Source organism: Alligator mississippiensis, chromosome 2, assembly GCF_030867095.1.
Source record: "Alligator mississippiensis isolate rAllMis1 chromosome 2, rAllMis1, whole genome shotgun sequence".
In the NCBI taxonomy this organism is placed as follows: Eukaryota; Metazoa; Chordata; order Crocodylia; family Alligatoridae; genus Alligator; species Alligator mississippiensis.
This window is the reverse complement of record NC_081825.1, coordinates 236,165,942-236,390,087: the sequence shown is the minus strand read 5'-3', so window position 1 is coordinate 236,390,087 and position 224,146 is coordinate 236,165,942. Positions and strand designations below refer to the sequence as shown.

General features: G+C 44.2%; 2 protein-coding genes across 19 annotated transcripts; one reads left to right on the top strand and one right to left on the bottom strand.

The window, feature by feature from the left end:
- Positions 1-1,740: 1,740 nt before the first annotated feature.
- Positions 1,741-130,235, top strand: NUMB (NUMB endocytic adaptor protein). 4 transcript variants are annotated; one of them, XM_019496523.2, is made up of 11 exons: positions 1,741-1,817; positions 76,355-76,499; positions 103,552-103,626; positions 109,303-109,335; positions 115,298-115,372; positions 117,128-117,268; positions 119,181-119,382; positions 121,282-121,584; positions 124,601-124,756; positions 125,608-125,763; positions 128,282-130,235. In XM_019496523.2, exons 2-11 carry the CDS (start codon positions 76,374-76,376, stop codon positions 129,004-129,006), a joined length of 1,992 nt encoding a protein of 663 aa, XP_019352068.1. In that variant the 5' UTR covers positions 1,741-1,817; positions 76,355-76,373; the 3' UTR covers positions 129,007-130,235. The 4 variants fall into 4 exon arrangements, with proteins under 4 accessions (XP_019352068.1, XP_019352069.1, XP_019352071.1 ...); XM_019496524.2 differs by lacking the exon at positions 109,303-109,335; XM_019496526.2 differs by lacking the exon at positions 125,608-125,763.
- Positions 130,236-131,459: 1,224 nt separating this feature from the next.
- On the bottom strand, positions 131,460-214,925 carry PAPLN (papilin, proteoglycan like sulfated glycoprotein). Of its 15 annotated transcripts, none has more exons than XM_019496528.2 (28): positions 214,843-214,925; positions 198,654-198,716; positions 180,138-180,253; positions 175,399-175,459; positions 174,716-174,818; positions 173,848-173,978; positions 172,887-173,010; positions 171,965-172,045; positions 170,602-170,774; positions 169,787-169,910; positions 168,351-168,477; positions 167,503-167,562; positions 164,870-165,077; positions 161,532-161,708; positions 160,236-160,392; positions 154,413-154,499; positions 148,761-149,025; positions 148,529-148,646; positions 146,888-147,017; positions 143,780-144,464; positions 142,824-142,961; positions 141,318-141,442; positions 139,722-139,860; positions 138,662-138,799; positions 137,882-138,009; positions 137,212-137,320; positions 136,042-136,217; positions 131,460-135,389 (listed from the first exon to the last, which is right to left on the bottom strand). In XM_019496528.2, the coding sequence occupies exons 2-28, from the start codon at positions 198,708-198,710 to the stop codon at positions 135,220-135,222; spliced, it is 4,107 nt and encodes a 1,368-aa protein (XP_019352073.1). In that variant the 5' UTR covers positions 198,711-198,716; positions 214,843-214,925; the 3' UTR covers positions 131,460-135,219. The 15 variants fall into 15 exon arrangements, 14 of the variants coding, with proteins under 14 accessions (XP_019352073.1, XP_019352081.1, XP_019352075.1 ...); XM_019496536.2 differs by lacking the exon at positions 214,843-214,925 and adding an exon at positions 212,614-212,800 and having other exon boundaries at positions 131,460-135,309; XM_019496530.2 differs by lacking the exon at positions 214,843-214,925 and adding an exon at positions 212,614-212,798 and having other exon boundaries at positions 146,888-146,996.
- Positions 214,926-224,146: the final 9,221 nt, after the last annotated feature.

Below are 224,146 nucleotides of genomic sequence, written 5' to 3'. Positions count from 1 at the left end.
CTTTAAGTAACCTTTGCATTTCCTGTTTCTGGGGGAGCTCAAGGCTGCCCTAACTTGTATTTGGATACAAGAGCTGCCCAAGGCCATTCACAGAAGGCAAGGAATTCTTGGCTAGTGCTTCCTGGCTCTATACCTTCTGCATGTGGTTCATTTGGGTGCTGCACCCAAAACACTACCACTGTCACTTCTTGAAGCTGACTTTCCCTACTGAACAGTAGCATAAGTAAATATGGGTGTTGTGGCAGGAGAGTTCTTGCAGGAGGACGGAGGTGGGCCCAGGCTCACACGGTCATGCTCAGCTTCCAGCTAGTTGGCACTAAGGCTCCTTGTCAAAAAGCAAAATGTAAGCAGATTTGTGCCAACTGGGCAGCACTGCCTGGCAAAGATGGTGGGCAACCCTGGAGCTCCTGAGCATCACCAGGCTGCGACAGCAGCAGCAGCAAGCCCCAACACCCTGGTGGGTATCAAAGCTCAGGAGAATTCAGATGCCTAAACTTAGGAGTCCCTTTTCTGCTGAGACACCCCCACGTCTGGACCATGAAACACTTCTTTCTTACGACATTGTAGGATTACAACATTCAGAGATTAATATCTAAATTTGATAACCATTTGGCTGCTTCAAGGGTAGCTGCATGGATTTTTAGATCATCGTTAAAAGGTCTAATTGGGCAATCATTCACAATGTGTTGCATCGTCTAAAAAAATCGCACCACAATCGCAACCCGGATTCTCTTTGGTTCTCCATTTATGGAGCAGGTGTCCACATTTTCCATGAAGTGTCTGGTTGCGATTCAGGGAGGACCAAATCTTTCTTGGTAGGTCAAATCCTAGCTGGGGAATTGTAGGGTCACTGACAATGTATTTCTGTGGTAGGCTGGTATTTGCCCAAGCTTCCCTCCATTGTTCTTTGGTGCTCTTGTTATCATCATAGAGCTTCTTGGCATATTTCCAGAAGGGTTTTCTAGATTTGAGTCTATCCAGGGGTGGCGTAGAGATGTCTTTGTTGATTGGGAGGTTTGGGTCACAATAGCTTTATGGTAGTCTCTCACACATGTGGTCTTGCGGCCGAGCTGTGGGAGAGCAGTGTTTGCTGGGCCTGGGAGCCGTGGCAATGGCGTACTTTTAGTGTTCCTGATATAATCCGCATAGCTACAGCTCTAGGCAAAGCCCAAAAAAGGGTTTCAGTTGCATGGGGCCCTTTCCTTCTATACCGGCATCAAGCTGAAATCCCTCATGCTGCACTTGGCTAGGCGCAGGTTCCCGAGGGATGAGGCGGGCACAGCGCCCCCTCTCCGCAGAGGCGCGGGAGAGGCTGCGCGGAGCCCACGAAGGGTTAACTCGGCCCAGGTGCTGTCTTCTCTGCCCCTCCCTCTCGCCTGTGCGCCGTGCAACCAACCTTGCCACCGCCACCAGTCTGCCGACCATGCTGCTGAAGGCGGGAGGGAAGGGGGCAGGATCAGTGCAACAGCTGGCAGCCCTGGCAGCCTATCTTACCTCTCAACCTCAGCAGCTTGAGCCAATCCGGAGGACGAGCGGTGAGGGGGGGGGAGGAACGGGGGTGGCAAAGCCCCCCCCCACTTCGAGTCTACCCTCCCTTAAAGTGAATAGGTGGGTACTAAGTGGGGTGGGCGGGGCCGAGCCGTGACGAGCAGGCGCGCCGAGCAATCGAAGCCAACCAGGCGGGCGCGGGCGACCAGTAGGTTGCGCGGCTGGGCGGGGGGCGGGGACTGTTGTCAGGGGGGCGGTGGCAGCGGCGGCGCTGGTGTTGGGTGGCGAAGGGCGGCCGAGGCGGCGCGGCGGGGAGGCGGCGGCGGCAGGTGAGTGTGGCCGGGGCCGAGACCGAGGCCGAGTCGCGGGGCAGGATTGGGTCCGCTGGGGGGGGGGCGGCGATATCCAGCCCGCGGTTCGGGGGCGCCGCCGCCGCTTCCTGCCCGGGGCCGCCCGGCGCCGTCCCCCCCGCTCTGGCCGGTGCCGCGCTGGGCCGGGCGGTGCCCTCGGGGCCGGCAGGTGAGGGGCCGGGCCGGGCCGGGCCGGGCCAGTGGGGAGGCTGGCGCCCGGCTCCGGCGGAGAGTGGGGCCGGCTCTGCCGGCTGGCAGCGGTCCCGGCCGCGGCCTGCCCGGCCGGTCCCGCACCACTCTCCGCCTCTTCCCGAGCTCGTGGCAGCTGCTCCGGGCTCCGGCAGGCAGCAGGGCCGGGCCGGGCTGCGGCCGCTGCCGACGCCTCTGCTGCAAGCGGCTGTTCAGGGAGGTCCCTGCGCCTCCCCGTGTGTCCCCCGCGGCCTGGGGACCGTAACAATGGCCCGGCCTGGCCGCAGCATTGTTCTCTGGCGCAGCGGAGCCGCGCGCCCTCGGGCTGCGGGCGGCCGGGCGGCAGCTTCCCACGCACCCGCGGGCTCGTAGTTCCAGAGGAAGAGGAAAAACAACGCTCGCCTCTCTTATCCCCTCCTCCCCCCCCAGTAATCCACGGAGGTTTTCCATTTCTTCATTACTTGGCCCTTCTCCATGGAAACAGCCTCTAAAAAATTGGGATCAATGTGAATTTGTGTCCAGAAACCTGAATCAAATTAGGGCCTTGTGGTCACCCTTGTATGTAAATCTGAGAGCTTTGGTTACTGAATTGATCCTACGGCAACATTCATTCATCTGTAACTGAATTAAATGGGGGCTTGAAGCCTCAGTGAAAGCTCTGGTTTGCAAAACTCGAAACATTACTACACACTCGCACTCTTGTACACACTCTCACATCCAGGCCTGCACGCACACTCTCACATGGCCACGCGCTCAGTCACATTCACACTCTCTCGCATACGTGTGTGCTTTTTCCTGCCTTTTAGGATGGACAGACCCTTGGTATCAGTCATTTAATCTGTTATCAGCCACCAGTTTGCTGTTCATAGTGACAACTATGTTGTTAACTCTTATTTCTCTTTTTAACTGCAAGTAGTGAAGGCTGAAAGAGACTCTAAACAAGACCACTTAAAAAGGGCTGGGGTATTTTCTATCGTGATACCATGAAAATGTCTTTCTGATACTGTGGCAGCAATTACCAATCCCAAGCACGTAAAAAAAAAAAAAAAGTTATATGGTTTTGTGGTCTACCTTTAAAATGACACTTTTGGGTTTGACTAGCTTTCTGGTCTCTTGCACCTTTATAGTAGATTCTTTTTCACAGCCATCCAGGCTAGAAACCGTTTTTTCCTTAGTGAAGGCTGAGGCTTGCATAATTGCTTGCACCCATGCACTGGGGGCCAGACTTGTGATATGAATGCAAGGGTTGACACCAGCCCTGTGATAAGAACTCTTGTCTCTTGCCTATAGTTGCTTATACTGACTTTCTCTTGTTGGTGCAACTGCATTAGTCCTGGAAAACAATTGTGCTTTCCCAGGGTAAGTGTACCTTATAAAGGCTTTGTCATTTGTCTTTGTGGAAAAAAGATGGGTTTACAGAACATCAGAAGTTTGGAGAAAAACTAGTTGGTCTATAAAGATTTTGAGGAAGCCATCTTCAGCTTGTTCATTGATCTGGTAGCTGTCTTTGGGCAAGTTTTAAAAGTTGTTGCTTGTTCCTAGCGCAAACATGGCTATTGTTACCTGTCTGAGTCAGTGGGTTTATTTTAATCTGTTAGCTGATCAAGGCAAACTCCAGGCACCAGTGTGCCTTTTACCTGGGCTAGCATACATTAAAACTATGACCTGTTCATCTATTTTACTCACAATGCTTCTTGTCAAAAGCTTTGTGATTAAAAAGTGTTTTGAGGAATCTGATAATTTTGAAGGGTGTGTTATCTCTATACCAGCAATTGATTGAATGTGGGTGGTAGATGTTTCGGGCCCCTTTTTGAGGATGGTGTGAAGCCAAGCCAAGCAGTCATACCATTGCTCTAGAACAGGGGTCAGCAACCCCCGGCACATGTGCTGAGCATGACACGCAAGGCCATTTTGCTTGGCACACCACCGCCAGCCTTGGTGCTACTGTCAGCCTCGGAGCTCAGGCTGCTCCCAGCAGGCAGCTGGGAGGCTGCAAGCCGTGCTGCAACGGGCTCTGTGGGCTGGCTGCAAACAGCTGTTCCAGGCTCTGGCATGTTGACACTCCAGCATCTTCCATGTTAGACGTGTTTTTTTCAACACTCCGGCCAAAAAATGTTGCCTACCTCTGCTCTAGAACCAGAAGTAAACCTTAGCTTTTATGTGTGTTCTTAAGAAATTGCTTTGGGTCTGTCTTCAGAGTCAAATCTTTGAGTCTTCAGATTTTGAGGTGAAATTTTTATCAACTTTAAATCATGGTCTAAAAGGTCATCAGCAGAAAGATTTTGGATTTGCATAAAGCAGTTCAGAAACTTCTGGATAGCCTGCCATTTCTTGAAAAAATTAGACTTGATTTTTTTTGATGTGTTGGATCATAAATGCAGCCCTTTTCTGGCTGCTTATGTGTTAGTTCATGTGCCAAAAGAATCTCTGAGTTGTTTTGGATAGATAGCTTGTTGGCTTGGGCATCTTTAAGTGCAAGTCTAGAAAGCACAAATGCCATCAAGCCTGCGAAGATGGAAATTGTATATTAGGACATTGGGCCAGGAATAGTTTCTAGCATATGATAGCTAAACTTGACCTAAATGTGACTGCCGCTTTTAGTCCAAACAAGCCTCAAGGGTAGATCCTGGGCAAAAATGTGGGCTTTTGGGGGTTTGTTTATTTTTTGATTCATTGTATTTGTTTTTACTTGAGTTAGCTGACCTTGATTAACACTTTTTAACATCTCTTATGCAACTTGTCTAGTTGTCTAGTTGTGGCTTTTATCTAGGTAGTCATTGTATTTAAACATGCCATTTTCTTCTAGTCTGCACAAACCCAGAGAGGCTTTGACTTTGTTAAAAGGTTTCTGTGGAGCTTTAGGAAATGACAGGCTGCTGCAGGCCACCAATCCCTCCTCCACCTCCTCTGCCATCTCCCCACATACCACCAACAGAGGTTTAGACCCAGTTTCTTCATTGGCTTTTCCCTCCCTACTATGAGAGAATGCTGTTACTGCAGGGGGAGGTGTCAGCATGGGGGGAGGAGGGTTTGTGGGGGGAGTTGGACAGCAGTTACCTGGTGTAAGGAACTTTTGGTACCTGCTTGTTCCCTTCCCCACTGCAGCTGCCACCACTTGTCCCCATCGCTGAATACTGCCAAATCCTATTGCCCTTAGCAATGAGAAACTGTAAATTCTGTGTTGAGAATTATAGCTGCTGCCTTAGAGGAGCTGCTTTAACCCCTGACTACTGACCACACTGACACCTTCCTGCATAGGAGTGGCATCCCCTGTTAGGGAGAGGGGAAGAGTCTGACAGGGGGAACAGAGCTACTGGATGCGACCCCCATGAGTCTCCAGCCACTCCAGGGGCTCTGGGGGACTCTGCTGCAGGTTAGATCCAATTTCTTTGTGGGCTGAATCCAGCCTGTGAGCTGCAGGCTGCTGACTCCTGGTCTAGAACATGGAGCTGCTGACTGTCCCAGGATAACCATCTAACCCTCAACTGAGCCTTTCCTTTAACAGTTGATCTCTTCTAGCTCTGTCTACAACAAATTTCTCCAGGGAGTTGTTTACCTGAGATTAGGGAAGATGGCCTGTCTTCAAGGGCACCTTACTTCTAAAGTGATGTAAAAAATGATTCCTTACCACCATGAAGGCTGGTAGATAGATTTACACTGTACAGATGGTACAGATTATTATTTTTTGTCTTCAGAGGCTGACAACAAATATGAGAGTTTGAGGACACCATTGTGTTGTACTTCTATACAAATATTATTCGTCATGGCATTGAGAAAGTTTAACTGTAGCCTGGAGTTTTTTTTCTGTTTTTCTGGAACTCCATCATCAGAGAGAGAGAGTGAAAGTGTGTGTGTGTGAGAGAGAGATCAAATCAAACCAGATTTTATTTATATATATATTTTTTGTGTGTATATGAAAATAAAGTAAATGACTGGTCAGGTATCAACTCCCTGAGAAATCTGGTTTGATTTCTTGCTGTATTCCCCTTGTTTTGTTCCAAAGGAAGAGCTGAACTATCTTCCTCTTGCAAAGAGTAATTGATACTCTATATGATTTCTGCTGATTTCTATATTATTTTTTATGGCTGCACAGTTTCACATTCCTGCAGGAGTGTATTGTGACTCAGTGGTCCTTAAGTTTCTCAGTAATAATGTACATAAAATGAACTGTTGTGTGAGAGGGGAAAAATATATTGATGAGTCAAGGTAATCTAATAAAGTGGGCATGTAGACCTCTTTTTTGCAGAGCCAGTGTGTTTATGACTCATTTGGAAGTAAGCTTTCCACAACTTTATTGCTGCCTGGTTTTTATTTGTGAGACAAAAAGATGCTTGGTAAGGGTATGTTATATCAGTAATGCTAAAATTTGTTTGGAGTACTTTAAAGATAATTTATTTAATCTTTTCTTGCTTAAATCCCTAAATAATTCTAAAATGCTAAACTTTCAATCTCTCTCTTAATCCACTGTTTAAAAATACATAAAAAAGTGAAAGTAAATATGCATGAGCCCAAAGAGTTTAGAAATTGACACATTTGAATTCCTGAAGGTTTTGTAGTTTGCTAATGATTTATGAGATTTAAACTAAGTTTGTAAAGCTTTTTTTATATTAGAATGTGTGCATTTCAACCCTGAATACTACAGGGTGTATGTAGATCAGGGGTGGACAAAATGCGGGTGGGGGCTGGATGTGGCCTGCCAAGCCATTCTATCCAGCCCGCGGGGCCCCTAAAAAATTTAGAAAATTAATATTTATCTGCCCCTGGCTGCCTATCATGTGGCCCTCGATGGCTTGCCAAAACTCAGTAGGTGGCCCTCCACCCAAAATAGTTGCCCCCCTCCCCCCTTTTTTTCCTTAGGGTTAGGATTGTTTGTTTTTACACAAGCCAACATCTTTTTAGACACTAAATAACTTTGTCACGTGGATTCCAGATATAACAACATTGCTTTTGCTTTATGGACCTAGATTGATCTTTATTCTTTTATAACTATTAAGGAAGGCTTCATTCAATTACAAATCATGGTTACGTAAACATCAGAAACAAAAAGGTTATAATAATGAGCTTTATTTTTAATTCAGGAAATCATCATGCACTATCAAATTTATCTTTTGGGCAAGTTTTAATATTTACATAGAAACAGGAAGTATTGTTTCTGGTATTGTTTTTTATTATTGAGTAAATGTACTCATTTTTCTCATCACCAAGGAAGGTATATAGCAAAATTAAGCAGTCGTGTGTGTGCACATGTGCATGCATGCAAGAGATGGAGTACCAGAAGTATTGGAGATAGTGAAAACCTTAATTTGACTTGCTAGATGTAAACCTACTTCTATCACTGGCTCTACTTTACCCTCAGTAAATACATTAATAACTTTATGGCTTCTAGGTCTACTCTGTGTGACCTGGGTAAATGTTACCTTTGATATAGTTCTGTGCCAAGTATTATATTTGCCTATTTGCAGTGAACTTAGGTTCTCATCTTCTTACTGAAGAAAAGCACAGGCACTCTGTCACTGTTATTTCATATAACCTATGAAGCCTCAGTGCGACTATCCAAGACTAGGCTTGAAAGGGTTGCACTAAAATGCTGCTTCATGGTTCAAGTTTGAATTATTTGTACTTCCTGTGTTCATCTCTGAATTAATTACCTAGCATTTCACGTCTTTAATATGTGCATCTCTGTGCCAGTGACCATTCAGGTGAAAGAAATTTGACTTTTGGCAATGGGTTTCCATTTTCCCATATTGTACTTTCCTGTTGGCTTAACATCAGTTTCTGGAGATGCCAGGAAGATGATGGCCTCCTACTTAGGGAGGGTTCTTGGCAGACTTAAAAAATGATTTGGTAGGGTACCTTGTCTGCAGAAAATGAGGGCTGTCATTGGGGCAGTAGAGACTGGAACTGATTTTCCAAACTGACTTAATTTATGGAAGCAGCTAAAAATCCTTTCACTCAAGATGTGATAGTGTGGGCAGGCTCTGTGCTGTGCGTAACATTTTGTTTTGACAGGAGGGGTCCTCTTGCTATGAGGCAGTTCTTGGTTCATAAGAATAGTGGCAAAGATGAAAACGTCCAGGTTCACACCCCAAAACATTATTTTTTGGGGGTACAAAAGTTATTTTGCATTCACATGTGTTTTTTAACTTGTGTCAGTTCCAGATAAGGTTGGGAATTAGAAATGTTTGATTCATCATTTTCCCAGCTTGATGGAGGGATGTGGAGCAGGTCTAATGGTCCTTCTTTGCTGCCTTCATCTTATTACTTTCATAGATGCCTGTCTTCCTTTCGTAGGGTGTAGGAGGATGCAATACTTTTTCCTGGTTCCTGCACACTCTGATACAGTATCAAATGAACAAGATGGAAAAGATAAAGGAAAGAGCCTCTGAGGAATGGGGCAGAGGCTTTCGTTTTTATGCATGTTACATGTACCTTCATTTTTAAGTGCTGTACGGTCAGTTCTTGCTGGAATTCATCATTTCTGCAGGATGGCAAATAATGGTTTTAGATAACCCAGTCACCAAGACTTACTTTTTAAGGAAAATCAGGGCACTGTTTCAAGTGAAGGTGGAGTGGCATGGTGCGCCAGGCAGATGGTCAGGTACTCTTGCTGCTGTGCAGGAGCAAGGTGAGGAGACTGGATTGGTTCCCAGACCTAGTGGCCCTCTGCCTCCAGCTGCTGCTCAGGAGGAGCCAGGCTAGGCACTTGTGGGTGGGGTGGCACCTGCTCCAGTCTGCCCACCCTGCTTCTACACAGCAGCAGTGGTGCCTGCCAACCCTCCTGCCTGGTGCACCATGCTGCTCTGTCTCCCTGCTGGACTGCACTCTGCATGCCTGCCTCTGCCTTATTTGCCAAAAATACAAGATTTCTTAATCTTGTACTTGCATTTTTTAGGTACTGCATTGTTGTATCATCAGTGTTGGGCTCCTTATGCGTGTTGTGAATGGAAGACACTTGGCTCATGCTTTGAGCAGTGAGGTAACATTTGTATGGAGAGTGTGCTTCCTTACAGAAATCTAATTGTCCCTGCTTCCAGCAGCATCTCTCATTTTCTAATTGCTTTCCAAATGTTAAAAAAATAAAACAAAAATAAAAAGGTCTCTGTCCTAAAAAAATGTCTTTTAGAAAAGGCAAATGTTAAACCTTTTCCACCTTACCATCTTGAATGAATTGGGCATTTCCAAGAACTGAAAGAAAAATTTAAAACCTAGTCTTACTGTTTTGGAAGTTCCTACTACACTAGTCAGTTAAGTGTACCATTCTGTAGGCCTAGGATAATCATTTATACTTAACACACAGCAATGAAACAGAATTTAAGTAACTTCTCTTACAGGGATTTGATTCTCTTTTCTATAGAATCTTGGTTTACTTTTCCCCCCTGCCCTTTTTTCCTCTTCCTGTTCCTTAATTATAGTTAAGAGTTTTCATTACTTAAGACTGGCTGCCTCACTCTTCAGTGAAGTTTTTTTCACCTTCAAGGCAGAGGCAGAGTCTGTTCTTAAGTCTTTGCCTCTGCCTGTTTCTCAAGGAGTGCTTATAGAAATTAGGAGGTTCTGGCAAAGAGAAAGGTAAGACAGCAGTGAAGTGTGCATTTATACTTCTCCTGCTCCATAGGATCAATGCTTAGTTTGGATAATAAGAGTGAGAGAACACTTGATTTTCTTTTTAAAGAATTTCAGGAATATTCTTTTATTGTATTGCACATGCAAAAATAACAAGTCTGTTCTCCTCCTTCCTCTGATATCTTCTAAGAAATCTGAGTTAAGGTAGTCTGAATGATTTACAGTCTTTTTGAAATTTATATATTTAGGTATATATTTTTGTTGCTCTAAGTTTAGAGTGAATGCAGTATGCATTTACTCTCTAGCCTATTAGCTCTATTCAGTATATTTCAGTGCATTCAGTACAACTGCACCTAATTTTTAGGTCATTGATCTAATTAATGCAACATACCTACATATAATAAAGCATTTAAAGCAGAAATTCACATTTAAAAAACTAATACTCCATACCACTTCCTAGTGATTCAGAGAGGTGACTGTTCGTGAAGGGTAGATTCTTTATTCTAGCTTCCAAACTGTATTAAGATAGCAGTTCCCTAATCCCATTTTGTCAGGTAAACAAGAAAAGGAAGCAGTGCTTTCTTAAGGTCTGTAACACTGCTTGGACTTTTGTTTGTTGCCCTCCATATTACTAAATGCTAGTCTAATAATACAGCATGCCTAAAACTAGTTACATTAAAGTTGCTGATGGCAAGCTCTTTAATTTGCATGTTTGATATTTTGTGTGACTTTATAAATGTTGGGACATCTTTAAATCATAACTTTGAGTTCTTGTATGGCCTATATCGGGGGCTGGCAGCCTTTATGAACAGCAGGCTTCAGTTTATGACTTGGTTGCTTCTGCAGATTGTTGATTCTCTGATGCTGCCCCAGCATTACCAGTTCTTGATCTCTGTTTCTCCCCACCATGCCCCCCTCCCCACTTTCAGAGTTCCTGCTTACCTTTGCCACCAAGTGCTGTGGACTTCCATGGCCAACAGCTATGCTCAGGCAAATTTAGCAGCACGGGTAGAGAGCAGAGGTAGGGCTGGGTGTGAGCAGGGGCTGTGCCAGGGGAGAGGTGAAATGTGGCACAGGCATGTGCTGGGATGAATGCAACAGGTAGAGTGATCCTGGGGGTATCTACTCTGTGGGTCTTTCCACCTGATGCTGCAGATTTCTTTGCCCTAGCTGCTGCAGGCCATATTCAGCCCATGGATTGTTGACCTCTGGCCTGTACTGCCAGTATCTAAAAGATTATTTCCTGCTGCATTGCTGAAGGTAAATGTGAATAGTCTCTGACCAGCAGTACTTGAAACTTCTGCTTTTTGTATAGCATTTGGCTTGGGAGATGGGAGGGAGGCCGAGGTTAAAGCAGGACTTCGTGAGATTCCTCAAGTGGGTGGACGGCAGCACAACATTCCCATATTCTGTGACTAAGAGAATTGATGATGTGGCAGCTGTCCTGTCTCTTAATTTATAGAGGTCTAGGGCAAAATACTGACAGTAAGTGAAAGGGGCAGCTGAGGACAATACGTGTGCAGTTTAGCAAAGACCTGTTTCCAGGCAAATTCTGTCTGTTGTAAGATGGAGTACTCAAAGGGTACAGGGGGAAGTGAACAAACCTGCTACTTTTAACAGAGCGAGCCCTTTAAACAGGGGAGTCAAACTCATCTGGCCCTATGGGTCAGATGAGCATCCCTGAGCCTGTTGGCAGGCTGGACTGGGACCCAGCCCCCTGTGGAGCAGACTCAGCGTTGAGTCCGGCCTGCATGTGCCAACCCCTAGAGCTAGCAAGGAGTGCATTATCTGCAGCATGTGGGCTAAAGCATGCGGCACCCCGGACTGATCCCCATAGTGTGCAAACCTGGGGCTGGCACATGGGGTTGGTCCAGCAACCTGCGAGCTGTATCCAACTTTTGGGCCCATATGTTTGTCATCTCTGTTTTAAAACCAGTCTCTGTCAATATTAAGAAGAAACTGAATCTTAAATCAACTGATAATGGTTACTCATTCTCTTGCTTCTGTAGAAAGTGACAGAAATGGAAAAGAAAGATTAAAGATTTTGTAGTTTTAAAGCCCTAGACTGGAATCTGAGCTCCCAATTCAGTTCCCAGCTCTGCCTCAGAGTTTCTGTGCAATCGCAAGGGAAGGCCATTTAGAGCTAGATTTGTGAAGGGAACATAAAATTGACATCTAGCTTTCAAAGTAGAATCAACAGTCCTTAGATTGGTGCCCAAACTTCCTGACCAATGCATGGGAACAGTAAGCATCTCAAAATGAGTTTCACAACTGTCAGCACACTGAATGGGAAATTGCTGTCAATAGTAAATAAGGAACATTGACAGGTGCATCTTTGGCCTATTCTTTGGCGCTAAGGTGCCTAACCTTTGAGCTGTAGATAGACACCTACATCTGCTTGGGTTTTACTGCTCTGGGAGACTTCCTGGAGCGAAGTGCCTAGAGCCTGTCTGACAAAAGTGGAGGAGGGAATAGCCCCTTTTTTTAAAGCATGGGTGGAGCAGAAGAATGCAGTGGTGTCCCTCTTAAAATAACCTAGTTGCAAGAACACTCATCCAGGATGTGGATGACCTAGAGTTGAACTGTCTCTTGCCTCCCATTCCACCTCTCAAAGGCATGTCCTAACACAGGGGTGGGCAAAATGCGGCCCAGGGGCCAGATGTGGCCCACCAGGCCATTCTATCCAGCCCATAGGGCCCCTCAAAATTTTAGAAAATTAATATACATCTGCCCTGGGCTGCCTGTCATATGGCCCTCGATGGCTTGCCAAAGCTCAGTAAGTGGCCCTTTGCCCAAAATAATTGCCCGTCCCTGTCCTAACATAACTATTCTTGAGTGAGGCCATTTTGCCCCCCTTCTTCTGAGGATATCCTCATGCACAAAAGAGAATGTGAGACTTTAATGGACCAGGGAAGAGGAGGAGGAGAGTGAGCGTGACTCTAGCCTCTAGCCAGTTTGTCACTCATGTGGAAGGGTGGAGAGACTTGGGTTTTGCCTTCTGCTCCCAGGACTTTATGTATCTTATCCAGTGACTGTTTATAAGAAAGTTCTTCTATTTAGATAAGGTTATGAAACTGTAATTGGGACAATAAATCTTGTTCATGAGAGAAAATATGCTTACAGAATGATTGTTCATAATCAGTAAGTGCAGTGAGTCTTGTAAGGTTTCAGTGCTACTGTTTCGGCCTCTTGATGCTTCAGGAATATGTAAACACTGTGATGTTAGCTACCATTTATCTTTGTATTGGACAGAAATAATGTTGCCAAGTAACTGGTTGGCTGAATTTGGAAAGTATAGTCTATACCATGGTTGTTATGCCCAATAACTGCCAACAGAGCATGCAAAATTTCTGGAATATGAGAAATTGCTGCTTTAAGAAAATTGTCATGGACACAAAAAACAAATGTTCATGTAATTTTAATTTGACTTTGAAATGCCGTTGCTTGGCTTCTTTAAAAGTGGAGAAATTAACCACTCCCTTCTATGAAAAGCAATCAGTTTGACAACTGAAATAAGAAATATCACACAACTGCATGTTGTGTTGAGTGTATAGTATGGGGAGGGAAGTGTTTAATTTCCATCTGCTTTGCAATGCTATAAGAAGCAAACACTGAACTGTTTTTGTTTCTTATATTTGCTTGCCTGTTTCCATAGTTGTTGCATGCTTTCTGGCCTGTGTATTCAGTCTTATTTTAATCGTTTATCCCTAGTTTTTGCATATCCCATAACCCAATTAATAGATAGCCTCTTTCGAAAATGAGTAATGACTAAACATTACTCTGCAGTTTTGACTTTCCAAGTATGCAGCTGAAGATGAGGTTTTAAAAGATATGGCTTCACATTTCTCCTGTGAATACAGCTCTTTTAGAAACAAAATGTAATTTGTCTTTCATTATAGTCTTTAATAGGGAGGGATCTTAGTTCATTATGGTGGCCAATGTTTTGTCAAATATCTTTCTAAATAGCTATTGCAGGTTTAGCTCCACCAGTATTTGCAGGTAGTGCAGGTGCTGGTCTATGCTCCAGGTGGTCTTTAAACAGTCTGTTCACTGTGTCTAAAAGCCTACCAGAAATGCGTCAATACTAATTCTCCACTGATATCGTCATGAGTGGAAATAACCATGTATTAACAGTGTCCAGAACATTCAAGAAATGAATGTTAATTTCGGATTATTACTCTCATCTCCTCATTTTCCTATGCTGGTACTTAAGGGGGCTCACCGTCCAGCCTGTGGGCCAGATGTGGCCCACAGAGCCATGGCATCCAGCCCACAGGACTCCCAGCGGGTCAGGAAATTTGTTGGCATGGGAGCAGTAGCAGTCCTGCTCCCCTCTCCTGCTTCCAAATTCCCAAGCCCCCCCTTCAGTGGCTCAGAGCTGGGACATGCACCCTCACCTGCACAGCCAAACCCCTTCTCCTCTGTAGCTGGATTGGGGCTGGGCTGCCCTCTGCACCCTCTGTGCGGCCAGATTGGGGCCCTGTTGCACCTGTCCTGGGTGCCAGATTGGGACCACTGTCTGGATCTGGCTCGTGGACAGATTGGGCACTGCCTGTCCAGCCCACTGGGCAAAAAGATTGGGCACCCCTGCTGGTATTGAACATTACAAAGAACACTGACCTGGCAGTAGTATAATTACTGATTTTTATTTTATTTTTTTTCTTCACTTTATGAGAGAAAAAAACTTTTACTTTTTACCTATAGGTAAAATTGTAGGGATGTGCCAATATTCTGTATGTTTGCGTTTGGCTACCCTTGCAGTACAGCAGAAATAAGGGAGCCTATAAGTGTAATATTACTTCTGTATATGGGACTTCTGGTACTTTGAATTAACCTTGGCGAGCAAGTCTTACTCCATCTTCAGTTTAGATGGCTCCTTAAGACACACATATTTGTGCATGGGCCCCAGTTCCAATTCCAACTATAAGAAAAACTGATGTTTTAAGTATATAAGACACTAGCACTTAGTAAGCTCTTAAACTGTAAATTGAGTTGCTTCAAGCTTTAAGAGCACTTTAAATCCAATTAAGCTTGTCCAGAGTATTCAGAACAGTTCAACTTCAGGTTCTGGTTTACATTATTTAAATGCAGCACCACCTCTCTGTGCTAACGGGCCACGCAGCTTCTTTATGGCTTGGAAAGGATTTGTTACAAGGTAATATCTCTGTAATGGGAAGCTGAACATGGAAAAAGCTGTGGAGTCTTCAGATAAAAGCTTAGACTTAGTAGAAGCATCTTAAGAATTTTTGGAGATTGAGTTTCCTGTTCTTTTGTTCAGCTTTGCATTAGCTCTGACAGTCTCACTTTTTTTTATAATGTGACCTACAAAGCTTTTTAAATTTATTCATGGCTTCAGCTTATGGGACATGTGACCCATGGCAATCCATTATTTTTGTCAAACTCTATTTTTCATTATACCTCAAGTTTTAACCAGGGGCTCTGGACCCTATCCACTCTAAGTGATTCTTCTGTCCTTTGCAAGTTTTTCTGTTTCATGCCAAGCAGGTGTAAATGACAGTCCTATCTGTATCACTTCTCTTTAGTTTGTTGCCTCTACTGAAGAGTGAAGTTGCATGTTGCCCCAACACCTTTTCCATTGACAGAATCCACTCATTTGAATTTAGAAGTTGTTTTAATTTTGGCTGATTCATATCCACTTTGCTTCACAGACACTGCATAAAATCGCACAAATACTTCTCAAGTTTTCCCACAGTTCCCTGGTTTCCTGAAAGGATAGACAAGTTCTCTCTCAGTTAACTGGGAAGGAGTCTGTGTTAGAGTTTAATCTTGTGCAAAGAATCCTAGCAGTATATATGCATCCTCAGTGAGGACCCAGCAGTTCACAGGTATGGTTTTGCATTGTTGACCTTTTCATCTGGCCTAAGCTAATTTGGGTCCCTGGACTAAACTGTCAGTAGTTAGTATTAATAGTGAAGTGAAGACCTATCCAATGAAGACAGGTTAGTAGGAAGTGTGATTACTGCCTTGTAATTTAATGTGCCATGGGGACTGTTTTGATTTGGTAATATTCAGAAAAAATTATATATGACTTGCTCAGAAAAGAGTGTATCCAAAAGGCAAGCTTCAGTACAGACTGCTGGAAGTGTTTAAGGTTCTATTAGCATGACTGAGAAATGTTGATGTGGGCACTTCTCACGTTGATGATTTAAAATCAAACAAACAAACAAACAAAAAAAGAGCACTCTTTTTTGTTTTGATTTTCAGATGCTGGAGCCATAAGGTTTATCCTGATGCTTTCAAGATCAGCTTCTGGTTACAAAACTGGGAAAAGTTGTTTGAGACCTATGACTAATAGTGAAGTCTGCATAGTTTTACCCTTGAGATTAGTTTAGTCTTGTCAGTTTGAAGCTTTCCAGGCTAATAAATTAAGCCACATACATGATCTAACAAATAACTGCATCATCAGGTTAAGGTTTGCAGAGATTGTTGCAGAATCAGAAATTCTTGTGGCTGTAGGCTAACAGTCAGCTAAGGATAGGACTGTCCAACACAGCAGTGATGTTCTTGAATGTTAGGGGCATTGGGAATTTGGAAGACTGCAAATGGGCAAAATGTTTTCAACCAAAAACAAACAAAACCCCCCCCCCAAACCTGTGGCCCTTTCCACTTGAATTTCTTTTTATATATGCTATATATGCAGATATTGCTGTCTTTCGGGCCCATGATTTTTCTGAATGTCTGGTCGTCTGAAGCGGCACTGGTGAAAAATACCCATTTCCACCTTCCTACTGACCCTCAGCTCAACATGGGTGACTTTGTGGCTGGCACTTACAGCCTAATAAGGACTGTTCAAATGCTAATCTGAAATGCCTGACAGGAGTCACTGATAACAATACCCTTTAGAGGGAAAGAACTATCTTTTAATCCGTACCATATTAGGTTGAACTCAAACTGATCTGCGAGATGCAGGCTTTAATTCAATAATTGCATCCTGAGGCATTCAGTTCCTCAGTAAGCAGTAATGTTATCTTCAAGAATAACTCTTGCTTGTTAGAAAAGATAAAGTTGTAAATCAAGTTCTGATCTATTTGAAGCATATACATTTGCAGTTTTCTACTCTGAAGACCATGCAAAACATCCTCCACATTCTACAATTTAGTAATTTACCAGTTCTTATAGACAGCTCTTGGTAACAAACTATAGAAGCAACTAAAATGCATGAAGACAAATGTTTAACACAGTATCCAACTTTGTTTTAAGTAGTGCTTTTTAATTTAAAAAGTACTAGCAATTTTATAGTTGTTATGATTGGTTTGATAAAGATCTTTAAAAAAGTCAAAAACAAAACAAACCCTCCTCCACATGGAGGAATATTTTATCAGTATTCAAATCTACAACCTGCATTTTTATAGTACAGACCGTTTCTCCTTTGTGCATTGGAGCTCCTAGTAATGAACACAGGCTAATATTCCTTCTACAGATGGTCTACTGAAAGACCTGGTTTTCTCTGTTTAAAAATCCCAAATTTTCTGATTAAAACACCCCCCAAAATCTGCTTTATTCTGCAATTAAAATGAAATCTATCTATACACAATGAACACAATGTTTTATTGATATATTTACAATTTTAAAGCAATTTGAAGCCTACCAGTGCCTCAGTCACTATAATAAAATACATTCTAAATACAGTACCTATATATTTTGGCATTTGACTTGGTTTTTTATCATGGAAAATCAGAGCTCCCTCTGCCCCCTTTGCCAGGATGCGAGTCCAGTTGCAGCTGTGTTCCCCCTGATGCTTTGTGATGCTGAGCAGCCCTGATATGCTTGTGCCAGGGGTGTCCAACCTTTTTGAATGTGGGGCCGGATCATGAACTTTTTATCACTCAGTGGGCCGGCGAGCCATATTCAAAGACGTCACAGGAAGTGGTATTATATCAGGAAGTGATGTCACGTGACCTTTGACACCAGTGAAGTTGCAGGGGTTGACATGGCATGCATGCCCGGGTTGACATGGTGCTGTAGGAGCCGATTGGCTACAACCGGGTTGACCTGGTGCTGGAGAAGCCATGGGGCCAGGCTGGGGTTAACCTGGGGCCTGCCCGGCCTGCCGGTGCCATGCCTGGGTTGACATGGTGCTGCAGGACCGGGTCGGCACCGGCCAGGAAAAGCAGCATGCAGCTGAAGCCAGCTTCCCACGTGCTGCTGGGGACGGGAGGAGGCGGGCCAGGTCTGCACCGGCCATGAAGCGTTGGCAAAGCCATGTGCCACTCAGGACTGACCCGGTGCAGGCTCATGCTGTCCTGAAAGGCACACGGCTCCACTGCTGCTTCTGCTGGCCGGTGCAGACCTGGCCGGGCTCCTCATCCTGTTCCAAGCAGCACATGAGAAGCGGCCCCTTCAGGGCCTCATGCACGGGTGACCGGGCCCGGAGAGCCGCAGCGCCCAGGGGGAGACTGGCTGGGGGAGCAAGCAGGCGCTGCCTTGCTGTGGAGCAGGGCAGGGCAGCGGGGCTGGCTTCAAGTGGGCGGGTGAGGAGACAGGCGCGAGCCAGCAGTGCCAGTGGCCGCTGCTTGCCCTCCTGTGCGGGGCCACTCCCCCGGGCCCTGCCAGGGTAAGAAGCTCCCCTCCCCTCGCTGCCAGCTGGGGCCTGCAGGCCAGCCCTGCCTGCCTCACCGCCACCGCCCCGCGCTCTGCAATGGCAGCTCTGCCCCACCGCTGCTGCTGTGGTCCCGTCGCGGCGGCTCTGCACCACTGCCGCCACGGGCCAGATAAAATGGCTTGGCAGGCCACATGGCAGCCTGCAGGCTGTATGTTGGACAAGCCTGGCCTATGCCTTGCTCCTGCCCATGCCATTGCCCCTCACTCCCAACCTGAAGCCCCCTGGCCCTGTCAGTGCACCTCACTCCCAACCTGTAGCCTGCCACACCCCCAGCCTAGCTGGTGCCCCTCATCCCCAACCTGCACCCTGCTGTCCCTGTTACTGTTCCTGCCAGTGCCCCTCCCAACCTGCAGCCCACCCCCCAGCCCTGCTGGTGCCCTGCAGTCCCAGCCTGAAGTTTGCCCTCCACCTCCCCCGACATCCCCACTGGGGCCTCTCATTCCCGACTCTCCTGTTCTGTCTCCCCCCCCCCCCCAGCCCTGCTGGGAGGGAGGGGCTAGCTGCTAGGGCTATGGGACCACCCTGCTTGCTTTTTGCTCTGTGGGTGCCAGCCACAGCTGGCCAGCAGTGCCCAGGCCCAGCTGCTGTGCACAGGAGTTGGTGATTACTATGGCTGGAGTAAAGCAAAGCTCATTCCCTCCTCTCCCTCCCCCCCCACGCAAGCACCATGGCTGGAACAGAGCCAAAAAGAGCTTGTGGGGGGTGGGGGAAGATGTGGACTGTCTGCTGTGGGGCTCAGGCCTCCCCGTCCTCCTGCTCTCCCCCTGGGAGCCTCTGCAGCCTAGCAGGCAGGACCCAGCACCAGAAGGTTGAGAGGTTTGTTACTGTTGCTGGGAGTCCTCTGCTGGCTGTGTTGCCATGGTGAGGTGTCCCCTACCCATGTGGCCCAACTGCTGCCAGGCAGGCTAGGGTTGTGTCACCTTGGCAGCCTGGCTGGCATGGGGCTTCCAGTGGCAGTGGCAGCAGCACCGAGCCTCCGCTGGCACTGCAAAGTTGTGCGCGCCCCCCTTGCCAGGCAGGCAGGGGGCCCCTTGCCATGGTGTTGTGCCTGGTGTAAGGTTCCTGGTAGCAGCAGAACTGAGGCTATCTGCCCCACTGTGCCTTACTAGGTGGCAAGTGGAAAACCTGGATCCCTGCTGATGATGCGCTTTCAGTGGGTTAGAGCTACATACAAGATTGGCCACACATTCTGCAAGTGTGTGCATGTATCCTGTTGTGCTCTTAGGCTTCAAGGCAATAAGAATTTTCCTAGTTTGCCCTCTTTCTCTTTTGTAAATTCCCTAATTAAACTAGTAATATAGCAAAGTTCATTCATCCTGTTTGCTTTAATTTTGGTTTGAAGTGTTCCCATGTCACTACCTTTCTCTTCTTCAGTTCAGTTTAAGACATTAGTAACTCTGAATCCCAAAAGAACATTATAGTTTATTTTTTGAGGTTTATGTTGGTAATAATTGGAGGAGAAATGTAATCGGAAAGAAACCTGAAATGCAGTTTGTGGCAGTCTGATAAGTGGTGTATTGTGCCTTTTAAATTTTGCTGATAAACTTCACCTAATAGAAAATTCAGTATTCGTGCTAGGAAACAAATTTAGAGAGTGTACCAAATGGCTGAGTGATAACGCTTGCAAGGTTTGGAGTTATGCATGCTAACAGGCAATGAATGAATGGTATCTGTAACCTTTGCAGTTCCTTTGAAACAATAAATGGATAAAGCTGCCTTTACCCTGATTTCAAGGTTTGCTTTAGTATTGTCAGTGCTTTGCTATGCTGATGCCTGAACTTGCCCCAAGTATTGGCTGCACCAGGAGAACAGAACAGGAAAACCATGCACACCTTCTTTCCCATTTGGGGTAAAGTTACCTCATAGCTGGTAGGCTACTAGTTATTCTCCTACTGAGCTGCCTTATGGAGAAGCCTAGCTGAACTGCTGTTAATTTAAACAGTGCAGATGCACTAAGCTTTTGTATGCTTGTGTCAATTAAAACCTATTGGCACTACAGTTGAACAAGTTACGTACTGATTTCTCATAGTGTAAACGAGTTGCTTCACAATTTGTCTACCTCCTTCAGCTGGGGTGGAGATGAGTGGGGAGTGGCATTTCTACCACTGTTTAGAAGGTTTACTGTAGACAGTCTTAATCTTACATGGAAGCTTACTATCCATAAATGGCAACCCAAGTGGGCCTAACTTCTTTAGACATACTGTGTGCCTTTCTCAGCCTGGCTTCTGAAAACTCTACCCCTTGAACATTCCTTTTTAAACTTGGTACAATTGATTTTGATCTGAATTGTGTACAAGTCTGTTCTTGTCTTTCCAGTGCCAACCTGCTGGGTTTCAGAAAAGTGAGTTATTTTGTACCATTTTTTCTTCTTTTTTTCCCTTACAGACCCCATTAAACTAAACCAGTAGAATTAGTCTGTACTTCTGCATGCAGACTGATTATAAATATCACGGAGTCGCTCTAGTTCTGTTAATGACTGGCTTGTATTACAGACTAGACAAAGTACCTCTCTTAATAATTTCTGCATCAGGGCTGTGTCCTTTATGCTTCAATTGTAGCATATTTGAAAGATTAGGCCTTGATTTTTAACAGCTTCAAGTGATGGAGTTTCTCACCATTTTTCAAGTAGTTGCAATGGCTAATAACCCTTACTGGTAAATTGAAACTAAAAATAAAGTCTTTGTCTGCCTTCAGGCTCCATGCATTCAATCTCCTTATGCTGTTTTTGGCTAGATCAACGAACCACCTTCTGTCTGAATTTTCTTTCCCACAGAGGTATTTGTAGGCAGTGATCAAGTTGCTGTTTTAATCTTACCTTTGATATACCGGTGTCTAAAGTCTTTTAATAGAAGTTTGGTTTCTCCAGACTTTGATCATTCCTATAGTTCTTTTCAGAACCTTTTTCAATTTCGTAGCACCCTCTTTGAAGTGTAGACACCAAAACTGGAGGCAGTATTCCAGGAATGGTCCCACTGATGCCATGTACAAAGAAAATATGACCCCTATACCTCTGCTGCTTGATATTCCCCTGCTTGGACATTGGAGGATCATATTCACACTCTTGCAGTGTACTGGAAGCTTGTGTTCATTTGACTATCTCTTACTGCCCTAAGTGCCTTTACAGTGTCACTTAACCTGGATAGTCCCACCTGGGAAGTTTTAACTACATTCTTTATAGATATATGACCTTACATTGGGTTGCATTAAAATGCATGGTCAGCTGACCTTACTTTTACCAAATAATCTAGATTGCAGATGACAGGAGTAAAAAGTAAACTTTTTCCAGTGTTGGCTTTATTACTGGCCTGGAAAAAAACACAATGCACGGTGTTGGTCCAAGAATAAATTCCTGCTGGAAACACCTCAGTGGATGACTAGTCTCCCTTTAAATACTGTTTGCAATCTATCAGTTTATCCTCTTAACCATAAATAGTGCCTGTACGGGTGTAGTTTGTCTAGGGAAGTGGTGGATTTTTTTCTTCTGAGTTTTAAACTCAGTCTTGCTGAGTGAAAAGTGGTGTAGGGATTACTGAGTAAAGTCTTATGTCTAGGCTTGACAGGATTCAATTTTTAGCGGTAAATGTTGATGAACATCAATTTCGCCTCTCACTTGCAGACCAGTGAAAAATATTTCCTTTGTTAATCAAAATGTATTGAAAGGGGATGTAAGAAAAATGATTGCTGATAGAGAACGATGCTGACTAGTTTGGACTGCAACTCCCAGAAACCCCAGAGAACTGGGAACAAATAAAAGGAAAGTGACAAAGCAAAGAAGGGAGCTGTATGTGAAGCGGCTGATGGCAGCTCTGCTGCTCAGCTGGCGGCAGTCCTATAGTAGTTACATTTGTCACTAATAAATTTTCTGCCCTCCACACCTCTAATTTCATGCAATCCTGAAACTGTAAATTGATAAAAATTGAAATAAATTATTAAAAATAAATTTTGATGTTATCCGTCAACATTACTAAAAAGTAAAATTTGATTTCTGCCAACCTATGTCTTTCATGATGCCAAAGAACAAACCAGATTGCTATCATTGTTTCCTTTGGCTTACAACATCATATATGGATTCAGGACTCGTAATAAAGCCTAAAATTGAAATAATAGTATAGCTGAAGGTTAGGGTTGAGGTGCATTTGGTGAATTTTGAATTGTGGAGAGGCTTTGGAGGATATAGAATTAAAAAAGAAAATCATATACTAACAGGCACTTAGATGTTTAGTTGGTTCTGTTTGGACAAATGTTTAATAAAAGTACACTTGAAAATGGACATTTCATTCACTTGATAAGCATTTCAATCTTGAGCAGACGAGTAATGCACAGACATTACTACAGGAGTTTCCCAAACTACTAGACCCTATAGAATACATGTTGTCATTGTGTTTGTTCTCTTCTAGCATAGGTAGATCATGCTACCTTTGAGAATGGTATTTTAAAATTTAATTTTTGTTTGGTGTAGCTAGATCTATATCAGTTGAGAGATACTCATCTATTGGAAGATGAATATGTAATAATCTTTATCAGGGAACTGCTTTGAACCGAGTTTTATGACAAAATTGGTTAAGTGAACCTTTTGGGAGGGGTTTGGACTTGAGGTGGTTGAAGTTGACCAGTGTGTGGGGCTTTTTGATTTGTTTAAAACTGTTTTGCAGTATTTTAATTCCATTACTTTTTCCTAGACATAGAAATGACTGTTGTGTTAAGATTGGACTAAGGCACAAAATGCCTTGCGCGCTTCAAAAAAATCAAGCCAGAAATAACATTAAAAAATAGACGATATTTTATTCCCTATGTCTGAAAACATTTAAATATGAATGTTAAAACCATAAACTTGGCTAGCATACTCCAGTTTTAAAGTGATAGTGAATCAAGCTAGTTTCAAAATAATATATGAAGTGTTGCTTGCTCAAAAGTAGTGATGGCAATAGGGCAGTGAAGAAATCTAAAATATTGACATTTATTGAGCTCTTTCGCAAAAATTACTAACATGTTATTATAAAGTGTCCAGATGCATTTTGGGCAACCTTCCCTCCTACTACCAAAAACCCTTGTCTCCATGCATTTGCCATCTGAGAGAGAAAAGTTGTGTGGATAAAAAACTTTCAGATTTGATAAAGGGGCTAAAATATTACTGCGTTGAGTTCTAAAAATAGCCAAAATGGAGCCTAGAAGTTCTTTTGGAATAAAAACCCCACAATTTATTTTTCTAAAAAAAAAAAAAGTCAACAACAGGAAAACTTAATTGCATGTGTTGATTCAAATAGTATTCTTGCAAATATAGTAAATATCTATTGGTTGTAAGTCAAGTACTGAAAAAATGAAGTGCGATTGGGAGTGCATGAAGTTTTGTGTATTAGGTGAAAAATAACTGTAGAAGAATTAAGTTGGTTAAACTCCAAATCTGAGACTTACTCAAATAATACAAAATCAGTGAAGGATTTAGTTTAATTTTTTGTATGAACTCCATGTAGACCAATTAGAAAGAAAATCTTGGTTAATATTAACTAGGCTCACAGTTTTTTTGCATCAGGACATGAAATTAATTATCCATGGTGGATGTTTTTTGTGTTGCAGTGGAGAAATACTGTAAGGCCGTATCTAAATTTAATTTTCACAGCTTAAAAAAAAAATTTCACCAGTATGCTTCTGGCATTTACAGTATTGCAACTCTAGCTGTATGTGAGAACCTAGATTTTAATTGTTTGATCTGAGTTGTGTGAAGGTTGGCCGTCAGCTTAGTGAACATACTTTTAGAAGTATTTTAGTACTAAGGTGAAATGTTTTACAAAATAGGTAGGTATTACTTCAGGTGCTTTAACTTGATGATTCTCCTTGAAAAATGTTAGACTAAGCTATACCAACCAAAAGGGCTCTTCTGCCTTGTTTACACACACATCCTTGCACTGTGGGACTATTTATTTTTTGAGAGGGGGAGATGGTGGCATTAACAGATGAAAGAAATTCTGTTAAAAAAAACTTGAAATGGCTGCATATGCATCTTTGAAACCTTATTACTAGGGGTACTGAATATTGTCAACACATGTTTTGTAAATATCTGTCATAGTTCATCATTATTCAGGGTTGCCTTTTCATGGTTTTTGTGGATTGGGATCCCCCAGGTATGCCTCTGTTAATTCCTTGGAATTCCATCCTCAGTATTTTGTGTTTTACAGTTGTTAGTTTGAGCATTTGATGTGACTTGAGCTCCAGTGTTTCTGGAAAGCAGAACAGGTAATCAGTTCAGCACTGAATGCATCTAATCACTTCCAGACAAGCAAGGCAAGTTTGAAGTTATGGCAGATATCATTGTAAAATAGAAACGGAGAAACTTCTATGTTAGCTCTACTTGTAAAATAATGGCCAGTGCTTATTGTGGAAAACACGCTTACAGCTTGACGATGTATGTCAGTATTGGACAGTGTCTGCATATGTCATGCAAAGGTTCTGTGCTACCCCTTGGAACGCTTGGATACTTATTGGAACTGTGGAATCAGGAATTGGGGTAGCAACAAGTTGCAAATATCACAGAGCAAAAGTTAACACTCGCATGCAGCTGTCATGCAAAAACAGTCACAAAGGCAATTAACACTTCAGGATTTTTTTTTTTTTTTTTTACAGTAGTTCAACTTCAATTTTTATATACTTGAATGTTAACGGAAGGTGACACAGGTCTTCTGTAAGACTGCTGTTTCTATTCCTTAGGAATATCGTTTTTTTTTTTTTTTTTATTGCCACAAACCGCAACTATTTCATGTCTATGCCCATAGTTTTTGGTCTCTGCAATAAGATTAAGATGTATTACTGGAGCTAGTTGCTTTTTTAATCTGTTTCTCTTGGATGAGTTGGCAGATGGCATGATAAGATGGAGCTATCTCCTGACCCATTTGCTTTATTCTGTCCCTCCTTTTTTTTTCCTTTTTCTTAATTTCTCTTTATTTTTTTCCTGATCTGTTTATCTTCTGCTGTTTTGCATTTTTCTTGACTTCTCTTTGATAACTGTCTTCCCCTGTGTACTGTTGGGGGAATGGAAAGGAGAGAGGAGTGTGATGCAGAGTATCCATTTTGTTACTTTGGATTTTAAGCACAGCTGCTGCAGCAGCAACAGAGATGCATGGGTTGACGCTGACCTTGCAGTCCTCTTTATGTGAATTGTTAATGTAGCCAGCTTCATTTGCTACCGGAGAGGCAGGGAGGAAGAGTGGAATTGCTTTCAAGAAGTCTGTTTCTACCTGCTGTCCTGGGAGCTCACTTCTGGTGTGTGGCAAATGGATCTGGGTTCCCTGCAGTTTCCTCTTTTACAGTGTTCCTGTTTTGCTTCCTATCTGTTTTCCAGGTTGGGAGGTACCAGGCCTTATAAAAAGTCCTTTTGAATTGAAGTCTGCTTTTTGTCATCCCATGCCTTGCATTCATTATGTAAAAGAACAAAATCATTTGACAGATCAAAATATGGCATAGCCTATTCTTGCCTCTTTCTTGCTGGTAGTATTTCTTACTCCCTGCCCCTGAGGTATCAGTGTGCTTAATCTTGTCTTTTGGGTAATTAATATATATAATATTTTTTTCCCCCCCTCAAACATTCACAAGTCACTTCTGTGCAGTTTTAAAAAAATATCTGTAAACTGCTTGAGCTCAAATTTAGTATGGCACATGTGCATGCATATTTTTCTTTAATGTTTTTCTGTTGTTGGTTTTAACATAGATGATTGGAACCACCACCTTTATACTGTGTTATGCGACACAAAATTGTCATTGCCAAATATATTGCAAAGAATTTTACAAATGAGGTATTCCATTGTGTTATCCTCAAATATATGTCAGAAGCCCTGTTCATATTGGCAGAGTTGGCTTACAGAAGCCTTGCATGCCAAGTGACAAAGAAAAGCTGCTATTTTTCTGTCGAAAACCAGTTTTTCTAGTTCAGCGCAGTAACTAATGGAATAGAAAATAAACTTACTTGGCCTGTAATTCCTTCACCTCTTCACCCCCTGCTTGTGATCCAGTTTTTCTTGCCTCGAGTGTAACATACTCTGAATGACTAACTTTAAGCATATGTTAAACAGTGGCATCCCTAACACGCATATCATTCAGCAGGGACTGACAACTGTAAAGAAAAAGTGCTTTTCTGAGATCTTTTTAGGAGTATAAATCTTTTGGCATGTTACCCATTGCTACGTTATACATGTATTGACATGGTATAACCAAAACAAAACTGGCAATATGATCCCAAAGAAATTATAGGTAAAATTCAGTTTACTTGACAGTTGAGCTTTATTTCCAGGTTTCCCTCCTCACAAATATATTGGCATTCCCTTGTTTTGTTTTGAGCTTTTACACTGCACTTGTATAGAGTTGACTTTACCTTTTAATGCAGGAAAGTAACTTGTAGGAACTCAAGCTGGAATACTTGACAGGTCCAGGGTACACTATTTTTAGGTCTTCTTAAAAGTTGCTTTCCCTGAATACAGCCTTCACTGTTGCTGAAATCTTGGGATCGAAGGGCTTGAGAGCAAGTTTCCATATTCCACAATTAATGATCCTCCTGATAACCTAGAGGGGTTTCTGTAGGCTACTGGCACTGAAAATGAGTCCATTTATATTTTCATCTCTTTAGAAAAAAACTGACAGTTTAAGGTATTGTTTTTACTAGACTGATACATCCAGAAATTCAGAAAATCCTTTTAAGTGTCCAGTCACAGATTTATGATGTAAGCTGTAGAAGTAACACTGTCTTGCTGGGCTCTTTTGGCAGCACTCTGGGTGACATTAGAGGTATGATAGTAATATATCCATGTCCTAAGCATTACTGACTTTGTTTATATCAGTGGTGCTCAACCTTTTGGCCCCTGTGGGCCAGATGGGTGGGGTATGGTGCTGGTCTGCAGGCTGGATCAAGTTCTGGGGGTTCTGCGCTGCCTCCACGTGCCAGGACTGCTCAGGGGCTCCTTGTGGTCCTGCGCACCTGATCTATTGTGCAGAGCCGCCACGAACCTGTGGGACCCTCATGGACCAGAAGATGTGGCAGCAGGGGCTAGGAACTGAACACACCTGGTTTATATCATTTCTTTATCTGGGCTTATGGTATGGTAACAAAAAGCAGGGAAGACTCACCTTTTCCCTGTCTCCCAGTTATGGCTTTTGGTTGTAGCTGAAGCATTTTGGGTAGGGTGAGGTTTCTTTGTCAGTAAAGTGGTTTGTTTGTTTGTTTGTTTGTTTGTTTGTTTGTTTGTTTGTTTGTTTGTTTGTTTGTTTGTTTGTTTTGGGGGGGTTTGTGTGTGGGTTTTGGATTTTTTTTAGAAAAAGATGCAATGCTACAAAGCTTTTAATCATCTCTATATTGTGGGTTGTGTGTGCTGCTTAAAACCTATGCATCTGTTACCAACCACACTAAATGGCTTGGATCCTTATTAACAGAATGCAAGTGCCGAGGTATGTTAGCTGAATCATTGACTAACACCAGTTGTAGAACAGGTGTCTTTTTTTTCTAATGAAAAGATTAAAGGGGAAAAAAAAGGCTCTCCATGCATTTGTGTTGCTCTTTGTAGAGTACAGTGCTGCTTAGTACTGATAAGGGATTTTGTGTGTGCAGATTATGCAGTTTATTCTAGGTACCTTTTAATATTGTAAAAAATGCTTTCACATTAGTACTGCAATACAAAGGTGTGTGTGTTTATTGTTTGATTTATTTATTTATTTTTAATGTATTATGAGGGATTTTGTGGGGAGAATGGGATATCCACTTAATATGTCATCTTTTAATTTCTTATACACGATAGGGTATCTAGAAAGTACCTTCACTTCTGGGATCTGTGTTATGTACCAAAAATTAGACTAGCTGTTTCCTAATGCAAAAGTATATCATTTTAGGAGGTAGGGAGGACTGGGGGGGGGAGGATGTGTGAGTGCATGCATGCTTTACTCTTCCTATTGCTAATTTGAACATATTAATAGCTGTGCTAGCAGTTTTGGTCTCTCAAGAGTAACAAAATGTTTAATGGAAACATTCACAGACTGGATTCTGAATAAATTGAATGGGATCCTCTTCTACCCTACCTGAGTTGCAAAACCCTATTATTTTTGTATAATTTGGCTTTAAGACAGCTACAGAAAATGAGGAGGGACCTACGTGGTTTTTCTTTTAACAGCTTTTCAGAATCTTGAACAGGTTGGAATAGGGTTCCATTTTTGGGTAGAAACAGACCTTGGATTTTTCCTGGGACAAAGCCAGTCCTGGGATTCTACAATCTCGTCCCACTTCAGGTACCTGTGAAGTGTCTGAAATAACACTTTCTCCCCTAGACAGTCTTGGCTAATTGGAATTAATTGTCATTCATTCTAGGGACAATCTGGGTGTGTAAAGGACTATGCCCCTCCCAGGTTTTGACTTAGTTCAGTCAGACCTCTGTATCAGTGTTGGTTTTGTCTTTATCCTTAGACATCCATTAGGTGAAATAGGGCTTTAGGGGCAGATTTTAATGTTAATTGGACTGTTTAGCGTTTTCATGCTCTACTGATTAATTGAGACAAGGGAAGTACTGAGTCATTGCATTTTGTTTGTACTGAAGTTGGAATATCACAAGGGAAATTGGGTAAGCTGTGTACCAGGGAGGGTGACGTCTTAGTTGCATTGACCTCCAGCGTGAGCCTCAAGTCATCAGCAAGTATGGGCAAAACCACTGCCCCTGGCTAAAGTGCATTTTAGGGTCAACAGACATGGATTCTCTTTTTATATAAAGACTGGTTTCACATCTCTTGTTGACGTGGTTACTGATAGGAGTTGCTGTTTATCAACAGACTGCAGTAGTGTCCTTCCGTTCATGGCTTGACCACTATTATGGGTAAAGGCTGACCAGTATATACACAAAGGAAACCTTAACTGCCCTACATGAGTGGAAGTAATTTCAACCAGTATTGTTTGGAGTCTGATTTCCTCTGATTACTGTTAGGACATCTTGTTTAAGGGCACAAAGTTTGATGCCCTCTGGCTTAGAAGCTGAGTTCCATATGTGAATATATGTTAGTAGTCCAGCAGCTTCATTGTTAAATACAGATGGAAGTTGTTTAATGGTCTTGATGTTTTGTTCTTAAGTTATTATAAGAACTTCAGGGCAACACTGTCATGTCCTTATCAACTGGGTAACACCTAGGGGTGCAGTGATAAAGATTTCTGGACCGATACCAATGGTCAATGTCACGGCGCGGGGTCCAGTAGGATGGCCATGATCTCCCTAAGGCCCCCTTTACCGTGCCAAGTTGACCCAGTGGGCACCCTCGACTCTCGCCCACCACGTCTTTGATGACAAAATATATTTGGGAGGCTGCCTTTTACACCCTCTTGGTCACGTCTTGCTGGACACATGGTTTCCTGGGCTCCTTGTGGGTCCCACTTTGCAATGGGTGCTTCAGGGGCACCCTAGCCTTATGGGCTATGCATGGCTCCAACCACCCCTTTACCATGCCCCAAGCCTCGCAGATGGAATAGATGTTGTTTGGTCACCCTTGTTATAATGTGGGCCCCTTGTCCTCTCTGGGCCCTGCGTGGCCCTGGTCTCACCCTGTGCCCTCTCTGGTGCTAGTCAATGCTGCCCCCTCTCTGGGGCTCTTCACTGCCCCCTTCTCTCTAGGGGTGCTCCACAATAACGCTGCCCCCCTACTCTGGGGCTGGTACAGTGCACCCCGAATGCTGCGCCTTTGCTGGTGCTGGGGTTCCCACACTTCTGTGGGTCTCCTATGAGGCCTCCTCCAACCCCTACTAGCCTCACCCAAACCACCAGTAACAAACAGCAAACAAAACGCAAGCCCCTCGGCTATAACTTAAACGGAAGCTGCCCGGCTATAACAACGTTCCAGCCTACCGGGGAATACTCTTTCCCTCTGCTGTGTCAGACACTGCTCCTTCAGTCAGGCTTCCCCTCTCTTCCCTGAGGGAACTCCTTCCCCCTTGGCCGCTGGCAGGGAACAGCTAGCCTGGCCTTAGCCCTTGGGCTTTATAAGGGAGCCAGGCCCTGCTCCTTCTGGTCAGCTGACCTCCTCTGCTTGCCCTGGCAACCAGCAGCTGGGCTCGTCACTCACTGCTAGGGCTCTTTCCCTAGCAGTTTTCTCCCTTCTTAGGAGCAGTGCACCTAAGTGCTCTGTGACCGTTGATTTATTGCCCAGCTATATTGGCCATTACCGATCAAATTACTGATATGCAGCCTGGCAGTATGGAGAGCAGCATCCGAGAGAGTAAATCTGTTGTGGGGGAGGGGGCAGATCAACGCCCCCATGCTGAGGGAAGGAGTGGGGCTGGGGCAGGGGCAGGTGCTGCAGAGCCAGGGCAGGGTGGGGTGCAGGATGGAGCCAACAGCTTGTCCAGGTGGTGGCACCCACTGCTACATGCACCCTGGGGGGAGGCATGGGTGGCATGTGCCTCCTGGACTGTGTGTGTGGGGCAAAGGCAGGCTGGCCACTGCACACTTGGAGCTGGGTTGGGGCTGCGCTTGGGGCCAGCAGTGGTGGCGCTCAGAGGGTAGCTGTGGGGGGCTACAGCCACCCCAAAATTCACTGCCTCCGCCAGGTGCACACAGCAGCGAGAGCCACCCCCTGGACAAACTGCTGGCTCCATGCTGCACCCCACCCTGTCCAGCAGATAGTCTGCCCTCTCACAGATCTGGGGGGCACATGCCCCCCCGTGCCTCCCCCTGGGGATGTGCGCAGCAGCAGGAGCCATGCCCCCTGCATGAGCCCACATGGTTCCTCCCTGTTCCACCCCAGCTGAGCAGCACCTAACCCAGCCCCGCTCTCTCCATCACTGCCCCCTTTCTCCCCTGCAGACTTACTGGTTGGGCTCTGCTCTCCATGCTGCCATGCTGTGTTCCTGACCATGTGCATGCTGCGGCTGAGTGAATACATACGGCATTTATCAGCTACATTATTGGCCACATCAGCCAAAAAAAGCCGATTGCCAATAATGTAAATTTTCCTTTTATCAGTGCCATTATGATATGGATTGATCTATTCGTGTACCTCTAGTAACACCCTTTTCTAGGTAAAAGGAAAATTAAGAGAAATGTTCTCTTCATGCTACAGTTTGTAAGCATGCTTTCGAAACTAGCTAAAAGTAACAATTAATTTTCTTCAAATAGTAACATTTCTGGTATAATCATTTTTACATTTGTCCTACTGCATAACTATGTTCACAACAGTCCATTTTAATAAGGTCCAGGCAAATAGTTCCTGTTCTTTTATAAAGATTGAGATAGGACTAGCCAAACTGATAAAAAGGCTGAGTTTTCAAAGACTGTTTCCTGTGCTGCCAAAAATATAGGAGAACTTAGTTGCATATATGTTGACGTGACATGGTTATGCATTAGGAGCTAAATAGCTGATAAAGCTTATTGATAGAAGTCGTATATTTTGGATTTGTTGGTACACAATTTGTGTAGCTTGTAGTTGAGTTTCTGGCAAAATTATGTTAAGATCACTCATTTTTCATGCAGGAATTGCTTGATCAGATGTTATTTTTCAGACCACAATTCGAGATGACTTCCATGGGCTTTTGAAGGGTAGGATGTAAAACTTGTGAATTCTGTTAACAGTGGAAGGAGAACTATCTAAGTAAGACTGCTTGTAGCCAAAATGTAAATCCCCTGTTATTTAAGGAGAGAACAGCAGGCTGGGGCTACAGGCCTGCTGTGGAGAGCTGTTCTGGGGTCAGTTACATGAGAGTAAGCAGCCAGGGAAGGCCAAGATAAGGGTTACAAGGGCTGCAAGTAACTACATGAACTAGCCTGCCTGGCAGTGAGTAAACAGGGAAGAGCTCCAAATGGGTAGGAAGGACTGCTGCTCATTGAGCTATGGGGACACACTTGTGGCTGGTTAGAGGAGCACATGGCCAGAAGGGCTGGAGGCCAGGGAGTTTATAAGGTTGGCTTCTGAGCCAGAACAGTCAATTTGGTCCTGACCTTTGGATAGAGAGGATCTCCTGGTAGTCTAAACTGTTAGGGAGAGGGAACTGCAGGCCTAGAAAAATAACTGGACGGCTAGGAGAGAGCTAGCGGGTAGGGGATGGGGTTTACAGCAGGATAGAGACCAGAGACAGGGTTTAAGATTGAGTTGGAGACCAGTTGGTTGGTGTTTGTTTTGATTTAATTGGTGGTTTGGGAGTGGCTACAAGTAGAGGATTAAAGTCTTGTAGTCACCTGTTGTGGTATCTTGGCCACTTGTCTTGAGCAGAGTGGGCAGAGGCACAAAATGGGCTGTGACAGAGAGCTGAAGCTAAGATGGGCTATGGCTGAGAGGGCTGAGATGGAAAAGTAAGGGTGTGGTTATGGGGTGGAGTCCGGAGGCCAGGGTTGGTTCCCCATCTGTGGTACATGTACCCCTGGGGGTATGAAAGGCATCTCTGGGGAGTACGTGGGAGAGATTGTGTAATGGCAAATTACATTTTTGTTTTAATAATAACTGACATTTAATAGGTTAAAATATAAAATGGATGCTGATAGGGGTACATGGGCAGCTGGTAAATCTGGAAGATGGTATGCAACAAGGAAAGGTTTAGGAACCTCTGCCTTAAAGCATGATTAAGGCCAGGAGGTTGTGATTAACATCAGTAGAGCCATGATCTATGCCAGCAAACGGTATGGGAGTGGGTGAGGCCCAGAATGTTAGCTAGCAGACCTGGGGTCCATGGGCATGAGTAGGACTGCTCAGCTGAGCTAGGCTGAGCACAGACGTGAGGTTTGCTCAAGGATTCTGGGAAACAGGCTCCCAAGATCACATCCATGTTCCATCAAGGGGTGTTGGGCAAAGCCAGTGAGGAGGGTATCCTAAGGAGGCAGACTAAGGCAGGATTAAGTTGACCAATAGAGGGTGCCACAGCCACCCTCAGGGCTGGTCCTGCTGCAACCTTAATGGGCTATTTTATATGTAAAATGACTCTTACACACAGTATCTCTGGTCACCACTGTGTGATATTTTCTGTGCACCTTTAAGGTTAAGGAGGTAAGATGATTTTTTATTACTGTATTTTTCTCATCCCCCTAAAATCAGCCCTCCATAACTTGATGTGCATATTGTAAGTGCGGAAGTGATTTTTTTTTTTTTTTTCCTTTGCTGGAACAGAAGCAGAGTAGCATGGAGGAAGTGGATACTGACTCACGATTGCAAAGAGCAGGGACTGAGTCCATTTTTAATCTTATGGCAACTGCTGGTGAGGCAGTAGCTTTTGGCTGAAGAGCCATTGAGAGTGGAATGAGCTGCTACATGCAGTCTATAATATCTTGATGAGACGTGGTGTGGAAATAACACTTTGTTATTTACAAAAATTATCTAAAGAACTTTTTACAGTAAAGAAGTAAGTCTTGATAGGGTCTGGGGCCAGCCTTGTTGCTGTCCAGCCATGCTGGGAAGTTCTTGCTGCCTCATCCAGACTGTCTCTTCTGGGATGCCATACTTCTTGGATACTCTGGCTGCTTGCAGACCTTTAAAAAAAAAAACCCAAACCCCATGCACTTTACCACTGAGGCAGCATGTTACTTCTACCCAGCTCCACAGCATCTGTATAGATTGGGCACCTCAGTGGGGCTTTTTGGTGCTTTTATCTGTAGTCAGGTCAATCGGCTGTTAGATAAAAGCATCAACAAAGCCCCAGCTAAAGCACCTGATCTACATAAACATTAGGTGAGTTGGGTCCAACTAACACCATGCCTCTTCTGGGCATGCACTGGGCTTAGCATAGGAGTGCACCAAGTTTAAAGTAGAGCACTGTTTTTTGTTGTTGTTTCATAATTTCATAGTAGCTAGGGTCAGGAGGGACCTGAACAGATCATCTAGCCTGACCCCCCCTGCCACAGGCAGGAATGAATGCTGGGTTCACAAGACCCCAGACAGGTGATCGTCCTACCTCCTCTTGAATTTGCCCAAGGTAGGGGCAAGGACCACTTCCCTGGGAAGCTGGTTCCAGATTTTGGCCACCCTAACTATAAAATATTGCCTCCTGATCTCTAACCTAAACCTATTCTCCATCAGCTTATTACCATTGTTCCTCATCATCCCAGGTGGTGCTGAGGAGAAAAGGGCTCTGCCTATTTGCTGTTGATCCCCCCTGATGAGTTTGTAGGCAGCCACCAGGTGCCCCCTCAGCCTCCTCTTGCTGAGGCTGAACAGGTTCAGGTCCCTCAGTCTCTCCTCGTAGGGCCTGTTCTGCTGCCCTCTTACCAAGTGGGTGGCCCTCCTCTGAACCCTCTCCAGGCTGGCCATATCCCTTTTGAAGTGTGGTGCCCAGTACCGGATGCCGTACTCCAACTGCGACCTGACCAGTCTCGCATAGAGGGGGAGTATCACCTCTCTGGACCAGTTTGAGATGCATCTTTGGATGCATGACAAGGTATGGCTGGCCTTGCTGGCTGCGGTCTGGCATTGGTGGCTCATGTTTATCTTGGAGTCAATAATTACTCCAAGATCCCTTTCCGCCTCTGCTTTCAAGAGGGAAACTCCCCAGCCTGTGTGTATGCTATGGATTCCTTCTCCCAAGGTGCAGCACCCTGCATTTATCTACATTGAACCCCATCCTATTATCATATGCCCACTTTTGCAGTCTGTCTAAATCTATTTGCAGCCTCTCTCTCCCTTCAAGTGTGTCCACCTTGCCCCACATCTTAGTGTCATCAGCAAACTTGGACAGCGTGCTTTCCACCCCCTTGTCCAAGTCGCTGATGAACATGTTAAACAGTGTGGGCCCAAGGACTGAGCTCTGGGGTACCCCACTGCTCACATCTCACCAGGTTGAGTACAACCCATCCACCACTACTCTCTGGGTGCACCCCATCAGCCAATTTTTTACCCATCCAACTGTGTAGGCATCAGTGCCACAGTCACTTAATTTATTGATGAGGATGGGGTAAGAGACGGTGTCAAAGGTCTTCTTAAAGTCTAGAAAGACTGTGTCCCCGGCGACACCATCATCCAGATGTTGGTTTTGTTTGTTTTTTAATGTCTGCAAGCAGCCTTCCAGGAGGACTTGCTCTTTCACAGGCAACCACAACTCTGGAACAGTCTCTTTTTCTGCCTTTCAAAAAGAATGTGCATGGGAGCACGTGCTGTGTGGGAAAAAATGCAGCCTAATACTTGTCCGGAGACCCAGCAAATTTCAGGGTACTTTTATGCTAGCCTGAGTAAAACACAGGTTGTAAGTTCTTTTTGAGGCAGAGATTCTTACTAACTAAACAAGATCCGCAAAGGTGGGAGAAGTAGCATAGGTGAAATGACTTGTCCAAAGTAAGGCAGCAGAGCTGAACCCAAAGTGCTCTATTCCCTGGACCACACCAGTTAAGCCTGCTTTTGAGAGAACTCTTCAAAATCATCTGAGTACAATAAGAAAAAAAAGTGCTATTAGATCAGACTGTACGAGAAGGTATATTTTTTGGCTGTAGTAGAGAGTGCAGCTGATCAGTTTGGTCTGACTCTTGTTTGTGTCACAGTGAGAGGAGAGAATAGAGTTGTAATGGCCTCCTTGTATGCATCTCCCCCTCCTCTCCAATGTCAGGCTCACAAAATGTACTGATCTTGCTGTTTTCACTTTAATCTGGTATTATAGAGTTTTCCTTCTACAGAATTACTGGAGGTACAGGGATTGAAGAGGACATTGATGTAGGATTTGTGATTTGCAAAAATTACTTTATCAGTTTCTCAGGTTGCATTTTGTAGGTTGTCAGATGAGATCATAACGGTCCTTTTTGAGTAGAGAGAAGCAAATATTTGTTCCCTGATGGAACAAAAGAAAACTACCACAAAATGTTTATCTTGCACAAAGTTCTTAATTTTGGTATTCTGGGTTTGTTGTTCAAAGGATAATCTTTGTCTAAATTAAGCCATCTGCTGAAAAATTAAGTCCTCAAACTTTGTGATCTGTATTGTGAAATTTACATCTAATACCAAACTAAACAGATTTGAGACTATGGTGTAGGAAAGCCTGTTTAAGGATGGTGGAAATTTAATGGAAGAAAGGCAGATGGTTCTAGGCATAGAGCAACATGCTAGAGAGAAAGTACACAATGAAGGGACACAGACCCTTACCAAACTTGGTAAGACTATTTGGAGGAGCCTAGGGAACAGGATGTTAATTCATCTTGATTGTTAATGAAAAACTAAGTAACCTGTAGATCTGCTGTAGATAGCAGAAGAAAAAGAGAGTAGATCTTTTAGGTGAGCTGTATGAATCTCTTGTAGTAAGATGAGAGGCTAGGAGATAGATTTGACAATGATGACTCAAATTGTAACTGGTATTTGTGAAGCAACTCGTAGCTCTGCAGCTTTGCTGGAAGGCTACAATAATTTTTTTTTTGGATAACATTCTGATCTGCTCAAAGGTGCTTGCGGCAGTAGCAAATGATATTTATATAATTCTAGCAAATGATCATCGAGAAACGAATTTTATGAATGAGTAAAGAGATCAAGATCTCCGGGAAAAGGAGTTTGCCATTAGGATCTCCCTGTGTGTAATGTCTCTTGATATAAGGCAGAATATATTAGTGGACCCCCAGAGTCTGGTATGGTATATCTGCTTAATAAACTGTAAGAGATCACTTGACATAATCCTTCAGTGCACCTCTTTTTTTAGTAGTGCAGCGTCTTGCATTAGAAAAGATATGCTTCACCAACTCGGGTCTGAAATCTCTGAAAGTATAGTGCTTGGAATATGCTTGAGGCAAGGTATGCTTCAGAAAGAAGAGTAAGTGGTGGCAAATCCTAGCTTGGTTAATATGCTTCTACAGAGAAAAGTGTGAATGACATTTCTCTAATAACCAGATCTAATTCATGCATATGCACAAACCTGGCTGACTTCATGAGAACACTTTCACTTTGAGCCCTGCAGATTTAACTTAGCTAAGATTCAGTCATTGGATTTTGTTTTTTCTTGTGTATTTCCAGCAGATGGCTGAACTCCAATGTCGTTTTCCATAATTGAGTATTTTGGTTTCCTTGTTGTTATGCCTAGGGCATGGATGCACATACAGGTGCATGCACACAGAAAAAGCAGAGGCACAATATATAGCCCTGTTTTGGTACTGAATAACCATGGGTAAAACTACATTGTGTACATTTATTTTAAATTACACTGTCATATACAGGCTTTAAGTCCACAGCTTATCTGTTCAGGAGAAACAGTGTATTTACTTGGTCCCTTGCCTTCCAGTGGCTATGTGCTGTAATAGCCCTTGCTGTGTGCAGGTATTCTAAGGTAGCTGCTTGTCCGCCCCCTCCTCCAGATCCTGGTATGAATTACACCAGGGTAAGCATACCATGTATCCATGTGCCTTGTGCAATACTACCTTTTGTGACCCGACTGCCGCTTAAATAAGCTAATTACTAAATTTAAATCCTAAAACTAAAGAAACATGGTAGGGTGAAAGTGTTATTTAAAAAAAAATTCTCTGTAGGTTGAAAAAGTGTAGTTTAAGTGTGCCTATCAGGTATTGTGTCAAAGGATCACAAATCAGTTCTCCACTTAAAATATTTGCTGCATTGTATATGGAGATTAACAGTTTCTAAATGTTATACTTTGCCACAGATTTTTAGTCAAAGTTGACAAATACTCTGTTCTGTCAGGGGGCAAATGCACAAAACTCATGACCAAATGGAAATAAACACAAGTCTTTTAAAACTATATATCCACAAAATTAATTTGCTTTAACAAAGGTTCTTAAAGTATAATTATATTAGCTTACTTAAATATCTGTCAGCTCCAGAAGATATGAAATCAACTATGGTAGTTGACTTCAGATACAATGCAGATAGGTTTTTCTTTATCCCATTTGGCATTAAAGGTAGGCATAACTAATATCCAGTCACTGTAAATCAATGTGTCAGTTCTTTCAAAGAGCATCCACAATCCTTGTGGATCACAATAGGAAGAGAACAAGAATTTCAGCACTTCCAAAATCAGGCTAACTATATTTAGGATTTAAAGTTTTCCATGACCTGTATGTGTGTCTTTTGATCCTGGACTTTAAAGGTCATTTTGGCAGGGAATTTGGTAGAAAAAACGGGTATACAGAAATGGCTTTAGAGTCCTGTCTTGGATATATTTGACTTTCAGATGCATAGGTCCAAGTGGTTTAAGTATGTTTTGTCTGTGCCTTTTAAGGTTTGTGATGCATCAGACTGGAATCTGGCATACAATATGTGAATGTAATTCATGGCAGATCAGCTTAAAAGCCTAATTTAGCATAGAGTTAAAGTGTGTCACCAGAGGTGGCTATTCAAACTTTGAAGTAACTTTTTGGTGCAGTTCTGAGTGCATGAGCTCCAGCATCAGTAATAGTCAGATTGTCACCAGGGTTTAATAGTTTGTCTTAAAATCCATATAACCTTAAACTAGACTGAGCTCAGAATTAGTTGCCAGGGACCAAATTCTGCACTTAAAACTGCATCCTGTGTAGTGCATTGATGTCATTGGAGTTGTATTAGCTGAATGAAGTTAGACTTTGACCCTGAAATGACAACGGATGTTTGCCATAAAGCTGCCCCCTTTTTGAAATGATACTGTTTTTGTTGTTGTTTCAGGTTTGTACAAAGTCAGTGTGACATGTAATGTAATATATCTGCACTTAATGTCCGTAGTCATTTGACTGTCTCTTTCATGGCTGTTTTCTTAATTTGTATACATTTTACCTTTATAAATTGGTTTTAGTGAATTTGTTTTAAAAAAACAAGCAAACAACCCCCTCTCCCCCTGCATCTACCGGTCTGTTTCCTGGGATGGAGGTTAGGATGTAATGGGTTGTAGAAAAAATACTTGTGTTCATGTTCCATACTTCAGACTGACTGAACTAAATGATTCTGACTGTAAATAGTTTTAAAATGCATGTTTATAAATCTGAATCAGTTTATAGTCTGCAGTGTTGTTAAATCTAATTTTATGTGGTGGGTTCAAAGTTTAGCTTTCTACTGGGTTGCAAAATTTCCCTTCTAGCATCTGACAGACTAATATAAACATTCCTGAGACACGTATAATATTCTTGTCATCTTTAATGTTAAAAATTAAAGGCATAGTTTTTCTTGCTTGTGAAGAGTTTTAACAGGAAAAATATGACCTGTTGTGATTGCACCTCTCATCTTTCATCTTTCATATTGCATATGCAGGTGATTAGAAATATAGACTGTTTGCACAAACTTGGCAGATACCTTGCTCTTGTTGCACTAGTATACCTACAAGTCCTATTCCAGTAAGGTTTATTATATATTTACAGAATACAAGTAAAATTAACCAAAATTCTTAATTTACATATTAAAATATAATATAAAGTAAAAAAACACAAACAAAAAACACTTCACCTATCAAAGAATTGTATTCAGTCCAGAATGATTTTTTTATGAAGAAAAGGTGTGCTCTTAAGATTTCCCTGTGCAGAAAAGTCATAGTTAAAATGCTGCCAAATTCTTACTACCTAAAGCACAAACCTAGATTAAATCCTATTCGTCGTTCAAATTGGCAACTCACATGTCTTTGTAACAGATGGAACTCTCTGGCCCAATAAAACTAGCATAACTTGTTGACTGTTGTGACTTTTGCAAATATAACAGGTCTGAAAGCCAAAAGCCTGTAATTCCGACTGTATGACAGCTTTTTTTTCTTTTTGCAGTAGCTTTAGTTCAGGAGAGCACTCTATAAACAGTGCAAATGTTACAAAGTTCACAAGTGCATAGGAAACTTGTTTTTATTTGATCCTAAAAAAGCTGTTTTGATTATGGATTTTTTGCCAATTGTCCGGAGACTGAAAATAAGAGTTCTCTTGGTATTTCTGGTCAGCAATTTTGATTTTAAAAAACCCCCATTTACTGTTGAACCTTTTTTTCCTTAGTCATAGCTACCTCTTGGTAGGCTTCCAGGCATATAACCAAGGAAAGGAGGGTAAAGCAAAATTGCTTTAAAAGCACAGCTCCACCCACCTGCCCCTAATCAAGTGCACACAACTTCCTCTGGCAAGGTACAGACATTCAAAAAGTCTGAGGCAGAATCGATCTAAGCTATGTGCCTTTAAGTAAGTGGTATAGTTGAGATCAGTAATGAACAGAACACGCATTCAACCTTTGGGGGGAGAGGGGGGGAGGAGGCAAACCTTAGACTGGGTTCTACTATTTTTAAACCAGTCTGTTTGCCAAACTTCTTTTCTGTTACGGGTATAGACCAGTTTCTGATCACTTGTATTGGTAGAAGTGTAATGTCTGTATCTGGCCTCAGTGAGACAAACTGGACTAAATCTAGTAAATCCTAAAACATTTAAATAGGGAAAAGTAGCAGATCCTAATTATCTATAGAATATTTCCCTGTGCTGCACCAAGCCAAGGGAGGATAAAGTTTTCGAAACAAACCTCAGAATGTCAAATGTGGTGTCCTATTCCTGATGGCCCCGCAGCAGTACAGGCAGTCCTCAACTTACAACCTTTCGAGTTACAACATTTCGCACTTACACCGTTTATAAATTGATACCCTGTTAACTTTACAACGCTTGATCCAATGCCATGCCACACCGGTGAACAAGTTCACTGCGTCGCCCATCTCCCTGGAGAACATTTGTCCAAACTTCCTTGGACACCTTTTTTAAGTAATCAGACAAGACTCCAGAAAAACCTGCAGCCAAGACTTCTGAGAAGACTCCAGCTAAGAGCCCTTCAAAAAGTCCAGCAATGTCACCTCAAAGAAGTCCTTCCAAATCAATATGATTGCTATTTACAATATAAATATATTAATGTAGCTACATTGCTCATCTATAATTGATTGAGTATAAAATTCTGGGTTATTTTTGGTGAAAATAGGGTATCAGGCCTTGGTTCAGGAACCAATCCCCCATTTATAACATTGTTTTCTATGGGATAATCGGTTCCAAGTTGCAACGTTTCGACTTAAGACACGGTTTTCAGGAACCAATTGTGTCGTAAATCTGAGGACTGCCTGTAGTAAGCAAAGGTTTGCTTCTCAGTGTATGCTTCTCAGTGTTTCCTTAGAAATGTGTGGTGGTCAGTGGAGAAACCCTCAATATTTCCAACCCATAACAATTTTCACGTCTGAAAGAGTTTTGCTGGTTCTTCATCAATTTCTGTTTCCCTACTTTCTGTTAACCTTGCATGTTTTACTGTTTTTCTGCCAGGCTGTTTTCTAGGTTTTGGGAGGCAGGACTGTAACTTTTTTTTTTCTATGCAATTACTAACGGTTCCTGGTATCATCTTAAACAGTGGTGTATGTTTGGTAAATAGGAAGTGTTCTAGCAGTGCACTTGCCAAAGGCAGTCTTCTGCATAGTCAAAGGCAGTACTGGGAGTTTAAGTCCACCTAATGTGTAATGCTGTATGTGCAAAACTGTCACTTCCTAGAAACCTTTCTGTATAAAGACCTTTGTACTATTCAGTTAAAGATCTCCCATTGTTCTGTAGATGCAGCTGTTTTATACGACAGGCTTAGCTCGCTCCCTGTGAAACATCCAACCAAAATCAAGTGAACTAGCAAGATAAATTTTTAGTCTTTCTAGTTCTAACTAATGATTTACCTCCTTCAACTCTGCATGCTGCTACAGATTGAATATTGAGTCTCTTAGCAGCCTCAGCTCTTCCTCCCTCTCTCTCTCTCGCTCTTTGGATCTGAGATGCACTGCTTGGTAGTGTAATATAGTTCCTCGCTGAGCATTCACACTGGTCCCTAACACTGAGAATCAAGATTGCATTTCAAAAAAATTCCACTGCCATAAATGTTAATGTGTAGAGGTCTGGGCTCTAAACGGGTTACTGTTTCACATGGTGTCAGATATCCAGGTTGTAGCTGGTTTAGAGAGGCAAAAGGAATCAAAACTCATGGAAGAGGTGATATTTTTTATTAGACCAACTAGATATTTGCAAACAAATTATTTTATTTATTTGCAAGCTTTCACATGGTGGAACTCTGACAGGAACTGACTACTCTATTTCTTTCTGCTTTAGATGGGGATGTGCCAAGTGTTATCCTTTTATTAACTGAGTTATTACCATTTACCCATGTTTGCCAATTCCATGGCTAAGTAGAACATTGCTACTTTTATTTCAGTAAGGTAGGCCTAGGCTACAGGGACTAACTAACAAAACGAATGCATGAGCAATTGTCCTAGGGCAGAGCTGTCCAGCTGGTGGCCTGTGGGCTGCATATGGCTTTGGAGGGATTATTTTGCAGCCCCTGGGTTCCCACCCAACTGCTGCGCTCCCCATTGATCTGGCTACAGGAGCAGTCAGTATCTCTAAACTCCCTCTCCCTCCTCCAGCTTCCATTTCCTGTCCCTGACCCAGGAGATAGGGCAGGATGATGCAGCCCACAAAACAATTAGAGGCGGGTGGGAGCCCACAGTCTGGGAACTGAGGGTGAGGCTGGGGTGCCTATGCACATGGTACAGTGGGGAGAGTGCCTGTGGCTTGGTGTCCTGTAGGGCATATGACCTCTGCTGCATAGAAGCCAGATGGCTCTGTCCGGGGGTAATCAAGATGAGTCTTATTTGCGGAGTCTGAATCAAGCGACAGTTTAAAAAACTTTGCATGGTGTTTCAGACGTGTTTGGTTGCATCATAGGAGGGGTTGGACTTCCACGTGGGGCTTGAAAATACCATCTAAAAAACTAAAATTGTACATGCTGATGACAAGGTAAATGAAAGAAGGGAGCTGCCTTTATACAGGTTCAACTAAGCACTTTTGACAGTGATCTCAATGATCAGAAAGCTGACTTGGATGTGGCAGAGCTCACTTGCCTTTTTCAGTGATGCTGAACACTGTGATTTAATAATGCTAATCATGTTGAAGGAAAAAGGAGAGGTGGTCCTATGATTGAATAGCTGTTAATGTTATGACTCAGGAAGCTAGGAAAAGTACAAAGTAGCACTTCTTTTTCCAGAAGTAGCAGCACTCCTATTCAGGCAGAACCTACTGACAAAAAATAACCATTGGAACAGAAAACTGACCCACTTTCTGCTGATACAAAACTGTAGACTGTACCAGTACTTGATATGCTCCAAGATAAAGGGTTTAGAAATTACAGGATAGTCCCCTCATTTCTGAAAGAAAAAATGCAGGCTTATTTAGTGTTTATTTTTATTTATATACTACCAAGTATGTGTGGCTTTTTTTGGCTATGCAGACTTAATACATTTTACAGAACTCAAGCTTAAGACATTTTCAGATCTGGGTACCTCAAATAAATTCCTTAAAATGTGGTTTGCAGTACTCTCCAGCAGGCAGGCAGGCAAAGCGATTTCAGAAACAATGGACTGTGACATCTGTGCACTCATGATTTTAAATCAACCTAGGAAGCCTAAACTAAGGTTAATTAGTGGCACAGTATCTGTTGTGATGATAAGTTTTTTTTTTTTGTTTTTTTTTTTATGTGGCTGTTAAGCAATGAACACAAGCTATCAGGTTTTGAAAACCTCTTATTTTGGACTTTGCCATCATATAGCTCATGCATATAGTTTACTCCACTTCTTAGGAATTTTATTAGGAGCATTAAGTAGGAATTACAGTGGCCATTTTAACCCATCTCTATATGAAAGATTATGGCTAGATGACCAAATCATACAGATTTAAGAGGCAGGGGGAGGGGGGAGGGCAGGGTTTACTGGGTCTCAGCTATTCTGTGATAACTTCTGTGTCTACTCCTATCCCTTAGGAGTAAGCAGTCCTGGTTTAGCTTCTCCTTACTCAGGATAAGATGACAAAACCCCCCCCAAAAACAAAAAAACTTACCCCAGGACAGCTGACACATTGTACATTGCTCTGTCTTTACTTGGTGCAATGTATTAATCCCTCCAGAGTAAGAATGATTCCAGGTAAACTAAGAACTGATTCAGAAATATACTGCAAGCCACCTTTGCTTCTACTTTTCCCTTTTATTGAAACAAAATAAAAACATTACAAGAGAGAACCCTCAACTGTGTGGCCTAAAAGATTTTATTTCCACAAGACAACTGCTGATCAGGGGTAGTGTTGGCTGTCTTGATCACATCTTAATCCGATATTTGTAAGATGTTGGGGTATATAGTTGTAACTTACCATTGGCAGAAAATAATGGCTGTATTGTTGGTGCATGCAAAAATGAAGAGGTCACCTTCTCTTGCTTAACCTCTTTGAAAGATAGGAAAAAGAATGCTGCCTCTTCCTGACTGAATTGATGGTGAATATTAACTAAATGCAGCTCTTTTATGGGTTTTTTTTTCCATTGGGAACCATAGTAAAGACATGATTTATTACTTCAAATAAAATAGCTGCCTCTCCTTTTTGGGCCCAGAGTCTGTTTTTGTGCACCAATTCCAGCATATATTTTTAGTGTTGGGGTTATCAGGTGATTAGTCTGAGCATATATTGCAAAATTGTGTTAAAATGGTTGTGTTCTTACTGGTGTTGTACTCCCTTGTGTGTGTTGCTAGTACGTTTGGAGGCAAATCCCAGCATCTTGTACTTCAGGAAGTAGAGCCACATTTGGTTCTTTCCAGGTGAATTGTGGGAGAATTAATCTGTCCTTTTGGCACATAATGGAATTGCGCAAAGCAGAGATGGGCAAAATAAGGACCTCAGGCCATATCCGGCCTGCCAATTGATTCAGCACAGTTCCTGCCTGCTGGCATTAGCCAAGCTGGGCAGCGTTGGGGGGGAGGAGGGGAGAAAGGAGTGGAGATAAAATGCTGCAGCCGTGGGCAGGCTCTATTCCCACTCTTGCTGCTGCTCTGATGCCAGCCTTGGCCTGGCTGTAGTGTGCGAGGTGAGTGTGCATGCGTGTAGCCCTCAGCTTACCAAAACTCATTAAGTTGCCATCCAGCCCAAGTAATTGCCCATCCCTGGCAAAAGGCATTGGACTATCAGCTCTTCAGTTACCTAACTCATACACTCATTGTAAAGTGTGTAGATTTTCAGTCAGGGTTGAAGCCAGAGTTTTGGTTTCATAAAAGAACATAGGCTAGGTACAGACATTACGCTTAATGTGCTTTAAGCACGCAGAAAGCGCTTTACAGCTGTAACAGAAAAAATGTTCACGGCATATAAAGCACAGCATATAAAGCACTTCAGAATGGTGGATCCTGCTCTAGGTTAACCCTGGATGCATGTGTACTAACCTAAAGTGCTTTCTGTTAGAGCGCTTTATTGAATGTCAGATCCCATTGGGGGTTCATAGATTTCATAGACATTAGGGCTGGTGGAAGGGACCTCAGAAGATCATTGAGTCCAGCCCCCTGCCCCAGGGGCAGGAAGTCAACTGGGGTCATAAGATCCCAGCAAGATAAGCATCCAAATTTCTCTTGAAGGCGTTCAATGTGGGTGCTTGAACCACCTCTAATGGCAAGCTATTCCAGACCTTGGGGGCTCAGACAGTAAAGAAAATTTTCCTTATGTCCAGCCTGAAATGGTCTTGCTGGAGTTTATAACCGTTTGACCTTGTCATCTCTTGGGGCACTCTGGTGCATAATCATATCCCCATATCCTGGTGAACACCCCTGATAAACTTATAGGTGGCCATCATATCACTCCTGAGCCTGCGCTTTTCCAGGCTAAAGAGCCCCATAGCTCTCAGCCTGTAGACATAAGGTCTATTTTCCTGACCTCTGATCATGCGCGTGGCTCTTCTCTGGAGTCTCTCAAGCTTCTCCACATCCTTTTTAAATTGTGGAGCCCAAAACTGGACGCGATACTCCAGCTGTGGCCTCGCAAAAACCAAGTACAACGGGAGAATGATATCCTGGGATCTACTTGAGAAGCATCTATGGATACAAGCCAGCGTTTTGCTCATTTTACTAACCACAGCATCACATTGAAGGCTCATGTTCATCTTGTGGTCAATCATGACCCCGAAGTCCTTTTCATCCATAGTGCTAGTCAGCGTAGCACTGCCGAGCCTATAAGGATGCTGCGGGTTTTTCCTCCCAAGGTGGACAGCCTTCCATTTTTCTGTGTTAAACACCATCAGGTTCTCATCGGCCCATTTCGTGAGCCTGTCAAGGTCAGCCTGGATCTCCCTCCTGTCCTCAGGTGTGGATGCTTTACCCCAGAGTTTGGTATTGTTGGCGAACTTGGCCAGTCTGCTTCTGACTCCAATGTCCACATAATTAATGAAGATGTTGAACAATATGGGTCCAAGGACAGAGCCTTGGGGGACCCCAATGGTCACAGGGCACCATGACGATTGACTTCCGTCAACCACCACCCTCTGGGTCCGACCACGGAGCCAATTCCCCAGCCAGTGGATCGTGGTGGACCCGAGGCCGCAGTTGGCCAGTTTTGCCAAGAGGTGATCATGGGATACCAGATTGAAAGCTTTTTTGAAGTCAAGATATATGACATCAATCTCTTCTCCCTTGTCCAGGTGATAGGTCACCTGGTCGTAATAGGAAATGAGATTGGTCAAGCAAGATCTACCTGCAACAAACTCCTCCAGCATGGTATTGCCATCAGCTAGTCTGTTAAGAATGGCCTCCTTGATAATCTTTTCCAAGACCTTGCCCAGGATAGAGGTCAGGCTGATGGGCCCGTAGTTTGCCGGATCCACTTTCCTCCCTTTCTTGAAGATAGGCACCACACTGGCCGCCTTCTTAGAACGCAATCACTGCCATCCCAGGTAGTATTGTGCAGGGCTGCTCTAGCCTCCAGCACAGCTTGTTTCTTCTGCCTGAGCAGCTGGGCTGGCCCTGCCCCCTTGGCTGTCACTGACCGAGTCAGTGACACCCTCTGACCCAGGCCTCCTGCGCAGCTTGGTCAAGGGTAGGATAAAAGAAGAGGGGGTTTCTGTTCCTGCAGCTGCCTTGGCCTCAGGGTGTGCTGCAGCCCAGCCAGGGGGGTTGCTGCTGGGGAAGGAATCCAGGGTTTTTCTCAGCAGCTACTTTTAGAGCAGCCCCTCTCCCCAACCCTGCCCCATACCAGATGGTGACTCAGCAGTGCCTGGAGGGGAAGGGAGCCCCCCAACTGTGAGGGCCCCCCCATAGTTTAGCTTGGAGGGCCCAGCCAGGCCAGGTCAATGACAGGAGGGCTCCATTCACTTCTCCCCACCACTGCTGCCTGCGGGGGGGCCCCCCTCCCCCCCCCCCCCAGCAACTTGGTAGCTGCAGCCAAAAGCTACAGAACAGGGCTCCTCTAGCTTTTCACCCTGCTGGGAACTGCAGCTGGGGTGGGCAAGAAAGAATCCCCCTGCCACGAGGGCCCTCCCCACAGTTTGTTAGGTCAGGGGGTCAGCCCAGGTCATGGCACAGGAGTTCCCTTCCCTGGTGCAGTGAAATGTGGGGCTGGGCAGTTTGGCTGCAGCTGCTGCTGTCAAGAAGCTAGGGTGGGGGAAAGGAAGCCCCCCACCCCAGAGGCACCCTACAGCTTGCTAGCTGGGATCTTTGTGGGGGCTGGGCTGGGATGGGTCCTTGCAGCTGCCCCCCCCTCCCCCCGCCATGAGGGCTCCCCCACAGTTTGCTAGCTGGGGTTTGTGGAAGGGCTGGGTCAGGTCCTCACAGCGGGGTTGGGGGGAGCTTCCTTCCTTTCTCCCTCCTCTGCCCAAACCTCTTGACAGTGGCAACTACCAGCTGCAGAAGGGACAGCCCAGCTCAGCATTTCTCCATGCTGGGAACTAAGCCAGGATGAGGGAGCCCTCCCCCTCTTTCTTCCCCCCTCCCCCTGTGGGGACCCAGGCTAACCCCCACAAAGACTCAAGTTAGTTAGCTGGGGGTTGGGGGGAACTCCTTTCCCCCAGCTGCAGCCAGCAGCTGCAGCAGGGGTTTCCTGAACTGCTTTTTGGTATGCTGGGAACTCGGGGAGGGGGGTGTCTTTTTTAAATTGAATGTGGCCTTTAGATGTCTTTCCCTTTCAGAAATGGAACCTGCTAATTCTTCAGGGTTTTTTTCCCTCTGATTTATAAAATCCGTTGGCAGGGATACTGGTCTTAAGAATGGATTCTATTTTTTCTTTCTTTTTTGGAATGTGCACATCTAGTGGACTTAGCCTGCAGAATTTTTATAAATCTTCATATTAAACGTTAATTAAAATCATTCAGAAAACATTGACCGAGTCAAATAATTGTATGTATGGTAAGAATTAAAATGGTTAGGGTAAAGAGTGCCTGGAAAAAGAATATAGCCTACAGTGACTTCATCCTTCATCTTTCTCCTGGACAAAAAAGACATTAGTTTAAAGACTTGGTGGGTAGGCTAATCAAGTAATCATCCATTTTTTAAATACAGTTTGTAAGAATTAAAGTTAACTACTGTAACTGATGAACCATTTAGCGAGTCCTTCAGGAGCTACCATTTTGTATAAAATATTCATATTCTGATCCAGGGGTTGGCAACTTTTTTAGGCAGAGTGCCAACACTTGCAACCTTGACTTGTTGGCGTGCCAGGGGCGGATGGCCGGAGAGCCACGAGGGGCCTGATTCTTGTTGTGGCAGTGCAGCCTCGACTGCTTCTCCAAGGCATATATGCTGAGCAAAATGCCTTCACATGCCACACTCTGGCACACATGCCAGGGGTAGCCTACCCCTGATCTCTAAGAAACAGTATTTCTGCTATTTATATATACATTTAAAATTTAATGTATATATTATACTTGCTTATTATATATAAATGTATGCCATACATGCATGCATGCATACAAATCCTCCATCCACCATGTTTAAAATGGTCATAAATGGAAAAGTGCTCATAATGTATATGTGTACACTCTCTCTCTCTCTCTCTCTGAACACTTTTCCATTTATGACCATTTTATACATGGCGGATGGGGGATTCCAGTTGATTTTTTGAACAAAGGTAACGTTGCATCACGCACAGCAGCTTGTAGTTGAAGGGATTGCTGACTGGAATTCTATGGTTGACCAGGTATGATGCCAGCTTAACTGAATTACCTTTCTGGCCTTTAAATCTAAATATCTATGAACTGTTTTGAACCAATATTGCCCATAGACCAAGGATGGTTAAATTTGCTGCTGCTGCTGTTCCACTCAAATGCAGCTTGTTTCTATGAGAAATACAATTTGTCTATATGTCTATAGTACTAATATTGACTTTGATTTCATATAAAGAATATTGCAGAGTAATCCTGTCTCCTGTAAGCATCTTACAAAAGTTTTGACCTTTAGAATCTCCAGAACTATGCACTGGGATCAAATTGGTATGCAACAACATGGTGACTGTGGGTACTGTGCTTACTATTATTTCTGGAAATATCTTAGACCTTGGGAGTCTTGTCATTACAATTAAAGCAAGAACTCCTTGTCCTGCCATACAGTCTTCTTGTAGCATGAAATAAGAAGGACTCTGTCTCCACAGAGAACTGAGTTCCCTTGCAGCTATGGTTGAAAGCTAACTGCAAAATCTTGATGATGCCCGAATAAGAGTAAAACTTGACATTGACATTACATCTGAATGTGGTGCTGGCATTTAGGGAAATCATTTCTAATTTGTGTATTAAACTTTATGGCACTTTAGAAACACTATAAGCCGACCTCTTATGGTCCACAAGTCTTGGCACCAGTTCTGAAGCTTTCATCTCTGCTAGGAATGTCAGAGTGTAGCACTACTAAACTCTGTGACTTTTTTCTTTCCCTGACATCTCCAAGATGTTAACCTGTTTCCTGTTCTTCTCGCACTTCGGAAACCTTTCATTAGTTTTTTATCTGTGTAATTTTGAGAATTGATGCGTGTTTTTAGTTGCCTGCTCAGTTGACTCCCAAGTCAGTGTAAAATGTATACAGCAGTGTGGGTGTCTTATGATACAGTTGTCGGGGATCACCAGTGTCTGACTTTTATCAGTTGGTGGTCACCAGCATCAGACTCCTGTTGTATCTGGTGTGGTCAGGGGTGGAGTACTGGTTACGTCAGACTCCTCTGGTTGGGATGATCTGCGTGTGTACTGTCAGGCTAGCACTGTTTCTGACACCTCATTAGTTGCAATACAGAGACCATGGACTCTGGTTCTTAGTAACAAAAAACTCTTTGGGATTTATTGCTCCTAAACAACCAGACATTAACACCATACATTGGGAATGGTGTCAGTGAGACTTACGTGCGAGACAAGACACTAATACAATGTATGTCCCCTGTCACAGTGCAAAGTATTCTGGGTTCTCCAGCATTTTTTGTACATAGATTGAAACAACTTTGTTTACAACATACACCTCTTAGTTCCACCAATTGCTAAATGTGCTTGTGACCTCATTCATGTCTGATTTTCACTAGATGTTGTGACCCTCCCATCAGATAGGAGTACTTGTTTACCAGGGCGGTCTGAGCTCTGTTTTGATGTCTTGTACCCATCTTATTAATTGTTTTTTATCCGCTGGCCTTCTGAGGTGCCTAGAAGCTAATATTCCTAAACTTCCTAACACTTCTGCTTAGGCCCTTCATGGTCTGCCTTTTGGAAACCAAGGCCTATGGTGAAGCTGTTACTGTGGCCTAGTTTGGTCCATGTCATTAACTGGTCTCTGTACGATTTCTGTATGGACTGATCAATGGTTGCACCAGTCCATGCTCTAGAGAAGCCTAAAAATACATTCTACTGGATAGTATTACTAGTTCCAAGCATTTCAGAAACCTGAAAATCACTTAAATTGCCCTCTTCTAAATAAGATTCAAGTATTTATCTGCCTTTGTACTGTCTTAATGCCTCAGAAATGAGGTCGTGTTCAGAATTTTTTTTGCAGCTGTGTGCATGTGAGGGGTGTTCTTATTGTCGATCTTGAGCAAAACTGAATTAAGCATGTGCATAAAGGGTAATATGCTTCATTTTTAAGTGTAGGCACAGAAATTAGTGAAGTCCACTTACTGAAGAACTGTAGCTAATAGCAGTAACTTCTGTAAGTTTTAACTATCTTCACAACAGGATGCGAGTACTATTTCTAATAGTGGTGTGCTAATGTGCAACATAGTAAAGTGCATAACGGTATCAGTATGCTCAGCTTGCTTGGAATCTAAACTGAGGAGTACTAATCCTTGTTCTTGCTGGAATTGTTGGTATGACAGCTACTCACAAGTGAATACTTTTGTAATGAGATAATGTACTTTAATATTAAACGTACATGCTATCATAACTTGTAAAATGTGGTAGCTGGGATTGGGCAGCTCAAGATGATTCTCCAAGGCCCCATCTGCAATTTTTTTTTAATGCTTCAGGTTGAAACTCTTAGTTGGTCACTGAGGGGACAAGACTTTAGACCAGCCCTTCTATTGAGGATTTTGGTGATGTGAACGGTCAAACAATTTCGTAGTGGTGTTAAGGCACGGTTGTGCATGGGTTAAGCTCTGGGAGACCTGTGTAGATGGGACTTAAAAACATGGATGTTAGATGCTTAACTGAATGACCTCAAAATAAGGAAGGTCTTTTTTACATTGTTATTTGGAATGACTTGACCTGGTAAGTAAAATACAACAGCAGTTCCTGCGGGCTTTTAGGTACCTTGGTTCAAGTTCTCTCCAAGTTTTGGGAGTCCCGAGTCTGTCCAGGTTAGAGGAAAGGAGTACTACCCTAAGATACAGCTGCCCTGTCTGTGCTAATTAAAAGTGTTTAAGGGGACAACCTCATGTTTCTGGTTAGCTTCCTAATCAGTATAATGCATCCAAATACACCTTAACTCTTATATATGTGAGTTAACCAATGTTTAAATTGTTCTTGTTTTAAAAGGGTTTGTTTGATTTTTTTTTTGCCTAATCCAAACATACCCTTCTGAGACTTTAAAAGGTGGAAATTCCAATCCTATAAGAAGGTATAGCCAGTCTTGGGTACATATATTTTATCATTGTGGTTTGTATAATCAGGAATCATTCTAAAACCAAAGCGGTGTTGCTAATGTTTGGCAGAAACTGTCTTGTGATGCTGTCTTACTGTTACATTATGAGAATTGCATTGAATGATAGCAAGATTAGGTTCCAATGATAAATGTCAAGCAAGAAAATTGCTTATTTTTCCAAGTCTTTACCCTTTCAATATACATAACAAGACAGATTAAAATTACCTGCATAACCTCAGCAAAACGGAGTTTTTCTAACACCTCCAAATAAAAGTACCAGAAAGGTAAAACAAGCTGATCAATTTCTTTTCTTAATTTCCTTCCTGTCCCTCCTCCCCCAAATTTAGAAACCAATTAATAGAATATAAATTGAAAATGAGCTTTAGGGATAGTAATTACTAGTTATAAAAGTACTTTGGGAGAGTTGCTTTAGGTGTTCTCAGCCTCTTCTTGCTTTGCAACATCTATTCTTTTTCTTGCTGTGAAACAGTGTAGCTTAAGGGGTAGAGTGAAAATTGAGGAATTGCTGACAAAAATGCCTGGTTTTTAGATAGGAAGTGGGACTATCTTAATTGTCAAAATGTTATGCATACCAATCATCCCACTGACTAATGGTACATTCCAGTTATCAAAAGCATAAGATCCATGACTTCTGACAAATGCTGAATAATGCCAAGCACTTGTTTTGAGTAATGTAAATAATGCTCTGTATGTAGGAGTGGGAGCTGCATATCAAAGATAGTACTCAATACTAGCAGAAATGTTGAAAATGTGTAATATACACTTTTTTTGTGGGGGGGGGGGGAATTGGGGTGGAAAACCTGCACCCTACTATGAATTCTAGTACAGACTTGTAATTTGTTAAACACTTGAAATTTGAGAGAATAACTGTTCATTTTGCTTGTCTCCTCCTGGCATGGAACTAGAAGAAACTAAACAGATCGAGTCCTTACTAGAAAAGCAAATTTTTGTAAAGTGTCTTGAGCATGGAGTTTTCCTAGAGTGGCTCAGCTTTTATGTGCTTGGATGCATGTTCATTTTTTCATTTTCCTCCATACCTGACCCAGGAATGGAGACTGTCAGAGCCCTTCCTGTTTTGTGTTGCATCTGAATTCTTGTCTTTACGCCACCCAGATCTCTACTAGAACACTTCAAATACTCTCCCAACAAATGGCCTGCCTTATGTACAGCCTGTCAGCTGAATTCCTGCTTTGTGCAGCATTGATTTTATTAGTGGTCATAGGTTATTTTATTTTGCTGTAATTCTTTAACTTGCATTTGCTAGGACTTGTTATATTCAAGGTGCTAACTGGTCAAATAATAGTGGAAAGAGGTTTTGTTTTTAATGTGTTCTTAAGCTAATTTTTTAAATAATGGAAGCTGTAATATGAAAAATAAAATTAACATGAGATGTCAGTCAGGTAGTCTTACTGAGGAGAGAAAATACGTGCAGAATTCTGCAGTAGAAATTGGGTATTGAGAGAGTTTTATAATTAGACCTCTTTTAGTTTACCAGGTTGCTTCTAACAATGATTAATTACATTTTATGAATGGATTTAACAAACTGGATCTTACTATTACCCTCATAAGTGATAAATACATCTGTAAAAAATATTATATAACTAATGTCCTTTCTGGAAAGAGTTAATGATTCAATAATGTGCATAAAGAAATCTAACTATCCCTTTAATATAGGAGTTGGCAACATACAGCCTGCGGAGCTGGAGGGCTTTGGAGCTGGGGATTTGCTTGTGCTGGGGCCAGTGATAAGGAGCTGTGGTCTGAGTCACAGCTGGGTTTGGGAGGAGAAGCAGTAGCACGGAAAAGCTGAAGTTGTTGACTGGAGCACTGGCCTGTGGCTCTGAAAACTTGCTGACTGCTGCTTAAAACATTATGTAACCTGAACTGAGGAAACTCATTAAAATCTATACTAGTATATACAGATAGACTCAACCTCTGCTTGAATTTCTCTCTAATAAATGCATAGCATGTACTGCTTAAGCTAGTTCATAAAACCAGTATGCCTTCAAATTCCTACTTGGGGTCTGTTTAAATCATACATACAAGTAATTAGTTAGCTGCTAATGGCTAGATGGAAAAACCAGCAAAGGATGATTATACTAAACTACATTCTAACATTTGACTTGTCTCTTCCCTGTCTTATTTCACTTTGCTGGCTTCTGCCTGTACAATGGGGACTTGCTATATACTTAGTGCTCAATAAGTGGCTTCTATAACTCTCTCGAGTTCAAAGGCGAATCAAGATGCAAGGGCAACATTTACAAACTTGCTTTTCTTCAGAGGAGAAAATTTGAAAAAAAATCTGCAGAGTACAAGCAGCTACATTTCAACGAAGTTGGGAAGCTTGTGGGGCACGTTCAGGAAAAAACCTTAATAGCAGTCTTATCTACCTGTGGTCTAAAAGCAGTTACCCCACAGCAGGATGGCATTTGCTGTTAGTTTCAAGACTGCTTTTAAGGTTTTTTTCCTGAACGTGCCTTGAGGCCGTGTGCTGCCTTCACCTGGCCTTGTGTACTGGGATCAAGCCCTGTGCCACCCTGCACACCATGCAGGCCTGTGGCCCTTGAGGTTCCCTACAGACCAGACGACAAGGTGCCAAGAGCTGAATCTGGCCTGGGTGCTGAAGGTTGAGCATCCCTGCTTTAGAACAACTCAGCCCTGAAATATCTTTCTAGTAAACATTGGGTGAAGTTGTTGGAAACTTGAACAGCTCTAGCATGTATAACAGTTGGACAGCTCTCTTTCCAAAGTTTCTGCCATTGTGACCCCACTCAATCCAGGATGAGATGATATCAAGATTCTCTGCCTTCTGCAGGATTAAACCTACTTTCAAATTTATCTTGTGAGCATTTGCCTTGTGCCGGTAATCCTAGCCTACCCCATTGTAATACCTAGAAGCCTTGACCTAATTCATGTGTCTTGTGTGGAGGACAGTTTGCTACTGGATGCCTAGACCAGTTGCCTCTCAAAGCTGCTTCTTGTCCATAATTATTTTATAATAGCCTAACATAGCTCAACTTGTATGCAAAGCATCTTGTGTAAAGATACCGACTGCACATGCCTATGTGGTTAGAGGCTCATAACAGAGGAGTGATCTGAAGTACATAATTTCACAGTAAAAAAATTGATTCTGTACGTGTTATGATTCGTATTGAGCCCAGGACAGAGAACAACTGTTGAATTCTTGTATGTGTGCTCAGGGGAGTGGTTCTAGAGCAGGCAGATAACTTCAGTTATCTTGGCCTGCTTACAAGAATCAGTCACAGTGTATAAATCCAAATTGTAGGCGCTGAAAAAAGCTTTTCATTCCAGGGTATGAAATTTCATTTGAGCTTTCCTTTATCTTTTACTTCTGAAATCTCTTAGAGTGCCAAATCATAGAAATATGATTAATTAGTTGTGACTTTATCTGTGTTTCCTTATCCTGCATAGTTTTAACCACAAGACAAAATCTTCTGTCTCTTCTGACCAGGAAAAGAAAATAATTTTGCTTTCCTTCAACTTGATTGCAGTTTGGAACTTTATGCCAGGATGCAATTTGTTAAATCCATTGCACCTAAGGATTAAACAAGGCTGAACTTGTGATAGTGTGCCTGCAACTAACTTGTGACTGAAAAGCATGAGCTTCAAATGTTTTGGATGTTTATTGGTCAAAATGGATCCCCAGCAGAGTTTATTAAGGTTCTGTCTAGATCAGATGGGGGAAAAAGTTGGATTAATTCCAGAGTCTTGATATATGCTAAATGGTGGAAACTTCTGAAGACTTGCTTTTCTTCTGTGTTGCTCCAGTGCCTAATGTATGTTCACAATTATTGCTACCTTAAAGGCTAAATGAGCAGCTAGTCCCACCCTTTCTCTGTTCTCCCAACAGGCAGCCCAGTTATGAGAGCATGTATGTTTGCCCTGGCTAGTTACTAAACGATGACACCTGTGTAGCTACTTAATTAACATACAGTTTCCTGTTGTATAAAGGAAGGTCTGTGAGAGTAATAGGGTGGCACTGAAATCAATATGCAGTGGGCCACACACAGACATGGCAGGTCATCTCGTATGACCCCCTGTTCAAGGTAGAATGGAGGCAAAAAAATAGAGGTGAAAATAAAACTTTGTGACAAAACAGCTGCCAGAACTTGTTCATCCATCTTGTCATGAAGAATTCCACTGTGCTGGAAGCTGTTGTCCCCTGCTAGTATATTTGCTCATATTTGGTAACTTGGGCTGAGAGTGACTGGATCACTTTGCTTCCAGATGCTGTTTGCCAGAGAACAACCTTGAACATCATACCTTTTCCTGTATGTTGTAATACCTTGTAATCTTATCTGTAGTAAGATTTGTCATCTTTCAGAAGTAAGAAGAGAATGGGAGGGAGCAGCAGGCACTGTAAAATAATTCACTACATCCTCTTGTATGATTTGTTCCCTAAACTACACTTGGCTATTCAGGCTACCTTTTTTAAATTTCCAAGAGATGAGTACTTCCTGGGAAGATGCACAGTTTAATTCACTGTAAGAAAGTCTTTCCTGATGCATGTTCCCTTTCTTTGTTTAATCTGATTTTTCTTAATGTTATAACTTTAGGCCCCCCTCATCTTCTCACCATTTGTCTCCCTAAATACTCTTCATGAAAAAATTGAACTCTTAAATAACTGTAGAATTTTTTTTGTTTTTTTTCTGTTGAACTAATCTGTCCTTGGGAAAGAAAGCAGTCTTCAGATTATTTTGCAACCTGATGAGTAACATTTAATTATGGCATGGATGTTTGAGTTAAAATAGCTGGATGGCTTGTTGCTGCTTATGTGAATGGTCTTTTCAACAAGGCTTATTTCCCGCTTGCTAACTACTGGAAAAAAACAATTTGGAAGAATTCCTAGCCATGATTTGCATGAAACTTGAGGAAAGTGGTTTGTGGGTTGCAATACAACTTTCTCAAAGGCACAAAATTCAGATGCTTTCAGTTGCTTGTAAGGTTCTTTGGGTAGATGTGATGTGATATTTTTATTAGACCAACTAAATAGTTGGAAAAGAGTACTTTGCAAGGTTTTGGGCACAAACACTCTTCATCGGGTATAGGGGAGACTCTGCTGGTATTATGTGCTCAGTTGCTTGTATAACTTTCGTGTGTCATAAGACTAAATTGACCAAGGAACCATACACTTGATTGGTTACTTGGCTTTTTTTCCTTACTACTTTAAACCAGTATTTGTAGTTGTTTGGTCTTTGAACAGAGCCCAATTTTTCCTCTTCCTTCAGCTGCTTCCTCCTTGAGATGCAGTTATGTCATGCTTGTCAGCATCATGATGTAGAAATAATTGATGTAACAATCAATGTTAAGACTTGACTTCAGGATTGGAAAGGGATATTTTTATCTCGATAGGTATTTCTTTCTGCTTGTGAGTGATCTAGAAAGTAAGCATGTTTGCACATATGTAAAAACCATTTCCCAGCATTTTTCTATTCTGCAGTAATAAAGTAGGCCACTGTAACATTGTCTTTTTAAAATAATTAAACATGAGACAGTTTTTCAGTTCTCATAAATGAACTAGTGGCATTTAACCCCTCCTTTTTAAAGAGAAGATTTTGCTTCATAGCATTGGTTGTTTTTTTGGGTGAGGGTTTTGTTTTACGATTTGATATATAGATTTCCACAGTAAGGCCTAAATTCCATTCTCTGTGTTGCCTTCATATCTTGGACTTGTCCTTGATGCTTTTTGCACATTCCAAGTACATATCAAACAGCAAAATACAGAGAGGAGAATGTTGTGTGGATGATTATAGTAAGAGATTTCAGCGTAGTACTTAAATACAATTGACTTATTTGTATAGTTTTGTCTTTACTAGAGATTTAGCTTGGGCTTGGTTAACCTAGCTCATATGTGCATACCACAAACAATTATTGGTTCCAGACCCTTGTAGCTGCATTCACACTAATGCAGCTGTAACCCATGTGTGAAGCTGGGCTCCTGGTAAAAAAAATCCCCTGGCTCATAGCATGGCAGTAAGGTGACTGCTCACTGAATACATTTGCATTATACTGTGGGAGAGCGTGTCTTTCCTGCCTGACCCTGTGTGGGACTGTGCGCACTTTTAAGCCCACCAATTTAATGGATTGAACGGCTGGTGGCAAGATGTGGAACCCACTTCGGATAACAGGCTGTTCCAGCTGTTAATACAAATTTCACTTTTGGGTGGTGGGGGGGAAAGGAAAGAGAAAAAATGAGGCAGATGCAAGGCATGAGACCCAGTGGGTATTTGGACAATGGTTTGTGGCCCTGAAAGTGGTGGCAAGCTTTTGCAAATAGATGGCACAGGCTGCATGCAGGTAATCAGCACTGGAGACAGCTGATGCAAATTAATAACTCTGCAATCTTTGTTCTGGTCAGTGGTTCTGGAATGGGATGACAAATCAAAGTGGTGGTTGGAGTATGCTATTGTGTAAACCTGAAAAGACCAGCAGTAACTCACCCTTCGTAACGTAGGAGTTTCTTCTTGTGAAGAGCCAGAGGAAGAGGGTGCCCTATTTCTTCAGCTACCAGATATGCAGATGAGGGAGACTGAAGCAGGTTGTGTTGCTGTTTGGGAGCTGGCAAAACCAGACTGTCAGCTTTGTAGCTGTAGTGCAAAGGAGGAGTTTCTCTGGTATACCTGCAGGGGTGGTAGAGATTGTGTCACCAAAGTACAGGTGCACATTGAGCAAATGAGCTTCTCAAGGTCTGGCATCAATCACCATAGCATAGTCTATTCCAGTGTTGCACACAACTATGGTGAACATATCATGTCTTCATTATTTGTATCTTGGTCATCTATGGTTGACTATGAGCCATCCATGTGTGATTTTTCCTGGCACGTATATGATACAAAAGGACCCCTTTCTTCCCGTCCCCAAAACAGGACAAGTCAGGGCTTGGCTTACATCTAGTATGTATACCCCACTGACTTTCCTGCTGTTTGGAAGCCCCAGCCTATCAATTGCTACCTTGATGCATGAAGTCCTATCCTGAGTATCAGGCAGAAGAAACATTTAATCCAGTGTTCCCCAAACTTTTGATACCTGGGGTGCATTTTTTTTTTTCTGGATTAAAACTGGTGGCACGCTTAACTCTTACATCCAACAAGGTAGGTGTGCGTCTGTCTCTATTCAAAACATAAAACACATTCTGTTCCCTTGCCAAAAAAAATCATACCCAGCACTCAGATTTGTGTACTTGGGGGGCCTTAAGGCTAAAAATAAATGCTGAGAATCACTAATCTAGCTAGAGCCAATTAAAGGAGCCAGGGGCAGGACCTCACCCTGCTGTGCCCTGTTCTTTCCACTGGCTGCCCCCTCCCGACCCCTGGTCTGTACTTAGGGGCAAGGGCAGTCCCCACTGCTGAGGCTGCTCCTGCAGGGTCTGTCATGCTGGTATTCCCACCCTGTCTCCCCCATGACCCCTCCTGCCAGCCCTAGGAGTAAAGGGATCTGCATCCGTCCACTTGTAGAGCATGTTGCTAGGAGCATGGGGAGGAAGGGGGGCTGTCTGAGGATGGGGAAGGGCAGGGGAAGGTGGCAGCAGTAGTAGCAGTCCCCAGAGGAGCAATTGCAGGCTCCACTTGTGTAGCTGAGGTAGGCGCAGCGTGTCAAATGGGGGAGAACAGCATTTATCTCCCCACACAGGGGGATCTCCTAGTTGTGCCATGACACGCCCTTGGGGAATCATTGGTTTAATCACATGCATCAGTTGCAGGATGCTGATGAAACGTGCATTCGGCTGGCCAAAAGCAAGACAGTGCTGTCTCAAATTGTACAGGTGTCAGTGTGCAGAATGGCATTAATGTTATGGTCATGCAGTCATCATAGCAAGTTGAGAGGGAGAACTTTTTAAAAGGACTGCATTTGATTCCTTGGGACAAACCCATAAACCAGCACAGCCCAAGAGTGTACCTCTGATAACTAGGGACCTGCCTAAATCACATTTTCATGTATTTCATGGTGCTAAATATTCATGGTGCTAAATCCACCAAAGAAGAAACATCTTAATGACAGTAAACTTAAATTTTCCCCTGCTGAGCAGGTCTTGCAGCTAGGCTGGATCCTGCAGGGTTGCTCCACAGGTGCAATCTCATGTACCAGCCTGGCATAAGTGTGGCTGTTGCATGAGGCCATGTCATCTAGCCTGCAGGACTCCCTATGGGTCCAGAAATTTGGTGGCTGGTTTTCAGTGGCAGCACTAATTGTTGTGGCTCTGGGAGCAATTAACACTGCCACTGGTGCCCTGCCAAATTTCTGGACCTGTGTAGATTGAGTACCACTTCTTTTAAGTCTTGGTAGCAAAGGCTCAAGAACTACTAGGTCACATCCAGACGGGCACGGCCATGTGGTATGTGGTGCCGCAGACCCGTCTACTGCACCACACTCCATGCATTCACATGTTCCCCATGCTGCTGTCTTGCAGTGTGGGGCACCTTTTTGACTCTGAGTGATCCTGAGGTAAAAAAAAAAACCCATGTGGAAAAAAAATAAATCAGGGCACTGCACATGGCAGCAGTGCACCCTGCCCAAAACCAGAGCCTGGTCTGCCAGAGCCACATTCCAGCTGCTGGCCAGGCTCCCAGGTGCAGGAGTGCTGCAGTTGCAGCTTCCCTGGCCCCTAGGACCCCAGGTAAGGCTGCTGGGGCCAGCACAGTTCCTGGCTCCAGTCTCCCTTACCCCACCTGGCGTGACCTGCGGCACACCAGAGGGCACGTGACACAGGTGTTACTTGGGGACAAGTAGAAGCAGCACAAGGTGTGCCACTGCTTCTTATCCCCAGGGAAACACATCTGCATTAGTGTGGACTCAGATCTAGAGTCTACCTTTCAGCCATTTTTTTTTTTTTTTTGTATCTGATATTCCTTCTTTGGATTTCTTTGTTCAGAAAGAAAACATTTCCAGCCTGGGCAGAACTATCCTTCATATGCTTGCTGCTACACAGATACTTGTGTGAAAAATGTTATATAGACTTTATAACTTCACAAAAATTATATAATCTACATCCTGCATGGGATTATGAATGCTCAACACTTTGGAGTGACGTCCCGTCCCCCCCCACGCGCTGCCACCGTTCAAATAACAAGTTGTGTGGGAATCCACATCTCTTTAATTAGCAGCCAGTGTAAAAAGCTACAAAAGTTAATCTCTTCTCTGAAGGCTTCATTCTGTGATCTTTAGTTCACCCCACAGTTTGTTCTGCAATGCTAATTGGGATTCATTTTCAATAGGTTTTGTTTTGTTGGAGAAATGCACAGTATTTCTGTATTCATCAACCAATGGCAATTGAAATCTGCTTTACATAGTGGCTGAGCTATTTTTTGCTCTTCACATGGATGTAATTTTCTTTCAACACAAGCGTCATTGGCTAGTTGGAAAATACTGTTTAAAATGGAAGGCTGTCTTTTTTTGTCTTGCTCTTTTTCTTAGGGTGACCGTTTGCTTGGAACTACAATTTTCTAATTGTAATTGCTGTTCTTTGATTACATCAGTTGTTTTAGAATCTGTTCAGTGAGTGATCTGGCCATGAATAAAGACAAAAGGATTCTTGTAATTTTTACTTACCTTTCCAGTTTAAAACTCTCTGAATTGTTTGCAAAATATTTAACTATGTCAAGACTATCATAAAGTGTAAATACAGACAGAATCAACCTGGATCCAATCTTTAGCTTTGTCCTTTCACAGTCTTTGAGTGTATGGTAGGCCAACTTTAGTATTTTCAGTACTAAAGATGCTCATTGCTGTTACTCAGTATTATACAGTGCTACTGTACATGGCATATAGGCTGAATGATGCTTTCAGCTCTACCAATTTCTACATTTTGCAAAAAATAAAAATAAAAAAATCAACAGCTAGCAAATCAACATTGTTAAATTTCATTAATGGCTTAGGTTATTATGGGACTTGCCTGAAAAAAAATGAGATATTGGAATACAAAGTTGAAGGAAAACATGTGCAAAGACCTTCACTAATTTTAATGAAATGTTTATTTTTAGAATTAACAATATTTTGTACATCTGTTGTGGAGAAAGAAGGGACCATGCGGACATACGGTGAAGAGGTATACTAAAGGATAGATGTGAAATCAAAAGTAAAATGAGAGAGGCAATACTGATGGAACAAACTTGTATCAAGATATAATCTTGCAGTAGAAAAAAATGCTGTAACAGACTTGAGGCACTTACTTTCCAAGCAGGTGAAACTGATCTATAACAATTGTAATCCAGTGACTTGGTTGCATCTACCAAATGACCATAGATGTAATTATTTTGTGTGAAAGTTGAAACAGTGATACAGCCCCTTACTATGCAGTCTTCAGAGTAATAAAAATGAACCACCTAAAATACCTTGTTCAGAGTAATAAGATTTAATACTTTTCTTAGTAATTTGGATTGGTCTCTTAAAGAGAGGGTTTAACTAGTTATAATGGGGACAATCCCATTACTGTAATGGAAGGTAGAAGGTTGACTAGACTGAGAACTATATCAGGAGATATACCGTCTCCATCTCCTATCTGTTCTTCCCATGCATTGATTGAAGTTTAATAAAATAATGTTAAGTGTAATCTTATTGGTTTTATATTAGATATAACATGACTGATTATCAAAAGCAATGTAGTATTAAGCTATGATTGCATCAGTGGGGTGTCATTGTTAATTTTAATGATTTTTAACTGATAAACCTCTATCATAACTTGTATGAGGGAAGTTAACAAGGAAATAAATTCCAGTGGGACTTCATATATTCTTAATTGAAATCTTTATTCAGTCTTCCACTAGAAACAGGGTTCATATTGCTCACAACCAGTAGCCTAAACTACATATGACAGGTAGTATGCATCTTATTCTAAAACACTATCACAGTATCTCAACTTGGGGATCTTAACAAAAGAGCCAGATGTAATTCTGTTGTCTTGTCTTGTTGCTACATCTTTAATATTTTTTTTTTCCAAAATCTTTAGCAGTTTCAACAAGTTCTCATTTTCTCTTAGTGCTCTGGGAGGCTGTTTTAATATCAGACACAAATAGTCAGATGAAAGGTTTTGGGAGAACTAGATTAGGTCTGAGATGCATCTAATGTTTATTTCTAGTAACTTCATATAAGCAAAGGAAGATCCAGCCCTGAACAGATGGAATTGTGAAATTTGTAAAAAAAAAGATTTAATAAATTCAAACTGGGTAGATTTCCCCAGAGAAGTTTTAAAAAGCTGTAGTGTCTGGTCTTGATAAAACTTTGTTTCTGATTCATTTAAAGACTCATCCCTGCAAAATTGTTAAAATAGCAGTTTGAAAGGATTCCAAAAAGATGTGTGTTCTATCACTTCTTTAAAGGATGACTTGTGAGAAATCATCCTTCCATATCGGATAGCCTTAGGGGAATTACAAAATACAGTTTATGAAAGTAGTTTTGACGCAGTGGTAACCTTCTTGAAGAGATCTGATCTCAGTGGTTCCCAAAGTAAATATGTGGTCAGTATTCTTAGGTTGCTATTAGTTGCTAGTTCTGAGATGAAGAAAATCAGTACTTGGGCAAAACCACTTCCATTTCTACCTAGAATGACTGCAATTGGAAACAGTTGCTTTTAACACCAGTGAGCCAACTGATTAGAAATTTCATCATGGTTGTGCCCTGCTGAAACTTGGCTAGGTGCAGTGTTATTTACTTGCCTCGTAAGAAGTGGAGTTACTTTTGACAAATGTTTGTATGCAGTTGTGAGGTGAAAGAATGATGCAACACCATTGAAAATGTCATACTATTATTTCATATGGCCATGTTCAGGGCTAACTTCAGAAGAACCGTTCCTGTGAACAGCAAGTGCTCAAAAATCATGGCTCCACTCATTCCTTCTTGAACCACAGGACTCATTAAAACTTTTAATTTTGAGTTTGTCTTTTGGGTTTTGTGCCTTTAGGGTTCACATTTTCAGGGTTGCATAACTCCAGAAGATGAGTGTTTTTGAGAAACATCCAGCATTGCAAGACTCATGGTGAAATGTTTATAATTAGCTGCACTTTTCCTGGCACTAGAATATTCAGTTCCGTTAAACTTGTGGTTTGTGTTTCTTTGACCTGGCAGGAACCCTTAGCTCCTCAAACTTAGAATCATAGAAAATTAGGGTTGGAAGGGACTTGAGGAGGTCATCTAGTCCAACCCCCTGCTCAAAGCAGGACCATCCCTAAATCATTCCAGCCAGGGTAACCCATTCCAGTGCTTCACCACCCTCCTAGTGAGAGTTTTTCCTAATATCCAACCTAAACCTCCCTTACTGCAACTTGAGACCATTGCTCCTTGTTCTGTCATCTGTCACCACCGAGAACAGTCTAGCACCATCCTCTTTCTAATCACCTGTCAGGTAGTTAAAGGCTGTTATCAAATCCCCCCTCAATCTTCTCTTCTGCAGACTAAATAAGCCCAGTTCCTTCAGCCTCTCCTTAGAAGTTATGTGCCCCAGCCCCCTTATCATTTTTGTTGCCCTCTGCTGGACTCTCCAACTTGTCTACATCTTTTCTGTAGCGGGTGGCCCAAAACTGGACACAGTACTCCAGATGTGTCCTCACCAGTGCAGAATAGAGGGGAATAATTATTCCCCTTGATCTGCTGGCAATGCTTCTACTGATACAGCCTAGTATGCTGTTAGCCTTCTTGGCAACAAGGGCACACTGTTGACTCATATTCAGCTTATTGTCCACTGTAACCCCAAGGTCCTTTTTAGCAGAGCTGCTGCATAGTCAGTTGGTCCCTAGCCTGTAGTGGTGCATGGGTTTCTTCCATCCTAAGTGCAGGAATTTGCACTTGTCCTTGTTGAACCTCATGAGATTTATTTTGGCCCAATCCCCCAATTTGTCTAGTCCAATTAGTCTTCACCCTACCTTCCAGTGTATGTACTACTCCCTCCAGCTTGGTGTCATCCGCAAACTTGCTGAGGGTGCGCTCCATCCTATCTTCCAGATAGTTAATCAAGATGTTGAACAAAACCCCTGGAGCACTCCACTTGATACTGGCTGACTACTAGACCTTGGGCCAGTGATAACCACTCATTAAAAACAATGATCCAGCCAGCTTTCTATCCAACTTACAGTGCATTCATCCAACCCATATTTCCTCAGCTTGCTTGCAAGAATGCTGTGGGAGACCATATCAAAAGACTTGCTCAAGCTGAGGTATGTTACGTCCACTGCTTTCCCCACATCCACAGAGCCAGTTATCTCATCATAGAAGATAGTCAAGTTGGTCAGTCATGACTTGCCCTTTGTGAATCCATGCTGCCTGTTCCTGATCACTTTCTTCTCCTCCAAGTGCTTAGAGCAGGTCCACAAGGAATCAATTTCTATGAATTTCCAGGGACTGAGGTAAGGCTGACTGGTCTATAGTTCTCTGCATCTTCCTCCTTTCTTGTCTTAAAGATAGGCACTGTATTTGCCCTTTTCCAGTTGTCCAGGACCTCCCCCGATCACCATGAGTTTTCAGAGATAATGGCCAGCTGTTCTGCAGTTACGTCAGCCAACTCCCTCAGGATTCTCAGATGAATTGCATCCAGCCCCGTGGCTTGTGCACATCCAGCTTTTCTAAATATCCCCTAGCCTGTTCTGTCACCGCTGAGGCTGCTCACTGTCTCCCAAAACTGTGCTGTCCAGTGCAGTAGTCTGGGAATTGATCTTGCCTGTGAAATCCAAGATAAAAAAACCTTGAGAACATCAGGCTTGTCTTCCTCATCTGTCTCTAGGTTGCCTCCCCCATTCAGTAAGGGACTGCACTTTCCCTGATCATCCTTTTGTTGCTAATATACTTGTAGAAACCCTTCGTGTCCTATGCTAGCTGCATCTCTGTTTACTCTTTGACCTTCCTGATTTCATCCCTTCATGCCTAAGCAGTATTTTTATATTCCTCCCTAGTTGTGTGTCCAAACTTCCACTTCTTGTAAGCTTTCTTTTTGCATTTAAGCTCAGTGAAAAGTTCTCAGCTCAGCCAAGCTGATCGCCTATCATGTTTACTATGCTTCCTGCATCCTCAATAAAGTGCTTTTTTTTTTTTTTTTTTTTTTTAAATACAAGCAACACTCCTGGACTCCTTTCTGCCTCAGACTTGCCTCCCAGGGGATCCTGCCCATCAGTTAGCTGAGGGAGTCAAAGTCTGCTTTTCTGAAGTCTAGGGTCCTTGCTCTGCTGCTCTCCTTTCTTCCTTTTGTCAGGATCCTGAACTTGATCATCTCATAGTCACTACTGCCCAAATTGCCATCTACTTGTACATCTCCCCCAGTTCTTCCCTGTTTTGTGAGCAGCAGGTCGAGATCATGGCCCCTAGTTGATCTGTCCACTGCTTGTACCAAGAAGTTGTCTCCAGCGCTCTCCAAAAACTTTCTGAATTGCCTGTGCGCTGCTATATTGGCAGAGATCCGGGTGACTGAATCTCCCCCATGAGAACCGGGGCCTGTGCTCTGGAAACTTCTGCTAGTTGTCTGAAAAAAGCCTCATCTACCTCATCTTCCTGGTCTGGTGGTCTATAGCAGACCCTTACCACAACATCACCCTTGTTCTCCCTTTGTTCCATTTCTCAGAAGTTTGGCTTTCAAAATTGATTAGCAGCTCCTGATAAAATAGATTGTACCATGTACTTGCAGGAAAATGGATCACATAGTTCACCACAGCATAATGTCCAATAAATACCTTTTAATGTTTGGGGTCAGAGACAAGGTTTCACGTTCTGGAGTAGTCCTGAGGAATGTGGTGGCTATTACACTCTTTTTGAGGTTTTATGGAGCACAGTATTAATGAGATATACAAGCAGTGTACAGAGAGTAAATATATTACAGGGTACCTTAACTGGACACTTTGTTTTTAAGGAGTTGGGGGTGTTTATTCTGATTACGTTTAGAGTGTATACCTTTTTAAATATAACTGTGCTCTTGTAGGAGTTGTTGAGGGTGGTTGTATGTCAATTAGTTCAGTTATTCACAAAAAAAATTCTGGGATCCTTCAGTGTCTCATGATGTAGCTATGAAGAAATATGAAGCTAGTGCATCTTTGGCACTTCAAAGCAAGTAGCCTGTGGCTTTTGATATGGTTAAAGGAAATAGAATTGAGAAGTAATACTGTCAGATTCCTGTTAATGTTCTAAAGAGAGCTATTATGAGAAATGAGTTGTGAAGCAATTTGCACTTGCTTTGGCAAGCCTTTGAATTTTAGTTATATTTAAAACAAGATGCTGTTACTGAACTAGGAAAGAACTTGTAAATTCTTTATGGGAAGGTGTTATTCTCAGCCTTTTGTGGACATAGTCTCTCCATTGCTAAGATGGCAATACACAGTCACTCAGTTGCCCATAGTCTCATGACTCGAGATTTATATAGAACCTTTGTAAAGACTTTATTTTCTGAGAGTCCTTGGTTTCTGTGGAGATGCCTTTTTGCCAGCCCCATATTTTCACTCTGTGGCAACACCTGCTGCAGTAAGCGTAGTTAAGAGCAGGCGCAGTTCACCGGCTTAACCTGGATCTTTGTCTTGGCCTGCCCTGAGAAGAACAGAAGTGAGGAGTATGCAGAGATAGGAGTGCCTTGGTTAACTGTGTTGGTGGGCTAAGAATACTGTGCACACATTCTCCCACAGTGTACTGTGAAACTGCCTTGTTTAGTCAAGTTTGTTAGTTAGTGGTTGGCTTATAAGTAAACTGTAGAATTATTTTAATATAGCTAACTTGTGTGTGTTTTTGCAAATCCTGGCTTGTGTGTTTGGCTTTTTGTTTCGTTTTGTTTTGGTATTTTTGTCTGCAAGCCTCAGTCTTTGTAATTCTGTGAGCGTGTGTGAATCAGTTTCTGGGTGTGGACAGAAGTTTGTTAGCTGTTGCAACGTATCCGATACACTGCTATGGGAGCATATAGATGTAAGGCCCAGGACAGACTCTTAAATGATGGCCCAATTAGGACTGAAGGAATTTTATGCAGCATCCCAAACATTGCACCACCTGCCATGCCAGACATGTATGACAGGAAGTGTGATGTTTAAGACCGGGCATAGAATTCCTCTGGTCTCAGTTGTGCCACTCCTGTAGACTGGGCATGGGGCAACTCTGTTCCAGACCCAGGGATGTCCCCAGACCCTTGCAGGTTCCAGATCTGGGCTGTTGTGGCTGGATGGATGATCAGCTTGATCATTCAGGACCTGCCCTAACAGTTCTGGGTGGATTCCTGACTCTAAGCTATTGGGGTGGGTCTGATTTGTTGTTCTATCAGCTGATAGAATAATAGCTGATTATTGGCCTGCTCTGAGACAGCCCAGTTGCATGCATAGCTTTTAGAAGTCCTAGGGCACTGGGACCCTGGGATCAAGAAGCCTTTCCCTTATCCTAGGGTCTGCATGCTCTAGGACATCTAAAAAGAGTGGGCTTAGTTCACCTGACTCCCCACAACCTGGCATTTAAGTGTCTTGCCCTGCAGTCCCAGAAGACTCAAGCAAATGTAAAATGTTGCATCTGACATCTCTTACCCAAGTCATACTGTAATGTTTGTTGCAGTGTGAATTTACTACATAGCTATTCATAGCTACCACTATATAGCTATCCTTCCACAAAGATATTTACAGTACATTTTGGATTAAGTATATAAAACAAGGCTTTTTTCTTAAAGAATTATTAAAGAAACAAAGAATTGTGTATGTCATGGTTTAACAAAGACTGGAATCTGAGATGCTGCTTTCTCTTTAAGTTCTCATTTGCTGAGCCTTTTTCTTTTAATGGGTTTAGGTATAGGTACCTGCTTTGTCTTGTTAGCAAGTGAAGTGGCTGCACGCCATCCACAGTACATTTTAATTCCCCATTTCAGGCATTTTAAATTCAGCCAACCCCTCAGGCCAGATCTGGACCATGGGGCTTGTTGTGGGCTGGATCCAGGCATGGTGGTAGCAGTTAACAAAGCTGTTGCTTGCTTCCCACTGCTGACATGTGCTTAACAGGACTTGGTGCCTAGATTTCAGTGGCAGACCCCAGTCGTCCTACCCCCTTCATATTCTTGGCCACATGATACAGCTTCATGGGCTGGATTTGGGCAGGCCATAAATTTTAACATTTTTGCCCTATTGTACTGTGCAAGATGACTATTATGGATCTCTTGTATAACTATTTCTTCTGATTAGCTTAATGTACTTGTACAATGTCACCTGCTGTTGTGGTTCAGTGATTAAAAACCTTGTCTGTCATGCAGGAGACCTGGGTTGGATTCACAGACACTCATGTAATTACAGCCATCGGCACTGACCATCCAGTCTTGGTCTGGCCTTTGGATTCTGTCTCAAAGGTCTAAGGTTGAGGGGGGAGGTGTAGAAGGTCTGGGCAGCCTCTGCTTCTGTAGTCTCCTGCCTAGGGGTCTGCATCGATGGTCCTGGTGATCTCTTGCACATGCACCAGGGTCCAGAAGGATTGATGGTTGCCTGCTACTTGTACAATGTCTAGAGCAACTCCTTTCTCTTGGCACTTTTTTATACTCAGATGGAAAGTTGAATGTTGATCATGAATTTGGAATTTGAGCCTGTATCTGAAATCTGCTGGGAGCTTCTCTGCCACACCTACAGGTCACAATCTGTGAATGTCTGTCAGACTATTCACATGTCCTTTCATCTGAAATTGTTAGTTTGGGGTCAGGACTCTAGGTCACTGCCAGAATTTTATCTGCATTTGTCATTACTGTTGGATTAGAATAAAGCTAACATTAAGAAACAGTTGCATTCTTATCCAAAGGTGCAATTACTGGCATTTCATAAGCTCCTAAGGAAAGGTCAGTTCTGTATATCCCAAGAAACTGGGCTAGACTAGTCCAACTTGTTACGGTCTTTTGTTGATTCAATTCTTCAAGCACAGACTCTTCAGTTCTTCCTGCAGCTGTCTGGCTAAAGTTTGATAGCTCTTCCCTTGCTTCTGCAACTCTCATGGAGAGGTCAGACAGCTTGGGATGCCTGGCAGCACCCTCATTCTTTGAGTAGTCTTTGAGGGAGAGTTTGGGGACTCTTACAGAGTATCTCACTCCCTATTCCAAACATCACTTCCATAACTTGCAGTTTTCAGGTCCTGAGGAAACAAGTGACCTGAATCTATTTCTGATCTCCCCAAAATCTGCATGTTACCATCCTACTGCCAGGGCGTTGTTTAGAATTGCCCTTGTTTTGTATATAGGGCTTCTGTCCTCAAATAAAATAAAATAAAGAAGGAATTTTATTAGTTTACTAAACAAAATTAAGGGAACAGTTTGAATTAAGCTGATACTGTGCTGAGAATGAGAAGGGCAGAAATATTGTCATCCTAGAGAAAAATGCATACCACTATTTTTTTTTTTACACATTTCTTAATTGGGCAATGTAAGGGTAAACTGGTTGGAGAGCCTTGTGGGGTATGTGTGTATAGTTACTCATGCTGTATGTACTGCATAAGTATTGCTGTGCAAAGTTTAGTGAGTATGCTAAAATGATGCATGCCTTGATTTCCCTCAGTGTGACTCATAGAGTTAATTAGCTTTTACAGGCTCTGAGCCTACGACAAAGCACAAAATGCATCATTCAAAAGCAAACAATGTTTTTTATAAAAAGTAAGGATGCTTTTTTTTAGAGGTCTTTATTTGCAATTTGGAAAAAATCAGGTCTAGCAAAATGAGAAACATCCTCTTTCAAATTTGAGTTTCCTGTATAGATTATGCATTGAAGTCTTGACAGTTTCTCAAAGGAGCAGAAATGTCACTTGTCCAAATTGAGCCACCCCGTCTTTCCCAACTCAGTTAGGGAAGCACAAGCATCCTGGCAACATGTTTTGTGGCACTGAGTTAGTTTGTATCTCCTGTTGCTTTAAAGTATCAGGTAACTAAATGTGTGTGTGGTTTCTTGATTTCAAACTTACTTGACCATCCTATTCTAAATATTGTACAGACATGCTTCTCATACCTGGAGAGGGCCTTGCTACCAGGCTGATTTAGATTTAAAATTTTGAGTGGTGTATGTGGGGTTCTGTGCTAGAGATGCTGTGTGAAATTTAACTAGCATAAAAACACTCCAGTAATACTGGGCTGTTCCACTAGAGGTAAAATTTGTAGAAGAGTGCTTAAAACTGCATGATTTGACTTTAATTTTTTTATTTTATTTTTTTTTACTTACAGGAGAGCCTTAGCATAAACTAATTGACTTGCACTGAAGTGTACAGGCTAGATTAGTGTATGCAGTTTAAAAAAACAACCCTAAATGTTAAATATAGATTTTTCTACTAACTAAAAATTGCTTGCTTTTGGAGTTGGACAGATAAGTTTAATTTGAGGTGACATTTTTTTTTCTTTTTTCTTTCTTTTTTGTAATGGAACATGATCTGAGCGAGGTTGCCATTGCAGTTAGAGGATTACACAGTAGACTTCCTCTTGGGTGACTTAATCACTTCCTTTAATCACTTTGCAATTGGCTAAAAGCAGCCTGGGAATACTTTACTTTTATTAAGCCTGTGACATTGTTTGTTTGCAAGAAGGAAAGTGGTCGGTATTTGTTTAATCCTAGGACAGTTTGCAACTGATAGTAGGCTCCTTAATATCTTCACAAACCTGGCCTGGCCTCCAACGCTTGGTCTAAAATAGATCCTGTCTTTCTACTCAAAGTAGAATCCACTGATGTAGGCATCTGTTTTGAAGGTAGTTTGACAACCCTTATTTACATTAGAATTCATAAGAAAGATTAAACCTGGGGTTTGGCTTTGTACTCTTCCATGCTGAGGACTTCGTAGAATAACTAGTTAAGGACAAAGTCTGTAGGGATGTTTCTCAATCTTATCACTTAACCTTTAAAAGTAATTTCTGATACAGTACAGTTACTAGACTTTGCCCCCAGTTATCCTGCCCGTTTTCATGGCTTTATAGTTGCTTTAAATGTTCTGTCCTCTGCTATGTATACTACCTATGCAAAAAGAGAGACTGAGTGGTTATCTGGTATTTATATATAGCAGTGACACTGAGTACATATTATTTTGCTGACTACATTAAATAATCATAAATTTGTAGATTGCTTCATCTGCCTTATTTACCCGAATACAAGATGACCCTGAATGTAAGACAGCCCCCTAATAATTAGATTCCACACATGGAGGATTTATACATTTTATTATAATTTTCCATGTATGGAATCAAATTATTGAAGGGTCATCTTAAATTCACCTCTCCCCACCACTGCAGATGGTGGGGGTAGACGTGATGAGGGGGGGCAGTAATGGGGCAAGCAGTGGGGCATGAGGAGAGATAGGAAGTGTGAAGGTGGTGAAGCAGAAAGTGAGAGGCAGACAGCTTGCCCCTCTACACTTACTCCCTATTGTGCCCACCCCCCCTCCCCCCTAACCCACAGCCTCAGGCTGCCCGGTTTTTTGGTTTGTTTGATTTTTTTTACCCCCATCCCCTCTTTACAGCTGGGAGCACAGCCTACAGGGGAGCAACTCGTCCCTTCCCCACCCTCCCTTGTCCATGCTACTTCTGCCCCCTGCAGGCTCAGGTTCCTGCCCCACTTCCTTCCGTCTCTCCCCTCCACCTTCCCCTCCAGCCCCCTCTCCCCCTCTTACTTTCTCTGTGCCAGCAGGCTCTATCCCTGCTGTAGCCTGGGGCAGGGAGCATGGCTTCAGCCTGGCCCCATAGCAGCGATGTTGAGCCCACACTGCTGCTATGGAACCGGGCTGGAGCAAGACAAGGGTTTCCCCCTCCCCCCCCCCATGTTAAATGCGGGGGAACAGACAAACCTCATGTTCTAATTGAGTAAATATGGTATTTGGATATTTTTGGTATTTAACTGCTGTTTGTACAAACTTGGGATTTACAGCATTTGGGGGAACATTTTCTTTTTAGTATGTTTTAGAGTGTAATCTCTTCTATCAGGAACATTTTTCCTTTTTCTCACTGTTTCTGCAAAGGAACAGGCTACTCAGACACTGAACTGTCTGTTGTAACACTGCTCTGTTAATGTTGATCTTATTGTAGGAAGTCCCAAGTGGGTGGTTCTTACCTTTTACTAAAGTAAACCTTCATGTTTTCAAGTCTGCAGTAATCTGTTTCTGGTTTGAAATTGTTCTGTGCCTGGAACTTGGGAGTTTTTCATCATGGCTTCTAATAAAAAAATCAAAAAAAAAAATCACTGTCAAAAACAAAATGGATCTTCTTTCCATTGTCCCTTGTTCTGGCTGAGACCAGTAGGGTACTTTGTTTCAGCTGGTGGGAAATAGCCGATTTTCATGTTTGGAACTTTTAAAAATGAAAAATGTTTGACATGCCAAATAGAGAAAAAAATCAATTATGGATTACTTTTGAGCCTTTATAGTTCCCAAAAAATACTAAAAAGCCATTGGAGTGACAACATCATTACACACATCCATTTGGCATAGAACGTAAACCAGTAGCTAGCTAGCCTAGAAGTGTTGTCTGTCGGTGTATTTGGCACAGGAATCGTCATATGACTGAAGTGGCAAAAGTTCAGCCTTCAGCTAAATTTCTGTAACTCTTATTTTTATGCTAGCATTTCTAATCTTCTTCAGAGGAATTTTAGTATTCTGTCACAGTAGCCAGTAATCCATGTGTTTTTATCCCTTATTTCCAAATATGTAGTTGGTGTGAATTGTTTAATTAACACCTCCTGTGTCTGATGGGACTTTTTAGATTGGGGATATGTACTTTTCCAGCAATTTGGCTTTTAGGATATATTTCTTTGGACTATTGTCCAAATCCCCTGACAGCTCAGCTTCCTTTTGTGGCCCCACTTGGGGGTTTTTTTCTGTTGAAACAAGCTGTTGCCTCGGACTACTTGAATTTAAATTAATCCTATGTAGGTCATTCATCATTTTCTGAAGGGCCTGTTTCAGTTATTGAAACTTAGTTGTCAGCACAACCTGATAACCAAAACCCGTTGGAAAATGGGATTGTTCTTCCACAGAAAACCTTGATATTTTGACAAAAAATCCAAAGCAAACATATTTTGGCCAAAATGCCACCACTATTCATCATAGGAGTTCAGGGACATGATGTTCTTTCTCCCCTGTAGGCTGTGTTCCCAGGTGCAAGGTCCCTCTGCAGGTGGAGAAGCAATGCATCATGGGAGAAGTCTGAGAAGCAAGGTCCAGGGAAGAGTGTGTGGGTATAATGTAACTGAACTATGTCTCATTTATGAGATGCAGTGATGGTGTATCCAAATTCAGACACTTCATTTTGGAGCTGAAATATTTTGGGTTCTGGGCTATTAGGAAGATTGAAATGTTGGAAGAAAGACTTTTTGCAGAATCTGGCTGCTTGAAACCGAACTTCTGTCAAAAGTAATTCAGATGGGAAAACTTTCAGCCAGGTTTGCTCATGTTTCATAGTTAATCTGCTGCTCATACTATCCCTAAACATGCAGCTGTTAAAGCTGACTTTCAAGGGAGACTGAAGGAATCTAAATGCCCAGCTTCTGTTGAGTTTGTTCTTTTAAGCTCTCTAGACTTGAATATTCAAAATCCCTATTTTTTCCCCAAATGAGCTTCATATATAAAGCAAAAATTAATACTTTTAATATTGCTATACCTCCCCTATTCCTTTTGAATACAAAGAACTTTCAACTTGTGCATTAGATTCCATGAATATGGAGGTTTTGTTCACTTGGAAGGATTAACATTGTCAATATCAGCTGAATTTGTTATAAGAGATGTGATTTCATTAAATGTACGTGTTGAAGGTATGGTAATCTGTACCCTCATTCTGCTTATTAGCCACTTGGATAAAAATATTTGAAATACTAATTATATCAGGCATTAGTGTGTACTTTCCTCTGAGTATAACAATGTGTTAGTAATGGAACAAAGCTATAAATCGGTTACAGAAATTCTAGTTCTGTGCTTATGTTCCTTCCTTTCCTATACTTTCTGGTATGTGAGAATTCAAGTTTTATCTTCTTGGGTCAGCATAATGCAGGCTGATATAGGGAGAAACTACTGTGTGAAGAAGGAAGCCATTTTTATACCGCTTATTAAGTCTTAGGAGGTTGCTGTGAGGCATTACCTCTGCCCAGAAGCAAACATGCTGGCTGTGCGCAACTAATAATCTCACTCTTAAACTATTTTACCTGCAGCTTATTTGTGGTATGTCAAACACCTAATTACACTAAAGGCATATTCTTGAGCACTCAGGCCCAAATTTTAGGTTTTTGCTTAACATTTTGTTGTTAGAGTTTTGTTAAAGCTAACAGAAACTTTTTTAAAAATTTCCTTTTAATTTAAAGGCACTCCCACATTGTTAGAAATCTATGTGACACGCTAGTGTTTTTCTGAGCTATCCTATTGGAGTAGTACTTTTTATTAGCATTTCAGCAGAAACTAACATCACATAATTTTAAATTTCCCAGTTTTAGCAATATTTAATGGTTCTGTCTTGAGCAGGGATTCTGTCTCTGATTATTTTGACAGCCCCACTTTTGAATGATATAGTGGAGGTGGATAGAGAATGCGAGAGACATGAACCGGCAGACAGTCCAGAACTTCCTTCCTTTTGTCTGCCTTTGACTTTAACATCACCACACCTCTGTCAAACAATAGGGAACTGACTTACTCCCTTGCCATAATTTATAACAAGGAAAAAAATGACAATTGTCCAGTGCTTGTTTGGGAGTTGGTGACAAAACTTGGGGCTTTGTGTCGTATGAAATGGCCAGAATGCTTTAATTATTGCAGGTAAAGTTGATGTTTTCTTCTACTTCCAGTCTACTGAATTCAGGAGTGGATAGCAAGTTACTTTGACTTCTATATAATCCCATCCTGCAGTTAAATTTTGTAATAGCTGTGTTTCATGAGTGAAGCTGCTCAATTATCAGGCTCAGTGAAAAGTGCAGTATGCTGATCACTTTCCACATAGGCCTGGGTCTAGTTGGAAGTAGAAAGGAAGAATGTCTGAAGGCTTCCCCATAGAAGTTTTTAGTATGGTACTTTATTCAAGCTACTCTTGAAATCAAGTTCATTAAAAACCTATCAGCTCTTTTACTCATACTCTAAACACATGCTTCCTATGCAGCACCCATGTTCAGTCTGATGAGGCATGTGCAAGGGTCATGATCCTTCCTGGATTTTCTCTCTCTGCATTCTACAGCATCTTGTAGATCCAAAAGAAATGTTTTGGAGGGGAGAAAGGTATCTCGAAGTATGGGTGCCGTATCTTTGATCTCTCTTTTTAAGTTTGTTTCTATATTTGCTCTAATTTAGCCCACCTAAAGTTGCACCTGGGTAGTTGAGTATACTGCTTACTTGGCTGCTTTTACTTTCAGAGAGACATCTGTTACTGCAGAAGTACAACATTTTTATATAATAGTGTGTAGCGATTATTGGTGGGTCTTAACTTCAAAAACTTAAATTTTAATACTTGCTGAAATATCTGTCTTTCTTTAGGACATAAAACGCCTGAGAAATGAACAAATTACGGCAAAGTTTTAGGAGAAAGAAAGATGTCTATGTTCCAGAGGCCAGCAGACCTCACCAGTGGCAGACAGATGAAGAAGGAGTTCGCACTGGTAAATGCAGCTTTCCTGTTAAGGTAAGATTGCCTTTCCTCCTTTTAGCTATTAGCTTTCCATGAATTATTAGGGGTTTTTCTGGCAGGCATAAGCCCCTGATGTTCTTCTTTTGGTCCATTTCACAGTTAACCTTCTTTGATGGATGTGGCTTAAAAAAACAAACCACAACACAAGTGGTACAAAAATACCCTGAAAAATCACTGTTGGATGTTTCTGGCACTGCTGTTTTCTGGGTGAAATAAATCATAGATGTATTTCTCTGCTTGTTGGGCAGAATTAGTATTGAACCTCATAGGTGTTTTAGGAAAGTACAGTGTTATATTTGGGGGGGAAAATAAATAAAAGGTGATTAGCAACTTTTAAATGTTAAGGTTAAGCTGTGGCTTTAACTTGCAGATATACTAAATCTCCTTTTCACTGATAATACTGAATCCAACTGCCAAATTTAACTCTTCAGTTCTACTATGACAGGTGTCACAAGGATATGTTTTCTACATGCACGATGTATAAGCAGTAGATCTGCTATAATCTGTAGAAACCAAGCAGTCTAAGGTACTGGACTTCTAAAAGCTTGTTTTTTTTGCAGTAAGTATCTTATGTCTGTAGAGAGGAACTATTTAGGTAAAAGCTATATAAAAGATTATGGAGTCGTGAAGTAATGAAACATCTACACTTGCATGTAATATCCCTAGATCCTCTGACTTGTGAAGCAGGTGCATGTTTGGCAAGCTGTAAGTTTTTCTATGTGAAGATTGGTAGTGTTGCATTTAAATGGAAGGGGCTCTAGTTAATAAATATGCAGTTTTTATTAGAACTTTGAAAGAAGCTTTGAAACAAATCATCTTGTTCAATAGGTTTTAAACAAATAGACATTGAACTTCCACATTGTTTCTATTGTGTGTAATACTGGTTTTGAGGTAAGGTGAGATCAATCTGACTTTAAATTCTGATGCAAAGTGATATTTATTCCCTTGTGTGCTGTTGGCTATAGCAGTGGTTCTCAACCTTTTTTTGTACCAGGACCCATTTCTAAACATTGATGGCCAGTCCTGAGCCAGTAAATAGTTTAAGTAGAAAACAGCCCCTTAGCCCTTACAGTGCCCCTTGCTCCCAACCTATAACCCCCTATGGCCTGGCTGCCGCCTGTGCTGCCTGTCACCCCACCTCCCCTTCAGGGGAGGTGCCGAAGCCTGGCCATACAAACAGCTGGCAGTGAGAGGAGGTGAGGGCAGCGCTTCCCCTCCCCCAAACATTGTCTGTGTTGTGTCCCCATCCCCACCATAGACTTACCTATAGGGAGCTGCCTGCAAGAGAAAACCCACGTTTCCCATGTTTTTCCCCTCCAGTCCTTTTTTAAAGTTTGTTGATCCATTTTTCAGGTTTGTTCATGACCTTTTTATATATTCTTGTGACCCCCTTTTGGGCCCAGTGGGTCATGTAGGCTTGCTTAAAACGTTTTGGATTAAAAAAACCCTTCTGTATTTAGGTGCCTCATTTGGTCAGAACTTAAAGCTGACTTCACAGGTGCATAAGGCAGTTCATACTTTACAATTCAACGGTAAAAGATGGGAATTTTGAGTTTTAACTACATAAGTTAACCAGATTTACTGATGATAACAAATTGCTCTGGTTTTGTCTTCCAGAAGACCATGCATTGAGATGGGCAGTAATGGAAAATTTTATTATTAGGTTTGGGATGCAAAGTGGGTGTTAACCAGTGTTCAGCAGATTCAGGCAGGAAGTATGCCATTATGAGCAAACAAGATAAACCAAATGTGGAGTTGTTAGCTTGGTGGGTGTTACTATATTTTGCTCATTTAGAAGAATAGAACTTTGTCATACTGAAAGAGAATATCCTGTTAGACAATACTTGGGGGCTGTTCAGTAATTCATACACTCCAGGAAAAGTATGTCTTTGTGTATGCGCTTCTATCTAAATGGGTGTTTCTATTTCCTGATGTTCATCACTGGAGCACAACAGATTGACCGCTTTTTCAAATATACAGCAGTCTGGAAGGTAGTAAAATAGAAGTGAGAACTTCCTTTTCAGAAGTTCACAAGGAGACATTCCAGAGATGTTTCACCTATTACATTTGTAGACAAATGCATATCATCATGCTTACCCTAAGGAGGGAAATCTTGCTCTGTTCTTTATGGTTTTCATGGACTCACCCCTGAAAGGCAGAAGGTAGGGCAGGGTGGCACCTTGGAGACTAGTTCAGAGAGGCATGAGATTTGCAGGCAACAACCTACTTTGTCTCATGAAATAGGTATAGAAAACAGCATTTGACATTTTACTTTAGCTTTTCCTCCAACTATCACTGTCCTTGGATCAATGGGACGTATTGGCTTCTGGTTGGGATAGGAAGGAAGTCTGAGAATGAGAAGAGATGGAAATCAGATGGGTTGTTAAATAACTTTCTGTAAACTATATTGTTGGCCAAAGAAGCCAAGCAGCTGTAATTCAAACTTAACTGAGTGAATTTTTAGCAGGAATATTCCTGATCTTTAAGGCATAGGAAAGTGGGGCTGGAGGAGACGTCACAAGGTCACCTAGTCTGGGCCCAAGTGTCTGTCCAACCTGCTCTTGAAAATTTCCAAGGATGGAGATTCTCCAACTGCTTGACCATCCTAACTTCCAACCTAAATTTCCTCTGCTGCAGTTTGAGGCCATTGCCTCTAGTCCTGTCCCATACAGTCATGGAGAAAAGCCCATTTTCATCCTCTCTGTAATTGCCCTTCAGGCATTTTGAAGACTATTATCAAATCCCATCCCCCCTCAGTCTTTTCTTCTCCAGACTAAATAGCCGTAGTTCTTTCAGCCTTTCCTCATAAGTTTTGCTTCCCAGGTCCCTAGTCACTTTTGTTGATCTGCACTTTTTTACAATCTGTTACATACTTCTTGGTGTGGACCACAAAACTGGACACAGTACTACAGGTGTGCCCTCATCAGTGCCAAATAGAATGGAAGAATTGTGGAGTAGAATAATTGCTTCCCTTGATTTGTTGATACAGGCCAATATGCTGTTGGCTTTTTTTGCAATGAGAGCACAGGTTTGGCTCGTATTCAGTATATGGTCCACTGTAACTTGCAAGTCCTTGTCTGCAGTACTGCCAATCATTGTTCAGTCTGTATCTGTGCATGTAATTATTCCATCCCAAGTCCAGGACTCTGCACTTTGTCCTTGTTGAATCTCATCTGATTGATTGCAGACCTTTTTTCCAATCTATCCAAGTCATTCTGGATCATAGCCCTGGCTTCTCAGAGTGTCTGCAACTCCATAACTTGATGTTATCCATAAATTTGCTAAATGTGCACTGAGTCCCATCATTCAGATCATTAAAGATGTTGAACAGTACCAGACCTAGGACAGACCCCTGGGGAACCCCACTTAATGTCTAGTTAGGAGAAGATGAGACATTAACAACTGCTCATTGAGCAGTTGTGCAGCCAGTTATATATCTTCCTTATAGTACTTTCATCCAGTCTCTATTTCCTTAGTTTGTTGATGAGCATGTTGTGGGAAATGGTGTCTTCATTGAAGCCTTGCTACAATTAAGGTATATCGCATCCACTGCTCTCCCTCATCCATACAGCCTGTCACATTATCCTAGAAGGAAATCAGGTTGGTCAGGCATTACTTGCTCTTGGAGAATCCATGCTGGTGGTTCTTGATCACTTTGTTCTCTCCTAGGTGCTTCATAACAGATTCCTTGAGCATCTGCTTCAAGATCTTTCTAGGTACCAAGTCAGGATGTGACTAGTCTGTAATTCACAAGGTCTTCCTCCTTATCTTTCTTGAAGATGGACACTATATTTACCTTTTTCCAATCATCTAGGATGTTACCAGACTGCCCCCTACCATGAGTTATCAAAAAGGATAGCTAATAACTCTCTGAAATTACATCATCCAATTGCTTTAGTACTCTAGGGTGCATCCCTTCTGGCCCTGCCAATTTGAAAGAATTTAGCTTCTCTAACTAATCCCTAAACTGTTCTACTATTACTCTAGGCTGTTTGTCTCCTTCCCTATCTTTGCTTCCAACTGCATTCATCTGCTAACTACCCCTATTTGTGAGGGCTGAAGTTTAAAAAAAAAAAAAAAAAAAAGTATTCAATACGTAAGCCTTCTCTGCATCATCCGTAGCTGGATTGCCTCATGCTTGTTGTTTCTGTGGCTGTCATCTTTCTTTTTTGATGCACAGAATACCCTTTTCTTTTCCTTTTTATGTCCCTTGCCAGTGGCATCTCAAATGATACCTTGGCCACCTTAGTTTTCTCCCTTTGTGCCCATGAGATGTGTTTCTCTAGGACTGTGACCAAGTTTCCACTTCTTGTAGGATTCCTTTTTGAGTTTCAACTCATTAAAAAGATTGCAGTTTAGCCAGGCTAGCCTTCTGTTGTACTTCACATTCCATCTCATCAGGATAGCTTGCTCCTGTGCCCTTAGAAGGGCCCCCTTAATGTACAGCCAGCTCTCCTGGACTCTTCTACCACTCAAACTCACTTCCCAAGGGATCTGGCCCACCAGTTCCTTGAATTTAATTTGCTTTTCTGAAGTCCAGTGTCTTTAAACTGGAGAGCAGCAGAATAGAGCTTTGAGTTCTTGCTTCGTGGTTAAGCCACTGTCACCCAAGTTGCTTGCCACCAGGGGCAGATCCAGGGGGTTGCAGTTGCACCCCACTGATTCCTGCTTCACCCAAAACGTAAAACTAACTGCCTGGTGGTGGTGGTGGCAGCAGCATTTCTATTCAGGCACCAGTGAGGGAGTTGACTTAACGGCTCTTTATAATCTGCCTGATTATTTCTAAACGCTTTGTTCTACAGGTGTTAACAACCACCTCTCCTTTTTAATAGTCTTGACATTCCACTAAACAGGCTATCCTTTCCTCTGCTGTTCTGCTGTCTGTTAACTGTTTCTGGTATGTAGCTCCTATTCCACAGCCCTGCAGGCTGTTTTTTCACTCTAGCTAAGAACATTAACTCGGGTGTGGAATAGGACCTAATAGGTTCAATGAAGCACTGGATGCACTGTCAAGGTGCTCAAGAAGGCTAGGTTTTGTTTTATGAATTTGAAAGAAATGTCCATTTACTCCTAATTATCTGCAGGACTAATGAAACAACATATTTAGTTTTTTGGGGGGTTTTTTTGCCTGGTTAGTTATGGTTTTCTCTGCATAATATAAGATATAGGAAATTCTAATAAATCTTGTATTTCTTTTTGCTTTTATCTTAAAACAAATGATTCTCTGAATTGATCTGTGTATGGCATGTTGTCATTCCACTAGGCAGCAGTAGACAACGTCTTGGGGAAAGGAGTGTTTTGATCATCTCTCCATTCTGTCCAGTCCCTGTGCAAAGCTGTTGTCTAGCTAGTATCTGACTGGATGCATGCAGTGACCCAACACTACTCTGTCTCTTTTTGACTCTTATACCCTTGCTTGTCTTTTGTTGTCTCTTATTGCTGCCATGCCATTGCTTTCTAGATACTTGTGGAAAGATGTTTCATGCTACAATTCCCATTTGTCACTGAATCCTTTGAATTTTGCTGCACTTTGCTATGGTTCGCTGAATACAGCATGTTAGATGTACCATACATTGCAAACTGCCTTGCCTGAGTGTCCTGTTGATACGGCCTACTAGAAATTTGGATAGTAATTTACCTGCCATTTAAAAGAAAATATAGTATATTTCCTCAAATACAACACAGCTCCTCCCCCCCCCCCAACAGCTGCAGAAATTGGAGTGCACATTATACACAAGGAAATACAAGAACAGTGATGTCTGACTGTACCAAGCAAAAATGAAAGTAAAGTCTGTATTTGATCCATGGGGAGCAGAACAGTGAGCAGGCTTGGCCCCAGAGCTGCTGCCGCTACTCTGTTGCATGGAAAGATCTGTCTGTCTCTCTCTCTCTCCTCCCCACCAAAACAAAGTGCATATCTTAATCTAGGACACATTATATGCAAGAAAATATGGAATATTGTCTAACTCTTTACTTGATCAGGTTGATATTTCATGAGGGTATAAGTCTCCTGCTGCTGTCCATTGTTGTTCTTGCTGCTCCATGTATGCTTTCTGTTGGATGTTCATTTCAAGCCAGTTGGCATACTTATGTCAAGCATGTGTGTCATCTTAAGTATGGAACACATCTCATGATATGAGTTCTTTCTGTCTGTCTGGGATTACTGCTTGGTCCCCTCTACATAAAAGCTTTGGCTTGTGTACACCTAGCTCAGTGGTTCTCAACCCTTTTTAGACTTGAGGCAGCCCTTGTTAGACTTGGCACCACTTACAAAATGCTAGCTCTTAATTTTCACCTGTGGTTTGTGTGTGTTTTGAATGCAGAAAAATAGACCAACTCTTCGGTTGCACGGAACTCAGACCACAACATCAGAATGTGTATAACACCATGAAGTCCATCTTGAAATATCTGGTTTATCTTGTGAATCATATTTCCACACTCAACAGTGCCAGCCAGCATTTTGTGGCACTCCACAGCACCCTTGAACGGATCTCAAGGCACCCTGGTTGATAATCGGTGACCTAGCTCTTTCCTTTCCTTGTAGGAGGCAATATCCTACTGTCTCTTGTTTCTTTTTTAATGTAGCCAGGTTTGGAATATGAATGGGCTTAGACTTCAGCACCCTAGGTCATTTTTATGCTTCTAAGTTACCTAGAGCCTGTTGGAAATGTATAGATGTTCTAGATGGGCATTTGTGCGTGTTATCTGGTAGGTGTCCTCCCCAGTGCATCTCTTCCCAGTAGTATCATCTTAGTAGGGTGATCATGTTTGGTTTTTGTCAGGACTGTCCTGTTTTAAACAGGTTTTGGGCATCCCATTAGTCTGATCTGCAATTAAATCCATGGTTTGTGCTCTCTTGGTTCCTAACAGTGGATTGTACTCCTGAATGTCGACTACTATGAGCTCCAGGCCATAAAATCTCATTTTGTGAACTTAACCACCTGAATTCACACACACAGACTTTTAGGATAGCTTTATTACACCTTAGCAACACTAGGTCATATTTCTCCAGTCTGTTTTGCTCGTTAGTGGTGATGGGATTACACTGGAGGTTTCTATACAATCCAGCTGGAATTGAATTCACGGTTGAATCAGTAGCATATTTGCAAGTACAGCAGTAGAATGGCCGACAGCCTCCTGAATGTCTGTACACTGAGTAACTGTGAACTTGGGAAAATTGCACTGAAGGAGAGACTTTTAATGTAGACGAAGTCCTTGTGTACTGTTATTTTCCTCCTGAGGTATCTGTGATACTGGGGAAATACAAAAAAAAAAAACACTTTCTCATGTCTTGCACCATTGCCAATAGACTGGGCATTTTTCATTTGGCCTTTTGTTGCTTTACATAGTATATGGACTATCATGTGGTCACTTTCCTGCTTCTTTGGTTCCTCTTACTTGCTCTTCTGTACTAGCGATAATCATTGTTCCTTTCACTGAATACTTACTGTAGCTGCTCTTGCTGTTTGGAGGTGCTTCCGTAGGGTTAGGTCTGACCCTTCTAACAATGTCTTCTTAATTTTAGAGTTGTCAGGTCTCTACAGTATTTTTTTTCTGCTGCTTGGCTTCAGGTTAAAAAAAGAAAAATCTCTCTACAGACTGAGTCTGAGGTCAACTTTTATTAGATGTTCCAGTGTTTTAGGCATTATTCTTGGCTGGTGTCTCACTTCTCATCCCTTTACATAAGTGAGATCACAGGCTTTCCCATAACTTCTTTATCTTTAGTCCCTTGCCTGTCCCAGTCTGTTTTTATGTGAAGAATCTTTTTTTCCAGCTATGCAATTCATGTCTCAAAATCTGACTTCCTTGGTGAGGTCAATCCTTCTATCTGCCAGTTTCTGCATGTTACTTTTTTGTTTATTTAATCAGGCTTCCTTGCTGTGGGTCCCACTGGATTAATTGCTGCCACTGTTCCAAGTTAGTACCCAGTAAGTGGTACATAAAGGACTCAATGATTGCAAAATCTAAGTTTTGGTTCTTTGGTGGTGGCACTATTTATAGAAGTGTCACAGCTAGCTCTGATCATGGAGGGAGGAAGGGTGCTTCCTCCTTCCCCTAAGTTCCAGATAGATTACAACAGTTATAGATACGCATTTTTCAGGAAACAAAACCTTAATGTATCTAAGCAACATGAAAAATATTTTAAGTTTATAATATTATCACCTTAGATCTGCTCGCTTTTGGAGTGGTAGCACTTTAAGATTCAGTCCTAAAGTAAAATTCTCTTCAGTGGGTCCAAACTCAGATGCATATGGAAATATAGCGTAGAATATAGTCTATATGAAAGAAGATTCCATTCCATTTAAAGCACATTCACCTTCTAGCAGCCCATCAGGGACATCTGCAAATAGATTTACTCATTATAAGAACACAAAAGCAAGTAATGGAATTAATCAGCTGCTCAAATCTCCGGACCAGGGGAGTTCAGCCTCCAGCCTGTGAAGCCATTGCATTTGGCCTGTGAGGCTCCTCATGGGTCCAGACATTTGAGAGTGGAGGAAGTGGTGTCAATTAATATGGCAACCCTGCCCAAATCCCCAAACCCAAATCCCTGCATGGCTGGTCAGAGCCCAGGTATGCCCCCTCCTCCTCCTTCACTTCTTTATTGGGGCTGGGTCATTCCCACTTCCCCTGTGGAGCCAGATTGGAGCCTAGCCATGCCCCCTCTCCCCCCTACAGGATTGGGCCATACTTCTTTTCCCCATGGGGCCTGGCCATGCCCTCTTTACCCCCTCAGGGCTGAGCCATGCCTCTGTGGGGCTGTTTTGGGGCTGGCCTGCCCCCTACTTCCCTCTGTACAGCCAAATGGTGCCTGTCATGCCTTTCTGAACATCAGATTTGGACCACCACTGGGATCTGGCTTGCAGACAGACTGGGCACTGCCAGTCCAGCCCCCCGGGGAAAAAGATTAGGCACCATTGCTCTGGACCAGCTGAAAAGTATACATCTTTTTTGATAAAATAGCCATAATCAAAGGTCCCATTGGCCAAAAAGACTTTTGATACAAAGACTTGGTATGGAATTTCCAGTGAACACAAAGGTATTTGCATTGCCCAATGCCATCTGAAGCTCTTGTAGCACAGATCTGATTGTGGTTGTACTATCAAACTATTATATGCACGGATGGTCAGCATACAAAGTAAGTTTATTTTTTTTCCTAATATTTTTCCTCTTACAGTAAATCTAGCGTCTCCAATCAAGGATCAGAGCTCTCTTGTGCCAAAAATTTGACTTTCAAATTGACAGGCAGTATCCTTTTAGACATGCTACCTCAACCATTCTATTAACATTTTTTGGCTGGGAAAAAGCATGTGCTAAATTTTTAGACAGTTAGGTTTCCCATAATGTTAAATGCCGATTATTATAACTGCTGAGAGTCTTTGCCAAAATATATGCATATTTCTTCCCTTCAGGAGTGATTCTTTAAGAACAGTGGAAGGGAAAATGAGAGGGAAGAGGAAGAACGCTAGTATTATGTTGAAAGAGTAAATCCAGCCTCTGAGCAAGAAGAGCAGTGTGCCAGAGAAGCTTTGTACAAAGCCTAGGATGAGCCGAAAACTCCATTTGTCCTACTTCTCTTCTAGTTTAAATGTAACAGATGAAAGGAACATCTTGTTTTCTATGTACCATTTCCACTACAAAAAGTGAAATCTGTTGACATGTGCACATTAAAAATGTTTTCCTGCTCCAGACACTACCTCACTGAGAATTTGCAGCTGTTTTATGTTTTAATAACTAAAATATTTGACACTGGGCTTCTTTTGTCTGAAATGCCTTTTGAAAAGTCCCTCTGGGTAAGTAGTTTTTATTCATACAAATGCACTTAGACTAACTGATCTGTGAAATTCAGATCAGAAAAATTAGGTCACTTCCCCTCCCTACATAACAGAACTAAGCAAATAAATTTTGCAAGTTCTTGATACTTTTATCTGATTGGACATGTCAAGCAACAGGAACAGCTGAATTTGTACCTGTAAATCTTGGAAGCTTAGCAGTCAGATGCATCTGGGATTAACTCGGCAGTTTTCCCCACAGCCTCTTTCTAGTGACGAGTACCTTCTGTTTTAATGTCTTAAGAAGTCTGCTGGCTCCACTTTCTGTATGGTATTTAGAGTCTAGATTCTCCAGCTAGGGTAGGATACACACTACCAACTCCAGGAGAAAAACATATTAAACTTTTGAACTCCTTTTATAAACAAAAAGTGGTATGCATTTAGAGTCTGATATTGGACACTACTAGTAGTGTTAAATGATTTTTAGCCTTTTTACCTTGCGTTAAGTCTCTCTCCTCTAAATTTGTGTACATCTACATGCACTATAAATGAATTTTCAGAATAAACAAGGTTTTTTCTAGCTAGTCATCAATTTGGGAGGGATTTGAGAGCACACTTGCTTTATTTTTCAAATATGGTTGAAATGGGAAGAAAGAACTGAAAGTATTGCAGTGAGATCTTAAGTTTGACTGTTCACATTGCTGGTATTGCTCTACTGTATATTTCTTTCTCACTCTAAGCAAATATCAGATTATACAAAGCTATTTAATTCCTGTCCACAGACCTTTACCTTTACATACAGCAGTCGTAACTTGAAAAAGTGTGACTCCTCTCTTATGCCTAAATAGCTTGCAATGCTTTGATTGGTTCTGATTGTTTGGTGATGTGAGAGAGACTGTTTTCATGTTGAGTAGGGGTGCACCAATAGAGATTTTGGGGGCCAATGCCAATAGCCGATTTTTAAGGAGGCATATCGGCCAATACCAATCCAATTTCTGGTAACAGCTTCATGCAGCTGGTAAGTCTGTTGTAGGAGAAGGGGTGTGGGGAGGCGCAGCTCAATGGCCCCTGTGATGAGGCAGGGAGTGGAGCTGGGGTAGACCCTGCCTGGGCAGGTCAGGCACAGGAGGGAGCTGTGGCTCATCTGGTGGAGGGGGGCGGGTGCCACCACTGCTCCTGTCACTCGTCCAGGAGAGTATGCGGGGGGGCATGTGCCTGGATCTGCACTGGGTGGGCTGGGCAAGCTGCAGCACTGTGCTCGGAGCAGGCTGAGGCAGTGCTGGGAAGGGGGGGGGGGGGCTGCAGCCACCCCAAATTTTGCTGTACCTCCCCTCCCCGCCCCCAGCTCCCTCCTAGTGCCACTGCTGCCCACCTCGAGTATAGCACAGCGCAGCCCGCAGCTGCAACCCACCTGGCCCATCTCATGCAGATCTGGGAGCACATGCTCAACACCCCCCCCCCCCCCCCCCCCCCCCGGATGAGTGGCTGGAGCAGTGGCAGGAGCTGCCAAACTAGCAGTGCACAGTGGCAGGAGCTGCTTCACCCTGTCCCAGCTGGGCGATGTCTGCCCCAGACTCACTTGTTCCCTCACCACGGGGCGGGGGGAAGAAGCGATCTGTTCCCCCCATGTCCCTTCTCTCCCCCTTTCCCTTTCACCACAACACACTTACCAGCTGCACGCAGCTCTCCATGCTGCCAGGCTGTGCTCCTCGCTGCTTGCGGGCTGCGCTGTGGCTGCACACATGCCATGGCATTTATCAACCACATCAGGCCAATTTCCGATGTAGTCAATTTTCTTTATATTGGTGCCAATCTGATATTGGACCAATGTATCGGTGCACTTCTAATGTTGAGTTCTCACTGGTTAATTATTTGGCCAAACTTTAATTGCTTTTCAAAGATTTCATGGCTTCCTGTGCCCTGGTCACTTGTGCTGGGAAGGTACTGCTGTCTTGTTTCCTTAACACTGAGGTACTCCTTTTTGAGTGACCTGGGACAAGACTGGAAGGGAAAAACCCATAGAGTACAGAGACATTGTGACTCTGGGATTGAGCTCTCCACACCTCTGGATAGTTCTGTTTCTGTGTTTGCATACAACTTCAAGCAGTGATTCTTCACCAGAGTGTTGGGGCACTCAGGAGTGTTGAGAGATCATTTTCGTGGTGTCAGGAAGTATAAAGAGAGAAACCTAGGTGTCATCAGGTAAGCAGATAAGCACAGACTCAGTCCCTCCCTGGCCATTCCCTGGCCCATCTGAAAGGAGACAAACACTGTAATAAATGAGTTTAATTTATTGAAATGTGGTACCACTTAATTCAGAAAAGTTATGGAGTAGTGCCTTGAGTCTAAAAAGGTTGTGAACCACTGATTTAACAGACACTTCCAAGCAAAACTGCAGTAAAATTAAATCAAAAAGGAAAAATATTTGATTTATGATCAAAACTTGCGTTGCAAGGCCAAGGAATTTAAAGCTAAAGTTAAAAGAAATCCAAATGTGTGTTCCATTCTTTAAACAGTGAAGGCACTCAAAGCACCTTTATTCTGCCTTGTTGAGTTGCTGTGGAGACATTCAAATCAATTGAACCTAATTTGGAACTCCAAAAACAATTAATCCTTAGTCTATAATCATAGCAATTACACAGCATCACCTGTAGGGCAGAATAAAAACACACAAGCCACTTTCACTGTGAAGTTGTTATGTTTTGAATAACTTAATGTAAATGTGAATGCATGACAATAGCAGTATTCCCCTCAGACTGATATCTTCATCAGTGACTTACTTGGATGTGGGTTTGACATGTACTCTGTCCAGGTTTGCGGACGATACTAAATTGTGTGGTGAAGTGAGCACCCCAAAGAGTAGGGAACGATTCCAGGCAGGCCTGGACAGGTTAGAAAAGTGGGCAGTACACAATAGGATGCAATACAGCAAGGACAAGTGCAGAGTGCTGCACCTAGGGCGCAAAAATATCCAGCACACCTGGGAAGTGACCCTCTCAGCAGCACAGAAATGAAAAGGGATCTCAGAGTCACAGCGGACTCCAAGATGAACATGAGTCGTCAGCATGACGAAATCATCAGCAAAGCTAACCGCACTTCATCATGCATCAGCAGATGCATGGCAAATAGAACCAAGGAGGTGATACTTCCCCTCTATGCAGCATTGGTCAGACCACAGTTGGAGTACTGTGTCCAGTTTTGGGTGCCGTGCTTCAAGAAGGATGTTGATAGACTCAAGAGGGTCCAGAAGAGAGCCCTGGGGGCTCGTATGGTCTTGGGCTTACAGGACAAGCCCTATGAGGAGAGATTGAGGGACCTGGACCTCTTCTGCCTCCGCAAGAGAAGGCTGAGAGGTGATCTTGTGGCCACCTACAAATTAATTAGGGAGAAGCAGCAAGGGATCGGAGAGGCTCTGTTCACCAGGGCACCTCTTGGGGTAATAAGGAACAATGGTCACAAACTGATAGAGAGCAAATTTAGGCTAGATATCAGGAAAAATTTCATGGTAAGGGTGGCCAAAATTTGGAATGGGCTTCCAAGGGAGGTGGTGCTCTCCCCTACCTTGGGGGTCTTTAAGAGAAGGCTGGATATGCATCTAGCTGGGGTCACCTGACCCCAGCATTCTTTCCTGCCTAGGCAGGGGGTCAGACTCAATGATCTGTTGAGGTCCCTTCCAACCCTAGCATCTGTGAATCTATGGTGGTCAATTTTGTTTTGTTTTTCCATGGAAAATCAGAGCTCCCCCTCCCCCCTTCGCTCACAAGACTTGGGTCCAGCTACAGCTGTCCTGTGCCTGCCCCCTGCCCCTTGCTTTGTGGCACTGAGCAGCCTTGATATGATGGTGCCCCTCATTTCCAAGCCACAGCCCCCACAGCCCTGTCAGCGTAACCCACAACCTTCTGCCTTGCCACCGTCAGCTCTGCCAGCATGACCTGCAGGCAGAGCTGGCTTTGGAGGTGGGCAGCAAAGGCAACTGCCCAGGACACTGAGATTGTGGGAGAGGTGTCATGGCACCTGGGCGGGAGTGGAGGAAGAGGCAATGAGCCAGGGATGCCCGTCATTCCCAACCCACAGCCTCCTGCCAGAGTGGGCCTCCAGCTGCCCCCCAGTATATGGGGAAGGGAGGCTGTATGTGTGGGGTGTGGGAGCAGCTAATCATAGACAATGCCAGAAGCAACGTATTGGGGGGGCATGAGGAAGCATGTGCCTCCCCAGATTTCTGCACCCAGGGCACCACCTATGCACCACCACAGTGGGGGCATACCACCTCACCTTGGCGGCCATGACAGTGTGGCTGGTGTAGGGCTGGCAATGGTGTTGGCAACAAGTCTCGCTGCCCTGCTCTGCCCTTCCGCACCAGGCCCTACCTGCTGGGCCACGGAGGCAGCTCCTGCCAGCCAGGCTGCAGCCCTGCTGGGTCCCTGCTATGGGCTCAGAAATCTGTTGGGGGGGCACATATGCGTTGTCTCTGTCACCTGACCTCTCTCCAAGAGTGCGTGCAGAAGCAGAGTGCTGCTCCCTACCAGGACGAGCCACCTGCGGCTCCGTCCCACTCTCCAGTCGGGCTCTGCAACTATCCATTCCCACCTTAGCCCCAGGCCCAAGGCACTGTGTGTTGTCCTGGCTGTGCAGCGCCCCAGCCACCAACCGTGCCCCATTCCCTCCCTCACCATGTGGGCTTGGCGTGAGCTACTGTCTCAACCTCCTGACAAGTTATGCACCCCTCCACATGTCTGTGGTGCTCCCTCCCCCCATATAGATTTACCCTCGGGCAGCTGCGAGAGCTGTTCTTCAACATGGTGCCTGGGGCTGTATTGCTGGCCACGTGCACGTTTGTGCACACATGCATGTAGTGCTCCTGCCTCTGATTGCCCTCCTCCCACTCCTCTCAGCCTTAAGCAGCCCCTTGCAGGCTGGAGCTCTGCCAGCCTGCGAGGGAGAACTCACAGTTTCCTACGTTTTTGTTCCTTAAAATGGGAAAATCCTAATTTTTCCAAAGCAAATGGAAAAACCTGTGTCCCTGCTCATAACCAGGGATCTTGGTTTTTGCTGTTAAAAATCCAAAATTCTCTGATTAACCGACGCCCCGATCTACCGTTTTCCATGATTAAAGTGAAACGTCACTGTATGTATGCATCAGTTCAACACAATGTTTTATTGATATAGTTACCATTTTAAAACAGTTTGGAAGCCTACCAGTGCCTCAGTTGTTACAAGAAAATACATTCTAAATACCTATATATTTTGGCGTTTGATTTTTGTTTTTTTATCATAGAAAATCAGAGTTCCCCCTGCCCTTCGCTCACCAGGATGTGGGCTTAGCTAAGGCTGTCTTCCCCCTTATGCTTTGTGGTGCAAGCAGACTGGACAGTCAGGTGCCCCTCACTCCCAATCCACTGCCCCTGCCTACCCCCCACTCGCTCCCTCCTGGCAGCAGCTCCCCCACACCAGAACACAGATCTCACTCCAGCTTTGTGGCACTGAGCAGCCCAACATGCCAGCGCCATGCCCCTGCCTATGCCATTGCCCTTCACTCCCAAGCCACAGCCCCACAAGCCCTGTCAGTGCTCCTCACTCCTGACCCACAGCACCCCAGGGCACCCTTGAAAGGCTCTCAAATCACCCCAGAGTGCTGCAGCACCCTGGTTGAGAATCACCAATCTAGTCCCTTCTGCTCAGAATGGCTCTATGTTATGTGGTGAAAAGTGATGGAGCATATTGCCTAGATGGAAACAAAAACTGGTCTTTGTATTGACACAGCCAGATTCTCCAGCCAAGACCTGCCTCCTGGCCAGAAGAAGATGGGTCTACCCAGACCCATGGTAATCTTTCAACTGATGTCAGCGACCATGGGCTCAGTACTGTAGTCTTTATTCAAGCTTCTTGCTGACATCTGCAAACATTTGTCTAAATAAGGACTTTGTGATGGAGTCCTTGTGCAGCCTCATTCAGCCAGCCCCAGTCATCAGGAAAATACTTACCCTGGTTTCCACCTTTCATTCTCATTTCCTCAGTGACTAAAACAAAGCATGTCTAGTGGTGTGATCCAGTGGTCACAGGGCTGGTCCAGTCTACTGATGCAACTTATTTATTTTCATGGGAGTCTCCATTAAAAAAAATACCAGACCAGGTATGTTGCAAATTATCTTTTAATTGCCATGGTCTTGATTCTGCTTGTTTTGTTTTAACATGTACTTTGCATACCTTGTAGTCAAAGTACTGTTCAGCTCTCCAAAATCATGGACTGGTGAGCTTCACAAGAATACCATCAACTGCTAGATAAATAAGTAACTCTGAGAGAAGGATTTATGATTTGGGGGGGGTTGGGGGTTTTTTGTTTTTTTTTTTTTTTAACTGAATCAAGGACATGTTTTTGGATTTAAATCTTCCTTCAAATGCGAATGTTCAAAAACCAGACTGGAACCAGAACAGAACTAAAGCAAAGCTCCATAACCTATTTATGTTTTCCAGAGGAAGTGAAAGGAGAGAAGAGGGAGAGACATGTTTAAAATGTCATAATTTAGGGGTTTTCAAGCTTTTTAGATGCATGGCCTCCCTGGATAGACTCGAGGCATTTATTGGAAAATGCCAGCTCTTAGTTTTCACTCTGTTTTCAGACTGCAGGAAAGTAATGGAGCAGTGTCTCTGTTGCAGAGACAACTGAAAGACCACACTACAATTTTCTATTTAAAATCTCCAGGTGTATCTTGCACCTCTATTTGTAAACCTCTCTGTTCACCCCATGGCATCCTTGAGAGGACCTCTAGGCACCCCTGGGTGTGCCCTGCTGAGAATAATGGGCTTAGTTCCTGGTATGCCAGGGTGTCACAGGTCCAGTGAGGGAGTGGGCACCCAGTGCACAACCCTAGAGGCCCTTCCACTGGAGGATCTGAGGGTCACACAGATGCAGGGGGCTGAATGACACCCCCTGCCCCCCCCATGGGCTGAGGCCACCTGTGGAGATGCAGGGAGGGCTGCTGGTGTCTTCTAGCTCTCAGCCCCATGCCTCACACCCCCCACCCCTCTCCTGACACTCGGGAGCATTTCCACGCTGGGTCTGCGGGCAGTGCTCACTGCTGCCTTGCTTGTCCTCCCCTGCTAGGAAGCCTCAAGCAACTTCTGCACCTGGTGCCCTCAACCATCGCCATGCCTTGAATCTGTTGTGCTAGTCAGGCAGATGCCAGCCTCCTGCCACAGCAACGCAGCCTGTTGGACAAACCAGCAGCCACGAGGAGCTGAGCTGAGGCAGGAGACGGCAGTGGAGCCTGGCAGGCATCCCTGCACTTTGCGCCATTGGTGGGGGAATCTGGAAAGGCAGGTCCTGGCATACAGGCACTGCCCCCCGTACCTGGTGGAGCTTCAGCTGACTCGGGAGATCAGAGCCTGTAGATGGGGTGTTGGCTTCAGTGGGCGGGGAGGCTGCGAAGCAGCAGATCCCAGTGCTTGATGGTCCCTTCCTGTTTATTTGCAGTGGCTTTTGAACCCTCCTGCTTGGCACAGCAGGACCAGCGGACAGAGTGGGATGGCTGGGTATGGGCCCTGGGGTAATGCTGCAGCTGGACTGCAGCGGCAGGTACCCCTGTGCATCGCCACCCCATGCTTGCCCGCTCTCTCCTGCCACACTTTGGTCGCTAGAATGCTGAGCAGCACGCTGCCACCACCCCAATCTCAGGCTTCGAGTCCTGCACCCGAAAGCAAAAGGAACTGGGAGGGCACTGGGAGGCATTGCCGAAGTCCCAGCCTGGAGGAGGAGGCTGTACTTCCAATTGTGCGTCCCCCCCCAAAAGCAACTGCTTGCAAGCTGGAACTCTGCCAGCCTACAAGGGGAAACCCATGGTTTCCTGCTTCAAAGGGAAAATGCACGTTTTTCCACATTTTCCACACTAAATGGAAACCCCCCCCCCCCCGCTCATAGCTACCCCAATTATGAATGTCATCATTGTCACAACCCAAAGTTGTGAGTTTTTTGTTTGTGTGTGCTTCAGCACTGCTAAATTATGTTCCCGCTAAATTGCAGCTTCCTTGCACGGTGGAGTTCTCTGCTGCAGAAGAGAACTCCGGTGCAACGGGGAATTTCCCGCCAATTTGTAGCTTTCTTTGCAGGGTGCATTTCTTTTGCATCTCAGAAATGCACGGTGCAAAGGAGTTCCCGCCATTTGTAGGAAGATTCGTGCCACGTTATTGGCTGATTCTAATATATCCACACGTGGCGGCTAGCAATTGGCTTGCTAGCCGTATAAAGAGCTTGAGTGGTTTCCGCCCAAGTTGGAGGACTCCACGAACATCAGGAGAGAAATCACTTAGAGAGCATGAAGATCTCTAAGCGGTGCGGATCCTCACGGACCCAACGCATTTCTTAAGCAGGCAACAGAGGTCTAAACAGCCTCTGGCCTCTCCCCGTCGCCGAGCGCAATCCTAGATGTATCCCTTTCCTATATACTCAAGATTCGAACCCACGGAGCTTTAATAACTCCGGGGCCAGAGAGCCGAACCAAACTCACGGAACTTCGACAACTCCGTGGGAGAGAAATTGCCGAACTCGCGGAGCCTTAACAACTCTGGGGCCAAAGAACCGAACTTGTCGTAGTCCTCCAACGAGGATTTAAGCGGAGCTGCACCTGGGAAACTGTCCAGCCTACACTGCGACCATCTTGGGTGTAAGTAAATAATCTTTAAATCAACCATTACACCTCTGTAACTAATTCTAGCCCGTGCGTGACTTGCCGCCGCACGGTCCTCTCCGGCCCCGCGTGCCCGGGCTGCTGGCCACAGCCTGTGTGCCCAGACGGGCCCAGCTTGACCCCGGCCCGCACAATCATGACTAAAATATTTGAATTGGTGGTATAGCTGTGACTTAAAGGGGTTATATTTACTTAATTTTCTACTCTGTACCCCCCCCAACACCCCCCCCCCAGTCTTTTGCTATATGAATAGCTTATTTTATGAGGTCAAGCAGCAATTTGGCCACTTCCATTTTGTTGTATTTCCTTGGACTTTCTTCCCCTCTTTTTTTAGTTCTTTCTGTCATTCTTGGCTTGAATTTGCTTACTGAAGTCTTTTTAGTTTGAAATGTCTTAATTTAAAAATCTCATTTTAAATAACATTGGATAAGTTTTATTCTCTTAGTAAGAGCAAGACTTGAACAGCACCTTGCTCATTTTAAGATCAGAAATGTAGTGTAGTCTGCACAAAACAGCTTAAATCACAATGTGATTTGGCAATGTGCTGTTCATTTTAGGACTTTTTATAGTGCTATTAATTGCTCTTTGAAATTGTTAAGTCAACTTGAAGTCTAGCATGTTGAGGTGCTCATTAGCACTTTTTTCCACATTCGAGAATGCCCTGGATTCTTCAGCAACCTGTGGAAACTGCATTACATTAAAAACAATAAAGGAAAGGTTAATCATCCAATCTGACAGTGCCTGAAGACTTGCACAACTTAACTGCAGTAAAATTGCTTCATTTTAATACATGCGAGTGCTATATATAACCCTTACCTATTAAAGGAGTAAATTACCATTTTACCACTTACTGATGTCAGTGATAAAAAATATCCATTTCTACTAAGAGAGCAGCAAATAAATGCATTTAAAGGTTGAAGCACTTGTAATTAAATGAGAAAATAGTGTTAAGGCTTTGCAAGAGAGCTTAAAAGCGACTAAAATGTGTATTCATTTAACTATGGAAACAGCAGTTGTCACTGTTTGCCCATTCTACAAAAATAATCCCTCAGCTTCATATCTGACACATTTGGTCTACAGCAATGACACTCAATCTTTTGGCCCCGCATGCCTGATCTAACGCGCAAGGTTGCATTCTCCACCCACAGGGCTCCCCACGGGTCTGGACATTTGGCAGTAGCAGAGTGGTGATTTAATGCTGCCACTGTTCTTGCACCACCAAATTTTAGGACCTGTGGGGAGCTCTGTGGGCTGGATGACAGCTCCAAGAGCTGGGGGTTGAGCACCCCTGGTCATTCAGCCTCAGACTACTTTAAATTTGCTTGTCCAGATAAAATTTGTTATATAAGACACGGGACATTAAAAATGTGTTACTCAGTTTGAAATTTTTCTACAGTGTGGTCTGTGTATTGTTTTTTTTTTCTTTTTTACAGCCAAACTATAAAGAGGTTGAAACCTTTGGAAATGTTTGTTTGGCTGGTCTCTATTTTTAGTGTGTAGAGCCAAGTCTGAAGAATGACTGTCCCCTCCCCACTCCCCCCAAATTATATTTTTTGTTTTATTTTTGTTTTGGTTTTTCATTTAAAAAAAAAAAACACAAGGTATTTTATTGTTTTGCCTTTTAGCTTTGCGTCTTGTTTTTATGCTTTCTTTATTACCAGGAAGACTAGAAAGGTACCATATTTTCTCGCCAGAATATAATATGCCCCTTTTTTTGAAATGCAGAATACAGAAGAAGAACCTTTCCTTATAGTAAGCAACTGAGTAGCAGCAGCTAGGTAGTGAAACTCATTGCACTGCTCCCTGTGCATCACTTCAGATTTTATTTTTGGTTTCACCCATAAGCAGCAGAATCTGCTCTTACTGTATTTCTCACATATAATCCTCAGTCAAAATTCCAGAAGCTGTTTTTGGGGGGAGGTCTGTTGTGAGGAAAATATACCATATTTACTTGAATATAAGATGAGGATTTTTCCCCCTAATCAGCATGAGGGAAAAAGCCCCTCATCTTATATTTGCATGCAGGAAAACCTCCTCATTTAAATATATTGTCTGTCATTAAACTGCTGCCAGAAGCAGCATGTACTCAGTAATGGAAACCAACTGTGAAGTTGATTTGAATGCAGCCTACACTGAGCATGTCTGTCAAACAAATGGCCCATATTGGGTACATGTACTGATGGGAACCTACCACAAGGATAGCTTAGTGCAACCCATCTGAATAAGATATAGTTACCATTGTGCTCAATTGACCTCAGTGCCAACTCTTTTTGAAATGGCTATAAAAGCACAAAAATCTGTTTTACAGATATTGTCAAAAGTTTGTGATAGGCAAACAAACATTCAGATGTGATGAAATTTTGAGGCATAAATCTTATAAGAGATGTAAATTTTACAAATGTTGGTCAATTAATAACTGAGCTGAAGAAGAGCACAGGACTTCTGCCTTGTGCTTTTAGCTCTAAGACTCTTTTTGCCTTTTATGTATGACTGGTGCTCAAGGTTTTGGCTCTGCGGACCAAATGATGTTGGGCTGGTTTGCAGGCTGGATCAAGCAGTGAGTGCCCAGATTGGGTCCCAGGGCGCTGCACTGTCGCTGCCTGGCTGGGATCAGGCTCTGGATCACCGTACTGCTCCCACTTGGCCCCTATAAGCCAGGATTGGGTCTGCGGCCCTGTGCTGCCCTTGCACACCTAACCTGGTGTGCAGGTTATTGGCTGCAGGACTCTACATGAGTCCATGGGGAGCCCTATTGGCAAGACGACGTGGTGCTGGGGGACAGATCTGGGCTAGGGGTTGAGCACCCCTGTTCTATGAAGTTCTAGTTTCCAGTCTGGATTTTTAGATCCCTATTCATAACATTTTTTAGTTTCATTTTAGTGCCTCATAGCTTATCCAAATATTAAACTTTTAAATGGTAATATTTAAGAAGATAGTACTCCAGTTTTTGAGAAAATAAGGGCCAAACTGTGATGGGGAAAGATTTTCACGGGAGAAATCATGGTAAAATAGTAGCATGTTTCTCACTATGCTAAGAAGTTCCACAGTGTAAAATATCTCGGTGTTCTTAGTTGACCCAGGATGCTGTATTGAGCAGCTCTTTGTTATCACTCGTAAATTGAAGTATACCAAGGAAGTAACAAAGCTGTTACTATAGATTAAACATGGTGGGAGACTGCATACCAGCAGATGCTTACACCGAAGATGTAAGAGCTTCAGCATGAAATTCCGAGAACTGACAGTATAAATCATTGAGAATAAATACAGCCCCCTTGACTGAATAGGCTTGGCAGAAAAGAATTTGGTGCACGAGCTTTCTCTTGCTCTAGCTACAGTTGTTTAGCTTGAGAGTTGAGCTAATTCAATATTTGGTGGTGGCAGGGAGGGAAATGCTAGGGATTTAAGATGCTGACTGAGCTGTGCAACCATTTCAGTTATGACTTGAAGCATGTTTGCTATTTCAGCCCTGGGCATTTTGTCAAGGAGAATTTTAGACGTGCTGGGGTGATGTGCTTAACTGAGAGGGCAATGGAGGACTTTACCCCAAAGCCTTTCATGGTAGCGTCCTGACTGCCTTTCCCGAGCATTCCTGTCTCTGACTTCCCCCAGATTTATCTGATGAGCAACAGCAAGTTATGTAGGTTTAATTGTCTTGGCCCATTTTGACTTCTCCCACCAACTGCTGTAGAACAGCTACCATGTCCCACAGACATGGTATATATTTGAAGACGTTAATATTTGAAAATGTATATTTGAAAATGTAAATGTAGCAAGATTATTGAAAGAAGTGTGCTTCAGTGGTAGTCTTGGCAGTGTTGTTCTGTCTTGTTATGTGTAATAAAAGCCCTAATATTCTGTTTCCACTGGACTCTGTAAGGATTTTAGCTTCCTATAAAAGCGTTGTTGGTAAAATCCTGATGTAAAGGTTAAATCTCCCATTGAGTACCTTAAGGCTGAAAGTTGCTGATAGTGTGGTGTTATTAATTTTCTGTCTTTGGTTGCCCTGGAAGTTAAGTGGGAATATATTCAATATTGCACACTTAGTATTTGCATTGCAGTACTGGAAAAATTCCAGCTTTCTGCAGAGGTTTTAGAAGCTGTGATCTTTGAAACAATGGCCACCTTTCATCAATTACTTTGTTCCTTACTGTCCCACACAGTCTCTCATCCTGTGAAGATTTTGGTCTGAAGGAGAAAAGTACCAGTTTGTACAAATGCATACTAAGCTTTCGTACCCAGTGCTGTTTTTCAGTTCCTGAAAGTTTTCTTTGGCTTCAATGGAGCAGTGTTCTTGGTTACATAGTACAATAGGTGTGCATGGAGTTTTTTGCTGATAAGTGACAAGTCCCTGCCAGTGGGCTTTGCGATTTAAGTGAATTTCTCCTTCCTTTTGTGTCTCACAGAAGGGCTGTTTTCGGGGACAATGAAGGATTGTGCAGAGAACTGTAGGGCTCTTGTGTAGGCCCTTTAAATTTGGTTCTAACTCAATATATTGCTGCCGTGTTGCCAACATAGGATTCATTGAAGTTGCCTTTCATTCAGTGCTGAATTTGGTAGATTAACTTTTACCTCAAGCTTTAAAGAGCAAGCTGCGTCTTTAACCTGATTAGTAGTTGGAGATTTTCAGTCAAAACCTGAAACAGAGGAGTCTAGAACGATGGTGAGCTTCATTAGCAAGCGTATCTGACATTGCATATGTACGCAGCAATGCTGACTCTTTCCTCTCAGATTTGGACTCGTTTTTTTTCAGTCTTCGGTTTCTTAGAGACTAAGAATCATAAATATGTTTGTCGAGTGTCTGAGGGCAATATACAGGCTTTATGACTCCATAGTAGTTTAATCAGCTGAAATGTAAAGAAACTTGTAACACTGGTTAAATTATATAACACTGGTTAAGTATATGGACCCTCTTTTCTGTTCAAAGAGAATACCACATTTTAATTACACAGGGAAAGAAATAAGAAAAAATTGTGATGAATGAATTGGTTGAACCTGCTGCTGTTTGACTGGGAAATGTTTTCAGCAAGGCTGAGGTAACAGGGCAGGGCCATGCTGGGTACATCAAATGTTATTTACAAACAAAAATAAATCCTTTTAAAGAAGATTGCTGATTCTGTAGAGATCAACAGAAACTGCAGAAAGAATTGCAGTGTTCATGTAATTTTAAGTCATTAGGCTGCTAACTTCTAGCATCTGCCAGAATGGTGTGGTGGGAAGAATACACTTAATGTCTTTCACCCAGAAGTCTCAAAGTGCAAGTGTAGACAAAGTACCTTCTGTCCCCAGCGTATTAGAAGTAAGCCACAGCTGTGTGACTTCTTTTATAATTCAGAGCTGATTGATGTCCAGTGCAGTCTGGCTTGTGCTCTTCTGCTGTGGGTAGATGCACTTGATAGAGAATAATGTCTCATTCATTGGGCGTGGAAGTGCCTTTGAAAACTGCTGCTGAAATTCATGCTTATAGCAGCAGAGACAGAGCTCGAGGTTTTCTTTCTTTCTTTCTTTCTTTCTTTCTTTCTTTCTTTCTTTCTTTCTTTCTTTCTTTCTTTCTTTCTTTCTTTCTTTCTTTCTTTCTTTCTTTCTTTCTTTCTTTCTTTCTTTCTTTCTTTCTTTCTTTCTTTCTTTCTTTCTTTCTTTCTTTTTTTTATTTTTATTTTTTTTTAAGTCTTGCTGAAAATTAGAACATCTTGCATTGAATGGAGGCTTGGCCATATATTAAACCTTGGGCAGTCTGTTGTGGGTTGTGACGTGAAATACAGACGCATACTACACTCTCCAACTAAAAGCTTAATGGAGAAGGAAAGATCTCACCCATGTATCCAGAAAAGCCAACAAAGAAGCGTGGTTGCAATACTGGCAGCTCAAGCATTTAAAAAATAAGTCATGAGTAAGAATCCAGAACTCATGCAGGTATCATTAAAAGCACTTAAATGTTCGTTCTTTTATTTGCTCTCTGCTTTGAGTCTCTAAAACGGGGTGGACAGTTATTTTGGCTGGAGGGCTGCTGAACAAGCTTTGACGAGCTGTCAAGGGCCACAGGGGTAGCTCTGTCCCTTGACAGGTGTCCTGCCCCCTGGTCACCATCTTGGGACCGGAAGTCCCCACCCCCGACCTTTGCCATTGGAAGTCCCTCCCCTCAGCCCGGAAGTACTCCATTTGGGAAGGGGGGTTCCCATCTTGGAACGGGAAAAAAGATTATATACTAAAAATCAAGCATCCACAAGAACATGTTTAATTTTACTGTGGGGGCGGGGGGGATTGTCCTGATTTGGGCGTTTGTTGTGTATATAGAGGTGATTGCATAATAGCTCAAACTGAAGCCTCACTTATATTGTGGGGGTGTGGGTAGGTTTGGGGTTTGTGTGGGGCTGTGGGCAGATATGTAGGGGTATATGTGGAGATGTGTGGGTGGGTATGGGGTCTGTGGGGGTGTGGAGGGGGGGTGGCTGAGTGTGTGGGGTATGGGTGCAAGTGTGTGGTGGGATGTAGGCACGTAGCAGTGAGCAGGGCTCCCCCAGAGGCGTGTGGGGTGTGTGTGGTGGGGGTTGTTGGGAGTATGGGGGAGGGTGTGGGTGGATGCGGTGTTTGGGAGGTGTGTGATCATGTGAGGGGGAGGGTGTGTTTGGGCTTGTGGGGGAGGCTTTGTGGGTATGGTGGGGTGTGCAGGGGACCCCTGCACACTCCTCTAAGCTGGCCAGCACCTGCCCATGTGCCCCGCGGCACTTCCCTGCCACTGCCAGCAGCACACAGCCCGCCCCATGCCTGCTCCAGACTCGCCCCAGCAGGAGTGGATCAGCTGGGATCCACGCTGCACAACCCCGACCCCCACGCCTGCTCTGGACTCACCTGCTTAGGCTAAACAGTGGTGTGCAAAGCAGCCCCTCCCCTTCACCGCTGCCTGGCACTCCCTGCTACAGCTGCCTAGAGCCTGTATCTGGGTTGTCCTGTGGCTCCTCTGCGTTGCCACCGATGCCAGATGCAGCAGCAACAGCAGCAGAGCCACAGGGCAGCCCAGCATGGGCTCCAGGCAGCTGTAGCACGGAGCACCAGGCAGTGGTGAGGGGAAGGGGCCGCTTTTCACCCACACGGAGCAAACAGTTTCTGTCCAGCCGGTGGTGGTGGTGGTGCTGCTGCTGCTGTTGAGTGTGAACAGGCAAGTCCAGAGCAGGTGTGGGGTCGGGGCTGTGCAGCACAGGTCTCCACTGGTACCACGGGGCTGGGGCTAGCAGCAGTGGCAGATAGAAGAAGCTGCCGCCACCTGGTCTGCCTAGACAGGCAGTGCCTGGAGCCACCCCCGCCCAACTGCATGCTCAAGGGGCAGCAGGATGCACCTCAGCAGGACAGTGCCTGGACCAGGCGGGAATGAGGGACCCACTGCAGGCCAGACAAAGCCCCTGTGTGGGCCAGATGTGGCCTGCAGGCTTTGTTTTGCCCACCTGTGCCCCAAGATGTACTTGGGTCATATTGTTCAAGGTGTTCCCCAACTATGAGGGTTGGCAACTTTTTTCTGAGATCTTCACAATACAAGTGCCTTCAGGACCTCTAGATTTTTAGAACACCAAATATCAAGGGTTGACAGCACTGCTTAGGACATTTGGATATTAAGAGCTTGTTAAATCCTCATTTTAATTATATCTAGAGTATGGTATTTTGACACAGCAAGCATGTGGAACTTCTCAATACAATTTCATCTAGGGCCAGTCTTCAATTGAAATTTAAAATATTGAATTCCCCAGAGTTGAATGTGTTTTATTGTAGCTGCCTGCTTAATGACTTGTATTCCTTACAGCATTTTTTTTCAGTGCCCAGCTCCTATCTTGTTATGCAAAAATACAAGTGACTTCAAAGAAAGCATTTAATAATCTATTTTAAGTGGGGCAGAATTATTCATTTGAAAGAGTAATCTAACTATGGGCCATGGCATCGCAGAGCTAACAATATTAGGGTATGTTTATGCCTATCCCTCACTCTGTGCCTGACTGTTCAGACTGTAAACTCTCTGGCTCTGGGATTGCTCGCCACTGTAAAGAGTTTAGTGGATTGGATCCCCATTCTTGATTTGGTCCATCGACATTTTGTATGAAGCATGACTAATAACATCAGACAACACAGCATTCTTGTATCCTCTACTAATTAATCAAATTATTTCCTTTTTTTTTTTCAGTTCAGATGTACTGCTTTCAAACCTTTTGGCTTTGGCTACTGGAATGCACTTAGCCTCCCTTTCATATTTGGGGGAGCTGCTTATACTCCTATTGCTGTGGCAGTGTTAAGTCCTTTAAAGTACTCTGCTTTACTGTTGGTGGAAGAATCTTTTGAAATGGTTTGAGTTTAATAGATGTCTGCCTACTGTGTGTTGGATCATCTCAAAAGCATAATCCAGTATGGGTCTGGCACAGACGCCCACTTAAAACATCTGACTCCTGTTTTGCGCACGTTGTCTAGCAGTACCCGGACAACATTTTTCTGGCTCATTTGTACTGCTAATGTCCAGCATCCCACTTGGACTGGAATGATCTGTGGATTACTCACTTTTTAAGTATATGAATATTCAAAGAGGCTGCCACAAATTCTTTTTTTTCTTCTCTGCAGTACTTGGGCCATGTGGAAGTGGATGAGTCCAGAGGAATGCATATCTGTGAAGATGCTGTGAAGAGATTGAAATCTGTATGTATGGTTGTTTCATCAAGATGTTAGCTGGTGGGCTGTGCATGTTATACCAAATGTTGCTGTTCCTGCAGTTATGTTTCAGTTTTCAGACTGCACTTTTGACCTTAGGTTAAGAAAACAGTTGGCTTATTTAAAAGAACACTGCATATGATTACAGAGGCACATGCTAATCTGGAGATGAGAGAGGGAGAGTTCAAAAACAAAAAAAACCCCATTTATCCTACTTGTAGTAGCTAGAAGGTTGCAAAGAACTTATAGAGAAGGATGGGAGGTGCTGTGATGTTCCAGAGAATTAGTGTCACAAGAGATTTTATTTAACGCCTGTTAGCTAAATATAAGGAAAGATCTCTCCCTCTTGAGTCTGCCACTGAAGCAGGCAACTGAATTTATTCTTTTACACGCAGCATTAATTGTTGGTGTTTGGGCTGCTTTTCCTATGCAGCTTAGAACAGTAGCATTGCTGTATGCATGCTAAGCTTGCGTCTGCTCCAAGTGGCCTGATTCTGGTGTCAGTATGATGGGCTGCTCTTAGTTTGGCTTCTGTGAATGTTTGTTCCTGAAAACCGCACTCGTTTAAAATGCTTTTGACTCCTGTAGCTCAATTTTAGGACATTTTATCATCTGTTTCCTGTAGTTACTGCCACAAAATCCTGCAGAAATAATAAGCTCCAAATAGTTGGTGGCCCATTTATCAAGGAATCAGGGGCTTCAAAGATCTTAAAGCCAGCAGAAGGAAGAATAATGAAATAATTCATTAGGGAAACAATCTTAAGCATGATGGATACCGAACTACAGTTCTTGTTCTTTCTTGTTCTTTCTCCTTTACTCCGTAGCTGTATAAACTCTTCAGTGATGAAGGTGGCCCTTCTATTTAGTATTGCTGCAAAATTAGTTTTGCAAGCATCTTTGTTGCAACTTCTGCAAACTTAAGTCTGCCACCAGACCTCATTATTATTGTTATTGATGTTGTCACATTTACTGCTTGTTATAATAGCAGATTTCATGGGTTCTGACTAAATCCTTTGTTTCCTTCTCTGTTTAGCACAGAAGATTATAGATTTTTTTTTCCTCATGTGCTTTCAAGTTTCTGAATTGACTTCAGTGCTTTGATTTAAAGACTGAGTCTTTTAATTGTTGTCTTCCTCAACCAATCTGTAGCAACATGTTTTACAGCTCCACTTCATCCGCTTTTATTTAGTATAACAGTGAGTGGTTCTCACTGTTGGTAGCAGGCAACAGATAATGAGCCACTATGTCCTTTTGTTGGATTTAGTTTTCTGTGTAGCTAAATGTCAAGTGTAGAGACTGACAGCATTATCAACTTGCATCCATTTTTCTCTTGTCCTGATCTTTGTAGGTCTTTAAACTGCCCTCCTCACTGCAGTATCAAAGCACCTTCCATTGGTATGTTAAGTAACATGGCTAACATCTGTCATGTAGTTTGTTCTTGCTCTTATTCTCTCCTTAAGAGGGGGAACTATCTAGAGTGGAATATTTCTTCTATGTTAGATTTTTTTTTTTTTAAACCTGACTCTCACAGGCCATTTAAGCGTAGTTAAATCAATAAATAATGAAACATTTAAAAGTGCTTTAAGCTTAAGGCGTAGTTGCTTTGCATTCCAAGTAAGTCCAGAGATGTGATACTGATTTGCTTGAACTATCATTTCAAACTTCAAATTTCAAAAGTTATTTGAAAATGAACAAAATAATAATTTTGTTCATTTCAAAATGAACAAAAGTTAAAGGCTTGTGTTGCCTGTAGGCAACGCGAGATATTAGGATCATAGGAAAATGGGGCTGGAAGGGACTTCATGAGGTTATCTGTCTAATGTACTCTTGAAAATTTCCAGGGATGGAAATTCTACTGCTCTTCTGTAGCCTGTTCCTATGCTTGACTATCTTTTTAGTCAAAGTTCTTCCTAACTCTAACCTAAATTTCCTCTGGTGCAACTTGAGGCCATTGCTCTTAGTCCTGTCCCATATGGTCATAGAGAAAAGCCCATCTCCATCCTCTTTATAGCCACCCTTCAGGTATTTGATGACTGTTATCAGATCCCCTCCAGTCTTCTCTTCTTTTCTTTCTGTACTTATTTCAAGGGATACTGTTTTTCTCAAATCCATGTCTTTGGAAGTGCTATGGAGAGACTCTAGCAATACACTTTGAGCATTGAGCTACATCTCCTCAAATTGATGAGTTGCTTAAAGAATAATGTAAAGCTGGAATTTCTCATTTTTTGAGAAACAATTAAATGTCTTCCTCCCTTTCGGAAGCTTCTACAGCATGCTTAGTGGAAGTCTGCCCTGACTTCTAGGGTTTTTTGTTGCCACCTGCTGCTTGAATGTGGCATAATTTAATTTTGACTGATCATTGCATCCTCCATGTCAGGTGTGGCCCTTCATTTTAGCACCACACCTCTGAGGAACCAGTTTGGCTATTTAAAAGGGGCGGGGGAGAAGGGAAAGTCTGAACCTCGTGGAACTCAGCTAACCCAAATAGCTGTGTTGGCCTTTGAACAAGAGTGAGCTCCTTAATTTTGTTTTAAGTTTCAAATACATGAAGAACATGTCAGGAATTTAGATTCCCAGTATAGAGTACAGGATATATTCTGGAGGAATGATGCACCCCATTCAAAACAATACGCTTGAGCTATGAACCCGAACCACTCTGTTGTCTCTGTGTTGAGGAAATGCACTTTACCGCTCATGGAATTATGCATGTAGTTTTATTCTATGAGCAGTCATCAAGATGCAATGAATCCAGAAAAAAAATCCCAAGACTGCAACAGCATTGTTTGCTTCCTGCTAAGGCTGTGTGATAACTAGTTTAAAATACATTTTCATTTACTGATTTGTCAATAGAATTCTTCCCTAACTAATGTATCCTATTAGTACAAGTTAAGGCTTTTTTGAATTACAACTTAAAATGAACAGTAGCGAGAGGTCCTTACAATTGTCATCCTGTTACTTTTAACAACATTTTATTTTGTGTTGTGTGAACAATGGGGCTTACACTTTTCCATTGGTATAGCTACATTACTAAATGGAGTTAAATTGCACATCTGGTAGGTCCTCGCACTCATGCTATACACAGCATTTTTCTAAAAGTGCATTATTAACTAGAAATATCTAGTGCAGATTGCAAAAGGAATAACTTCACATGGGTTTTGCAAACCTGCCATATGTGTATTTGACTCCTATACAAGAAGGCAATACAAAGGCAAGAGTGTACTCTCTATTGTCTCATGTCATCTGTTCTGGTTTTGAATTGGCTTCATTGTGTACTACCCATTTCTAACTTGCCATTTTTTGTTTTTAAATGATGCATTTGTTTTTAATATATGTTCTTGTTTTAGCAGGTAAAAGAAACAATTTAATTTTTTAAACGTGTTAGTTATCTCTATACTATATTAACTTAGTGCTGTTTAAAACCTGTTTTGCATGATATCTTTTCCCATTTAACTTTTTTCTTGGTATTAAAAAAACATTCTTTCATGCTTAACAAGTGCTTTGCACAGAGCAGAATTAACTGTCACCTAAAAATAAGGTTGCTTCTGGTGAAATCCTTCTAGCTTTCGCTGTATCTTTTTAAAAGGTGATTGTTACTAGTGTAGCACAATAGAGATCACTCAACTTGGCAGCAGCAACCAGGCTCTACTGATTATATGCAGAGTACTGTGATGAATTTATTAGTTCCCCTGCGTGTATTCGGTATATCCTGTCCAAATACGTGACGAGTCGTCTTTTTAAGAATCTAAGTTTAAAATCTTTCTTCGGACAAAACACTGTATGAGAACCTCTCCAAATTTTAAAGGATTTACGTATGTGCAAGCTATACGTTATATAACTAGGCATAAAAAGATTTTGGGCTCTGGTATAAAGCAGCAAGACAAAACAATATGAAACAACCAGGAAATGCAAAGGTAAAATTGGCACTCCCTTCTTAACATCGAATTTCCGGCTTTTTGTTGGCTTGTGGCAAGCTTCATTTAAATATGTAATTGTGCTAGTCCATGTTTGAGATTTAAACTTTGAGATTGCTAAACATATGCATTTTAAACGCAGAATTATTTAATTATCAATAGATTGGTATATGCAGTTCATTTACTCTTTAGTGAGGTAGAAGATAAGATTTCTCTTGCCTCAGATGCATAGGACTAGACTCCTGGTTAATGTGATAACATTATCTCAGGGAGCCATCCTGAATAAAGTAGTCTTGCATTGAGAGAGATGACCTTGATTTATTTAACAGTTCTTTCATATCCAACTTGAATCCTGTGATTTTTATCGTCTAGAATGTCACCGGTATAAAAAATTTGGGACGATAGCAAAAGCCAGCCTTGTGCTCAGTAACAGCCTGCCACCCAATATTGAACAGACAATTTAATGCCCTATAAACATGGGCTAATCCAAATGTCTGAAGCGCCAGTTCAAATTGAGCTGACTTCAGATGTATTGAAGTTCAGTCTCTTTACACCACCAGCAGCAAAGTGTAATCAATAAAACAGGAATGTATTGAATTGCATGCAAGTGTGTTTGATGCTTGCATGCCATCCAATGAACTTGTCTGTTTGTGTGTTTATTTTGGGGAGGGGAGTAGGTGAAAATCAGGTCCATGCTGGACAAGCGTACAATACTTTTGACTTCAGTTCTTGCACTGAATTGCTCTCCTTTCTGAAAACGCTTTACCAGGGTTATATAGTCCTGCAGATCTGCAGATGTTGTTCCTCTTGTGTAAAGTGGCATATTTGAAGAGTTTCAAAGGGAAGGTTGGGGAAAGACTTCCACTTAAAAGTGGGTAGGTAAAGTACAGGTAAATTTGAGTTTCTTGGAATTCTAGGTAGTAGCATGAGGAAGCAGGAAAGTGAGGGAAAGATGGGAGCTCAAATGGACCTACATTATGAGCCAGTTGCTAAACTTGTGTTACTGGTGATTTAAAAAAAAAACCCAACAACCAAATCTGTTCAATTTGAGAGAGAAATTTCTAAGCATCTGAAAAATGCTCAATTTTAAGAAACAGTGATAGCCCTTGTATTTTAGATAAGGCAATCAGGGAAGTGCACTGAGAGACACCTCCAGGAGAAGCTTCAGTTTTGAGCAACCTATTACAGCTGAGTTGAAATTCTCAAAAGTAACTTAAAATGCAAATGGAGCCCCCAAATTGTCTTTTTCTATAGTTAACACTTTGTGCTGTTCCGACAGTTTCAGAGACTTCTCTGGATTACGGAACACTTCTGTCTTGAGAGTCACTGATTTAATGTGAAACAAACTTAGCTGATTCCTTAAAATTAGAAATTTAAATTTCACAGGGCTGTTATATCACAGACTTTAAATAAACACTATGTCTGCTGCCAAGTTTGGTTTATAACCTTACTAAAGAGAACTAAACAGGGAGATGGAAAACAAAGTAACCTCTTTGCATGAAATTGGGGCTGAGGTTCTCTTCTTCCCACCAATTTCAGGGCAGTATCATGGTAGAGATCCATGTAATGCTTCTTTATCTGCATTTTCATGGGATTTTTCACATTTGCTTGTTGCATCCTCTCTGGATAACTCTAAACACCCCTTGCTTTCCCTCCAATCCCCCAACTCTTGTGTGTGCTTATTGGTTTGAAACCCTGGGACATTTTAGCTACCAACAGTAATAGCGCTCGACTTGTCCCCCTGTTCCTCCAGGAAAGGAAGTTCTTCAAAGGCTTCTTTGGAAAAGTAAGTTTAATGCCTTATTTGTGCTTGCACTATAAGGAGTTACATCCCTGGTATAGCATTGTCGTAGGTCAGTGCGTTTATTATAAAACCCCAGAAATCTGTGTTAAAATGTTTTCACCCAAGACTGACTCAGGAATAGGTTTGCCAAGCGAAGAATGCAGAGAAAAAGCAGCCTGTAATTAAAGTCTAGTGGTAGACCAGTTGATCTTAGGCAGTGTCCAAGTGGTGTGACCTCATTTGACAAAGCCACAGGACTAGATTGTAATACTGTTAAATATTTGAAATTCCCTTCTGATTCCTGAAGTTAGCTGTGGCCTAGGTCACATAAAGCAGAACTGATGTAGTAGGTATATACCTACGTCTTAACCATTGCAACAGTGACATACCCCTGGGCTAAATCTATAGTGTGTGTTTGGAGTGGGAAGGGAGAACACTTTATCTATTATACCTGTATCCTAGGCAGCAGAGATGTACAAAGATTAAACCAAAATTTTACTTATAATCCAAATTGTTAGGCAAAACATACAAGATTCTCCTTGAATATACTGTATCAGCATTTGATTAATTGCTGTCTTGTGTGCATACACATTTTTAGGATTAAAAATGTATATCTCAATCTCCAAAATTGCTTCCTTTTTAGTTAATCAACCATTTCCTTCCTTCACCATGAAAATGTCAGCTGTGTTTAAAATCTTTTAAACAGTTTAACTTTGCTTCCACTTACAAATGACAAAATGGTTTTAAAATACATTATGCAGTGTACTTATGGTTCATAGACATGTTGATGATTTGGATGTAAAATCCTTTCTTCCCCTTTGCTGCTTTAAGTGGGGGAGGGAAGTTCTTTACAGCAGATAATGCTCTGTTCAGAAGTTTGTTCAGCCTTGCTTAAAGAGCATGCAGAATTTCAGTTGCCATTTTCTTTTCTTTGAGAACCTGTTACAGTACGTGCCAAAGCAGAACATTACGTCTGTATCCAGGATTTTTCTAATAAGCTGGGAGGAAACACATTCTCCTGTGACGAGTATGAGTAGCGAAGGGAGAAGCTGTGACCTATTTAAAGCCCGCATGCCATATGTGGGAGATGTCACACAGAACAGATATGATTTGATTGTTAACAAGAAAAAACCCCAAAAGCTTAGGGAAGGCCTTGCATAAAAACAGAGCCTGCAAAGCTTTGAGTGAAAATTTGTACTGCTTGCATAATTTGTAATGACAAATGTTTCTTACCAAGTTTTGTTAGACCTTGGTAAAACAGCAGACTTAATGGACTGAATGAGATGTACATTTTTTCTTTTGAATGTTGATGTAATATCTGAGGTCATATTTATTAAGTACTACAGACTGAATAAAGGACTATTTTAACATAATTAAATTCAGCACCTCTTTGTAAAGTAATAGCATCTACCTTCTGCCAGGAAAGAGGCTACTTTGCAGTAAGATAATTCAAGCATTAACTCTTACAGTGACTTCTCTACATGGCAGTACTTTTCCTGGTTTTCTGAGCCTTCTCTTCATTTTATTACAATATTTAGCCAGAAAGATAATTGACTTGCTTCCCCTTCAGCTGGCTAAGTTCTTTCAATCACCATTTAGAACATTTTTCTAATGACCCATAGAAATACTACCCCACACATTGGTATATTACCAATGCCTACAGTAGAACATAGGTCAAACCTGAATTTATTGCAAATCTATTTAGGGGAGGGGGGAATCAGTTTTTTATACATTAAGGCACGGCTTTCACTGGGCATATCTGTGAAATATTGATATGCACTTGGATATCTTATCTGGATATTTTCCACTGATCTGTTTCCACTGGAACTAATTCAGACATTCCAAACCTCCAAGGAAGTTTAGTTTTTAAAACTGTCACTATATTACAAAATATTCCAAGTTTTCTTTTCCCTCTTTACTGAAGGAGGGAGGGCTGGGGCAAAGTTTAATTTTGCCTGATTTTGCCTGAGGTAAAATCACTTCTTGACCACTGATATGATTTAACCTCTTTCATCCCCTCCTTCCCCCCTTATTTTTCAGGACATTACATGGGAACTTCTGTGTCCTGCAATAAGAATTTCAGATTAGGAGTCAGGGTTTTAAAATGTAATTACATAAAGCACAAAATACTCTCTTAAATGTTTTTCTTTACTTTGAATTTGTGAGCTCTGCCACTCCTGGCTGAGTCGCCTGCCTATGGATGGAAAGATATAATGAAACTTACCTAGGGTAGAGTTGTAATTGGACGGTGGTTCATCATATGCACCTCACCAAGTACATCTGGGTAACATGTGCATATCTGTGTTTTGTATGCAGTTCAGACTTCAGAGTCCATACAGCCCTAAGATGAATGGCAGCCATCTGTGTCTTAAAGTAAAAGAATAGCTCTCGGGTAGAGCTAATTGGCTGATGATGTTCAAAACTTTATCTTGAAAGGGCTAGAAGCTTGGCTGCAAATGGAAATCTTGTATTCTACAGAACTGAATCTGTCATAGTAGGAAAAAAATGCACAAGCATGCAACATTTGTTTTTTCAAGTTATTAATGTCATGTCTTATGAACAGAACCTGACTCAAACCTGACATCTTAATGGACTATTTGAACTCTGTGACTAGCACTGTTATTTAGGAAAAGTTAATTTACAATTCAGTTTACTGCATTTTGCTGCTGTTTGTTGATGCCTGCTTCTTCTGATGTATTGATGGTAACCCACTGGTCAGTGAGTGATATATCCATCTCTGTGCCCAATCCATATAAATCTATTACACCTCTCTGCTTCAAATTCTGGCTCATTAGCATCAGTCTCATGTGTAGAAAGTGTTGAAGGCTTTTTGAAAACTTGGTGTATATCGCTGGTGGAAGAATATGCTTCCTTCGCTAACACTGGAACAGTATGATCTCAACCTGCGCATTGTGCCCATTTGTCACAGATACTTTCAGTACTGCATTGATTAACCTTATCAGGTCTCTGGCATAACTACTGTATATTGTTTGATGAATTAGACATCTTCTGTCATGATGGAGTCTACAGTTCGTCAACAGTATCTTAGCAAGTCCTAATACTACCTATACAATGGATGTAGCATAAGTTCAGGCACACTTATTTCCATTCTAACCATTAGCATAATCATCTCATTTTGCTTCTCTGATTATGGGAGTTATTTGCGCTTATCAAGCTGATGTAGGCTACATCTGTGAAGCATTTTCTTTGCATACATAGTTCAGAACTTCAAGCCAAACTGGTAAGGATAATGCAAGGATTCAACAGATGGAGGAGTTGTAGAAGGTCCCTTGGGCTCATAGGAAGAAAAAAGGAGAAAAATCAGCTGTTTTCTGCAAGATCTGGATGTGTACAAAAAAGATGTCACAGGGCTGCCAATTGAGAGACTACAAAGGACACACACATGAACACAGGATTCCCTTACTAAAGTCTTGTAGAAATCGTATTGTCCACCTGATTCTTGACCAGGTGGTAAAATAAGACTGCAAGAAATGTAAGACTTTTTCAGCACAACAATATGAAAAACAACAAAACATTATACATCTTGAACCATAATGCTGCAGGCTTTGTCGCTTCATGAATTTGGAACATAAACTGCAGGAACCAAAACTAGAATTGTGTGAATGTTATGGCTTTGCATCCAGTGTAAGTAAAAAAAAAAAAAAAAAAATGGAACCAGATAGAAGTACGCAGCACCCACATTCTGTTAACTTCCAGCTGAGCAACAGATGTGACTTCCATGGCTTCATTAAATGTAGTTTTATATAAATAGTAGACTAACAGACGAGGGCCTACCTTGCCTGGCTTCCAGGATGGCTACAGGAAGTAAATGGCTGCATCTCTTCCTAAAGACCCCACACCACCACTAGCTCTCATGCATTTTGATTCTTCAGTATTTTTCAGACACTGTTCCTTGAAATTTCTGGGATTGAACTTGGTTTACCATTTGGAGAAAGTTCCATTAGTCTAATTTGTAATTTTTAATGGACCCTTAATCACCCAGACTGTTTTTCTGGATTTTTAAAATACTGTCTAAAATAAATTAAGAAGACTATGGATCGTTTAAAGGGAAACTGCCACTCGTTTTTAAAAATGACAAAACAGTCTACATAAAGCGTGCGCTAACTGCTGGTAGGAGCACGTGACCCATTGTGTGGATAACTCGGATGGCTTTCTAAAGCAAGAATTTAGAAATCACTATTTATACATTGCAGTGTTTTGTAGTTGACTAATAGCAATCTTAAATATATTTTTGATTCCAGACTTTTCCCAGTCTATTTTTGGTTTAATGCAGTGAAGTAAGATGGAAGCTGTCTAGCATGAGCAGTCTCAAACTGTGTTTCTCTTGTATAGCTTTCTTCTGTAAACTACTATTTTTTTATTAAAAAAACCCAAACCATTCCTTACAATGTAGTTCCTTCCACATCGCCTTCATTTTTTTTCCTAAACCCTCTGGATATCTTCCTATGCATCTCATTGCTGCTTCAGAAATTAAGGACAGACAGTTACTGTTGCAGTAAACTGCAGGCTCCTTTTTCACGCTGTTGTCTTCTGATAGTGAAACCAATGTGGCGTTGCAAGAAACTTATCACTCTGGCACATCCAGTAAAATATTCCATCCATATACTAATTCTAAGGGCAGTGTGCTGTAAATGGATGTTCAGTGACCTAAATCCAGATGCACCATGGACTACTTCAGCTTTGCTCTATTGCTTGATTTATAAAGATAACCAGCTTGTTATGATCTATGATGAACCATTTTAAAACATCCCAGTTCTCACACAAGGCCATCAGAGTTCGCCCACTCATCCACCTGTCTATAGCCCTGCAGTGGTCGGGTTGCAATACCCACAGTTCTACAGGAAGAAAAATTATTGGGAACTGTAACTGCTTATTTGCTTCAAGTGTGGAAGGGGTGGGCATGGTTAAAATGTTGCCATATTTAGATGGTTGAGTGGGATTGGAAAGAACATATCTACCAGCAATTCTGTATAGCAGCCAGAAAGTGTTGTGTCTTTTTGGTTTTGTTTTGGTTTTCTTTTTCACTGCGTAAGTGCTTCATCTCTCCAGTGTTAGGCATCATTCTTTAAAAGTTATCTGATGGTGGCTTTTTCCTTACGTGGAACAGTAAATAGTTTAATATGCATAAAATAATCTGCAGTTTTCACTGCTTTCAAAGCCTTATTCCTGAGCTTTCAGCAGCTAGGAATGGAAGGCAGGAAAACTGAGGAGTAAAGTTTTGGATCTATGCCAGAGTAGTCCCTAGCAAACTAACTTCTTTCCTCCTGCATCACAAAGCTAAAACTGCTGTGTAAAGATCCATAAACACATACTTTCACTTCTGAGGCAGCGTCACAGCACATTTAACTCATAACTAACTGAAACATATTTGGAGTTAAGCCTAAAGTACAAGTATGCATTAAAGGTTCACAGCATTTTATTAACATCTTGTGGGTGCTTCTAACACTGATTTAAGGTGATGCCATGATTCTGCCACATGACGATGGGGCAGAGGGTTGGGGTGGTGGAGAGTTCAGGTAAGAATTTTTAAATTGTTTAAACGTGTGCTATAGAAGCTACCTGTGGTGTAACTCCTTATGCATTAGTGTTACCTGACTCTTTTTGGTAGACTAAGTGGGTGAAGAATTCAACCTTAGAATCCTTTCTTTTAAATGAATGTATTAACCTGTTTTGACTCCACCTGTCTTCTTCCTTCCTTCCCTGCCTCCCCCTTTTTGCATTGTGTTTCTGAAATACTGGCTTTGGCTTGGTTCTTTGAATGATTTGCAGTTTGGTTTGAGTATCTGGCTTTGGGCATCCCTACTGAACTCGGACTTCACCTGCATTTACTGCTGTGGCTCTTGGAAAGTGGAAGTGGGTGACAATGTGGCAACATTTGTTGTAATGCTTTCTTTCTTTCTTTCTTTCTCTCTCTCCTTGTTTTTTTCCCTTCTTGTCGTGAAAGGCTGGAAAGAAGGCTGTTAAAGCAGTCCTGTGGGTTTCAGCAGATGGACTCCGAGTTGTAGATGAGAAAACAAAGGTTAGATTTCCCTGGATTTAAATCTTGAGTATTTAAACATAGGATATGATTTTAAAACTTTCCAAAAACTATCTCTAATTTTTGGATTAGTACAAATGTTGAAAAAGCTTAATGTATATGACCAAAATAGTTACTTAGTAAAAGTATTCATTCCAAGTGGTTCCCTCAGAACTTGAGTTTTTTCCGTCTGGTGTCAGAATGCACTCTGTTCATCTGAGTATTAGCAGCCATATAAAATCAGAATCCTGATTTGTTCCATCTGCCTGAGAAGCATATTTTTCTGATCAATTCTATTGACATTGGACATAGTTCCATGACCCTGAAGCTTTTTGTGCTAGTAAAGAAGGTTACAAGATTAATCCATAAAGAAATATATATTGATCAACCTGGTATGCAGTGCAGCTGGGGAATGATGTATATGATGAACAGGAACAGGCTTCCAAAATGCACTAAACTTTACAATAAGGGTTGTCCTTGCTAAAATTATAAAACCTTCATTATGGATAAAGCATCTAGGAATCAAACCCATTTTAATAATTCATATTCATGTTTAAGGTAACTGTTTAGTCCTAAATAGAAGGCTTATGTAAAATCATTCACTTGTTAAAACCTTGTATGTCATATTTTAGGGTTTTTCTAAAGCATTAAGCTCTGAAAGTTATAGCATTGTTACCTTTTTTGTTGTGTCCAGCCACCTGTATCTTTAGATAAAGATGGCAGTGAGGTAGTTGGAGCTTCAAGCATTTGACTCCTTTCAGAAGTGAGTGAATACTTAAAACGGTGCCACTGCCATCAGTGCAACTTGCATCCTTGTTTGTTCTATGTCCATGAAGTATATCAATTTCAAAAGTGTATCACCTGAAAGGTGGCCTCTGCAGGTCAGATTTGAGAGGTAAGGCAAGGGTGATAGGCAGAACTTATTTAAGTCTCCCCTGTAATGTACAAGCTCTCTAACTTTGGTCTCTAGATGCTTCATCTGGCATGTTTCATCTACATTAAATTCACTGAATGTTTTAAAAAGCTGAAATACTTAGTTCAATATTCAGTTTCCACTATGCATGTTACCTTAAAGCCAGGTTTAGTGCCTTTTTTCCAAATGATTTTAAAAGCATCTCTTTTAAGAATTATATTCTGTACATCTTATTTTCTTAAAGTAATATTTTACAAATAGGGCTATGTATGCACTGATGTTTTGAAGCATAGAATGTTGTTACTGCCTCCTGGTGGTTGAATATCCTGAGACAGACACTAGATAATCCCTCAGACAGGAACAATTCTATAGAAAACATTATTTTAAAATATATTTGAACTGATTGTTTTTTCATCAGACTAATACCCGTCTCTGAGTCTGCAATTTTATGAGCATATCTCCCATTGCTTTTGTATACAGATGTTGACCATCTAGCCTAAGTTATCAATACTACTGATCATCTGGAATATTAAAAATGTTGTGTAGCTATTGGAGCCTCTTATTTCTTGTGCATGCTCGCTTTGCCCACTCATGCCACTAATTGGCTCATTGTGCCATTTATCCATATAGGGATGACAATTTGGGGGCTTGGCTTTAACTACAAACACCCCACTTTCTACAATGAGCTAGTAAAAGTTTCAGTTGCACTTGAACCCAGGGGTCTCTGGTTTCCCCCCCCCCCCCCCCCCCCTTCTTTGCTGTTATTGCTGAAAATGTTTTGTGTTAAGTATCTCTCTCTCTTGGGGGGGGGGGGTGTTTTGTTTTTTGTGTTCTTTCCTCTGTAGGATCTTATAGTTGATCAGACCATAGAAAAGGTTTCTTTCTGTGCACCGGACAGAAACTTTGACAGAGCGTTTTCATACATTTGTCGAGATGGCACCACCCGACGCTGGATATGCCACTGTTTCATGGCCGTAAAAGACACGGTAAGTTTGTCAGGGTCTGCATCTAGCTTCTGTAACTAGAAGAGCAAGAGCTGTGCCCAGCAGATTTTAAGTCTTTTGTGATAAACTTTGAATTTACTTGCAGACTATGCTTCAAGGTGCTCTGGCTTCAGCCAGGTTATTATATAATTAATGGAGTGGTTTCAAGTCAAATATATATCGCTTGCTATCCTGTGTGTGGTCGCATATTCATTTTATGGACAGAAAAGATGCTCAGCCTGGTCTATAAATGGAATGTAACCAGCTTCTGTCTCTAGCAGAACAGAGCTACATGTCTAAACATAGACAAAAGATACTGTCATCTGAAAATGTATGCAGCTAAAAACTGTGAAATAAATTCTCCAGGCCAAACGCAGTGAATAACTAAATGTGCAGCTGGTAGCATCTGATCCTCTTGTATGCAAACACATCAAAGAAATTAAATCGACAAGAAATGGAACTAAACTGCATACATGGTACTGTAATTCCTTTTCTCCTTTTAAATGTCAAAGGGAGTCCATATATGTGTAGTTTCAGCAGGGGACTGAGAGGTCAATAACCTTTGTCACTAACTTGTATGTCCTTAGCCAAGCCATTTGACTTCATTGGTCTGGTCTCCTCTTCAGTAAAGTGTAGAGAAGTTTAAATACCCTCTATAAACAGTTTGAGATTCTGAGGTTGGAAAATGCTGCTGTTGGCATTGCAAAAAACATTTTTTTTAAGTTAAAATTCTGATAGAAACTATATACATTAATACAGGTCATACAGAGCAATTTTAGCTAGACTTGGAGATGGCAGTACCTTTCTAAAGAGAGGTGGTAAACCAGAACTTCCAGTTATGATGGAACCTCTGAACTTATGATGGAGTACAAGAATCCCTGATTTTCCTCAGTGAAATAAGAGACTCAATTGCATTACTTGATTAGTGAGTGAAGATGCTGACAGTTCCTCTGAGTAATCCTGTGTCAGAGGTACAGATGGGTTTCTAGACTTTGACTTCCATTTTATTTCCTTAGTGCAGTTACAGAACAGTGGCTCTTTTGAATTCCAGACCACAGCAGTAATACTGAAGGTGCCTTTTCAGAAGGCTTGGATGCCTTTTATATGTAATGATAATGGGTTGCTCAGTGAAATCAACTCAACTTGTGCCTACACCAGCCAACCAAGGTCAAACCAGACTGAGGCATGAAAATCCTTAGCACTTCACTGCTTTTTGTGATAAAACTGCTTCTTGGTCTCTCATCTAAGCAGAAAGAATTAGACATGAGACTTCCTTTTTTCACTAAAGTAGTCTTGGTCTTTGAACTAGTCATGGGCTGGCTGTTTACTGGGTGACTGTAAAGTATACCAGTTAGACTATTAGCTTTTGAAGGAGGTTGCCTGGAATTACAACTATCGACATTTACTTGGGGTTATTAGAGGTACAAACACACTTACATTTGTTCTCATTAATTACCTTTTATGTGAGTGCAGGTAACGCCCAAAGAAAGGTAGGCTGGGTCTAGACCCTTTGAAAATTTTCTGTCTGCAACAATAGCAACTCTTTAGATTTCATTGCTTATAACTGTAAACGATCATTTTGTAGGAGTTCCTCTGAGCACAGTTGTTCCCAGAGGCAAGGGACTAGTGTTGACATGTTATTGCAATAATATCTTTGTTGTAGTTGAACTAAACAGCTTATCTGACAATCTTTCATTCCTGGGTGGCCTTCTCCAGCATTGCTGATGCATTAGTAGGCATTAGCCTTGGTACAGAAGCTTCAATTTTAGACCTGGGTGCTAAGGCCAATAACAATCATTCTTTGAAGAGCCTTAATTAGATTTCTCTTTATAAAGGGAAAGTTATCACTTAGAAATGCTCAACACCTGTGTGGTTTTGTTCCAGTTCCTTTATGATGCAATGCTATTTTGTACAGGGGGAAAGGTTGAGTCATGCCGTGGGCTGTGCATTTGCAGCGTGCCTGGAGAGAAAGCAGAAACGAGAGAAGGAGTGTGGAGTGACTGCCACCTTTGATGCCAGTAGAACCACATTCACAAGGGAGGGGTCATTTAGGGTCACTACAGCTACTGAACAAGCAGAACGAGAGGAAATCATGAGACAGATGCAGGATGCTAAAGGTAAAGGCATATAGGTTGCATGATTTTATGCAATGGCCAACAAAATCCGTACGGGTGTGACAAAGTCTGTGCAAGGAAGAAAGGAATAACTTCCTCACTGCATCCTACAATTTTGTGGAAGATGAGGCTAATTAGATGGTGAATTGTTTCCTGAAAATGAAAGGTAGGATCTCTTCCCCTCAGCATGGAGTACTTCCCTACAGGCCTTAGAATAACATGGACTACTTCATGTTGTGAATACACATGGAGAAAGCTGCTGGCACTTTTTAGTTTCATCTCTCAGGCAGTAGAAATGACAGACCCCAGAACAAGGGCCTTAAATAGAAATGTTATAGCAAACTTTCAAAAAGCTTAATAATTCAGTATGAAGAACAAAACAAGCAGCTTATCAGGTTTTTTGATTTTTGTTTTTTTGTTTTTAAAGGAGATTTAGGTTTTCTGGTCCACTGCCAAAATTATTGCTGTCTGGATTTTTGGCCTTGACAGCTTTTCAGGAAAAAAACAAAACAATGCCATTGGTCTTTAAGAAGGTCTATTTTTTTTTACTTATTAGATCTTAAACATGACTTATGAAGTGAGTGCACTCGTTACCATTTCTTTGTTGGATGCAAAAATTGCCAAGAGCTAAAATGAGCAATCTGAAATGAAAGATTCTAGACTTCTGTATTTTAATTTCACAGGAAGATGGCTCCAACTTCCACCAATTTTTATTAAATGAAAAGGCAGAAGGCCCCAATTTTAGTAGCCTTAGTGGTATAACATCATAAGAACTAGTGTATTCCATGTAATTTTATAATGGGGTATAATTTGCAGTCTGATGGCTCCACAACAGATTTCATATTCCTACTTTATTTCAGAACATTAATCTTTGCTATTTTTGTAGTTTTCATCATCCACCCACTTCCCATACATCAGTTTTAGAAAGTACTAAATGAAGCTTGAACGAGAGTCATTTGTGACTTGTGGGCATGAGTCACAGAGTTGACTCAGTTGAGGTGTGTGAAATCCTTTTGCAGCAAAAACATAGTAGAGCTTTTTCACTGGCCAGTTTCTGTTCCCTGAGCAGCTGCAGCTAATCGATATTTGTGGGGAAGGACAACCCAGTGAATTCCTCTGAACTGCTCCTCCTGCCGAGCTCCCTGGCATAGTGTTTCTCCTTGCCAGACTATTGGTTATTGTTGTTCTGTTGATATCTTTTAAAGAAAATTAACATTTTTGAGAGCGCAGGAAATCAGTAGCCAGGCTGCCTCTCCTATGACGCTAGAATGGAAGGTAGCTGGGTGGGAGGAAGTTGATTTCTCCTCTTTTAAAAAAAATGATGCAGCATTCCCCTTAAACCTGATTTTTGCTGTAGCTTAGAGGATAAACTTTCTACCAAGGTCCCCCATGACCTGCAGCATATTAGAATTGCTAGTGATAAAATGAAATATACACAAAGGTTGATAAGTACGTTCCCTGCATTAAATCCAGGTTGGGTCATGACATGTACATCTCCATAACACTAACAGCTGTTCTGATCAACTTTTCCATTTCCAATTGAGCATCAGTTTAATAGTACAGTCTTCTTCTCCTTCCCTCCACCCCCCCCCCCCTTTTTTATTTTATTTTTTGAGACTTAAACTGAAATGAATTGCCACTGGCTTCAGAAACTTAACATGTCACTGTGTAGCAGCTGAAGAATGCATGTTTTATAAGGTGGTTGCCCCTGAAAAGTGCCTGGCCTGACTTTTTGCATTGGATGCTGGGTGTGTGCTAACAGTTGACGTTGGTGAAACTCTTCTAGCTGTAGAGCTGTAATTGCAGCTTTCTCTTCTGAAAAGCTGCATTCTCTTCTGAAAAAGGTAATGGAGGAGTGTTAATAATGGCTTTACTTTATTAAACTTTTTCTTTTTCCCACAGCTGAAGCAGAAGTGAAAACAACAGCTGCTCCTGGAGCCACACCGAGCAATACTGCCCCATCCCCGGGCTCCCCAACCTCACCCACTGCTGATAGTGCTGTGCCTCTAGATAAAGAGATGAACAATCCCCATGCTATACCACGGAGGCATGCACCTATAGAGCAGCTTGCCAGACAAGGCTCTTTCCGAGGTTTCCCTGCCCTTAGCCAGAAGATGTCTCCTTTTAAACGGCAGCTGTCTTTGCGAATAAATGAGCTGCCTTCAACAGTGCAAAGAAAGACAGACTTCCCTATGAAAAACTCAGGTAAAAATAAATGGTGTCTTAAAGTACTCATCCTTCAGAAACGTGAGGATGGGGAAACTTACTTTCACTCCCTCCACCCACTTACCTCTGGCTTTAAACAAGCACATCGCTCTGTTTTTTTACTATATCAATCCTTCCTACTCCACTTCAACCTCTTGCAAATGAAAAGTGCCATCAGGTCAAGAAGGACTTTTCATTGCCAGGAAGGGACTAGGGTCTTTGCAATATGACAGGCATTAGCATAACATGAGGAGAGTTGTTGTTCTCTGACTTCAGAAAGCCATTCGGAGTGTTGTTGTGGAGGTGCTGATGAAATAGGCAGCATTGTACACTGAATCATTAAATCAGTACCTGAGCATGAAGGTAAGGGCCCCTTTGGAAATGTAAAAAACCTTGATCGCTTGTGAACATTAAAGACCCTTTTCCACTTATTAGCTGAGGTGCCTCTGTCAAATTCTGCTGGAAGAAATTGCTCCTTTTAGAGCAGTTCAAAACCATTTTGTCTCATCACTTAAAATAACATTGCACCACTTTAATATTAAAAGCAGAGTGACTGGATTTCAGTAACATGTTAGCTGTAAAACTGTAGCTTTCTTACTGAATGATCCCAAAAGAACTATAAAGTGATGATTATAAAGTGTAACAAAAAACCCAGAATCCTCTTAAATAGTTTGTCCTGCAGGGCTGTCTGCATTCTGATCATGAGTGTTTCTAGAAATCTAAAGCCTTAAGTAAACTACTGAATAAAGGCAAGAGTCATTGCTTTTATTGCCATTTCATCTCATTTGTTCTGTGCTGTTACTTTTTGGAACCATCCTGCTTTAAGGTTAACTTTTGGTTTCACATCTGTTTAAAACACCTCATAGCCATTACTTTATCATAGTCATATTAAGACTTTGTTCTAATATTGTCCCATTTTCTTAGTGCCTTTGCCACTCATCATCAGGTTAAATTGGTCTCTGAACAGCGTCCCAATAAAATAGTGGCTAGGAGTGTATTTTATTTAAGTGGTATCCAGTTGATTAGCTTATACCCAACCCTTCTGAATCTTTTCATGTATTTTGTATTTGTGACCCTGGTGTGGCTTACATTATTTCCACGTTTTGGTAAATGGTTGATAACCAAAGGTACCTTTTGAAGAACAGCGTATGAGTAGGAAAAACAAATACTTCTGCACACTTTATCAGAAATGCCTTTTTTTCCACATTTGCACAGAAGAAAACTTACCCTGGTCTGGTCCTACAACAAAAGTGCATGTGTATCTACATGCAAGTCGAAGTAGTTTGCTTAAGAAAAACACAGTAAGCATATGTATATTAAGGGTGTGGCACAATGAATAAAAATGAGAAGTACTGGTTGGAAATTTTTGATTGAAACTTTTGCAAGAAAATGCTGGTGAGATCACCCTGTTCAAGGGATTAGATAGTTGAGATGAAGCTTCAGTTGGGACAGGTTTTTGAGCTACAGAGCAGAATTTCTGGTCAAACAAAGCGCCCTCAAAAACCTCCTCTCTGTTTTAGCTGTGATACAAGAAACCAAGATTCAGAGCAAGTCACTGGTTCTATAAATGAGCAAAGAAACTTCAGAAGGTCTCTGCTCTTTGTCCTGGTTAATGGGAAGGTTTGTTGTATCTGTTTCAAGGGACAAGGAAACTGCTTCCCTTCCAAGTCTAAGTGAGGTCTTGTAGCAAAATGATAGCAATGGCAATGTTAAATTATGCTGCATGATGTACAGTGCCAAGTCAGTATAAGAACTCAAAAAGCCTGAGGCTGAATCTATTCAATCTTTGCAGGTTAGTCTAAGCTTTATAGATTGAACCAATAAGCACATGAACAGATATTGTTTTTTATTCCAGAAATGCAGCTACATGCCTGCAGGGGCCTAGGCCAGAAGCCAGGAGGCACTAAACCACACCTCCCTGCTTGCCTTGGGCAGACGTCTTGAGCCAAGGCTAGCCCGCCTACCCTGCCAGGCAGGATTTGTGGGGGAGGTGCAAAGCATCCTGGGATGCCAGGGGATTGTGAGTTAACTTGAATCTGGAGGGGATCTGGGACAGAAGTTCAATAAAGTGATTTAACCTAAATCAATTAAGTCTGATATTACATCCATCCAAGTGTATCTTAAACCGATTTGGGCCATTTTGAACATGATTTATATGCACTGAACTTCTATTGTATGTATTACCAATTTGAACTGGTTTCCAATAATTTATACTGGTTTATGTGTAATTTCTGGCCGTATCCTGTGAGTGTGTGTCTGTCTTACTTTCTTTGAATGTCTTGGCCTTTTAATTTTGAATCCCAAACTCTATAAAACATGCGTTTGAATTGCCAAGAAATGATGTTTGAGGAGTGTGGGTCTTCTGTTTCATTTTTTGAGAAGGTTTGTTCCATCAACTTTCCTTTCATAGGATATATTATATGAGTCCCTGGAAGGCAGCTGCATATAGCTCTTCTAGAAGCCTTATTAGCCACTGTGAGCTGTTGTCTTGTACTTGTAGCTTTGACCTTGTGTTAGGTACTTGAAACATGTAATTTGAATAATTAAACCAATCTTAAGCATTGTGGCCTAATGAAGAGCCAGGTGCCAGATGCTTTGTTGTTTTACACAAAAAATTATTATTAAAGTTTCTTCCAAATTTACAATCCTTATGCAAGCACTTGCCTAATCTTAGACTAGAACTTGGGCAATAGGATGTTAAAAATGGAGGGCTTCCACAGAAAGTGAAAGGTGCAGTGACTTGCTTCAAAAGTAGAAATCAACTGTTCCTCCTCCCTAAAATAGAAGACCTACAAAACGTGCTGGCTGTGCCTTTCCACCTCTGCTGGCAAGGGACGATAAAGTATGGATTCGGAGAGTGAAAGACTTAATCTTGTATGCATTTCCAGATCAACAGGAGGGATATTGCTTGAGATTAAAATTGGGAACTTTTTCTCTTGAGCTACAGATGCTCGAGGGACACAGAAATAATTTTACTTAACTTTCAAGCTAATTTGTGGTTTTTTTACTTTTTCAGTTCCGGAGGGGGAAGTGGAGGGGGAAGTGGACAGCATTAGCTCCCTGTGTTCTCAGATTACCAATGCTTTCAGCACACCTTCAGAGGATCCTTTCACTTCAGCGCCTATGACAAAACCGGTTACAGTAGTTGCACCACAGTCTCCTGCCTTTCAAGGTTTCTGACTTTTTTTTCTTGGTTTGCTTGGACTTGCTGGATGATGCTTGTATTTGTGACATTGCTTTTTAGTAGCATGCCATCATATGTCTTGGCCTCTTACACAACCATTACATTATCTGCATTTGGAAGACACAACCTGCTTTATTCATCTCATATGCTTATAGGGCAGTTTATTTTGCATGTTTTGTTTTAATCTTAAATCCAGATGCCAGTCCCCAAAACTATCTTCTGTAAAAGCAAGAGGCTTTGGCACAGCAGCTCTTAATATTCTGTTGTGTGCAGCCTTTAGTGTGGCATAACTGTTCACAAATCCAATGCAGCAAGTCCCTGGGCCTGAGCACCAGAACTGAAAGATGTATGAGAGACTAAATGTGACATTTTGACAAAAGGTGGGAGCTATGTAATAGGCTCCTCTGACCTTAGGTTCCTCCTTGCAGACACGTAAAAAGAGTCAATGGCATATTGTGAAGAGAGCCATGTTTGTTTAGGAAAATAAGTTTAGTTGTATTTGAATCTACAGTGAGGCTATTCTAGCTCTGTTTTGTTGTCGCATACATTTTGCAGAGCATCAGGTCTAATCTAACTTAGGCCTGTTTGAAACAACTTTTTTCCAACTTGAGTCTACTCATAAATCTGAGGCCACCATCCAACAGTCTGGCTACCCAGGTTGGCTGGTACAACTGAAATAACTTGGATTTTTTTTTTTTAAGAGTGACTAGCTTACACAGGCTTTGTTGTGTGTTTGTCTAAGTGTTTTGTGTTGGCAAGAGTGACAGCCCTCTAACATCCCAGTCACATGCATGCCTTGCATGAATTAACTGCACTGATGTTGTCTACTCCCATTTTAGTTAATGGCACTGCCTCTGCCTTCTCTGTGCTTGCTGCTAAACCATCTCAAGCTGCTGTAGTACCCACAGCTATGCCAGTTCGTGAAACCAATCCTTGGGCTCATGCCCCTGCTACTCCTGCTGCTACTAATACTGGAGCTGCAGCCACAGTCTCTGGTAAGATCAGATGTAGATCCTTTGCATTGCTATAAGAACTTGAGGTCAAAGGTATGATTTGAGTTCCTGGGCCAGCTGCCAATGTAACTTATTGAAGTAGGGGAAGGACCATGAACAAAAGCTGGAAATTAGAAGGGGTTTTCCCAAGTGGGTGATGAGGTTTATAGATTGGGCCATGAGAACTCTCATACCCGTGTTAAAGAAAATCAGGCACTAAAATGCAAATTCTGAAGCAGAGTGCAAAAAGACTTCAGTACTTTGTTTCAGTATTTTTACCCAGAGCAAGTTATTTTTTATTTAGCTGCAGTGGGAATACAAGTTTGTCTAACACTTCAAAGAAATAAAACCACAATGGAGTCTGCTGGTTGGGCATGTTAGTAGCTGAGGCCTTGTCTATTCAGGCAAGTTTTGGAGTATACACTAATGTATGAATTGAAATGAACAGCTGCACTGGGTGTGGACACTGGTACAGTGAGGAGTGGCATTTTCATTATAGTTTGTGCTTGTTGGGAAGCAGTTAAAGCTAAACCCAAAAAAGCTTGTACAGAGCAAGTGCTTCTGTGTGGTGTGGAAGGTCACAATACCTCTAATGGAAAAACTTCTTCCATGGAAACAAGCCCAAAATTCCTTCAGTGATTGCCTTCCATGCACCCCAAGTTTAATTTTGCTGCCCCTCCCCCCCCCCCAAATAAGTGTGCTTACATCTGCAACATTTCAGGACTGGAAAAACCACAGATCCTGGACTTCAGGCTCACGCTTAACAGCTTACACAGAAGCAGTAGTAGGCTGATCTGTGGATACAATTTCTGTGCTTAGTTCAGTCAGGGGCAGAGCTGATCAGAGGTGGTTGTCTTCTAATCCAGCAAAAAGCCCAGCAGTGTTTGAACTATAGTTCTGCTCCTCTGCCTGGCTGGCTCCCTATTCCACCCTGGTCAGAAAGCTGGGGAGGATCTTTTGCAGGGATGGAGGAAAAGGGAGAATTCAAGATGCCAAAAAATGTAAAATTGTTGGGAGAGGAAAAATGGGGTAGATGGGTAACTTGGGTGGGGGAAAGGAGATGAGAAGGATTGAGGTAGAAAAAATGTATTTTTAAGAGAAATGATTTAAAAGCAGATTGTCATAGGAAAAATAAACTGAAATTTAAAGTATTGAACATTGCAGAAAAATTAGACAGAGGTTAACAGACTGAATTACGTAGGAAAAGTATAAGGAAAGAGTGGAGAAGGAAGACCAAAAGCAAGGGACTCGTAGTAAGTACAGTTTAAAAATTGTATTGACTATTGCAAATTGTTAAATTCACTTCCCTGCACGTGTGCTTATATACAGGTAGCAGATAGTGTGCACGCTCCGATTCTGAATTGGAGTCTTGTGTGTGTAATGGTGATGAATGCCTTCCTGAATGCGTAGTCCCATCACATACATCCTCCTCTAAAAATCTTACAATAATTTACAGGGCAAGGTACAAAAGAAGTAGTGGCCTTCCTAGAGCACCTTCTGTTAGGTGTTGGGATTGGTAACAAGTCCAGATTCAGTGACAGCAACTTAGTGGTAATTCAGAGGTCCTGCCCTCTGCTGGTAATGCCAAACAGCTTGACCTGTGACAGTCCTAATGGCAATGCATCATAGTTGGCATCTTTGCTGGCTTTCTCATCACTACACCCAGGGATTGAATGGCTATAGAGGCATAACTGTCTTTTCACACCAACTGTGATGGCAGTTCCTTTTAGTTTGGGTTTAATGGCTAGTGGAGGGACAACTCATACTGTTACCCATTATCATGCATGTTCTCCATAGCTTCCAGTCTTTTTACTCTACACAAAAACTTAGAAAAAATCTGGAAAATAAGGGATACCAAAGAAGGCAAGTTGGAAGAACAGGATAAAGAGGTGGGAGGGGACTGTGGAATCCTGCTAGTTCAGTTTAAAAAACAATTAAAAGGTCCTTGTGATCCTCAGACCTCGCAGCTGTTCATTTTTAAGTCCGCTGGCCCAGACTGGCACATTCATAAGGTCACAAGCTCTTTTGCTCTTAACAGGAAGTCTTAAATAACCTTTATAAAGGTTAGAGCAGTTAGTTAGTTGTCAAGTCTACACCCATAGGTAGGAAGAGGTGCTGGGGGCACTTTGCACTAAATTTGCCCATTTGTTGTGCACATTAGGTCTCTGCTGTGAGGGGTTCTTTCGGATCTGCCACTTACCTCCTGAATGGGAGCACAAGAGGCCGATTCTTCAGAATAATGCGTGTACTGGAACTAAGGACATTGTTCCCACCCTTCACAGGCCTTCAGTTTGTCCCATAACCCATTTCCCAAGTGCCCCTTCCCAGATTCAATGCAACAGAGCAGCACACAAGCCATTGGGGTGTAAAAGGGGGCTAGCAGGACTTGTGTCCTCCTCTCAAGCTTTGGAGCCTGAGATGATTGTTGTGTACATCCCTGGAGCCCTAACTAGCCCTGATAAGAGGCTGAAGACCAAGACCAGCTCAAGTTTTAATGACTTCATCACATTTCCCTTCCCAGGTACTGAATGGAGCACCACTTCAGGCTCAGCCTCACCAAGTCTCTTCCAGGCAAACCACAGGCGCACTCCCTCAGAGGCAGACCGCTGGCTGGAAGAGGTATCCAAGACTGTCAGAGCCCAGCAGCAGCAGCAACAGCAACAGCAGCCACCCCCACCAGCCCCACAGCCATTATTACAGCCTCCCCCTGTGGCTTCCCAGCCAGCCCCGCCTTTTCCAGTGAACTCCTTCATCACACCTCAGCCTGTGCCAGTTGGTGTGGTACCACCAATGCAGCCAGCCTTTATACCTGCTCAGCCATATGCAGTAGCAAATGGAATGACCTATTCAGCTCCTAGTGTCCCTGTGGTTGGAATCACACCTTCCCAGATGGTAGCCAATGTTTTTGGCACTGCAAGTCATGCTCCAGTGTCCCATCCCCATCAGTCACCAAGTCTTGTCAAACAGCAGACGTTCCCCCAGTATGAAACTAACAGTGCTACTGCCAGTCCTTTCCTGAAGCATCCTGCTCAGCAGCACAATGGCTCTGCAGCTTTCAATGGAGTTGACACTGGGAAATGGGCCACAGAGGACAAGCATTCACAGCCTCCTGCAGCTGCCCAGCAGGTGGATCCATTTGAAGCACAGTGGGCAGCACTAGAAAGCAAGTCCAAGCAGCGCACTAACCCATCTCCAACTAACCCCTTCTCAAGCGATTTACAGAAGACCTTTGAGATCGAACTTTAGGCAGTCCTGTGGGTTGGGCATATTGTGTCAGGATGGAGGGAGTGCAAAGGGAACAGAGGGGACTCTTTCTGATCAGAACCCTCTTATAATCCCAAAGGGTCCTGACAAATGCAAATGGGTGTAAAGCGGGAACAATCCTGGACAGGAAAAAAACCTACAGAAAATTTGTTATGCAGTCTTTAAAAAGGAATCATGAAAACAGCCTGCATGCATTTCCTCCTGGCTGGGAATGCTGACTGGCAGAGGAAACTCAACAGACCGACAGTGGGCGTTGAATCCTGAAACCTATTTGCAAGAACATCAAGTGATCTCGCATGAAGGAAAGCAAATGATCTACCACCTCTGTGTGCGTATGCTAGCCTTTTCCCCTGGGGGAACGAGGGAAACATTTCTGAGGGGGGGAGGGTGGGGGGAGCTGTCAACTGCTCAGCAAAAGTGGTGTTTGTGGAAAAAAAGTCGAGCTTCCATTTTGAGTAACAGTCGATATTATATATATAAAGAATAAAATAAAGCCAAAATCTTTATTTTTTATGCATTTAGAATATTTTAAATAGTTCTGGATATTAAAAGCTGTATGAGTTGTAAGTAATCTTGCCAAAGGTTAAAAGGGGTTGGATGTAAGAAATTGTACATAAGATTGATTTATCTCTGATTCTTATTGTAAGTAATATGGGGGGGAAGGAGAGTGGGTCCCTAGCTTGTTCTTGTATCTGTTCATTGTAAGTAGCATATTGCAACAACAATCATGAGTCATGACCAATAAAGTCACTATTGTAGTTTTAAATAAGGAAAATTGAAAAGCAGTATTGTCATGGTTGGAAAACCATGGAGAAATTTTATTGTCTTTTTTTCTAATGAAATCAAACTAATTATTATATATAGTATGTATATTCTTTCATGTATTGCTGCAGTTTCCTTGTCTTAAATATCAGTTAACACTACTGTGACAACTTACTGTAACCATATCTACAACCTGGGGCCACCCAGGAGCCCATTTTATGTTTTGTCTGTTCAATAGATTTTAGGGTTTTCTTCTGGGTTTTTATTTTTCCAACTGTTCGTGAAACCTCGTGGTTAGGGCTGCAGCTGTTCCAAGTTTCGCCTCTGGTGACTTGTGAAATCCATCTTGTTTTAACTTCTAAACTTTGGCCTTACAAGCAAATGTAAGTTATATATTTGTACTGATGATTTATAATCCGCTTTAACAGAAATAAATGTTGGTGGTAGAAGCTCTCTTAGTGCAGGTTTTGTGCTTTCCCCCTGCACACTCCTCTTGTTTCTGCCTGTACTCACCTGAGAGTCCAGAAACCAGTTCAGTGCTTATGTAGAACAAAACATGGATTCTTTTAACAACCATATTACTTTTTCTGCATCTTGTACACAATATTACAAATTGCTATCTAGAGCTCTCTCAGCTCATTTGTAAGTAGACCAGGCACCCATGACTCCCTTTGATTTCAGTTCAAGTAGTCTGAAAATTGGAAATAGTGAAATTTTGGTTCAACCTTGCATTACTGATTCCCTTACGTCTTTTGACAGACCTTTTTGGGCTGCTATTTTTTTCTAAGTTTTTGTTTCATAAACTAGTGACTTCTCTAGCAAAGTGTGACTGTCTAGTCCATGTTCACTCTGTAGTCCAGTCACAAACAAGCCACTCCCCTTTTTGCAAAAGGCCAATCTTCTCTTGAATCCAATTTGTCTATTTTGAAGAATGAGAAAAGCAGCTTAGGCCCCTTGCAGACTTTACGGGTTGACAGATTCTGCACAGGGGTTGCCAGTTGGGTGCTCCCAGCTGGACAGATGTAAACCTGTGAGCAGGTTTAAACTTGCCAGTAAGTGTAGAGCCAGGGATCACAATCTCAGGTCCCAAACATGCTTCAGGAAGCAACTGGAATCTGATAGATCTTATTGTTGGCCCTAAAAAGCCCATGTCCTGCCATGCATGTGTGGCACAGCAAGAGGTGTGATTGCTAGGATCAGGGATCAGAGTCCATTGCACCATTAAATTAACATTTGCCAATGGCCTTAGTCTGCTACAGTCATATGCTCACCCATGGAGCACATGCTTCTGCCACATACTAAGCCTTTGCTTTTCTCCCTTTTTTCAAAGCTGCATTTACTCCTATTTATGAACAGACGCAAAGGCTCTAGTTGCACAGAGAAGTAGTCAAACCAGGCACTGCAAGTTTTTAGACTGGATACACAACCTGCACCCTAAGGATACTTGTGTAATGCCAACAGCTTCTGCAACAACTGGTACATATGCTATTAAACATGAGCTGGCTTATTCCTCTCCAAGTGTACCCCCTTTTGAGTGAGAGAACTGGGATCTTCCTGACCACTGCCCAGAATTCTTGCTTCATTGCTATCAGTACAAAGAGCAGGAAGTAAACTACCAAGTGGCTCCATTATTAAGTAATAATAAAAAGTTTCAGTAAATAGAGAAGAGTAGGTAGAGGAAAGAGCTCTTTATTCAATTTTACAGTGTTGGTTGTTCCTTTAACCAGTGAAGCATGTCCCTCCTAAATACAACAGGCTTATTTAGGGATTCATTTGAAACTTAACAGGCCAGTTGCTTTTCCTCTCCCAGAAAAATGACTACACTAAAAATGTCATGCAGCTAAGTCCAATCCATCAGCATGCCAGAGTCCCTTTGCACAAAAGCAGAGTGGAACTTACCTTCCTAATTCCTGTGATGCACAAATTGATTGAAAGCTTTTTCTTTTAATACTATGCAGCAACATTTTTATGGGGACACTGCTCAGTGTAACCTGTAGGTATGCGAAAGATCATAATTTCCTTTCTGAGCGCTCCTAGGCTTGACAGTGAACCCCACTGATAAATGCTCTGAGAATTGGGTTTTTCTTGTTTTGATCTCTGCTCTCACCTTATTACTTCCATCCTTCCCATTGCTTAATTTGCTGAGACTGCAATGTAGGGTAGTCTTACTAGTTGAGTCAGATCCCACCCAATGTCTCTTCCATATCAACTAAGCCAGTGGGGCTCAACCTTTTTGCCAGGTGAATGGGATGGGCAGTGCCCAGGCCATCCATGGGCAAGATCCAGCTGGTGGTCCTAATCTGGTGCCCAGGCCAGCCTGGTGGAGCCCCATCCAGCTGTGCAGATGGGTACAGGGACCAGCCCTCCCCAGTCCAGCTGGGGGAGGAGTGAGGGGGAGAGGACATGGCCCAACCCTAATCCAGCTGTGTGGAGGGAAGGAGGTATGGCCTGACCTTGATTCAGCTGTGCAGGAGAAAGGGGGCCTAGCCCAGCCCTCATCTCACTCTGTGGTGGTGGAGGGCTAATAATGGTCACTGCACCCCTGCTGCTAAATTTCCTGACCTGTGGGGAGCCCCATGGGCCAAATGAGTACCCTTAAACTAAGCTGGTCTCTTTTTTTTTTTTTTTTTTTTTTTATAAAAGGAAAGGAAACTGATTTCACATAACTGGTCCAAAACAAACCCAAATAGTCTGTATTGTTGTTTTCTCCGCTGGAGTTTTATAAATTTATCATCTAATAATTTTGCTCCACTGAGCAGCAGTAAGGCTGGCTGTAATTCCTTACATCTTTCTTTTTCTGCTCATTCTCTAGGACCCCTCCTGTCATCTTATGAGTTCTCACATATAATCACTACAGCATCAGAACTTGCTACAGGTAGTTGTAAGTATGCTGTGGCAATGATATACTACCCTCACTGACTCAGGGGCCATGAGAGCAGTCAGTGCTAACCACAGCCACAATATCATGTGTCCCCAGCAGAATTATGGCAAATGTGTTCCAGTTGAAAAGAAAAAACCCTCAGTGTATTATGCTAGCAAATTTCCAGCACGGTAGTACTAATATACAGCTATATGGATGCACTTTTTTGCAATGTAATGCATATGTTTGTTTTTAAAAAACCCCACACACATTGCAATCATTTCTGGAAGGGAAGAGGCTGACAGGGATAAACTGAAGAACTACTTCTGGTGGGGAACCTGCAGGCTGTGCATCGCTAGGTAAGTGCCACCAGCAGTCTGCAAGTTAGCAGGGCCAAACTCTTTTCTATATAGTCTGGCATTCTGCTGTCCAGATCACCATATCTGGCTTACCCTTCTTATACAGCTCTGTGATGGGTGCTGCTTAGGGTACTGAAGTGGAGTACAAATTGGTAGTAAAACCCTACCATCCCAATGAAAGCTTGGGCTTGCTTTTTTTGTCTGGGGAGCAGGCCAGTCCTGAGTAGCTTCTATTTGAGCCAGCCCCAGTTTCATCTGACTGCTCCCCACTTTGTGGCCCATGTCTGATACTTTGGCCATTCCCACTTTACACTTTTGCTCTTCCCTTACCAATCCAGCCTCCTTAAGGTGGTCTGAGGTTTAGCTAAAAATAAAAATGCTGCAAGGACAAATGCACCCTTCTTTAAACCAGTTTTTTATTCTTGGCCTGTGCTCCTAGTTCCCTTGTGAAAATCAGTTGCTTTGGTCATATTTTCCTTTCTGAATGACAATGAAACAAAAAGCCTTCTCTGCCCCAGCCATCTGTAACAAAGCCTGAATTATTAGGTTAGTAATGCTAGTTTAGGCTGCAGTCTGTGCCCAGGACTCATTATTCACACAGGATTTGCTTCAACTGATATTAGTAACCAGCAGACCAAAACCTAGTTTTATGCTAGCAAGCCTAGGCTTTAGCAGCCCAAATACTATGGCAGCCTAGAGCATTGGAGAGTGAAGAGAAGAGAGAAGAAGAAGAAAAAAGCAGCGCATCATAGCCCAGCAATGCAGGATCCCTACCTCTATACCACGCCTCCAAGTCAAAATAACAGTTGTGTTGAAAATTGCTGCACTAGAGGTTATATCTTCAAGGAGAAAGTGCTCTACATAGAGTGCAGTATATGCTGTGAAGCCATCTCTCACATGGTAGCTTAGGAGGCTGCTGTTCAGTTTGGGAATGTTGAGTCATCCATGGACCTCTCTGCTCAGGTCCCTGTATTCCATCATCCCCATATTAACACCCATGATGGTATCTCATCCAGAACCCAGGGTATACAAGAAATGTCACAGAATGACAAATGCTGCTCAGATGTATTTACTCTAGCTCCACTTCCACATTCTTTGCCTTTTTATACTATGCTGACAGACTGACTCTCCTGCTCAGGCCACGTGGAGAGAGTTTTTCCTAAAAGTTAATAGATGGTAAAGCAGGTCAGCTGTTGACTGGGAGAGTGCCAAGTTGCTGGGGACTCAGTATATAGTCTTTTCTCCAAGCCTAGTGCCAGCACTGTGCTGCTGCTGCTGTCATCTGTGATTGAAACCCTGCTCTTGTATCTCAATCTTTAAAAAGCAGATGGGCCTTTTCAGAAGCATGGGAGCATTTAAGACCTTGGGACCTGCTCAGAGTTCAGGACAACAGCTTCAATTTTATCCACCTGAAGCTCTCTGACAGTGAGAGGCAGAGACCATATTCTTCACTTTCTGTCCCACACTCTGGGGTTGCTCTCAGGGTTGGTCTGTGCTGTTAAAGCAGTAGCTGTATTTCAGTCTAAAGTTGGCCATATTTTGGTGGCATCCAGAATGATCCTGAGTACAGTTTTGTCTGTTTAAGAAGCATAATGTGATTAAAAAAGCTGCAGGACACTATTATCCCAGCCCTAAGGAAGCATTCAGAAGTTCATGGGATGAGTACACCCAAGTTTACAGGCAAGATGCTCTTTTTCCTTGTGCAAAGTGCAGTCTGGCTTTCAGATGGGAAATACTCCATAGGCCTGTATGTATGCCTTGCTATCTGGTGATATAGCCAGATGATTCTGGACTTCCTTCAAAGGGCTTGCAGGCTGTGGTTTTAGGAGAGGTTTCTCTTACTTAGGATTTCTCTCTCTCTTTCATGTTGCCTCTTAGGCTTCTCTGAAGTAACAGGGTTCATGTGGTCTTCAGGTTTCTTTCACTTAGGATAGTCAGCAGCTGTTCTCAGATGAGACAGACAGGTGTACTACATAGTAAAGCACATGGGAAAACAAGCAGTTTGCAGCATAATTGGAATGGTGTGCGTTCTGCTGCCTTTTGTACAATTACACCCAATAATGTTCATGAAGTCAGCAAAACAGCCTACTTGAGTAATGAATGCTGCGGGGTATGGGGAGTAAAAGGGTAAATTATCTCTTCCATCCCTGTTTCTGTCCAGCTAACCACCACTTGGAGTCTCAGGCTGCTTTGGAGTTGGCTGGTAAGGGTGTCTCACCCCTGGTGCTGAGGCAGGCTGCCTTGGTACTGAGAACAGCTGGCACAGCAGAAGCTGGAGTAATACTCATTACTGCAGAGCTGGGCCTGTAGGATCAGATCACAGTTGGCAAGGTGTGGCTGGTCAACACACTCTCTGCTTAGGTCTACAACATGATTCACAGTGCCTGTGGCAAAGCAAAGGGCAAGAGGAGGATATGTTCAGTGTGGAACTGGATTAAATGGGTGTTACAGACTGCCTGGGCTCTCGCCTCCATCCACTGACTGACCTGCCAGGGCCTGTGCACAGTATCTTCTTGCCCTCAGCCCAGGGGGAAGGGAATGTTTCTGACCCCCATCCCTGCTAGCAGCTTCAGAAACTGCATTTTTAAACAAACCCTCTCCAGCTTCCAGAATCTTTCTGCTTAAAAAGCCTAGAGTAGCTTGCTGGGTGTTCCAAACTCCTGCAAGGAGCACTTGGCACCCTCATACCAACCCTTGGGTGTGCTGGTGCCTGGATATGGGTTCCAGAGCCTAACCATTGCTCAACTTTGACCACTGTTTGCCTCAGTGAGTTAGGCTCTGGGCTCCTGTGGTCCAGTCTTCTGTACCACTGTCAGTACTGCACACTGGGAGCAGGACCTCACCCCTGAGACAGACAGACAAGCAAAGCCTGAAACTAAACAGCTTACACATAATGTACCCAAACAATAGCTTTATTTGTGCCTGGAAATAAAATTAGCGTTGGGCCCAGAAACAGAATGACAATGCTGCAGCATCAGACAAGCAGGCAGACCCAATGACAATCAGAAGGGGGCAGGGAGGGTAGGTCATGCTCACCTTCAGGGCTGCTCCTGACCACTTTTACTTCCGTGCTAGCACTAACCGAGTTGCTTCCACGGTAGGCGCTGCAGGTGTAGGAGCCCTCATCTCCTGCCTGGGCATTGTTGATAATGAGGGATCCGTCCTGGGATAGGTAGACATGGTGGCCATCTGCTCGCACTGGCACCCCATTCCTGCCATGAAAAACACAAGTGCCCGTTACCACATTAAGTGCTGAAGGGTCGGAGCTCTCTTTGCCATTCGAGAAAAGAGGCTGCACTTTCAGGAGGTGGGGAATTCCCCCCCAGCTCTTCTTTTAAAAGCCAAAGACAGTAAGCAAAGGGAGAGAATTTGACTACCAAAATACAGCCCCAGATAGGACTGAGTTTAAGTCTAAGCCACCCACGCTTTAGTCCTGGGAACACCAAGCTGTGGGCTCTGTGTAAAAGCATGTGTATCACATGGAGTTGAGACTGGTGGAACTGAGAGGGACGCCCTTCTCACAAAGCCCTGGGTTGGCAGCAAATGCTAGACAGCAGTGATCAGCTAGGCTGACCTCCTGCTCTCTCTCAAGTGCTCTTTTTAATTTCTCCTAGAAAGCCCCTTACAAACTACCCACTTGTTTTGTTTCTCACGCTGGAAATTTGCGTACAGAGCTATTCTCTTGGAACATCCTTTACAAAGCTAAGGAACTAGCAAAGTTATTAACTCACAGCAACCAAATAATTGAAATCTGATTTAATGAAAAGGGTTTTAGTCAGACTATTTGACCCCTAGTTTGTTTGTTTTTTATAATTCAAATGTGAAACACACGTGGAAGAAAATCCACCTTTGTTTAAAGATATAGTGCAGTCACCTCCCCTCAGTGAAAGACCCAAACCATTACTAACCTGTTCCTCTTCAGCAAAGAATCCAGCCAAATAAAACTCTCATTTTCAAGCAGAGAGACACACACACACACTTTTTTTTAGGGTTTCTTTAAGAGAAAGAATAGAGTCACTTAAGATGCTTAATTGAGAAGGGCTGGGAGATGCTGTCCAGGATCAAGATGCTAAAGGAGGGCTTGTGCTTTTATTCTTCACAACACAGGTGAGGTTGAGCAGGTTCCATACCAGGGCCAGAGAAGGGGATAAAATGCAATTCAGGGGAGGAAAGGGAGATGCTGTGAAAGAGGGCAGTCCTGCTCACCTCGACCACCTCACTGTCACCTTGTTGCCTGTCACAGTGCAGCGGAGCTGGGTGTCCTCCCCTTCAGTCACGGTGATGCTTGGTAGAAGGCCGGTGATCCTCAGCTCTCCTGGCCAGAGAGAGATAATCAAGAAGATGCTCTTGTTGTACGTAACTCTGGTGGCAAAGCCACACCTCGCAAGAAAAGCCCCCCAGTGTGCTCTACATGCTCTAACAAACACCACTGCAGGCAGTTAAGCCCTCACACAGCTTTGTTCCTTCTGTGAGGTCCAAATATATCACACAGATGAGAAAGGGAACCTCTTTGGGCTCTTTCCCTGCACCTGTGAGGGAAGCTTGTCCATAATGCAATAACCTGTACATGAGGTCCTGTGGTACAGTAAGCCTACTGTCACCCGCTCTTCCCAGAGCCCTGGCTTAGCATAATCGTACATGGCAACCAGGCCTATCTGAGTCACAAAAAGACTTTGCACCCACTGGGGAAGCAACTGACATGGCAACCCAGTGCTCCTGTCTGTAACCTGCATGTGGGGTGGCTGTGATATTCCCTGCTCTCCACTACCCAGGGAGAAAACAGGCCAATTCCACAAGCAGAAAGAGGATCTGTACACTTCCCTACTCTCTTTAATATTCTAATGCTATAAAATAACATTCTCTCTCCTTTCGGTACCTATGGGACGCAGCTGGACCCGGTGCTGGTCCTGGTCACGCCCATTCGAAGCAGTGCAGGTGAAGAAGCCGGCATCTGTGGCACTGACCCGACTGATCACCAGGGCACCATCTGCCTGCTGTCTGTGCCTGGAGACCAAAGCCAGAAAGCCCCTGAGTTCTGGGAAGGGACAGGAACCATGTGGCTGTGGGAAGAGTAGCAGGACTGCAGCTTCTCTAGTAACAAGCTGTGGCCAACTCTCAGCAGCAGGCCAGAGAGTTTGAACAGGGTTGTGACTCATTAGCATTCATGAGAACTGAGCCGTTATATCCCATGTACAAATACACACCACTGCTGAGACAGGTTTTTGGGAAAATCTCTCTGCCTAGGCATATCCCCCAGGGTAGCCCCCAGTGACTCTTGTACACAGCTGGGAAATGTCCAACCCCCAACCCACTTTCTGTGAACCATCCACAGACTGCTCTTTGCTGACATGCTTGCTGCGTCTTTGTTCTGTGAATCTTGCATGTGAACAAATTTCAGTTTCAGAACCACTCACAAACAGTGTCCTTGAGGCTCCAATGCTCAGGGTCTAAGTTGTGTGTGTGGGGCGGGGGGGGCCTCACCTATGTACCTCAATAACATTTCTGGTCCCCAGTAGGCTGGACTAACCATGGCGAACTACTGCACGTCCCAACCACTTAGTTTTTAGGGCCTTGGTTCTCTCAGGAAGAGGGCGGAGGTGCATGGCCTCACCAGCACCCCAATGCCATCATACTCAAGAGCTGCCTGTGAACCCACCTGGGAGAGGAAAGAGGCTGCCCATCTTTCTGCCACTGGATGGTTAAAGCAGGGGAGGCTTCTACTTGGCAGGGCAATCTGACTCTCTCCCCAATGTTGGCATCTACCGCTGAGGGTTCCTCCTTAGCCATTATTAATCTGCAATACAGATACCCACAGGCATAGAGAGATTCAGTGACTTAGCTCAACCAACACCAGCCTTGTTTTTTCCCCCTGGAGAGGGAAAAGGGGATCTCTGCATTCCCCTCAGAGCCCCAATATGCAACCCTCCTTCCCATCAGGAAAAAACAAGCAAAAACACACTTGGGCCAGCATAGACCCTGGTCATCTGCTTTCCTTTAAAGTCAGGAGGGGCAAAGTTCGGTCCATGGTGGACTCCATTTCCCAGCAGCTGCTGCCCACGTTGCTGCAGTTGGTTTCCATGGAGACCCCAGGAGTGGTGGGGCCATGACAGGGTGGGGCCAGGGTTTCCATAGAGACCAGCCCCAGCAGCACTGGCAAGGGCTAGGATCTTGTGGTGGTGGCAGCGTGGTCCAGAGCCAGGGCAGAGCTGCAATCTGGGTAGGGGCATGTAGGCAGGTCGCGGCTCTACCCCAGCTCCAGACCATGCTGTCACCACCACGAGGTCCTGGCCCTGGTCCCGGAGCAGTTCCCAGGCCAGCCACAAATCCTGCCAGTGCTGCTGGGGCCAGTCACCATGGAAACCCTAGCCCCCCCCATGGCCCTGCTGCTTCTAGGGTCTCCATAGCAACCAGCCACAGCAACACAGGCAAGGGCTGCTGGGAAACAGAGTCTGGCCACCAGCCGGATCTGCCATTTTGCCCACCCCTGCTTTAAACCCTGCTCCTCTACAGGTGTCCCTCCTGGCACAGCAGGAGCATGCTGCTCCATGGGGTGATGACAGTCTGCCATACCCATAACAGTATAGCCGGGATCTACACTTACCCCACTTCCATGCACCCAACCCTCGTCACTGCCCTGACAGCATGCAGAGAAAGAGCATCTGCCTGGCTCCCACCCCCCAGTCACTCCCACAATGCACATCTGCTACTGGCCTTACCTATACGTGGGCTGTTGATAAACTGAGGAACTGGGTACATGCACAGTTTTAACTTCCCTGGAGAGGTCTCTGTGTGGATGAGTCTCCTCAGAAGGATGCTGACCTCTCCTGCTCTCTGCCAGAGCAGATCCATGGCCCTCTATTCAAAACACAATGCTGCATGTGAATGAAGTGGTCCCTTGAGCCATGACCTCTTGTGTGGGGTCTGCTTACTGTTAAGGCAGCTGCTGAACTGGAAACAAGATCCTTTTAACCATCTATTTCCTGGCAGACGAGTGCTGTGAGTGTGTGGTGCCTGTGAATGGGAGCTGCAGATATGAGGCTAGGCGGTATTAGATTCCTTTCTTTCCTTCCAGTGTCTGCGCAGCAGCTCTCCTTGGGCCATAAAACCCTTTGCTGTCTCTGCCATCACAGAGAAAGAAAGGCAGAGAGGAGCTGAACACATCCTGGAAGGTAGAGACAGAAGCTCACGTGGCAAGTGCCTAATGGGGGTGTCTTCCCATTTTTTCCCTACAAGGTTAGACATCTCTTTACATAGTGCACGTGTTTTTAAATGATATAAAATAGCTTATCTCCCAAATGCATAATTCTAGGTAAAAGCCCAAATCTGTCTCGGTCATCAAGAGACACAGTAGTTCAGTCTGTCATAGAATCACAGAGAAGTCAGGCTCCGGAGATCATCTAGTCCATCCGCCTGCAGCATCGTTCCTATCCAAACCATCCCATATAATCCATAATCCAACCTCTTAGAACTAGTCAACTCTGACACAAGACAAGACTTAACACCCTAAACTGTCACAGGTAAAGCAGGGGGACCACAGCAGCCAATGTCCTGCTTCTATAAAAGCTGGTTAATATATGCTCAAGAGATCCCAAGTAGAGAGCCATGCCTGCTGCTACAGAGGAAGGCAAACCTCCCCTCTTCCCCACCCCCCATAGTCCATAGCAATCTGACAATGGGGTTAAATTCTTTCCTGACCCCAAATAAGGCAATTGGTTTGAACCTGAGCAGAGGGGCAAGACTGTCTAGCCAGGGTCTTGGGACCCTTTGTCCCATTAATATATGACAAGCTCTGGGCTGAGAGTAGAACAGACAGCTGTGCCAAGTGATTTCAGACCAGAATGCACCCCTCTTGGCCTGTTTAAGGCATTAGGAGAGAGAAGACTTCATTCAAAAGAGACAGTGTACCGAGAAAGCTCCGTGCCGGGGCTACGACTAGCATTTGACAAATCACAACTCCAGTTATGAATGGCACTGCAGCAGAGGGAGAGCTCACTCCTGGCATTCAGGCCAACTCTTGGCTTGAGGCTGTGCTGAGGGAACTCAGATTGGCCTAGTTATGAGTAAAGACTTGGCAGGCATTTGTGGAGGAAACATGCTGTTGGGTTATGGCTGGCTCTCAGGAGAACACTGCTGTAGAAGGAGGTAATGCTGCTGGCACAATGACCAGCATTTCTTTGGCAAGGCACCACAGTGGAGGAAGTTTCATTACAAATTTCTCTCTGCAATTGCCTTTAATTGTTCCTGCTCGGGAGGACTCTTAAAAAGGGACAGAGAATTACAGCTCTGGCTTCAAATGGAAGATTATGCGTCACCTTTGATCCTTAGCCGAATCTCTCGTCTCTCCATCCGCCCATCAGAAATGATGCACGTGTAAGTCCCAGCATCCTCAGGCCTGACCTGGCTGACCACCAAGGAACTGTCAGACTGGTAGGTGTGCCTGCAGATGGGACACCAGCATGGTTATGTATCACAGCTTGGCTCAGGGTGCCAACTCCCCAGAGATGTTCTGTTGGCCAAGAAGCCTTTTGTGCTGATGTCACAGCTGCTATCCTGTTGCCAGACTGGTCCCTCTTTGCTGGAGTAAGAAAAATCCCTATACCACTGAAGGGCACAGAGGAGAGGAGACAGAGGCAGCCTTGAGATGGGAAACAAAGGGAATAAAGGAGAAACAGTAACTGCTCCCTCCCCTGAAGTGCTGAGACACCCTCACACTAGTGGCTCTCTTAGTCACTTACCAGTGTAAAGCAGTACCAGTAGCAGTTCAGGACTCCTGGCCTGACTTGAGATTTTACAAGAGAAAGTGGCTGGTGGGCAGCAAGCTGCATCAGGAGACTTCCCAGCACACCCTGGAAAACTGGGCTTTAAGGAGGTTTTTTAGAGGTTCAGTTTTAAACTGAATGAGCAATAAATAACAGCAATAAGAAGTCTGAGTTCCACAGCACTTGGCTATCAATGCACATGTGCAGTGTCTCAGCCTGCCTTCTCTGCCAGTAAACAGGATTTGATACACATACACACACTCCGGGCACATCTACGTGGCAAACTCACCAAGCCCAACAACACCTTCAGCTACACCATGCTGGTCATAAATCATAGGCAAGTAGGGCTGGAAGGGACCTCACAAGGTCATCTAGTCAGTCCTCTGCTCAAAGCAGGATCAACCCTGACTAAACCAACCCAACCAAGTGTCTGCCCAACCTGCTCTTGAAAGCTTCTGAGAATGGAGATTCCACAGCTTCTCTAGGCAGCCTGTTCTAATGCTTGACCACTCTCGTAGTCAGAAAGCTCCTCCTAACCTCCAACCTGAATTCCCTCTACTGCAGCTCGAGTCCAGTGCTCCTAGTCCTGTCCCCTACAGCCTGTGCTATCCAGATCTATGCAGGCCACATCCAGAATTTGTGTAGCACTGCATGAAAGTAGCAGACAGTGCCAGTTTTCCTGCCTCCATCCTAATGAATCTGCCTGCATGTACATGGCTATGCTGTGTCCAGGTCACGAGGCAGCCTGCACTGGGCAGCACTGTACAGCTGAGGGAGCCAGTAAGTTGGTGACAGAAACATGACTGTAGTGTTCGTTCCTGCAGATGCTGTTTGTGAAGCAATAACCCATCCTAGCTGAGAATATTAAACACACGGTTCGCTCCCCCACCTAGAACAGCTGGTTCAAGCAAAAGGGAGTCATTTAAGGGAAGCTCTGTTTCCTAATTGGCTCCATTTGTCTCAAACCCATTTTTTTTAAGTTATGCAAAGAAAAAGAGCATGTGGGGGAAGGGGCAAGGGACTGCAGCTCTGCCATGGGACCAAGAGGCACAGGCTTACCTTGTGGATGATACTGGCCATCCATCCTTCTGCCACTCAGCTCTGGAGAAGTGAGAAGTGCCTGTCTTGCAAAGAAGCCGAATATTTTGTCCCACAGCTGCCTCCACCAGGGAAGACTCAACTCCCTCCACGATGACTCTGAAAGACAGAGACATTTTCACTACCTATGACTCCCTGTGTCCCTAGCTCTTACCCTTTCTCTGCTGCCTCTATAGTGACTCTAGCAGGCAAGATGGGAGTCACACTGCTACAGGCTAATTTAGAACCCACTGATCTATGTGTCTCTGTTATGGCACTAGACCCAAGTGCCCATGCCCTGCAGTTCATGGCTGCAACTTTCCTGTAGAGAAAAGGCCAACCTTGACCAACTGAGTGCTGCATACATCAAGAAAATCCTCATTCTGGGACAACTATGTTGAAATCTGAGTCCAGGTCTCCAGAGATGACCAGCTAATTAGACACGCCACCCAAACCAAAACCTAGCTCCACAAATTCCCCACCTTTGAAATGTTCAGCAGCTGGATAGTGAACCAAATGTTGCAGCTGGAATCCATCTCTAGTATTAACCCATTGTTGCACACCAGTGCTAAAATAACCCCTGCATAAGCAGGCACAATTCCCATTGATTTCAAAGAGACTGATAAAGACCACTGTAAAATGCCCACTGGCGACAGGATGGCGACTAAGGGCCCAGTCCTACAATCTTTGTCCACCCAATGCTTCCACTGTAGTCAACAAGAGTGTAGGATGTGCACGGACTGCAGCGTGAAGGCCCAGAAGAGGATGCCAGAAGATGTGTCCCTGGGGACATGGTAGCCTGGCTTCCCAAAGGGACCCTATTGCAGCCAACCTGTAATGGGACAAATCTGGCAGTCCTGAATCAGTAAACATTTCTGTCTCACAGAAAGGGATGCTCAGTGCTTCAGCACTGTAGAGGATTAGTGCAAGAGATTCACCTGTTCAGGGTTTGCAGAGAGGAGGACCCTGCTAAGGCTCGGCGCCTGAATCCATCCACTGCTGACGCATCTCCTTCAGAAGAGCTCTGCCATCGCTCGCCCACATGTTGCACCACCTGTCTCTCAGAGTGCCCAGGCACCACGGTCTCACCCAAGCTGTGTAACCCATCCGTTTTCCTTTCCCCACTCACTGCGGCATGGTGGGGACCCCCACGCTGGCTCTCCACTGTGCCAAGCCTCTGAGGAGATGCCAGCAGCATATCAAAATTCATGACCCTCCTCCAGCTTCCCTCCCTGTGGTGCAGCTCTGTGTCCTGCCGGGCAGCATGGCTCGCAGGCCTGACTAAAGCAAAATGGGAGGACCTTTGCTCTCCTCCTTGGCCTTGGTGCATGGTTCCTCTTGCAAGTGGCTGCTGCTGTCCCTGGGCACTAACCTTTTGCAGGTGGGACCCAGAGTGAACATGCAAAGTCTCCGAGTGCTGGCGGTGCCCCCCACTGGTTGCTCCCACAGACCTGCGGCATGCTGTCATGCACTCCTCCTCCGAGACAAAGTTGTTCTGGTTGCCATGGCAGCCACCATACCAGAACCGGTTGCACTTGCCGACAACAGTTATGAAGTACCAGCGAACGGTCCAGTCTACACAGGGGCCATGGGCGCTGGGCAGCAGACACCTGACTGGGTAGGCTACCAACAAATGGCAGAACAGAAAAAGATGCGACTGTGAGGAGACAATCCACAATTCACCTTTTTTGTTGAAACGATGGCTTCACTATACTCTACCCCTGAGGCTGTCAGTGGAGGGAAAAGGATTTGGGGCCTAGAGCACAATACTGACAGACGAGAAGTTTGGGCTCTGGTCCCAACTGCCCAGGCTCCTGCCATTCATCTCTCTTTTTGCCTCAGTTTCTCCACTATGACTACAATGTCCTCCACCTTCACAGCTGGGGTGTAAAAGCCCCTGCCTCACTCTAGGCAACATGTTCCAACGTGAGTTATAGCCCTGAAACCACACTTAAGTCAGCCAGGTTGCTTGAGAGTACTGCATGGCCCACAGATCAGAGAAGGATTTGTAGGCTGCGTGGCATCAGAGTAACTGACTGCAGCAACACAAAGATGCACTAGGGAAGGGAAAAGAAACCCCACAGACCCTAACAGAGATTAAACTAATAGGGCTCTACAAAAATGCAATAGGGTTCCAAAGGAATTTCTTGAATAACCTACAGAAGCTTCAGCAGTTGGTGTGTGCTCTTCCTGGATGGAATGAAAAGTAAAGAAGCCAGGGGCTGGGCTGGGGAGTCAGTTGCCAGGCAGATTGTAATGTATCAAAAATCCAATGTCTATGTTTAGTCCCTGATCTCTAGTCTCCAGCAGGTTGATGAAATGGAGCTCATAGGCTTGTTCTGGGAAGTGTTGTGTAAGTTTCCCTTGAGGATCAGGACTGAGAGATTGGAGAGAGAGTGGCCCTCCTGTGACAAATGTGCCCCCACCGGTAATTGGGTGTTTCTGTCTTTGATGGATTTCCGGTGTGCGAGAAGACTTCCTCAAGAACTGCACCATCAAACCCTTGCTATACTTAAGATACATCGATGACATCTTCATCATTTGGACTGAGAACCTGCAATCTCTGATTGAGTTCCATCAGAAATTCAACAATCACCATCCCTCCATCCGACTTTCTTTAGAATACTCCAGCACCAACATCTCCTTTTTAGACACAATGATCAGTATCCAGAAGGGTAAAATACAGACCACAGTAGACAAGAAACCCACAGACCAACATACATATCTGCACAGAACCAGCAATCACCCGAAACACACCAAAAAAGCTGTGATATACAGCCAAGCCCTCAGATACCACTACATTTGCACTGAAGAGAACACCTGGGATCGCCACCTCACCAATCTTAAAAAGGCTTTCACCCAGCAAGGACACTCGTCCAAAGAGATAGATCGCACATTTGAAAGAAACACCTGGATACCACGTGAAGAACTGCTGCAGTACAGAAGAAAACCCCCCCAAATTGCACACCGCTGGTTATAACGTATCACCCCTCCCTTGAACCTGTACGGAAAATCCTCAAAAAATTGCAACCCATACTAGACAGAGACCCTATTCTTAAAAAGATCTTCCCAGAGCCACCCATCCTAGCCTTCAAACAAGCACCGAACCTCGCTAACCTCATCACCAGAAGCAAACTTCCTCAAGCCCAGAACACACCAAAAGGATCCAGACCGTGCCATGACAAGAAATGCAAAACCTGCCAACACATCTCCACCACCTCCACTATTACTACACCCCACAACAGAGCCATCAGCATCCCAGGATCTTACAGCTGCACCTCCAGAAATGTAGTATACCTCATCCAATGCACCAAATCCCCTAATGGAAGATATGTAGGAGAGACCAAACAACAACTGCGCACCAGAATGAATGTACACCGGAAATCTATCAAAGACAGAAATACCCAATTACCGGTGGGGGCACATTTCTCACAGGAGGGCCACTCTCTCTCCAATCTCTCAGTCCTGAGCCTCAAGGGAAACTTACACAACACTTCCAGAGACGAGCCTATGAGCTCCATTTCATCAACCTGCTGGATACTAGAGATCAGGGACTAAACATAGACATTGGATTTTTGATACATTATAATCTGCCTGGCAACTGACTCCCCAGCCCAGCCCCTGGCTTCTTTACTTTTCATTCCATCCAGGAAGAGCACACGCCAACTGCTGAAACTTCCTTAGCCTGACGAAGGGTTTTTGAACCCAAAAGCTTGCTTAATAAATATTCTCCAACTATTTGGGTTGGTGTAATAAAAGATATCAAATTCACCCAAGGAACCTTGTCTGCCTATGTCCTTAGACCAACACGGCTACAACCTAAACCCTTGAATAACCTACAGAACTTAACTTCAAGAACGGGACCTTCTCTCTAAGGAGTTTTTTCCTCAACATTATAAAAAAAAAATCTATTGTAGAAAGCTATTGTTTATTGAATTTTACAGAACAAATGAAAAAAAAAAAACCCAACATGCTTTTTCTTATCACATTGGACCTTTCCATGAGAAGAACGCTGTTTTAAATCAGAAAGCCAAAACCTCACTTACGTTGCCAGGGTCTATGGAGGCACCCTTCGCCTTCAGGTCCTGAAGCTGAAGCAACCTTGTCATAGCAGCAGCCATACATAGAACCTCGGCATTCATCCGACTGGTGCTGCTGGGACAAAGCCTGGCTTGTCTTAAAGTGAAACAAAAGCCAAGAGCTGTAGAATGGCAGCGGCAGTGACAGCACGTATGAGGACCACCGACAAACTGCCCACTGGACAGAACTAGACATGCAAGGAGTCACTTTCAATTCTGTTTTCATTTTAGTAAAATTTATGCCAATGAGAGAATTCAGATTGACCAGCCCCAGAACTGGAAGTCCTCTGTTTATCTATCCAAAAAAGCACACTAGCCATAGAGACGCAGGGCTGGAAGGAACCTCCAGAGGTCATCTAGTCCAACCCCCTGTGGCCTAGTGGGCCTGACAGAAACAGTACTGAGGAAAGTATCCTCCACAGCCATTTCTGCTGAGCAACAAGAAAGGGAACAGTTAGTGGCAATGGTGATGTGCTCTGTCCTCTAGGAATTAGATGGAGATCATCGTCTCATGCCACTAGATGGTCAGACAGTGAGGAATTTCACTCATTCCCCTTAGCTCACTTAGAGCTGGTAACTTTGAAATTAATCTCATCCTTAGCATCTGAGCCATCCTCTTTTTTTCATTCTGGCGTGACCCACTGAACTCCTCTGGACTGTGATTTATTTTGTTATCCCAAATGACCCCCTACAGCTCCACAACCTAGCATCTCACACTAGAAAGAACTATCAACCATGATCAAGGCAGCCTCATAAAATGGCAGGGGCACAGGCATAATAAATAGATATTTTCCCTTTCTACACGTGGTACCCAACCTTCCAGTTTCAGTTTAACCCTTGTATCCTACAAGAAGGAATACTAGGTCTGTCACCCAAGAGAGGTTTCCTCTACTTTTCATTTTGGCAGAACAGGAAGAAGTTGCTGCAGCCCTACTGTGTTCTGGGTCTCTATGCACAGAAGGGAGAGGAATGCTGGTATAACAAGTGCACAAGGCCTCCTTAATTCCTTTCTCCAGAGTTACTTCCAGGTGCAGAAAACACAACACGAACCTGTCACTGGGCACATCTACATGTGAAATTAATGCTGATAAATAAAATGTGGAACTTATTGCTCTGGAGGGAGTTTTTGCTTTCGAGCATGCCATTTGAATGTGCACGCGAGCAAAAAAACTCTGGGGTATATTGCTCAAGAGTTTATTCATGCACAGCATATTGAGCCCGGTCAGAGCAGCCTCAGCTGGCAGCAGCCCAGGGCTGCTCTGACCAGGCTCAGTGTGCTGCAGCGGGGCTGCCTGGGGCACAAGGGTGCTTCAGTGCAGGGTTAGCCAGCAGGAAGCCCCTGCGCTGAAGCACCCTCATGGCCCAGCCAGCAGGCCAGCATCTACATGTGTGCTACTCGCATTAAATACAAGTACTAACCTGCTCCAGAGTTTATTAGTTTTATGTGCCCTAATAATGGTGTAGACTCGGAGACATTTGCTGTGAAGCCAATTAGGCAATTAGGCAGCTCCATAGTAAACATCTTGTGTAGACATGCCTACTGTAGCCATAACAGCTGCTGGGCAATTTCAAATAGGTCTCTCTTTAGCAAAGGGTTCTGGCACTTACTGCTGGGGAGGCTGTAGTTAGCCCATCTCTGCTCGCGTAAGCATCACTGTAATACTCTGGACATCCCATGTTGCTTGGGCCCTGGGCAGTGGATATTCCATCAGGGCAGCATCCATACCTACAGCAAGAGAACAAAAACCTTTAGTAAACATAGCTTATCTATGAACCTGGCCTAACCAAGGCAGCTTGCACACTTCAGCTGCATCGGCCCAACCCCTCTGTTTCATCCTACCTGCTCTGATGGCACATGCTTGTGGAGCAGCCTTGCCCAAAGGGGCCAGAAGCTGGAGTACGGCCATCTGGGCAGCAGCCATGAGGGCCCTGGTTACAGACCTGAGGACCATTCCCAGGGGAAATATCCTGAAAAGAGCTGAACTGCTGGGATCCTGAGGGGATGGAGCGGGATTCCACGTGAAGAGGCAAGAAGTTAGAGCCACGGTCCTCATTGGTCTGGTGTCGTGTCAAACTTCCTTGGTTTGTTCTTTCATCTCTATGAACTGAGGAGAACGTTCCTTAGTGCTTGTAGCACATTCCTGACAGGCATCAAAAATCCAGTCAGTTGTTCCTCTTTCTCTGCTCATAGCACACTGATCGATGGCAGCCCTCCCCTGCCTGTCTGAGTCTACAGAGAAGGCTTTTCAGCATGAACTTTTTACCCAAACAACAGGGAAATTCTAGAAAGGAGCAGCTCATGCTGGGTTCTCTGCCAGTGTTCTTCATGTCCTCCCACTACCCACTCCTCCAAGGAAATACTGCTGGTCATATATCACATGGGCAGTTTTTCCTCCCTCAAATACTCTTATTGTAAAATGACCTTGGTATACAGGACTGGCCCTCAATCAAGTGGTACGCTAGGTCAGCAATTTTCACAGGGTGGTGTGAGCTCTTTTTAAGGGTGCCACAGGGTGCTGTACAACATTAGCATTGTTAGGTGTATAAACACCAACACATGAATCAAGCTAAACCCAGAGATTTCAGATGGGAATCTATGGTGTCAAAAATATGCTGAGCTGTAGTGGTCTTTCTGAGCTCTTCACAACACAAGAACTGCTCTATTATTTTTCTGTCTTCAAAAAAATGAGTGAAAGCTAAGATCTGGCATTTTCCAAGGCATGTCTCGAGTCTAAAAAGGTTGAGAACCGCTGACCTAAATGAAGGACTTCAGCACAGTCACCTCACAGGGGCAGGCAATTATTTCAGCTGGAGGGCCGCTTACTGAGTTTTGGCAAGCCACCAAGGGCTGCTTGTCAGGCAGCCAGGGGCAGATAAATATTAATTTCCTAAATATTTTAGGGGCCCCGTGGCCCAGATAGAATGGCCTGGTGGGCCACATCTGACCCGTGGGCTGCATTTTGCCCACCCCTTTCATATCACCTGCTGACTACACTCTACCTTCTACAACAGAGGTTTCCAACCACTGGGCCATGAAGGGTTGGCTGCTGGGCTGCTGGCAGTGACGTGTAGGGTTCAAGCTGGGTGGCGAGGCAGCCCTCGGAGGGAGGCAGCTGGCTCCACGCACCCCGTCCTGCTCCCGCTGCCATGGCTGTGCAGCAGGTACCAGGGCCTGCACTGGGCCAGGCAAGACACCCCAACCCTGCCCATGGCAAAGGGTGAGGAGGTAGCTCTGCTGCTTGCTTCTAGGGAAAGCAGTGGAGCCTCTTCTTCCCGGGCAGCCCCACATTTAAATACGTAAATTAAATTTAAATATGTTTGCCAGTCTATAGTATAAAAAAGGTTGGGAGCCACTGGGCTCAGTTCTGACTCCTAGTCCTGACCTGACTCCCCCCAGTCTGTTTCACTTCCCCCTCCAAACAGACTTGCATATTCTCTCAGACTCTCTGGCTGATTTTGGTTCACAAATATGTTCTATTATTGTCTACACCAGCTGCATTTGGGCACTGGGGTTGCTGATGCAAAGATTCTAGGTCAGACCTGAAACCTACACCTGTCTACCACACTCGTTGGCCAAGATGAATCTTCTGGAGGAGGGGAGATGGGTAGAACTCTGCAACTGGAGAAGACGTGCTTGGGACTGCCCTCCTGCTGAGGACCACAGCAATTGTACTAAGCTCTTGCTGACCTCCTAGATTGACTGCCAAGCAGGGGTGGATCCAGGTTGGTGCAGTGGTGCACTTGCAGCCCCCCTTTGATTCCTGCTCCACCCAAAATTTAAAACCAACTGCCTGGCAGCAGCAGCAGCAGCATTTCAAGTCAGGCAGTGCTGAGGGAGTCAATTGATTTCATGGGTCATTAGAATCTACCTAATCCCTTCTAGACTCTTCCTTCCACAGGTGTTAACGACCCACTCTTCTTTTTAACGGTCTTGATGTTCCACCAATAAAGCTATTTTTATTCTGCAATTCTGCTGTGTTAGGGCTGTGCAAAGCTTCAGTAGTTGATTCAATTCAGAGGAGATTTGGCCCGATTCGGGGACCAAATCTCTGAATTCAAATCGAGTTGGGAGACCAAGTAAAAGCTCTGAATCGATTTCATAGATTCGTAGATGTTAGGGTCGGAAGGGACCTCAATAGATCATCGAGTCCGACCCCCTGCATAAGCAGGAAAGAGTGCTGGGTCTAGATGACCCCAGCTAGATACTCATCTAACCTCCTCTTGAAGACCCCCAGGGTAGGGGAGAGCACCACCTCCCTTGGGAGCCCGTTCCAGACCTTGGCAACTCGAACTGTGAAGAAGTTCTTCCTAATGTCCAATCTAAATCTGCTCTCTGCTAGCTTGTGGCCATTGTTTCTTGTAACCCCCGGGGGCGCCTTGGTGAATAAATACTCACCAATTCCCTTCTGTGCCCCCGTGATGAACTTATAGGCAGCCACAAGGTCGCCTCTCAACCTTCTCTTGCGGAGGCTGAAAAGGTCCAGTTTCTCTAGTCTCTCCTCGTAGGGCTTGGTCTGCAGGCCCTTGACCATACGAGCTGCCCTTCTCTGGACCCTCTCCAGGTTATCCGCATCCTTCTTGAAGTGTGGCGCCCAGAATTGCACGCAGTACTCCAACTGCGGTCTGACCAGCGCCCTATAGAGGGGAAGTATCACCTCCTTGGACCTATTCGTCATGCATCTGCTGATGCACGATAAAGTGCCATTGGCTTTTCTGATGGCTTCGTCACACTGCCGGCTCATGTTCATCTTGGACTCCACTAGGACTCCAAGATCCCTTTCCACCTCTGTGCCACCCAGCAGGTCATTCCCTAGGCTGTAGGTGTGCTGGACATTTTTCCTCCCTAGGTGCAGCACTTTGCATTTCTCCTTGTTGAACTGCATCCTGTTGTTTTCTGCCCACTTGTCCAACCTATCCAGGTCTGCCTGCAGCTGTTCCCTGCCCTCCGGCGTGTCCACTTCTCCCCATAGCTTTGTGTCATCTGCAAACTTGGACAGAGTACATTTGACTCCCTCGTCCAAGTCGCTGATGAAGACATTAAAGAGTATCGGTCCAAGGACCAAGCCCTGCGGGACCCCACTGCCCACACCCTTCCAGGTCGAGACCGACCCATCCACCACAACTCTCTGGGTGCGACCCTCTAGCCAATTGGCCACCCACCGGACTGTGTAGTCATCCACATCACAGCCTCTTAACTTGTTCACCAGTATGGGGTGGGATACCGTATCAAAGGCCTTCCTGAAGTCTAAGTATACAACATCCACCCCTCCTCCTGTGTCCAGGCATTTCGTAACCTGGTCATAGAAAACCTGGTTTTCTACCTGGTCATTTGAAGCATCTGAATCGATTTGGAAAAATATTCGGAAAAGATTAAGCCGATCGGGACACAGACTAAACAGGCAGCTGACAGCTGCCTCCAGCTGGTAAATCTGTTAGGGTTGGGAGAGGGAAGAGGCATGAGGGAGGGAGGGATTGGGGCTGGGGCTGAGACAAACTGACCAGCCAGGGCATGGGGCCATGCTACTCAGGGAGGGGGGTGGAAGGGTGCAGGATGCAGGCGCGGCAGCACTGGGAGTGGGGGCTCTGCCCTGCTGCTGCTTGCTCAGCTGGGTGGGGTGGGGTGGGATGCAGGTGTGGCTCACTCCAGGAGGAAGGGGGCAAGTGGCTGCAGGGCAGAGCCCCACTCCCAGTGCTGCCATGCCCACATCCTGCACTTCCCCACCCTGGCTAGCAAGCGGTGGAAGGGCAGAGTCCCCACTCCCATTGCTGATGTGGGCACAGCAGTGCTGGGAGCAGGGGCTATGCAGGGGCTATGCCCTGCTGCTGCCCGGAGAGAGCCACGCCTGCAACACCCCCCCCCCCCCCCCCGCGCCAGCTGGGCAAGTGGCATAGCCCCTGTGGCTCCCCCGACTGGGGCAGAATCAGGCACAGCTGGGGGAGCCACGGAAGAAGCCCCCACAGCTGCCTTGCCTGGCCCCAGCCTCCACCCAGCCCAGCCTCCCAGCACTTAAAAAGAAAAGCCCCACATTCACTGGCTGCAGGAGTGGCAATTGGGGCCTCTGGGCACTCATGGAAGAACGCCCATGTGCAGCGCAGGGCAGTGAGGATCACCCCCCCGCTTGGCACTCACACGGCAGCTTGGCAGGACACTGCACACTGTCTGAGAGCTGGGGCAGCTCCAGCAGTCAGCCAAAGCCCAGCAGCACTCAACCCCAGCGGCCCCAGCTCCCAGGCAGCATGCAGAGCCCTGCCAAGCCATGCCACACCCATGCCATGGGGCAGCTGCTGCTCAGGTGCCAAGCAGAGGGGGGGCCATCCCCTCTGCCCCCCACTTCCCACTCTGCATGGGGGGGGGCTCTACCATGAGCACCCAGAGGCTCCAATGGCCACTCCTAAATCCAGTGAGTGTGGGGCTTTTTTTTTTTTTTTTTTTTTAAAGTGCTGGAACTAGGCTGGGGATGAGTGGGTAATGGGGCCAGACAGGGCTTCTCCCATGGCTCCCCCTGCCCAGGGAGAGGCAGGCACAGCTGGAGGAGCCACAGGAGAACCTGCAAGTGCCCAGCTGTGCCTGCCTCTCCCCGGCCGATCCGAATCACTGAATCTCTCCAAATCAGCGCCATATCTTCTGAAGCTGATTCAGCTGAATCGGTTCAGGACAGTGATCTGAATCTCTGAATCGAATCACTGTCCTCCGAATCAGCCGAATCTGAATTGAATGCTTCCCTATTCACACAGACCTACTGTCTGTTAGCTGCTCCTGGTAACAAAGCTCCTATCTTACAACCCTGCAGACTGTTTTCAATCCATTCCAATTAAATTATATTTGTTTCTGCTTCAATTTTAAATGCAATAATACCTCCCTACTCCCCTGACAAAGCTTCTAGTATATTTTAACTGGAGAAAACTATGTGATGTTTTATATGTGATGATGCACCTCACCATGTGCACCCCCCTTTTCAAAATCCTAGATCCACCCATTTTGCCAAGGTTATGTTCTACTTTGCCTACAGTTAATGTCACCCTGTCAAAGTCTGGGATTTCTACATATCTAGATATTCTTTAATAAGGATGCATCTAAACTAGTGGTTGTCAAACTTTTTGGAATCAAGGCACCCCTCATTGGACTTGAAGCACCCTCCCTGACTTTTGTGAATTGAAAGGCACCCGATTTAAAAAACTAATATATATATTTTACAATACCCACTCCTTGCAGAGGGGCTGGACAGCAGGGGTGGAGGATTGGCCAGGCAGGAACAAGCCTGAAGCTGCACTTATATGGTTAGCTTATTGACCTATTTCCTCATAACTCATGGAGCCTTTCAAAAGGTCTGGCAGCAAATCAGGGCACCATGGCACCCTGGTTGAAAAATCACTGATCTAGACACAATGCAATACTTGTGAAGGATTGTTCCTCAGGCCTGGAAGCTGCTGTAAGGAAGAGGAGGAAAACAGCTAAAAAGAAATAACAAAGGAAACAGTAAGCTTGTCATACCTGTGGCAGTGCTGTCTGGGTGGTAGCGTATCAACAAGAACTGTCGGCTGATGTCATAGCCCACAGTGTTCTGCATACTGGGGACCTCTGCAAGGAGATGCATGTGTGACATCAGTGTACTTACGATAGTTATGGACTCGACCAGCTACCTTGTGCCCATTAAAGTGTCAAGGGAAGATATGTTCAAATGGGGATCAAAGGTCCTTCAAATTATTTCAAATTGCAGAGAAGTGAGCATGGGTGGAAGCAGGCATCTTTCAAAAGCTGCATGATCTTCTGTCCCTTCTATCAGGCCAAAAGAGGGAAGAGGCCTCATACAGCCACTGTATTAAAATTTGATGGGAAATCCTGGATCTACCGTGGTAAAGATGTAGGAAGCAGAATCTTTGCAGACTTTTGCTTGCAGGTGGGCAGTATGTCATATTTGCCCACACAATGCACCTTTCACAGATGAAATGAAACTTACAGCCCAAGAGGAGAATGAGGGAGAACAAAACAGCCCATGGTTATTTCTACTTAGCCAAGGGGAAATACCAGCTGCTCCACATGATTTCAGGTAACTAATTGAGGGTCTTTTATTAGGCTTCTGCCCCACAGAAAGGGGCAGAAGGTCTGAGGTCAACCCAGCCTGACAAATGAACCAATCTAGGGCATGTCTATGGCTGGGGAACCATGGTGCCACTTCATTAATTTGGCCAAGAAAAGATCCTTGGGCTCAGAGGCATATGAGGATTTTTGTTCATTATGAATATCACTGCTGCTACTGCAGCAACGGGCTGGATGGAAGCCCAAAGTGCCCCCATCTCTCTGTCAGGCTTGGTGACATGGGAGAGCTTTTGATAGCTTTCATTTCCCACTCCTGAGATGGGGTCCATGTGGCTTGAAAAAGAGAATGGAGAACAAATGGGACCTTCTGGGCAGCGTGTTATGAGTCTTCCTCTCTATACCTGATCCACAAGGAATGAGAGTCTGTTATAACTTCTTGCTCCTTCTCCCCACCCCCAACTGCAGACAGCCTGGCTATAGCTCCACTGACTTCTCCTTTTAACCATAGACTGCCGAATGGGGTGGCCCACCTGGGCCATGGCCCAACCAACTTTTAGCACATCAATTTAGCTAGCTATGCAGTTACAAAAATAGCTATACAGTTTCAACTGGATGACACTTTACTTTATGTCAGTGAGCAATATACATCAACCCTCATCAAGACAGAAACCGAGGTTGAGGAAGTAGAAGGATTGTGGGTTAGGCTACATGGGGGGCAAGGAGAAAGGGATTTGGTGGTAGGGGTCTGCTACAGACCCCCACACCAAGGGGAAGAAATAGATGCGGGGCTCCTGAGGCAACTCTCGGAGACCATAAAAGCTAAAGAGGCGGTAGTCATGGGGGACCTAAACTACCCAGACATCTGCTGGGAGACGCAGACAGCAAAGTCCCATCGCTCACGCAGGTTTCTAACCTGTGTACAGGACCTCCACCTGACACAGGAGGTGCATGGTCCCACTAGGGGGAATGTCATACTGGATCTGGTATTGGCAACGGGAGATGACATGATAGGGGACCTCCAGATCGGTAGCCATTTGGGAGACAGTGATCACCTTATGATAGAATTCAACATAAGACGGCGAGTGGGTAAGGTAACTAGTAGGGTGAAAGTGCTAGACTTTAGGAAAGCTGATCTCATTGCACTCAGGCGATTAGTCAAGGAAGCACTGCAGAGTAGGAGTTTTGAAGGGATGGGAGCCCAAGAAGGGTGGCTGTGCCTAAAGGAAACGATCCTTCGGGCACAAAGCAAGACGATCCCCGAGCGAGGCAAAAGAGGGAAAGGGGCCAGGAGGCTTCCATGGCTGACCAGAGAAATCCAGGGCAGCCTAAGGGCCAAAAGGGGAGCACATAAAAAGTGGAAACAGGGTGAGATCACTAAAGATGAATATACCTCCTCTGCTCGTGCTTGTAGGGAGGCAGTTAGGCGGGCCAAAGCTACCATGGAGCTGAGGATGGCAACCCAAGTAAAGGACAACAAGAAATTGTTTTTTAGATATATTGGGAGTAAAAGGAAGGCCCAGGGAGGAATAGGACCGCTGCTAAATGGGCAGAAACAATTGGTGACAGATAGGGGGGACAAGGCTGAACTCCTCAACGAGTTCTTTGCCTCAGTGTTCCTAAGCAAGGGGCGCGACAAGTCTCTCACTGGGGTTGTAGAGAGGCAGCAGCAAGGCGCCAGACTTCCATACGTAGACCCTGAGGTGGTGCAGAGTCACTTGGAAGAACTGGATGCCTTTAAGTCGGCAGGCCCGGATGGGCTCCATCCGAGGGTGCTGAAGCCACTGGCCGACATCATTGCAGAGCCACTGGCGGGAATATTCAAACGCTCGTGGCACACGGGCCAAGTCCCGGAGGACTGGAAAAGGGCTAACATGGTCCCCATTTTCAAAAAGGGGAGGAAGGAGGACCCGGGCAATTATAGGCTGGTCAGTCTCACCTCCATCCTTGGTAAAGTCTTTGAAAAAATTATCAAGGCTCACATTTGTGAGAGCCCAGCAGGGCAAATTATGCTGAGGGGAAACCAGCATGGGTTTGTGGCGAGCAGATCGTGCCTGACCAACCTAGTCTCTTTCTATGACCAGGTTACGAAACGCCTGGACACAGGAGGAGGGGTGGATGTCGTATACTTAGACTTCAGGAAGGCCTTCGATACGGTATCCCACCCCATACTGGTGAACAAGTTAAGAGGCTGTGATGTGGATGACTGCACGGTCCGGTGGGTGGCAAATTGGCTGGAGGGTCGCACCCAAAGAGTCGTGGTAGATGGGTCGGTCTCGACCTGGAAGGGTGTGGGCATTGGAGTCCCGCAGGGCTCGGTCCTTGGACCGATACTCTTTAATGTCTTCATCAGCGACTTGGACGAGGGAGTCAAATGTACTCTGTCCAAGTTTGCAGATGACACAAAGCTATGGGGAGAAGTGGACACGCCGGAGGGCAGGGAACAGCTGCAGGCAGACCTGGATAGGTTGGACAAGTGGGCAGAAAACAACAGGATGCAGTTCAACAAGGAGAAATGCAAAGTGCTGCACCTAGGGAGGAAAAATGTCCAGCACACCTACAGCCTAGGGAATGACCTGCTGGGTGGCACAGAGGTGGAAAGGGATCTCGGAGTCCTAGTGGACTCCAAGATGAACATGAGCCGGCAGTGTGACGAAGCCATCAGAAAAGCCAATGGCACTTTATCGTGCATCAGCAGATGCATGACGAATAGGTCCAGGGAGGTGATACTTCCCCTCTATAGGGCGCTGGTCAGACCGCAGTTGGAGTACTGCGTGCAATTCTGGACGCCACACTTCAAAAAGGATGCGGATAACCTGGAGAGGGTCCAGAGAAGGGCAACTTGTATGGTCAAGGGCCTGCAGACCAAGCCCTACGAGGAGAGACTAGAGAAACTGGACCTTTTCAGCCTCCGCAAGAGAAGGTTGAGAGGCGACCTTGTGGCTGCCTATAAGTTCATCACGGGGGCACAGAAGGGAATTGGTGAGTATTTATTCACCAAGGCACCCCTGGGGGTTACAAGAAACAATGGCCACAAGCTAGCAGAGAGCAGATTTAGATTGGACATTAGGAAGAACTTCTTCACAGTTCAAGTGGCCAAGGTCTGGAACGGACTCTCAAGGGAGGTGGTGCTCTCCCCTACCCTGGGGGTCTTCAAGAGGAGGTTAGACGAGTATCTAGCTGGGGTCATCTAGACCCAGCACTCTTTCCTGCTTATGCAGGGGGTCGGACTCGATGATCTATTGAGGTCCCTTCCGACCCTAACATCTATGAATCTATGACAATTGTGCATTTGTGGGTTATATAAATTAATGTGCTAAAAGCTGGTTGGGCCATGGCCCGGGTGGCCCACCCCATCCTGTGGCCTAGGCTTTTAAGCTTAGTTTAGGGCTGCACACTGTACAAGCTGGGGCTTCATTAGCACAAGCCACAGGCCCCTAGACTAGATCCCTTCAGCACTGCACACATGGGCACTACAGTTCCCTCCCTCCCCCTGCACTGATGCACCATGCCGTTGGCTTCCCTGGTGTTGTGGGCTGTGCCACCCCACTCTCTGGGGTGGGAGGAGAAAGTGAAAGTTCATGGCTGGGGGGGAGCCTACAGACCCTAAATGCAGCAGCAGCTACAAAAATAAGAGGGCAGGGGCTGGGTAGGAGCCCAGGGGCTGCACATTTCCCCGTTGTGGGACACCAGTTTGACAGTCATGGCTTAAGTCAATCACCAGCATCTGCCAAGATTGAGGCTATAGTTTTATCATTTCATAGCTGGTAGGGTCGGAGGGGACCTGAGCCGATCATCAAGTCCGACCCCCTGCCATGGGCAGAAAAGAATGCTGGGATCAAACGGCGAGGTGTTCATCCAGCCTCCTCTTAAAGACCCCCAGGGTAGGAGCCAGCACCACTTTGCTTGGAAGTTGGTTCCAGATCCTAGCCGCCCTGACAGTGAAGTAGCGCCTCCTGATATCTAGCCTGAATCTACCCTCTGCCAGCTTGTGACCGTTATTTCTTGTCACTCCTGGTAGCGCTCAGGGGAACAGGGACTCCCTCAATGCCTGCTGGTCCCCCCTGACTAGTTTGTGAATGGCCACTAGATCCCCCCTCACCCTTCTCTTGTGGAGGCTGAACAGGTTCAGGTCCTGTAGCCTCTCCTCGTAAGTCCTGCCCAGCTGACCCCTGGTCATGCGAGTAGCCCTCCTCTGGACCCTCTCCATGTTGTCCACATCCCTCCTGAAGTGCGGCGTCCAGAACTGGACACAGTACTCCAACTGCGGCCTGACCAGTGTCACACAGAGGGGGAGGATCACCTCCTTGGACCTACTTGAGATGCATCTGCGGATGCATGACAAGGTACGGTTGGCCTTCCTGACCACTTCCCCACACTGTTGGCCCACATTCATTTTGGCGTCAATAATGACTCCAAGATCCTTTTCTGCCTCTGCACTGACAAGAAGGAAACTCCCCAGCCTGTAGGTATGCTGCTGGTTCTTCCCCCCTAGGTGCAGTTCCTTGCACTTGTCAGTGTTGAAACCCGTCCTGTTCTCATCTGCCTAACCCTGTAACCTGTCTAGGTCTGATTGCAGCCTATTCCTCCCTTCTAGCATGCCCACTTCTCCCCACATCTTAGTGTCATCTGTGAATTTGAACAGGGTGCTTTTTACTCCCTCGTTCAAGCCGCTGATGAAGATGTTGAACGGTGCAGGTCCGAGGACCGAGCCCTGGGGGACCCCACTACCTACATCCCTCCAGGTCGAAAATGACTCGTCCACCACTACTCTCTGGGTGCGGCCCTCCAGCCAACTAGTGACCCATTTGACTGTATAGGTGTTGACGCCACAGTCTCCTAGTTTTTTAATAAGAATGGGGTGAGAGACAGTGTCAAAGGCCTTCCTGAAGTCCAGAAAGACTACATCCACTGCTACACCTGCATCTAAGGATTTTGTGACCTGGTCATAGAAGGCCACCAGGTTGGTTTGACAGGACCTGCCTCTAATGAACCCATGTTGGTTGCCCCTAAGCGTAATCTCTATTACACAGGCAAGAGCAATACAGGAACTGAAAGGGGAAGGCAGAAACATTGCTCACATGCCTGATGTGCATTTCAGATAGGGGAGGAAGAAACCCACAACAAATCCTGCAGAACAAAATAGTGACCACATAGCATCTGCACATGGGTAAGCAGGTACCTTGAAACACTCAGCCCAGAAGGCATGAGTTACTGGGAATCTGTACTTGAAAGCAGGAGCATCTGAGGAAGATCCAGCTTTCCAGCAATGACACTTACGTTGTGGCAGGTGGCAGGGCTGAGTGTTGCAGTTTTCCAGCCTGGCTGGTACCTGTGGCTGAATGGCCTGGCATGCCTCGGGGCTGTAGAGTCTGGACTCCCCATCAGCACAGATGACCTGGCGTGTTCGGAAGCCTGAGCCACAGCTTTTTGAACACTTGAAGGCAAAAATGAGGAAAGTGAGTTGGAAGCAGACAGAACCAAGAACCTGAGATGCTGAACACCAATGTGGTTAGCTGCTGGCCAAGCAAAACCAATAGCAACTTACTGCAGGGCTGAACATGGACTGGAGCAACTCCAGTTTCACTGCAACCCACCCATCCTGCTGGGCTCGGTCCTACAGTCCCTCTTTCCTAGGGGCCGCACAACTGCTTACTATGGAGCAACCAGGTTCAGTGGTCCCAGTGAGTGTATCTGACTGAAGCTGCCACCCTTCCTCAGAAGAAGGCAGGGGTGGCAGAGTGAGATGGGGAGCAGCCTAGAACAGAGACAAGGAGGCTGGGATATGGGGTATAAATATTCATATAACACATCTCCCCAAGCTAAAGTTCAGCAGCCTCAGAGAGTCCATTTATTTAGCTATAGAATGTAATGTTCAAAAGATGGGACAAAAATAAAGGGAACAGCTCAGCCCTGGTTCTGTTGAAAATCTAGGCACCACACAGAACAGTGGGCAAGAGTCCCAGCCAAAAGAGAGCAGGAAATGTGCTCAGCATGTGTCAACCCAGTACAGGCTAACTCAGTTTTGTCCCTTCGGTGCTGGCTGTTTCAGTGCTGATCCTGACCTCAAATCAAATTAAACAAAGTTTGATCCTATCCACAAGAACAAGCCAAACTCTGCTTACACTGAACCCTGAACCACTTCAGGAACATACTTTAAACCAATTCACCAAAGCAGGACTTCCAATTCAGTAGAGATGGGGCCAAAGCCATACTCTGCTGGTAGCATCTGAATGACAGCAATGGATTGACAGCAATGTCCCAAAGTGATGGGAATTAGCAACAAGAGTGGACTGCCTCTGTGCATTGGCTACATGTTGCTACAGTCACTGAAGCTATAATCCCCTGCAAAAAGGCTTATTTTTGTAGCAGGCATAAGCAAAGCAGGCAGAAGATTAACTGCAGCTTTACTAGCCCAGATTGCACTGTGACTGAATGCCTGGGAGCTGCTAATAAAGCAGTATGTGCTCCCAGCCCTCAGCCACTGAAGCCTGGGCCAATCCGATCAAAATGTGACGTGGGAGGTGCAGTGTGACTCAATCAACGAAGTGAGAACCATCAGCACATGACACTTACCAGGCCCCAGTCTCCAACATGCCAACCAATTTCCTGGAGGCATCTCTCCCTGAGGCAGGGCTGGGTATCCACTGGCTTAGACTCTTGCAGGCAAGCAACGTCTAAAGTCTGAGCACCCTGCTCTGATCTGCAGACAACACTCCGGGTTTGAATGCCTTCACCACAGGTCATGGAGCACTGCAAGAAGGGTCCCGACTGTTACAGAGAATGCATGTAGGTACCGTCTATGTTTAAGTTTCCTGGGATAGACTGCCCAGCTTCAAAGAGGCTTTCCGCTTTGAAAATACATAGCACAAAAAACCGTCATAGAATCAGAAAATACATATGTTAAGGGGGTGTCATACCATGTTTTTTCACATACAACACACACCTTTTCCCCAAAAAACAGCTGCTGGAAATTGGAGCGAGCATTATATTCGAGAAGTATGGTAAGAGCAGGTTCTGGGTGAAGCCGAAAGTAAAATTTGCAGCCATCCAGAGGGAGCAGACAATGAGCAGGCTTTCCTTCCTAGCTGCTGCTACTCAGGTACTTACTACAGGGAAAGAGGTTTTTTTTAATTCATTCTGCCTTTGAAAAACAAGGTCATCTAGGATATTTCAGGTCATTTTATATTCAAGAAATTATGGTATGAATTAGGCTACATAAGAGGCAATGTAGTTTGATAGTAAAGATGTTGCCATAAAGCTTGGGAGATCCATGCTCTACTTCATTCTCTGCCAATAGCTTGCTGGGGTGATTTTTGAGCAAATCTTTTCAAGTATCTGCCTCTGCTTCCTTCCCAGGGGTAATGATACAGACCTTTGTTAGGTGCTTTAAGAACTACAGATGAAAAGTGATGTATAGGACCTGCTAAATGACACTGGCTCCTGATAGAAATCAGCAAAAGGTGAAGGCTGGAGGGGCAGAAAAGTGGTTAGATACTGGTGTTGCCAAGATCCCTAGCTTAATGACCTTGTCCCTCTCAAAAGGACTCAGAGGAAGCCTTCACACTGTTGGGCTGAGATGCACCTTCTCTGCTGGAAGTTACATTTTATTTGTGCTTAAACATTTTCAGTGTCACATCCCCCCTGCTACTTTAATGCCATGTTCCTCTGTTCCTTTCACAGTCATGCTGCCTGGCACCCAGACAATTTCTCCATTAGTGACTGGTGTCTCTCAGTATAGGACTACTGCAGCCTGGCACGTTCACTTTTAAATCGGTGTAGATGAGCTCCTTGGATGGAGTTTCAGACATTCATTTGTCGGAGAGCAACCATTTTGCCCACAGTTCCTTTTATCTCTAGGAAACCAGGATGCAGCTGCCTTTGGGAATGTCAGCTTTCTTGCTCCATGAATTGATTTGTACACAATACAATATGGCTTCTTCCACTGGTGCCCATGCACTCTCAGGGCTGCCACTCATTCTGGAACCTATAGCATAAGTGCAGTGTTCATGTCTTTCCTGCATCTTCAAAGGCAAAGGCAGTGTCCTGAGCCTACTTCAGGTGTTGCAAAGTCATGGTATTATGCAGCTCTGTCCAATGCCATTATGTTGCAGTATTTCAGACAACAAGAGTCATAATAGTGTGATGCAGCTGTTTCCAGGATTTAATGTGACCCTGGAAGTACATTTTAGCCTTTGGGGGTAGATTAAATCAGTAGAGACTAACCTTTTGGTTAGACAGATGTGCCACAAATTAGCCCTGCAACCTCCCCAAGTGCCACTCTGATTCCCTTCCTTTGCCAATCTGCTGTCCTGCTATCTGTTTCCTGCCCTGTGCTCTCTGTCTGAGCTGCTGCTCTGCTTCCTATTTGCCATTGTGCTGCCTGTCTCCTCCCTGATCTGCCACATGCTGCACACAGAAACTGCCCATGCCACTTGTAGCATGTGTGCTGCAGGATGGCCACCCCTTGACTGGGTCATACTTAATAGTAGAGGTGCACCGATACATCGATCTCATGCTGGATTGGCACCGATATAAGAAAAATTGAGAGCATCAGCAATCAGCTTTTTCTGGCTGATGTGGCCAATAATGTGGCCAATACATGCCCTGTGCATGTGGTCAGCCACAGTGCAACATGCAGGTGGCCAGGAGTGCAGCCCGGCAACATGGAGAGCAGCCAGGTCTGGCTGGCAAGTCTGTTGCAAGGGAAGGGGTGTGGAGGGGGCAGATCAAGGCCCCCACAATGAGGGAGGAGTGGGGCTGGGGCAAGCACTGTACACCCAGGGTATGGAGGTGGGGGGCAGCTCCCACCAGTGCATGCACCTCAGGAGGCCAATTGGTGGGGGGGGGGAGGGGGGAAGTGCCCCTGGAGTTGCATGCAGGGTGAGGGTGGGCTGCCACTGCAGGCTCAGGCTGGGGTGGTGCCAAACTTTTCCTGGCAGGGGATGGGGGAAGGGTTGGGCTGGGCTGCATTCGGGGCAGGCAGCAGTGGTGCTGGAAGGGGAGGCTTGGGAGGGCTATGGTGAATTTTGGGGTGGCTGCAGCCCCCCCGTGGCTCCCCTCCCAGCACCACCACTACCCACCCTGAGCACAGTCCAGCCCAGCCCCCTCTCCTCCCCTGCCAGGAAGACCCCGTTGCTGCCCCAGCCCCAGAGCACAGCCCTCACCCCACATGCAGATCTGGGGGCACACGCCCCCCCCATGCCTTCCTGGGGTGCATGCAGTGGTGGGAGCCGCCCCCACCCTGCACAAACCGCTCACGGCTCCATCCTGTGCCTCGCCCCAGTTGTGCAGTGTCTGCCCCTGCCCCACTCCCTTCCTCCATGGGGGCCTCAATCTGCTCCCCCCCACACCCCTTCCCCCACAACAGACTTACCAGCCAGACACTACTCTTCAAGCTGCCTGGTTATATGTCGGAATCAGATCAATATCAGCCGATATGGCTTGCTAAAAAAATCGGCCATCAGTATTGACCCAAAAAATCTATCAGTGCACCCCTACTCCATAGGCATCTTCCATCTTTATCTTTTGTGCTTCTGGGACTTAAATTGTATGCAGGGCTGCCTGTTGGACAAGTGTTTCAAACAGTGCCCCCTTACAGAAACACAAGGTACGAACAACCCTACTCAGTTCTCTGAATCAACTAGACCCTGCCCTCATAGGCAGCCTAATGCAAGACCACTGGAAATCAGGGATTGAGACACGATTGGCCCTCTGTTCATACCAGACACATGCTATAGGTCCCTCTCTCTGTACTCAGTCTACAGAGGACACAAGCCTGTCACAGAGGAAAAGAAACAGCCTGGCTTCTGAGCTTTGGCACCTCTTGCTTTTAGCTCCTGAGGTCCCTAGTTCAGTTGTTGGCCAAGATGGTGTGTGCTACCTAGAGAAATGCACCCAGCATGTAACCTCACCTCAGACCAGGGCCCTGTGCTCCATGTTGCACACTGCCGCACACTGCAGGACTGTATGGCCCGGGGGCGCTGTGTTAAAGCTGCACACTCCCCATCATCCACCACTTCCTCAAAGCTTCGTTCATCATGCGATGTGCAGTAAATTGAACGGGTCTGCAGGCCTCCTCCACAGGTGGCTGAGCAGGGTCCCCACTCCCCAGTTTTCCAGCTGCGGGTAACAGAAAAGCTGTCAGCAAACCAAAAGAACAAACAAGGAAAATCTAATAAGTAGGGCTTGCAGGATCACAGCTGGGGCACAGTGGGGCAGTGTTAGTGCTCTACTCCTAATTCAGTGTTACAGAAAAATCTACTTTTGTGCTGTCACACCAGTGATGGCAGGAAAGGAAGCCATCACAGGAACTGTCAAGTGGTCTGACATCACAAGGTTGCATTTTTTTGGTCTCTCTCCCAAAGAGAAAACAGTGATGGTGATAACTGATAATCTGCGAGTCAGGGAAGGCAGCTGTGGAAATGACTTCATGCAAGATGAATTTCTCTGCAGCAATCTGGGTGGAGCTGTCTGCCTTTACATTATCAGAGGTGGAAACTCAAAAGGCGCTGGAGCAAAGATATGGATGAGTTTAAACACAAGCAGCTGTGGCACAGAGTATTTAGGAAATGGGGCAGCCTGGTTTGTTCTTTGTAGGACAAATCCCTAACTTCAAAGAACTTGGTTCTCTGGCTGTGGAAAAACCTCTTCAAGTGTTACTGGAGCCTCAGCTTTTAATTAGTTCCAAAAAGAAATAAAAAGCAGTACTCTGTAGCCATAGACCTCCTTTTTAAATGTGGTATACAGAACTGAGCAATAGAAGAAAAACTACCAGCCAAACTGGCCATCTAACCAACTCCAGCCACAGGCAAAATTACCATATCAGCAAACCAACAGGTCATTCTGCCTCAAAACTCTATTATGCTCATTCTTGGGTGTGATCTATGGATCCCCTTCCTGGTGGTCAGGGGTGGCTGGTCACCTAGTGGGTTCTCTCTATTGCCAACAAATTAACTAAAATTAATACAAGAATGCCATCCAGATCTCTTAATGATTTTCCCCAATACAGCCCTCTGTATACCCTCCATCAGGAAGAAGCAGATCACATTTCTGCATGCAACTACAGGCACATCAATGGCAGCTCAAGGTCTGGATGGATCAAGCATGGATCTCTGATTCCTGGGATATTGGACTGAACATCACAACAACTATGTCATTTGTACTGTATGCAAGTCTGCCACTGTGCTGACAAGGGCCTGAGGTACCTAGAAGTGATGCTAGATCCTATCAATTTTCTTACCCATCCCCCAACAAAGAAAACAAAATTAAACATGGCTCAATAAAATGTACAGATTGTCCATAACAAAGAACGGTTTCCTTTGTGAGGGTTACAGGCATCTTTCAGAGGAGATGGTAACTTGCTTTCTTTAAAGGAGGCATTGACTGTCCTTACCCATAAGGGACCTAGTACTTCCCCAATGGCCTTCAGCAGAAAAGGCAGACATGGATCTAAGTCACAGATTGTGGTTGGAAGCTCAACCAACACCTCCAGCACCCCTGTGAGTATCACAAGCTGAAACTTGAAGAAGGCAAGACCTTGCATTTAATCCTTCCCCCCACCCCTCCCCACTGATATACTTATCTCCTACTACAGAAGCAGATAGTTCAGCCCAAATTTAAATAACAACTGAAAAATACTTAAAAGTTACCCTACAACAGGAATTAGCTTCCAACTAGAGGCCACCCAGTTAATCAGGCCAACCACTGAAAACAAGTTCATTGATCAACATTCTATGGCAGTGGGAGTGAAAAATGCATTTTCTCTCTCTTGTAAAGCCATAACATGAGGTTTTAAAAGGTCTTTACAATATTTAGTCAGTTTTTGCCTCTGACACTCAAAGATACCTTCTGCCTCACTTCATTCATCTCAGATCATCTGCAAGCCAAGGTAACCTGTGAAGGTGATGTCATGAAAGAAGATGCCCAAGGCCATGCTACTGACAGTAGAGGGCAACAAAAGGTGAAGTCTTTCTAAAATAATTAAGGTGGCAATGTTTTGTTCTTTTGTGTCTGAGTAATGATAGTGAACATCTGTGGTGTCACATTAATCACTACATTTGTTCACTATTATGCCAGCATTGGAGCCCATGACATGAGGAGGAGATCTCCTGAGGCTGCAGCAAAATCAGTCTGGAATTCTGATCCATTTTAAATAACCAAATCTACTGCATTTCTTTTTTCTTTGCTTTTTATCACCTTGATGAATTGAGCAAACTCTTCCAAAGCAGTCTGCCTTATCCAAGAGAGACAGTAACATCTATATCAGGACAGCATACCAAAAGATGCAAAGAACCCTCTATGGCAACCACATGGAGGAGAAAAGTTAGCAATAGCACTCATAGCTGCCTAAGCAAAGCTGCCCCGCCTTTTCCAGTAGTGAAGACCCTCCACCTTCAATTGTGGGGGTAAGAGTCAAAAGGAAAGCATCATCCTAGACCGTCACCAAGGATGAAAGCAACTGGGCTCAAGAGGCAGCTAGATTTGCTAGATTGAGAGAGAGCAGCTGAAACTGTGCTTTCTATAATCTCTCTCTCCTTTTTGTTACCTTTTCTTCCAAGAGCTCCAAATGTTTTTCCACACTCCCGGCAGATAGATGTAAGAAATCCTTTATATACAGAACATAGGATTTAAAGGACTTTAAGCACCATACAGAAATCTGGAACTACAGATTACCATGTACTTAGAAATACTCCCAGGCCTCTGACCACCCTCTATCTATTGGCATCCCAACAGACCTCCTCCAATCCCACTGGGCCTGCAGTGAGATGACCCACATAGGACCATGGTTGTCCCAAGCTAATAGATGTAGTAGCCAAGTTTGAGGCAATTGGAAAAAACCTGAAAGTCCCAGAGGAGAAAAAACTTCAGGGCTCAGTCCATTCAGAAAGGGCCAGGACAGCATGGCTGCAGTGATGACATACAGAGGGATGTGCCCAACTCCAACCCCAGTGCAGCTCCAGATGAAGCACACAACGAACACTTAAGTGAATCCTTCTTCTTACCCACACTTGAGCTATGATAATAACCTTAGTAACCTCAGGATGGGAAAGGGAGATCCCTTGTTCAGGACAATAACTTGGACATGTCAATTCCTTGTGTAGTTGGGAATTCATTCCCACATCCTTTGTAAAACATTCCAGAAGTGCTCAAGTGACTTGTCTGTTTAAGTCCCATGTTCAAAAGTCACTAAGGCTTCATTCCCCATTGCCCCCTGCTCTGCCAGTCACAGCTGAGGTATCACCTCCCCTTAGTACACTGGAAACCTGTTTCCAGTGTTTCATCTGAGAGCTCTAGACAGAGGTGGAAGTGGTGGAAGCTAAAGGGGAGCAGCACTCTTCTTTTTAACTCTCAAAACCCATAATAAAAAGGTGAAAGAGAGGCAAGAAGTCTCACCGCTTTGTCTGTGGACAGTTCTGATGACCACACGTCCGGTTATTGACTGGCTTTGGTTTATCCCTGCACATGTAGTCTGGATAAACTTCATTGTCTATGGTACAAAACACCAAGCGTGACTGGAAACCTAAAGGAAAAAAGCACCAGAGTATCCTGGTCAAGGCAGCTCATCCATAAAAGGGATTAAAATGCAATGACTTTGGCAATGGCCCATTTCTGGGGTAGAGTGGAGCCCTGACCTCACCTACAGATGCAGGTGAATGAAACACAGCCCAGTGCAAACCCAGGATTCTTGTAGCAGGCATGTTCCCCAATAGTGTCTGAGCCCACAAGAAAGCTGAGAGTGACCAACTGACCAACCAACAGTGCTAACCAAGAGGAATTTTCTTTTGATGGAAGTGGTCATGATCTGTGTTTGGAAGCTGTAGAACAAGATTCTAGTTTACCCTTGGCTCCTCAGGGCTGTACCATACCACACAGTTCATCTGGTAACCACTATGCTTGTTGTCTGCTGCATGTAACAACATAAGAAATCCCACAGTGGATCAGACCAATGGTTCATCTAGCCAGTATCCTGTCTACCACATGTGGACTTGTTACAATTGCAGCACTGTAGGTCAGACCCAGAAGGTTGGGTCTGCAGCAGGATGAAGGAAGACCAGCGCTTGGGGGAAAAACAGGCAATCCTGCATGCTTCTTACAGGATTATAGCGCTAGGAGAAAGCAACGTCAATTCCTACAGAGGCACCCTTTTACTTACATCACAGGCTAGAAAGGGCAGCAATGGCCACCAGCACAGAGAGGGTATGCAGAGGGCTCTAGACACACCGTCGAGCTGCTTTTCCTATAAAATCCACAGCTCTGCTGGTGAGTGAGTTTGTTAACTGAACATGGCATGCCTGCACAGGGACTCTGGCAGCTTCTCTGACTGGAAGGAATAAAGATCTTTTATGTCCCCAGATGGTAGCAGGCTCCATCACATGAGGCAGGACAGCAAGGGGGTGGGCCTGGAGAGGACATGCTTTGGGTGGTTTGAGAGGGTTACACAGTGAATAAAACAGCTAACACCAAACAAAGGAAAATGCAGGCATTCTGAGTGGAAAAAAATCTCTCAGGCTGGGAAACAGATTTGAGAAGTGAAGCTATGGAAGCTCCATCACTGAGGACATAGAAAACCAAGCCAGACCAGGCTCTGGAGAGCAGAGTAGTGAATAAGCCCACAAAGAACCCTGGACAGGTCTCCATTTCACAGAGCCTTCACAGCCTGCTTTAGAGGTCCATGGCCCTTCAGCTCCTGGTGGGACAGGCTCAGAAAGGGTCTGCAGAGCCCTCCTCAGACAACAGCATGTAGCATTTTCCCTTTTGAGTAGTACACAAGCATGGGTCACTGCCTACAGCAGGTGGTGGCATTTCTTCCCAAACCCTGTGCCCCTTACCTCCTCCACACACAGAGCTGCATTCACTCCAAGAGCCATAGCTCCAGCTGTAACCTGTGTTTTGTCCATACCAGGGCAGGTAGTACTCATACTGCACTCCTTGGTTTGTCTCCTGACTGATTAGCTGAGGAAAAAAAAAAGGGTCAAAGAAATGGAGTCAGAACATAAAGAACATTTCCTCCAGCCCTCTTGCCAATGCTTCCCTATCCTTAGCTAAGGATCCAAGGAAGGCAGATCCCCAGTCCCCTGTTCCCCTGCATTCAGGGATCACGTATTGTCTATGCCATGATTCCTCTCTGCCTTCCCCACCAGGTCTTGAGAGCTACCTCTTTCTCCCAGGGAGGGGAAAATATGCATCTTTTTCTGTCCTAAAGGATCCTAATGCACAGTGGTAACAAATAATTGCTCAACTTCACCTCCACCCCCCAATTCTGAACTAGATCTTCGTTCATGAGCTTCCTTTGGTCTCTTCTCAAGCTTCGTGACAGGGCAGAGGTAAGCCACAACCAGGTCGCCCCCTGCTCTGTCCTTTTTAGGCAACAGGACCAGAGGGCAACCAGAGGAGAAAAACAGTATGAGTTTGGCTTGACAGCTCCTCTGCATGCAGCTGGGGACCTCATCCTTCTTGGGGGCCCACAGATTATGAGAGAGACCCTTGCTGGAATCCCTGCTTACGTGGACTCAGCACAGTCATATCGGCTCTCTGTCACCCACTGAAATCATACTTCAGAGACCAAACATGTCGTCTCTGCAAATGACCATCTGCAGCACCAGTGGCATGGCAACATCAGCCAAGGGTAAACACAGCTACTTACCTCAATGACTAAGGGTTCAGTGGTGGGGCCCCTGGCATAGAGGAGCTCAGGGGCCAGGTCTCCCTCAGAGCCTCGATCGTAATGCACAACTGTGCTGGCAATGTGCAGTGCTCGGCTGAAGTCAATCGTCCAGTGCCCATTCAGATAGTATTTGCCCTGTGCATTCTTGATGGCTGGACAAACCCAAGGGACACAGAACAGGAGGTGGGGAATGGATGGCTTGGAAAGTCCCATTACCTCCTCCACACAACATGCTGGTGGCATTCCAACCAGATGCCACCTGTGATATGGCTTAACTGTTCTTTTTTCTTATTATTTGCTAGGGCATTAGCAACCCACACAGCTCCTTGGCTCCATCACTTAAAACCCAGCTTCTTTGCAGAAATGTCACAACCTTCCTAAGAATGACTGTTGGGCTGACATGCAAGTCCCATTCATCTAACAGACTGGCTCAGTAGTCAAACAGAATCACCCAGGCTCATGCACAAGACATAAGACTAAGTCCTGAACTTGGAGACATGGAAAAGCAGGCACCTGCATGCCAGAGAGATAGAGAAAGACCTCCTCATGTTATAGCCCAATAGACTGACTACTGTTTGAACCTGCATCACCCACTTCCCAGCACAGTGCTCCAAAACCAAGCCACAGGTTAGGCATCATCCAGACCCTTCTCCAGCTCTTTTTTTTTTTAAGTTGGCCCACTGAGCAGGAAAGAGAAGGTGATAGATACGGCCAGGAGGAATTAAACAAGCCAGAGGGTGCACAGGTCAGCAAGGGGGATGCTGCCCTGGATGGGAGAAAATATTGGGGTCTATTGGCCATGGGCCATGCTCCTGTGGGGCACAAACTTTCCCAGGGCTGCTTATACACTCATCCAAAGAACATTAAATGCAAAGTATACTGGGTCAGTAGCCTAATGGTTAGAGCACTATGCAGAGAAGCAAGAGATGTAGGTTCAAACCCTGCATCATGATACCTAGAAATTGGGTCTCCTGCTCCCTAGGCAAGTGCCCTAACCACTAGGTTACTGGCCTAAAACACAGGAGGGCTCCCTTTGCCACTCCCACTTGTGGTAGGGTGAAATTGAATCCCAAACTGTGAGCAAGTGTCAAAAATGGCAGCTATTCACATGCCATTTAGGCACCTGAAGCAAAATAGCCCTAATTCTCTAAGGGTATTCACTAGCCAAGCTAGGATTCACATCCCAAGTCTGTGCCCAGATCTTTCTCCTGCAAGAAAGCATAGCCAAGCCCTCAACTCAAACACCCCTGACCTTGGGTGCAAGTGAAAATCAGATTGGATTTTTGTGACTTGAGTCCAAGCTGGTGTTGCAGTACTGAACTCACAATGATGTTCGTCTTACCCAGAAAGTTCCTGGTAGGTTCAACTTCCTTAATGCGGATACTCGTGGCTCCCACAGGGATGATGAAGATTTGATTGTAACCTGGAGGAAATTAAAGGGCTTGTGAATAAATTCAATTTATTGGGAGGAAAAACACTGATCAAGGATGGGGGAGATCATCCCTCTGGGCAACAAACAGATGCTCCCAGTGTCACCACTGGCTGAATGAACCAATTCTGAGATGGTGACTGTCTCATCCAGCTGTTAGAGTTTCATTTATTTTGGGACAGCATCACACAGATCTCTTTGTAGACTGGTCCGTTGAGTTCATGAATACAGTGCACCCATGAGCAGTCATATCTGACAGCCAAACCCTGGGAACAATACAGTCAGCGGTTGGCCCAGGTTTCCTTCAGAGACCTTGATAGAGCTTACCACCTTGACCATTTAAAATGCACCAGATAAAAGATTCAGCTCACTGCAATCATTATTCTGAAATAATTCAGAGCCAGACAAAAGCAGGAGGCTAAGGTTCCTGTCCTGACCAGTCTCCCACCACTTTAGGATGGTAGTATAGATAGTTAACATGGCTTCTTTGAAAAGTGCAGCGCCAAGAGACAGCCCCTTAAGGACAGTTCAACAAAGCCTCTGCTGTTGTGAAGGCCCACGGCACAAACTAAGAGCTGTGAAAGATGGGATGGAGATAGAGGTGCACAGACTTGCAGTGAGGCCCTCCAGATAAAGACCACCATGAGGTGATCAGTACACTTTCCAGTTCTAGAGCAGCAAAACGGCATCATACTGTGTGGGTGATCTGGGTGAGCATACAGAGCCCTAATCACACCAATAAAGCAAATCAATCTCTCCACCAATTTCCACAAAGGGTCAGGGCAATTCTAGGCTTTATTTTATTGAACCAGCCTAGAAAATCTAACTACTGTACCTTTGGGGAGGTTAGGCACATCAAAAGTGCCCTTCACTTCATAGCAGGCCCTGCCATCCCCTCCACACTGCAGGCACTTGTCCTCCTTCTTGGCAGAATCCAGCATGTTATCACAGCCAACTGCCTGTCAGAGCACAGTTAACAGTTTAAAATAAAATGAGGAGCAGTAGAGAAGGAGGATGTCTGTCGGGAAGAAGGGTGCTGATGGTTAACTGCTCCTCAGAGATGTGGGATGTATCCTGGCACAGCTGATCTACTTCCCTGGACCACACGGACATCACCCATTATGCTGCAGGTATGGACCCTTGCTGGGGGAGGGTATTCCTTGGGCACATGTGTCACACTGCTGCACCCCAAGTTGGGGCCGAATTCTGCAAATGGGGGAAGCCCAGGCTCCCCATATTCAGAGGCATCCTAGGAATCCCCCAGCAGGCACACCCTGAGGCAGGGCACAGCAGCACAATGTGTGCCCAGGAATTTTTGGGGCACACTTTTGCAAATGGCAGGCACTCCGGGGGCTTCTGGGACCAAATCCTTCATGCCCCAGGAATGGGAGTTCCCAGGGCATGAATGATCAGGCCTCTGAATCCTCAGGAGTGCCTGCCTGGGATGGCAGGAGATCACAGGTAGCTCTGGGCTGCCCATGCTCTCCCATCATTTTGACATTTGTGGTGTGACAAGGGGGCATGGATGTCTATTTGCTCGGCCTTTGTGCCACCACAGAGATGTTTATGGTGGCACAAAAGCAATGTCTGCTTTCTGCCAAGATGCAAAGGGATAGTGGCACATGCTGCATACACTCTTCCTTCAACACCACAGGAACTGAGCAATTTGGCTATGTTGTAGATTAACAAGGGCATTGCTAGGGAGACGTAGAAGAGGACAAAGGGAAACATTAGGAAAACTGACAGACACACCTCCCTCCTTCATGGGATAGGACAGAGATGGGTGGATCACTCACTTGGCAGACTCCCTGGACACAGACATCTTGTTTGCCTGGTTCACAGGGCGTCCCGTCAACCACTGCTGCCTTGTGCCGGTAGTAGAAGTTCTCTCCCTTGGGAATGCAGTTTAACTCGCATTTACTGGGGGCTGGCAGAAAAGAAGCCACAGCACATGTTACATGGCATCAGTAATACCTTACAGATACAAGAAGAGCCTGACCCCTGAATGTAATCAGATCTTAAGTGTATAATATCAATATTAATGAGTACTTTATGCAGAGTATATTCTTGGAGTGCAAATGTTGACAAAAAAAAAACATTAAGAACCACCTATCTCCACAATCAAGGAGTAAAATTCTTCTGCATGGCTTTAAAAAAAGCCCTCAGAACAGGTCAAGTGATTATGGAAAGCAATATGTCAAGTGACTAGAGCAAGTTGCTTGGAGTCAGAATCTTTGGTTTCTGTTCCTACCTCTAGAAACAGGTCATAGAGTCACCTTAGAAAAATCACACATGCAGATTTTCTGAGGTGCACTTCATTTTTGAGTGACACAACCCGAGACACCTTTTATCGGATGTTCAAAGGGGCTGAAGAATTGTTGTTCCTTGGAACTTCTGTGCCTCACTGCAACCCATTCCAGTCACCCTGTGTAACAGCATGGGAAGAGGAACCGCTCCAACCAATCCAGAAAAGAATCCCTCTGGATCACAATCTCTATACCTAGGACTCCTTTCATAGAGATGTTATACTTTTGTGATTTTCTTTCTAGACAGAGGCCCCTGCACCTTTTCCACCTAGGGAACCATTGTTTTAAGTCGCAAGCTAATACCCCAATACCTATTGTGAAAAGGTACAGAACAAGATTAAAGCCCTGCATCTGTTACCTCCATAATAAGGAAGCCATTTGTATCTCTTTCCTTGGAATTCCACCCCATCAAACTCAGCACACTGCTCTGCTCGGAAATCCCGGGAGTCCTCAGGGCAGCTCTGCGGGGGAAAAGAGAAAAGTACAGCCATCTGATACGCAGAACTCCCAGAGGGAGGAGAAGTTAAGATGACCATCTGACTGAGGAGTGCTCCTCCCAGCTCCTTTATGAAGCCTGAAAAAGTCACTCCTGAGCACAGCTCTGCTGTGGGACAGACAGCACATGACTGTGTCACCAGGTGAGCCTAACTTCATCCTTGTCTTACGGCAGAGAGTTAGAGACTTCTTCCCAGACAGAAGTTATCTAGATACCATCAACCTATAACCAGGAACATCAAACTCTGAGTGTTTCCCAAGTCTGTAATGGGCGCAATGTCCACAGAATAATCTAGATTTATCTGAGAGTCATTGGAATCAGATTTAGGGGCCTAAATCTTTTCCTTATGCTATCCTAGAGCTTCTTGGCAAAAATCCTTGTCTTGGACTCAGCAACCTAAGAGAGACTCCAGATCAATACTGTTCACGAATTATATCAGTAGAAGACTCCTCTGTGTGGAACTCCAGAGACACTGAACATAACTGGGGTCCTCAAGGAGGGGAAGCAATGGGGAAGAGATGGAAAAAGTATACTGGATACCATACCTGAATGTTGCATGAGCGATAGCTTGCTGATGGTCCAACACAACTGGACCCACCATCTGTCCTGAAAGACAGAGATAGAACATGAAATATTTATAAAGAGGAGCCTGTAAATAACATCCTCAATGACTTTCTTATTAAGAATCTCCTAGGGTGCATTGTGAATGTGAAAGCATAAGCAGCACTTTACAAGCTGCCATGAGTACTAAGACATTTCCTTGCCCTTATTGAGCTGACAGCCTCAGATATCATATTTCTGCCCTATGAGTCTGGTATCTCTCCATGCACTCTCCAGCCATGATCACAGGTGAAGATAGCATATTACCTCACTGTTTACACTTATATGACTGGGAAAAGTAAGACGTGCCAAAGAAAAGGTGGCAACTGTCTTCTCTGTCTCTGCTACTGACTTTCTCCAAAAAGGGCAGGGAGAGGCACCTGGCTCAGTACCAGACAGGGAGAAGTGAGGTTTCAAAGATCAACTGTTCCCCTCCTGCTGATCTCTCTGCTCATCTTAGCACTCCCACCAAGAAAGCAGGAATGGCCTCCCAGAGTACCCAGTGAGCACAGAGAGAAGAAACATGAGACAAAAGGACACCCAAGAGGGTGGAAGCTGGAATCTTGTGGCTTCTGGCAGCAAGCAGAGATCTTCATCTCCACCTGCAGTGGTTCATCTGGAGAACAGATACGCAGCCCTAGCAGCAGAGAGGGAGGAGCATGTTCCATTGGTGGAGGAAGATACCCAGGCCTCACCCAGGTGGGTAGGATCGAGACAACCACCACCAAGAAGAAGCAACAGGTGATTGTGGTTGGAGACTCCCTTCTGTGGGGGACAGAGGGAGCCATCTGCCGGCCTGGGCTGTTGTCTCGGGAGGTCTGCTGCTTGCCCAGAGTCTGGATCCAAGATGTCACAGATGGATTACCATAGCTCAGTCGGCTCTCTGACTACTATCCCATGCTGCTCATCCATGTGGGCACCAACGATACTGCCAGAAGAGACCCTGAGTGTATCAAAAGTGATTACAGGGCTTGGGGTGCAAGGGTGAGGAGGTCTGGGGCTCAGGTTGTGCTCTCATCAATCCTCCTGGTCAAGAGAAAGGGCCCGGGCAGGAGCAGGTGCATCCTGCAGATCAATACCTGGTTGTGCAGGTGGTACTGCCAGCAGGAATTTGGCTTTTTTGACCATGTGATGTTGTTCCAAGAAGGATTGCTGGGAAGAGATGGGATCCACCTGACGAAGAGAGGGAAGAGCATCTTCACAGACAGGCTCACTAACCTAGCGAGGAGGTCTTTAAGCTAGGTTCGCCAGGAGATGGAGACCAAAGCCCTGAGGTAGGTGGGGAAGTGGAAGACCTGGAGGAAAAGCAAGCAGGGAGGGGCAACAGGGGAGGTGCTCTCATACCTCCTGAGAAATCAGGGCAATCAACTAGTTACCTCAGGTGCCTGTACACAAAAGCACGGAGCCTGGGAAACAAGCAGGAAGAATTGGAAGTCCTCGCACAATCACGAAGCTAAGACATGATTGAAATAACAGAGACTTAGTGGGAGCTCACATGACTGGAGCATGGTCATGGATAGGTACAAACTGTTCAGGAAGGATAGGCAAGGAAGAAGAGGAAAAGGAGTTGAACTTTGTGTAAAAGATCCATACGATTGCTCAGAGCTACAGTATGGAACTGGAGATAGGCCTGTTGATAGTCTCTAGGTTAAGGTTAGAAGGGACAACAACAAGGGTGATGTCCTGGCAGGGGTCTGCTATAGACTACCAGAACAGGAGGAAGTGGTGGATAAAGCTTTTTTCAAACAGCTAGCAGACATTTCCTGATCACAGGCCCTGGTTCTCATGAGGGACTTCAAATCACCTTGACATCTGTGGGAGGACAATACAGCAATGTGCAGGCAATCCCAGAAGTTTTTGGAGAGTACTGGGGACTAGAGCTGTGTCAAATTTCAGCAGCTGTTTTGTTCTGGAGGTGTTTCAGCCCATTTCAGTGCCCAAAACACCAAATCCAAAATGAAACGGAAGACTCTGAAGCATCTCCAAAACAAAATGAAACCATCTGAAACTTTTTGGAAATGTTTTAGATGTTTTGGAGGCACTCCCCCAGGAATAATCCGGCACAGTCTCGCAGCCCTCCTTTTAAAGTGCTGGGAGGCTGGGGCTGGGCGGGAGATGGGGCCAGGTAGGGCAGCCGTAAGGGCTTGTCCTGCTATTCACCCCACCCAGAAAGAGGCAGGCACAGCAGGAGGAGCTGTGGGAGAAGCCCCCATGGCTGCCCCAGCCCAGGTAACAAGAAGAGTTTCTACAAGTGTGTTGGTAGCAAGAGGAGGATCAAGGAAAGTGTGGGTCCCTTACTGAATGGGGAAGGCAACCTTATGACAGAGGATGCAGAAAAGGCTGAAGTGCTCAATGCCTTTTTTGCCTCCGTCTTCACAGGCAAGGTCAACTCTCAGACTACTGCACAGGGTGGCACAGTTTGGAGAGGAGGTGAGCACCCAACAGTGGTGAAAGAATAGGTTAGGGACTACTTAGAAAAGCATGATGTATACAAGTCTATGGGGTCAGATGGGATGCACCTGAGGGTGCTGAGGGAGTTGGCTGATGTCATTGCAGAGCCATTGGCCATCATCTTTGAAAACTCATGGCTATCAGGAGAGCTCCCAGGTGATTGGAAAAGGGCAAACATAGTGCCCATATATAAGAAAGGGAAAAATTAGGATCCAGGAAACTACAGACTAGTCAGCCTCACCTCAGTCCCTGGAAAAATCATGGAGCAGATCCTCAAGAAATCCATTTTTAAGCACTTGGAAGAGAAAAGGGTGATTAGGAACAGTCAGCATGGATTCACCAAGGGCAAGTCATGCCTGACCAACCTGATTGCCTTCTATGATGAGGTGCCTGGTTCTGTGGATGTGGGAAAGACAAATGGATGTGGTATAGCTTAATTTTAGCAAGGCTTTTGATACGATCTCCCACAACATTCTCACAGGCAAGCTAAGGAAGTATGGGCTGGATGAATGGACTGTAACGTGGATAGAAAACTGACTGGAGCATCAGGCTCAGAGAGTAGTAATCAATGGCTTAATGTCTAGCTGGCAGCTGATATTAAGTGGCGTGCCCCAGGGGTCAGTCCTGGGGCCAGTTTTGTTCAATATCTTCATCAATGACCTGGAAGATGGCACAGAGTGCACCCTCAGCAAGTCTGCATATGACACCAAGCTGGGGGGAGCAGTAGATATGCTGGAGGATAGAGCTAGGATTCAGAGTGACCTAGACAAATTGGAGGATTGGGCCAAAATTAATCTCATGAGGTTTAACAAGTGCGAAGTCTTGCATTTAGGATGGAACAATCCCATGCACCAGTACAGGCTGGGGGCTGTCTGGCTGGGCAGTAGCTCTGCAGAAAAGGACCTGGGGGTTACAGTGGACAATAAGCTGAATATGAGCCAGAGGTGTGCCCTAGTCCCCAAGAAGGCTAACAACATACTGGGCTGCTTTGGTTGGTGTGTTGCTAGTAGGTCAAAGAAAGTAATTATTCTACTCTATTCAGTGCTGGTGAGGCCACATCTGGAGTACTGTGTTCAGTGTTGCTCCCCTCCCCCACCCCGGTACAAAAAGAATGTGGACAAATTAGAGAGAGTTCAGCAGATTGTGACAAAAATGGTGAAGGGGATGAGGCATATGACTTCTGAGGAAAGACTGGGTGAACTGGGCTTATTTAGTCTAGAGAAGAGGAGACTTAATAGCAGTCTTCAACTACCTGAAGGGGGGGTTCAAAAGAGGATGGAGCTAGGTTATTCTCAATGGTGGCAAATGACAGAACAAGAAGCAATGGTCTCAAGTCACAGGAAGGGATGTTTAGGTTAGATATCAGGAAGAATTTTCTCATTAGGAGGGTAGTAAAACACTGGAACAGGTTACCTAGAGAAGTGGTAGAAGCTGCATCCTTGGGGGTTTTCAAAACCCAGCTAGACAAAACCTTTGTTCGGATGATATAGTCAGGGACAGTCCTGCCTTGAGCAGGGGGTTGGATTAGATGACCTCCTGAGGTCCCTTCCAACCCTTATTTTCTATGATTCAATCTCTGTTAGTGATACCCACAGCCTACAGAATTAAAGAATTTCTCACTCCCCCTTGAATGTGGGGTAGCTTGGATTTATCTTTCTGAATCCTCACACATTGCCATGTTTCTGGATGTAGATAGGATTGAAAATGGAAGAGGGCCTAGTTTTTGGATCCCATAAGAACACCTGACAACTTAAGTTCTATGGTACTTGGACTGAGACCATGCTAGAAAAGTCAGTGCAATTTGAGATAAAAAAAAATCCAAACTTTAATCTATGTTCTGAACCATACTCCAAACCCTAACAAAAAAAAAAAAAATCTAATTTGAGACTTTCAGCTCATGCAAATTGGTGAAGCTCCAGTGAGGTTAATGAAGCTGCAATGGTCTGAGGGTCTGGCCTGAATGCTAGATCTGAATCCAAACACCTCTTTTTCAAAACCATCCTTTCCCTATACAATATATTCCATTTCACTTAAACACAGTGTTTTAGGAGACTTGTTTAATAGGGATGCCTCCTGGGCAACAGAGGAGGTAATATTTCCATGCAGGTAATAGAAGAACATGAATATTCATGGCATATGAGTGACAGTTCTCATCCCCAAGAGACACTTGGAAGCTGCTCTGAGCTACCAAAGAGGAAGGAGCTCAGTGATATAAAAGGACACCACCACTCACCTTTGTGAATGGCAGAGTCGCTGCCGAAAGCTAATGCCCCCACCACAAGTCCGACTGCATTCATGCCATTCTCCCCAGCTCCCCCAGACATCATTCTGCCGCTTCACCTTGCGGGTCTGTAAAAACCGAAGACATTTGAATGAATGAGGTGACACAAGACAAAAACAGTGATGAGTATGAACCAGGAAACCAACCTATTCCAAACCAAGTAAAGATGTCACCATTCCCTGTTCCTAGGTAATACGTAGAAAGGAAAAAAGGACAAAAAGTCAAGAAATAAAAGCCTTGAGTACTAAACTCTTGCCTCCAAGTAGGAGAGCAGCTGCTAAACACATCCAACTCTGACTCTGTTTCATCCACCCAGCTGCCTCCTAGAAAGAGTTCTAGCTTCTTGTGTTTATACTGCTCCCCGACAAGCCTCTAAATCAGTGATTCTTGACCAGGGTGTCGAGAGAGCCTTTTAAGGGTGCTACAGGATGCCTGCAATATTAGCAGTCTAAGGTGTGGAGACACTTACACACGATTCACAAGATGAACCCAGAGATTTAAAATAGGAATCCAGAGTGCCATAGACAGACTGACCTGTTGTGGTCTTTCTGAGTTCTTTGCAACAGAACAAGTGCTCTATTGTCAGTATTTTTCTGTAGGTAAAAAAACAAGTGAAAGCTAAGAGCTGGCTTTTTCCTAGGGGTCCCTTGACTCTAAGGAGGGGTGCCCTGAGTCTAACAAGGTTGAGAACCATAGCTCTAAATGGAGAGTACTCCTTCCCAGAGTAGGCAGGAAGACAAACCAGCATGGGCATTACCACCTTACAACAGATCAGTGGAGCCATCTAGTTCTATGTCCTATTTCCAGGTCAGATGTTTAAAGGCATAAAAGAGCTGCAATGCCTTTAACTGCAATATGGTTCCATGAAGGCGCATTTTTTTCACCTGTCCCTAAGGCATCAACATATATTCCTGGTGGCTGAACTGAGGTACAGCCACTAAGAAGAATGAGGTATCTTGGACTAGCACAAGATACTTGTAGTAGCTGCAATGACATCCCTTGGAAAATGCTGCCCCAGAACCATATAAATTATCATTAGGGATCATAGTTTGGTCTGCTTAAAAATTGCAAACTCTCTGATAAAAAAAAAACAAAAAACCAAATTCTGATGAAAACCCCCAAAATCCACTATGAAAATAAAATACTACTATATATATCAATTGAACACAATGTTTTACTGATATATTTACAATTTTAAAGCAATAAGGAAGCCTACCAGAGCCTCAACCACTATAATATAATAAATTCTAAGTATCTATACATTTTGGTATTTGATTTGGGGGTTTTTTTATCATGGGAAATCAGAGCTCCTTTTGCCTCCTTCACTCACCAGGATGCAGGACCAGGCCCTTCACTCCCAAGCCACAGCCCCCCAGCCTTGCTGGTCTCCCTCACTCCCCAGCCACAGCCTCCCCAACCCCCCAGCCCTGCTGGAGAGGGGCCCCAGCTGCCAGGACTATGGGGCCAGGGACCCAGGTCTACAGTCCCCTGCCCTTTGCAGCAGCACCCAAGCCCTGGCTGCCATCCATGGGAGGCAGCAACTGCTGTGGTGGAGTGGAGCTTGGAGCCCAACTCCCCCTCCCCTCTGGGTGGTATGGCTGGAGTGAAGCCTATGGTGCGGGCAAAGGTGGGCTGCCTGCTGTGGGCTTGGGCTCCCCACCCTGCTGCCCTCACCCTGGGGCCACCATGGCCCAGTGGGTGAGATCCGGCATGGTAGGACAGGGCGAGGCTAGGCGGGGAAGCTCACTGCTGCTGCTGGGAGCTCTCTGCCACCCTGGTGAGGTGCCCCCTGCTTGCCTGGCAGCAATGAGGGGCACAACTCTGTGCCGCCACCCCCACTGCTGCTGGGAGGGCGGGGGGCACTTAGCCAGGGCAGCACAGGGCTCGCAGCAGCAAGGAGCTTCCCTGTCTGGCCCTGCTCTGGCCCGGTCCCACCCACTGGGCTGCAGAGGCCCTGGGAGGAGGGCAGCAGGGCAGGGACACCAAGCCTGCATCAGGCAGCCCGCCCCCACCTCAAATCTGGGGGACATGTGCCCCCCCTGCCCATCTAACAGGAGTGCATGCAGCAGCAGGGAGCCAGTGCTCAACCTCTGGATGAGCTGCCTGCGGCTCCATCCTACCATGGGCAATGCATAGGGGGTACATATGGGTGCATGTGCACCCCCTGAACGTGGCAGTGCACCCCCTACAAAAAGCCCTACAGTGGCATCTGCAGGTGGTCTGCGGGTGGTTGCCCACCCCTGGTTGGCACTTGCCACCTCCCCCCACCCCCCACTGCCAATAGTGCCAGGGCCATCTGCGAGAGCTCCCCCTGATTACCACCACCACAGTCCCACCGCCACCGCTGTGCCCCCCCCAACCACTGGGGCAGGCGGCATTCATGCATCCCACTCCCTGCCAGGGCCCTGCAGCTGCACATTCCGGCCCTGGTCCCCAAGCCCCACGCATGTCCCCAGCTGGGCAGCAGCCCCAGCCCTGCCCAACTCACTCTTTCCCTGCCTATGGGGGCCTCAATCCCACTCATCTCCCCAGACCTACCTGCAGGAGCTGCTCTCCAGGCTGCCTGGTGGCCATGTGCATGTGTGAGCTTGTACATGCTCATGGCGTCCCCTGCCTGACAGCCTTCATCCCGCTCCCCACCCCCACCTCTTGTAGGCTGGAACTCTGCCAGCCTGCAGAGAGCTCTTTGCAAAAGTAGAAAATCCACATTTCTCTGATAAAATGAAAAATCCATGCTTTTCTTGATTAAAAGGGAAAATCTGTGGTTTTTTTCTGTTTTTCCACAGGAAGTGGAAAACCCAGATCCCTGGTTATCATGCCTGGAGGCAGCCTGGTCTGTTGCAGTTGGTGTGATCTGCACACAGAAAGCCATGGAGCTTTAAGGGTATGATTGTTCTAAGAAGGAATAGTGCCTGTGAATATGCAGGAATTTCTGTGACATGAATTAGAAGGAAAGGAGGTAAAAAAAGAAAAAGTGATGTTTTGTGGGGAGTCCAGAGGTAACGCTACGGTCTGGATTTGGAGAAGCAACTGGAAGGGAGAGCTGGTATTGTCTGCACACAACTGCACTAAGGGCTGTTTATTTGCATCTTCTGTAGTTAGAAGGGGCTACATGTGCTGTTAGGCAGGAAGCCAGTGTTGCCAACCAGGGGGCAATGGAGCAGAGACAGAGGTATAAGAGCCTGCTGCTCACAGTGACATTCCTCCTCAGGGTCCAAATCCTGAGCTGCTTCCAAGCTATGCTCAGGCAGAAAGTTCTCTACAAATCTACAAAAGATCGCTACAAATCTATAAAATCCACAGCAGCTTTACAATGAAGGTATGCAGATGCTGTTTGCTTCATAAATCAGCACTCCCTTTTACCCAGTCTCTCCTGCCACTTGCACTCCAAGAAAGCACTCCTGCTGAAAAAACAGATACCACCACCTGGCATCCTTGCACAGGAGTAACTTTCACGGAAACCTTATCACGTTGTGTTGCAACTGCCTCTGCCTCTTGCGTTTGGTTAGGCTAGCTCTGATAAGGCTGTCTGAGATCTCTTACATTTCCGCCACTCTGAAAGAACAGCTATGTCCCTCCTCCTTCATCTTTATCTCTGCAATCATACTCATGGATTGTTTTGCTGCAGCACTGCCATCAGTTCTTCCTGCCCATTACCCACTCTCCTAGTGCTCATATGGAAGCAGCTGCAGGAGTTGTTGCTTCTCCTTTACCATCCTATTCAATTTTTAGATACTAAATGCATCCAACACCTTTTCACTGTGACTCTATGATAATTATCCCTTGGTGCTGGCCATCTCATGTTATCTTCCCCCCAGTTCTCTCAGCTAACCCATTCTCTGAGTTTCAGACCCTTCCATATAATTTCCATCCTCTAGCCAGCATTTCCACAGCCAGAACATTACAGCTGGTGCGTAGGACCTCACGTTGACCTCCTTTTTATCATTCTCTCTCTCTCATTCATCTTTTCTTTTGGATTGAAACAAACACTCCAAGCCAATTGATACATGTTGACTTCGTCCATTCAAGTCCCTAATACAGAACACAACAAACTCAAGAGGAACAGATGATCAGAATGTCAAGTGGGGCAGGGGTAAGCAGTGAGCCATCTGCTACTCTGGGCAGATCAACATCTTGTAGTGATTGTTGTAACTGATGTTTCACATCCCATCTGAGGCTCCTGGTCATTCCTATTTACACCTTTCTTTGAAGTTCCTCTTACAGAACATTTCTTGTCTAGAACGTGCTGCATTATTCCATATCACAGGGTAGCTTCAGAGCACGAGGCACTTGGCAGCTGGAGGTTATAGCAATGGACTCCCCATCTAGCTGCACAGCTTGTCCCTCTTAAGTTCTAGACATTAAGGCAACTCTTGGAGTGGGGGGGAAACAGCACAAAGCATTGATGCCATTACCCAAACAACCAGGCAACAGCTGTTTCTCTCTCCTGCACCCATTCTTTTCCACCCCACCGTTTAAGAAGCAATTCCATCTATGGAGTCCTGGGCTTCTCTGAAAGCTCTTTCCTTTTAAAGTGTTCCTTCAGCCCTCTAACCCTTTCCTCTTTAATGGTATCATTTTCTTTCTCCTCCCATTTCCCCTTTTCTACACCCAGATGGATGAAACAGGCAACTCTGTTGCTTTGCAGTGTTTCTCCTCTCTACCAGCTGGCTGATTCAGAAGCAGCATTAATTCACTCCAGAAACAAAGAATCTTTCAGTCAGCAGAAAGAAGAAAACATATAGCTAAAATCCTGAGGAGGGGTATTTGAAAGTCAGATTAATTGGAAAGGGATGGGAAAAGAAAGGCAGTAGCTGCCCACTCCCCACCGCCTGCCCCCCCACCCTCCCTTGACACACGCCCCCATGTGATAAATATTCAAGCATCTCTACTATAAACGTATCATTATTCTTTATTCCCCATCTATAAAGTGAGATCCACAGGGACTCACTACACAGTGAGGTTTATGCATCTGCAGAGCCTAGAAACAATCACCTTCTCATCATCATTTCATGGAGACAGAGGCCAAAAGCAGTATCTCAGCAAAAAAGCAGCCCTTTCAACGCAGGATACTGTCAGGGGAATTTCTTATTCAGGCGTCAACTCACACATATGCAAAATGATGCATAATACTCATTATCTGGGCAGGTTGCATGTACAGACAAGCATAAATATAAATGTTCAGACCTATAAAATATATTTATAAAGAAATACAAAATCTATTATTATACGATCATGTAATGAGTGGTTTCCAGATGCCATCATCCAGCGTCTGTCTCAAGAGACTTTGTTTGCTTTGCTCCGATCTGGTAGGTTTCCATCTAATGTCAGCCAATATGACTAAACCCCTATCCCTGCTGGACCCTGGAACCAAATTAATAAAGTTGATTGTTATCACAGCATCACCCAGTTTAATTTTCCTGCTTTCAGCACCACACACACGCGCCCCCCCCCCCCCCCCAATTTGCAGTGGATGTTTGTTTTCACGTGTCAGTAAAAGTAAGATAAGGCCCAGAACTGCCTTGTCTGACACATGAAGGTATTAGAAACACAAGCCATGATTAGTTGTCCTAACAGAGCAGATAACATTTGGATGGAGTGGTGAAAGACAAATAGGAACATATATTCCCTTGTCAATGACCACCTCTAATTGGCGGATACCCTGTACTTCAAATGCAGGGAGAGTCGTGAGAGGTAAGAAACCAAGAAGAATGGAATTCTGGCAGGATGTTGCCTCAGTGATGGGTGTTGCTAAGTGGGTTGCTGTGCCCTAAATCAACTAGAACTTTTTAAGCTCAGTGGTTTTGTTTCTAGATAGTGTCTCACTTTTGTGGCTCCTACAGAAGCTGGGCTTTTGCCAGCTGATTTGTGGCATCTTTTGTTTATAATGACACTCAATGTAATCAATTAGTGTAAAAGTGATGCCTACATAAGCTTGAAGGCAAGGTATCTGAGAATAATTCCAACATACAGCTCTTGAAGGAGTCTGCCAAACAATTGGGATACAAATAGAAGAATTCTTGGAACAAAACAGCATGGGGAGAAGATCCGAAAGGTAACTAAAAGACAGAAAATGTTGGCAGTATCTACATGGTGGTGAAGAAGACCCTTGGTGGACTTTCCAATTACTAGCTTAAGGGGATGAAATAGACAAATAAGTAAAGAGAGAGAACTGTATTCCAAGAAGAGGCAGTGCAGGCAAATGCCAGGCTTTCTTCTTTCTTACAGGAAGAATGGTGATCAGTGAAGGTCAAATAACCAAGTTCAGATTAGTGGCCCAGCAGACAGTTTCAGAAGTAACCTGGTGTAGGTCTGAGATGCCACTGACATATCAAAGCGAGCCCCCATTTACACCATGGTCCACAAACTGTGACTGCTATTTTCAGTCACTGTGTGAATTGTTTTTCATCTTCTTGAGAGGGAAGAGAGAGTCACTTCTGCCACATAATGTTCCAAAACAATCCCATGTGAACCACTGCTTCTGGATTGGGTTGAAGCCTCACAGTTCTTTTGTGGGGTCAACAATCAGGCATGTGCTTGGGACCTCATCTTTTTCATAGATTTCATAGACATTAGGGCTGGAAGGGACCTTGGAAGATCGAGTCCAGCCCCCTGCCACGGGGGCAGGAAGTCAGCTGGGGTTATACGATCCCAGCAAGATAAGCATCCAATTTACTCTTGAAGGTGTTCAAAGTAGGTGCCTGAACCATCTCTGATGGCAGGCTATTCCAGACCTTGGGGGCTTGGACAATAAAGAATTTCTTCCTTACATCCAGCCTGAAACGGTCTTGCAGGAGTTTATAACCGTTCGACCTTGTTGTCCCTTGGGGCGCTCTGGTGAACAAACGTTCCCCCAGATCCTGGTGGACACCCCTGATAAACTTATAGGTGGCCATCAGATCGCACCTGAACCTGTGCTTGTCCAGGCTGAAGAGTCCCATAGCTCTCAGTCTGTCATGGTAAGGTCTGCTTTCCTGACCTCTGATTATGCGCGTGGCTCTTCTCTAGACTCTCTCAAGCTTCTCCACATCCTTTTTGAATTGTGGAGCCCAAAACTGGATGCAGTACTTTTTAATAGACCTGATTTTTTTTTTCCAGGGAACCTCATGATTGCATGAAGATACATTAAATGTTTGGATGGCATAATTTCAGTTTTTTCTTCATAAGGTTCTTAATATCCCATGAATCAGTAAGTTCCTGTAGATCATGGCTGGATGGTCCTCACAAGCTGTATGGGTGTCCCTAAAGAATCTGAGTGGGGGTATACGCACCCGAGTGGGCATCCATTGAACAAGCAATAATTTTAATGTTCCAAGTATGTTCCTTATCCCAGCATTAAGCTGACAAAAATATGGTCCAATGTTGCCTGTCTACAGACTGATGTGTAACATTCAGTGGTCTAGTAGACCAGTGCTTGAGTCACTGCTTGAAGCATTTGTACGCTGGCACGTGGCACCTCATGTTGTGCATGAATTTTCAGATGGGACCAGTCTTTAAAAAGCCTTAATAGTCAAATAAGCTTTGAAATGCAAGCTTCTGTCCAAGGTTACACCCAAGTTCTTTAAATACGGTTCATTTCTGGGGGACTCTTGACTGTACAATTTGACCCCAAGTGGTTCCTTGGCAGCTTTGTTTTTTAAGAAAAAGAGTGTCAACCAGGGATTTGGAAGCTTTGGGTAAGGCTCTCAATAGCAAAAGTATTCTGCTATTGTCTTGAGATAAGTGGTGAGGGTGTTGCTGGTGATAATGAGGCCTTTCCTTGTACTGCAAGGCTGAAATGACCAGCACAAATTAACTTAAGCAAACCTGTATCCAGTAAGTCACTAAAATAGATGTGGAACAGTGAAGAAGCCACTTCACATTTCCAAAACAGACCAAGATTAATGATCCTTGCTTGATGATCTGCCCATTCAAGAGGGCACTGTATTTACAATTGCTCAACATTGTGGCCAGGCATTATGAAATGCTACATTAATTGATGACCCTTGATGCCCTGAGCAGTAGTTGTACCATGGTATAAATGGCAGATAGATTTATCAGAGACATTCCAGTTTTTAAATTCTGTCAGAAGCTAGACTTGGTCCAATCAACAACAACACCTTGATCGCCATAACTATGTCACAATCTGAAACCAGCCTGGATCCTGAAATGCATTGTCTCAGATACAGGGGTGAAAAGGCCCTTAAAATCCCTTTCATTAATTTAAAGTCATGGAGCAGAGAGATGTTGACAATCTTCACATATTGCTCCTGTTCCATTTATTACTTAGCCTAACAAATATCATCAAAAGGTTACTGAATGTTAACAAATCAGCTCCCCATTATGATTATCAAAGCATCTATTTTTAGATACCAGGCACAAAATTCCCACTGGAAAAAAAGGCACAGTAAGTACAGTATCACTTTATGGTTAAGAAAGCACTTCCATTCTAAACCTTACTTTCCAAGGCCTGTCCCAAAGTCATTTGAAGGCAGTGAAAAGGTTCCCATTAGCTGGGAAATGCTTTGGATACAAATGCTTTGGATCAAATCTAAGTTTTCCAAAGTACTGAACTTAGGACTGATTTTAATCAGTTCTATTTTTAAGCTCCTTTGGCAATTTGTCTTGAAATACCTTTCTTGGAAAAACTCCTTAAAAAGATGGTACATAAGTCAGAATTGACATTGCTGACATTCACTGAATCCAATAATCCAATTACTATACTCCATTCTAGTCTGAAACAAATTTTGCTGGCTTGTGTACATAAGCTTATTATAAGCACAGAGGCTGAAAAGTGCCCCTGTGTTGAACCGCTGGCTGCAAGAGTCTGCACAAAATGAGGACCACTGACTTCAGCGATATGAGTAAAATAGTTCCCTAATTCTCACTATCAGATTATGAATGTAGAACATCTGTAACATAAAAATGTAATCATAGCCAAGGCCTACTATAATATACCATGACTTAGTGTTTATGGTTAATTTTACTTCACATTTCCCAGGAAACTCTGCATGCTGCTATTTGATAAGTCTCTTATCTGGGGTTTGCCAACAGTTCTTTGTATGAAGTTTATCTCTGTATTGATATACACTTGAGTTCTACTCAAGAGAAAAAGTTCCCATTTGGCCATTGTTAAGGTATCTAATTATGAGCAGAAAAAATGTATTAATATTTTTAAATATTCTTATCTTTCAGTTTTGCTTACAGTTTATTTCATAATAGCTTTGTTGTGCAAATCCATCCCTGACCAGCAGGGAATCCTCAAAAAGAAGAAACGAGACTCTGCTAAGTTTCAATAACTATTCATTGAGAAATAATAAAGTTATCAGTAAGAAAAAATGCTGTACTGGACGCATCTCCAAAACAGGAAGTTTCTCTCCTTGGGGCAAAGACCATGGTTTCCTTCTTTGTACTTAGAGTATGTAGAAAGCACTTGGCATGTTTTGGGAAGTGCAGTGATCTAAGGAGTAATAATAATCTGCATGTTATTTTCCTGAATGACTGAGTGGCTCAGTCCTTCAAGATGCTAAGCATTTGGTCTTTAATGATTTGTAGGAAGGGCTGGCTGCTCAGGCCTATGTCGTAAATATACAACAAATGCAATTATCCAAATATATTGATAGTTTTATCTTGGAAATATAACTCACTGTACCATTAACCTAAAATAAACAAATGAAAAGTAAAATTAATCTGTACTATCTAGAAGATAACAAAAGAAAAACGACCACCCTCTGCACAGGGGGAAATTAATAATTTCTGGTATTTCATCTTAACTTCTTATTGATCTTGCCGCTGAGGCACGGCTTGCTTATAAGGAGTTTTGAAGTTGAAATGTGCTAAGTATTATTATTTTGAATAATAAATAAGCCATTAAAGAAATGCATTTGAGCAAAGCAGGAACAATTAGGGAAAAGCAGAGAGAAGACTTAAAGCAAGAAATGAATCACAACATGGCACAGAAGAGCACCATATGAAAGAAGAGAACATTAAGATATACATTTTGGAGGTAGGGATGCCAGTGACAGGACTTGTCTCTACATCCATACATATTGGGCAGAATTTCTACAAGATATCAAACCAGCCCCCTTTTTGGGAACTCTTACAGTTTACTGCAGGGGGAAAATGCAAGTAGAAAGATATCATCCGACTACTGACTTGTACCTACAAATCATGAAAGGCCTTCCCCTGAACCGTGATGGAAAAGTCCTTCCAGTTTCAATGGCCTGTCGTGGTGGGTAACTGCTTATCAGGGTATGTAACACATTCGCAATGTGGCCCAAAAGGAAGTGAAGGTGCAAACACTGTAGAGTGCAGTTATATGCAGGTACAAAATTACACTTGCAGAAGTGGAAAGCAGGGGAGTCTTGGCTGAAAATCAGGCATGCAAAACTCTAAAGCATAGTGAATAAAATTGCCATAGCCAAGAAGGAAGCATTTTAATATGCCAGACCTTCGAAGAGTGAAAATCCCTGTCCTTCTGCACATGAGGAAAATCTACTCTGAATTGCCAATAGTGCCACTATCTGCATTAATGATGTGGAAAGCATGGTGTGGAAAGGAGTTGGACATTTCATGCCATCTTACTTTACCTTAAACAGTATTCAAATGTAGGCATTGATATAAATGCCTAAATTTTAACCCAGGCTCTTACTTTCACTGGTCCCAATTTAATGTAGAAGCAGTCAAAAGTATTGCATACAACGAGGATGGTTTTAAATTCTACTCCTGCTGTGTCCCTCTGCCTTGCCAAATCCAACATTTGGCATGTAAACTTTGGTGGAGGAACTGTTATCTTTATATCCCTCATCTGAATAGCCACAAGCACAGCGAGACTCTCCTCAGTTGCAGTTCCTAGGCAGTATTGTAATAACAGTAACAGACGCAGTGCTGGTAACTTGCCTAGGCTCCCCCTGGGATCTTTCTATGGGCTCTCCAGTGCCTTTTCAGCTTGGGAGGAGAGAGAGAGAGAGAGAGACTCTGCAAGTTCTGCCTGGTACCAGCTTCTCCATGTTCTGCCTTGCAAAACAGGGAGACAGTATCTGAAGCAGCAGGTTCCACTGATGCTGGAGCATAAGGAGAGACCCACAGCAGCCAGCTGGTACTAAAGGCAGGAGTCTATCTTCTACACTTACTTCCCACCTCCCCCAGGTCTGCCTGCATATATTGCAGATAGCAGTTTTATCTAATGCTCATTCTGGCCATGAATATAAGACAGCCAGGTGAAGACAGCATTCTCAACTGTCCCTTGCAATGATCACCCTCCTGGCACCTTTCCCACTTAACAGTTACCTGCTGCTTTCCCTGGCCAAGCACTGGTAACAGTAAAAGAAATAAGTCCAACTACTCCCAGCTAAAAGCAGAGATACAAAGCAGGAAGAGATGAATAGTAGCCAGTGGGAAATACTTTTCAATTTCATTAATTTAAGGGAATTCAGCTTGCAAGCAGGCACATACATGTACACACACACACACCCCTGCCTGCAGCTCACACCATCTCTATTGCTGTATTTGCATTATTGTTACAACTCTTCATTGTTTCCAGGCCCACCCTCTCCTGCTCCAGTTAAGTGGGAAGCACTAACATGTTCAGGCAATGTTATCCCATGGAGGCAGTCTCAGTCAGCCCTGAAAGATGCATGCTATCTGCCTGAGTATTGCCTGGAATTTCCCCTACCACCCAAAGGTACTGGGGTGACTTCAGTAGCCAACAGATCATACTTTGTCACAGGGTGCTCAGTGGGTTTGTTTGACACCTTCACATCTCAGCCCCCTTGGACCCAACCTGTTTCCACCAGGACCAGTGGCCAAACTTTCCTTTGATTTCTGTGTTGACAGATGCTGACCATGAATGTAACTAGTGTGACCAACCATCCCTAATTGGGTGGGGCAGTCCTGAAATGGGAATGTGAAGTCCCAGGCCTGGGCTACATGACCCCAGGACAGCATTTCTTTAGGATTTGTAGCGTCATGCAGGGACCCGGATTTTCTGCTCACTGCAGAAAAACAGGGGAAATAGTGGGTTTCCCCTTGCAAGCTGGTAGACTTCCAGCCTGCAAGGGCCTGTGGGGAGCAGGACTCAGGGGGCTCCGCGTGCATGTGTGCATGCGTGCACATGCACATGGCTAGCAACACGGCCCCAGGCAGTAGTGGAGAGCAGCTCTCCCAGCTTCCTGCAGGTAAGTCTATGGGGGAGCCAGATTGAGGCCCCCACAGTGAGGGAGGGAGTGGGGCAGGGTTGGTGACTGGGACTGGGGGTGCTACCCAGCTGAGACAGTGCAGGGAGCCCAGGGCAGGAATGAGTGGCTGCAGGACCCAGCTGGGGAATTGGCTGGAGCCACAGGTGGCTTGAACTGGGGGCAGGGAGGGGAAGCTCCCCACTGCTGCGTGCAATGCAGGAGGGGGAGACAGGGTGGGGGGGCATGTGCCCCCCAGATTTCAGGGGAGGATGTGAGCTTGGAGCTCCCTGCCCTGCTGTCCTGCCTCTGGGAGCCTTGTGCCAGGCACATCACCATGGGAGGCACCCCCTGCCTGCCTGGTGGCATCAGCACAAAGTTGTGTCCCTTGTTGCTACCAAGCGGGAAGGGGGTGCCTCGCCATGGTGATGTGGCTGGCATAAGGCTCCCAGAGGCAGCAGGGTGGGGAGCCCTGAACCTGCAGCGGGCAGTCCTCATCCACCTCCACCCCAACCCCCCACAGGCTCTGCTCAGTTCTGCTCCGGCTGTGCCGCCTTCCAATTTGGAAATGGTGGTCACCCTAAATGTAACCTAAGATCAGTTACATGTAATGTAAGTCTAAATCAGCTGACTTTTCCAGAACATTCATAGTTTCATAGTAGTTAGAGGTCAGAAGGGACCTGAATAGATCATCTAGTCTAACCCCCCGCCACTGGTTGGAGCACACACCGGGATCACATGACCCCAGACAGGTGTTCATCCAACCTCTTTTTGAATTTACCCAAGGTAGGAGCGAGCACCACTTCCCTAGGAAGTTGGTTCCAGATCCTAGCTACCCTGACAGTGAAATAGTGCCTCCTAATCTCTAACCTGAACCTATTCTCTAGCAGCTTCTGGCCATTGTTCCTTGTCACCCCAGGTGCTGCTGGGGAGAATAGGGCTCTTCCTATTTGCTGCTGATCCCCCCTAACGAGTTTGTAGGCAGCCACCAAATCTCCCTTCAGCCTCCATTTGCTAAGGCTGAACAGGTCCAGGTCCCTCAGCCTCTCCTCATAGGGCCTGCCCTGCTGCCCTCCAACCAAGCGGGTTGGCCTTCAGAGCTACTTGAAAAGTGGATCTAATCCACAACTCTATATGCATCTTCCTCCTCATACTGCTGAGCCATTATGCCATAAGGCCTTCTGTTGCGAGCCTGCCATTGACCCATTCAGCTGAGGAATTGTAGCAATCAGCACTCAGGAGGCAGAGCAGGACTTACAGGCTCAGTTCCAGGGACTGTGGTAGAAGGCAGGGGAATGATTCTGGTTAATTTAAGTATTCATGAAAACACAAGAGACAAGAATAGTACCGGCTTCTCTCGTACAGATCTTTCAGTGCACTTCCAATGGGCTATTTCTTAAACCCCTACATAGCCCCCTGCGCATGGACTCCTTTGCTGACTCGAATGCCCCTGCTGCACCAGCCCTCAGATTTAACCTGCAGAGCTCTGCAGGTTAATATCAAGCCCAACCTGTCAACACTTCTACTACTCTTCTGGCTCCCCTGGCAACTTTGTCAACATACCTCAGTCCTGACCTGTAGAAGCCCTCATCTTCCATACCTGGATTAATTCCACCAAAGACTGGCAAATGACATAGTAATATTAATTTAAACAAGGTAGAGGCTGATGCATGTCACTTGTGGCAAATGTTAAATATGAAAACAAATTCCAAGAGGCAAAATATGATAAATCACATAGCAGTAAAAATGGGTTTAGCTTTGGGGAGAGTTACCTCCTGAAAAGTCTGGCTAGTACCACAGGCCAGATATGGGAAGATGTTAATTTATTTTCTGATTTAGCTTTCCAACAAGCTCCCTCCCTTCAAAAGGAGTAATCTTGCGGCACCTGCTAGGAAATAGCTTAACCTTGGGTATGGACACGTACATGGCCAGAGAGGGGTGCAGATGGTGTAGTGCCTCATCACATACAACAGAACGCATATTTTTCTCCAGTTAAAAAGATTTAGTAATAAGCTAAGGGCCCAGGGCTACATTATTCAGTTTAAGATTGAAGAAAAAACAAGTAACTTTATTGAAATGTGCATTAATTTGCTATATCATGTATTAAATATAGAAACACAACAAAACTAGACCAAAATAATCAAAAGATGTTGTTTCATTAGTCCTGTAGTCATTAGAATTAAGGATACATCTATTTTTTCAGATTCATAAATCAAAATCTAGCCTTCTTGAGCATCTTGACAATGCATCCAATGCTTCACTGAAAGTTATTTCCATGCCTGAGGTACCATTCATATGAGCTAAAATTTCCACATTTGAGTTATAATATTTACCATAACATAAGATGACCCTGAAGTTAAAATGACCCCCCAATAATTAGATTCTATACATGGAAAATGTATAAGTTTGTTATAATTTTCCATGTATAGAATCTAATTATTGGAGGACAGTCTTTAATTCATCCCCCCCACCAAAGCAGGGGGGCAGGTGGTGTAGGGAGGTCAAGCAGCTTGCCCCTTGCCTGTGCCTGTCCCTCTGACACCTCTGCCCCTGCCGTTTCCCCCCCCTCTACAGCCTCAGACCCCTCCTTCTCCCTTTGCCTCTGCCCTGCCCCGCCCCCCTCCGCCAGCCTCTGCTTCCCACTTCCTCCTACCCCCCAGCCTCTGTTCTCTGCTCCGGCTGCACCCTCACCATTCATTGCTCCATGCCAACAGACTCCATCCCCATTCTAGCCTGGGGCATGGGGCACTGAGTGAGCCCAGCCCCAGCCCAGCCCCCATAGCAGCCATGCAGGCTATGCACTATTGCTGTGGGGCCAATCTGGGGCCGTGCTCATTGCCTAGGCTGCAGTGCAGTGGAGCCTGCCAGCACAGAGCAAGGGTTGGGGGGAAAGCAGGGAGCAGAGACTGGGTGCAGGGTGGGGAGTAACTGCCACTTGAACATCAACACTGGATGAAGTAGAAGCAATGATTCTGCCGCAAAAGCAAGCCCTGCTGGCACTCTCAAACACACCAAAGATAGAGGTCTTGAGAACAGCAATGGGAGGATGACTTAGGGCAGCCTTACTGGCTCCTTTCTGGGCTTGGAACATGGAGTGTAGGAGCACGGAGCCCGAGTGTGCCTCTTGGAGGTGCTTTTCCAGAGGACTGTGGAAGCAGTGTAGATACGCCTTTGGAGTACAATGGTCAGCAGGCTTGCATTCATTCAAACAAGGTTGAAAAGTGGCTTGTTCATAGATTCACAGATTGGTAGGGGCTGGAAGAGACCTCATAGATCATCGGGTCCAGCCACCCTGCACTAGGCATGAAAACAACTGGGGTCAAATGACCCCAGAGAGGTGACTGTCCAGTCTCCTCTTGAAAACCTCCAGGGTAGGTGACTGCACCACCACTGGAGGGAGTTTATGCCAGTCTGGACACACTAACTGCGAAGGAGTTTTTCCTGGTATTAAGCCAGAAGTGGCCTTCCAGGAGTTTGGGATATAAATCCATTAGTCTTAGACTTCCCCAGGGGTATGCTAGTGAACAATTGTTCACTGAGCTCCTGATGCACTCCTCTGATATAGCGGTAAGTTGCTATCAAGTCCCCTCTCAACCTTCTCTTCTTTAGGCTAAAGAGGCCCAGGTCCCTCAGCCTTTCCTCATATGGCTTGCCTTGCAAGTCCCTGATCATATGGGTGGCTCTTCTCTGGACCCTCTCAAGTTTTTCCACAGCCTTATTGAAGTGCGGTGCTCAGAACTGGATGCAGTACTCCATCTGTGGTCTCACCAGTGCTGAGTACAGCAGGAGCATCACTTCCTTAGTTTTACAGGAGATGCATCAATTGATGCATGCCAGTGTGTTGCTTGCCCTGCTGGGCACCGCATCGCACTGACAGCTCAAGTTCATGCGATGGTCAGTCATTACCACCTTTCAGCTGTGGTGCAAGTCAGGCTGTCACCTCCAAGCCTGTATGTATGTTGCGGGTTATTTGCCCCCAGATGGAGCACCTTACACTTGGAAGTGTTAAACTTCATCTGGTTCTGGTCTGCCGAACTCCCTAGCCTGTCCAGGTCCGCCTGTATCAGCAACCTATCTTCTGGCGTGGCCACACTGCCCCACTGTCCTTCTGCAAATGCTGATGCCTCACCTCATTGGGTTTTATCTTTACCTGTAGCTTGCTTGAGGGTGTAACCAAAACAACTGAGTATGCCTAGGCAGCAAGGGCTACTCTAGTCCTCCCTTCAGAAAGAATCACAGAGTCCCAGTTCTTTTAGGTACAATAGCTTAGACTAAGTCTGTTCAGCCTGCACAAAATTTAAATGCACCTTGCAGTTCAGTTATTTAGAAATTCTCACTGATCTCTGGACAGGATGGCGTCACAAATGGCAGGCAAGCAGGAGGGGCATTTTTAATGCCATAACAGACAAACAAAAGTCATAACACCTCCTGGTTACCATAGGCATACCATGGCAGATGGAGCATGAAAGGAGCTAGGAATGACCTAAAGGGACAGATTACGATTGGTGCTTCCATTCCTCTCCTGGCTCTGAAACTGCACCTCCTTGACACTTCCCCAGTGGGACTGCTTCAGTGTCCAGTGTAGGTCTCCCACAACAGAGACATTTAAAGGCCAAGCTGAAAAACTTTCTTTTCCCAAGTAAAGAACTGTCATTCCCATCCATTATACATACTCCTGAAAGAAGTCACTGCCTGCAGGATACAGTCTCTAATATTAGAAAGAATCTGTCTGAAGGGTTGACCTTCAATTGACCCATATCACAGTTGCATGCAATAATGTGATATGTTCCTTTTTTGGTAAGAGCCTTTTGTATCTCTTCCAAGAATACCTGGTTTAAGTCAACTGTATGAGCAGCAGGAAGAGAGATTGTATACCTCCAGCTAGTTATGCATTTCCTAAAGCACTGACTAGTTTGCATGTGCATCATTGTCCTCTACTGGACATTAAAAAGTTAAACCATGATGATCTCCCACTGTAGTCAGTCACTGTGGAGCAAAAAATTGTGAGTTCTTGCTCTGCTGATGATAACACTGAGACTGAACATCTCTCATGATTGCTTAGTCTCACGGAACTTCTGATCCCTCTTAAATTGTCAGTGTGTATACCACAGTGTGTATGGGAACATGGATCCAGGCAGGATGCAGTGGTGCAGTTGCACCTTTCTTTGATTTCTGCTACGCTCAAAGTTTAAAAACAAATGCCTACCAGTGGTAACAGGGGTGTACGTTGTAGCAGTGGTAGCAGCATTTTTATCTAGACAGCAATCAGGTTGTGAATTGATTTCATGGCTCATTATACTCTACCTCAGCGGTTCCCAACCCTTTTTTTCCCCGCGACCTGCTGCTGGGAGTGGAGTGTGGCAGTGGCAGTGGCAGTGGCGGCGGCCCAGGGGCAGGGGAGCTCCTGGCACATGGCACAGCTTGTCTTGTGTGCAGCGCCACCAGCATTGCCCCTGTGACCCTCATTTGGGTCATGACCCGAGGTTGGGAACCGCTGCCTGATTCCTTCTAACCTCTTCATTCCACGGGTGTTAATAACCCTCTCTCCTTTATAATCTTTTGATGTTCCACTAATCAAGCTATCCTTTATTTTTCAATTGTGCTGCCCGCTAGCTGCTCCTAGCAATGCAACTCCTATTTCACAGCCCTGCAGACTGGTTTTGACTCCAGCAAAAAACATTAAGCCAGATGTGGAACTATTAGCTCAGGTGAATCTTAACATAAGCACGGGAATAACTTTCACTGAAGTATTGGATGCACTCTCAAGATACTCAAAAAAACTAGGTTTTGCTTTATGAAACTGAAAAAAGATGTATATTGAATTCCAATAACTATAAAACTAATGAAACAACATCTTTTGATTATTCTTGGCCTAGTTTGTTGTGGTTTTTAATACATAATGTATGATCTAACACATTAATATACATTCCAGTGAAGTTATATTTGTTCTTGCTTCTATCTTAAACTGAATGATATAGCCTTAGGCTGCTGCCTTATTAGTAAAGCTTTATTTTTTTTTAACTTGTTACAATATGTGTTGTATATGTGATGATGCAGCACAACATCTGCACCCCACTTTACAAAATCCTAGATCCATCCATGGGGCCCATGGAGGCATGGACAACATATCATATGTATGTCAGTTGAGCGTAAGCTCCAGCTCTATATATAATATAGTAGAATATCATCACGTCACAAGTTTTATTCAGACTCCACCTCAAGTTTTCTCCAAAAAATATTGTCTGCCAAAATGCTATAGCATGTCTCACTGCATTCTCAGTGACCACAACTTTTGAGATAAGGTCATTTTACTTACAGAAGAGGCAGAAGGTGACATCATCACTAGCGTGAGTAGGAGAAGCACATTCTTCATTATCACCTGTAGAACAAAGAAAGCAGTGATCAGACTTGCCTATTTCTTGTCACTTGAGGGCCAGAGCTCTCTGGGAAGCATAGAAGGGGGCAGATTGGTCTGATAGGGAAACTGCTAATAAGGCATCCTAGAGCAAAATAGAGTTTCAACTTAAAAGATCCTGGATTGAAACCAAGGACAAGTAAAAGGCGGTTTTATTACTATACGCCCTGAATTAAATTATCCCTGACAGAGAGTTAAAGTATAATTACTGAGCCCCAGTATTTCCATAAGCTTGCCTTCAGCATAACAAGAACAGTGATTCAGGGCAAAGGGGAGGAGGCATGCTCTTTCATGCCCTTCCCTCCCACCCGTTATATAAAAACTTTAAAGAAAATCCTACACTTAAAATTATGTTCTGATTTCCACCATCCAAAATTAGGAAGCTTCCAGATTAAAGTTTCTTTCTGCATCCCAGCCTCATCATGTCTGGCTTGTGGGGCTTTAGGGATATGGTATTAGAATGTAGACTGCATAACTAAACATTTTCATGTCTGATTACCCATATTTAAACATTTAAAATTACAGCTTGGTTTTCTGAGACGTGCCAAACCCTCACAGCTACTTCTGAAATCAAGGGGAACTGTCCATTACCTGCATTTACATGAAGACCTCATAGGGATCAGATATCTAACTTTAAGCACCCAAGTTTAAATTTTGCCCCTCACAAGTGCATCAAGATACTAGGATGTAGGTGCAGGACCAAACAATTTAGAGGGAACACTGCTTCAGGCAGAAGCATCCACTTGACCCACTGAGCCTTACTGTCAGGTGTCACATATCACCTTTGTGAATTCAAACTTCATGAGTCTTTATTCTGTGCCTATCCTGCTACGTTACAAAGGCACTGTCTTTGCCTGAATTACCACAGATAGCAGGTAAACTCCTCTAGCAAGCATGTCCTTAGAGAGATTATTTAGTAGAAAAGATGGTAGGGGTATCGCTTCATTGTTCCAGGACAGGTCCTGAGCATAACTTCTCTCTCTCAAGAGCAAACATCCTCCTTCATGCATCAAAACCATTTCATTCATTCCATCTCCTACACTGTGCCAAGATCCAAGGACCATTTGAGCCACTAAAGATTGCCAGGACGCAGGGAAGCCTTGATCATGCCCAGAAAGCAAGTTTATCTTCTGGAGCACCTGTTGTTCTGGTTTTTAAACATGGGCACACTCCCACTGACTTCAGTAGGCTTTGGATCAGCTGCCAGGTCTTTCCCTGGGGCCTGTGGAGGTCTGAGCATGGATGCATATGCAAAAGAGTCAAGGGTTCACATTTCCACTTCCTTTACATTCTTAAATTCTGGGAAAAAGAGCCTTGAAATTAATCCCACAAGAGATTATTTTGGCTTGCCCTACCCAGCGAGTCTACTGACTTCTGGAGGGAGCGGTAGAGAACACACACAAAGCCATCTTCAGCCAAGTAAATCCTACTCAATACTACCTTGAAATAAGACTCTTGCCTTAAGCATACATGGCAGTAACATATGCCTCCCTTAAAACTTCCTCAATTGCAGTGTCCATGCTTCTCACCAGGGTTTTGGAACAACCACAATTACAATCATCACCAAAGGATCCATTCCTAATGTCCAAAGAATCATGATTCAATGGATGCTGGGACAGGACACTGAGTTTTGTCTGGCCCTTCTCGACAGAACCAATAAACTGAGTTGCTCTTTTTTTTTTTTTTTTTTTAACACTTGTCACAACCCAAAGTTGTGATTTTTTGTTTGTGTGCGCGCTTCGGCACCGCTAAATTATTTTCCCGCCAATTTGTCACTTTCTTTGCACGGTAGAGTTCTCTGCTGCAAGAGAGAACTCTGGTGCAACGGCGGATTTCCCGCCAGATTACAGCTTCTTTGCAGGGTGCATCTCTTTTGCATCGTAGTGATACATGCTGTAAAGAAGTTCCCGCCATTTGCATTAGGATTCACACCACATTATTGGCCCATTCCTAATGTAGGCACACGTGGCGGCTAGCGATTGGCTTGCTAGCCGTACAGAAGGCTTGGGTAGTTTCCGCCCAAGTTGGAGGAGGGAGGACAAGAGAGATTCTGTGTGAAGATCTCCAAGTGCTGTGGACCCTCGCGGACCCGACGCGCCTCCCCTAAGCAGGCAATAGAGGCAATAGAACCGACCCTACAGAGCTTTCGCTTCTAGCCTCTCCCTGTTGCCAAGCGCAATCCTAGACGTATCCCTTTCCTTTAACTTCGGACCCGCGGAGTTTAAGTAACTCCGGGGAAACTTTTCGAGTCTAACTGAACCGGACCCGTGGAGCCTGAACAACTCCGTGGGAGCAATCGATTTGTCATGTTCCTCTAGTGAGGCTCCAAGCGGGAGCTGTGCCTGGAAACCTGTCCAGCCTACACCAATACCATCTTTGGGTGTAAGTAAACAATCTTTTCAATCAACCATTACTCCTCCGTAACTAATTCTAACTCGCGTGCGCTAAACCGCCCAGCAGTTCTCTCCAGCCCCGTGTGCCCGGGCTGCTAGCCACAGCCCGTGTGGAACGAAGACGGGCCCGGCTCGCCCCCGGCTCGCACATGGCGACGGTAATGAGATTGGAATCGCCGCCGCGCATGGCGACAAAGGTGGGATCGGGGTGCGGCCCGCACAACACTGAGTATTAATGGAAGAATTAAAAGCTCCCAATTCAACATGGGAAAGCAGCAGCTGTTTATTTTTCCATTCCTCCTTACATTAGAAGTGTGGGGTAAAACTTTTCTGCCTTTGAGTTACAAATGGAGACTGTAGGACTGTTAACTCCTTACATCTTTTTTTGTGGTACATACAAAAAACCCTACTGTCTTTTCCTTCTCTGTGCTGGAATTGTATTGCACCTCCACATACACCCATCCAAAAGCAACAGGAGGGCTGAAGGAAAAATGGTGATTTTATGCTCAAAATATGGAACAGCTGCTGGAAAAATAACATATGAAAATGTCTACCACAATGTTGAATCCTGTGCCAGGTCACATTAGAAACAAGGATTAAGGGACCCAGTTCAGAATAAATAGGAAGCAGCCTGAATCTTTGCTCAAAACAAGAGGTGGATCTTACCAAAACCTCAGCTCAGACTAAATCTGAACTTTGGAAAAGAGTTGCATTTTGCAGCTCATTATCTTTGGACCCAAACACACAGATTGGAATGGAGATATGGATAAAACTAGTGCTTGGATTTGAATTTTGAGCTCAGTTGAAATTTGGGGCCAGATATAAACTTCAATAAACTTTTATTTCTCTGTGATGGGCCAAACAAACACCCCAGGGTTGAAGACCCTTGGTCACAGGACAGGTTCAGATCTGGAAATACAGATGCCCACATCTATCCTCAGAACTCAAGTTGAGCCCTAAGCCTTGAACCTATCTGAGGTTCAGAAATGTTTGCATAACTTTTGTGCAAAGAGGACACATCTGTTCCTGCTGTGTTGCAGCTGCACGTCCTGGTTCTGGATGGGACTGGAAGCAAAAATGCCAGAATGTATCATGAGATAAGATGTTCAAGTGTTGTATCCAGCCAGCGAGCAAGTCCCAGTCATCTCACCAGAGCCAATGCTGATAAGATTTCTATCCCAGCTGTGTAGCAGTCCCAAGAGGCTGGGGTAAGCATCTAGACTTCAAGATTTAATATCTCAGTGCTGGCACTTTCGCAATTTACCCATTGCTATTAATTAAAGGGCCTGGAAGGGGCTGATGGAAAGAAGTCCAGTTATACCTACACAATAGCTTTGTATAGGCCAGTGGGAAATTGTTGTGATATATACCAGAAACCCAGGGAATCTTACTTGGCTACAAACTCCAAACTTTGCCCACCCTTAATGAAGTGTGCAAATCCTTCAGCAATTCCAGTGCCATGGCCTGATACAGCCTGGGAACAATTTAAGGTTTCAGATGGAATCCAGAACAATTTTGCACAGCTCTATAGACAGCTGCCTATGCAGATCTTCTATCCACACATGCAAATTAGGTATTTATTAGGAAGTCCTGATAGGTCACTTCACAACATGTTCACAGAAACATGAGGAACTGGCTGACATGTTAGGCAGCTGCTTTTCAAAACGGTCAAAATGGTCTCCCTGTATCTGGGTTTTTCTCATTCTTTCAGAGAATCACTGAAAAATTCCACTGTCTGGTTCTGCTTCACATGTTGGAACATTTCCTCAATTCAATTGGTCATAACTGGTCTTTGTGGAATGTTTGCAACACAGAGTTAAAGGTAGCTTCTTACTATAACCCTAAAATTCATCCTCCCACCCTGACCAAACTTTTCTATTAAAATCCCTAAACACATTACATGCCACATCTCATCATAGGAGAGAGTTTTTCTTGAAACCTTGGGGGTTGGGCGAAGGGGGGAAAATCAAGAAAGAAATTCTAAAGCTGTGAAGCCCAATTCTCAAATGGTCAAAATTGTCATAGCTAAGAGTTTACATAAGTGGAGGATCTTACCCATGCTACTTAACCCCTCCCCCCACAAAAAACCCTTTCTGTTTGTTTTCTACCAGCATTCCCAATTTTTGTTTTGTTCAACAAATCTTCAGAATGGCGGACTCAATTCTACCATGTTTGTTTTGTTGGCCTTGCTGAAAAAAGCACCTTTACATGTTTGTGGAGGGGCAACATGAGTATTACATATATGTAATATGTCATGTATGAAAACAGGCAAAGAAGGGATGAATGAGGGGCTTACAAGAGAGACGATAGAAAGATGAAGCTGGGAGAAGACCAGCTGAGGGATAACTTTCTCCCCTCCCTACTTAGGCTGGAAACAGGAATGAGAGGCTCTGAGGACCAGACCAAGGAGCTGGGAAACTAAATCGCCAGCTTTAAATGGGAGGATTATGCTTATGACAAGAAGTGTTTTGCAGCATAGATGTATGTTTTCTCCCTTGGCTGAAGCAAACTATCCTGTTTGACTTTTTCAACAGAAAACTGTGATCCAGTGTCCCTTTGGGACAGGACAAATAAATACTCCATACAGGCTGTGTCTACACATACGCTTAACTGTGGAGTAGACTAATTAGCTGCAGAGTAAAACATTGTCTACATGCGTGATGCTATTAGGCTGCAGTAAACTAATTAACACCACTGTAAGATAGTACTGTTGGGTGTTGGGGACAGTACTAACTTACAGTGAGGTAATTAACTGTGATTAAACACCTGTAGACACTGACCATAGGCATAAACTGCACCTGGTCAGCCAAGCCAGCATGGGAGCCAGACTCCTGCCTGCTGCCTAGCCACATGGCTCTGCACTTTCAGCACCCTCGTGCCCCAGCCAGCCCCTCTGCGGCCTGATGCCACCCCCAGAGCCCTGGGCTGAACCCCCATGTCCCTGGCACTAGTGTAAACTGCGCCACCCTGCCTCAAATTGCTGCTATCCTATGCATATGTGTAGATGCTGCACCCAGGAGTAGTTTATTCTGGCTCAAACTGCTCCAGAGTTTATTGCTTCAAATTAATTGCACGTGTTAATACATACATAGAGAGTAAGCAAGCAAGCACTTGTGTTAAACTGGCAAGATGCTGAACTTTATTTCGTTCCCCTGTTACCTGTAGCAGAAACCTGGCCCCAGTAATAGAGAACTGTTGCTATTCATTATATTTTTTCCTCATACACAACACACCTTTTCTTTCTAAGAACCAGCTGTGGGAAATTTTGGTGTAGGCCATATGAAAGCAATATGGTAAGAATAGTTCCTGCTGCTTACTTGGCAAACAATAAAGTAAAATCTCCATGGAAGCACAGGGAGGAGAAAAATGAGCAGGCTCAACTCCATAGCTACTGCTTAGGTATTACAAAGAAACACCTTTTTCTCTTCATTCTGCCTTTCAAAAACAAGGCATTTATTTTATTTCAGGGTGTGCTGTATGTGGGAAAATATGGTCTATACAAAGTAGTGTTTAAAATGTTTATACATATTGACAGGTCTTCTGCAGATGCCAGGCAACAATGGGCTGTGCGAGGGAGTATGGTTACCAGACCAGGGGTAAGTATGATGGAAATTGGATGAACATAGGTTTACTAGCAGCAGGGAACTGGCATGATACAGTAACAGCTCCCTTCCAGACTTGATAATATTTGGGCTTTGTTAAAAGGTGTCAAGCTCTTGCTGTGAAAGGGTAATCATTTTGGCGGCATTAGCTAGCCTCCAATGAAATCTTCCTTTAGCCATAGGATTTATTTATAGTGAAGCTGTTTTATGAAGAAATTTACATTTTTAGATTTATGAGATGAACCATGAACACTAGAGAATATGATGCTGATTACAGCAGCAATACTGAGAACACCAGCTTGCTTCAAGATCCAGCATAGGCACTTGCCAAGTATTCTCTGAACAGCTCTGTCAACAGACTTTAATCTCAACCTTCAGCAAACCCCTGCTCCCCCAAATTCCTAGAACAGCTCTGACAATGCCCACACAGTTCTGACAATGCCCTTCAGTCTTGATCGACTGCATACCCTGTTATTGTGGTAGTGCCCCCCTCCACAACCCTGCCAGTGCACTTTGGTTCTTATCAAAAACACCCTAAGGCCCCACTAAAGATTCCCAGATAGGATACAGTTTGGTATTAAAGACTGTCTTGTTGTTTTAGTCTAATCTCAGTCTTGTGAACTTGTTAGTACTCAAGTCTTCACAGGTTAATGGCAAGGGCAACACTCCATCCCTGTGGCACCAGCTCTTTGAAATCTGAGACTGGGAGATGGTAGGATCAGGGATGCTGTCTATAATAGTCATGTGACTACCACTAGGCCACTATTTGATATGGCCCATCCACACTGATCAGGTTATCATGAAGCCGAGCTTGGAAGTAGCTAGGAAGAAGCAAGACTACCTCATGGCAACCACTGGTCCTGTGAGTCAAAAACAGGCATGGTCAGGCAGACAAGCAATTCATTTCAATCTTAGCGTGTAGGGACTGTACAAACAGGAGCTGAAAAAGCATCAGATATGACAGTGAGATCATATTCTGGCACCTCCAGATCAGGCTATGAATCACTAAGGAATTCCACAGTGTGGTTTAACAGAAACAGCCAGGGAAGATGGGGACAACAATAGGAAGAGAAGGATTTTTTTTTTTCAGAACCTGCACATTTGCTTCTTTCTTATCTGTTAAGAGCCAAACTACAGCTGTACTAGTGATATAGACTGAAAGCACTTGTAGCTATGTTTGGCACATTAGTTAAAAGTGTAATTGTCTAAGCCTGTAGATATCCACCACAGGGGCCAAGTGCAGCATTTCATTAGGGTAACTTATGGTCTGTCTGGTAGCCTCCATTAAGATATTACTTCCTGTGACAACTTCCATGGAGAAGTTTGCATTATGAACCCTAGAAAACAGAAGTATAATTATCCCTTTTAGTTTTGCACTCTCACTGACCTTAGGTGTTGATTACATCTCTATTAGGTTTCCCCCCATGCAAAAAAATAAGGTAGTGAGCTCATGTTGTCCCAAGATCAGTTATAGAAAATAGAGGGCAAGGAATTAAGATTAACTCCCCCCCCCCCCCCCCAACCCTAAGCATTAACAAGAATGGAAAGGAATAGTTAAAGACTTTGGGACACATTCTTCTAGTGGTATAAGTCATGTATTTGGGGCTCAAGATACATTGGAAACATGTTAATTGACTGAGGTTAGACTCTTGTTTTAATCACCACCTATTGCTGAGTGCAGGCAGAAACACTGCTGTTTACAAACATACTAGTGGGATGCAGTGAACCCCCTCCAATTCAAGCTTTGGAGAGCTGCTAAATAGAAGCTAAATAGAGCCTTGGTACTGGGAAACTGCCTCCAGTTTTACTAGACCTGCCCCCTTCTCTCTCCCTGAAATCAATATGACCCTTTTCTAAGCAACAGAAGTGTTTAAAAATAGTGTTTCTGATTCTCTTACACTATGGTCTGCCTTCTTTGTGCCTCTGGGACCTGAATCACATCTCCTGAGGATAAGCCTACAAGCACACATTTGAGTTGCAGGTAGGTGATGCAGGTGTCTCCAAGCTAGTTTGGGGACTAACAGCAACACAGACCTCAGCACAGGCAGACACCTGAGTATTTATTCAAGTTCCCAAGTAGGCTTGGCAGCCTGCACTGAAATCTGCACTGCCACAACACTGTTTCTGGTACCTGAGCCAGCCAGAGTATGTCCACACAAGCTGCAGTTCAGACCCCCTGAACTGTGGGGTGAAAGGAGATCAAGGCTAGGAAAATTGGAAAAAAAACCCCAAAACTCAAACAAACCATGGTTAACAAAATTATGTGCAAATGGACTTCCTGCTCCAGAGTTGCCCACTCAGCACCTTTCACCAGCCACTAAAAATAAACTATAGAAAATGTAACCTTGAGAGTGCATGATCTCTCCTGGCACTACTGTCTGATCTGAAAGGAAGCACATGTGGGGCTGTGTGATCACAGCACAATGATAATGGGTTGATCTAAAAATAAAGCCGCTGTTTGTTCTGCAAAGAACCATCAGTACCCTCCCCAGCAGCAGGCAGAGCCCTGTGTTCGCGTCTGTGAGGGCTAAGCAGAGAAATAAACAATCTGTGGGTGACAAGTTTTCCAGGCATTATACATTTGCACACTGAGAATGTTTGTTGCTTGCTTATTGCATGAAAAAGCATAAACACACAGTTGGTACATATGCACAAGCATATTGTGTAGTTCTCCATCCAGTTCTATTCATATTTGCCCTACTTTGAAAACCGAGAGGCACCCACTAGTTACTGTAAGAAACAAGATACTGGGAGGAGATGGACTACTAGGGTGATTTAACAATGGAGTCAAAGATGAGACAGCTGCCTTTCACAGGACAATGAGACCTGACCAGTCTCCAGTGAGAGAAGGGACCTTTTAGTAAACCCTTTATGATGCAGGGATGCATAGGAACAGACCAATGATTGCCTAGTATCAGTGTCCTGTCTTTGATAGTACCCAGTACCAGATACTTCAGAGGAATCTCTTAGGTTTTATAGAACATCTTTCACTGAACTAAGATAACATAGCACCCTTTTCCCACATTAATCCACCAAATTGAAATACTGTTCTACTAGGAGAGAACAGGTATTTTTTTCCTGAATCCAGTGGATGGTCATCCGGTAACCTAAAATGCGAGATATTCTATCAAAACTTAGCACAACAGGATTCTAGAACCAGCTAGCAGGCTAAGTTCTGGCTTGTTTTAGGGTGCTTTTAGTAGTTAGGGTGTTGGTTCTTGTAGTTGTATTGGAAGTTGTGAAGTAACCAGTTGGGGGATTCCTTTGGTTAACAACTGCCTGTAGATGCCCCTTCCAGTCCTAAGTTCCTAAACAGTACCCTTTATCCAGACAAATATTTTTTCCTTTCTATATCTGTACAGAGCAGAGATTATTCTCAATTGCGGCTTTTGAGAGTCTTATCAAAATTACAGACAGACAAATGTTTCTACTAGTGCAATTCGGTGTCTAAACTAAATATAAGGACTGCCTAGAACATTAGTTGCAATGAAGTATCCCCTTTCCTCCTTTAGAGGTACCCAGCAATAAATCAGAACACAGACACTCACATGGTCTGAGATTAATCCATATGCCTATTTTAACAGGTCACTGACTCACTTAGGCTCAGGTCCACAAAGTGACTTAGGAGCAGTGACACTGAACATCACTATACCCAGATTTCAGGCACCTGGCTCTGGACACATCATTTAGAAACCTATGGTAAACAGCTAGTTTCCCTAAACAGTGAATGGGGAGAATGAGGCTAGGAACAAGACTCATAGCGGGAGAGAGGGACACACCTAAACCAGCCAATAAGAAATGATACAGAGGTGTGTGTCTGAAATACCTCTGCTCCCCTGGACTTAGGCACCTCACAATAAGTCAAAGGCATGATGGGGATTCACAGGGCCAAATGCCCTCCTGCTCTAAAGGTGTCCAGGTCTTCTATTTGGGTATGGATGACTGACTCCCCTTCTCTTTCAGAACACAGCTACTGGTAGAGGAGGCATCAGCTGGGGTCACTTTTTGTACAACAGCCTAGTGGTTAGCAGATTTGTCCAGGAAGTTGAAAATCTAGGTTTTAGGGCCTCCTAAGTCTGAGGAAGGTAAACACCCACCTCTCATGAGAATGCCTTAATCACTGGCCTACTAGCTAGTCTGAGCTGGGGGCACTCACCACCCATACATCAGAAGATGAATCTGGGCCACAGTATAGCAGAGAATGCAAGAGTTGGAGCCTGAATGAGAGAATAAGCAAGAGCAAGCCTGACACTGTCCCAGTGGTTAGGGTACTTTGCTGGGTGGGAGAAAGCCTAGGTTCTAGTCCCTGGCCCAGAGATTGCTTTTATGCAAGTTGCATTAAAGAGTTATTGGCTAAAATGCATAAACAGCTTTGGAAACTGAATCCAGCCTTGGGACTCCCTTTCATCAGAGAGGACACTTATCACTATGCTTCAGTCAGGCTCCCTCTTGCTTATGCTTTCTCTCTGGCTCCATTACTATTGCATTCTTTAGCTCACAGAGGCTGAGCTTCAACAGGAGAGATGAAGAGTATAGGCACCCCATTCTAGTCATTAGGAAACTCTCCTGGAGGGCTGAAGATATACCATATTTTCTCCCCAAATATAACACACACCCCATTTTGAGAAGACCCCAAGAAGGAAAAAAGCTCCAAGGAGGAAAAAAAGTAAGTGCCTAATGGCTGTGGTCTCTGGAGCTAAGGGGCCACACACAGGCTGGGGGCCTGACAGTTTGTACATCAGGCCTGAGGGGTTGTACACTGGGGTTGGGGGGCTGCATGCCAGGGCTGGGAGGCTGTGGAGCTTGCACCAGGGCTCAGGGGCTGGGGTATGCACTGTGCACCAGGGCTGGGGAGCTGGGGGACTAAGCACCACAGCTGATGCCTTGAGGATTGGGAGCCGCACAGCCAGGTCTGACCCTACTACATCAGAGCTGATTTTGGGGCTGCATGCCAGGTGTGACCTGGCACACTGCCCTGGAGCCAGCCCACTGTCTCAGACTCAGTACACTGGGTTTGAGGCCATGTGCTGTTGGGTTGGATCTGATATGCCAGGTCTCGACATGGGCCAACCCTGCACATCAGCTTAATCTTGGGGGCCTCCCCCTGGGTCTAGAAATTTGGCAACAGAGAGTGAGTGGGAGGGGAGGATGCAGTGACAGGTAATTGTTGTGGCTCCCAAAATTGCAGCAATTAATACTGCCACTGCACCCCCTCACCCATCACATTTCCAGACCCATGGGGAAGTGGTTTTTTTTGCATACAACATGCACGCTCATTTTCCCCCGCTGGTTTGGGGGAAAAGATGTGGTTAGATGTAAGAAAATATGGCTGAGGCTAAGGAAAGCCTAGAACCCATATCTCCCACTTCTTGGCAGAGTGATTGATCCACTAACCTATTATGCAAAAGGGAATCACGTTTTAATTAAAACTGCTTTGTCTCCTATGCTTTGTGGTAAGTGAACTCAAAGTAGTCAGCTTGTTAGGCATGCTCTGAGCACAGTTACCAGATCAAGTCCCTCAAGTGCTTTGAGCATAGGGACATCATGTCTCTGAATCTCAAATGGTTTCCGACGGGAAACTGGCAGGGGAATGCTCAGCACCGTCATGATGGCAGCACCTCTGGTCATGCACAATAGCTAAACTTTAGGAGCCTAATGTTTTTGCTAGAACACTTACTTCAGTGCCTTCAGACACTCAGACTGCCTATACACATGCTGGGGGGAGGAGGCATGTTTTAATTGGAGCGGGTCCTGGAAAGCCACTCTAATTAAATGCCTTACCATCATGTGTACTAAGCCCCTGTGGATTTGAAAGTGGCTGTGAGATGCTTTATCTAGATAAAGTCTCTCCCTCAGACATTTAAAAATTTGTGGGGGCTTATATACGTGATAGTGAGGCCACACTGGAGCATTCCAATTAGATTGTAAACCAGCACATGTATAGGCGGCCTCAGGCAACTAAGTAGATTTTAAGGGTGGCTCACTTGGCTTTAGGGGTCTAAATCCACCTAGGGTACTTTAGGCACCCAAGGGCTTTTTTTTTTTTTGATCTAATGACTAGATCAACTGCAGAGGTTTTATCTGGCACCACCCATAATGAATACCTGGGCCTGAAAGAGGTAGTGCCAAAACAGGAACACACAACCTGCATCAGAAGGCACCTGACTAACAAGGTGGCAATGCCTGAGTTTTTCTGTTCCCGAATGTCTGTTGGCCATTGCATCCACCATCACACATGCAGTTTCTCCATTTAAAAATACTTTTCGTATTAAATTTACTGCTTTTATTTGAAAGGAAACAATCGTATATTAAAATACTTTTTAACTATTAGTGAAAGAGAGGCAGAAAATGACAGACTGTGGAAAGAGCTAGAAATACATGCAATAAAATCCATAAACCTATCAGTTTCTGGATATTACAGACCCCACCCCCAGCAGTTTCTGTAAGAATAAAGTTTGTCCTGGTAGTCTGGGACAAAACAAAACTAGCACTCACACAGGTTGCTGCCTAGTGTGCTTTGCATTGATTACTGCCCTCTGCCCCAGCAAACAAAGAACACTAGTGAAATGCAGCTGTTCGCCTATGTGATTGTGAAACCCTTAAGGATTAAAAAGTATTTTATATGCAAGAGAGATGATACTATCTTTCTAAGTATGTGGAGGATGAGAAACGCAAGTACCAGGGATGCCAGCAGATCATGTTTCTGTTAATATCACCTGAAAGTGAGGAATGTAACATAACACAAACATTTCCAAGATCACTAAGCAGAACTCCAAAAACCTTTATTAAAGTTATATAGAGCTACCCAGATTCACTCCTTTTCTACACTTCTGTACTAAGTTTAGTGCTTCCCTGGAGACACCATGCTGGGGTTCTCTACATTTTATAATTCCCTTAAAAGAGTTGGATCCCTACCTTGTCCTGGTCTTCTCCAAGGAAATATCATGGCACTTAGCAATTCCTGTGCCTTTTAGCTTAGCATAAATTCACCTGCCACACCACTGTCTGGGGTTTTTTTTTAAGCATGAGGATGTTTCTGAAGCAGCCTTCTCAGGTGCCTTGCAGAGAAATCTTTCCAGCCAACATGTTAACTTTCTCAGAAACAGGAGAAAACACAAAAAAAATGCCAGCAAGAGGCCTGATCCTGCAAACTCTTCTTTGTAAAAATAGTTTAACTGATTCTGATGCCACTACTTAAATTAAAGAAGACCTACAAAATCAGGCCTGCGTGTTGCTCAGCTGAGAACAGTGTATAGCAATCAGGATGGAAACACCCCCCCTTCATAAAAAGCCTAGTGCTTTTTCTGCCCACACAGCTACAGCCAATGACTAATTCTTACTAGAATGTTAATTACCAGCAGGTGTAGAAACCCACTTGTTCAGCAATGCTATAGCCCTTAAGTTGGATTCTCCCCCCCCTCCAATAACTATCAGTTCAAGCCTTGCTCAAACCTGTATTTCTTTCTACACTCATGCTAGCAGGATGCAGTTATACATCTAGACCCAGATGGACTCAACCAACTCCATATCAAATACCTTTCCCCTCTCCACAGGAATACAAGTAATAGCTATTTGATTACATTAAGCACTGGAATAATTAACTGTGAGGACAGAAGGGATTAACATTCACTGAATGTGTAGATTTCCTTCTCCTTTCTTTCCCTGCCAGAAAAACCTGATTTTGCAATCACAGGCTCCATTCAGCAAACACGTCACCTTTCTCTTGTTCTTCAAACTTTAACAAGGCAGATAAAGTGGTTAGAAATAAAAGCACAAACAACAAAGGAAAGACAGTCAGACCTGCTGAAGATGAGAAGACCAAGAGGAATGAAAACCAGCAGCCCATAATTCAAGGTTAAGTCTTACCTTCTTCATGTGCCTGTCTGAAGGAGAGGCAATGTTTAGAGGTACTAAAACTATAGCCAGGCTCTCTTTTCCACTTTCCTACTCCTCTAGTTCAATCAGTGGCTCTAACACCCTCCTCTCCCCAACTCCTGTTTGGTTACTAATCTTTACTGCACAGGAAAAGGAGAGTTAGATTTCACTTAACCCCTTCAGCCTCAATATTTCTTCATGAGTTTCCTGTTTTGCCTTAAAAAGCCAGGGTTGTAACTACGCACACATGGACAAGTCGGATTTGGGATGGTTTCCAATTCCCGTAGTATGCGTGCAGACTGTGCTGAAAGTTTTTTCTGGGGTGGGCCCCTTAATTGGTTTTGTTGTGACTCCAGGCTGCACATCAAGAGACAGACAGATAGACCCAGACAGCTACTCACAGTTTCCCATGTCTAACTAAAGTATTCAATTTTCTTTGAAATTAGAGATGGGCCTGAACCACAGTCCATTGTCAATACTTCTCTAAACTGTAAAAGATTAGAATCCAAATCTAATTCAAAGCAGTCTCCTGCTGCTGATGGCCTTAAATCAGACCCCTTGGATCTGAAAGCACCAACACTCTGTAAATTCAGCTACTTATCCAGAGATAATAACAGCTTTGACCCCTATTTTTTTCCTGTGCCCTGTTCTTCTACCATGTAATTCATGACCTGTGAAAAAATATCTGGAAAAAAAAAACTATGAAGAGCATGGATTTTGTGATATCTTTTACTGGACCAACCATATAGTTAGAAGAGCCGTTGAACAAGCACTCAGGCATCAAGTACCCTTCCTGAGGTCTAAGGAACCAAAACATACAGGCCTGTGCCTGAAGCTTGGCCAACATTTCTCCCAACTATACAGCTGCTCCAGTAAAAGGTATCAAAAATTATTTTGCCACTGACAGATCCTGGATCATCATAGCTACAACAACAATGCTCCAACTCTACCATAAAAATAACCTAGCAAATGCAAAACTTGCTCTGGGGAAAGGGAGCTGGTAGAGTGCATTAAGGGGAAAACATTATTGTATCCAGTCATAACAGGTATTAATATAGCTAACATAAACAGTGATCTCAATTTATTATTTATTTTTCACTCTTTGATCTGGAAAACAAATTCTTCCTCACCGCCTGATCTGGTCCTCTTGTCCAGGACAAAATAAATATAAAAATACCTTTAAGGATCCAGTTGGTTATCCACAAAGCAGATTTCACATCAGTAGCGATGTCATGCCATTCTCAGTACCTCCAACCCCAAGCACTGAACAAAATCATGAGATTGGCTTAAAAATAATGTTTGGCTGCTTTTTTTTTTTTTAATTGCCTTCTGATTCTTTTTTTTAGCCTTTTATAGTCACCCTTCTCCAGCACTAATCTGCAACCATGAGAGGTGTTAGGTTACTTTCAGAGTAAGGCTGAGACATTCATGCATTCATGTAAGTCTAGGAGATGGGACTTTTAGACAAGAACCAGAATTCTAGATACTGGTAAAATCCTGAGAGCTGCTCTCACAGTTCACACTCTTGACCACCTCAGAACTTCCAAAAGCAGAGAGGTTTGCTCAGGAAACAAAAAACCAAGTGACAGCTGACAAGCTGGCCTCTGATGGCACGCCACCCTCAGATGCATGGCAGCATGCGCTAAAAAGAAACGAGCAATGTTACATATTCCCATACAGAAGAGGTAACATTGTCCTTTCTGTCAAAGTTACACTATGACGACAACATAGTCTACACAGAAACATGGGAGGGGTCTGCATTGCAATGGGCACAAATGGCTCCCTGCCTCTGCTAATAGCAAAACCCTGTCCATTGAAAGATTCAGGACACAGCACATCACTACATAACAAAAGATCTCTTTCCACACATCCATCCTCTGTTGCAGCATAAAAATACACAAGGTTGGTGCCCCTGGAGAACTTATTTTCCACACACCCTTTCAAATTATCCTTTGACTAACAGTCATCACTCTTGCAGTGTAGTCCACTCACACAGTTATGCGAAGCCTCTTATCTGAGGATGTTCATAAAAGCTCAGGCCCTAGCATTCTCTGAATGTGCAGCACCTTCAGCTTCAAAGTTTCTGGTGGTTTCTTTTACAATTAAGTTTCTAACCCTCAGGCTGGAGAGAGAAGTTTGAAAACAAAACAAAACAAAACAAATCCTAAAGGTCCAAAAGCTAGCAGGCAAATAAACAAGATTCTGAATGCAGTACAGTACCTTTAAAAAGATCCTGATTCTTAATCCATTTTCATGACAGTTTTAAAGTCTAGCTCGGGATTTTAGAAAGCCTAGGGTTGGCAATCCTTCTCATATTATAGCGTCAGTTGACACTACAAGGGAAGCTTTGGGAGGAGGAATGTAATTGCCCATATTGGAATCTAGCCAGGATACATCCAAGAAACAGCTGTGCCTACCAGGCTACAGCAGAAATACAGTATCTGGAGGGGGTTTTTTGTTTTGTTTTGTTTTGTTTTGTTTTGTTTTGTTTTGTTACCACAGAGCATTAATAGATGCTCCCTTAAGATTTTGAAATAAGGTCAGAACTGACCAGAACTTTTACCTCAACTCCAACATGCTACTTAATTGAGGAACAATAGCTGTTCATCATCAACAACAAAAAAACCCAAATCAAAACCAAAACGCTTCCTGGTTCCAGTAAGAACATGATGACAACAACAAAAGCTGTTCTTGTAAGATCTTGGTCAAAGCCCAGCTCATACCAGGAAGCCAAGCACTGTAGACATGAAACAAACATCTGCAGTGTGATTCCACCTTGTGTATTTTAAGTATTAACAACACACATTTTTTCTGAGAGGAAACCTACATGACAAGTGCTGGAAAACACTTTGAAATGGAAGGGGAAGGGAGCACGCTCATGTAGGATCATTCTTTTATCTATCTCCAAAGTTTATGATGCAGTAATAGAGCCAGGCACACAAGAACTCCTTCCTCCAGCAGCCTGCATGGTGGCAAAGGCACCTGGTGTCATGGTAGTGGCCATCAGCAGGGACAGAACTTGGATGGATGCATGAACAGGTTCTGCTGAAGCAGGTGACCCATTGGTATTTTTTTTTTGTTAATGAAGCATTTCTGGCAGAAAGCATTGTCTAAATTACATGTTTTTGCTATGATGTTGAGATCCCAGTGGTACTCTTGGGCAGAGGTCAATCCTTGCAGAAGTGACTTTTTTGCTTTTTCTTCCAACAGCCCCGAGAGTATACTTTTCTTGGAAATAAACCCCCAGAATCCTTTCTTGCCAGGAAAGGCCTGCTCTCCTTCAAGACGAACTAGTTGGGTATGTGGCTGACCAGACACAATTGCAGCCTGATGGACTGTTGCTGTTTGATATTTGCTGTTGTGGCTAGTCATTATTATTTGCCAGGAACCAGTACTAATCTAGGTGCTTACACCAGGGAGCTGAGACTAAGGAGTTTGAGGACAAGGCATCTACCCTTTAGGCTATTCCATGACTCATCATTAGAACTGGGCAAAATTTGTGTGTTGGACAGTACACTCAAGGGAAAAATGTAATTTTGGTCCTCCATTCCTGTGTTCAGGTCAAGGTCACTGAACAAAGTTGGGGGCTAGAATCAGAAAATTGCCAGAGGATGGAGTGGCTACTCCTCTTTCATCCAATAGCTGAGTGGTTAGGGCATTTGCTCAGGATGTGAGAGACCTGAAGGGAAATGAACCCACAGCTCCTATGAGAATAACCTAACCAAGAGACTCTATGGCAGTGGCTCTCAATCCTGAGGATCTGGGCAGAGAGCCACTTTTCCCATGCAAGAAAGAAATGTCCCCTCTCTAACCTCCCCCACCACCACTCCGGAAGCTCAGGGGCAGGGGTTGTAACATTACTGGTCTAGGCTCTCAGACATGCTCACAGCAGCAACCTCATGGCACCCCTCTGGTTCCAGCTGCTTTCCAGTCCAGCCCTGTACAGTGTCTCCAGAAAACATTCAATATATTTATTAACAATCTGGATGCTGGCATAGAAAGCTCCTTGAGCAAGTTTGTAGGTGACATGAAACTGGGAAGGATTGTGAACATGGAGGATTGGAAAAGTTGGGCTACAGCTAATAGGATGAAGTTCAATGTGGACAAATGCAAGGTGCTACATTTTGAATAATCAAAAACATAAATATAAATTAGTGACATCTGGCTGGATGGCAGCACTATGGAAAACGACTTGGGTGTCTCGGTTACACTCTGACTCTTGAGGGGCAGGGGGGTGTGGGAAGAGTCTGTGGAAGTGGCAGGCGGAAGGAGCTGCCACCACCACCTGAGCTGCTTAGAAAGGCGTGGGGTAGGCCAGGGACTCTTGTCTGTTATGGGGGGGCTTATGGGAGGCTCTCATCTCTCTTATGGAGGGGCTCAGCCCCCACTCTACTCCCCTCCCCAAGTCCACCTTGTATTTCAAACCCTGCCACAGACTCAATATGAGTCTGCAGTGTGATGCAGCCATGCAAAAGGCAAATGTGGGTTTGGGATACATCAATAGAAGCATTAGATGCAAGACCTGGGAGGCGATAGTGCCTCTCTACTAGGCCCTGGTTAGTCCTCATCCAAAGTACTGTGTGCGGGTCTGGGCTCCACATTTCAAAAAGGACGTAGAGAAGTTAGAGTGGGTCCAGAGGTGGGCAACAAAGATGATCAAGGGTTCAGAACGCAAGTCATATGAAGAGAGCCTGAAGGAGCTAGGCATGTTCAGCTTACAAAAAAGGCACTTAAGAGGGGACATGATAGCAGTCTTCAAATACTTGAAGGGCTGCCATAAAGAGGGAAAACACCATTTCTCTTTTGCTGCAGAGAGGAGGACACAGACCAACGACTTGAAGTTGCAGCAGCATAAGTTTAGATTGGACATCATGAAAACATCTTCACTATTAGAAGAGTGAGGCAGCGGAACACACTGCCTAGGGAAGTTGTGAACTCTCTACCACTAGAGGTGTTCAAGAAGAGATTGGACAGCCACTGCCAGGGATGATCTAGGTGTAGCTACAGCTATGTACTACTTTGCTCATTGCCCCTCCCCCCTCTATGTCAGGGTGTTTTTAAGCTTTCCTGGAGGCACTGGATGTTGGCTACAGCCAAGGCTGGGGAGTTTGACTGGGCTGTGCCAATGCTCCTGCTGGGACCAATGCCACAGGCTTCTGGCTAGGTCTTGCCCCTCTGCTGGGACCAATGCCACTGGGTCTTGCCCCTCTGCTCAGTGTCAGACCAACTGCTATATTTAGGATCAGGAATTAATTTTACCCCAGGGTCAAATTGGTATGGATTGTGGGGGTTTTTGCTGTCACCTGGGGACATGGCTCTTGACCCAGGATCTCTTGTGCATATATTAACATTTCATAGAAGCAGGACATTGGCTCTCATGGTTCCCTTGTTTTACCTGTGGCAAGCTGTGGTGTTAGGTCTATGTTGTGTCAGGGTTGACTGTAGTCTTATACAAAGCATTTTCTAAATTTTGCAAAGGATGGTTTGGATAGGGATGATCCTGCCTCAGGCAAGGGGTTGGATGATGACCTCTGGAGGTCCCTTCTAGCCCTATTTCTCTATGATTCTATGAAACAGAGCGGCAGTGGGGCATTGTTGTTAAAAGGCCCTAACGGCACCTGGTTGAGAAACACTATTCTGGAGAGAGCTCTCAATTCCTCTGCTGCTGTTTTGCTTAGTATAAACAGTTAAACATTGACCAAAAAAAAAAAAAAGACTGTAACCCAGGTATCTCAAGTCTTAGGTGATGACCTCAGCACCACCAGATTTATTCTTCCCATCTCATCAAAGACCAAATATTTTGCACAAAGTGGAACAGGTCCAGTGGGGAGTGGGGAGGGGAACCCTGTTTCCTCAAATTGCCCTCTATCCTAGTGGTTAGTGTACTCTCCTGAAGAGTGAGACAAGAAATCCATTTCCTGCCCAGTTTAGGGCAGGGACTTGAATTGCTGGGCGTTTTGTAGACGTTTTGTAGCCACTTTGGATAAAAGACTTGAATAGCTTGAGTCAGAGAGAAAATGGCTCTGTAGTCTAGTGATTAGGACTTTCACATGTGAAGTGGGACACCGGGATTCCAGTCCTTGCCTCACTGAATGAGTATAAAATGCAAGAGGATCAACAAGAGACTCAGAGGCAGTCCTACTCTGTAAAAGCCTACAGTCGGTCAGTTTAGGACAGTGCTGAGAGGAGGTAGATGTGAATTCAAATATCCTCTGCCAGAATATGGAAATAAACCTGGGTGTCTCACATCCTGGGTGAATGCTTTAACCATACAGTAAGGAACTTCCAAGTCAAAGTCCAGTCCCCCACATTTTCAGGCAAGCACAATTGCTTTCATCATCTGGTCAAACTCCATCTTTAAAGCTAATTAAGGTCTTACTCCCTCCTCCCCCAAACTCCTACTGGAAGGTTGCTCCGGAACCTCACTGCTGTGACAGGCAAAACTTTTTTTAATTTCCAGTCTAAATTTATTCATACCCAGTTTATACCCATTTGTTCTTGTGCCAGCATTGTTCCTAAATTTAAACAGCTCTTCTCCCTTATGGTGTTTACTCCAGGTGTGTTTATAGAGTTATCATCTTCCCTCTGAACAGAATAAACAATAACATAAAAATAAAAAAATAGTACAAAGAAAAAGAATAAAGGGAGGTTCCTCCTCCTCTTTTGGGAATGTAGGCCTTCCATTTCCTTTTTTACTCTTAGAAGTGACTAGAAACAAAATGCTTCATTAGGAGCAAAGAAACTTTGTTCAACACAAAATGAAATTTGTTTTGGTTTTTCATTTTGGTGAGAAATAGCAGGAAGTTTGAAATTTGGCTTAATCTGACCTGAAATGTTTTTCCTGTTTGGATACTGACTATACAAATCAGTTATTCACATGGGCTCACTCTCTAGGATCCTGGGCACATAACTTAATCCCCACTTCTCGCAGATCTCTCAACCACGTGCCAAAGATGGAGGAGGGCCACTCGCTTGGTGAGAGGGCAGCAGGACAGGTCCTACGAGGAGAGACTGAAGGACCTGAACCTGTACAGCCTCAGCAAGAGGAGGCTGAGGGGGGACCTGGTGGCTGCCTACAAACTCATCAGGGGAGATCAAGAGCAAATAGGCAGAGCCCTTTTCTCCCCAGCACCACCTGGGGTGACAAGGAACAATGGTAATAAGCTGATGGAGAACAGGTTTAGGTTAGAGATCAGAAGGCAATGTTTTACAGTTAGGGTGGCCAAAATCTGGAACCAGCTTCCCAGGGAAGTGGTCCTAGCCCCTACCTTGGGCAAATTCAAGAGGAGGTTGGATGATCACCTGTCTGGGTTCTTGTGAACCCAGCATTCATTCCTGCCTGTGGCAGGGGGGGTCAGGCTAGATGATCTGTTCAGGTCCCTCCTGACCCTAGCTACTATGAAGCTATGGCAGTACCCACATACAGTACTACAAAGACCAGTTAGTGTTAATAAACAGAGTGAGGTCCTCACATGGAAGCTAGAAAGTGACATTTTTAGGCTTTCACCCTGTCAGCAGACATTGTGTAACTGCAGAAGTGTGTAAACTACATTTTCTGGTAACAAAGATGTTTTCTTTACTAATTCTTTTACCATAAGCCTTCCATGGCTCCATAACTGCCTCTCTACCCCAGCAGTTTGGCCATCTATGAATTCCTATAAGATCTTTTCTGAATGCTGAGGACTTCTACACTAAATGCATGGTAAACAGTTGAATTAGAAGAGCTCTTTATGACTACAATTCTTAGAAGGTATATCCTTCTCTGGCTCGTGGTCATAGGGCTCAAGATGAGCCTACTCAGGCTAGGAATGAGAGAGGGGGATGAGATGTCTGCTCATAGCCTCAGACACTAAGACTAAACTGTTCTTTATAAAAGGGAGGTTGATGATGGCATACAACTGGGACAATCAAAGTTCAGATTGTCCCAATTAAAAGGGTGGGGAGGGTGACTTACCATTCAGGAGGGCATGTCAGGTGAACAAACATTGTCCAAGACTATGCTGGTATAGTGGAGCTAAACAGCTGTAACTTTAAACCTTAATGAAACAGCCTTAAAATTACAGTGGTTTACCTTCCACTTAGAGTCAGACTGATGAAAAAAAACCATTACAGGAGATCATCTGTGCATCAACATTTTAAAACACTGTCCCTCTGTCTATAACCTGAGTGAGGTGGGGCATGATATATGAAGAACTTCAACATCAGGGCTATAGACACACAAAACAATAGGTTTCTGTGCCTGGCCTGTGAAGCCTGAAGAACAGCTATTGCTACAATGACTTGGGTATACTTGGGAATTAAGTGTGAAGAATTTAGGCTGTTGCCAGAACAGAAGCCTCCTGAAGTCCATACTACAGAGGTACTCACCTGATCTTCCAGAGTCTAGACCACCTAGCTGCATCTGCTGATCACAAGGAAACTAACAGGCTGTCAGCACTTGTATATAACCACATTTTCTTAGTTATACGTTTGTTGTGGTGGTAAATAGGGGACCTTACCTTACCCTGTAGCTGCCTTCTCTGCTCAGGGTAGATACTAGATGGCTCTGTCTCTTCCCTCACTTTAAGTGTTGTGGACTTTGCTGAGATTTCATTATGTTTTCCCTGCGAAGTTTTCCCCTCGCATGCCTTTCCTGGCCAAAAAGAGAAGCCCAGGACAGGTGGATGCTCCAGGCTTATTGCTAAAATGTGAAGGCTCAACAAAGCCACCCTCATATGCTTTTATGCCCCTGAGGCAGGAACATGTTGGAAGAGACACACTCAGGTTTTGGTAAAATGGTGGCTAGACCAAGTTGAGTGACCAGCCTGGTATTCCCACACATCAGTTTATTGCACACAATCCTCCCAACTTGAAATGCAACCTTGATAGGTGATACAAGAATGGGCTTTGACCAATATGGCAGAGCTGCCACCTACACCCCAAATCTAACACAGGGTACTGGATTCAGGTGCCAGCAGTAGTACTTGTTAATGTCACAGACTTGACAATTGGCTACACCTACTCTTCATTCTGAATGTTGATGATGGCATATAATTGGGACAATCTGAACTTTGGCCCAGGTTCTGTCCCCTTCGCCAGCCCTTCTATCAGCTTTCTCAGACTCTTGAGCTGTGCTTCTCCCGATGAGCAACAGCATGCAGACAGGCTCTTTGCATGCACAGAATTAGACAGCTGCCCTTGGCTCTCTCCACTGCCAGGCGAGGCATTTGTGAGCAGAAGGAGGTAGTTAGCTGTCTTAGTCTGACATCAGGCAGAAGGCACTGTAGAGGCACCTTATAGACAAATAGAATCAGAGATGCATAAGCTTTAATGAGCCACAGCTTGTTGTAACAGATTATACAAATCCAAAGAATCAGTCTTAGCGGCCAATAAAGTTAGCTGCGGCTCACAAAAGCTTAGATATGTCTAATTCAGTTAGTCTACAAGGTACACATCTACCTTAACTATAGGCTCTTGGATTAATTTCCAACCAAGGAAAAACCAAGGAGAGTCCATGCCAGGTAAGCTGAAAAAATTACAAAAAGCTTTGTGTCTTCTGCTCTATAGCCCTTTAAAGGGGAATAGAAACATATACCAATAATGTTGTTATTAAAACTCTTCCATGGTCTGTGACTAATTGTAACAAAAAATACTGTTCCGCCATTTATGAGTGAGAGTTTCTGACAAGACTTCAGGAAAGAATGGACTGGAGAAAATGGCCATATGCTGGAGACAGTGCTTGGACATATGAAGATGTGGAGGTAAAAAATAAACTGAGGGTTCAACTCTTAACTGAATTTAAATTGGTGTTAAAAATCAAAGGAGCTACTTCTGAGTAACACCAACATGAGGGAGAACAGGACAGAGCTGTGAATATTTTCAATTCCACTCTGTTAGTATTGGGCACGCATCCCCTTGTCTCCCATCCCAAGCCTTCTGTTGTAGGACATTTATATCTCGACAGACAGACAGACAGACAGACAGACAGACAGACAGACAGACAGACAGACAGACAGACTCTTAATTGCTAAGAAACTGATTAGAATGGCACAACAATCCCATTTTACTTCCTGCATGTCATGGGTTTAAATATTATGTAGAAAGAATTTGAGAGCCACAGAAAGAATCTCATTTACAATGATTACCCAGGAGCACTGAGTGATCTGTGTTGTTTCCATTAGTCCCTCTATTGCTATGAAGGACTGAAAACAGAATAATTATATTTAGCAAACACCTAAAAAATAAAAAAGAGCATGGAGATGAGAAAATAAGAAGTTGCCTTATTGAGAGCAGAAGCTCCCACAGCTGAGTAAAATGTTTGTTTTCCTTTTATTGTTCATTTACATTTTAATTATTTAAAAAACAACAACAAAGCAGAGGGCCAGGCAGTTTGCGGGCTACAAAATTCATCTTAAATGAAAATAACCCTAATACTTAACCATATGAACATGTGTAGGGCTGGATCCTGGTTTAGTCTGCTTCCCAGGCTCCCACTAGACAAAGGAATCAGGCCCTGGCATTTCTATTCTGGTTGCACTTAGTCTCTCATCTGACAATTGGTGGTCAAATACTTCAGTCAGCCCTCCATTCCCTGTCCCCCCACCCCCACCCCCCAAAAAACCCCCAAACAAAAACAAAGAAAACCCCAGACCAGATCACACAAATAGAATAAATGGTTAATGTAACAGATCCCATGCTGAACTTGGAGTGAAAGCTATTCACAGTGAAGTAGAATGACTGTACTTCAGCTTACAGACAGTGACCCTCTGGTTAAAAGGACTGACCTAAAGCCCAGTGAAATCAATGAAAAGACTCTCCTACTTCAATGGCCTTTGGATCAAGGCCAGATTAAAGTGACCTTATTGGAGGGGGAAAACAACAACTACCTTCTCCCGGCTCACTTTGAAGCCAATGGCAAAATTCCAACCAACTTTGCTTGTGCTGGATTAGGTCCTATAAAACAGCTCGTTCACAGTTTTTGACACTTGAGACTCAGGCTAGGAATCCAAAATACAACCAACAAGCAACCCCTCCCTTCCCTTCTAACACAGGCTCTAATGGCTCTCACTACTTCTCATTCCTCAACCTCAGGGCTCATACTGGTGATCAAGCATGGACACTAATGCTTTCCATATTGAAAAAGCTGTGCATTTTCCACAATGGTTAATTTTCTGAAGGAAAATAAAGAAGCCCAAGAGATATATATATGCTACTTAGGAAGTTGAGGTTCCTTGAATTGTTTTTCCGTTCCAACTTGCCTAACTTCTCCTACCCTTTGGTTCTCAGAGAAGTTGTGAGCTTGCTGGGCAAAGGTAGTAGTAGTAAAGAAAAGCTTTAAAAGGGGAGGAAAAAAAAGCAGCAAATTTAAATCATTTTACATGAACTTTGAATTCATTTCCCCTTTCAACTTTTCTACTTCTCCTGCCCTTTGGCCCTCAAGCGGGGTGTGAGCTTGCTGGGCAAAGGTAAGAATAAAGAAAATCTTTTACAAGGAGGAAAATAAAAATGCCCAAAAAAACAGCAGACTGAAATAATTTAACATGAC

Coding starts and splice junctions, on each gene's coding strand:
- NUMB (XM_019496523.2), top strand. CDS start 76,374: ATGAACAAATTACGGCAAAGTTTTAGGAGAAAGAAAGATGTCTATGTT. Junction 76,500..103,551: donor AATGCAGCTTTCCTGTTAAG/GTAAGATTGCCT, acceptor TCTTCTCTGCAG/TACTTGGGCCATGTGGAAGT. Junction 115,373..117,127: donor TTGTAGATGAGAAAACAAAG/GTTAGATTTCCC, acceptor TTTCCTCTGTAG/GATCTTATAGTTGATCAGAC.
- PAPLN (XM_014595535.3), bottom strand. Junction 170,775..171,964: donor ACCTACCAGGAACTTTCTGG/GTAAGACGAACA, acceptor GGGTTTGTCCAG/CCATCAAGAATGCACAGGGC. Junction 165,078..167,502: donor TGGAGCTCTTGGAAGAAAAG/GTAACAAAAAGG, acceptor TGTTACCCGCAG/CTGGAAAACTGGGGAGTGGG.